General features: G+C 37.8%; 6 protein-coding genes across 14 annotated transcripts; 3 read left to right on the top strand and 3 right to left on the bottom strand.

Annotated features, from left to right (window-relative positions):
• Nucleotides 1–37,377: 37,377 nt before the first annotated feature.
• UCHL5 (ubiquitin C-terminal hydrolase L5) lies at nt 37,378–57,726 on the bottom strand. The gene is given in 12 exon segments (XM_074599163.1): nt 37,378–37,994; nt 40,526–40,624; nt 42,147–42,260; nt 42,724–42,826; nt 43,898–43,961; nt 45,565–45,695; nt 45,775–45,836; nt 45,919–46,044; nt 53,887–53,992; nt 55,680–55,743; nt 57,278–57,398; nt 57,401–57,726. Coding segments are annotated over 12 exon segments (1,344 nt in total). The 5' UTR covers nt 57,710–57,726; the 3' UTR covers nt 37,378–37,949.
• Nucleotides 57,727–57,766: 40 nt separating this feature from the next.
• RO60 (Ro60, Y RNA binding protein) lies at nt 57,767–72,605 on the top strand. 5 transcript variants are annotated; one of them, XM_074599159.1, is made up of 9 exons: nt 57,767–58,018; nt 62,881–63,480; nt 63,993–64,213; nt 64,452–64,598; nt 66,045–66,182; nt 66,515–66,631; nt 67,468–67,581; nt 68,050–68,196; nt 69,483–72,605. In XM_074599159.1, the coding sequence occupies exons 2-9, from the start codon at nt 62,901–62,903 to the stop codon at nt 69,633–69,635; spliced, it is 1,617 nt and encodes a 538-aa protein (XP_074455260.1). In that variant the 5' UTR covers nt 57,767–58,018; nt 62,881–62,900; the 3' UTR covers nt 69,636–72,605. The 5 variants fall into 5 exon arrangements, 4 of the variants coding, with proteins under 4 accessions (XP_074455260.1, XP_074455263.1, XP_074455262.1 ...); XM_074599162.1 differs by having other exon boundaries at nt 57,768–58,018; nt 62,881–62,945; nt 69,483–71,572; XR_012588868.1 differs by having other exon boundaries at nt 57,788–58,018; nt 67,468–67,574; nt 69,483–71,572.
• Nucleotides 72,606–75,485: 2,880 nt separating this feature from the next.
• GLRX2 (glutaredoxin 2) lies at nt 75,486–79,760 on the bottom strand. 5 transcript variants are annotated; one of them, XM_074599164.1, is made up of 4 exons: nt 79,681–79,760; nt 79,039–79,108; nt 77,456–77,632; nt 75,486–77,002 (listed from the first exon to the last, which is right to left on the bottom strand). In XM_074599164.1, the coding sequence occupies exons 1-4, from the start codon at nt 79,728–79,730 to the stop codon at nt 76,883–76,885; spliced, it is 417 nt and encodes a 138-aa protein (XP_074455265.1). In that variant the 5' UTR covers nt 79,731–79,760; the 3' UTR covers nt 75,486–76,882. The 5 variants fall into 5 exon arrangements, with proteins under 5 accessions (XP_074455265.1, XP_074455266.1, XP_074455270.1 ...); XM_074599165.1 differs by having other exon boundaries at nt 79,039–79,102; nt 79,681–79,741; XM_074599169.1 differs by having other exon boundaries at nt 79,039–79,102; nt 79,641–79,704.
• Nucleotides 79,761–83,554: 3,794 nt separating this feature from the next.
• Nucleotides 83,555–191,065, top strand: CDC73 (cell division cycle 73). Its single transcript, XM_074596350.1, has 17 exons — nt 83,555–83,723; nt 88,478–88,583; nt 89,568–89,637; nt 90,630–90,692; nt 90,781–90,833; nt 92,583–92,671; nt 94,952–95,168; nt 107,748–107,846; nt 109,112–109,190; nt 119,881–119,945; nt 171,905–171,962; nt 175,235–175,270; nt 175,650–175,737; nt 183,139–183,300; nt 185,189–185,289; nt 187,321–187,462; nt 188,691–191,065. The coding sequence occupies exons 1-17, from the start codon at nt 83,593–83,595 to the stop codon at nt 188,725–188,727; spliced, it is 1,596 nt and encodes a 531-aa protein (XP_074452451.1). The 5' UTR covers nt 83,555–83,592; the 3' UTR covers nt 188,728–191,065.
• Nucleotides 88,705–89,073, top strand: LOC141747587 (ubiquitin-conjugating enzyme E2 D2-like). The gene is given in 3 exon segments (XM_074598072.1): nt 88,705–88,708; nt 88,758–89,006; nt 89,009–89,073. Coding segments are annotated over 3 exon segments (318 nt in total).
• On the bottom strand, nt 141,995–150,352 carry B3GALT2 (beta-1,3-galactosyltransferase 2). The gene is made up of 2 exons (XM_074596351.1): nt 149,752–150,352; nt 141,995–144,860 (listed from the first exon to the last, which is right to left on the bottom strand). Exon 2 carries the CDS (start codon nt 144,721–144,723, stop codon nt 143,455–143,457), a length of 1,269 nt encoding a protein of 422 aa, XP_074452452.1. The 5' UTR covers nt 144,724–144,860; nt 149,752–150,352; the 3' UTR covers nt 141,995–143,454.
• Nucleotides 191,066–288,358: the final 97,293 nt, after the last annotated feature.

Genomic DNA, 288,358 nt, shown 5'->3' on the forward strand with positions numbered 1-288,358 from the left:
TTGACACAAACGGACACGTATAATTTTTGCACCGATGCAATATCTATTTGTGTAACACGCAATGCTCTGTGGCATTCACCGGACATTCTCGGGGAGGAAGTCCTGACTGCTTGGTGCTGCCTTCGTGCAACCTTCCCCCCCGACTCCTCTGTACAGTGCAGAAAGTACAGGGAACGTCCTCTGCCATCAGCTGTACCTCTAAAAGCGCAGTTCCCTTCTTATTTACTTCCCCACACAGTTCAGGTTCTTTGACACTATTCACAAAAAGATAAGCTGTGTTCTCAGATGCAATTGCACAGCATAAAGGAGAAGTTACCTTATCTCTCTCTCTCCTGTTGCTCTCTCCTTACAAACAGTAAATATGTGCATTTAGTGTGGTATTTTGTCTCTGGTAGCCTGCTATTTCTACCTGAGTAGCTCTGAATGTTTGTGCCGGCTCTCTTGGAATAACTTGTCTTGCAGTAGGGTCAGTACAGCCGCACTATTGACCTCAAAAGAGTTTAACCCTAGCCAATAATTTTGAACCAAATACTTCTTACTTTTTCAATAGAAACAGTGTATCTTCATATTCTTGCTAATGCTTTATCCACCCATTGTGACTCTCGATACAGTCTGTGATTGGGATTACAAAGGCTTGGAAAATGCAGGGGAGGGAATGGGAGAACCCTAGAGCCCCTGGTCTGGGATCTATGTGAAATGCATTGATGGATGCTGGTAGCATGTAGGCGCTCAGTTACAACAAAACACCCACTGCCACTGAGATGCCTATAAACAAAATACCACTTAACTTTGTTGTTCCACATCCAGCTTATTTCAAAGGGGACAAATAAGAGTCTCGTGTATTATACTGGAGTTTCTACAATGACTGTTATTCTCAAAGAGTTTTTAAGAGGAATTGACATTTTTTTCTGTAGATAGGAATGCCAGTAACTTTGAAAGCAGGTTTCATTATCTATCTATAGATACATAGATAAGATATATAGATAGATAGATAGATAGATAGATAGATAGATAGATAGATAGATAGATAGATAGAAAACCTGCAGTCAGTTTTTCAAGTATTGTGCTTGTTTGTATGGAGAGGTTTACCTTTGCCAACATAAGCTAGCAGTGAGCCATTTGCAATCAATAATGTTCAATTCTGAGCTATAACCCATACGCCACCAATCATCTGCTGTCCACCCACTTCTGCTGTGTTTGGTAAACACTTACTGGCCTCTGCAGCTATTCTGGGTAGCTAGAAGATAACCTCATCGATACGTATTTTGTATAAACTTACACCTTCCCGTGACTCTATTGGTTTTCCCCAACCCGAGCTGCACACCTCACAAGTACTGGTGCAACTCATTTCTTGCCAAATGCAAGCATCTCTGACAAAATATAGTCTCTTCCTGACTGCAGGTCACATTGTTGTACAGCGAGAGCCTTGCTAACGCCAGGAGTGATTTATTGTTGGCTAGAGATTTTGATCTGATAACGTTATTTGTGTTGGTAGATTGCTCACGTGTCAGGATTAGTGCAAGACACCGAACAAGAACACAGTGTTCTGCTCCTATTTATGTTTCTTGCAGTAGTTCCCTCAAAGACTAACGTTATTAACTTCCCCTGTCAGACAAATGACACTCAGTTTCAGGTCATTTATACCTGCCTCTTACACCTCAGGAGTTCTTAGATGAGCTTAAAATCTGATGGAAAGGTGAAGTATAAACGTAGCAATGTGTAATACACATATTTACGTCAAAATAGATGTTTTTTGTGGATGGCTTCTGTCACAGTTTAGGACCTCAAGCCATCAGCAAAACGCTAGGAGATGCTATATTGACTTTGGTGGCATTACTCATACGCTGTGCTAGACGTAAGGTCTCAGTGCTCCCTTTCTGGAAGCTTTGGAGTGACACTCGTGGAAGACAGACCTGATCCTTGCCCATCAGACTCTCTGGCAAAGGGACACCTACATCTCGCGGGGCAGGGTGGCAGCTCTGTTACTGCAGAGCCCCAGCTTTCTGCAAACGCCCTCAGCAGGGACGCTGCTGGGACCAGTGGCATTGCAAGCAGCTGGAAGGATGAAGCAAGAAGAGATCTGCAAAGAAAAGCCTGCAAATCAAATGCTTCTCTGTGCTTAAATTTTTGGGTTGAATACTCGCTATCTCCACCTAGGTTTCCTTCTTTGAATTAAGGAACTGCAGTCTTCCCCTCTTTGCAGAGCAATTCCTCTTATGGCCAGGGTTGGGCCAGCATCTACTTCATCTGCCATCGTCTGCGAAGCACCAAGCGACTAAAACACTAAGCCCTATATATTGCCGGCAGTGACGGTAACAACCTGCACGCAGGACAGGAGACAGGGAACAAGCTGAGGCTGGTTATACACACACGTAGAAAACAGACCTATTTAGTCAGAGGCTGACATTTTTATATAGCTGCTTTCTAGCCCGAGCGCGCTCCAAACACAGAATAGTTTCCATTGTTTCCCTTTTCACACACGCTCCGTTTTCCAAACCATTCACCTTTGGCGAAAAGCTTCATGCCTGGCCCCTGCTAGAAGGTCAGCTTGTTTTGAAACATGAACAAAACTCTTCCAGTTGTTAAGGATGTGGGGCAGCAAATGAATTCGCTCTTAGATCTGATTCCCTTTTTTTCACTTCATCATTGTTACAACATTTGTGCGCTCACTTCCTTAAAATTTATAGTTTGTTTTTCGAATGAGACTTTTGCAGACTAGTAAACAGAATTATCCCCTAATGATTTAAATATGTAAGGGGGAAATTAGTTCTCCCACTGCTACATAGAATGTTTTTTTTATTTTTTTTAGCAAGACCTATTTCAGTCCTGTACTTTTTGTGCCATTGTCAGATTTTTTTTACGTGCACATGCTGACATTTGCATAATTTCCATGAGGGAGACTGAAACGTTTCAGGGAAACACAATGCAAAGTCCAGGAAGAGAAAACTGTTCATACGGGCAGAACGGAAACAACAGTGCCAAGGTTAACTGGGGATGTATTTTCCATTGTGCCACGCGGGGCTTGCTCCCCAGGTCTGCCTGCATTCATGCTGACGTGTACTCTCTAAACCATACGTTTTCACCAAACTGCTGTGTTATTGGCCAAGTGTTTCTGCACAGACCTGCAGGTCCCCTACAGTCTGTCAGCAGAACGGGTACAAACAGATGCCATGCCCGTAAGACTTGACTGCCATGACATTTCTGAAAAATCCCTCTGCACGGACCTCTATTTTCTCACCATCCCCCTGCTCTCAGCCAGTTTGCCCAGGATCTGCTCCGGCACTTGTCAGGCCCTTCTGTTTTAACTCATTGAAACTGCAGATGATCCAGAAAAGAGTGCAAGACGTTATATATTACGTTGGAAAGATAAATTAGCTCAGTTATGGTTCAGAACTAGTTCAAGGATGGGGCAGGACTGTGTAGCCGAGAGGGAGCAGAAAGGGCAGAGGAAGGAAGAGGTAGGGCAGGGAAGAAGATAAAACAGCAAAACAAGCTGTTGCACGGGCTAGACTGCCACTGTAAACAACCCTGAACACCTAAAAAATTTCATCCTGGCCATCAAGATATTCCTTGGCCGGAACACGAAGAATAACAGCTGGAAGGTAAGAAGTAGTGAGACTTGGTGGAATAACAACAGCAATCTTAAAAACCTGCAAATGTCTAATGATATGATACATATCATAAGTTAGCACATTAACAAATGGAAAAAAAAAATCTTCTGAGAGACAGCATCAGTTTGAAACCACACTGGAGCTATCTTCTGCTTCCAACTTTCCGCGATGATACTTTGTTCACTCTGATAATTTATTGCACTGCCTCAATAAGGGTTGGATCATTTTGTCATTCACTTCCATTTCCCACGGAGGCCCCATTTGCTATTTCTTACCAAATCTCCTTTTCTAGGAGAAAACCATTTGGATAGTGACTGCAATGGCAACGACATTTCATCAGGAGGCACCACCACAGTTCACACCATTACGGTATTTCCAGTTGTCCCAGTTACACACAAATTTAAAGACAGGACAGATGAAAATAAGAAGGCTGGAAATTTTAAATACAGTATCTTCATATATGCAACCTGCACCTCAGATAGCCTCCACTCATCTAAAGACGAACTTTCTTTACTCACATTATCAAGTTACCCACCATATCCAATAGCTCAGGAATCTAGAGTTGGAGAAAGATCAGAAGCAGGGAGGCTGCCAGGAAGGATGTTTAGGACAACGCTTTCTCTTATATTACCAGCACAGCTGATGGATTGCAGTTTGTTTTACAGTTATCTTACAATTAAAAGTCACATGCAAATGTAGTGCACAACAGAAAATGTTAATCTCTGGACTGAAACAAAGCATTTGTGGTAATAAAAGAATGACAGTATACATAAGAATAAGAATTATATTCGTTTTACGTTTGGGAAAAGCAACTAAGAAAATGTATGCTGACGACACAAGAAGACAAGGTCAGAGTTCAGATCTGAATTTTTAACCCCTAGTGCTTACCAGATTATTGCCTGCTGTCCTTTCTCCACGCTTCTGGTACAGAACACCAGAATCAGTCAATGTTCCATTTTTACCACTCCTTCAGTACAGCTGGTCACCATAACATAGCTGAGAAAGGTGACCAAGAACTCAAATACTCCAACTCCGTTCCATAAGAAACCTCAGGATTTTGGACAACTCAGTGTTGCCATACCTTTCTCTTTCCTCATTAGTGAATCTTTTTTTTTTTTTTTTTTTTTTTTTTTTTTTACCTTTCTGGCCCATTTTCGTGATTTCAGTTATAACCTCTGTATGGCAGGTGGGAGCCTGAATAAATCTCAGACGCAACAAAGTATTCAATCTCACCGCATTACAGTAGAAAAGAGTCCTTATGACCTTCACAGGGAAAGAATCACTTCACATCTATTACACCGCTGTACAGTCTTCATTTATTTTTCATTGTTATTAGAGCTTTCTTGCACATCTTGTAGACGAAAACCTCGTTTATTTGATGCTTTAGAATGAATGATGCTTTTTTCCACTATCACATTTCGCATGACTTCCCCATGTGTAACTCCATCCCTTCATCTTTTGGTACAGGCCAAAGACTTTTTTAATCTTCTCAGGAATCAGGATTTATTAAAAATAAAAAGCAATAGTGAAGAGAGAGACCGAGAACAAAAAAAACCTGCACAAAACCACAGCTGGTCTAAAACTATGACACTCACAGGAGAATAGTGACTCCCCTTGCACCATGGACTAAAATTAATGGGTATTGCGCATTTCAGCCACCCAGGTCAGGCAGCTGGCAAGTCCTCAGAATAACAGAGTTTAACTTCTCCACAAAAATCTAACCCTAAGCAAAATGCTGAAATGTTTGTCTTCTTGCTTACAACAATGTTACTTCTTTTAAAAGAACACCCCTCACCCTATAAACAAGAAACTCAAGCGTTTATAATAATGTAATTAAAACAGAACATGAATAGTTTAAAATTGGGTTAAAGAAGTCTGGCTTGTAGCGCTTAATGGAAGATGGAAAAATAACGCAGTCAACAGAGAAACATTATACTTCACAAGAGAAATGTTCTAATCTATTCTTAACTCACTTTTATCAATAATCCCCATAGCTGGCTTCTGGCCACCCCAGATGAATAATTTAGAGCCAGGAAAAAAAGCAATTTGGACAGACGTTATCCACATCTGTAATTCATCTGCCTTGCTATATTAAGTCATTCACCTGTTAAAAACTAATTTACTAGTATATAGACAAATATGTTTAAAGGTTACAGAGCTAAAAATAACACTGCCTCCAGCATTTTCTATACTGTGAAATACATAAATTATCCTCGTCAGTATGCTGCTATAAAAAGACATTGGCTTGTATTTCTAGAAGCAGACATTTCAAAGTTCAGTCAGGGGTTACATTTGCAAATACAGTTTAAATAGCTTTGCAACATATATAAAGGCGGGCATTTTCTTTTTAAAGTTAGTTTATGACTGCCATTATCCAGGAAAAAAAAAAAAAAAGCTATCAAGCTATCAGGCTCACCATATGTGAATAGTAGCACATGCCTAAAACTAACAAAATTATGAGGGGTTTTTTTTCTTTTTCATTTTTTCTCTTTAATTTTTTTTTTTTTGTAAATGCTCTATGGCCGTTTGAACTTAAACCTACGAATTTGCTTTCTGCAAAGCCGCTGCCCAAACATGCTCCTTCTTCCTCGAGAAGGGTGACGGGGCAGCTGCAGCTCCTCCTTCCCTCCCACCGCTGCTGACCCCCCAGCCGGAGCCTCGACCCACACTCCCCGTAGCCCCTTCTTCCCAGCCAGGCTCCCCACCGCTCGCTACACGTGGGAGCCATTGGGATAGGCATCCAGTGTCCGTCCCCACTGAGTTTCCACTCCAAGCTCTCTTGGGCAAGAGGGAACGTGGCTTTATTCCATCTTGAGCATCACGAATAAAACCTTTTGCAAAGCTGCACACATGCATCACAGCCTCGGCGCTGCTCTTGCTACAGCCCTGGTGGGGTCTGATAGAATGTTTATTGTTTGCTGTTATATACAAGATGGAAAAAATGCTCCTTGACTCTTGGGAGCCCGAGATGACTTTCACTGGCTTGAAAGAGACCAAAAAAAAAAAAAAGGTTTCCATCTCTAATTTGTATCTGGAAATCACCGAGATGTAGAGTTAACTCTACAGCTTACATCTCCAGTGGCCAGGACATTACCCTTTAGTGCCACTCAGCAAGGCCTTACCAGAAATGAGTGAAGTCGTCTACATACAGCCACCGTGTTGCAGTTTCCTTCTGCTAATGAAAATGCAGCAGAAAGGCCAACATGGCAGAATGCCAGTTACATTAAATAGAAAACGCGCAGCCAGTAAACTTTTGTCCATAAAAGAAGTTATCCAGGGGTCAAAACAACAATGGAAAATTGTAGTCCTAGTGTCAACACTATGCCAAGTATTGTCAGTAACAGAGAGGGTTTCTGCTCCAACCAAGCAGATGGAAATTATTCTATTGCATGGAGACAAAGCAGGGCTCCCACCCAGAAGCCAAATGCACAACTACCTCTCTCTGCCCGAGCCGAGCCGTTCAACCACCCCCCATGCAAAGCAGCCTTCAGGAAGAAGGTTTGATACTGCAGCTATTTTTACTATTGCTCCCTATTTCTCTTGTCCAGAGATGCAAACACAAGAACGACTCGTTTCATGGAAAACAAGAGACTTCCTTTGATAAACAGGATGTTGGTTTTCTTTGGAGTCACACTCACACCTGTTCTCTTTATGGCTGTGTAAACATCCTCAACTCCCCACAGATCCTTTTACATACTGTACACATAACGCATCTTCCTCTTGCTATAGTCATTGCCGGGCTTCAGTGGGAGCAGTTGGTGTGTCACTCAGAGTGCTCATGTTGTTAACAGGGTACATTAATCACTCGTTATCTCATTTACGGCACTGCAGCAGAAAAGCACAAAGACAAATACATGAATCCATTCACAAACATTACAAAGAAATACATAAGTTTTCCTTTTAGCAGAACAAATATTGAGAAGTGACCTGTCAGATCACAAGATCAGCTGGCATCCTGGTCTACGGTATCACTTATATTTACTTTGTCTTGTCTTATCTAACTTGATTAACTTGCATTCAGGATATAAGCATGCATTCATGTTTATCTTTCCGAATATAACACCACAACTGGAGTAAACCTCTGCTGGAGTGAAATTCCACTCAAGTCAATGGTATCCAGCCATGTTCCCCACGTGGTCTGGGTTATCTTTTGTTTTGACTACTTAGATCACACCCTTAAGCGGTGCCATAGCTGCACTGAGGTCCAGCACTGCCCACGCTGACCTTCGGGTACGGGGTCCAGGCGCTGTAGCCTCCGCCTCCAGCAGGATGCTTTGGGATACCGTCCTCCTCATGTTTCTGAGCAAACCAGCAAGGAGCAGTGCCCACCTCTCCATTTCCACCTTTCCGCGCTCTTGTGGGTCCATGTCCTTCATCTGGTTTTCTTTTTCATAGCTCCTTTCCTCCCTGTCTCCTCAGATTCACACGGGCTTTAGTTACTCATGTGCCCCTTTTCCCTTCCTTTGCACCCAAGGACCATTCAGTTCTGCAGGACGAGCCTTGACTGCTTTTCTCCAGAGAAGTCTAACTGCAGCACGCTAGCAGAAGCAGACAGACATCAGATACTGAGTTCTGATTTAAAGACAAGGTTTATACATAGCAGTGAAGGCACTGCACCCTGAGGCAGGAGGTTCCTCCAGCAGCAGAGAGTTTACACTAACTAAGACTCGGCTGCAACACTGTCAGAGAAAACATTCACTTTTAAATCAAAACATTTAAGAGTTTACCAGATCGAAGAAGCCTAAGCTGGTTTAGGGTTCCAGGTAGGAAAGTAAAACTTCATTTTCCCATGCTTATAGCTTTTAAACCCAAAGCAGCAGCAGTTCATAAGCTGCAGTCGACTTTTGGTTTTGGGATCATTTAACTCTGAAGCTTGAACGGTCAAGAAGTAGCATATTTATGGACCTGAAACTTTTAGGCTTGGCACATATCCAATTATGAGCTAAAGAAAATTAAAGAAGATTATTTCTTTAGTTAAAGCAGCATCTTTTTAGAAGCAGTTTGTCTGACTTCCTGGGAGCTAGTTTCAGAGAAGTAAGTGCTAGCCCTCGCATTGCTGTTCCTGGAAAACAAATAGTCCTTCGTTACCAGCAACCTGGAAATGAAGTAATGAAACAACACAGAAGTGTTCGATGTCTCTTCTAGAGTTATTACGCTTGTGATTCAGCTCTTAAATCTGGCGCAGCAATTTTCTTGTAAGATCAAAGGAGATCCAATCTATGTAATAAACGACAGACTTTCTTAAAACATTTATCATCTTAATAAACAAAAGACAGGGAGAGAGACAGGAAATCAATACATTCATTTTAGAAATAACATCAAGAACAATGATCTGAGGAAGAATAATAAGGGGAAACAGAGAAGATAAAGCACACTAGAGTAATTTTAGACAGAAAGAAGACAATAACATTCTTCTAAACTAGCAGGGGAGCTACAGTGAGGGTGACCTGGGTAGCTAGAGGTTATAAATAGTATAGAACAAGAGAGCAAGAAATATCAGAACTTTTCAAACCGAGGGAGAGAAAAGAAATGAAACTTTACAGTACAATAAAGTTTTGTGTGCAGTAACTAACGCTCGTATGAGTAGGACACTGCTTTTTGCATCATCGGTGTTCATGAGTGTCCCTCTCACTGCATGTCAGTTAGAAAGGCCAGGGCTTAAGAAAAACTTCACCTAATAACAGGGCACAATATTGGCGCAAATCCACAGGGTAAGATCAGAGAACCTCTAACTGAGCACTTCTACTGAGACTGAAGAGATAAAAGTGCTGAAGAGCTTATTTAAGACAGTTTTCAAAATGATTGTACAATACAGGGAGATCTCAAATACAACAATATTTGAGAGAGGGGGAAAAAGAAAAAAAAGTATTAACTTGAGCCCCAAGCAAAAGAAGAAATACCTGTAGCAGTTAACTTTCCACAACGCTGGTTGCCCTGAAATGACTGATGATGAGCTCCATGAGCAGCTTGTCTTTGAGAAGAACCAGTCCAGAGTCTAATATGCTGTTGACCATTTAGGAACAGAGTTCATTTCACAGGGATTACCTTTTATCTTGAAAATATTTTACCAGATTATAAAAGCGTTCCTCTGGCTGCACAGATTTCTTCCCCCACCCCATTCTCATTCACTTCAATCAAGCACCAAATTAACGATATTTGCAGGCATTAAATACTACCCCGCAAGGCACAAGGAAAAGTTATAAACAAGGCAATGCAAGAAAGAGGAGACGCAGGAAGGGCAATGGTAACCAAAATAAGGACCACACCGTAATACTTCTTGTGACTGAAGAAGTCTTAGTTATTCCACTAGATCAAACTCAGGCAACCCCACTTCCCAATACATTTAATGACTTGCCCAAGTCAGCACCTGGATATTTCACTGAAATCCCCTTTTAAAGCTTATGGAAATCCATTTGTAGTAATGACTGTAGCCATCCAGTTTTCAGCCCTTTCATGGATATTCCATTACTGGAGTTTCCATTCCATTTCCAAAATGAGTCATTCTTGCTTCAGAGTCATTTCTGAAGAAGACAATACAATATGCAGAGATAACGCAATATTTTGCTCCCTCCAGAAATTTTCTCAATAATTTTCTTATTCCATTTCAGAGGACATTATAAACATGTATAACGACATTTCTGCTGTTCTTGGGTCATATCACCATCTGCTTTTAATCAGCATGGTTCCAGTTCTGTTACCAGTTCCAATGAGTTCTTTCTCACTGAAATTAGTGAAATGATACGGATATACATTCGATTAAGATTTGGCCCAATTACATAAATAAGTTAATGCCTGTAGCAAGAAGTTCTTTTTAAACAGTTAGAGAAACAATAGTTCATTAAATTCTTTAGAAAAGTTTAAGGATAGTATAAATAGGAAGAGCACTGAAAAATAACCACATATGTGAATACAGTAAATCAAAGGGGTAGGCAGAATTCTTTTGGACTAACTAGCAACTCTTAAAAATGTTTGTGAATCGCTAGGCAGTTTCGTCCCCAAAATCCCTCTTTTCCCACAGAGCAGTGGAGTGGCGGACATACGGCTTTTAGACCAGCATGGTCTAAATCTGAGAGTTTGGTAAATATCAGTTGGAAATATTTTAATAAAGCAGGGTATATATTGTGGTAATTCCCCTTATACTAGGCATGAGGGGAGAGAAGAGGTAAAGGCAGCAGATGCCCGTTTGCGCTCCAGCCTTCTGTCCCCACCGCGTGCGAGGCCCCCAAGAAGCGCTTGGAGTCGGAGAATTTGATTTACCTGCCACTACGGCAGCTCCTCCAGTAGGTCTCCAGAGGCCATGAAGGTTTCTTTTGGATCTCGACTAAGTGCTGCAAAATTAACATCCTCACCTGGGCTCTGATGAATAGAATAAGCAGAAAGGAGTCTCTAACAATGGCCTCTTTTGAGGGGGAGGGGGTTTTGCCCAACTTCATACTCTTAAATAAAAAATTCTATGTTTGGATTCACTGCCTAGCTTTCTTTTAAGGTTAGTGAAGAGAAATAGACATTTCAAAGTTGTTTACCCTGCTTTAAATGGAAAGATGTTTAAAATAGAGCAAGTGAATGACAGTCCAGAGGAAGCTGTTTCTCTGCACCATTAGCGCAGCGCGAGGCAAGCGGCTCAGCAGCAGCACCTACGCTTCTAAAAGCGGGTGAGATAAATCCCACCTCCTTGTTTTTCACTGGAGGCAGTTGTCCGAAGGCAAAGGGCAACGGCCCAACTTTAAGTTTTGTCACTACCACAACTGGCATTCATTTATTTGCCAAAAAGAACAGCGGCCTCCCAGCTCTCCAGGAGGTATTCAGGAAAACTCATAAATCTGCCCCCACTGTGACCACCCAAACGGCACAGACCTGCAGGATGCTCAACACAGGTCACTGCCAGATCACCGTTTGCAAGTCCTGATTAAAGAGTGTTCACGGCTATTTTTAAATCCTAGAAAACAGGCCTAACAAGGCAAGACAATTAAACTATACTATATTTGGAAACATACTTGCTGACAATGGAATTGGTTTCCCTTGCCTTTGCTCTTTTCTGACCCCAGTGATTCAATATTTTATCCTGATCCTCAAACTGAAAGACCAGGACCAAGTGCATTTAATGCACATGTGATTTCTATGACTGATCTATTTAAACATACCGACAAATTCTTGTCTTAGTTCTCCTTTGCTTCTCCTCCTCCTCCCTCCACTCTCCTCCAGGCAAGAAATAAAAATACCTCAACCAAGTGAAAGGTCTGTTTGATCTCATCGTATAAAGTCCAGTTAGAAACCACATTTTGTCTGAGGCAAGATTTTGTAATAAGATCCTTTCTGCTGTGCTACAGGATTAACTTGCACACTGATTTAACGTAAATAATATGAGATCTGAAAACCATAGAGGTTTTTTTTCCTACTTTCTTTATTATCAGCTGGTGTATTATGTGACCGAAAGAAACAAAAAAACCTGCATTTTGTACAAATCCATGACTTTTCAGTGAAAAACAAACATTCCCTGTTTTGTCCCCCCAATATATATATGGGGTTTTGTTATTAAACTTTAAGAGAATCCAGAGCTTCCATTTCTAAAGTCATAACTTCAAAAGTGCTAAAGCTATTGTAGGTCAGCGGTGCTCATAGTCTCAGCAGCCCCATCTTAAAACATCCACCGACCAATAGTCCCCAATAAGCAAGTTAATCAATAAATAACCTACAATGTAGCAGAGAACTTTAGCAAAGAGATCATCACTAATCCTTCAGCCTTATTCCGGAAATAGTATTGAGAAATTGTCGGTCATTTCACATCTACTAGTTTTAAACTCGACAATTCAAGATTTCCTTATGTCCCACCACTGTATGTATTTTATATTTGAATAACATTCACATGAATTTAATAAATAAATAAATAAATCCTTATTTTCCCTCTATGGATCACAGAAGATTGTTCTGCACATATACTGCACAGGAAAAAAAATGTTAACTTTTGCCAGGTTTTCTGCACAAATCTAAGATTTAGTGTAAAGTGTAGGAACACAAGTTACCAGTTGGATATGAATGAAGAGGCCAAAATCAGCCCTTTGAGGGAAAGGCTTCCTTGTTTACTATAAAAAGCCAAACAAGAAACAAAAGTTAGGTACATTTAAATTAGAAATTAGATGCGTGTTTTCAATAATGGGTGCAAACGCCCATTGGAAGAAATATTGAGAAGAAACAATGATCACTTTCTGCACGTATTTCTTCAAGTTAAGACCAAAAGAATGTCTGGCCTGGGAACAGGCTGCATTTGGAGGTAGGAGAAAAGTACCTGACTGGTACAACAGTGAGATCCTGAAAGAATGTCTCAGAAGGAAAGCGTTAGGACAAAAAGAAACTCCTAAAAAATTCTAAGATGGGATTTGACTGGTTTAAGCTGGTTACTGTTAGAGCTGCGAGGTATGCCTGTCCAATTGAGACTATTGGGAAGAATTTGTGTAGCAAGATTGAAAATGCAGAAGTTTGCAAAGCCGTGGAGATCAGTCCTCCAAACACGCCAAAAGAATAGAGTCCTAGACTCATAGACCAGGGGTACAGTCATGAGACTGGCTTCCTCTACCTAATAATTCTTATTGAAGCCAAACTTGCATTGGAGAAACTGGGACACTAGCTAGGGAAAATATAGAGGGAGCTGATCGACAGGGATCAGGCTGGTTGTTACTCAAGGCATGCTAATATTTACATTCATCTCCTACTGAGGTCAACCTGAATTTTCACAGTGGTTCCCAAAGAGATTAATTTGTCTCTTAGGGAAGGACAGATACAGAAAACTGACTTACTCATGACTTCATCCTGTCCTTACGTAGCATCTCTGTGTCTGCTTTCAGATCATCTAGTTCCAACCCCCCTGCCATGGGCAGGGACACCTCCCACTAGACCAGGCTGCTCAAAGCCCCATCCAACCTGCCTTGAACAATCCCAGGGATGGGGCGCTCACAGCTTCTCTGAGCAACCTGTTCCAGTGCCTCACCACCCTCACAGGAAAGAATTTCTTCCTAATAGATAATCTAAATCTCCCTTCTTTCAGTTTAAAACTGTTACCCCTCGTCCTATCGCTACAATCCCCCCCCATCTTTCCTGTAGGCCCCCTTTAGGTACTGGAAGGCTGCTATAAGGCGTCCCCGGAGTCTTCTCTTCTCCAGGGTGAACAACCCCAACTCTCTCAGCCTGTCCTCATAGCAGAGTTGCTCCAGCCCTCTGATCATCTTTGTGGCGCTCCTCTGGACCCATTCCAACAGGTCCATGTCCTTCTTGTGCTGAGGACCCCAGACCTGGATACAGTACTCCAGGCTGGGTCTCATGAGAGCAGAGTAGAGGGGCAGAATCACATCCCTCAACCTGCTGGCCATGCTTCTATTGATGCAGCCCAGGATGCGGTTGGCTTTCTGGGCTGTGAGTGCACATTGACGGCTCGTGTTGAGCTTCTTGTCCACCAGCACCCCCAACTCCTTCTCCTCAGGGCTGCTCTCCATCCATTCTCTGACCAACCTGTATACGTGCCTGGGATTGCCATGACCCAGATGCAGGACCTTGCACTTGACTTGGTTGAACTTCATGAGGTTCACACGGGCCCACCTCTCAAGCCTGTCGAGGTCCCTCTGGCTGGCATCCCTTCCCTCCAGCATGCCGACTGCACGACACAGTTTGGTGTTGTTGGCAAACTTGCTGAGGGTGCACTCAAGGTACTTTCGCCCCATCCTGTAAAAATCTGATTCAAAAAGAAATTAAAGAAACCTCCCAAACTCTATGGTAACTTAGCATCTTTCTCTCTAGTCTCCAAATGGAAAGGAATGAGAGATTATTACACATTACCAAAACAGAAAATGGAAGCATAGTGGGGAGAAGAGACTGCTGCTCCCAATTAGGGGCAAAATCAAGGAACCCAAGCTTTTCAAGAGAACCTCATTCTCAAAAGGGTGAAGAACAGTTAAACTGAGAGTTTCATTTTAGCATTTTGTGTTTGGGCAAAACATTTGAGGCAATCTGAATGTGATCTCTGCAGATGCAAGGTTCATAGACGTGACTGTCTGCAGAAATGTATTACAAGGTCAGTTATATTTGCTCTTGCATATAAATGGAAATTATTCCCATATGTATTTACTGGGCTTCTTGACAATGTTATGGAATAGATTTGGTCAGTCAGAAGATCATTCAGTGTAGTTCAGCGTGTCATATGCTTTCCTCAGATCCATTGCAAAATGGATAGAAGTTTCTAGATGAAATATTTGACGACATGATGAATTTCTTCAAAGAACCTTCCTCAATCACTTCCAGCAGTCATCAGCGATCCTGTCCTCACTGCAGTTCTGATCACTTCTCTTTTCTGTCAGATAGGTACGGAAGCTAAAACTGTGTCAAGTGATGGAATGTGGTTTATTATTTCATCTGTTTGATGACGATTTCAGCTGTTTGATAACAAGACCTGGTTAACCATCTAGATGCATCCACTGAAATTCACATCTTTTGATACTTACATAGGACAGCAAAATGCCTACAGCACTGGAAGGATCAAGTGCTGTTTCACGTTACTCAAAGATATTTATTTGAAGAAGATACTTATGTAGGCAAGGAACTGGACACCTGGAAAAGTGCTGTCTTTTCAGGTTTTGTTTTTGTCATTTTACAAAAAAATACACTCTAATTGGAATTTCCACATTCAGTAATTCTCATACAAGAGAAACATTAAAATCTTTGACCAAAATGGTATAGAGACAGCTTATCTTGCAATTTGGCTCAAAGTTTTAAATTACAACAATGAGGGCCAAATTCTTCTATTTGTTGCCACGGACTCCAGCAGGATTAGACCGGTGTAACAGAACAGGATTTGTGCCTTGCAATAAATTATGGCCAAGTGTCACTTCTTTTAAGCAGGCTTCATTTCAAGTAAATAATTTGGAAAAAAAAAAACCAAACCAACAAAAAAAACCCCATCACCAACAAAAAACAAAACCAAACTCCCCCAACCCTCTCCAGAATAATCCTGGCAGTTACACATTAAAGCATTCAGTAAATACATCATCTCAAACACACCAACTGATGACACCAAGAAAACCCAAGAAATTTCCGGACAAACATTTTTCTTCATCTGACCCTTAATGAGGCTTTGTATATAGTTCCCTTCCTGTGCTCAGATCTGATAGCAGCTTAGTTACCAAGGTGTTTCTTGAAGTAGGTTCAGCCATTCATGTCAAAGTATTTTAAGAATCTATCTTTGATTTATTGTTAGAAGAAGCAAGACTGTCGAACCTTAAGGCCTTTCCATATTGTGGGAACACATCAGGCCTTGAAAGCTTTGTCCACAGACCCCACAATAAGTATGACTCATAAAATGCTATTCTTTTCTCAGTATGCAGTAAAAAAATATTTATAGCATCATACAAACTATTAAGAAACTGCTTTTCTTTGAAGTTTAGGCATAGCAAGGGAACAATAATTTGGGTAAATTGTAGTATTTACAGTTTCTTTGAATTGGGGCCACACATATCTTGGCAAAATATGTGGTTACAATGAAGGATCCTAATTCCCCAAAATAATTCTGACATTCACAAGTTTGCTGAGGTCTAATATCTGACTGGTTTTGGCTCAGAAGTGACTTGAGCACCAAAGTAATTTCAAGAACATGAATAGTGGAACAGCTTTCGTGTCTTCGGGCTCTCACTCCCATGTCTCATGCTGGGTCTTTACATATATCCTGGAATAGGTCCTACAGTTCTCAAAAAATGCTCTGAATAGGATTTGTCAAGAGCTTTCAGCACAGACTCATCTGTTCCCACTAAAGTTTGTGGCAAGAGCTCTACAGCAGAGGGTTGTAACGGGTTGTACGCTACATGACTGTTACTGCTGTTATCAGTTGTGCCCTGAGAAGTTCAATCACACAAGAAATAGCTCATCAGTGTTCATTTTGGCCCAGACTAAAGAGATAAAAAAAGTCTTCCCAAAGATGACATCTGAGGCACAATCAGTTTTAACAAAGTGTTCTAGCATGACACTAGGTTTATGACAGCTCGCTCTTCTCAGTACAAAATACCCTTTTTCTGAAGCTGATTACAAGGAAGACCAGGAAGCATCATCTTACTGAAAATGAGAGGAAATTGGTTGTTTTGCATGTAGCAATCAGAGGAGAAAATGTATGTACAGTTCCAAATAACATGGCACCTTGTAACTTGGGCTATAATATGCAGCCAAAAATTCATGGGTGTTTAAAGCCAGGCTCAAACCTTTAAGTTTCAAACCTACTCTGTTCAGGCTAAAGTCTGTTTCTCATGCCTGTAGCCCAGTAACATTTTCAAGTCTACTAATAGTTATTTAAGTCTCAAATAAGGAAAAAATCTCCATATGTTCAAAAAAAACCCCAACCCCGGTGAGTGAACTGGAAGATGGTAAAGATAAATAAAATCCATAAAATGGATGAGACACAGGACAGAACACCAGTGAAGGGGCTTGTACACCTTCTTTAGCACTGTCCTCGTTTCCCAGGCTCTTGTAGACAGCCTAAGAAGAGTGGAGCCCTCAAGAGTAGTCCTGCTATGGAAATAACACTAATTCTCCTCATGGTGCAAAAAAGCAAGGGAAGAGTATTCTCCTGCAGCCGTTCATTCTGCAACACAACTTGGAAAAAAACAAGTAAAAGAACTTAGATGAAAGGTGTTAAAACATACAAGTCATTTCAGTTTTGTCTTCCCTGCCTTCCTGGCACAGTGTGAATCCATACAACATTCATAGACCCTGACACCACGTTACCTTATCCCTTATAAACAGAATATTGTTAGAAGATTTTGTTATTTCCTCTATTTTCATTCAGAGCAACAATATAGGAATCAAATGCAATAAAAAGCTGTTGCTAAAACATACCCTGAAACATGACCTGGGCTGAAGGAACAACTGTCGCACTTTGCACACAATTCAGAAGGGCATTTGGGTTCCTGCTGTCACCAGAAATTGTATTTTAATCACCACAGAACATGATATGCCCAAGATAAGCATGCAAGAGCTGCACAACAGCCAGTATTTTTCCTCAGGTCATGTCAGGCAAAAAGTACCATAGTTTCTTTTCTCTCTATCTGATTTTATGCCAACATGTACTCGGAAAACTGTCGTCTGGCCTTTCTGTCCCTGGGATGTATTGCATCAATCTCCCAGTTCCCACAAGTTCATTTTTAAAGAGCTTCTGTTCATTTATGTCTGCCTCGTGAAAGATCTCTTGTGTTGTTTTTCTCCCCACCCCCTCCAAGATTAATAAACATTCTGCTAAGAAAAAGCTTTAGCATCAATCAGATTTCATAACTGATTAGACGGGAGATACTCTGGCTGCGTTTGCAATGGGCCTCTTTCGGCTGTTTTTGCTTCTAAAATTAGCTTAGCTATTTCCTGAGAGAAGTCTCAGGATAGAAGCAGAGACACCCACAACACGGTACATTTGAGCCGTCTCAGACAGCACACTGAAAAGCTGATCAGACAGTCCAAGAAAACTGAGAAACTGCTCACCTCCCTGCTGTCAGCAGGGGCCATGGAAGCCCCACGTCACAAAACCCAACCTGGAGATCTGTGTTGGAAACACAGCACGCCTGATGCAACGGGGCAAAGCCAGAAACCGATGTCAAAGACAAAACATCGCTCACTAACTTCATCCCCTATATAACCAGGGCTGCTGTTATTATTTATGCCAGGGCTCGTTCTCACTCAGTTTGCTGCTGAGGAGCCAACACACCGCCTCTGCCAGCAGCAAGATCTACGTTTCCCGGAGATGCCCTGGGTGCAATCCTGGGTGCAACGCTGCAGCCACCTGAAAGGCAAAGGAAGCAATTCATAAAAAGGCTTCCTGCCCTCACGCATAAAAAGATGCTCTACCCAATTTTTTTCAGGAGTTGTTGAATTCAGCCAATTTACTCGGTTCTGTGAAATTCAGTAGAGGAAATTTTGGAGCAGGGGACAAAAGTTCCGATATCCACATTGTAGGTAACGTATCTATGTCAGAACCTGTGCAGGCCTCTATTTATACAGGTTTACATCCTTCTGACAGGAGGAAAAAGATTGGACCCTGATAAAAATAGGTAACGGTTACTTTTGCAAGACACATACATCTTCTCCGTTTGCTCAGGTTTGCGTTCTCCCACCAGCCAGCCCACACTATGAAATACGAGACAAACATTTGCTTCAGGTCACGGTGCGGTGAGTCTCATGCAAGAGATTTAACAGGAGACGTTTCCTTTTAAAAGGAGGAACTCGCAAAACCACGGGCCATTACGGACAGCTCTGAAAGGGCAGGCTGAGGATGGATATTTTTGAGTTAGATGCAGTTTCTAACAATGACACACTAGAAGAACCAGAGTAAGACACTGACTGCTTTTGAAGTTCTGCTCTAGCAGTACTTAAAAAAAAAAAAAAAAGTACTCAAGTTGTAACAGAATGGGAGGTATGCCTAAGATAAGTATATAGTTTCTTTATCTAACAGCTATTGTATAAATAGAAAAGATCCTCACTAATTTAATAAAGCCAGCACTTAAAAAAAGAAAAAAGAAAATCAGACACAGCCTAGGTTTCTAGAGAAATAATATTACAAATCCTGAGCATCCCTTTGAAGTAGGATAACTTGGCAACAATGTGAGTAGTACCTTCAGGTTTTTAGACAAGGTTTGGGATGAAAGGAAGAGGCACAAGATCTCTTGTTCTTTTGTTTGTTTCTTCTCGCTGACATGTTTATACCATAATTAGAGGACTGTGTTTTAACTTCCAGGATTTTATTATTTTTTTTTAAGTTCAAAACAAAGAATAGAAAAAGGGATGGGAGCATCTCTGCAGGTCTGTCATTGTCTCTATGCAACTGAGGTTCAATTTATGCAAATTAACATTGACATGCAAACACGCATAAGTCAAAACTGTTTAAAAAAAAATAAATCACTCATACCTACACATACATGTAAGAATATGCAATACTCCATTCATGCTAGAACTGCTTCTGCTCCTCTTCTGTGTGAATTTGTTAACCCAAAACAGCAGAGGAAGAAACAAAAACCAACAACAAACACCAAAACTTTTTGCCTTCAGGAGCCTCATTAGGTTTTATTCCTGCAATTACATAAATATATGGGAACTAGTATCGCTGCAAACTGATTTTGCATCACTGATTGCAGAAGCAATAAGCTATCTAGTGCCATCTGACATTCTTGCACCCTATTAACTTTGTTTTTTGCTTTATACCATATCTTTATCATATCTATTATAGCATAACTGGAGCCTTTCAGCGGCTCCGCTGCACCATCAGCTAGAGCCCAAGGATTCCGTTTGAATGTACCTATCCAAATTAAACTTTAAAAAGTAGGTTTTTCCAGAATCTTCTTTTCAGGAAGGGGCTAAGTAATACTTCCAAATCAAAATGTTGTATATATTCATGACTGATCAAATTTTTCTGCTGAAATAAAATTTAAAAAAAACCCCAGAAGTTCTCATGACAGCTTTTCGGCAGATGCGCTATGGATTAAGTGTATAAGAACCTCCACTTCGGCAACAACATCTGTACTTTAGGCTCTCATGGCTAAACTTTGTCTCCTATTAGTCAACAGCTCTAGGGTACATGTCAGCGTGAAGTCCATGAATGGCATTTCAAACCTTTGCAGCTCTCCATCTCCACAGCCAAACTTTACAAAAAGAATATTATTTTGCACAGAAAACTATAACAAAATACCCTGTGAGCTATGCATACAAATAGGATATTACAGCTGAAACTTCATTAAAACAAGTTATTCTCTTCAAAAAAAGCTATGAAATAATGAAAGCTCCTCATGTTTGTCGGTCATGTGTTTTTTGTGTGCCCAAAACCAAGACGGGTGCTGAGAAACTTAATGCAGTGACTGACAAGCGAGAATGTGTTTCTGCGACAGTGGATATCTTACCTTGCTAGCAGACTACACGCAAGCTTTTTTTAAAAAAAAAAAAAAAAACCCAAAACAAACCAAAGAAACAAACCACACCACAAACAGGTTTCTGTTTTAAATAAACAAACTCAAACATACAGGGAAAATTGTATTAAAAAAAAACCCAAAACCAACAAACCCAGAAAGTCATTAGTTGCAAGTCTTGAGGCAAAATGGGATGCTGCTACATTTTTTTTTCATTCCTGTTAACAATTTAGATAGTGTTCTAACTATAGGCATGACTGGTCTCTTGCCAAGGACTTGAAGAAAGATAAAGATGCAAACAAAATGGATCATAAGAGAATTGACGCAACTGAACATAAGCGCAAACTTCCTTATTTAATGAATTTCCAAAATATAGTATAATGGTGATTTCCATCTAATTGAGTTAATATTAACTTCTAGGAACTTGTGATAATTTAATATACACTCTTAGTCAGTTAAGATAAGAGTTAAGAATTCTCTACACCAGAAAGACTATTGCCAGCGACTCGCTTATTATGATTTGTTTGAATTGTAATAAAAAGTTAATTTTTCTTTGCATGCTTAAAGCCAAATCATGTTAGACACTGTAAATTAGAATCCAATTATAAACACTGTTCAGCCACATCTAGCCTACTTAGACCTCCTCCTAAAGGAGTCAGTGCAGAATAGGCAAATCCAACATGCTACAGCAGTGCTTTATAGCAACTGGGTATGAAAATTTCAAGCCAAGAAGCCAGCAGAGGCGGAGCAGTAATTGAGCAAATGTCATTTGTTGACATGCTGTGCACATTGATTCTCCTCGGTGCTGTTAATAGAGATACAGTTCCAGAAGTAACATATCATGTAAAATACATGTTTCCAGAGAAGATGTGTAGAAGTGGCTGAGGGCAATGACTTTCACAGAAACTCTTGGCATCCAACTCCATTAAAGAATCTGAGGGTTTAATTCTGTATCTTTTAGTCAAATGGTCTCTAAACTCCAGTAAAGTGCCGTTCACTACTACAACACTGATGGAGAACTTAAGTGTCCAAAACAGCCAGGAAGATGGAGACTCCTGCAAGTGGCCTGGAGCAAACAGACAGTGCAATGGTGTTGTAAATCCTCCCCCTCCCTCCTCTGCCAGCACAGAACACTAAGGTCAGGAGAACATGAGGGTGACGTTGTGTGCATAGAGTCCAGCGCACGCCTGATGAACACGTTCCTACAACTCTCCTTTCCAAGGAAGAACAGGATTCACACTTTTCTTTTAGAGACGTGCAGAGGAAAAGAGCAGTGATAGTGCTTACCCGCTCCATAACCTCCTCGTGGTTAAGGCATTCCCCAAGGAAGAAAGCAGAAATCCTCCTTTTCCCACAGCAAGGCCACTGTGTGTAGCGTAACAGTGGGGGCAGATGTACCTCCGTCTAGATAAAGTCAGAAAATAACAATACAATAAAAACTCAGAAACACTGTCCACTCTGGTAAGTAGCAAAGAGCTTTCCACATCAGTCTCTGCTGGCTGCATTTTCCACATTTTTACTCCAATTAACCACAATAAGTCACAGTCATACTGTAGCCAACTTAGGCTATGTAGATACAGCCTGAAAACATGAGGAGCAAACAGTTAAGAGAGGATCCCGTGCTATCAGCTCTGTTCTCTCAGAGTTTAGGACAAAATACTCATTGAGGACAGGGTATTCTGAAGGCACATCTGTAAACCAGAAGTGGCTCCACTGCAGGAGGATATCCAGACTTGGTGCTCCCCCTGCCTGGCTTAGGCAGAAAGGAGAGCCATCTCTGCAGCAAGCTCATCCTCCCGAGTTCCTGATATGCATTATCTTTGGAAAATAATATATCTCGGCTGACTAGTTCCTCCCCCATCAGCCTTTCTGGACGTTGGACATCGTTAAGCCTGCACTGTGGTCTAAAAGATAAAAAGAATCAGCCAGTAAAACTAGATGGCATCTGTCAACACTCACTGTAGCTCCCAAAGGAAGGCATGTCCAAACTTGATTTAGTTTTACACACTATATCCTTGAGAGACAAGAAGAGTTGGACTATTTGGTAAATCCTAAGGTAGTTTTAACAGCAAACCACATAAAAATACAAACCTAATTAGTGTTTACGCTTCATAACTCTGTACGTACTAAAGATGCATATGGTACATCACACACTTAAAAGTAAAACCATGCCTTAATACTTCCAATATTTCCAAAGTCCACTGAGGAAGCTGGACAAAGAGACCAAACCATCACTGAAAAAAGTGACCTTTGTCTCCCACTTCTACATACTAGTCAAAGAAATGGAGTTTTCTAGTTTAAAAGTCTATTACTGTATGCTTTATCCTCAGAGATACAAAATACAAAAGCATACATTAGGACTGGTTTAATTAATTAGTACTTCATGCAAAGCAGACTCGTTTAATACTTTGTAATTTCGAAGTAGCCTTTGCAACTATAAATATTACTCAACTTTCTGTTTTTCTTCAACTACCTTCTATCACGAACTTGTGAAATTGATATATTTTTCTTGACCGTGTTGCAAAAGAAAAAAGGTCAGGAAAGGAATAACAAGAGTAACAAAGAATAAAGATAAGTTTAAGTAAAAATGAAGAACAGGAACAGTACATTTTTAAAGTGAAAAAACAGAAGATTTTTCACTTTAATTGTTCAATACACAGTTTAGCAGAAAGAAATGGTGACCTCAAACGCGAAGCGTTTACCAAGTTTGTAAATACTCATGAGAACAGTAAAGCATAAACCCTCTTATAAATAATGGACTATGAACAATATGGACTAAAGCCCAGTCTAAATTAAACATCTCATTTTTAAGTCATCACTCAGAACTGTTCTGAACTTAGTTTTACTTACAGTGTGAAAGAAAACATTGGAGTTATTTCTTATCTGCTGCAGCTAGACACTAGGATCTCCTATTTGAAAACTGTTTAGAAATACAGCAAGTATTTCAATACTTAAAGACAGCGAACTAATCAAGTAAGTAAATTTTATATGCGGGCATAAGTCTTCCTACATGTCTACATGAATTATTTATGTAAGAAATCTGACTTCAGTAAGACTCTTCATATGCACATAAATATTTGCAGAACTAGGAATCAGTCAAATGCTGGGAAAAAAAATATTCTTACACTAAAAAAAGTTTCAAGTACATTGTGACAACTTCTAAAAAAGTCGTGAAGCTCTTAAACTCCACTGTTGATTATGACATCATCACAAGAAAGCAAAGGATTATTAAAAACTTCCTTACGTTGTGTTTGAGACCTAAGGCCAAAACTAATTGAAACATATAAACCATAACCAATTAACATGGTTCATCTTTAAAAAAGCCATTAGTCCACATCAGTTTTTCTCACCAGTGGAATGGCTTGATGCATCTGATTTTTTTATTAAATATTTGGGGAGGGGGAAGTATATGAATGTATGATTTTAAAATGAAGGATTTTATATGGACAAACCAAGCTTTTATACCAGAACAAAGATCTGGACTTTGGCTTCATCACAGTGAAGATTACTATCTTTAGAGCTCACCTTTTGCCATATAGCAAGGGATTATGTTTACCAAGATATGAGGACTGTAAATTCAGGCTATCTAAAATAGAACCTGAAGCATAACAATGTACCCACTGTGTCTGCTGTGAGCAGATTTTACAGCACTTGAGAACCATAAACCTTATCTCCTGTACATTGTGTTTGCGTATGCAATAAACCATGCAGGAGGTAGAAGTCACTGAATGTAGCTCTGCGGCGAAAGAGAAGCTACCATCAACGGAAAGGATGCCCGAATGGCTCTGCATACCTGGGTACATCTGCGGCTGCCACCTACAATAACGTATGGATACAGACAGAAGAGAAAGTTCGTTAACTCTGTATTGCATAGCAGAAAAGCAGCCATCTATACCTGCTCAATGAAAAATAATCATTTCTGAGACATTAGTGTTAATGAAAATTGGTGTGAGAGTTATAAGAACAATGAACAATTCTTATTTCCTTACAACACGAAGAAACAGGGTTCTCTTCACTTCTCTTGTTCTCCCATCCAACAAAAGCACATTTTCAAGTGTTTCTCCTGCCTTCATTACAAACTTTCTAATCCCTGCCCCAGATGTGCCAGAACAAAAGTCTCAGGACATTTTCTTTGATGGTACTATCTAACTTGCTTATCTCATGCGTATCTAGTTGTAGTCATTTGTTTTGGAAAGAGCTATGGCAGAACGTAGGATGCAATTATCCTGATGCAAATACTGCATGCACATTACTACAATACAGCTCCCTCTACCATGAAAAACAAGTAGCTCTAGCATTATATAAATTCTTGCCCTTCTCATTATTTCTTTTTAAGTCCCTTCCACTTCTGCAGGAGATGCCAAACAGTTGTCTGTGTGATAGAAAAGGCCACTTTTCTTGTTTTTCCAGTCTGAGTAGTCTTTGTTGGTATTGAGCGCCATTTTTCAGCTCTTTGTTTTCAGTTTTCCATAAACTCTCCAAGGCGTTTCAATTCCAGCATCACCTTGTATACAAACATTGCTAACTTCTCCTCAAGACAGGAGAGCGTCCAATTTCTCCAGTGCACTAAGCCCTTTCAATTACACCTGGCTTCCTCCAGGGTGGTCATAATTTTTACCATTTTTGGTATCCTGAGTCTATAGCAAGCTCTAGGCACGCTTAGTCACACTTATTGTCAAGTAATCCAGACAACACTGTTAATAGGTTTTTGGTGGCTTCAAACTGTTAGCAGATGGCACAGCATGCAGCTTTGAGTGAGTCATGAAACACAGAAAGGATAACAATCTACTGGAAGTGTCTCATCTCACTTCAAAGCACTGCTGCATCATTTCCAGGGAAAACAACAAGCTTCTTTCCCCCCCCTCCCCTCCTTTCCCTCACACAAACACTGTTAGGGGCCAGGCCTCCGAAGCCGACCATAGATTACAGTATCCTATGTTGAATAAATCAAAAAATATTTCTGAAACGGTCAACCACATATTCTCTTCTGGCTTTGACTTTTGCATTTCTATTTTACTGTAAAAATTACATGTTTATAAGATATTTTATAAACCACACAAAACATCATGGTAGTTCAAATCCCATTTGGTAACTGACCAAGAAAGAAAAACATGAAATTAGACTTTCCCACATATTGAAGGGGTTTGAGCATGTAAAGGAGGTGCACAAATAAGGGACAGCTATGTATCATACTACTACCATGAAATTATTAGAAATTTGATTTAAATAGTTTGTCATCGGGACAGCTCCTTCATAAAAGTTACCGAGGATCGCTTTTGCATTAAAATGTTACTACATCTTGGGATCACCAGCTAGGAAGAAGGCAGAAGCTAGAAAAAGCAACATTGGCAGTACAGCGTGAGCACCGAACGGTCTCTCTAGAGTCACCGAATCTGACTGAGTTGAAGCATGAGAAGTACAGCACCAAGCGAAGGAAGAGGAGAAAAATCGAATTCTAGAAGCACATTAAGCTCCAGAGAGCTAGAAGGACTGCGATTTCTATGAAAAACAGCCACCGTAGAAGCAGGAATCAAAATATTAAGCTAAGAATCAGAGGACAGTGCTGTCAGCAAGCACCGCTAATATAATTACACAGATAAGCCCCACAAATACCTGAGGAGTCTTTAAGACCTTATTTGATAAGCACAGATTTTTTTATATTTTTTTTTTATAAATCTGATTTAAAAATCATCAAGTCCTAGACACAGCTGTGATTTTGATGGTATTCAGTACGCGGTAGTTTGATACAGTTCAACGCATCAGGCTGTCGTGCTCGGCACAGAGCAGCACACGTCGGAGCAGCGAGGGCAGACGGCTCTGCCCGGGAGGCTGAGCTGGGAGCGGGGCTAACAGGGCGGCAGGCAGGGCAGCGCCCGCACCGACAGCGGCACGGTCCAAGCGTAGCTGGCCAAGGTGAGCAGAGCAGGTCCAGCGATGGGAGCCAGCTCAGGCACAGTCCAGGTCTTCGGACAGAACAGGGCACGAGGAAGGTCCAAGGTCAAGCCAAGAAGTTGAAGCAGCCGGTAAGGGCTCAGGATCAGGTATGCAGACAGCAGCCAGGGTCAGGCACACGTAGCGATCACCAGGGAAGCCCACGGCAATAAGGCATGTCTGAAGTCAAGCCAGAGAGTCAAGACTGTGGGTCAGAGCCAGGGTCTGGATTAATGGGGTACACAGCCAGGCACGGCTGCAACGCAGGGACCTTAAACATAGCAATGGGAGGGGGAAGGAAAGCAGGGATGCACTTGGGATCTGGCAAGTTCTCTTCTCAAGCCAAAACAACCAAAGGATTTATTCTAGATCACGCATTAAGCGCAAGAGGTTCAGGAATCTTCAAAACTTCAAGGCTACCATTAAAACAGAAACACAGGGATGAGGTGGGAGGAAGGGGGGAATGCTTCCTTTAGGCATGGACCATAGATACAGTTTTTTCCCCTCTTCATTTGTCATGTCATTTTCCATGTTTGTTATGCAACGATGGCAAGTCAAAAGCATTCGTTTAAGGATACGTAGTGAAATGATTGCAAAGAGAAAATATATCCCTCTTAAGTTAAAGCATAAAGCAAAGACTAAAATTCTATACTCAAACTTTGTTCCTTTGACTTTTTTCTTCTCAGTTGCGAGATTTGATTTTCAGATAACTTTGGTTATAAAGTTTGCATGTGCATAACACACTTCTTATCCAGAATGCTTCCTATATTCATAAAACTTTCGAGAGAGAAAAGGAAGAATTTGTCACACTACAAGTAAATCGAAATTCAGTTGTGCTCATTATATCTTTCTTATAAATTGCTCTCAATTACTTGCTTCAGTATTTTTCCTTACTTTAATTGATGAGACTTGTGGATGACATTTCTGGTATGTGGAGTGTTATACGTTCATTCTGACCAGGAATTTACAATGAAATTCTCATGGGAACTTTCACGAACGACTGGAATACCTTCAGTTAAGCAACTGCTGAACAGATTCCCTGGGCAGAACCAAATCTCCTGATTATTTTTATTGGGCACCTCTATGCTTTTTGCACTGGGAGGAAGATGATTTGATGTTTAATCAATGATTTATTATGAGTCACAAGAAGTGAATCAGGTTCAGTGGAAAATGAATCATACTACAGCATTATCCACTGCTATCCTCAGGCCAAATTTCTTGCTGCTTATGGAATTCACTGGTGTGTTTGTTGTCGTGTCTGACTCTCACATGTTTCAAACATACTAAGAGGTTTAGATTCTTCATTACCTAACATCAGGAACTTAACAGAAACAATTGCAGCAAATGCCAACAGAATTAACTTCCTCAAACAAACTGCAAGTTATTCACGTAACAGCACACTTCAGATAGGGAACTGTTTGACATAAAACTAAAGAATGAATTTTTAAGAGTCAAAGGCTAGGTTCAACATTCCCTAGGCTCGAGCCCATGTTATAAGATGCTCAACATTGTGGAAAAATGCAAAATAAAGTACTAAGAAGAGGCTGTATATATTCAAAAACTACTCAAAGAAACAGCATAGTGGAACATGAATAAGTCTAACTACACCCAAAAAGACACACTCAGGATTCCTGTACTATATGCTTCCTGTACTGAAAAATGACTATCACAGGGATTAGCATTTGTAGATTTTATTACAAATCAGTCAAATTTATTGCACAGATCTTCTGTTTACTATGAACAAAAAGATTGTCTAAGCCAAATATTTGCCTCAAAAATATTTCAGGAAATTCAGACGCAAGATCTCATATAAATGTATACACACATGTGAAAAGCCTAGATGGTTATTTCAACATGCCACATACTGAATGGAAGGGTCACCCTAGCAGCTCTCAAGAATAGCAAACCCCCTCGCCCCAAAACACCCTACATCCAAAGACTTCACTTGCACCTTTACACTTAAGATAGATTGCCACATAATTACTAATCATCTCCTGATCACCGAAGGAAGTACCTTCCATCCAACTTTCCTCCCTTCTTCCGCGAAAATAAAAGAAAACAAAAAAGAAACAACTAACGATTTCTGTATCTATTCTTTCTTAGGCTTTCCCATTATTATTCCCCATTTGGTTTTACCACCTTATTCCAGACCTTCTTTCCTCTCCTTCACCAGAGCCAAGAAATGTTATACAACTTTTTGACGTTTCTTCTTTTTTTTTTCCAAGGCAAACTCTGAGGCAGAGAGAGTGAGAGACATTTCTCAATATTCTTTGGCCAAGATACCAAGTTATAAAGCTGGAGATTGAGATCTAGCAAGACCACTCCCGTACTTCCAAGTACATGCTGGAAATCTGCCGCACCAGCATTTGGTGTACCAGCTGTTTCCACAAAGGGGAGGCAGGTTCAGTAAGAATAATTCAACTTCCCAGAAATAGAAATTTCTCTGTTTTCATATGAGGCCATCTAAGTTATGTGTGCATGCATGGATGAGTAAGGGATTCTCATTTATTTTCTCTTAGAACTAACAAGCAATTCCATGCTGCAAGATATGACTGTTGAACTTCAAAAAGCCTTAATCACTGAACACAATCCAAATTGTCTTAAAGGGGACCAAAGTCAGTCCTGTAGTAATTGTAAAATGAGTTCTTACAAAGCATGGATTATGAGTGCACAGACAGTTTCAAGATCTTAACAATAAATACTTGACCCTTCATGGTGCGCAGGTAGTGGGAGAGACATTTTCTTCAGAGCGCAATGAAAATTTTCAAGCGTCTCACAACATTCTTAGGTAACCACTACCCGTCATCTGAAGACTAGCACGACAGAGGAATAACACCTGGTCAGTAAGGTCACATCGGCAAAGCCCACCCTTCTGACGTGTGAATACCTAGAGAAGAACCTGGACGAGTGAAGTCCATGCATTCAGTTGTTAGGTTTGTTGCTTTTATAGGCTCACTAAACTGGATGACATGTCAGAGAAGAAGCTGCACAGACCTCCTTTCCCCCAGTGTTTTTTCCATGGCACATGTAATACTGTGCAGAGACACACAGAGGAGTTCTGGATAATGAGCCTCAGGTATCTGGGACTGCATAATCCTACTGTCCTTATCTCTCCATTTCTCAGCATAGTGTGAAAACTTCCCTAAGACAAGCTCTCTCTTTATCATCTGTCAGGCAGCAAGAAGTAGTTTTCTGGCTAGTATATCGACAACGTTAAGTAATAGTCTCTACCAGTTCCTGTCGAGTGGGACAGGAATGTCTGTCTCACTTCCATGTATCAACTTTTAATTCTAATGATTTTTTTTTTTCTCCTTCACGTAATCAAGCAGGTAAGGCAGTGAGACAGATATAGAACACTCAGTGCATCTCTCACTCTCCTTTTACTTTTTACCAGAGTTGGAAATGAGTTTACATCAGAGTGAAAAAAGTCAAAGGGAAAACTGATACATCACCTAATGCTGGTAACTTTTGACAGTATAAATATTCTGTGAACTGAAAAAACAATGGTTTGGAGGAAGACAGGAGTCACTCTAAAGACACCACTTCTTCCCACACCACAGCTCCAAGTTAAAAGACGAGACATAAACATAAATGCTTTCATCATCCCCAGGGCTATTGCAACAACCTACATTTCTCTTTTCCCTCCATCAATAGAGCATTTCCAGGATTAAAGTCACAGTCCGTTTAGCCAGATAACGCCTTTCTGATAAAATAGGATAAAATAAATATCACTAGCAGACATATACGATTCCTGAAAACACATATTGGATGATGCTTCATCACTTTAGACAGCAAATCCCTGCTCTCGTATTAAGTGAGTGGGGATATGGAGCCGGAGGACAGGGTGACATTTAAAAGATGGAACTGGGGAGAAATAAAGTGGATGAAGAAGTTTCACTTTCAAATCTCTTTTTTTTACCCCTTAAAAACAAACTGCATTTTCAACAGTAATCTAGGAATCTGTAGTCATGTTTAGATCACCTCTTAGTGCTACCAGATTTAGACTTCAAAGTAAATATTGAGCACAAAACTTCCTGAAATGCTCTGTAGATTTCTAAGTGATTGGGTAATGACCAAAGCGTTACTGGAAAAATAAAAAGTGGAATAAGAAAGATGTGTACAAGAAAAAGCCCATAATATTCTCTTCCACTCTTGGAAAACAATTTTTCTATTGGGAAACAAAATTCAAAAGCCAGGATAGTGCTTTATTTTTTGAAACCAGCGACATAGTTGGGAGGCTATTGAACTACGCTGAGAGGGAACACTGAACTACAAACTGCTTGGTCTTACGTGGTACGATATCATCCACTAAAGGCAAGGAAATCTCACGTGTTACTCTGAAAATAATTTTTTAGCATTTGCTGTGAAGAAATAGTAATTCACATACACACTTGTGCACACACTTGCAGAAAGTATTTCAAATAAGAGGTGCTACTGGATCTTCAAGTCAGAAATTATTTTCATGAGAAATATCTTGTTATTCCATGTTTTCTTGTTTAAATTGGGATACAGCAATTATCTTGGTGCCAGACTGCCATCAATAACATAAGCAGAAATTAATAAAAATATTTGCTTAAAAGCACACTTTATTATTCATTCACTGAACTGCAAATATCAGATACTGATAAAGTTGCAGATGATTGCTTAGTTATTGTCAGACGTAAGCGTAGCAATTAGCAATGTGTATAGTTAAAAAAAAGTCAAATATTAACATAATCTCCAATTGATGTAACTAAAGCATAAACAAACTGTACAAAATATGGAAAATACTTGCTTATTATGGCAAAACATTTAACTAGACTTGCAAAGTGCCTTCAATATAACAAACCGTATTAGATCTTATTAATAGAGGAAAGTGAGATTATCCAGATCAGACAAAAAAGCTCCATGGCTGAACTTTTTTTTTTTTTTTCCCCCCCTCAACATTTGAGGCTATTACACACAACAGAGAAACCTACCTCACTTTCACTTAAGCTTGTAATTGCAACTCTGTGGGAACGACTCTGCACTATCACCACTTTTGCTAAGTAAGAGATTTCTGGAAGAAAAAAGATTGAGAATCCTAACAGAACTTACTATGAGCTATGTTGCTATTTTTGATCTTAAATGATAAAAATACACTAAATGAAAAAAAAAACCAAAACAAAACAATGCATACAGATGACTGATTTAAATACCCCTATTAGGTGTTCACCAAAAAAAAAGAAAGATAACTGTAACATATAAACATAACTATTTCCTCCATAGCTGTTTCTCTAAGGATGCTGCTTCTCTATTTAAATTTTATTTCACAAGAATGCTCAGGGGCCTCAGAAAAAAAAAAAAAAAGAAAAAAAATCTGTATTTTGTAATCCCACATAGTTCCCACCTCAGAAATACATAAATTTTAAGAGAAAGAAGTGTCACTAGCAAGGCACAAAGTGATCAAACCCATACATCTTTAACAATCTAATTTTTACTAACTTTTTTTTCTTTTTTAACATAACTTCGTTTGCTCCTCCTAGTATCTGTAACATACTTCCACTATTAATAAAACTTTTGTTGCTATAATTATTTAAACTTTTCTGAGCACTCTGTAAGGATTTACAAGAGACACAGCCTCTCGGAGTAGCAAATCACATTAAAAGGCTTTTGAGGGAACACCAGGATTCTTTCACAGAGGTATTTAGTGAACACAGGCTATAAACTTGACACTTCTTCACTGAACTTTCCTATTAACCTCCTTTTGAGGTTGAAAACAAATAAAGAAGTTGATCAAGGTTCCAACAAGTATTTTTTGTTGGGCAGATTTATTTTACTCTAGGGGTAACTGCATTGTCAGTTTGATGCAGCTTAGCCATGCTAACGTGCTAACATTACTGACAGCCTGTAACTGTCAGTTTGATGCAGCTTAGCCATCCTACTTACACCCACTCATTTTGAAGGGACTTCCTCATATACAAGATCCAAAAAACAGTCTGACAGTATGCGCTTCAGCATCAACTCTAATTCTTCCCAAAATCTCTTTGCTTTCAAGCTATTCAGGCTTGCTATTAAGCAAGCATTATTTTCACTGAGTAGCGGGATGAAGAATTTCAGCTTTCTCAAGACAGGATTGAAGTAGTATTTCCAACTCTGAAGATGGCTGAAACATTCTGTTTGATGTTCATCAGAAGCCAGAATATTCCATATAGCTGCCTTACAAATCCAATAAGATTGGGTGCTACCACTGCCATACTAAAACATGCTTTAACTTATGAAGAGGTTGATCAGCCACTTACTTACCAGTAGAAATATACAACGTGACTGAGTTTAAGGTGAAAAGTCAAAGTTTTAGTACCTACCTGGTTAGGTAGGTACTACACAAGGCTTTGGAAATGCCCAGAATGTAGAAGTGTTTCCCTTCAAACCCAGTAGTAACCCAACTTTTAAGGAAGTTGCAAGATAATCAACTGAAAAATACTTCAGCCATCACAGGAATAGTTTGAAGGATGTGTAAAAATTATTTCATTTCTTTACATTCACCAGGTCTAACCACAGAAGCCGCATAATTAACATGAAACTTTGATTTACTTATATGATGTTGGGATAAAGGACAAAGGGCCCAGTCCACGCTGTAAGATCACACCTGAAGTCTGACAAATATGACGTACATTAACACGTGCCACATCTTGGACAGGTAAATATTGTTATTCATCACACCAGCAAGTCCTATATCACTGGCTAAAGAGGCAGGATTTCTATTTTCTGGCGAGTATAACTAGAAAGAAATAGGTGATTTGGTATTTTGAAGTTTTTGTGATAATTCTATTACTTGGTCAGGGAACAAGACAGAATACCTTAAAGTCCACTGTGCTGCAGAGAACTGCTTCTCCTCAGCCAGTCATCTAGAAATAACTACAGATCCGCAGTTTCTCTGGACGCGCTACACAAACCACGGTGAATGCTCTTAAAGCTCAGGTTCAAAGTCAAACTATTATGAATAATGTGAGCTAACATAATTTTTCATGTATATTTTCCTTAGCCTGTAACAAATGCAGGCTAACGCACTTCTACAACTTTCCTTAATAATGACAAATACAATTATGCTTAAAGATTTCATTAGTGGCTGCTGGTAAAACACTGACTTCAATTTATCATCACAATGTCAGTTGTGCAAAACTGTGTCAAGAACATTTCAAACAGCTCCTTCACTTGCTGATAATCACATGTTTTACGTAGTGCTATGACAAGACTGCCAAAGCCAACAGAAGATATTGATAAAAATACTTTTACAAATCTTAGGGATAAAAAAATTACTTAGCTTAGTCCCATATGGTTGAAGGTAAATACACGCTATCTAGTCACCTTTCCCTTAAGTAGTATTCTACTTTTAGTCTCTATTCATGTAGCTTTCATAACCTTACTGCCCAAAGGTCAGTTCTTTGGAATATACACCACTATTGCAACTAAAATAAATTAAAAACTTGTTATTTTATCTGTCGCTTCTTCACTTTTAAGGGTATACCAACACTGCAGATGTAACTAAGTCACTGGGACCAAAAGTCTTGCAAAGATAACGACTTCTAGCACTTTAATCCAGGAAACTCAAGGATAAATCCATTGTTAGCTAATCAACGACCTTCAGTACTACCCTGCAAGGTAGCAAGGTAACACACACGCAGCATAAGTTGTGGGAGGGAAAGAAGGACTTTTTCTACAGGAAAAGTTTTGAGGAAGCATAGAGAGGGTTTATGAACATTGTCTTAGAATGTAGCTTGAAAATAAGAATTTGTCAGTGAAACTGACAAATTTCAAATATCATTAATGATCCATTGATATTTTCCAATTTCAGAAAACACTCCAGAAAAGGCATTCAAAAGAATTTTGTACAAATAAGTGAATACAATATAATACATTTTCCATGTTTATGACTTTTTTTTTTTCTTCCAGTTCTTTCTTTGTGTATGTGTGTCAGGGGAGGGGATCATTCTCCTCTATCTTTTAATGGATAAATAAGGATTTCTCTATCATAACAGTCAACTTAAGAATTTAAGTCAGATTTCCCTTTTATCTAAGAGGGGATTCACTTTCTGGAGCGACCCTGATTTTATTGATTACATTTGATAATTGTACAAAAGTATCCATAGACTTCACATCCTCTGTTTTCTACCTCTACAGCAACACGAGAATAAGTAAGTCTGCTATTCGATCTGACACTTAAGAAGCTGACATGCATATGTACAGATAGCATGACCATCTTCCCTCCAATACCCATTTATTAAAAGCGATGTCATGAACTTTCAAGACAACACAGATAAGCTCATTTGCACTACTAAATGAAACAGCCAATAAAGAATTATTTCTGTAGAAGTTTTGGATGTTGCAATTCAAATGGAAGAAATGCCAGTAACAGGTCATTTTCATGAACAGATGTAAACAAGTATAAACATCCATTCTAAAGATACAAAACCACTGGCCTTGTGTATGTCTGCCAATTTTTACTTTTCAAAAATCTCTGTCTCCTTTCACGGAGCAAAAGACTGTGTCACCAGTACCACAATCATCTGGATCCAATCTTTCCTCCAATACTTTGCTCGGGGGCAACAAACTCTTCTGGTGCAAGTTCATTCTATCTGACTTTTCTGTGACCAAAATAAATTTTATTTTCAGTAATACACTGGGGAAAAGAAATATTTTTCTCTGAAGCAAGCAATGAGTCTAGTGGTATGTCTTACTTCTTTCTTCTCACCCTCTTAGCCAAAAACCAGACTACTGCATTTTAATGTGCAGCTATTCACTCATAAATCAAAACACTGTTGAACATGCAGGCTTGTATTTTAAATTTTATCCATATACCAAATTTGTATTTTAGAATAACTCATGTACAAAATATAAAATATTACCCAGTGAAGAAGAAATCGGGCTACAGCAGGATTCTTAAATTTTTTACGTACTATGTTAAGACTGGCAGCCAGAGAACACCACTATGAGATCACACTGAAGTTTTACATTGGGATTTTATGTTAAACTTGTGGCAAATGGGAGAAACACTGACCTCTTCTGGGCAACAGGAAACAGCAGCTGCGTGGCCGAATTCTTCATAGAAGCTGAACTTACTGTTAATTCCCATTATACCCAAATTTCAGTTGACAGCTAAGCCACACCGTAAGTTTATACCAGCAGAATGCAGCAGCCCTTGAAATAAATCAGAACATAAACCTTTCACCAGTCTACATACAGCAAAATACAGTATCTTAAAACTGTAAAATGGATTAAGGCCCAAATCTCTACTTTGATTTTTTTGGCACCTTTAATTTGGTAATTCATCAATTTCACATACAGCTTTACATTCATGTAACACTGTCCTAGAGGCAATTGTACAAATAATTGCCTTTAAAACCAAAGTACACATTATGAAAAATGGGTTTACAAGCTTGGTGAAAATGATCAAAAATTAGCACACAGGTTTTTATCAGGAAAAAAAAAGATTCTCTAAGATAACAAAGTACACTGTTTTGAGTTGTTCTACTTCTGCATTAAATACCCTTTGAAAAAAAAAAAAAACCCAAACATTTTTCACTTACACATTCGACTAACAAATTTTTTAAAAATTTGATCTTTACATCCATACTCTTTTTATTCCACAAATCCAGACAGTTTGCTTGCAACATAAATTATTCCAATTTCTCAAAAAAATTACTATTAAAATTTGTTGACAATTGCAAAAATAATTTGCTGCTTTAGCACAATTCCTTCTCTTGTACATGTCCAAGAATGCAAATAAAAAGAGAATGGAATGACTTCAGTAGAATTTAAGTTGACATCAATTATGGAATAGCAAACTTTTGTTGTAGAAAGTATCAAAATTCTCCGAGAACGTCAGGGTACAGCAGGAATCATCAGGCTACCACTTAAAGAGACAGACAAATCTTTTCAACAGTTTGAAATAGAGTTCAGAATATAATTTTAAGATCAGAAATGCCTCTTAGAGAGGAGTAGTCTTTCTCTTTCCCTAAAGAACACTGCTGCAATGAATTACTAAAGCAGGGAACTCACACACAGCTTATGTTCTCATCAGCCTGATCAATTTTGTACAAAACAGACACGGATCTCATGTTCTCTGAAACAGATCTTTCCCTTTCAGCCACAGCAATGACTCAAGCGGATCCTTTGAGGAGCAGGAGAGCACAGTACATGTTTTGCTTCTTTGGACAAAATTTTATCCTGTCAATATACATGCAGCATATATGAAGCACCAACAGATAACAGAATTTGTTTCATATTGGGGTTTCAAAAAATTCTCTGAACATAGTATATTCTCGTCATATAAGCTGACAAAACCAAAGGACCTTGGAGTTCAATGAAGTATGCCTGTAAGCAAAGCAAACATCTTTTACTGGGTGTAAATATCTTCCAAGCAATCCAAGTTCTTTTGCTTGTTTTAATTTCTATTTCTTATCTGAGTCTTTCATGAAGAAACTGAAAGTTTTCTAAACAAATTTATATACACTAACAGTGTTTCAGAGACTCACGTATTATGTATTGTTACAATGGCCTGTTACTATCCTTACCCAAAATAATCTGCCTATTCACAGTTCAGATACGAGCAGCACTAAGAAGGTAGGATACCCTGTGAGCTCCAATCCCGACACATTCTCTTTGGTCCATGGAAGACCGTTCAAGCACCTTCCATCACAATGTTGTTATCAACAAGAATCTTCCATACAAGTTTTTTTCTTATATTAAATTACCTCCCAAGGTCAGTTAAAAAGCATTGTTTTAAAGACTTAAATTTAACATACTCTAGAGCAGTACTACCTTATATCCAAGAATATTAACTCCCCCAAACAATAGCATCCCTTCCTTCTAACTCAAATTTAAAACTCATAGACTCAAAGTCACAAGGCTGATGATCTCCAATACATATCTAATCATCTTATCCAATAAGAAAATACCACAGAAGAAAGTTTGCCAAAATAAAAATGGGAATATTTATTATCTTTTCTACTAAAGCAATGCCGATCTTTTGAAATTATACATTGGTCTTTGCAAATGTTTCTACAGCTAAATTCGTACTTTTCAATTTTGTAGAAAAATTAGACACATACTTCGTAAAAACAAAGGTACAGGGCATGTCACTGAACAACTGGATAGCATTATCATTGTTAGTAGGGATGAGCAAAGAAAGCTCATGCTTATACTTAAAACTCTGGCATTTGTATCATTATCATATATTCAAGTGGGACAAAATAGATATATTTTCCTTGCACATTTTTAGGTTCACTTCCCAAGCTTTCAGAAATCAGATAGACTGTTAAATACTGAATTTGACCAAGAGAACCTAAACATTACTTAGCAGTACTACATGCACAAGATGCAGGTGAAGGAAGAAAATCAGACCCGTGCATACAGTACAAGACAAACTGTTACAATTGTCAAACGTGCGCTGGACAAAATTTGAAGTTTATGAAAAGTTTTATTTGTTGTCATGAAAATAGTTTCAGAAGCACATAATTGCATGTATTTTGCAAAGTCATCTTCACTTGGCCTCCTGAACTTTCTTGGCATTCTGTTTTTCTTTCGCCTAAAAAACAAAGGGACATGATGTTAAACTCTGATAAGACAAAGATCTTTTTAGAGTTCTGAATGACTACTCATTACATTTTTGAACAATCAACAAAATATGCCGTAGAAAGAGACATTTAAAATGTAAATTTAGACCCTTCAGAAGTACCCTACTACTATTTCACTCAGTTCATATATAAAGCTTTTTAAGAATCCATACAGGTTTAAATATATAACATGAAAGAAACTATAAGATTAGGTAACTTCCATACAGGAAAAGGAGAGGTAAAAAACAGCACTATTTTTAAAACATAATTTAACCGTCCTTTTTCATACCTTCATATTCATTTTATTTAACATAGAAATAACTCTTCCTAATGAAAACATTTTATGGCACATGAAAACACTGCATTCAGATATACCGATTATCACAAATTAAACTCCGAAGCAATCAAGATCTTTGTTTTTTAGATCTTTCAAAAGAGCAGAGTGGAAAAAACCCCACAAGAGTTCCCACCAAGATATTTGCGAACAGATTCTCATATAATTGATAGATGGTTCAAATTGACAGGGAACTAGCATTTCCCTCCTTATGAATTTCGTGAAAAAAGATTAGGCAAAAAGAGAGGACAATTTAGATGCAATACCAGCCACCTTTCTGTCAAAATATTTGTTCATTCAGACTGCTACTTGGTACCACTTATTATTGAACAGAACAGGATTTAATTCTGTGATTTAGAATTAAGGTATGTTATCACCAGCCACTCAAGTCCACTGGAAATTTACTTGTAAAAGCAACTTGATGTTGTTATAAGTAATTGCTGTTAACATGACACCAGACTAAAACTCCACAATGTACCCAAGAAGGAAAAGATTGAAAACTGAATCCAAAAGATACTGTCATAAACCACTGGCTTGCAAACGTACTTTCCTAAGTACGTCAGCTAATGAATGTACTCATTAAATAATATTTAGCTCTTTTTTCATTATAACAACACGGAGATCCTTTTTCAGTGCGAGTTCAAAACTAGGGATACCATCTATAGCACACGAGTAGATATACAAGCCAGCACTGATCTTATTACAATTCAAGTACTTGACTAGCCATCCAGTTTAATAACCTTGCCAAAGTGACAGACACACTTTAATAAACAAGCCTTAGTACTAACCTTAATAGTAAATCAATGTTAATAGCTAGACACCTAAAAAAAGCGGAAAACAATGAGCCAGTAAATCAATGTAAGACCAGAGAAAGTGAAAAGAACAAATTTCAAGCTACCTAAATTAGCAGAACCTCTGTGCAAAGGTTGCCATCTAGTGTTGACAGCTAGATAAATCAACAAAACTGAATATTAAAGAATCCAAAAGGGATCAATCTTGTACGTACACACCTGTGTATGTATACGTTTAAATAATCTTCAGTTCAAAAAGGGGCATCAAGATAGTATGGGGAACTCTACCACATATTAACTAGAGCTACACATCACAAATTTAATAGGACTTATAATTTCTCCTGTAGAAAAGTCCAAATCATGTCTCTTGAATTGTAGCATCTTATGCCCTGTAACGTGATCATAGAATCATAGAATTATTTAGGTTGGAAAAGACCTTTAAGGTCATCAAGTCCAACACATCTACCCATCTTTTAAACGCCCGCAGGGATGGTGACTCAATCACTTCCCTGGGCAGCCTGTTCCAATGCTTGACAACCCTTTCAGGGTAAAAAATTTTTCCTAATATCCATCCTAAACCTCCCCTGGCACAACTTGAGGCCGTTTTCTCTCATCCTATCACTTGTTACTTGGGAGAAGAGACCAATTCCCACCTCACAACTTTCAGGTAGTTGTAGAGAGTGATGAGGTCTCCCCTCAGCCTCCTTTTCTCCAGGCTAAACAACCCCAGTTCCCTCAGCCGCTCCTCATAAGACTTGTGCTCCAGACCCCTCACCAGCTTGGTTGCCCTTCTCTGGACACGCTCCAGCACCTCAATGTCTTTCTTGTAGTGAGGGGCCCAAAACTGAACACAGTATTTGAGGTGCAGCCTCACCAGTGCCAAATACAGAGCAACGATCACATCCCTAGTCCTGCTGGCCACACTATTTCTGATACAAGCCAGGATGGGCTTGGCCACCTGGGCACATTGCTGGCTCATATTCAGATGGCTGTCGACCAACGCCCCCAGGTCCTTTTCCAACAGGCAGCTTTCCAGATCGTTTAGCTGCTATTGATTTGCCTCGTCCTATAACACCATTAGAAAAATTTGTTTAGGTTATCAAAGAGGAGATACAGTTTGTCTTTGCATAATAGTGCAAAGTTGGTTGGTCCCACAATCTCCGATCTCCATTGGAATTGTGCCTCTTGAAAACTGCAAGGGACTATCAGATAAACTAGCAATATATCTGAATGTAGTCATTTAAATAAATAAACCCATGCCATTTATGCTTCCATGATATTTGACTGCATTTTTAATTTTAAGTAGAAGGTATGAAGAATTATAGTTTCTTGAATTATACTTACATTGTTTCTTAAAAGTCAGCTAGGAAATACTCACTTTTTCTACTAATGGTATTAACTGTTGGTGCTCTGCTAGAGTCTTTAATAATTCCATGATGAAAGGCAGATAGTTATGTTTTCTTCTAATATTTTCAATCTAAAATAAATTAAAAGCATTAACAGAAGTATTAAATGGCTATATGGGGATTTTTTTCCCTTCACCACCATTGCACCCCCTCCCCAGCCCCAAGAGCTGGAGTTCTTTTTTAAATTTCAGCCAGCTAAAAATCAAGTCGAAGTAATAAAATTATGAGCACACAGTAAGAAGGTATATGCCAGATGAATCTACTGCTTAAGGCACAAATTCTTATTACAGTCTCTTGTCACACAAGCCGAAAACCCCTCAATGATTAAGTAGGTTGTATGGTTTAGCCACTGCTGTAACAGACAAGTACTGTTATCTAAACTATTCACATTTTCCTCAACTTAAACTGCAGTTCAACCTACGTACTTTTACAGTCCCTTGGGTAGTTGTGACCCCAGCTTAGGCTGAAGACTTAAACATTTCTGCAATGCAAAAGCATACGCATTTTTGTTATACTAAACACTTTTCAGCTTCTACAATGGTTCAGCCCTCCAGAAAGGTAGGAGATTGTTTGGTTTTTCAACTGAGAGGAATGACCTCCATAGACCCCAAGTAGACATCCTAACATAAAAGTGTGGACTTTTAGGCAGTTTCCACAATATTTCCACATGCAATAGGAACTTTCTATACCCCCCAAAATGGGTTAAGGGATTAAAAAAAAAAAAAAAAAATTTGGTTAACCAGCTTTTTTTCCCGCCTCGAAACATTCCTTTAAAAGTATTAGGGAATTATCAAAAAAGTTGCAAGTGATGATCTCAGAGGAACTTTCCCATATCTCATTTTCTTTAATATCACATGTCATTTCAAAGTATGACGCGCTTTCAGTGTACACACTTAAAGTACTTATTTAGGAAAATGCAGGACATGGCAATTGTGTCTGCACTACTTCCCACAGAGGAAAAGACAGCAGGTTAACAACTACAAAGGAACAATTCAAGTACCCTAGGAGAGTTTCACCACAAAAAGCTATGCAAGTACCTATAGGTCAGATTAGAAGATGTATGTGCCAACACAGAACGAATCTATGCACGAAGTTCACCGAATGTCCTGATTGGCCTTCATTATCAACTGATGCATCAACACTGTTAATTACTGACAATGAGAGCTCGGAGAGCTTATATGAATGCTCTGTAGAAAAAGGTTATGACTAACACGTTAAAAGTCCTACTTAGGAAGAGGCCACTGTTACACAGAGTGGTGTAACAGGCAACTCGAGCAAGAAAAGGCTGATCAGCCTTCTGGGGCATATACAGCAATTTTTTCGTAGAAGTTCTAGAACTCACTGTGCTTAAAAAATATTTTAAAGTGAGAAAGATACGAAGAAGTGGCAAAGCAAAGGGAGCTACAAAGACCATTACGAATTGACTTGTAAGCCTTATGCTAAAAGGAAGCAAACTGGTAATTAACCTGTAAATTGAGGAACGCAACATGGATTTACATAACGTTGCCTTTCTAGTACCCGTCCAATTCCTTCAGCTGGCTTTTTCCTTACAACTTTTCCAATAGTTTCATCAGAAAAGCAAAGGCTACATACCTTATATCTTTTTAATTTTTGGTTCTCTTCTTCAATTAACATCTGGTATTTTGCAACTTCTGATTGTATTGAACTTAACATATTACTACTTTGATCTGTATCCATAGGCTCCTCCTTCCACAAAACAGAAAAAGTTAAATGGATGTTACTGCATTTTAATTTTTTTTTTTTAATAAAAATAAGTCTTGTCTTAAGAGTGTTTCTATCACAGAAAGATTCAGTTTTGCTTACAGTTACAGGAACATTTAAGGAATTTCTGCAGTTAGTTATTAGCAGATTAGCTCAGGTACTAGGAAAAGAATAGTTCCACTACCACAGCAAATTAGTCCAGACAGAGAGCCACAATGACATGGTCATACTGTACCGAGCGCTCAAATTAGCTCACTCAGAACTAACCAGAGCTGCATCAGGGCATCCACACAGCACTGCGCTGTACTGGACAGACATGTAGTAATCATTCCCTGCTTTTTTTAGTGATACTCCATTTGGAGCAAGGAAAGAAGGTGGTGAATAATAAAGCCAAGACACGGAACTATTATCAGAGAACTACTCCAATAACTTAAATACCATGGCATACCTCTGCAAGTTGCTGCTGTAATTCTGCAATCCTCTGCTCATATATCATTTTTCTGTCAGATACAATAGCCATCAAGTTAAACCTTATCTCACCTTCACTGTATCTAAATGAGGAACAAAAACAAAAAAAACCCCACTTTCAAAATTAATCATTGACATGACAACTCAAAACCTCCTCCACAATTTCATTATAAGGGAATGCATTTTGTGGAAAAAAAAAAGCAAATGGATCTATTAAATTAAGTTGTGCTACAGATCCAATCTTGCCATGAAATAAAAATCAAACCTCAGACAAACACTATCCAATATGTAACTCCCAATAAGCTCCTCTCCCAAGATATTACTATTCCTGTCTGTGGTCAGAAAGAATAAATACTGAAACTGACCAAAAAGGAAACAAAACATTATATAGTTGACAACAAAATTTGCACAAGACTGCTGCACACAATCGTTTTTACTTTGTTGTTACTGTTACTTCATAGAAAACATTGGAGATTTCTTCATACAATGTGAAAAGTACATTCAACAGTTAGACTAGCAGGCCTTTCAGAGTTTAAATTCTCCAAATACGATTTGGTAGCAATGTTTTGCTTATCAAAAAAACTCTTCAAATAAAAGACTTTGAAAATTAACTTCTAAAACTGACATAAAATTAACTTTATTTCCAACATGTCTGGGGCTGCAGTCTTGGGGTCTTAGCCAAGAAGTAGGGAAATTTCTATAGTACGTTTTTCTAGCTTAAATTTCTAAACCAAGCCACATACTTAAGGAAAACTTGTTCTCTGTAAATACCAGCTGTGTGGATTGCACCCCCAAACTTAATCCATGGTAATGGCACTGTTATTTTTCCCTTGCACAGACCCACAGCTGTCTAACAGAGTTAATAATCTTGCTCTTCCTTTTTCAGAGTACTAGTAGGATCTCTCTTCACTACACAGATACCTACTTTGATTAACCATACAGGAACACAGCGTATTTGAGATTTATCTATCATCACATTTGGGTCATGTTGGGCAATAGGTTCTGAAGTCACACAGTGATATGCACATAAAAATGATGCATAAGCGTCATTCCTTAGAAATTCAGTTGAAAGCCTTTAATTGAAGGAAATTAAGAATAAGGAATTTTTAAACATATACAAGGTGCTATATTTTAAAAGCATCATGACCATTTACTTTTGTATACGTTTCTCTATGACAGGCCGTACAGCACTTATCCAGTCATCTTGATTGCATGCACCTAGGGAAAAAACACAAAGGAAAAAAGACATTAATCTTCTTTGCAAAATGGATTGCAAATTCAAGACTTGTATAATTCGGGCTTACGCAGCAACTTCAGAGTATGTAACAAGTTTTTTCTTGGCAACTACAGTCTCAAATTACTTGGGTGATTTTTTTTTTAGGAGGTGTAAGACACATTTTTTAATAACAATATTTGGATAACGTATTGGCCAAAGCAATGGAGCAAACCTAAATTTTAAGGGGAAAAGCATCTAGCTTAATTTGTTGATAACAAGAAACAGAGGGGAAAGAAAAGTATGTTGTATAAGATTTTTATGACACAAAAGAAACTAATTGGTATGACAACATAAAAGTAGACAGCAAAAGAAAAAAGTATGGGTAGTTACAGCTCTTCCATTTAGACAAAATAAAGAGTCAATACTATGTAGATGCAACACTGTTAAAAAGTCAGACACAGAAAAAAATATAAAAGGATATATGATAGATAACTTTTATGGTCAAAAGATCATGAGTCTCTTCATTTGTTTTAAGGTCTTGAATTTGTTAAAGAGGCATTATCAACTTTTGAAATCGCTTTTAGTTATTATCTCGTTTATCTTGAGATAAAGTTATGTCACTGGTAGGTCTGCAGACTGTATAGTCTCTTTAGCCTGACTAAAGATGAGATTTAGTAGCAAGCCATTACTAAAAATAAATAGAACTATCAAAAAATTGTGAAAACAATCCGGAAATGGAACATACTGAGATTGAAATCAGACTCAAAAGAAAGCACAGACACGTACAGGCACCATAAATGTTTTCAAGGCACAGGATGGCCCACATACCACAAGTTAAGAACGATTACAAGACACAAAACAGGAACAAGTCTTACAGAGAATAAAACTATGCTATAAGTAGCTATTATTTTTTTAAACCATAAAGAAAAATATTTGCTACCTAAGAAGAAAGAGGATAGTGTGTAAACACCAGCCACATAATGTATAAAAGGTGTATGGAGTCAGCTGTATACATGCTCCCACAGAAGAAAGAAATGATAAAATAAATGAATAGTTTGCAATCAACCTGGGAAAAAAAAACTAGCTTTGAAAACATGACATAGGAATTGTCTTGGGTGATAATATCACAAAAAGGAAGACATAGGGAAAAATACTAGCAAAGGGAATTGCACAATATCAGTAAGGAAAGTCGAAAAGATTACATAGTTTTACCAGGTTTCATTACAGACAGCTCAGAACAACAACACATTTCCTCGGGTAAAGAGAGCAAACACCCATGAGAAGTAGGTTATGTAAACTTCCTTCTTGCAACAAAACTATTAAGGTATTAGAAGCCCACTGGATTGCAAGGCCTGTTTATTTGATTACTGAATGAGAGATAACCAGAAATTTGGAGGAAGGAGGAAGAAAATTGCATTTTCAGACCAACAAAAAAAAAAACCCAACCACCACAGAGAAGTACGAGCCTGAATAGCATGCTAAAAAAACTTTAAAGATAACCTTTATTTTAATAAATAACTTGGTTTGATCCTATAACATCAACCAATTTGTTGCAATAAGCTATTGTTAACATGAAGGATGTTCAGAAAAAACGTAAAATATTACCTAAATCAATTGGTCCTTCCCTTAAGCCATCTAGTTCATATAGCCGTCCATTAACAGGAACATAGCTTACAAAGTGAAATGCATCTTCTTCTTTTGCTGAAGACTTTGCATCAAATTCAAACATCTGCTGTCTGCAAAGAAAATGATTTAAAAAATCTGAGATTAAAAAGAATTTGCTCAAATTTTGCCTAGATTTAAAACATGTGTTACCTGGCAAAACTGTTGTGAACTTGCCGAATCACTTCTGAGTTGCTTAGTGCCAAACCTTTCATCTGAAAGTAACAAAATTAAGTTGTAAGCCAACGTAGATATAACACCGTAACACTTAAAACACAGAAAATAGTAGGCACTTACCGCAGCATCAAAACTTTGTGAAAATTCCTTAAATTCTGACAAAGTCTCTCCTAGATGGATATCTTGATGAGCACAATTTAGTAGTACACTTACTATGGCTTGAGTAGCACAAGCATTATTAATTACCTAGAAAAAAAAAGTGTTGAGAATTTGTTCAGTACTAGTGATAAAAATTTAATTTAAGCTGGACAACATTTTTCATTGCAAACACATACTTTCTATACTGATTCACATTAGAGCTTCACTCTAAAACAGGCAGCAAATCAAGTCTAACAAAAGCCTTTGCCGTAGGAGACTAATAAAATGAACGCTGGATGGTGTCACACAATTCATTGATAAAAACCTGATATTTCACACCTCTGTGTAGAAACTCTGTCATTATACTGTCTCACCAGCTCCCCAAAATGATTAATAAAGGACATAGAAGAAATACAGCGAGCTCAGTGGAAAAACAAATCAAGTACTATTCAAAGGAAGGTGCCCAAATTACTTTATTATATGTACAGTCTTAAAAAAAAAAGTCAACTCTTCCATAGAGAATGTCCTTCAAATATTCAGAATTCCTACCAGGAGCAGAAGCTCAAAAAAAAAGAAAAATTCATTTGGGGCAATAAAGCACATTATGGAACCTAGAATTTTTACAAGCAGGTTGTGTTGGACAAAAAACTTCAAATATCTTAGGGATAAACTAATAAAATTTAGAGGTGTTCCAAGATGTAAAGATTTTTTTAAAAGATGGTTTGTTGAATAATAAGGCATATGAAATTTTAGATTTTTTGCTTGTTTCTTGATTTACAATATACCTATCCTTTTCAAGCTCACAGTTACTAGTTTGTGTGACACTGTTCCTTAGACGTAATCCTTTATTCTAAAATATTCCATTTTTAGAAAATATAAACAAATCTTTTCATATTACAGCCATGTCTTTAGTAATACCCAAACTAAAATACAGTATTTAAAGAACAAGAGAGACTACAAGTATTATTAAATATAATCTGAGATTTAATTAAAAGCACAGTAATCAAATGGCATAAGGCCATAATACAAGAAAGACTTCACATTAGCATTTTTTTTTCTCAGTGAGCTATAGGCTAGAAAATATAACGTATCTTCAGTCCATGAGACTATCTTGCAATTGAAAATGCTACTTAAACCTTAGGACTGGGAGAGAGGATGTTGATTTTGTATTAAAAAAAATGAAAATTAAGTTCAGGGCTGTGAACATGAAACCACTTCCAACAACAATGGGGAATGAAAATAAAAAAAAAAAAAAAAAAGAGAAAAAACCAACCAACCTACTTTGCAATCAAAGCTAGTCTCTAACAAAGGAAAACCTACATGTTCATACTGTAAGCAACATCATATATTAATTGTCCATACTTCAGGTGTTCTCAGTCCAGATTATGTCTTATAGTGCAGATAATAAAGAAATAATAAAGCATTTCTTAAATTAATAAAAATACATTCTAGTTGACTTAAATGGTAATCAAGGGAGTCAACTACATACAGAGAACAGATTACAGCAACTGAAACTCAAATTAAACAAACCGCAGGTACACAACCCTACGGCTAGAGTTCACACAACTACAAAATAAAGGCCGTAGAAGGAATATTCATCAAGGACAGTGAAATAATGAACAGCAACAGAAAACTTAAAAAGCACAGACTATTAGAATGACATAACTCACGAGAATTATTGAATAACATAAAAAAGGAACCAAGAACTAAAGATTCTCTGAGATATGACTAGAGAATGGTATCAGGCACAGTTGTAAAAGTAGTACTAGGATGAAAGGATGAGATACCTGTGGTGAAGAACAGTGCTATTATAATGAAGGGAGAGTCACTACAGCAAACTGTACTTGTTAAATGATAACTAATACAGGACATTATAGGGAGAGACAGCACTAAGTGGTAACCATTTTTACTGAAAAATAAAGATGGAACAATCAGTTGCTCTGACAGACCACTAATTCAATGATGGCTTCAAAAAAAGGAAGGGAAATTAAGAGAGATTTTGTGCCTAGAGGCAAGATCAACACAGAAACTGTGCTGGACCAGCTGGATGCAGAAGCTTTAATCAGCGGCAAAAATAAGTGTAAAAATTAAACTCTGCAGGGAATTTGTGGTCTCATAAAATGAGATGCCTTTCAGCATAAATATGTTTTTGTATTCCAACTACAGTATGAGAGGAATCTGTTAAAGTATATGAGGACCAAGACAGACAATCTTGTCTTACTGCTAGAAAACAATATGCAACAGATGCAGATCTCAGACCAGTGGCCCCTAGCTGTTGAAGTGGAAATACATTATAGAACTACAAACGTTCTTCAGGAAGTGACATGCAGGAGATAGGGAAAAGGCAGCAAGAATAGTCCTGTGGAAGAGGAATAGAAGCGAGTGAAGGTGATATGCATAAAAAGAGTATGTTCCTGGATCTAGATGATGAGAGAATTACCAAGACAGAAGAAGGTGTTACCTAGGTAGTAGTAACTGATGGGCAGGGTAAAGAGCACAGAGCAAGGAGGAGGTGGTGACTGCAGTACCTAACGTAGATGAGTGCAAGGTTTATTTGTCACATGGGCACAGCATCCTATCAATGCACACAGCCAGTCCAGCACTGCTATACACACAAGCTAGTGAATCCTCTGAGAGAGAAATTGGTCAGGTTACCTACCTACCCTAACATACGATGTATCTCTCACTTAAGGTGTTCCAGCATCGGCAGAAAACATTTTCTGCATTTGCACAACATGACAATATACACAGGTTGTCCCGGATTTTTATTTTGACTTGAGAAAACTTACGAGGATTTCTGTATTTGTTCAGAAATCCCAGCATTTGCCTGTATGTTTCTGGCCAGGGGGTCCTGGTGACACATTTGATTGATCAACTACCCATATTTCAAAGATTTTGCTAGCAAAGCTACAAGGTGATTTAATAATATTCGAAAGAAAATAATAATAATATATACACACACACACACGTATATGCACATTAGTGAGATGATCATAAAAAACCTGAGAACATTACCACATCACCAAGTGAAGCGCAGCTTAAAACAAAGGAACCACTTGAATAGGCACTCTGGCACACTCTTCAGTTAAGATGTATAACTTCATAAGCATGCACCTTTCCCTAAGGATCCAACCCGAGTTTCTGGATCAATTTAAGGATGAAGCATTTTAAGTTCTTGACTTGCATCCTCTATCTGATGGATTTTTGTTTTTCAAAAAGCTGCGGACAACTCTGCGCTGCAACTGGTAGTATAACCAGCAAATCACTGGGGTTCACTTACTAAGCATCCCAATGTTACAAAACAGTTGGCTTTACAAAGCTCAACATGAAAAATTCAGCTCTAGGACAAATTTCTGGAACTTATTCTTGTTTAAATACCCTATATAATTTTATTTATTTATTTTTATTCCTTTGAATAAATATATAATCTTCCTATAGTTATATTCAATTTCTGAAATTCTCGGATTTTGATTAGATGTGTTGCAAGTTCATTTTACTTCTTACAAGTTATCTGTTATCCCATGTTTAGCTTTAACATGGATCACTGATCTCTCTTAATGCTACCAAACCTGAAAATGTCAAAAATTTTGACTTTGAAATCAACTGAAGTATTGGAAATGTTAAAAAACACATACTATGTACTTCCATTAGTGGACAAAGATAAAAAAAGACCAAAGTTTTGTTATTAACAGTATCATTTAGAAGATCCTCCTTCTGAAGGTATATGGATTTTATTCCCAATTAATGAAGTTAATGTTTTAATATCACAATTGTAATGTTTTATCATCACAGTGCAGCATAAATACATGACACAAAATAAAGGCATGATACTAATCCTTCAGTAATAAAACCTGAAGATCTTATTAAATGAAAAATTTTTAGTACGTAAGTCTGCAACAATGGCACTCTTTTTTGTGAAGAGACACTTCCAATTCTGCAGAGATCAGCACAGAATATAGCTATTCAAAACAGTGCTGAAGACAGCTGAATACATTCAGTGGTACAATTGTGTAGCCACTGTGTGTAAATGTAACAGCAAGGACTACTTAAGCAACACAGAATCAGGAAATTCAGAGTTAAGGCTGAAATTGTATCCTTAACTCACCTCATTGTGCCTAGGTATCCTAGCTCAAAGGGTATGTAAGATCATCCAGAGTTCTGTGGCCTCAAATAGAGGACCAAATCATACCTAGGCATAACAGGGAGGCCAAATTTAACACGAGTGCACACAAAAGTGATCATTAAAAAAAAAATCCTTTAATTTGCATGCATATTAGACAGACTTTAAAATTTGAAACCCCCCCAACATACTTGTGATTTAACTTCGAACAAGATTAGTTGTCATTTGGAATTTAACTACAACATCGCTATGAAAGTGTATATGAGTAAGAGGAGAGCATGCACAAGCTGCTTACCAAAATTGTGCTTCCTAACGCAGTTTTAAACATGTTTTGCTTAACAATTTGACAGCTGTAGCCTTTTACATCTAACTAAAGTTCCACTGCCCCCCCCAAATGAAACAACGTTTAAGATGGAACATCTATTTAAAATTGAACAGAAATGGAGCCATGCTGCAATAGCATCATCTATTTCCCGTACTAAATTGTTGTTACTTACTAACAGTTACTGAATCCTGCGTGAACAAGACTACTTCTCTGCAGTAAAACAGATTTTTAGACAGTAACATTTAAAAGAAAGAAAGGAAAGAGCGCCAAAGATTTCTTGAGATTTTTAGGGCTCCAGTGTCATGTCAGTTTTGAAGATACAAATCAACAGACCAATAATCTTAAGTGTCATAATAATTTTGCTAACCCAGAAAACAAATCTATATGTTCTGGGGTTCCAGCCTACAAATGAATATACGGTTATTTTACTCATCACTTTTGTAATTAAGAATAAAAAAAAAAAAAAAAAAAGTTGTGACATGAAGAAGATTCTCAAAAGATAACAAAACCCAATCCTCAAAGTCACCATAAAATTGGACTTAACATGCACAGAGAAAAATAGCAGAGGCACATGAGCACAGTTGCATTTTTTGCTATTTTACAATAGAAATATTTAATATTAATGCTTGTCTTCACTTGTGCTCCTGGGTGACTCAGAAGAATTCACAGACTGCGATTTCAAGAAATGCAGTAACTTCAGTACTACTATAAAGAAACTGCTGTTCTCTCTCACTTACCTTTTACAAGCTTTGGCCTGTACAGACTCACTGAACAAATATATCTCATAATGTTGCAGGAGATCAGCCAAGAAAACATGCACAGAGAATCTACAGAAAACTGCTGGCTGATGAGCTGCACTGGCTCAGGGAAGTTCAATGAGCAGCTGAGCCATTGCAAGAGAGGAACAGAATCATGAAGTCAAAAGGAGATCGGCTGGGAGGACCAAGACATCCTGCTCATCAGCCATTTGCTTGAGAAAACATGATCAGTCCTCAAAATGAGCTTGTCAAGTTGGATCTCTAACTAAGGCTAACTTCCTCCAACTGGAAAGTCACCAGAGCTAAACTGGTATTACAAATCCCCCCAAAATATCAAAACCAGTTTATTTCATTTATCTGATGACTTTTAATTTGTATTTCTTTGTGACTATTTCACCAGTTGTTCAGTCAAAACACCTCAGTCCAGGTAAAACTGAACTGACATGAAACACGAGCATTTGTATGTCAAATATATGTACGTTTTGATTTTGCTAAGCCACTGCACTTGGCTAACAAACAATAATAAAATATGAAAAAGATATTCTAACTTTAAACTCTTTGCAAGTTACTTATGAAACCAGGCAAGCTGTGGATGCCCCATCCCTGGAAGCGTTCTAGGCCAGGTTGGATGGGGCTTTGAGCAGGCTGGTCTAGTAGGAGGGGTCCCTGCCCTTGGCAGGGGGGTTGGAACTAGATGATCTTTAAGGTCCCTTCTAACTCTAACCATTCCATGATTCTATGAAACATATTCCACGCCACCAAGTGGCACACTAGGTACTACTATTTTAAAATAGTGAACACTTCTAGAAATTGCTTTCCATGCTGAAATTAATGAATTCTTTGAGTCACTCCAGCGCACTCTCCTTAAAGGCAGCAGGTGAAGGATGGTGAGGATTTGAAAGTTCCCACACCTCCACAAAGAGGTTTCAGGCTTAAGAAAACAGTAAAATATGAATGGGTCAAAGAAAGCTACAAAATAAAGATGACTTTTCATTGTTAGCCTTTATTTTCTGGTTTTGCTAGCAAGTCTAACATTATGCAAATTTTCTGATGTACATTCTGCAATCCCAACTTAAAGCTCAAAGCAGCTCCTCTTAGGTACTTGCTTTTAAACAAAGTGTCATGCTTCGGAAATGGAAGTGGAGGGGTGGGGTGGGGAAGCAAAAGTAGTGGAGCAAGCAGACAAGTGCTTTGCAACTTTTCAGCATCCACAAGAACAGCAATTCTGGGAGAACCTCACCTACTCACAGGAAACAAGAAAGATGAAATTCCTTGAATAAGGGTAAATTCACCTTCATCTTAAAAAAAACCTCTCTAGATTCATATCAGAGCTATTTCCTCCTGCCACACAACTACCCTTTGAGAGTTATATCAAGGATTTTCACTGAGGTTCTTTGCATCAAGGCTGTTCTGTAGCCATAGCCTACTGATCACTAACAGTATGTCTGATTAGCTACAAATCACGGCCTAAATCAGTATCCATCAGTCTCATCAACCTATAAAGCCGTTTGACAAACTACTGCTGATCATTGTATCATAAGAACGGTGGATACTGCTTGGCAGTACTCAAGAGCTGCAGCTGGGGAAGAACACAGTATCAAAAAAGACCAATTCCACAACAGCATGAAACAGTAAGATGATTATAAAAGAAACAAATTAAAGATGATTATAAAAGAAACAAATTAAAGATGATTATCTGCACAACAGAAGCACACGTACAGATTAGCCAGGAGAGCTAGAGATAAACCTCATGTTTCCATTGTCTTCTGGATTTCTATACTTTTAGCTTGAAGTGTGTGGAGACTTCTTTATATCCTGAAATTTACACACAAAACACTTTTCCTTTTTCGAAAAAACAAAAAACCAAAACGAAACACCACTAATCAAAAAAAGAAAACAAAACCCAAAACAACATCCAGTCTATGTGTCAGTCTTCATAGAAAGCCTAATAATTTGCCCTTTGATATGAATGCTTTGTTATTAACACATGTAGGGTTACACTTCTTGTTTGGACTGTTACATTTATCACTGTTTGAGAAGCAGGTGTTTATAAAGAACTAAACACATTTATTACTCCTACTTTTTTAGTCCTCCTACTTTCATTCTGGTTACTTTCTCTTGCTTTTCTTGCTTGCAAACAATACACACAGCAGCCTGTCAAAGCTTACACAGAATTTCAGTACTACTCAGTAATGAATCACATTAGCAAGAACAATTTTTCCTATAATTTCTAATTTAAACTTACCTTACTGGTTTAAATACTTAAAACTTCCATGCCAAAACGGTCTGCAAACTCTTAAAGGAAAGTATTATCCTAAAGCTATGCTGCCCTGGCTGCAGAGCATTTGAGAAACAAAAGAAATAAAAACTGGACCAAAATAAATATTTCTTCCTGGAATTTGTTGAAAGTGGTTTCAAAAAAATAATTTGCTCATTCTGCTGAGAACATTTATCAAGTAATTCTCTATCGCACAGAGAGTTAATTTACTCTTATAAGAGTAGGCTGACAAATAAATAAGAGCTTTACTCTTCCATACCCGATGATATTTTTGTCTGACTTGACGGATAAATTTGATTTGCTTTGTTAATCATCTTTTAATACACAGTCCCTCGTCTCACAGAATTTGTTAAAGTTATTTCACCTTGTATTTTTGTGCACATATCAACAAAAAGCTCATTTATCTTTTGGTATTAAAAGCCATGTTTCATGACATATCCAAAAAAAAAAAAATCTGAACTTGCCGTACCTGTTTAGCAAAAAATATTGTATCCAGTCTGGAATCCTGAACAACAGAACCTGCTGGTTCCTCTCCAGGCTGCCACTTGAAGAGGAAAATCAGCCCATGTACCGGCCTACAAAATAAAATTGATAGGAAAAAAAAAAATATCACCTGTACTAATGAAAAACATCAAAGCCAGAAACCTCTACATAATTTAACTGTATGCTTGTACAGTAATTGTCTTAATTATTTCTTTCTAAACATAGGGAACTTGCACTGAAATTTTCAGATGTGATCTTTTAATTAGGCAGAACATACTTCAGGCTTCTTTCTGTATATGCTAAACGATCCCAATCTGAATTAGCATTTAGTCAGTAATTTTCATAAGTCAGGACCAGTCTTCCTGGTTATTGTAACTATTACAGTTGCACAACACTCTTCTGAATTTGTCAGTGACAAATAGCTATCAAAACATTTGTCAATCATATACAGGAGCTGGAACTAAAGTTTTGGTAATGCTTAGGCATAAATGAAATATACGAAGATAACAGTAGCTCTTGTGAAACTTCATGCTTTGAGTTATCTCCCTGAGAAGTAAGAGAAGCCCAGTTTTCCCTTCTACTGAAATTGTGTTTGCTTTTCAGACTTGCATGTCTTGCATAGTAAACAGCTTTTACTGCATGTTACACTGTATTTAGTATTCCCATAAACCAAAAACTTACTAGTAAAGAAAACGATTCTTACAAAAATCTACAACTACAATTAAGCAAAAACTCATTCATCATATCAACCAGAATTTAAGGTCATTGCCACAAAAGATTTATCTACAAAAGGCAAACATACAGCTGTACTGCATGAGAAACTTTTCCTAAGCTCTGACCAGAAGTCTGAGATGTCTTTTTAAACAGTGGGTCCACTGAGAGAATTCAAAAAATGATACATGTTATTATATTCTTTAACTCTTATTATTTAAGCTAAAATATCATACATATGCGTAGGAAGGAAGCTGGTCATCACTCATGAATAGAAAGATACACATCTGACAGCACAAGCAAGGAAAACTGTTACTTTATGAACAAAACAGGTAATGTTCTGATGAAGCAGATAAACCACTTCTCAAGTAACATTTCGGGCATTCAGGTGTCACTTGTCAAATATCTTCAGTCAGGCAAAAATTCTAAAACCACATCTTCTGAAAGATTAATTATACAAGCATGGGATATCTGCACAGGAATAGAGTATGGTCTGGATTAGATGACAATTTTCTCTTAAAATCTTGTATGTGAACATGGATAACAACGCATCATGGACAACATGGTAGAAGAATTAATATTGCCTAACGAGGGCAGAACTGTTCTGTATGATAACAGTCATTGTCAGTTACACCAAGACTATTCACCTTCACATACATATGGAAGTGGTTCTGCAGGAAAAACGAGTTACAAAAGTACCTAAGTACACGAAAATAATTGAAGGCAACAGATACAATATCATGTTATGTGAGGAAGAAGGGAAATAAAGCAAGGAACAGAAGTTTGTCAAACGATATAATGAAAACCAATAACAAAACCATTAGAGAAATCTATTTTCACATTCTAGCTGCTATTACCTTCTCTTTCCAAAACTAGAAAAGCCAGATTAAGTACCAAGGCAGGTATTCAATTAAATCAAAATCCCAATGAGCTTCTACAGAAATGGAAGAAAAAACAACAACAAAAAACCCAACAAAACAAACAGAACCAACTGAAGTTAGTACACATTCTTTCAGCGACTTCATACAGATGTGAATAAAACCCACGTAGATCAGAGAAGTGCCTTACTTCAATTTTTCAAAGTTCTCTGGTTCCAAACTCCATATTTCTTCAACTTGTGCTCCTCTACAACCTGAAACAAGGAAAGATACAGGTTTCTTCAACTACTCCATTTAAAAGGGACACAGCCAGTAAAGACAGACACATGAAAGAACTGTGGTAACATTTAAAACTTGTATGTCCAGGTTATGAAAAAGTATATTTACAGGCTTTAACGCATCTTCATTAAAAAAAAACAGAACAAACAAACAAGACAGGTCAAGAGAAATTATTTCAGGAATTTCTCCTGTGTATGGTGATATTGTCTTTATAATACAGCTGCATTTAAAAAAGAAGCAGAGGAGGTTAACATATCTTTGGTCACCTCACATCCTTTGCTCAACTGAAAACAATACTCTCTTTACAGACACTGTCAGCTAGTCCAAAGAAAAACTTAAAACAAATTACTCCAGAGAAAGACAATGGTAGTAGACTGAAAATACTGTAAACAATACACTCAAGCAAGATCTTTCCAGAACCCCAAGAGTTCAAATACCCAGTATGTGGAAGATTAATCTATTAGTTAAATAGAAACGTAAAAGGAGAAGCATGCCTGGACTTCACTTGTGAGAGAAAGAAGTGACAGAAATTATACATCAATGTAATCCAGCACAAAATCATTTTGCTTCCTTGGTCAAAATCCTATGTAGACTTATCTACTGTTATAACCATATAACAACAGTATTGCTAAGGAAATTAAATGCAATTCAACACAAAATTTAATATCCCAAAACCCAAAGCAGCCTCTCGCAGGCTGCCTGGCCTACTGGCAAGCAGCACAGCTCAGCGAGGTCACAGCCCTTTCCCATATCGCCCCTCTCCCGGCGGCTCTGTAACCCAGGCTGCTGGCACTCGACCAGCATCTGGTGGCCCTTAGCAAACGCTGCTCTCCTCCCCGAGTCAGCCCGTGCTTCCCCAGCTCTCCGGCAGCACCGTACACGTGCCCTGGGTGCCGGGACGGGCTTCCCGGCACAGCCCTCCCCGCCACGGGGCGCCCACCCGCCTGAGCGCGGGAACGGCCGGGTAGCGGCGGGGCTGCCCGAGGCCGCAGCCGGGACTCGTGGCCCTCACGGCCTCCCTCGGCCGGAAGACTGGCCGCTGCCTGCGGCGGGTCAGTGCGAGAGCCGCAGGCTGCTGGGGAAGGTCGGCACTGGAGAGCGGGAGGCGCTGGGTGCTGTGGGCAGGGCCGGGACAGCCACGCAGAGGTCACCCGAGACGCGGCCGTTCCCACTCGCGGCCGTCCGCCGCCACGCCGAGAGCTTCCACAGGAGCACGTCTCCCGCCGCTCCCCGCACCCCGGCGGCAGCGCTCGCTCCGCCAGACCCCGGCCCGAGCCGAGCCTCCGCCGTACCCCGCGTCCCCTTCCTCGCCCGCCTGGCCGTCTCGCAGCCACGCCGCGGCCGGGCTCAGCCCACCGGGGCCCCGCGCCCTTGGCCAAAGGAGCCGGGCAGCGCCCCGCTGGACGCGGCGAGCGGTCCGGCCTCGCACCCGCGTGGCTGCGGCCTCAGAGCCCCACCGCCCGCCCGCCCGCCGACGCGACCCCGACCCCGCTTCTGTTTCTCCCTCACCGAAGCCCTTGATGAGCTCCGTGAAGACGCCCGGGTCGCTCTCCATGAGGCACCACTCGCCGGCGCTGCTCCCTGCCGACATGATGGCGGCGGCCGGCGCTGCTCCCTCCTTCCCTCCCTCTCTCCCTCAGGCTCGGAGCCGCCGCCGAACGGGCCGCTCAAACTGCGAGGCCGAGGCACGCCGCTCCCTTCCCGGCAGGCCCTGCGGCCCACGCCGCCCCTGTCATCTCTATGGTGAGGCGGGGCGGGAGCAGGAAGCGGTGGCGGGGAGTGGATCGGATCCGGGGCAGCCGCCCGCGGTGGCGCCGCCAGCCAGGCCACCGAGAGGCCGCGCCTCCGCCCTGTGGCCCCGCTCCTCTGGCGGCAGAGCGGACGGGGGAAACCCCCTGCGCCGCGGTAGGACGCGGCTCCGGCCCGGCGCCGCGGCTCCATCCGGGCACTGAGGCGCGGCCGCGGGGGGCGGTGGGCGCGGCCCCATCCGGGTCCCGGGGATGCTGTCAGGGCGCCGGCGGGGCGGGGCCGGGCTGCGGGAGAACGAGGAGCCTCCGGCGGCTGGAGCGGGAGACGCGCCCCTACTTGTGTACCCTCCCTGTGCCCGGAGCCGGCTCCGCTATCGTCTGCCGTCCCCTGGCTGCCCTCCCTTCCCTATCGTCCGGCAGCCGCGCCACTGCTGGGCGTCGGAGGCCGCACTGGCCCGGGCAGGCTCTGCCCCGCGGCCCCTCCCAGGCCGCGGCCTCGCAGGCAAGTGGCGCCTCCCCGGGGGAGCGCTGAGGGCGGGGGAGCGGGCGGGCGCCGGCCAGGCAGGCCTGCGGCCCGGCGGGGGTGTGGGCTTCACCCCTCCGTGTGAGCCCCGGCGGGGAGCGGGCAGCTCCTCCGGCGGGGCGGGGCGTGGGTGTTAAAAGTGCGGGGAGGCCGTCTCGGTCAATGGCGACCTCCCGCTCGGCACCTGGGCGTTGGAAACCCCGTGAGGGGATTAAAGGGCGCGTCGGGTTGGGGTTACTCGTCTGCTTGTATTTATCATCCTCGTGAAAACTGGTAGCTAAACTCAGAGGTTTTTCGGGTATCAACTTTAGATGCTTTTTCCCCAAAATCTTGTTTGACGTCAGCTAAGCTACCTTTTCACTCCGCTCAGTAAATTTTTTAAGCAAGTAGACTTCTAAGCAAATTCTATAGTATTTTTTTTTGAGCAAATACGTGGTTCATGTAGTCTCTTGTGCCCTAGAGTGCCACCATGCCATTTGTCATTTGGGAAATGTTCTCCTGGCATTCCTGTTTACATAGAGGTGCTTATGTTCTGAGGTATGAGGACTTGTGTTGTTGTCAGAGCTCTGTTGTAGTGCAGGTGTATTTTGTTGCAAACATAGCTCAGTGTAATGCTTATAGCTTCTCTACTCAATAAACTAGAAATTGTTCTTTGTAATCTTCATTTTAATGCTAATACAAAATTTTTGAGAGCAGAGTGGGAGAATGCAGTTTCTTATAGAATGAAGCGTATATGGTTTTGAAGTATTTGAAGACAATTTGAAGCATTGTCTTTAAAATGTCAATGTATTTTTTTTCACTATAGATCTGACTTGGTCAAAGTTTAATTCCATATGTTTTCACTACAGAGTTTGATTCATCATTGTTGACATAGAAGTTAAATTTCAGAACTGAAATTATAACCTGTAGTTCTATTAAAGATCTGTGCTTTTGGGTTTATTTTTTGTTGTGTTTTTTTTTTTTTTTCCATATGTGCCTGAAACTTGTACTGTAAGACATTTTATTTCTTAGGAAAACTAGGGGTGAATTGTACAAGTCATAGAAAATAACAGAGGTTAATTTACAAACTCAATCATGTTATGCTACAGCAACATAAAGATATTGACTCAATCAAGATGTAAGTGCTGTATAGGCTGTTTCAGACCAGTCAAAGCCATATTTTACTTATAGATTAATTTATGTGGTGTTTGGAATATAATAAAACTTCCCTTGGTGTTTTTTTCTCTTTCATTAATAATGGTGAGCAACCATGAATTGTAGTTCAGTGGTTTTCGTTATAAAATATCTAGGCTGTGACTTTCAAGACCTTTCATGTTGCTGTTTGCATTCAGGTGGCTCAGAAATTTTAAATGCTTATTATTTTATCAATATCATTGATAAATCCTCCATGAGTGTTTGAAATTCAGGTTTACTGCTGCAGCTCAGCAAACGAAGAGTAGGTTTATGGTAGAGCATACGTTAAGTGCATGTTTGCATTTATTCATCTGTGAGGGTGAAAGTTGTCTGTGTGGTACAGGTGTTAAAGGAGAAAATAAGCTTGAGGTCTGGGCAGAGGAGAGGGACTGGTTAGAGGGAGAGAATAGCTTTGGGAACTTCTGAGGTTGAAATATAAAATAGGAGTTAGAAATGGCAAACTTGATTTAAATGGTTCAACACCGAATAAGTGCTTTTCCAGTAGATCTGACAAAGTTTAAATTTGATACTTCTAGTGTGACTGTTTAGTAGTGAAATTATTGTTTTGCATCAGCTACTGCAGATTTCAAAGGTAATTTTTGAAATATAAATTTACTTTAAAGAACTTACAATTCGTATTAGGATCCAAAAGATTATGTTGGTTTGAAGCTCTTTTTAAATCCCCAAGACAGCAATAAGCCATTTGAGATAAGTCTGTTTTGTATCCTAGATTGCTTAGCAGAAGGCATTAATAACTTTATTAAAGGTTTTGGAAGACTTTACGTAGGTATTTTTGATGGGATAAGTGCTGCAGGTAATTCATTCCATTATGAAATACGATGTTCCATCTGAGAAGATGACTTTGAGGGCTGAGTGAAAGTAAAGCTTTACAAAAGGTGGAAATCATAACACATCTTTTTTTGTAGCTTATAGTATATTCCTAAGAAGGCAAATTAAAAAGCTAAGCTTCAGAAAAACTGGAAGTAGCTTTAGAAAAACTAGAAGTGTACATTTGCAACTATCTTTTAAAATATGAGTTTGTGTCAGAATTCTATGGATTCTAGTACATGCCGCTTTTCAGTGCTATGAGTCCGTACAAAAGCCTAGTCCATACAACAGTAAACATAAAAATTATCCATTATTAACATGCATAAGTTAGATTTGTTATACAGTTTAATAGAGAAGAACAGAAAGAGAATTTTTTTCTCTGATGGTTAGCCTCAAACTTCTTTAATACAATACAATTAACATCACACTACATATTCTCATGTAACAATGAAGTAGTGAACAGTTTGCCTTTCAGGCTGATACCTTTGATGGAAATACTGATCTTTTGTTACAGTATTTTATAAATAAATCTAGATTTCAAACCAGTTAAATTTTATTTGTAATTTTAGAAAGGTTATAATTACTTCATTTAGGTTTTGTTCCCATTCTCAGGGTGGTGATGACAATGGTAGCAAATTTGTATTAGTGACTATAAAACTGAGCGTGTGAGGACAAGTGAGACTCTCCAAGTGAGAATTACAACGAAATGGACATATCATGTGGAAAAATATAGGAAGAAACTCTAAATATTCAAACTAGTGCTGGTATTTCTTAATATAATCGGCAAAGTGAGATCATAAATGTTTTGTTTAACCAAGGCCATGGTTTTTCCAGTTCAGTTTAAGTCTTGGTAATCCATAGGTGGCTGAAAATAATTTTCCCATTAGTCTCATTTTAATGTAGTAATAGTTGTTATAGCAGGGGTATGAAAGATGCAACAAGAAATTATTCTCAAGATTTCATGTATATGGAGATGTACATGCATGATCCTTTGTTTCCCATTCTTATTTTTGCTTCGAGATAATGGTGGTTTTCAGTATCTTTCCAAGTACCATTTTTTTCTGATAAATAAACTAATGGATACTGACTGTGATTTCAGGATTTTTTGTTTAGGTTTTGTATGTTTATTATGAAACATTACTTACTGTTTAATGAAACCAGTTAATTGAAATGTATTGAAATAAAACGTATTTAGACATTAAAACATACTGATATGGTATTCATGCATTGCGAATACCACCCTTGTTATTTTCAGTGTATTTGCATGTTTCAGATGTCAGCGAAAAAGTCGCCTCAACCGTGATGTGTATTTAAATTGGTTTGGCAGGAAACATGGTTAGAATATTTAAGCACTGAGAAAAATAGTTGAGCACTGGTGTTCTGAATAATACCATGAAAGATATTTCTTAGTTAATTTTAAACTGAAACCTGCATTTTAAAATCAGGTATCAGCATATGGCTTCTATGATTTTAGCAGCATATAGAGTGTAATGGGAGCACTGATGATTATTTATTATTTAATTCTGGATGCAGATAGCACATTACTGCAGACAGGCAAGAATGGAGGGTACATTTCTAGTTGCTTGCAGAGAAAGCAAAATTTTTTGTCAAAGAGAAAGTAGGGAAGTTGTTTGTACATCAGTGTGTTACCTAACAGGGGAAAAAATTCTGTCTACATTAGTGACATTTATTTGTGCTAGCTCATCCTGGTAAATGAAGCAACATGGCTTTTATCTTCAGTATCCCAGCAAGCATGTCAAAAGTAGATATCTGCAATACTTAAAAATTGTTAAGTGGATTTCTTTGAAATGTCATTTATGTGTGCTCAGACTTTAGCGTGTGCATATTTTAAGATACATATGCAGTTTGATGCAGTTTTGTGTTTTGTTTGTTTGTTTTTTAAATAGGACCTCTTGATGCTTTTTGGTGTCCTTTTATTGTTTGGTGAGAATGAGAAAACTGAATTTGTTGTTGTCATGTTAATGTTTTGGAGGTAGTGATGAAGATGAATTTTCTTCCCCCTGCTGATTTAATTTCACCTGCATTTATTTCAGTTTAAATGTGGTGGCTTGAATTTTACCATGCTAGATGTTCTTCAAGTAAGAGCAGTGTTGTTGCCTACAAATATTACAGCTGAACTCTCTTGCAACTCAGGAGTGTATAAAGACCTCAAAGATTGTGAATTTTTGTGATGTTTTTTGCTTCTTAACCTCAAATGTAAATTTGTTGTAATGTCTCTGTTTTCTTGGATCTCACTTGAAACAGCAGAGTATTTGAGCCTGTAATAATTTTTTCTTGAGCTAGTCACTTGTTGAAAACCTGTTGTCTAAGCCTCACTGAAACCCACCATATTTAAACTCTCACAAAGTGTTCTGACTAAACAGTTTTTCAGTATTTTAGTTCTTTATTTTAGCATCACGTTTCTTCAATTGGTCAGCATTACCAATTCTTCAGCAAAAATAGAGTAGGGCAAGCTCTGAGTTTTGAGCAATTTAGTATGCCATTCAAAAAGTCTACCCAAGAAAGCGGTGTAATACATTAGTGGCAAAAAGGCATAACACCAGCCATGTTTTCTGTGTGCCGCTTATTTGGGTTAAGTAGTTTCTAAGTTGGTTTTAAGCAAATAATTTTGTCACCATTCTAACTCAAGAGAATTTTTATGTCTCTTTTTTCCCCTAATTGATACATATTATTGCACGCTTAGAGTATAGTCTTACTAAATTTATGAAGGAAAAATTACAAGTGTATAGATAACATACTTACTTTGCTAAGAAGTGATAAAAGACTAGTGCCATCAGGTTTTCACAATAGTTCTTATAACTTTGTTGTTCTTTCAACAGACCTCTTGGAAGTGTAAACAATGGAGGACGAGGAAAACCAAGTGCAACTCCCAGATGAAAAGCAGGTGCCGAACTCTGAAAGTGGTTATGTGTGGCATGTCACCGATATGAATCGACTGCAGCGTTTCTTGTGTTTTGGTTCAGAAGGTGGTACTTATTACATCAAGGAGCAGAAGCTGGGCTTTGAAAATGCAGAAGCTTTAATAAGACTGATTGAAGAAGGTAGAGGTTGTGAAGTTGTTCAAGAAATAAAGACATTTAGTCAAGAAGGCATAGCAGCAAAACAGGAGCCCCTGCTTTTTGCCCTTGCAATTTGCTCACAGTGTTCTGATGCAAAAACAAAACAAGCAGCATTTAAAGCTGTTCCTGAGGTGTGTTGCATACCAACCCATCTCTTTACTTTCATCCAATTCAAAAAAGATCTGAAGGAGGGCATGAAATGTGGCATGTGGGGCCGTGCACTGAGGAAAGCTGTTGCAGATTGGTACAATGGAAAGAATGGCATGGCTGTTGCTTTAGCAGTTACAAAATATAAACAAAGAAGTGGTTGGTCTCATAAAGATCTTCTGAGGTTGTCCCACCTAAAACCTGCCAGTGAAGGTAATAAATTTTTGTTTACCTGAAAATACTGTGTTTTAAACCTGTTATATTTACTGTGGAACTATTTTGGAAACCCAAGTACCATTGTAGACTTATGATTTCTTAGTGATGGTATCATGTAAATTGCACAGTAAAAATGTGAGTGGTCGTATCAGAAACTGACCTGTTTATCTTCAAGGTAAACAGAGTTTGTTGCTTCTTTTTCTTCCTTATGTCAAGAGAAGATAAAATAATACAGTTCCCTCAATTTGTTCCTGTTTGCTTACAAATGGTGAAGTAACACTTTTTTGTTACTTGGGAAGATCTGTTGGTTTCAAATATGTTAGGCTCCTTAATTCTAAGGAGACTAATACACTAATTAAACTACTACTTTAAGTTGTGTGTTGCTGACCTTTTTTATAGCTGCTTGGCAGGTCTGCAAATGAAACCTGCTAATTCATTTGCTTGCTAGAATGATAAACGCCAGTATAAAGATGGTAATCCTGCTTGGAAAATATTTTTCTTTTCAATAGGAATTGCTATAGTCACTAAATATATTACCAAAGGGTGGAAAGATGTCCAAGAGGCTTATAAAGACAAAGCAGTTTCTGCTGAGACTGAAAAACTCTTGAAGTACCTGGAGGCTGTGGAAAAAGTAAAACGCACAAAAGATGAATTGGAAGTTATTCATCTAATAGAGGAATATGGTCTAGTTAGAGAGCATCTACTGACAAACCATCTGAAATCTAAAGAGGTAGGTGAACTTCGTTAGCTTTGTATTCTCTTTAGAGTAACACTTTTCAGAATCTTAACTTTAGATTTCTATAAATAGTCCTGTGCTGTTTTTCAAGTTTTTTTACCCAAGATGCTAATTTAAAAGAATATAACCTGTACGTTTATTTTAAAACACACTTATTTAATGTACAGATGTCAGTTCTCGTGGTTTGGGAATCTCATCTTTTTTTTTTCCCCTTCTCTTTCTTTGAATGTAGGTTTGGAAGGCATTGCTGAAGGAAATGTCTATTTCTGTATTGTTGAGAAATTTAGGAAAACTGACAGCAAATTCAGTGCTTGAACCACGAGGTTCAGAAGTGGCAATAGTATGTGAAAGACTAAGAAATGAGAAACTGCTAAAAAAGGTAAGAACTCTTTCATAATCAGTGACAGCCTTTGTGGTTTTTAATCTCTTCCTAAACTGCATTCCTTCAGGCAACCTCTTTATAAAATAAAAGGGATGTTCTTTGGAGGAAATGTGTAGTTTATTCTTTCAAAAAAACTGCAGTGGAATACTTGCACCTCGATTTTAAAGCTTGTATTTGTCATTTCTCATTTGATTCCGCCCCCACCCTCTGTTTCTGAAACTTTTCTACAAATTAGGTAGATTGACAGCTAGGATCTTTTCTTAAGTTAGGGCTGTGGCAAGCTTTGCCTGTTGGGTTCATCCATTGCTTCTGAGTCTTTTTAATTTAGAATCAGCAATACAAGCTTAAAAAGTGACTGGAAGTCACTTGTGTAGCATCTTAGGAAGTGAATGAAGAAACTAGCCTAGCAGCTGAGAGGAGGAAGAAGATGGAACAAGGAGACTTTCTCCTTTCAGATTGCTTTACTATCCATCAAAGAGGTAAGAAAATAAGAGGGAAAACAAAAATTTCTCCCAAAGGGAGAACAAAATTTCTCAGGAATTTAATGGGAGACAGAGAAGATAAGTGGCTTTTTCTAATAGTTTTGTGAGTTGGGGAGATTAAAATCAGGACACCGAAGTTCTTTAAGACCGTAGTTGAATTGAGAAGAACAACCATAAATCCTTTTTTTTTTTTCCCATCCCACTGCACTTCCTTTTCTCTGCTTTCTGCTTTAATCGTACATAGTTACTTAGGCACTGGAGAAGGGAGAGCAAAGATGGTGGCACAATACCTTGATGGAAGAAAGAAAATGGGCAGGCGTTCAGATTTGCTAAGGTTTGCTGCTGGTAGTGAAAATCTCCTTGAGGAAAAAGATTACAAAATGTTGATGAATCAGTAAAGCAAAGATGTGGTTTAGAATACTTAGTGTGTGGCAGCCGCTGATTGGGTTTATGTAGGGAAAGCAAAAAAAGAATAAAGTGTTTGTACTGTCTTCTTATAGTAGGAGGAAAATTAATGCTGTATTCTGAAAAGAGTTTGTCCAGTTTTACTGTATCAGATACAAAACTTTTAAGTTTGTTATTTCTCTAGCTCAACTTCTTTCCCTTTAGCAGGATGGGGACTTTCTCTTACTGTAAGACTGTAATAAAAGACAGCATTGGACAATCATAGATAGAGCTGTGAAATTTCACCAAAGTTCTGGTGATGACGTAAGATAACATTTGGAATTCATTGGAGATTCTGAAAAAGGAATGAGGTCCATTACTAGTAACTGACAAGTATCAGTTCGTACAACAGCTGCGTAAAGACTGCATAAAATCTTCAAATTTAAAGTAACAATGTACTAACCCAGAGATTTTTGTAGTAGGATCTTATTTTTAATTTTAGTTTACTTTTTTTTTTTTTTTTTTGTTAAGGAGTTTAGGTTTTCAAAAACTTCCTGTTGATTTCTTTTTCCTGTAGGGTAGAATACACCCATTCCATATTTTGGTTGCATTAGAAACCTACAAAGCTGGACATGGAAGCAGAGGGAAGCTGTGGTGGCGTCCTGATGAAGACATTTTAGAAGCTTTAGATGCCTCATTTTACAAAACTTTCAAGGTAATATAGTTCTCCAGTTTGTTAAGCTTTTTTAAGAATTCTCTGTTTTCTGAAAGCATATAAAATGATTGAGAAAAGTTTGTTAGGTGGATAACAATTTTGAAACTTTATAACAAAAATATTAGGAATCGGGATTTTATTAAACAAACAATCAAAACTTCATGATATATTCAGCTTTTGGCAACATTATTGTCATAATGTTACCCCAGAAAGAATTAAAAAAAAAAAAACCACTTCTAGGGTTGAAAGCAGAAGATGGAAGAAGAAATGAATATATTAATTATGTCTACCTATTTTCTTTTTTCTTTTTTTTTTTTCTTTTTGCCTTTTAGACAGTTGAACCAACAGGAAAACGCATCTTAGTTGCAGTTGACGTCAGCGCATCAATGACACAAAAAGTTTTGGGCAGTGTGCTCAATGCTAGCACAGTTGCAGCAGTAATGTGCATGGTGAGGCATTCCACTTCTTTTATAGAATCATAGAATAGTTTGGGTTGGAAGGGACCTTAAAGATCATCTAGTTACAACCCCCTGCCATGGGCAGGGACACCTCCCACACGTTATTTATAACTATTTGCAGCTTGAGCTGCCCTTTTGATACAGAGGTGCTCTAAAGTTGTTTAGAAATTAGAAGGAAACTTTTATATAATATTTTTGGGCACAGAAGAGGTGACTGTGTCTCTCACTGGTAGACCAGATGCTTAAAGCTACTGCCAACCAAATTCAGAAGGATCAATTTGAAGAAGTTCATTTCTAGTATAAATCAAACTGGTCAAGGCTGCTTTTTTATTTATCTTAGCTGAAAATACATTTTAATTTTTTTCAGAAGCATTCATAGAATAATACAGACTGGATGAAGAAATTTTGATATAATTCTTATGTGCAGTTGAGTTATCAATATGGCTCTGGTATCACAATCACTTCACCCGCAACTTGATATTCCAAAACTTCTTGCATATTTATATTACAGAGGAGTCAACCTTTTGTTGGTGTTTAAAAATGTTTAGTGTTTTATGTCAGAGGGGAGAGAAGAAATATGGAAGTATCTTTAGTGACAGTAATAAGAGCAGTAATAAGAGCTCAGTTATTACAGAGCACCTCTGTAATATTTGTGGTAATATTACAGAATATTTGAAGTGTGGAGTGAAGAATTAGTGCATCTGAGGAGCCATGGTGACTTAAATACAAAAGCATATGTCATGTGTGTTTGGTAGGGAATGCACTGATTCAGACATTAAAAATCATGAATAATATAACTAAATTATTTTTGTCTTCCTCTTTCTCAGGTTGTAGCACGTACTGAGAAGGATTCCCATATTGCTGCCTTTTCACATGAAATGGTCCCTTGCCCAGTGACGGCTGATATGACGTTACCTCAAGTATTAGTGAAAATGTATGAAGTATGTAAAAAAAAAAAAAAAAAAAAAAAAAAAAAAATTGTAAAAAATTGTTAGGAAATAGCTGTTGCTAAAGTTAGAGTGTAGAAGTCTCAGCAGTTACAATGTATTTTCTTTGTAATCAATTCTAGTACTGGGTTTAGTCCGTATCTGTATAGTAAAACACTGGATATTTTTCTCCCTTTTATTTAGAGAAGGTCTAGCAAATGTCTTTATTTCAGCTGCCAGATATTAAACATTGCAATTTAGAATGGCAGTGTTAGGTCACAATGAGTTAGTTTGAAAAAAAGTAAAAAAAAAAATCAAGAAAACAAACCCTGAACAAAACTGAAATGAAATGAGTAAGTGAACTGTTGTTTAACAAAGAAGCCTCTCTGTGTGTTAAAATGTGAAGCTCACACAAAAAGTAATTTTTCCAGGTTTACTAATTTCTGTATTAATGGGTTTGTTTTTTTTTTTTTTTCTTTCAAGATTCCAATGGGTACCACTGATTGTTCCCTTCCAATGATATGGGCTCAAAAAACTGAGACAGCTGCTGATGTCTTCATTGTATTTACTGACAATGAGACCTTTGCTGGAAATACTCATCCTGCAACAGCTCTTAGAGAGTACAGAGAGGTAAATGTGCTTCTGACTCTTTATGATTGATGAATACAGGACAAAATAAATACCAGTTTTAAAAATGTTCTAGAGACTGAACTAGTTGTAGCTTTTCTCAGTTAATAGTTATACATTGTTAAAAACTGATATATTCTGCTTTTAGGTAGAATTAGTGCACGTATTGCACTAATTGTGCATATTTAAAACCACTGAATTGCTAAAAGGATTTGTAATTATCCCACCCTTCTTGGTGTACTGCAATAGCAGAGAAAATTTGTTTGATATTCAGGGAATACATGAATTTCTGTATTCTATATAGAATTGATTAAGTTTTTCATGGTTCTTGCAGAATTAAATTTGGGTTACAGAATTAAATTTAACTTTGATGTCTGCGGTAGATACCACAATGTTTAAATGAAGTAATGAAAATAAGCCTGTAGGGAAGGTGTCAATAGGATGAGGTGATAGTATCTTGAGAATAAAGCTCATTATGTTTTAAAGGGGCTACTCCAAGCTGTGCAGTTTCATAATTTTAAAATAGAACTAAGAAAAACACCTTCTCTAAGCCCACTGCAATTAGAAACTCTTATTTAATCAGCAAACAACCTCCTATGCTTTAAAGGAACTAATTTTTAAACTACAAAAAATACTTTCTGGCAAGCACGTATGTATGGACATTAATCTTCATATCATATCCACCCAGTTGAAATTAATATGAAAAATCTTTAACTTGCCCACTGTGTTTTAGTTTTCTTAGTTGAGATTAGATACCATTCCTAAATTCGTTTTTTGAACAAAGAGTTCCTGTGCTCTGGCCTTCATGATACTTGCTTTGCTTTACCTTACAGGTTACTAACCTGCAAATTCAGCTCATTTAGCAGAATTGTCCAAGCTGTAGTTGTTGTGTTTGTTCAACCAACGTTTGGAAATCCTTGCCTTAGGCAAAAACGTACCCTCTGACTCCTATTAATGATTTTATAATTATTATTGAAAGTTTTCTGAGTGAACCGCAGAATAGCAATTTTAATGTTTGCATTTGAAATAATCTATGAATCTTAGTATTGCAGGAAAGTTGTGCTAATATACCTCATTGTAATTATTTGCATTTATTTAAATGCATGTACTGCAGGTTCAGTGTAATGTTATCAGGCAGTCTGCAATTTTGGTTATGGCATATCTAGTTTTTGTCAGTATGCCTATTCAGACAGTGGTTTATGCAAGCAAGATAGCAAGATTTGGCCCTCTGGCATGTTTAAGTTACTGTGTATGTGTGTTCTGATATTTTTTTTTTTTCCTTCCTTTAGAAAATGGGTATTCCTGCTAAACTGATTGTTTGTGGAATGACCTCAAATGGTTTTACGATCGCAGATCCAGATGACAGAGGCATGTTGGATATATGCGGCTTTGATACAGGAGCTTTGGATGTTATTCGAAACTTCATTTTGGATTTGATTTAATTTTCTAGGCATCTGCTCTTCCCAGTGGGTCCATTGCTGGCAACAGACTTCACCCTGGGAATTCCCAGACAAATATACTTTATTAGAATATGGCACATTATATACATATCAGAATGTTACCTTTTTGTGAAGGGAAAACAAGAAAAGCGGATGAGAAATGTCTTTTCTCTTTTTTCCTGTTGCACACAATTTAAAATAATGGTGGGAAGTTTGCTAAAAGTAGCTACAGGGTTACACAACACATAATTTAATTTCATTTATAATAGATCACAAATACCAAGAGATAAAAATTTTCCCCCAGCCCCATTGCTGTGGAATGCTTGTTTGCAAGAATAAATTGATTGATTACTCTTAGGGTGGGGCAGGAAACAAAAGTGCATTTAGTATTTTTAATAATGTCAGTTTAACAGTGACTTCATTGAGAGGGATTTTTCTTTGGGCTTCTTTTAATCTTTGTATTTTAAACAAATTACTAAGGTTCAACAGTTTCCATTGTTACACTTCAAATCTACAAAGGAAGTATTTTCTGGCATGTATGAGACCATGTGACTGTGATGCAGTATAAAAGTTACCCAGTGAAATTTTATACTGATAAAACTGAAAGTGGAAGAGCTCACGCTAATCTTTTTCTATCTAGATTATCATCTGAGTTTTCAGGAGTTTGAGGGGCAGTTTCAGAAGCTCTATGTGAGAATTAGTACGCTTTACAGGAAGTTCTAAGAACTGTTTTTAGTAGAAAAAGACCCTGGCAATGGCTTGGAAGCCACATTCAGTCCTAGTTATAACTCTGGGAAGGCTCGACACACTTTCAGTGAGGAAGATCAAGTGCATGTGTCTTGGCCTGCCCTTGAAAGCTGAGTGGTAACAACCAGAAACAAAAAGCTACATTTTCTTCAAAGGAATGCATTCAATGATACAGAAACAATCTTCCGAACAGGAGAGTATTTCATTTTTTTAAAATCTTTTTGTAGATTAACGTTAATTCTGATTTCGTAAATTAATTCAAGCTAACATTTTTCAAAACTACCTCCAGTTTATAGTGACCAATTCTTAAAAACTTTTATGACATGTACAGTTGCCTCCTTCATGTTCTCAAAATTTTGTTTAGGAAGCGATTGAAACTGGATTTTTTTTTTTTTTTTTAGTCTGATAGTAAGAGTGTGAGTAAAGGAGGAGGAGGCTAGTGAGTATCTCATCACTTTGGAACAGGAATTGATAGCAATTCATGTGTATATGTATTTAATTCTCTGTGTGTGTTTTTATATATATGTGTATAGGGGGCAAGTTAAAAGATCTCTTCAGTAGATCACAATCTTAGAAAATGAGAAAGGTGTTTTTTGGGTTTTTTTTTTTTAGTGATGCTTTCAAAACTTCCCCAAGACATATGTATGTCTGCCTCTTTTATGCTGATTCTGGCTGTTTTAAACAGTGAATTTGATGTTACTTTGAAAATAATTATGATTTATAAAAATAACCCAGTTGTGATAAATGACATGTAAAACCATATTTTTCTGCCTAAACACCAAGCTTTTAAATGTAAAATTCAGGTTCATATTATACTTTTGATACTTGTAACACTTTTCATTATGCCTCGTACATATTGATTATAAATTCCAACCTCACATTCTGTAGGATGGATATCACTTTTGGTGCTAAAATGTGAGGTTACGTGTTACTGAAGGTTTTCTGCTATATACTTATACTCTACCTTAATGAATAAACAAAACAGTGAGGGAAGCCTTTTCTGACATTAAGCCATGGCTTAAAGAACGGATGGTAGGAATGTTACCTTTCAGTGGATGTGAATGTAGTTACTTCTGAATTATCACTGCTTTTACAAAACAGCTCTGATAGAATGCTCGAAGAATACAGGACTGCTACCAGCTTGTCAGGTGACATCTAGAGAAAAAAAGCTGAGACATAGTACTTTGAGTTTGAAAAAGAAAATTAGCCATTTCTTATGAAAAATTTCTTACCGCTTGTAGTCTTCTTTCTAAACAAACACCATTAATAGGAGTAAACTCATTTGCTCAATACATGTTAATAATTATTTGAAGTAAATGCACTGATGTTTTGGGGTTGGTTTTGGTAGTAATGTGTTTTAAATTACACAATAGTCAAACATCTGATTAGGTGTTCCCTTCTGAGCTAGAGATGTTGAAAATAACTGATAGATAAGTATCTTTTGCAAGTACTTTTTCTTATTTGGAGTAGTATTTGTGAAGTAATAGGAAATATTTTGAACTGAATATAAAATGAAAACTTAAACAGGTATTTCAAGTAACTTTGTGCAGTTAATTGCATAAATTTACTGCAAGTAAAAGATTAGACTAGTTACTAACAGATTGAATAAACAGTTATAGTAGTGTTGCATCTTTGAAAGCAGTCCAGCTTAAAATAAAATTCCTTGAACTAGAGCGTAAGTGAAGATGAACTTTTCAGTAGAACTTAGAGAAAATGTAGCTCCCTGTATCTATTGACACTGGATAGCAATGCACCATCTTAAAGATCCATGCTGGAGTACATAATATGCTCCTAAATATTTACCATATCTCTGTACTAAAAAAAAATCTTGTTAGAAATAGAATATTCTAAATGGTTTGGTTATCCGATGTAAAACTAGCAGCAAGATCATATTGTCATCTGCTCCTCCATTAAGATTTTCACGGAGAGGGGAAACTGAAGTAAATGCTGACAGATGAAACTTTATAGTGTGTTGACCTTTGCGTCTACCGTTTGCTGTCTAGTTTTGTTATTATCTTGCAGTAAGGGGCGTAGAAGAATGATGCTGCATATCCCTTTTCCATGGACTTGATCTTTTTTATCTGCCCATATACTGAATTTCAGGGGACAGTGCGACGCATATGCCATAATATAAATTTGTCCCGATGTTAGTCTTTACTTACTAAACTGATAATTTCCAAAATGATATCTGGACATATAAAGAGGCAATAATTACTGTAATGTTTTAAAAAAAAAAAAAAGGTGAGCTAAGACAAAAGTTGCTAAGCTTAAGCATTAGTTCAGTATACAAAAAATAACCTACTCTTTCACCAAAGAGGAGACACTGAATCTTTCAAGTTAATAGTGTTGTTTGCATTGGAGGAACACTTTGACTAACAAAAAAATAACAATAATGGGGCTATAATTGTGCACTGCAGTTTACCATTAAAAATGAAACTGGGGCAAGTTTAAAGATAGTTAATTTTATTCAAAACATGATTTAAAAAAAAGTCTAAATGCAGAGTGCAACTGTAGACTGGGTGAATGCAGGTTTCCTGATATCTAACAGAATCAATAGGCTTTCGGTTTGACTGCCATTTCACTGTGACCCCCTTAACAATTCTTCAGTATTAGACTATTATTACAGGCAAAATACGGGGTCTTTACCTACAATCCTCTGTTTAAAAAAGAGAAGTTTAAAAGTAGGTGTAGATCTGAAGTCAGCAAGGCCAGTCTAAGTGCCCATTATGTGAGGGCCACCAATAACTGGCCCTAAAATATCTTGCTGCTTAAAACCACTGTTAAACATAAATCATTAGGGGATTGTCTTGTTCTTTTTCATTGTTTGTTGTTTAATTGGGGCCCATGAATGGGTATGGCTTTAAAAGGCTATTCAATGAAGTATATATTCTCGGCTTAAGAAATAACACCAGCAGTTTTGGAAATGTATTCTGTCTGTGAAAACACTAGGAAAATATTTTTCTCCATTGCAAAAAGTTGTGCTGCTTAATAACTCATAGCCACTGTACCAGAAGCATTAGTATTGGTTCCATTTATTTCCTTTCTTGGATTACCTTTTTGCTTTGCCCTTCCTTTTCTCTGTTAATGTTGTCTTTTTTTCTCCTTTCCCATCTCTTTGTCACCTCAGGCCTATACTTGACTCTCTTCTCATGTACAAGCTCTCGTCCGTTCCTTTTTTTTGCCTCTGTTCTTCTGCCTTCTTGCTGTCACTGAGCATGCTAGCTTAGTGAAATAACTTATACCAGAACCGATGTCATCGTATTTATCTTAATTTTAAAAAACTGGATAAATTTTTTTCATTCCTTTGACTACATAAATCTCTTATAAAACATTTAATTTGTTATATCTATTGGATTTTTGGTAAAACTTTGTGTAAAGATCAGTGACAAAAGTATACTTTGTTTATTTACAAAAATCTGACATCTACCTGTGAATGGCTTTATTTTTATGAAGTAACTGCTTAAAATTGGCTTTTCAAATTTAAAGCTTTTTTCTAGAATTAGTTCAGTGGATTTGAGCTTTCCATTCTGTTAAATATTACCAAGCTGCTGTTATATGCAGAATTAGGGAAACAATATTCTGGATAAATGGGCAGCTTCTTTGCAGTATTGATTAGAGAAAAATCTTCAAAGAATAGGATGCAGAAGTAAACCTAAGCAAAGAATCATTTGTCTTGTGTGCGCTTTTAATCTTTTTTTTTTTTAAGCATTTCATCAGTTTATAGGTTTATTTTGCTATTTGCGTTGGTTCACAGTGGACAAATATGCTATAAGTAAGCTGTTTTAATGACTTTATTGCTGGAATGGTAGGGGGTTTGTCTTACCATGATACAGTATAGTGTAAAACATTGATAAGTAAGAGTTATGGGGGGAAAGGTAAAACACTAGGGACAGTGTATTACATATGTGCTGCTCTGAGAGCTAAAATTTAAGATTAGCTAAAATTTAAGATTAGCTAATTTCAGCAGAAGGTGTGGTGTCTTTAAATATGTGTGCTTACATTTGGATTTATAATTTTGATACTGTAAAGTGTGGTTTCCTTAGGTATTTCTGCATTCTGAATTTAAGTTTAAATATATATATATATTTGCATATTATATGTGTGGTATGTTGAAAACTTTTACAAATGCTTCATTAACAAATAATGAATATAAATAGCTGTTTACCTGATGTTACCAGCTTCTTAGAGTTAAGCACAACTAGTTACAAATAAAATGTCTTTTCTATTAAATTCTCCTATAAAAGTGCAGTTCTACTCTTCAAAAAGTAATTCTGTAAAAAGAAGCAACAGATGGGGACATTAACAGCTCTGTCTGCTTAAATAACTTGCTATTTGTTTCCAGCTTCTCACGCTTCTTAGGAGCACGGTATTTAGGCTGGATGAGCAGGTATGTCTTAAGTGTAAGAACAGAATCTTTCAGTGGATCATTTTTAACGTTCAGATCCCAGGGCAAGCATTATTTTAAATTAAAAAGCTTTGTCCTGGAGACAATGCTAAGCAAAAAATGCGGAAACTTTTAATGACTATTTTTGAGTCCCTCTTTTTTTTTTTTTCTTGTTTTTTTTTCTAGAGTAGAACCACACTTCAACAGCCATATCATGTTTATATAACTTAAATGTAACATGGCTTTGTGCCATCCAATAATGAAGGCACTGTCTTGCTGCTACTTTCTATGAAACGATACAAAATTTGATGAGAAACTATTTGGATGGGGAGCCTTAATATGGTTGAAAAGAAACATAATTAACCCTTTGAGTGCCTTAAGACGTATCTTCTTTAATAAACGGGCACTCACTTGGATCTGCAGGCATACAGCATGTTTTCTCAACAGCTGGAATAGAATATTACCTGAAGTGACAATGCCCTGGGATTTCTGAAACTTAGAACTCAAAGGGTTATTTTAGACTACTGTTTTTGGAACCTTTTTTTTAAACAGAGAACAAAATGAAAAGGTCTTTGAAAAATTTCTTTGCATACTATTATTGTTATTTTTACATGATGGATTTACCAGCTTTTAGGTGCACAACTATTGTTAATCTTCTGAGAAAACATAACTGGCTGAAGAATTCTACACAGAGGAAAAAAAAGAGTACTTCATAACCACTGTATGTGCAAAATAAATTGTTTTATTAAGTATAAATTTAGGGAGAGATGCACATTTCTGTGTGTTTACCTTGATGAATGTGTCCTTGTAAACAAAACTTTAATAAGGCAGTGATGAAATTAGCGAAATACAGTAAACCGCAATAATAAAAAATATGAGGTCAGTGTGTTTAATTAGCCCATTACACGTTAAAGATGCACAGCGCAGGCAACTGTATACTAAAGAGTTTCTACAAATGATGTGGTTTAAACTTATTTCAAACCCGCATCACAAAAACGAAGCTGTCAAATTTACATGATACTCTTACAGTCCTAGTTGAAGATAAATGTGATGCTTTTTTCCCTTGAGGGGAAAAAAGTAGTTTAGGTGCATGCAGTGCTGAAAGCAGTGGAATAAACAGGAGCCTTATTCATAAGAAAAGAGTAAAAATTCATTGACTAAGGTTTTTATTCTAAACTGTGCACCTTTAGTAGTGTAATGGTCCCTCTTACTGAAGGATGGGATATGAACTTTCTTGAAATAACCAAGTCTTGGCATTGCCTGGTCTGACTTTAGATGTACGTTGTACTGAAACGATTGAATTTTAGACATTTCTTTTAGGCATTTAACTGCAAGTTAAAATTGCTAGTAAACTGCATTCTGACTGTAGAATTTAAGTACTAAATAAACTCTATGCATATTAGACCCATTTTACTTGGTCTTAAGTTTTGTAATAGTGTTGGATTGATCATACCATAGTTTGTAGCTGCACAGTTTGATGACAGCGAGCTGTCTGGTTCCCGGAGGACATTCATGAATGACACTGTATAGACTGATACTTCACAGTGCAGAGCAAAGATGAAAGCAATCACCTACCCCTCTAAAGCTGCAAGAATTTTTATTCCCTTTTCTGTAGCAGCCAGACACACAATTTGGTAGCCAGGTGATCAGACACGCATACAGCAATATCACTACAACATTCTTTTGCTTCATACTTTCTTCATCATTACAATTTGGCATTCAGAGAAAAATTCAATTTAAAGGAACCATTAAACTGACCATTTATTGTAATTGTCAGAACAAAGCTAGAAAGCAAAATAACTTGCAGCGAAAAACCTCCAGCATTATTCTTGTACAGTCTGTACTTCTCCAAAGCATAGTATCAGGATGTAATAGCAATAAAATAAGATCACTATACCACACTTGGAGCCCAAGAGTTACATAATGTTTTTTATCACCATTTTGGTTGTGATAAAGCTGAGGCAAGGACACCAAGTAATTTGCCAAGTCCATAAAATCTGTGTCAGAGAATGATCCATGATTCATGGGTTGAAGTTGTTGAGTCCAGCTGATGCAGGGTATCTTTGTGATCTTCTAACTTGTCTGAAATTCTGATTATACAAAGGAAGACTAAGGCTGTTCAGGATTTTCTTTTCACTTGACATTGATGAACTAATGGAAGCAGTTTGCCTTCCTCATGAAGCCTCTGAGTGTCTGTAGCACCTCCAACAAAAGTCCCATTGACAAACACTCTTGGGACCTATGCAGAAAATGAAAATTGCATTAGTTATTTCTTGGAAAAAAGATAAAAATCTAAGCAAGCCCACATAGACTCTAGTATACACACAATAGTTATGTTCTTAAATATGCATATTTAACATTACTGTACAACTCGTACATTTCCGTGTTTACAGAGGTGGGAAACTTTGTTCATGTGCTCCTCGAAAGTGGATAAAGTCACTGTACAGGAGATAGCAATAAATTAAAGTAATTGAGTCAAGTGAGAGCATAAAAAAATTAAGAAACTACAAGATAATTTTTAAACACAGATGGTACAGAACCTTTCTGCAGTACCTTGTCTTTAATTTAGGAGCTTGTATCCCAAGCTTACTTGTCTCAAGGAATTTAAGAACTTGATACGGTCATAACCCATCAGGAATGTGTATTGTGTAAGTCCTTATTTTGCTTGTTATGTCTAAGAAAATATACTTACTGTTCTGCCACCAGTCATCTGTTCAAGAATGTCTTGGAACTGACTTCCATTTGTATTCATATCCAGTTCTACAGCTGTGTAATTTACATTCATATCCTCAAAAAGTTTTTTTGCCATTTTGCAGTAGGAGCATGTTGTTTTAGAGAAAATCACCACACAGTTATTTGAAATTACCTCCTGTATGTTCAAAAGAACATTCAAGTCAGCATGCTTTAAGTCAGTGTATTTTAACAGTATCAAACAGTCAAGAAAATAAATACAGAAGTTAAAAAACTGCTATTATGGTAACAAATACAGGAAAATTACTCTCTGTAAAAGGCTTTCTGAGGTATTTTTAACAGGGACAACTGAGGAATTCCCTGCCATGCTGCAGTGCTGGCTGGCTACTTCTGAAAAATCTGTACTTTATGCTGTATTCTATTATCTTTTTTTTTTTTTTAAGGTAAAGTGAAAAGCTAGTTTAGCTTATAAATTTTCCCTAACTTCTAATCTACAGCTACAAGAATCTTAAGGTGAGCAATGAAGTACTTTTCTTTAAAAACAAGAGGCAGAACAGTGACTTCTATCAAGGCATCTGTATGGTGGGTACAAAGTATATCCACCCCACATTTGTTCTGAAGACCTCTGGTGGCCTAGCACAGCACCTTCTTTAGGGACGCATCCTGTACTTTCACATCAGAATTCCTGCCTGTCTACCAGTCAGGCTCTGGACCTCAAGAACTGCAGTTGCGCTTGGCCAGATCCCAAAGTGCATCTGTACACAAGGGCCCTAGGCAGTGAGGCGCAACTTCAGCAGATTGCCGAACTATATGGAAGATAAAGTGACTTCTCCTGCTCCACTTAAGCTTTTCAGTAAAATGTTCTGAGTAGAATACCTGGAATCAATTAAAACTTAGCAGTGTGTAGCTTTCAGGAATGCTATGATCTTCTTGTGGGAGCAGAGAAATAGAGGAGAACTGGCATTAACGATCTCTACCAGAAACACTGCTGGCACCTCTGAAGCTGTGTATGACCTGCACTTCACTCCAAAACAGTAGAGTGATTGTAGAGCATGTGGTATGACTGGCATGCAATGGTGCCAACCCTGAACCCTCTTTTGCTCTGCAGTCACAGACCTCCTACAGCCTGCCAAACAAGGTGCATCTCCTCGAATTATTTAGTACAGCTTTCCTCGTCCATGAGGCAAACAGGATGTGCCAAAAAAAGGGTTCTGGGGAGGAGAAAGAAATACCCCTATTCCCTTACTGTAATTCAAGTGATTTCAGGCTGTCATTTAGTATCAATAAATTTACTTTAAAAAACAACTTACTCTTTAAATATGTACTTTACTAGGTATCAGTCATTTTACAAGGTTTAATCCCCAGTATTGATAGTAGTACTGAATTTGAGCAGAGGTCTGAAAAAATGTAAAACAGATGTAGCCTAGGAAGATGATGTTCCAGGGCTGTGGTTAAACTTAATAGACATACGAATCAGGTTCAACAGGCAGAATTCTACAGAATTTCCTTTATAAGTCACAAGAGCTTTTAAGTAACTATGACTTTTAGAAATGTTGAAAATCATCAAGAATTGCATAATGTTACCTGTATTTGATTCACAGCAGCGTCGTTAGACAATCTTACAGAAGTAGGCACACTATTCCCCATTCTAAAACTAAAAAGAAATTAAAGTCAGATATTTGAGCTTTCAAATGACATATTTTATAGTTCACAAATTAAAGGTTAGCTTTGTACTGTTTTAATATTTAATATGATTTCTCCATTACATGTAAGTTTACTTCGGCTGCAATACCCACAAGTCATGGTAGTTCTTACATGCCTGCAGGAAGATGAAAATAGAGATGGATGTTGCAGACTATAAGAATAACCAGAACGGCTGCCTTTACACGAGAAATACAGTTGGGTTTGCCCCCCGCAACGATAACACAGATACAAGTGTCAAATCTGACACCGGGCTGTACTTAACGCCACAACCCGACTCTAATCGAAGGGACTCCACTCGTTTTCATCAAAGCAGCGGGTCTCGCAGCCGTGCCGCTCTGAGGCCTGCGCCTCCCGCTGCCAGCCGGGCCCCCCTCCGTCCCAGCCCCTGCGCCAGCCGCGCCGCTCCCTGGAGGCCGCTCCTCCGAGAACGGGCGTTCAGAGGACACAAAGACAGAAAGCGGGCTCCGTCCCGGCGGGCTCACCGCGGACCCCGGCGCCGGACCAACCGGCTGACAGACCCACCCGCGCCCCAGCCCCGCCGCCGCCCGGCCCAGCGCCCTCTGCAGGGCCATGGCCGCCAAAGAGGAAGGGGAGGGGCTTCCCCGCAGTCCTCACGGCGGTCCGCCCCGCGCGCAGGCCCCCGCCCCGCCTCCCGGCGGCACCAGAGGCTGCCCGCCGCGCTGCCGGTGCCCTGGGGCGCCGCGCGCCGGAAAGCGCCGCCCCGTCCCTCCGGTGAGGGCCCTGCCAACGGTGGTACCGGAGGTGAAGGCGACCTAAGGCGGGCTGCCGGGAGAGAAGGAGGGGGGAAAAGAGCGGTGGGGGCGGCTCCCAGGGGCGGGGACAGGCGCTGGGGGCGGGGGTACCTGGCAGCGGCAGCGGCGGCGGGGCAGCGTTAGCGGTTAGAGTACCGGTGGTGACGGGCTGGTTTTCTGAGGAAAAAGAGCCCTGGAATTGCGACGCAGGGGTAGTAAAGATGCTCCGAAGCGCTCTGTCGGCGGGATGGGGGTTAGGAAGGGGCGCAGAGGTCGCGTGGCCGGCCCGGAGCGACCTCGGGGCGGGGCTCCCGCCCTCTGCGGCTGACTCCCAGGGGCTGGGGTTTTGGGGGTGCCTTTGCTTTGTCAAATAAAAACCTAATTTTAAATCTCCTCTCTCAGCATTTCTATGGCCTGGTTTTCTTTACGTCTCTTTCCCGCGTTGCAGTTATTCAAATAGTTGGAAACCTACCTGTGAAACAGGAGCATTCACAGGCAACAAATAATGTGTTGAAGGATGATGAACTCGGCCTGGTATCTGGGAAGTGATGCTTGCAGTGTGTTTGACTAATCCTCTAATAAGTGGAATGTTTTTAGTGACTCCTGGAAAATTCATTTTCTCTTCCTAAGGAGTTAAAAAATTTGGAGATTTTATTTTATGTGGGGGTGTCTTTTTTTTTCTTTACTCAGACTGTCTCGTAAGAGCTGCTCGGCAATACCCCCTTGCTTCACCCCCACCTAACTTGCTACAGAGCCTGGATCACTGGTGAAATACGCACGTCCTTGGCAGAGCACACCTATGGAATATCCTCTGAGCCTCCCTGCTGGGATCTAGGCAAGGATTCCAGTACTGCAGAAACTTCTCTGCCCCTCTCTGTTGAGAGGGCAAGTTTTGCAGAGTTGTGCTCTAGATCACTTGTAGTCATCAGTAGTCAGTACTCGTCAGTAATCCGTCCTATGTTTTAAAATAGTGCAAAGAAATGAACTAATGTGCACAGCTTTGGTTTTTCACACTTTATATATAAGAATTGATGTTGTGTATTCAGACATGGTGTATCTCGCTCCTCCTGTATTTTAACACTTGAACAATCTTTCTTGATGTTCTTAACCTTAATGAATTTACCTATAAGGTCTCAAACCTCATTTTGCAACTTAATTTCGATTTCATATGAAACATCGGCATAACCTGTTAGACTACAGCTCTGACAAACTAGTCATAAAATATGATTTGAAACATTGTACCTACGTGATAGACTTTCATTTTACTAAATGGTAACAGGCTTTCTCATTTCAGGTAATGGTTTTCTAGCCTAATCTCTGTGATAAAAATGATAAACTATCAGGTATCTAATGCCATGTGAAAATAGTTTCTCTGACATCTCTTATCAAATCCTGATTTAATGATAAAAATAATGGTTAATAATCTCACTGTGATCCCCAAAGCAAACTGTGGGAACTATTTTGTAAACTCCCGTTTAAAACTTCTAATGAAGTCATCTTTAAGTGGAAAAGTAAACCAGAACTATATTTTCTTGAAACATGAAAATAAATTTATTTGCAGACATGTGTTGCAGCTGATTATGTACTGCATCATTCACTGCTTACTGAGCAACAGACAACAGCATAACTAAAATGAATGGCTTTTTTGTGTCATTGGAACATAATGACTTTTTTTCTTGCTGAAGAAAGTATTTGCAGTCTGGCAGATGTATGGGATGTGTTTCTTGAGAGGTAACGCTGGTTTTTGTGATGCAGTGGGGTTTTCGGATGAGAAACGGGACTTGGCCCACTGGAAGCATTTCTAGTTTATTCCCATTTTTCATGAGCTGTAGCTCTGACAATCATTCCAGACCAGTCTGAGAAATTATATTCTGTTTATTCATTATGGTTTCGTCTCCTGACTACATAAATGTTACTCTGTACCAGTAAAAATTAAATATGGGAAGTAACTGGTATAATTCATCATGTTATTAGGGGGTGTAGCATATTTGTGTATTAGACTATTTCGATACCGTATGTGAAATGTTACAAATGTACTTGAGATAGCATGCTGTGTAGTTCTGACACTAACAGTGATATCACTAACATCTTGGAACAAGAAATTATATAAACTGTTGACTTTTAGTTTGTTTTGTCAGTCTTGGTACATACTGCTTAAAGGAAGAAAAATGATGCGATTTTGCCTTTTGCAGCTTTAAAATAGGATAATGTTTTGTGACAATGTTGAAAAGTGCTACGAGAATTCTGAGCATTGAGGATTAGGATAAACCATCACAAAAGTGTCCTTCAGGCCTGGAATCCCAGAATTGGTGTTCCCCAGGGGATGCCGGTCTGTTGGGTTCTGCTGTGAAGTGCTGCACTTCCAGGTTTTGTATGCTTGAGCAGAAGGAATTCACCTGGAACACTGAGAGAGCACAAACATGCCCGACAGCGCAGACGGGCCTCTGACTGCTTGCAGTCCTTCGGCTGCTCTGCTGAGCAAATGGCCTTAACAGGATCTCTGCGAAATCCTGAACCCTGCAGGGTAAAAAAAGAGTATTTTGCTCAGTGGTGCTGCCATTTTTTTTTTCTTCTTCAGATGCAAAAGCAATAAATAAATGAATAAATGAAATAAATGAAGCAGAGATGCTGCTTCATGATTAGGAAACTTCATTAAACATTGGTGGGTGTCTTGATGCACTTTCATGGCAAATAATGTCTCAGAACACAGATTTGGATTATGGACTTAGTTTAGAACTACTGGACTTAGTTCTAAAGGAAATTTGAAGGAAATTACTTAAGGCAATTTAAGTCAGCTGAGAATCTGAACCTTGGAATATTAGTGACATCATTCTGAACCAGGGTGCAATTCTGAGGCGGACTAAGTACAATGTCATTTTTTTCAGATATACAATACCGTGAATTGCAATATGGTATTTGTTTTAGTGAAGCGTCACTTGGTAGAGCTGCAAGCCTGGAGGAGTGCTGTTTTGCTGTGGTCTTTTGACGGCTTGTTCTTGTCAGAATTAAATTGTGTTCCTGCGATTGATAAAGCAGAGATTTTTCTGTCTTATCTTTCCCCCGCCCTTATATCCAGGTTCCAGCAGACTCATTCTAACCTGCGGTGTGAGATGAGCGCGCAGATTTGAGAGTTTTTACTCTGTTTTCTTGAGGTGTTTCTCTGCCTGTGCTGCCGGCGGGGCCGGGGCGCAATTAACAACCTGCGGCCTGAACTCGTAATTGTTTGTCACCTCAAAGCGGTGTGCTGATCTGCGTGCCTTGGCGGCACCGCGGCCGTTCCGGGCCGCCGCCCGGCGGGGGTGGCTGTGCCCGGCGGAGGCTCCGGGAGCGACTCTGCCGGCGGCACCGCTCTCCCCCGCCGCCACGGCCGGGCCGCCGTCAGGCCGTCGGGCGCTTCCAGGCCGGGCCGGGGGCGGGGCCTCTCCGAGGGCGAGGCCGCGCCGCTCCATGGCAACGGGTTCGGCGTCGCCCTCTGGAGGACGAGGCGGTGTCGGCGCCGCCGCTCCGCTCCATGGCAACGGGTGCGGCGTCGCCCCCTGGAGGAGGAGGCGGTGTCGGCGCCGCCGCTGCTGTTCAGGCGTTTGCGATGGCAGCCCAGGACCTGTCGGCGGGGTCCTTGAGCGGCTGGCGGAGGGGCTGGGCCGGGGGGGAGTGGAGCGGCGGCGGCGGCTCCGGAGCGAAGATGGCGGACGTGCTGAGCGTGCTGCGGCAATACAACACGCAGAAGAAGGAGATCGTGGTGAAGGGCGACGAGGTGATCTTTGGCGAGTTCTCCTGGCCCAAGAACGTCAAGACCAACTATGTCATCTGGGGGTGAGCGGCGGGGCCGCGGCGGGCGGGCGCCCGGGGAAGGGAAGGGACGGGGCGAGGGGCGGAGGGAGAAGTTGCCCCGAAGTTGCGTGGGAGCGCCTGGGGAGCGGGGAGGGGGGGCATCCCGCCGCCCTTCGTCTCCCGCTGCGTTGCGAGGAGCGGGGTGGGCGGCCTGGCTGCCGCCTGCCGGCAGGGCCCCCCGGTAGCGCACCAGGGCCGCGCGTGTCCTCCCCGCTCGGGCGCGGCGAGGTGCCGCCGGCCGCCGTATCCCGCTGGAGGGGAAGACGGGGGGGCCGTCCGGACGGGGGCTGCTCGGCGGCGTGCGGCCGGCAGCCTTGGCGGCAGGGTGCGCCGTCCCCCGCCCCCCCCCCCCCCCCCCCCGCCCGTTGCTGCCGGTACCCTCGGTCGGGCTGGGAGGTCTTGCCCGTCCCTTCGTGAGGGCTCACGGCCTGGGCCGGAAGAGCAGCGGGCTGGGGCCGGGGCCGGGGCCAGGGCCAGGCTTTTCCTCGGCTCTCGGCCTCCCCATGCGAGCCTGGAGGGTCGCAGCGGGGCCGGGTCTCGTAGGCTCATGCGACGAGATGGTAGGAGGCGGCTTCTCGAAGTTTTCCTGGGTTTTGTGCGGAAAACAGGCGTTACGTTTTTACTGTTCTTAGTTTATCTGGGTCACCTCTCTTTTCCTGGAGCTTTGTGCCGGTGTGGGAAAGTCAGGGAGGTCCCAAACCGACGCTCCCTCGGCGGTCACCTGCGAGCTCCCGGGAGCCGCGCAGGCTCCTCTGCAGCCCGCTCCCAGCCGGGGCCTCTGGGCTGGACCTAGTGCAGAGGTTGTTCTTGTCGTAATAAACAAATATGGTGTTTCTGTTGCTTAAATGGTTAGTTTGAGGAATTTGAAGCTAAATGCTTATTTTGAGGAAAACCTCTAGAAAATGAGGTTTTGTACCTGTTGAATTTTCTAGTGTAATATGTATTGCTTTCAGTGCAAGGGAGTTCTTAAGTCTTCTTTCCTCCAAATTTAGCAGCTGCTTGCTTTCAGTTTCAATGAATGTCTTTTAAACCCAAGACAAAAAAAGCTTATTGTTAAATATCAGGTAGCGAATGTTTTGGGTACTGATCAAAGAGAGTACGTTATCCTGTAAAGCTTGATGGAAAAACAGAAGAACCTGCAGATTTCTAAAAAAACCCAAAAACCTTATAGTTCAGCCTGTGACCAGGGATTATTATTTTTTTTTTAGTTTTCGTAATTATGATATGAATATTAGTATTGTTCCAATATCCTGACTTCTAGTTTGAGAAAGGGAATAAACCTATTATTTATGTTAACTTGTAGACAGTTTGGGTTTTTTTTTAAACTAATTTTACTTTGCACTCTATTTAAAACTAGAAATGCGCTATTTCATTACCTATTTCAGGCTTTCAGAAACTCATTTGGGATTTATTTGCACTTCCTGGCTGAGGGAGGGATAGTGGTAGCTAGGCTGAAGAGGAAGAACAACATTTGCATAAGCAGCTAAGCTTTAAAATTCTTGAAAAGTCTTAGTTCTATTTTTGCTGAGCAACTGTGTAGACAATTGTGGTGGTTTCCTTGGTACAAGTTGCTTTTCCCAAACAGTAGCAAGTAATGGTTAACGAGGCAGACAAGTTTCAGTGCTCTTTTGTAGGGAACAGAGAAACTGATTCGCCAGCCTAACTCTATTGCTGGTTAGGAGAGCTTGTATTGGGCCCAGAAATTGTTAACAAAATACAGCAACCAGAGAGAAAAACTTTATTAGGTACATAAGGCAGCTTTATCTTCGTGGTCAAGAAGGAGCTGTGGATGAGCTGAGGATGTTCTGCTCAGAACAGGAGCAGTAACCTCAAAATAGCGCTCTGTATCCTTGCCTCTTACGGTAGATGTCTGCTAGAATTTTGGGGTTTTTTGTTTGAAGTTAGTTAATAAATCTTGGTTCAGACCAGTGGCTTCTGAACTTCTGGTAGAATCAGACTGCTATCAATTCACAGTGTTTCTTGTGAACCACTGTGGAACTGTATATGACTAATCTTTAAATTGAAGACACTGTAAGAATGAGACCAGTTCTGCAAGCCATCCTCAATAGCTTTGACACCGCAGTTTAGGAGCTGCTAATTTATGTAATTGCCAGACTTATGAGGAACACTTTCAAAAACTTTTCAAAGCCTTTTATCCCCAGGTCACTTGACAGGATCCAAACTATGCTTGCAGTGAGCGGGTGGTAGCGGCTTAGTCTTTCATGAAGCAAATCTGGATTTCTGTTTTAGGTGTCCACAGTGCAGTTGCTGTAATTGCATCTCTACTGCCAGTCTGGAGAGAGTAATGCAAGTCCAAACAGCACTGGTGGCATTCTGTCCTGCTAGAATTAGAAGTAGTCCCCATAGACATTTAACACTGTGGCTCCTTGAGCAGCTCAGCTGGCAGGAGTCAGCAGTGCCACCCTGCGCAGCCTTCCCGCTGTGCTAGCACAAGTGTCAGCCAAACAGTGAGTTGGTGCGAGGAACTGAGCCAGGTTAGAAGTAACATGGAGGGAGAGGGGGGAAAAAAAAAAGAGACAGAAACTCATTTTAATCCAGGTTGGTTTCCAGATAGTAATTACATAAATTACCCCTGCTGGCACATGAAGGCAGCTAGATGGTCAAAGAGTAGGTGTTTTGATCCAATGGCTGATCTGTGGCTGATGAAGAGTGATTATAGAATCTCTTTCAAAACTAAAGGAAGGAATCAATCTAACAGAGAAACCTTGTTTACCCAGCAGAGGGGTTTGTATGCACAGCTGAGAAGTTTTTAAAACAGTGAGCAGCTGGTCATGGGTATTGTCATTTCATGATACTCTGCATGCCTAGTCTTATGGTTTTAAAGATTACCGCTTTCTTTTGTGAACGAGACACAGGCCTTTAGTACCTCTTTACAAATTCATGCTTTGAAATATGAAGGAGGAAATAAAGCAGTTAAAAGTGAATGAAGTCCTGGTGCCCACAGGTTGAGGGTGAATGGATGAGCAGTAGGTACATTTCTGCTTTTAAAAACAAGCACGTGAAACTTTCTGTCTTGCATTATGTCAACATTTTCTCTATTTCTTTTAAGCTGGAGTTTTATTTTTTAAGAGATGCAACTCTTAATAACCATTAAAGCAAAAATATAAGTACTGGACTCTTTGAGGTCTGAATCTTAAGATTTTAATTTTTTTCTTAAGTAATTGATGCCATTACTGAATATGAGAAATAAGAGAATTAATTTCTTTTGCTACATTGGAGGTTTGTAAATTGAAACAAGCAAGCTACCTTCAGATCAGCTTGTCTTTAGTTCTCTGTTTATTAAGCAGGTTCTTTCTGTCTGGAAAATCCAAAAGGAACACAAACTGATGCTGAAATGTCAGTTTAGACTTAGATTTTCTCCTTGCATACAACTGCTTGTTTGTCTGGTGCTTTCCCTTTAATGTACAGTGTCTTGTCCTCCTAATAAAACATCCTCTTAGAACCATAATGAGCATGAGGATTTCTTGTGTGTATGATTTAAGTGATGAAGTACCAGCTGTGCCTTGCTGAGCTTTGGCAATGCCTGTGGCTTTGTAATAGTGTATTTTCAAATTAATAGATAACTGTTCGGTACTTGTTTTCTGAATTATGCCGTTTATTGCTAAATATTGCTAAAAACTTGAATAGATGACCAGCTGGACTCTTTAGGTAATGTTCACTGGATATGACACACTTCAAAGAAATAATGAGTTATTCTAAAGTGGGGTCATTTTAAAACGGACATTTTAGATTAAAGTCACAACTGTATCACGTGACACAGACTTCACTTCAGAGCCAAGTCTATGTGCAGGCAGCTTTTGTTTCTACCAGTGCTTTGAATATGTTTAGATGCCACCTTATCAAAGATAGCAGTGAAACAGTAAAATACTTAAACAGTTCCTTGCTGAGGAGTCTGGACCTGTTGGCCAACTTTTGGCTTCTTAGCGGTTGAAAGATACTATGTCTCTTCCCTTTCCTCTTCAGCAACAAAATCTACACATAGACCCCCACCTGGTGCAGACTAAGTTTTTGGAAGGAAGAAACAGTGATAGAATGATCCTTTATTTTGCCGTTCTCCTGGTATTTTGAATTACTTTTCTCTGCATGTCATTCATGTATTGGTTTTCTCAGGCATCGTTACGAAAGTAATGTTTTCAGCTTTACTGCTAGTAATGAGTTCTGAACAGGTTATTGGACACTTTCAATCTAGATAATTTGAGAAGGGTAATTGCAAGAAAAGCATTTGTGTATTCTGAGTTCTTCGCTGTGCTTTCGCTAATGGTGAAAATTCTGTCCTGTTACACCTGAAGAGCATGCCATTTTTTTTATTATTTTTTTTTCATTTGCAATTCAGATATGTTCCTCTCGCTATCTCAAATAAGGTAGACAGTTCCTTTAATAATCAGAATAAATATGTTTGAGAAGTGGGAGAATGTGTTTTTAGGATTTCCCAAGTCTTGTGTCTTGTATGTTTTACAACCCATCCAGCTCTTATTTTGGATTATTTTAGACAGCTTTTAAATTTGTTCAGTAAAGAGGCTACAAGAACATATATCCCTCACTCATATTTGTTAACATGATTGATAGTTTACTAGTTTGGCAATAGCCTGATAATAATATTACTGTTTGCTTTTTGAACTGTTGTCTGGGAAGAAAAGAGAACTTTGCTAAAGAAGTGTGTGCATAAGACAGAAATGAAGAGGGTAAATGTTAATCTTTATTTCACAATTTTACAGGACAGGGAAAGAGGGCCAACCCAGGGAATACTACACTTTGGATTCTATCTTGTTCCTGCTCAATAATGTTCATCTTTCACATCCTGTTTATGTCCGCCGTGCTGCAGTAAGTAGACCGTATAAAAATCTATTTTGTCTTGTTTGTGATAAGTAATATGTGCATAGTTATTTTCAGGGAACGATAGTAGCATTTAAGTGTATGAATTTGGCTAGGCAAAGGGAAAAAGATGCGCAACAAAGGATGTGTATGTGATTTTAAAAAACAACACCTCTACGTAAGGATCAAATGACAGTCCTTATCAAGGTGGAATATTTTTCTTGACAGTTCACTTCCCAAGATTATCCCCTTCAAACCACCAGGTTGCATTTACAACAGGAGTCTGTCACCCAAATATTAGCAGTAATGCCAGCATTTCTTTTGAAATTCTGCAATCACAGTTGTCTCCAGCACTATTTCAAAAATACTTTTGTCCATCTGTTCTCTGTTGCGATCCCAATCTAGATGGTCTTTTAGTGCCTGAGATCGCAAGGTTCGACAAAATAGAGAAAAGTACAGCAGAATAGCTTTGGAGTGGACTCACAAGTATGCAATCTAATTAAATTATTGGATAAGCTCTACAAATAAAGATAGGGGAACTCTGAAAGAAAATCCTTTTGATTTCCATTTGACTGCTTTGTGTGAGCTCATGCTTCATCTTCCCCTGCGCCACATGGTTACCTGATATGGCGGTGTTGCATGTTCTGCATGCTTGGAACAACAAAGTCGAAATACTCTATTTCTGCATACCAACATTGACTCCTGGCACAGAAATGTGTGTTAAAAGCTAGTTCTTAATTTTATTTGCAAGTTTGAAGTGAAGGAGGAAAAAGGCTTTCCTCTCTCTGTTTTATAGCAGACAACATGTTTCATTTTGTGTAGTTGAACATCCTCTAGGAATTATCTTTAAGCTTGATAGTTAGCTTTATTGGGAAGCGGGACACGTGTTCCTATCTTTGTGTGAATTAGTAGTTTTCAATAAAAGTGAAAAATCTTCAGCAAGAGACTTTCTGAGGGAATAACAATTTAACGTCAAGTCTACTGTCTTTTCAGACTGAAAACATTCCTGTGGTAAGAAGACCTGATAGGAAAGACTTGCTTGCATACCTAAATGGGGAGACATGTGAGTGATACTTTCTTTTAACTTAGACATATTTGTGGCACAAATGAGGGGTGGGAGGGGAAAGATGATTAATGGTGGTCAGTTTGCAGCTTGACTGAATATGTTCAGACTTCTCAAATGAAGTTAGGATTTCTTTTATTTTTTTAATTTTGTTCTGAACTTACTATTTTTATGGTGTTTAGGTAGTAGCTGCATTCCTACATACATGTTTAGAAGTGAGATACTTTTTTATTCTTATTAACATCCTTTGGTTAATAGTTATGTGTTAGAATGCTTAGCGTTTCTACTTTTTCCTTCTCTAGACTGTGGGAAACTTTTGGTAGTGCATTGGTCTTAATGCAATAAGTGTGTCAGATAAAGTCTTCAGCATAGTAAAATATATCAAATCACTGCTTTGTCAGTCTGCCAGATTTGCCTAGTATTCCATCATTGAAAAATTTTTGTTAACAATAGTCAGAGAAAAGAGGTTTCTCTGATGAGAGAGATAAATATGGCTTACTTTTGCAAGTTGCTCTGTTTTGTAGGTGGTCTTAGAATTTAAGTGTACTGGAATATGTGATTATTTCTGTAATGAGCAGTAAACCATTTTTTAATAATTTTAAAGGGGCCAGCAGGTTGTCTTTATTCTAAAAACTAGACTAACTAGTAGAACTTGATTCCAAGTTATAAAGTAATTATCTTTGTGACTCTGTTTCCTTATATGTGGTATATACAGATCATAGAATAACTAATTTATGTTGGAAGGGACCACAGGAGATCATCTGGTTCAATCCCCTTTTCAAAGAAGGGCCAAATGACCCTGAGTAACCTGATCTAACTTCATATTCAGTCAGGTTCTGAATATCTCCAATTCTAGTGTTTGGTGGCCTGTGCTACCTATTATCTAGTTAGAATTTCTGTTGTTGCAATTTATCTGTTGTCCTTCTTTCTTTTATACTTAAATATGTCTGCAAATCTTTTGTACTTAAATGAAATGTTGTGTTTGATTACAGCAACCTCATCAAGTATAGACAGAAGTGCTCCACTTGAAATTGGTCTTCAACGGTCCACTCAAGGTATAGTTTCACTAAGAAATAACTTAGAGGTTTATTTTACCAAAGTCTACTACAATCTTGCGTTTCTAATGTCCTCTTTTTCTTGTAGTTAAAAGAGCAGCAGATGAAATATTAGCAGAAGCAAAGAAACCAAGAATAGAGGTAATGACAGTAACTGTCATCAATAGAAATCGGGGGGGGGGAAGGTGTGGTAAATTATAGTGTTTATCTGTTTTTGTAGCAATTCATTTGGGCTGCCTGTCCTCTGGGTGTACGCAGTACTTCTGTTAGTGTGAACATGAACTGGAAGGAGTTAGAATTTAAGCCTCTGATTTAAACTTGGAATTTTAATTGCTAGATGTATGTTGTAGTGTGAAAGGGGAAAGCTTGAGGACCTATCTGTAAGTATCTGTTGCATTATAGCCTGTCTGCTAAGAACTATGGTATTGGAATAAAAGTGCTGTTTAATGACTGATTATGGTTATTTGCCATCCATGAGTTGGCATTATAACTTAAATGCTGGTCTTACCTCTATCAATGGATATGTACTTGTTTTACCTGCTATTTTAGTCTCTTTATAGCAATATATGAAACTGTCCCTGTGACTACTATTTTCTGAAGCTGTGTCTTAGGTAATTAATTTAACAGTGTATTTTCACAATTGCCTCTTGAATAGAAGCAATGTGTCTAGTTATTACGCGCATTGTATTACTTAGCTCTGCCTGGTTTTAAAAACTAACTTACTATTTTTCTTGATTTTTTTTTTTTAATATGTACATCCAGTTGTCTCCTCTGTGAGTTGTTATAAATCTGGCTCTGTATATTTTCAGAGTACTGAGACTTTAGATTTCTTCCTAGAAGAGAAGTTACCAAATACATAAATTCCCTTATACAAGAATTGGATTTGAGCATTGCTTGTGCTTAGCTATAACTGTATAAGAATCATAAAATCTTTATGCACTCTTAATGGCACGCGAGATAACCTATTGGTGATCTGTAGATTTTTGTCTACGTTACCCTATGTGGTTGTGATGCCAGTATGTTTTCTCATAATTTGGAGAATCAAGAATTCTGCATATGAGCCTAATGAGCTTATCTTTCTTTGTTTCTTTCCTACTCTGGCAGCTCAGAGTCTGTAAAGTCTGTTTTAAGTTATTTGGATGTCATCTTGGTGTAGAGAATCCAGGTTCTTCTGATACATGGGCACGACTGGTTTTGTGGTGCTTCATCCTTTTGTCAATAGGACAGCCTTGATGGTGATTTAAGTTTTGTGGGGAAATAAGACCTATTGAACACAAATGGTACCAGCATTAAGAAGCTGAAAAGATGGCATAAGATTACGTCTCTCTCCTGCTTTCTCAAATTACACATCTGTCTCAAACCTGGCTTGAGTAACTAGAGGCTTCCTTACTCTTGACTTGTTTTTTATATTTACTATGAATGTCATTTATAAAAGTTCTGCATCAAAATTCAGCAGTTCTGAGCAGTTCTTTTCTTTAAAAATGTCACTGATTAAATATCTGGTCAAATTTGAGTCAATTGATAAATTTACCTTAAATATTTATGCGTGTCCATTTATTGTCCTACCTGAATGTGTGCATTGTTTGCCAGCTTTAAGTTCTCTGACTGATTTTTCTATTGTTCTCAATTGTCTGAGAAAGGCTCTTTATGAGGGAATGATGGTTTCCTTTTCATTATTCTAATTACACTTTGTGGTTCTTGAGAGGAAATTTCCAATAGCTGTACAGTTAATGCTAGTGCGTAGATGAAAAATAACTGGAAATAAAATTGACCTTGCAAATGAAAAAAAAATTAGATTCTGAGTAGCTTTAATTCTAGTTGTGTTTGTTTTTTTAAAAAAGAATACACAAAAAATTAAACATTACATTTGAACATTACTGTTACTGCCAGGATGAAGAGTGTGTGCGCCTTGACAAGGAGCGGTTGGCAGCTCGGTTGGAAGGACATAAAGAGGGTATCGTGCAAACGGAACAGATCAGGTAGGAATAATTTTTCTTATGGATAATGCTTAATTGAAGGACTGATAATAATTCTTGTGCTATTCAAGGCAGCCAGTTTTACTTCTGTCCAGCAGCTCTCAGTGGAAGTCTCCCTCCCTTAGGTGCTATCATTAGTTATGCCCGAGGAGGCAGAATTTTATGCCTGGCCAGGTTCCTGTTCTTGAGTGGAAGTTCAGGTGTCATGGCATGTCATTTGGTTTGTCTTCTGAAGTGGGTGAACAGTTGTCTCTTCCTCCCAACAAGTCTGCTATTTCTGCTCCCTTCTGCTGTGGTGTTTAAGCAGTTGGATACAATGAGCAGAACTGCAAGGGGAAGCTGATTCTCTATTTCAAAGAAAAATGTGCTGTATTGAGGAATGTCTTGCATGCAAAAGGAGGAAAACATTGTGAGAAGTGATCAAAGGGTAACACAACCTCTGTTTGACTCCCTAGAGGGGTGAGCTTCTTGCCTCTGAAGAGGCAGTAGGCTACCAGAGGATAATGCACTGTCATTGCCATAAGTAGTAATCAGTATTCAGGTGCTTAAAAACTTGCCCATCACTTTTGCTCTTCCATTGTATCAATCCAGACTTTTGCAAAGAGTGACAGTTGGTTTTGAATCTTGCACCGTATCTTCCCAAAGCCAAGCAGAGAGGAAATTAAATTCTTGCGACATCTTGTTGATGCTAAGGAACTTGGGCTTAGTAGGATATCAGACTCTAGTAGTTTTCAGATACCTGAGTTCAGAAGCCTTAAAGTAGCTGCTTCATTTCTTTAGTGTGTCAGCTCCCGTTGTGTAAAATAGGCGTCATGCTTCCTACAGTTAGGGTGTATGAATATGAATTAATGTACTGCTTTGTCTGCATTGAGTTTTGCAGATAAGTAGTTTCATTTGATAGACCAACAGCATTCTTGAGAAATTTATCTCTTGAGTATAAACAATACTGTGAATGCTTATCTGTCCTTTACTGGGATTAAATTTAACAGTTAGCCTTACAACCAGTAATATAGCACAGTTGAGGCATTTATAGAATCCATATTTACACCTAATCACATGAAAAATACATATTTTGAGTGTCTTTTTCCTTTGTCTCTCATATAGGTGTGCTTACAGGGAAATTATAAAGGAAGAAAAAGAAAAGCTGATTGTCATACCTGACTTAAAAATCAGAAAGTCTAAGGATCAGAAAGTTCACACATTGTTTTTGTATAACCTAGTTTGGATCCTAATTTGGATATCCTAATTTGGATACTAGCTTGAGTATATCACAGCTTTGTTTTGGAGTTGTGACACAATGCTGCAGTGAGGATTACTGGGTATTATTCGTAATTACTTTGTATTCTGTATTTACAGATTTATTTTTTTTTTTAAATGCTGAATGTAAAAGACTGCCCTGTTAAAGAAACTGCAAATAACATTTTTGGGCAGTGAGTTTGAACTTGGTACTTGTCACTGTTGTTACTTTATTGATCAGCAACACAAAAAAGTTCCCTTTCCAATAGCCTAGTTGTAAAAGGAGAATACTTCACAACCAGTACTTGTTGTATTAATTTTTCAATATAATCTCAAAAGAAAAATTCACGTAATGTTGAGTTGGGTATGTGCAGTTAGGATTGTGCAATTCAGTCCTTTGTTTTTACTTCAGCTCCCCTGCAAAACAATAGGGCTCACCGTTTGGCAACCAAATTCTGTGTTTACGATTAAAAGCAAACAGATAAAGATGTTGCACTCTTGGACTGAACCGAGCTACCTCAAACACAGATTAATGTGGACAAAGTTACTACCATCTGTTGTTTGTTTGGCCTACAGGCTCTGAAAAGATAACACATCTTCCAAGCGGCCAAGTCCACGTAACAGCACCTCAGCCAAAATTTAGATTAATGCATTGAAAGCCTCAGAGCAGCCAGGGATTGACTGACTGGACACAAAATTGTAATCCACTAAAAATAACGGGGAGCTGAAATTCAGATGACATTGTAAATGCAAGCATTAGTCCTGATGCTTTATATCTGCAGTCTTTGCTTCTGCTTGTTATAGTTGGGATTTTTGGATGGTTTTTGTGCTAATACCAGGATGGAATCTTTTGTCAGAAGCTTGATTCTCATGCCCAAAGCAGCAATGCCGAGCTTGTGTAATATTCAAGTATACGTAAGATGACTATTTTATGATTTATAGCATAGCCATAAACTTTAAACAGGATGAAGTTACTAACTCACAGATTCTTTCAGAAGAATTGTTTGTGCAGTTATTCAGTCTCATCTGTTATTTTTGCTCATTTAGGTCCTTGTCTGAAGCCATGTCAGTGGAAAAAATTGCTGCTATCAAAGCAAAAATCATGGCAAAGAAAAGATCCACTATCAAAACTGATCTGGATGATGACATAACTGCTCTTAAACAGAGAAGTTTTGTTGATGCTGAAGTGGATGTAACCAGAGATATTGTCAGCAGGGAGAGAGTATGGAGGACAAGAACTACAATCTTACAAAGCACAGGCAAGGTAATGCTCTGGCGACCAAGCTATTTTTATGATCCAAATGACAAACTGCATTTTCTATTTTCTGTATCTCTAGCTTGTTAACTATGGATGACTGGGGGGATTATGCTCAGTGTTCTAGGTAAAGGTAGGCTTGGAGAGCTGTTAGCACAGGGACAGAAGAGTTTGTTCTTACCTCATTAGCATAAGCGTAAAATGTATCTCAAAATACTTGCTTCAGCCATTTAAAAGATACCAAGTAATCGCTTAATTCCTCTTAAACAAAGCTGGCTTGAGCCCTACGATTGGGAGGGCTGTATGAAAGTACCTGTGGGTTTGCAATGGACAAAAGTGGACAGTAACTGATAGAAGTAGCAACATGTCTACGTTGAAAATCCAAAGGCTTCTGAGCTGTGGAAAACAAAGAAGTAAGGAGAGAAAATGCTAAAATGAACAAAACCAGAAAGTGTTACCATGAGGAGGCTTTTCTGTATATTTTTGTCCCTTCACGCTCCCTTAATCCATGTCTTTAGCTGCACTTGGTTATGTGCCATCCAGAACATGGTTGCAAGCACAGCTGACAGCTTGCTCTCTTTGGACAGTTAGGCTTTCTTTATTGCAGTGACTCCTGGCACTAAATTTCTCAAAGAAGCAGTAAGTCAACTTATAAAAGATTGCAAATGTCTGTTTTCCTTAGGTTATTGTCAAATCGCATCCTTTGCCTTCACTTCCTTTTCAAGTACTGTCACAGGAAAATAATATTTAGAAGTAAATGAGGTCCCAGTTTTCATTTGTCTTGTTTTTAACAGTATTTCACATAGCACTGATTTTTCGCAACCTGGTCTCATGGCATTAGTGGTAGAATAATTGCGTTCATGAGTTATGGGGTAATTCCTAGTTATGTGGCACGTACCTGCATGCTGCGTACAGAGTGAGTGTTTGAGTTGTGAGCTTCTTTGAGCCTGTGAGATTTGTAGCAATCTCACTGCTGAACAGTTGATAAATTGCCTTTTAACAGTTGGTAAAAAGCCTTTAATGTTTTAGTCATCAGAAATGTTTGTACTGAAGCAGTCTGGGTAGCTTTTACTCCTTTAGCTAATCATTCGTGGCATTCACATCTTTACACGTCTTCCAAGGGAAACTTGGAAAGATACTGGAGAAAGAGTAGCATGTTTTGTTGTAGTATGTAATAATAGTGAGATGAGGTAGTGATTTTAAGCAAAAAACTAACACAGGGACAAAGACAAGAACCAAGAGATAAAGTTTGTTCTTGGACTCCAGCATGCAGTTACTTTGAGTAGCCTGATGAATATAAGAGGCATAATAGCTAGTCTTTATTTCTTTCGTGCAGGATTGCAGGAGCATTCTTGATAACATGGACAGAAATCATCGAATGTTAATGTTTATATTTTTGTACAAGTAACAGTAAGAGTAAGTAATGGGGAAACATCACTTGTTACCCAGAGCTGTGATTTATCCCAGAACAGCTCAGGGGTGTTCGTTTCTTTGTAGGTTGGTTGGGAGGGTTTTTTGGTTGATTTTCTTTATTTTTTTTATTTTTTTTTTTAAAGAACCTTTGTGAAGACCTTCTCAAAAGTTGTTAGGAAACTCAGATATGTTCTCTCAGGCAGATCATTCCTTATCTACTTGCCTGTTCATTTGAAGAACGTTGATCAGGGAAACATGATACCCCTCTGCAAACGCTGTTTTGATTTTTCTGTATGGTACTTGAATTGCTAATGTGCCTGATAATTCTTTTTATTATAAATTTTCACTATCTGCTTGGTATAGATTTATCTGCAGTCTCTTGAATCCTCCTGGAATGTTTAAAAGCAAAATTGACTTCAACAGTAGTTTACATACCATATAGTGTCTGAGTTTTTAATATCTGAATTCCTCTAGAACTTCTGGGTGAATGATAGAGTGAGCACCCCATAATGTCAATTTTATTCTTTCTTTCCAAAAATTACTTCAGTCTGAGGCAGCTCCTTAAGCTCTGTCTCCACAGAGGAAAACTCCTATGTATGAACGTTCCCAGTGTTCTCTGTGGTAAACAAAGATGCAGAGGTAGTTTAAGATGCAAAAGAAAAACACAAGGAAGATCAGACAACAACAAAAAGAAAATAATCTGTCATCCTTATCAGCTTTCTGGCAGGTTTCCTCTGTTTTTGATGTGTTTGAAAAAAGTACTGATTCCTTCAGCAAGAAGCTGCTTGAAATTCTATGCAGATGGTAATAATCTTAAGTATGTTTATGGAGTATTTACTGATTCTCCTTTTGGACACATTTTCTGATTCTGAAGTTTGCTTTTTACTTCAAATACCCTTTTTTGCTTTATAGAACTTTTCCAGAAATACTTTTTTTAAGTCTCCAGTCACGTAGCGTTCTTTTTTTACATCTTTCATGATACTTGTGTTCTGCCCTTTTAGATGCTGCTTTTAATTGTCTTTTGATAGCATCTTCGTTGTTACGTAGCTCCCCTTGCTGAAATTATAGTGGTGGATTTTTTCCTGGCTGTAGGTTGGGTTTTTTTGTTTCTTTGTTTACAAGAATGTTGAATTTGAAGGCATTGATACTCCTTCACCAGCAACCTCTCTAAAGTAGGTATTATGGACTAAACCAAGAGGAGCTTTTCCTTTTGTGACTACTTTGGCCAGTTGCTCCAAGAAGCAATTACTTGTGATAGCTAAAGATTTAATCGCTGCATCACTTCTCTTGACACTTCTCCAACCTGCAAAGTAACTGCAGTCTTTCATAATTACTGTTTTCTTCTTTGGAAGTCTCTGTACTGTCCCATTTATATTGGCAATGTATCCCCTAATGATTTGGGACAGGTTATCATTCATTTACTATCATTCTTTGGTTGTATTTCATAGATTATTTGACTAAGCTTTCCATAATGCATCACACGGGTCACTTATCTGTATGAACCCTTCTGTTACCCTGTTTTGATCAGATGTTGCATTGATCCCTGGCTGTCTTGTTACAGATTTTTGTGAGGTTCATGTTGTTTGTAAAATCAGACATTGCAGTTCTGTCCTCTTTTGTTTTTAAGATTTCTAGAATTTGCATTTGTCTGCCTATTTTTATGTTTTGCTTAGAAATTTGTTCAGGTATTTTTCCATAGTTTTCTGCCTGATTATTATGCCATTCTACCCTTTTTGGAAATAGTGTTTGATTTAATTGCTAGTGGGTGAGTCATCCTGCACTGTCTGTTTTAAACATCTGTTGGCCTTCCCCAAGTCTGTAGTGTAGTCTTCTAGATTTTATGAATAATGTGACATTTTTATGTAATCACTTTTCAGAGCCAAATTGCATCTGTTTAGTCTAAGGGGTTTTTTTCTGTCTCATAGTATCTTAATTTTAGAACCATTTGAGAAGATATATTGTTTAAAGCAATTTAATTTCAGGTTTGGCTAAAGGCATGCAGCATAACATTGCTGTTGCGGTGAGTCAACTGACAGTCTAACCAACTGAAAATTTAGGCAGATTTCAAAAGTGATAAAAGCACTTGATGGTAGAGCTGCTTCTGAATTCCTCTACCATTTCTTTAAGCAGCCACAGTTGTTGGGGGCTTTAAGAAATTAATCTTTTCTGTTTGTTCTCACACTTCATGCAGTCCAATTCTCATTCTTAATCTTCACAAACACACACAAAAATCAGGGTAAGGGAGTTGCTATCTTCAGACCTGATACAGCTGGATATGCTGGGAAGGAGAAGCAGTACAGGTGTAGGGAGAGAAGTTTAAAGAAGAAAAAGTGGAAATTATTTAATCTGTAGATTGATATTTGGACAAGGGGTCTTGCTGCTGTGTCTCACTATTTTATTTGGTGGCCTTTTTTGTATAAAGCAGGCATAATAATTTCAGGTGCTTGCATGTTACTTCATGTTAGAAGGCTGTGAATGAGTTCTTGATAATATAGTCGCACTGTTGACTATAGAACCTATTTTTGGAGAACAGGTTAAGTTTGTCAGGTTTTTATATATGTTAAATCACTTGGAACTGAAATATTGTCTGGTGAAAATATGTCAGAATTAACACTGATGTTTTCAAAACTGCAAATCTTAGGGGAAAATATAACAAAATATTACTTTTGTATCTTATTTATTTGAGAGAACCATTGTATATAGAACTGGATATATCTTCTCTGATAGCTGAAATTTTGAACCCATACATAGAATATTTACCATCATAAGTGTTTGGAGTGTTAAGTTTTGAATTACTGCTTTGCAGAGGTTTCAGTTCTGTTGTGTATGTGTTTTTAGATAAATGTTTGGCTGTTTTGTAAAACAAACTATTGAACACCTAGAAAAAGCTGTGTTTAAACTGAAATGGATTCCTTGTTTTCATGTTCTTCCTCTATCTTTTCATTCCTGAATAATACTTTGATTTTTATAATCTCCTGTAGCAGGCTTCAGCAATCTTTTCTGAAAGAAAACCCTCCTCATTCCATCTCTACTGTAAATGTGCTTGTGGCACTCGAATTCTTCCTGTAGGAACAAATTAAAGTAGCCTAAGCTGGAGCTTTAGCATTCACAGGTGTATTTGGAGGGCATGTTTTTGTTGGCGACTGCTGATGTACTCTATTATTATTTTTTTTTAATTTTTTTTAATCTCCCAGATTACTCAGAAATATTTCTTGGATAAGCAGCATGGTAACTGGGCGGGCTGGGTTGAACATGCTCTACTTAGTAGAGAAATTTTAAAACTGGAATCTTGGAAATGCACTAATACTGCCCTTGTGAATTTGTAACTTTTTGAAATATATTCTTGTAGGAATAGTGAGCTCTGACCTCCTTTTCTTTGTAGTGATATACTAGAGATTATTGCTAAAACTTTAAATTTTGGGTAGCATTCTTCAGTCATACATTCGCAACTGCAAGAAAATATTAGACTTACCTTTTCACAAGTGAACTCCAACCCTACATACAGGAGAGAAATAACATAATCCATCCTGTTGAACATATGGGAAGTCTAAAAGGTTATACCGCATAACCTTTCTAAATCGCTTCGGCTAAGAAGCTGGAACAATGACTATATACGTGCTTTGTGTATGTGGGTCGTACACAGACACGCATTTATATATCTGTGTGCAGCAACTGCATGGGACTCGTCCAGCTGCTGGGTTTGTGGATTTCTCGGCCTCTTTTAACAGATCTGTAAATCCCTACTTTGCTGTCTTCCTTGAGCCTTGTGTAAGTCTTCTGAAGGCGTTGTAAGGCACTAGGAGTCTAGAGTGACCTGTACAACGTCTTAACGTTGTGTGCCTGGGTACGCTCCAAGGAAAAGCACTGAAGTGGAACAACAGAAGTTGGACATGAGAAATCTGAATTTGAGGTAAACATTTTTCTAATGGAATTAGTTGTGTATAAAATAAAAGAATGATAGATGTAGGCTCCTTTATACAGGTATCTGTTAATAGTGGAAAAACTTTAGAGTGTTAAAACTTGCTATGGGATCAGTTATGTGAAACTCGATCCCTCTAGTTTCATTACCTTTGAATCATGAAATTGTATCTTTTTGTCAATGTAAGATTGTTTCTTTAAGTGCTTATTACTTGGTAGGTCTAGGTTGGATTGTGGAGGCAAAGGTCTCGTTTATTACTTGCTGTTGCTTCGCTTCTGCAGACTGACCGATTTGATTCTCTCACGATCTGAGTAGTTAATCTTTTCCCTGTTTAATATTTACCAAAAAACTAAGAGAATATTGTGGATTATGGCGCTTTTATATAAAATTTTTCCCCTTTCCTTTGCCTGAATCAAAGAGGATGTTTTTCTGCCTAAATCCTGATATTTTTATATTCTCAGTTCTTATGTGAAAGACTTAGACGAGGCCATCTAGCACATGCTTTTCTTAAGCTTTGTTTTGAAAGCACAGGAATCTTACCTTGTATAACAAGCAATTTATTTAAATAAACGGTTTTTTATGTTGTTTGATTTTTATTTTTTTATTAAAACCTTCATAATTTTTCAGTTTCGATATCTTTAGTTATTGCAGTCCTGTTGTAATGTACTAGTTGCCTATACTTTTCTTTGGAAAAAAAGGTGGATGATGTGCAGTATATACTGTATCCATAAAAAAGGACATTAATACAGAAGGGAATGGATTCAGCCGTAACTTCATTTTATAGAGCATGACTGTGAGTTGTATGTGTTAAATTCCATAATCTTGATTTTATTTCCCCGCCCTGGGCTTCTTGGGTATGTTTGTGTGCATAGTGATGAGAAGTCCAGAACTGAGTAAGATGATGGGAGTTTATAGCTGACCTAGCTAGAGGGATTAGTGCTTTCCTGGTATGTGGTGTTTACCTTGGATGTAACCCACAATTGCAAATTTATCTACTATAGTGTCTTAACTCTGAACTACTTCAGAATGTTATCCCTTTGTGGTTTTCTGTATTCCTGTACATAAGTATCAAATAGCAGGACTTCTCATTTTCCCCAAATGAATCTCATCTTTGTGGTGGTCAGTATTTTTAGTTTTGTATTATCACCCGGAAAATATTACCACTGCAGTTAGTACTTGCATACTTTATTTTTTAAATTGATGTCTTTTATTTGTAGGATTGATCCTTTTAGCAGTAACTAACATTTGAAGTAAATGCTGTGAGAAATCACTTTTTCAGTTACTTTCAATTCTCATATTTTTGTTCTAATACCTCTTGAGCATTCCTACTAGTGACATCACCTATGAGCGGATTAATACTACAATTATAATAATAATTATGATCACAATTCCAGTACCTTCTTTTATATGATCTTGTAACTGGAAAATATTTAAATTAAAATAATTTTATAGTGAGACTAATAGTATTTTAGTCACTTTTGACAGCTAAAAGTTCTGAGAGTATAAGTTTGGATATTTTAAAAGAAACTTTTATGCTTAAAAGCAACTTTACGTTTGGACTCTAGGTGGCAGAATTGTTCTATGTTACTCAAATTCACAATAGTGGTGAAATTTAATAGCAAAATTGAAAAGGTGAAGGTTTACCAGGTTAATAGCAACTGGTATCCTCATTAATGCTTTCAAATGGAACAAGCGTGTGGTTTTAGAATGGCAGTGCACAAGTGTAATGACATGGTGTAGCCTAAGTTCCCAAACTCCGCTTTATCCTGTATTAGCTTACATAGTAAAACTGGGAAGACTGTTACATTGCTGCAAGGCACCAGTGCAGACGTTTTGAATACAGCACTTAAAGGAAAGATGGGCCAGATTGTAAAAGTTGTATTTATATCGGGCAATAATTAATCTTGTTTTCTAAATAGGTACCTCAAATTTGTGGGAAGAATCTGTGGAATAAAGCATTATGTTTTCTGAAAGAAAATTTAGGTCGGCTATACAGTGACTTCACCATTCTTAAGCACTTCTTATATAACTGTTTAAAAAAATGTATTTCCATGTGCTGCTTTTACAGGAGAAATAAACTCAGATTATCTATGAGGGGTGTTTTTGAGTAGATTTTATGCTGTGCTGTATCTTCAGGATATTATAGTGTTGCTGCTCTTTCATACTTCTGAATTAGCCTTTGTGCTATTTAAAATCAAATGTTCGAGTTGTCTTTCATATAATACTCTTGCTATAGAAAATTAGTGAAGATAATACAGAACAAGTGAGAAGTAGAACTTTTTACTGAAAAGATGTTTTCAATCCAGTGCAGTAGACTAGTAATACTCAAACTTTTTGACTGGAACATAAAGAAATGTTATTTGATTCCCAGAGTAATATTTTGTCGAAGGGAGTGTCTGATTTTTATGCTTTTCCCAGCAGTTAGTAACTCAGTTTCGTTATTAGTTTTTTTATAGGTTCCCTAATCTGACAGTTTAAAAAAAAAAATAAAGTCATGTGCTGTGTTTCAATGGTTAGCTATATAAATTCCAGTACTTCATTGTGAATTCCTTAAACCACTACTTTCCTGAAAGCGCAAGTAAGATGACCTATTTATTTAGGTGGTTCTTCTTAAAATTGTCTTTGTGGTAGTATGCTTATTGTATGACTAACTATAGTATGGTATGTACAGGTCAAAAGTGTATGGAGGGTAGTTTGAGAGGTACTGTGAGCTCTGTGCAAACATGCCTGTCAGTGCAGTTGAGCATCTCTTGCATTTTACGTGTTATTCAAATGAAAGCAAATAAGGAAAATGGGAGAGGTAATGTGTATGTAATTCAAAAAGGAGGATTTACTTCATCACAGCTATATAATTCAAGATTATGTTTCTAGTTGTGGCCTTTATCTGAAGGGTTCTTGTTTAAGGGGAGGAAAGATGCTGGTTCAAAAATGATGGAAACCTTTATGGTCTGAACAAGCACAGGGCAGAAAATACCAATAGTTCACATAGCTGTTCTACCAATATATTTGCATGCTTGCAGTTGCTTGCGACTGTCCCTGAATATCAATCTTGCATATGTCCGTCCTTTGATTCTGAGGGCAACCTAGCACACAATATAAAATGTAGTGCTTTAGGACTATCTTTAAAATAGAGGAGCAAGGAGGAGAGATCAGCTTCAATGTCAGTGAATAGTTTACAAGGTGAAGATACAGCTTCTTAGGCATGGGTGAGTGATGCCTTAAATGAAGGACTCCAGATTTAAATATGTGCTTTAAATGTAAATGTGCAAAATATTTTTTAAAGACACAGTTCATCAGTTTGTGTTCTATGTGAACAATTTTGTAATTTCTGCTGTACTTTTACAAGACCACCTGAATACTGTTTACATTTTTCATGTCATGCACTACATAAGAATTGCTGAAAATGAGTGATGGGAATATTGCATTTCCAGTACTGCCTCATGCCTTTCAGTCTGGTGGCTGCAAAGGACTTAGCAGTATGTCTGAGCATATCAAGTAAATGCCTAAAGAAGTGTGGTAAGGGCTTGATTCTTCATTCTTCAGCCCTACTGTAAGTTTGGTCAATGTTTATAGTGTTCTCCAGCTCTTGATCATCCTGGGTTGCATGTCCAACAAGAAATCCGTATTGTCAGCTCAAATAACAGTTTATTTGAGTTTATACGGTTGTTCCTAGGCTCTTCTCTCTCTATAGTGAAGCCCCAGAATATAAAATCTGATTAAAAATTGGTTACAACTTAGCTATAGGGAAATTTTGAAGCCCTGTAAGCGGTGCTGTGTAACAACATATATGATTCTAGTTTTGTATGTTAGATTTAATCTTTTGGTTTTGTTCAGATGATTGAGATAAAGTATACTTTTCTTTAATTTTTTTTGTTTTCTGTGAAGTTGAAATCAATATTTCTCCTTGATTGTTATATTAGAAAAAAAGATTTTTATTTTAATTTTTTGCTAGCATGATAAAGCTCCGATTGTGACTAGAAGTCTTTATTGATAAGCAGTAGTGCAGAATGGAGTTTGCAACTTTTTAGAATAAATTGTGATATATTTAAATGAACGTATTTTTACTACAAAAGGAGTCTTGTTTGTGATGGAACCTCATTAAGTCGTCCCCAGCAGAGCAGGCTGATCTTACTTGCTCTGGTATTTCTCCTCAAACAGCCTGATGTTAAATTAACAGCAGTGGTAGTATCTCGACTTGATCTGTTAGTCACTACGTTGGCGAGGGATAGAGCATCTGTGCCAATAAGTTTTGAGAATTTACATGCTGTTGCAGGCTTTTCTACAGAACCTGTGTGGTTCTCATTCTGTAAGATGGTTATGTTTATCTGACCACAGCTGCTGTTATGGATTGTCTTCTGGCTACCATTGTTTTCCCTTCTATTTTACATCTAGTGCGTGTGTCTTCTTTTTAGAGGCATGAGTGAGGGAAAAATCTATTACGATAGGGTTTTACTTAACACAGTATCCAAAGCCTGATTTGGTAGTTGCTGAAACACTTTGCCTCTTCCTTTTTTTTTTTTTTTTTTTTTTTTTCTTCTTTCCCTGGTGTGACGAATTATTATTAGGTGTAGACATGGTTGGAGTCAACAAAGAGAGCTTTCATGGGAGTAGCAGCGCTCTAGGCAGCTAAGGACAAGAATCGATGGAATTGTCCTTTTACATACTAAGGATTTTCTTCAGCATTGTTTTTAAAGCATGTTCAGAATTTTTTAAGACTTAGTGCAGAGAAACAGGTATTTTGTTTTCTTTTTTTTTTCCTGCTCTGTCACCCAGATTAGAAGTTTTTGGTAATAAAAATGTTGCACTTGGTACCAAGTTTAACTAAATCTAGGTCAGAAGCTAGGGGATATTCATATTCTGATCTCTGAAGGGATGAACAATGAAAACTTAGCAGTCTTGCAACTCTGCAGGGCTTTGCAAATCGGTTGGTACTTGCAGTGGACTTTCTGCTCGATCATTTTTCTGTCAGCGTAATGTAATCCCATATCCCCGACCAAGCCAATGTACAGCAAGATGATGATATTATTTCGAGTGCTTGTTAAAACACTGCTGTGTTTTCCCCTTCCAAACAGGTATTAGTCGTGGCCTTGGGGGACCTGCATTTTCATACTGCGGAAAAAAGACATCAGCATGAACACTTTGTATTTCCATGCTTATTAGTGACTTCTTTTCAGCAGATGGGAGAAAATCTTGTGTGTTTTGGTGTTTTGTGGTTTTTTGGTTTTGTTTTTTTTACCTTAAAGAATTTAAAATTTGGTCCAGGACATGCAATTTCAGGCTATTAATATCTGAGATGCTAAAATGCCTTTGAAAAATTCATAATTTGAAATTTAGGCTCACTTTGAGAGTGTGTTAACTGCAGGTTTTATGAATGAAATATGGATGTGAAAGCTGGTTGTAGCTTCCTTGTGACTGAAAGATGACTTGGCTTCTACATGGACAATCACTCTTACAAAATTCCTCCTCTTGTTATTTAATTAGTTCCTCCTCTTGAATTTCAGAAGACAGAGTAGCTTGTCATTTCCAAGAGACAGTATGTGATAAAGCATAGCAATGACAAGAATTGTGATTGATATGCTGCCCAGTCCACAGTTTGGGAGAAATCTCTGAGTTTTCAGTAAAAGTGTGCAGTTTAGCCTCTTTTCTGAAGAACGGAGCTAATTTTGAGTATCCTTGTATAATTCATATGTGCATGGCTCACAACTCTTTAAAGGCTTTTTTTCCCAGGATTTTTCTGACTGAAAAGAAATTCAAATACAGTTTTGTGTGAGTTCTTTCAGTCTTTGTGAAAAGAACTGGATTTCCTCGAGGAATGGCTGTGCCTTTATAAGTGGTTTCTGGTGCTCTTCCAGTTCCTGCCCCTCTGGCTTGGAGCAGACTGACAACATGCTGACTGAGGTCAAGTGAAATAAGCTTAGAGAAGTTTTGCATTACAGCTCCCTCTAAATGATTTCTACAAAATTCACCCCAGAAGTTTTTGTTCTGTAATTCATGCATTTGTTTTATAATGGCAGTGGTGTTAATTAACACCACTTCAGTGTTAGCATACAATACTCTGGAAGAATCTAAGTATTTTGTGAATACTTTATACTATTCTGAAAAGCCATTTTGCTTAACTGATAAAAGGTTTCTTTTACTGATGAACCATTACTGAAAATTGTCAGCAATGACACACATGGTGTACACATATCTCTCTAGCTCAAAATGCCTATTGAGTGGTAATGTAACGAGCATATGCCTTTCAAAAGTTTAACTAGTGTTTACATTTTTGTTTAGAATAAAGCAGTCCTACTAATATTACCACGAGGAAAGTGTTTTAAAAATGTTAGTCGATTTTTTTTTTTTATTATTATTATTTTTTTTCCGGTTGTGCCTCAATGACTTGGTTATGTGCCAAAACACTGCATGAAGTTATTGGAATTATCCTGGATCACACTTGAATTGAGGATTTGTGAATGCCATCTCTGTACTTGCTTCCTCTAATTTAAAATGAAAGGCTCGGCTGCTTAAATTACTTGGTGCCAAATGGAGTGAAGTCATAATTCAAGATAGATATTAAAAGAACTGCACGAAAATGTGGCGGGGTTGTGCTCGTGAACTGTTAACAGCCAGCTGAAGGATGTTCGGCTCTGGTCAAGAGCCTTGTTGGAAAGCGCAGGAGGTGGCTGCCTGTCTGCCTCCCCTAGGCTCCTCCATGGGGGATCAGGGAAAGCCTCCTGCGGATTCATAAGGACTCTTCCTGAAGAGTGGCTGGGCATGCTGGGGTGGAGGAAAGCTTCTTGTGGCACAGGGTTGGGCAGACAGGAGGCCAAAAGTGAGCAGACAGGCTCTCATTAGTGGATGTGTACCTGAGCCTCAGGGACGAGACTTGTCCAGGAAGTCTTGAGTGTAAGTTTTTCCTTCTTGCTACAGCACGAAGAGTTGCAAAGGGACTGCAAGGGCATGGTAGGTGAGAGGGGAGAAGGAGATTACAAGGACGTTATGAATAGTTTGGTTTACCTTGTGGTATAATGAAGCTAGTTAGATTTAGCAAGTTTAGGCCTCAAAGAATAGGCGGTAGCAGCAATGCCTTAGAACTCTGTTTATATTTGGATCCTGTCACAGAAAAATAATCAGAAAACATCTATTCAAAAAAATTGGTGCACAGGTTTTGTTTTTCTGTGAAGTACAAATTAACCAAATGGCGTCTTGTACCTGTGGTGTTGTTATGTGAAAAACAGTCAGCAAGGTTCACGGGTATCTGATATGTTTTTCAGAACTTTGCCAAGAACATTTTTGCAATTCTTCAATCAGTAAAAGCCAGAGAAGAAGGCCGTGCACCTGAGCAAAGACCTGCACCAAATACGGCACCAACGGTAAGAGCAGTGCTTTGGGGAATATGAAGGCAGAAGCGAGAGTAGCGTGTCTTGTCATTATTAAGTACGAAATTTGTTTTGCCTTAGTTCCAATGAATGCACAACTTTCAAGCATAACTTTACAGATACTCTTTGACTTAAATTACTTTTATTGGTATTTAAAGAGTTGAATATATTGGTTTAATTTGTTCAATATGTTCTTGTTACTTAGAGATTAAACTGCTAGTGCCAGCTTCTGCATCTATCAAACACTAGGGACATCCTGCATCTATTTGCAACAAATGTACTAGATGAGACTACTGCCATTTCAAACAAAATGTTTTGCTGTTTTTCTGACAGATAGGGTAGCAAATGTTTAAGAATCTGGAACGTGACTCATGAGTGGGAACAGCTTGAACCAGCTTTCTTTTGCCTGTAATAAATCAGGAGGGACAGACTTCGAGCTTTATTGTTCAAGTCTGTCTAGGTATTAGACAGGAATTGTTTTGTATTGTGGTGTTTGCTATTGAGTTCTATTAAACCTAATATGTTCTTGAACTTGGTGGCAGTCTGATATAAAAGCTATTTGGTCATACTTGGATTTAGTTTTGCTGCTACTGCATTTAACAAATAACTAAATTTATGTAGCAAGATGAATTTCAACATTTAAATATTGGCTTTGTGTTGAGTCTTGTAAATTGTGCATGGGACTATTCAAAAGTCCCATTCAGAGTAGTTGTGAATACATAACTAAGCCATCCATGAAAAAGCCTGGATTGGTGTGTAGTGTGCCTCTAGATTGGTGCTTTTTTAAAACTTTTTTTTCCTAGAATGCCTTTTTTCCCCTCCAAATTTGTTTTTATTCTGTAGGTTTAGCAGAATTTCTGCTTAATCAGGCTGGCAAGGAACGTTTTGTATGTGTGGCTGAAGGCTTAATCATGGGTGTCAGTTGACAGGTTTTTTCCCCCGCTAATTCTTGAGATATTGCAAAAGCTCAGTGATTTCATAAAACTTACAGATTTTAGCTAACGTAGTTTGTTACTGCTACTTTAGTTTTGCCTCAGGTTGTTGTCATTGCTTTCAGTATGTACATCTGAACTCCCTTTCGGTAGGATTGTAAGTGAATGTTGAAGGGAAACATGTAGAAATTTCAATGCATTTGAAAAGTTCTGATAAGAGTGAACTAACTTTATACTCTTGAACGGTTCCATGTAATACTTTATGAAGTTCAAAAACCATCAAATATCTTTTAGTATGCTTTACAGATCTTATTTAATCTGTTTTAGGATCCCACTTTACGAAATAAGCAACCTATTCCAGCTGCCTATAACAGATACGATCAGGAAAGATTCAAAGGCAAAGAGGGTAAGTTGACCAATGCTTCTTTTAAAAGGGAAATCGATGAGTTATAGAGTTCGGGTTAGAGGATTTTCTGTGCCATTACTTTTCAAAACTATGAAAAGACCAAAAAAGGCTGTAACTATGCCTAAAGATAGCTTTTCCAGGTAACAAAGTTGAAAAATATGATTTATTAAAAATTATTTCCACCTCTTAGGAAGCAAAATGAAAGCTTAAAACCAGAACTTTTTTTTGGGGAAAAATATAATTATTTGTTTGGGGAAGGTCATCTGTAATTAATAAAAAAGTAGAACTGCAAATATGAGTCAGATGCATAAAATGAAATAGATTGCCTCCTCAAGCAATCACAATTACTTTACAGGTTGCTTCCAGTAATTACAAGTAAATATTATTAGCTTGTTATGTCTCTTTAAATTACAAAGCAAACTGGGAACAGCAGTGCAAAATATTAGCTCCCTTCTGAAAAGAAGGTGGAAATAATCTACAATATTTAAGAATTCTCATTTATTTTAAAAAAGAGCGGAAGGTTGAACTTGAGTGATGATTTGTTTTTCTAACTCATAATTTTTTTGTTCAGGGAAACTGAATAACATTCATATGCTGTGTATGTGAATTCTCAAATTACGTGGGAGTGCTGTACTGTAGCTGGTTGTGTTTAATCTTATATTGAAATGACATGATTGCTTTTGCTATATAAATAATAAAAAGCAAGAGTATATTACAGTATACTTAGATAGTTTTGATTGTAACTGGAGAAAGAAAAGCATGAAATATAACACCAAGGAGAATTCCATGCCGTAAGAAATTTGTGAAGGTTATGTTTTCCTTGTACCTCATACTGGAATTTCAGAATCTGACTATAGCCATCTCTGAAGTTATTTGAGAAAAAAGAAGTTTTGTAAATATGTGCTTACATATGAATACATCCTTTAGGTTTATGGATTTTTGTTTTGTGTGTGTGAAACTTACTATAATAAATTTGGTCAGATATTCTGTTTTATCCTCTTGAAGTCTATTCCCTGTTGGTTTCAATATACTTTTATTTCTGTGCAGTGGTTTTTATTTACTACTATTCATTGACAGTTGCGTGGTGGGGAGGAGAAAAAAGCCAAGTAGGATATTTGCTAGCTTTTTCAGCATTGGAAAAGTACAAGTATCATGAAGAATTCATTGTTATAATAAGAGTCAAGGGAATTTCTTCAGTTTGCTTCTGATAATATTTTAAATCTTCAACTTGTGTATTTGCCAAGTAGTTTTTATTTACTTTTAGTACCATTTCCTATTAAGAGTTAGAAACAGTAAATATCTATACTGGACAGCCTGAAATAAAAAGTGGAGAAAGAAATTAATGGACAGGTGTAACAGTTCAAATGTACCAATGCATGTAATTCATTATGGACTCTTTTACAACAAGAAACTTAAGTAAAGGTATGGTCTGTGTTCTTCTAGAGGGCAAATTACATCATTCTAGTGATAAGCAACCCACATAGACAACATCTGTACTGAACAGGTGAATGTATTTGATGGTTTTACCACATGTGTGCGGTTCAAGAGGGAACAGAAAATAACAGATTTTGCACGGCAGGAAAAAAGAAACTGAAGAGTTTGTCAAGCAGCTCACCAGTGCAGGTTTAATGTAGAAACTTCTGAGCAGAAATCAAAGATAAGATTAAATGATTGCCAGGGGAAAAAAAAAGGTATTTCTGCCTGTAATTAATACTGGTGAAAAATCCATTTGTGTGTTATGCAATTCTGAGAATGTGGTCTTGGGGTTTCGGTCGGTGCTGAAATGGACTGGGCTGGGCTGCGGCACTTGTTTCAGTTGAAAAGTTCTTTTGGGATGTGGTGGTTATGAAACGCCTGAAATGGTCGTATTCTGCGTGGGTAGTTGTCGTTATCAGTCTGCTTCTTTCTAGGATATGTTCATGTGCCGTGACTTTCCGGTGTCTTTTATTTGGTTTAGTCACATGGGGAGTTAATTTTGTGTTTCAGTTTTCTAGCTGTATTTAAAGAAATACATAGTTTAAGAAAGCAGTGGTGTAATAGCAAGTTAGAAAAATGTAGGCTAGTATTGGAAATATAAATTAGGTGTTTGAAAGAATGTATTTCAAATACAGGACTGACTTATGAAGGGTACTGATACAGCATTTATGGAAGTTACATAGAATTAGTAGTTAATGTCTGGAATTCTTAGGAGAGGACCTAGAGAGATTAGAGATCTTCCTCAGCTCCAAATTAACTTCAGAAAATAACAGATCTTATTTACTTCTGGGGTATTCTATTATAAATCTATAACTTTAAAATTATAGTTTAACTGAAACTCACATTGCAGGTAGTTTTCAAAAGCCATAATTATGCATTAACGTTTTCCTATGCCATTCAGCACTAGTAATGTGATTTGCTTAAAACTGAACTATAGAATCATAGAATGTGTTGGGTTGGAAGGGACCTCTAAAGGTCATCTAGTCCAACCCCCAACTATACACATACCTTGCAACTGTATCACAAGTGAACTCATTCCTTAAATGATTTTTAATTTAGTTGCCCTCAAAATTAAGTTGTGGCCCCCAAGTATTCAGTGCAGAAGTGAGATTGCAAGCAGAAATAGTCGTCAATGAAAGTAAAATAAGGCATTTCTTGTTCCTTAAGGCTTTTTTTTTTTTTTTTTTTAAGATTAATCTAGTAAGAACTTGGAATTACATGTGTTTATGGAAAGCTTGCAGTGTTGGGGATTTTGGGAAAGAAGGCTGAAGGAACAGAAGGATGATTATTTGAGTTCTAGGTATAGTAATTTGCAGTCTTTATACCATTGTATCCATGTTTATTAGTAGTCATGGGTAACACCTGGGGTAAAGTTGAACCCTGTAAATTTGTGTCACACTGAAGGGTTTCCACGTGATTGTGCGTGTGGTCGGCTAGAGATTATGGAAGGGAGGATTGTATGATGCATGGAACAGTGTGTGTAGTAGCGATTCTGTAAAGGTTGAACCAAAGCCAAGAGGGGCAACATCTGTAAGCTTTTGTATTTGCGTCTCACCTGTTTGCTCTTTCCTCAGAGGTATTGAAACTATAGGGAGGATTCACAGTAGTCCTCTCCTACTTTGCAGGTTGTTGTCTATCTGCAGTTTCATATAATACTGCAGTATTCATGAAGATTTAAAGTTTAGGCAGCAAAGAGGTGAACTGTTTCTTCTTTGATTATTTGTGTGGCTTAGTACGGAATTTTTCCATTAACAGTCTTGTTCTTAGCGTAAACAATGCAAAGCTTGTAGAGCTAAGATGGTAAATTTAGGAATTTTAACACAAAATGCATTAAGCTGCTGACTTGCAGCCAAATGTCTCTGCTTCTTGTGATGGATCATTATTTTTGATGTGGTGTATCAGGATGCCTCTCCGTCTTACTCAAAATCTTCATGCCAGATGGGACAGGCTTTGCTGCTAGAATGGTTTAGTTTGCTTTAATAGTAAACGTGAGGGGGTGGCGGGGTGGTAATTGTAAGGTACTACTGAAGAGCAAATAATCAGGTACACCTGCAGTCAGTGGAACTGTTTACGCAACCCTGAGCCTGTAGTTGGTAGTTTTCTCTCAAATGGCTGTCTTGTTACTGCAGCTTTGGTTAGGCAGGGGAGAGGAATCTTCCCTTTGACATTCCTAAAGTTCTGTGATATATGCCATAGGAAATGTGTTAGAATGTCTCTTGCAATAGGACTGGTATGCCCTAGATATTTCCACAGGGGAAGAACATGCTATATGGCAGTGCACCCATCATGCTGAACTGCTCAAACAGCTTTGAGGTGAGGAGGTGAACGCCCTGCAATTACTTTCTTCAACTGCTCTTTCCTTCCTGTTGGTTTTGTTTCTTTCATGCTGGCTGTCCTCTCTCTAGAGCTCTATTCTGTGCTAAACTTTCTCTACTTTTGCCTTTGTAGTTTAATTCGTTTCCTTCATATTACTCCCTTTAGCTTATTTTTACACTTTATTAATGTGCACTTTTACTAGTAGTATTTTATTTGTGCCACAGGCCATCTTGTTCAAAATACAGTCTGTCATATCTTCTTGAGCAACATAATTTTTAAATCCTTTTCAGGATTTAAAAATCTTCTGCCCAAATGTCATTGGACACTGAGGAGAGAACATGAGATACCTTCTTGTGTGCCGCAAATGTTTGATATTTAAATACATATTTATTGATGTATGTGGTTCGCAACTCAGCCAGTGGTATACCGAAACTTTGAGCTGATGCAATTGTTCTATAGGACATTCAAGGTACTAAACTGTTCTGGACGATAGGCTTTGGGTTTTTTCCCCCCTGTTTTTTGGGTGGCTTTACCAGAGTTCCTCCTTCTCACATGCATGTTTCTTCGGTAATTCCAGGCTGTGAAATAGTTCTGGGATGATAATCTTGAATCACAGGGTGATAGGGGTTGGAAGGGACCTCTGGAGATCATCCAGTCCAACTCCCTGCCAGAGCAGGTTCACTCAGAGCAGGTTGCACAGGAACGCATCCAGGCGGGTTGTGAATGTCTCTGGAGACGGAGACTCCACCACCTCTCTGGGCAGCCTGTGCCAGGGCTCTGCCACCCTCAAAGTAAAGAAGCCCCTCCTCATGTTTACGTGGAACTTCCTATGCTTAAGTCTGTGCCCATTACCTCTTGTCCTGTTGCCGGGCACCACTGAAAAGAGCCTGGCCCCATCCTCCTGACACCCACCCTTTAAGTTTTTATAAGCATTGATAAGATTCCCGCTCAGTCATCTTTTTTCCAGACTGAAAAGACCCAAAGCCCTCAGCCTTTCTTCATAAGAGAGGTGCTCCAGTCCCCAATCATCTTGGTAGCCCTTTGCGGTACCCTCTCCAGCAGTTCCCTGTCCTTCTTGAACCGGGGAGCCTAGAAGATGTACATTTTCTTGACCCGTTGAGTGCCTCTCTCAGGATAGATGGCAAAGTTTCTCTGTGCTGTTCCAAGTGTTAGGTCTTCAAGGGGTGTTCGAGGAGTGTTGTTCGTGTTTGTCTGCTATTGTTGTCAAGGTTTCAACATAGCAGAAGCCAATTGTTATATAAACACCAATAAACACCCCACCCCAACTTTTAGTCCTATTTAATGTAAATTGGAGAGGGTTTTGCTATACAACCATGTGACTTCAGTCCATAATGATGAAAAGAATACTTACCACATCCAAGTGTTTCCTTCAGGAAAGCTTGCTGTTGACTTCCTACTATTGTCACTTTGTTTGAACTGTTCTTGTGTTGGATTTTCAAACATAGCTGCATTTTTTCTTAAGTATGCCTAGCTTTCAATCAGTCATAAGTGTTAAGCCTAGGCAACAGAGGTCAATGAAGTTTTTAAACTTGAGGTGATTCTGGACCACAAAAACTTTTTTTCCTCTCTCCTATGCATTGTTAAGAAAGTTTCTTTTAAAGTATTTCTCATTATAACTATTTTATTTTAAACTGTATGATTGCTGTTTGCTCAAAGAGAACAGGAGAACTGGTAACAGGAGATCCAGAGTTCTGAAACTTGACTGCCTTGTTAGACTTTTATTTATTGCATTCATTTTTAGGGTTATAGGATTCTGCTTTTTTTCCTAGCAGAAAATATGTGCAAGAGATCCACATTTGGACAAAGATTGCGGTCTATCACAATTTTCTGGCTTTGTGTGACCAAGTAGCTTGGTAACTTTCAGTACATTCACTTCAGTGCTGGAAAATACGCACAGATTCATACTGTATTTTTTTTTTATTAGTAGTGGGAGAAACTTTTAAGAACTTGGGTGTTAATTACTTGTAAGATTATTACTGAACTGTTATGTACTGAACTGTGCAGAGAATTTCATAAACTAATTAGTATAGCTTGGAAATTTAGGCATGAAACTTTAACTTGTTAGAGTGTAGTACTTACTGAAAAGGAGGTTTCAGTAAACTCTTATGTAGAATGAAATTTGGTATTGGTGATTTAATTACCATGGGTGTGAAGTGGGGTAGTGAATCATTTCCAGGCAGTCTGCAGAGCTGTTGCTATCTGGGGTTTGAAGAGTATACAGCTGAAAAAAGAAGTGGTTATTCAATCTTATTCATCCGCAGTTCAAAGTCTTTAACTTGAGCTCCTTCAGTGTTTCAGACATGCTCCTTTTGTTCTGTTTGCCTAGACTTCCTTCCAGAAATTCAGGTTAATTTGAATCTTTTTAAAGCTATTATTCTTTTGGTATTGTATCAGCTCTCAAGTTTGCACCCAGATGGGATGGCTAGAGCTGCAGCAGGTGCAGAATCAAAATGCAGAGTGAGCTAGATGGACGTAGAGCAGTGGGATTTAAGCAAATGGAAGGCACTTTGAACATTAATATTCGCATGCAAGGAAATGGAACATATGCCCAAATGGTGATGGAGAATATAATCAGTCCAATAAACTGATGCATTAGGGTGCATATTTTCATTTCCAGGTCTAATTCTTTTAAATGAGAGAAGGCACTCAGATTGATCCATATGATGCTGGAACGGTACTAGAAAAAGTGTATGGTTTTTTTGATAGTCTTTGGGTTTGCGGTGAAATTGTGATCATAATACATGCAATGACTGGAGGAGAAAAGGTAGTCTTAATGTTAACTGACGATGGTTTATGTTTTTGAAGCATTAGAACTGATTATTCAGTACTAGTTTTTGTGTTTAGTCTCTCAAGATGTAGTTTTTAAGGCATTTGTTAATGTCGGTGTTTTTAACAATGCCTGTTGTATTTGGCAAACAGTAAAGGTTGCAATACAGTTAGTTGCAATAAGTTAATGCTGGGCTTTGCTTGCATTCTTTACTCCCTTCTGTTAGACCTGTGTTTAAAGTATTTAATATGGACTGCTTTTTGCCTAAAGGAAATGTGTATGATACTTTGTAATTTTACTGAAAAATCCCAGTGTATTGAAGATTCTCAAGTAAGCTTTTCTTTTTTTGACAGTTGTTCTGCATCTAATTCTAAGCCCAAAGTCTTGTCATCGCTATACTTTTATTTAAAAGGCTCTCTTCTTCTTAAGTACCCTTTTCGTAGTAGATGGCTTATAATTTTAACTGCTTCCTCTATTACCATCAGTGAAGCTGTGATTTTTGAAGCTGGAGTTGCAAGCTAATTCTTGGCCAGGCATTAATATTTCATCTCTGTGCTGGTGCATGACTCAGCTGGTTTGGGAGGGAGAGGAGAAACATACTGCTTTTGTGCTCTTAGTCAGAGGGTATGGTACAGCGTTTATTCTGACGTGTGCTGGGGGCACGTCCCCTGGTGCTCCGGGTTGCTCTGTGTTCTGCTCCTCTCTGCTGTGGCCTGTGGTTCCTCTTGTATCCCAGGTCTGCTTTTGAGCAGCTGCATCGGGGTCAGACGCTGCCCTCGGAGAATGCTCTGGAAGAAGTGCCACTCTGCTTTCTAGCCTGGTCTTTCAATGTCTTTTACAACCAGATGCATTAAGCTGGCTAACACCCGCAGCAGTTTTTGGAGTGGGAATGCAGCTATAACTGTGGAGTCCCTGACTTGGAAGCACTTGTTTTCTGCTTTGCACGGGCTGTGTACAGTGAGTGGAGCTGAAGGTATTGCTGTATGTTGGCAAGGGTACAAGCTGTTGAGACCTTATAAAAAGGCACAAAAGTGCAAGTGGCAGGGCTCTCGCCTATAGCAGTATTTATTTCTGTCAGAAAAGCCAGTGGCCGACTGGTAGAACATCACATGGTGAATGTGAGAGGCTCAGGTCAAAAAAGCTATATTCTGAGAAAAGGGCGTCCGTGCTGTTACAGTTAGGAGGGTCACTGTGGTTATGTGGAAGCTGGCAGTGCTTAACTCTCACAGGTGCTTGAGAGTTTGAGGCAGGAAATCTGAGAGCTGGGGGGCAGTTTGGGAGGTGGTTTCTTCTATTCACCCCACCCTACCTGCAGGTAGCAGAGCCTGGGATCTACAGTAGACCTTGTCGTGGCTGCAGTAGCTGTTTGCAGGAATGTAAGTGGGTACCTATGTTCTACTTGGACCATTTAGCATCTCTTAAATTTACATTAATAAGGAAAAGTACTATGCCGTTATTTATACATTATCTGAACTGTTTTATTTACTACCTGAGTAGCTTTTTAGTCATTAGAAGGCCTGTGTAGCTGCTGGAAACCTTCAGCAGGTGAGTGCCTGCTCTAATGCCTGAGACAACAGGTAGCTCTTAAGGATCCTAGTTGTTTGCGTCGCTGCTGGGAGGAAGGGTCAGCACTAGGCTGGGAGCAGGAAGCTGGTGAGAGCCAGGGCCTCTGGTTAGTGGTTCTTGTGGCTCATTAAATGATCCAGGACACGTTTTATGAGAGGCTTGGGGAGATTTTTGCAAAAGATGAAACCACTGGCAGTTGAGCAGAGGCTTGTTCCCTGCCAGGTGCCCCTTTCCCCTTTCATTTATTTTCAAACTGTGCTGCTGACTCTATGGGCCTTTATTCCCTTTGCAACACTGATGGAGACTTGGGTTAGTGTTTTTTTAATTAATTGAGAAGGAATGCAAAGTTTTATTAGGAAAAAAAGTAGAAAAAGAGTCCAGTGGAAAGAAATAACTGAAACAGGAAACAAGCATGTAGAACTGATTATAGAACCTGGATTTATGCTGAGAGGAAAGAAGCTGTGGCAGTCCAGGCATAATGGGACATGCTGCTTTTCTGGTCTTGTTAAGGGCCATCTGTATTTGGAGTTTGGGAAGAACATCTGGTTGAACTAGTTGGAAATTCTCCTTGTCACAGGCAAGAGAAACCCATAATAGGTCAGTCTGGAAAGGGGAAAAGGTTCCTCTGTTGGTGACCCTCTGAAATTCACAGCAACTGTCAGCCTAGATCATACACGTGATTTATGTCACTGCAGGTCAGCAAAAGGATCTCTTCAACTTAGGGGAGCTCTACCAAGTATTTTGCAAAGCTTCAGGCACCACCTGGAATATTAATATGCTCTTTGCCTGGAAACAGTGACCTGTATGTATAGTCACAGAGAAAACTGTTATCCGTGGAAGCGTTGGTTGGATGCAACTTCACTCTTTAGCTCAAGTTCAGCTGTATGAGGCCTGAACTAAGATTCAATGCATAATTACATCTTGGGGTTGGGTGAAAAGGCTTAAGGCAACATCAGTTTATAAAGGGAAGCTAGGCTGTAGTTCAGAAATGTTAAATCCAGCAGAAGGGGAGGGATGGCCTTGAGAAGCCAAGAGGAAGAAGGGCTGGAGCTGAGGTGTGAAACAAAACATGGTTGGTAACACTAGGCCTCTCCGCTTGGCAGCTGGTGATAGGTGTGGTAGCATAATCGAGGGGGGAAAGGTAAAACCAAAAACAGTGTTCAGGAAGTAGATACCTGTCTCAGTGGTGAGAGGAGTACGATCATTTTTTAACTCCCAGGTATATTTTTCTAGGCACTGAAGAGTTATTAAATCTGGGAAACTTTTCTGCCTCATTTCGTACAAGTGTCTGATAATCTTCCTCATCTAAGGAAGAAAGGATGAGCAACCATAGATGCTTCCCAAGAACATCTGCATTGTTTTCAAGGTTGTCTGGGTTTCAATTTAAGCTAATTTACTCATGATAAGAGCAAGAAGCTGTAACTGTCTTGAAAATCTAATATTTTTCTTGGACCTTTCGTAGGTTCAGGTATGAGCATTACTTTGTTTCTGCATTATTTTTGGTCTGTTATTTTTTTGTAGTGATGCACTGTATGAAGGTGGTGTAATAAATGGCAAAAATCTTCCAGTTTCAAATAGTTGTTTCTGCACCAGTATAAGTTACCTTTTACCCAAGTCTAGCTGAAATAGCCCAAAAGTTGCTTAAGTGTAGCCAAATACTTACCACGGTTTGATTGGTGATTATCATGCCATTATAAGTACGAATTAATTGAATGGTTGGTTGATGGGGTCAGTTGACAGTAGATGCATGAGGCTAGGGAATTTACAAAAAGAAGAAGGTTTTCTTGCAAGTCCTGATGGCAATATTCAGGAGCTGTGTCTGATCGTAGGGTGCTGAGAATAGGAGGACAGAAAAGGGAGTATTGAAAACCAAACAGGTTAGTGGCAGCAGGCTTAGTCACTGAGCAGGCTTTTGGCACTTACTCAGCATAAATTCAATCTGATTAAAACTACTGAAAAAAACCCAAACCCAAAACAACCCTTTTTATCACCTTTAGTCTGTTAGTGTGAATTTATGCAGATTCCGTCCTCTATATCATATGACAATGATATTGTCGCTCTTCTGCGCTCCAGAAGTGAATTTATCACGTTAAGTGGCCACGTTTTTATAGTCAGCATGCAAACTCGTTTCTTATTATTTTTTTTCTGTTAATACAACTAAAAGTCGAATATGTTGCATTATAATGCATTCTGGGAATACTGCTTCATTTTCTAGCGGAGAGAATTTCTGAGATGTGTTGTAACATATTCTCACAAAGATTTAAATTTCTGTCCTTTCTCTGGAGTGGTTTGAATGATTCCATGAAGCAGGAAAAGCTTACTCTTGTTACAGAAAGCAGAAATACCAAATGGACCTCTGTCTAAAGAAAATATGGATTTCCTGATTACTAACCAGGTTTTGTATTGTGAACAGGATCTAAATCACTACCAGTAGCAAGATGCGTTCTTTGCAAAAATAACTTCAAAGATATTGCCAGTGTTGTCCATTTAGACATGACGTCCCTATGTTCATAATGACTTACAAGAGACTATTTTCCTTTGCAGAAACGGAAGGCTTTAAAATTGATACGATGGGCACCTATCATGGAATGACTCTGAAGTCTGTAACAGTAAGTCTTTTCTTAAATATGTTTTAAAGGAATGATAGTGTACCTATATGTATGTATATCTCTGTCAGCCTGTCCGAGGTTCTGGAATATCATTTTGGTTGAATAACAGAATTGATGAAAGTTCTCTCTGAAAAGATAAAACATGTTTTGGTTTGGTCTGTGCATTTTAGAGATCTCTGCTCAAGGGATCTGTCTGCAGTAAAAAGGTGTGCTGGGAAGGCTTTGCTGGCGCATTCTTTTTGTGGAGGTGCAGCCATTTTGTACTCGACTATATTAAGATACCCCTGTTTTTGCTGGCCTTATGTATGTCTATGAAGGACATCTTTCATAATCATAACTGGTAAAACTCCACTCACAAAACTGAAGTAATAAAACTGGGTTTTGGAATATCGCTCTGTTTCCTATGCTGCATTTGGTAACAATACATTTACTTAGTGGTAGAAAAATTTGACTTCTGCATTACTGTGGAAGCTTTCTAACTAGTGAGACGAACTTCTTTTGTATGACTTCACAATGCCATCAGTGGAATTGCTGCGTACATGGATGAGAAAGAGACCCTCAAACAGACTTCCTTTTTTTTTTTGGCCAATATTTGTCTGCTTTTGTGGAAGTGGGTTGAATGCTCTCAAACAAATGCTGTTTTGATCTACTGGTAAGTAGGACAGATGCTACAAAACTAATGTAGAGTCGTCATAAAGGTGTTTGCCATCTGCATACCTATATAAATCTGGTGAATAGCACTAAACACTCTCCTAAATCCATACACTACTTCTAGTTTGCGCTCCTAATTTGAACATAAAATAGTATCTTGAATGTAAATTTCTTAAAAATTAGGGCTTTTTCTTGTTTGATGAAAGTTCTTGCCCAAGTCTTTTGTTTCCAACCTCCTCTGCACTTAAAAATACTTTAAAAGAAAAAAAAAAAAAGGGAATATTTTAAGGAAGGAATCTACTTAGCTCTAAACAGCATTATTTCTAGGTTAATTTGGAAATTCACAGAATCACACAGAATCACAGAATCTTAGTGGTTGGAAGGGACCTCTGAGATCATTGATTGGGTGAAGGAAGAAAAAATAACCAGTTATGTCCAAATATTTGTTCTTGAACTTTGCCTAAATTTGGGGCTGCTTTATGAGGGATCAAGCAGTGTTGTTATACCAAACCCAGGTTTCTATGGTATAATGTGCCTGTTTCAAGTGGCAGTGACTTGAAATGACTTAGTAAATAGGTTCTCTTTAAATTGCTTTGTGGGGAGGAAAAAGAAAAAAAAAAAGGCAACATTATAGTAAAATAGAAATGCTGAAATGTTTTGAGCTTGTCAGTATAAAAATGGCAAAAGTGAAGGGTAGCACAGTAACCCTAACATTTTTTCTGTTTTGAAGTTAAAAAATAATTAAGGCTTTTTATTCTAGGAATCCTAGCTCATGTATTCAGCATACTACCTAGAGTTTTGAGGTAGGGTTATCCTTGCTAGTTTGTTCCATTAAGAAGGAAAACATAACTGATATTAAATTACTAGTAAATCTTTTTGCAACATAAACTTTAATTTTTTGAAATAACTGTTTAAGAGGTATTGCATGACTACGCATAAAGCATCATCTGGTGTCATGAAAAATCTTAAAACTCCATCTGTCATTTAGCGTTTTTCTAAGAAAACTTGTAAGGGATTTTTGGAGCCTTATTTTCCAGACTATTAAAAAGGTGCCCTAAATATTCAGCTCATTCATAAATTGCGATGACATGCTGACTTTGCTTCAGATGGGGGAGAAATAAATCTGTTAAGTTTGTGGCACAGAAATTTTATCTGTTTTTGTCTAAACTTTGTCACAGTGATGGACCACATAATTTTAACACATAATCTTCAGATCACTGTTTTGTATAGAATACTTAATCTCCTACCAGTTAGCAAATTTCATATTATGCTTTTATTCAGGGTTTCTTGATGGTTCGTTCCTATTTTTTTATGATAGACAAAACGAGGGAGGCAATGGGAAAGTAACTTCTTCCCCTAGAGGTTTAACGGAAAAGTACATGATATTCATTTGCCAAATCATTGGAATATGGAGGATAGCATTGGAATTGCATTCTTCCTGCATGGTGTCTTTTGCTATCCTCATAGTATTGGTATAATCCCTATTGTGAATTCATCAAACATTTCAAGGGAGTTTAAGTGTTAGGTAGCTCTTTGTTAGAGTCTGTCTTTAAACTTCAGACCTCTGATTTCCAGATGAATGGTGAAATTCGAAAGGTTCATTTTTATGTCATTGTTCTCCTTGACTTATAAGAAACAGAGGAGCTACCTATGATGGTTTTTTTCGTTAAAGTATTTAGTGAGAGCAGTCATATTCTCATAAAACTTCTTGTTTTTCTTGGCTGAACAAATCTTATCATGAAATAATCTTTCAGTTCCCACATGAGTTTTCTTTCTCTAATTATTCCAGTTAGAATTAATCTTTTTTCCGAGCATGGAGAAGTAAAATTTCATGAAGTCTTCTAAGTGAGATCTCACCAATAGTTTGGAGAAGGGCATTAAGAATTTCTTACTGCTTCTGAAATTATAAATATTGCCTTGAGATGGATGAATTATGCATTTTATTTTATCTTCATTCTTTATCACTTTTTTGTATCTTCTTATTTTTGCTCTAGTTTCCACTTTGGTTATGAGTTGCAAGTTGGAAGAGATTTATTTATTTTTTTCATCCTAGTGTGGTGGCTCATTTGAGGGTTCAACATTATTGGTAATACCATCTGCCCTGACTTTTGTTCTCTCTCTTACAGGGATTCCTTTGGCTTCCTTGTCACACATTGTCCTTTATTTTCTTTGTCTGAATGAAACACTTTGTTTTGATAGTTAGCTTTCTCTTTTAAAAGGTTGATGGAGCCATTAGCTTCCAAAAGTTTTGATCTTGTTAGCAATTGGAAAAAACTTTTGTAGACATGTGCTTATTACCTGGAGTGCAAACCATGACCCACTCACGTAAAATTCATAAGAAGCTTTTTGTTTCATGTTACACTCTCTACATGTCTTCCACTTGCACTCTGCCTTACTGTAATTCTTTCTAATGATTTTTATGAAATGTGCAAAACTTCTGTTTTGTGTTTGTTCTTGCTGCTTGTTCTTTTTAACAGCAAAACAAAAACTTCTGCATCTTGACTGCTTTCTTTTCATCAGTGATGTTGGAAAGTTTCTTAGTATTCAAAATTTGTGCCAGAACAGATGGTGAATGGTGGGCTTTTTCTGAAGTAATGTCAGCTAAAATAACTTGTGCTGCTGGCAGTTCTTCCCTGTAACAGGGTTTTTGCTTAATTGGCACACTTACTTTCTCTTAGGAAGAACTGTCTTATTTAATGAATTTTTATTGTGAAGGCATGATTTCATTATTCTGGACCTGGAATTGTTTATAACAGGACAGCTCCCTCAGAAAGCCTTTTTTAAATACCTGTGGCACCTTCTGTTTGCCTAATGATGTTTCGGAAACGAAAAAGATATTGGTGGTAGCTCTTGCTAGCTAGTTACCCAGCAGTTGCAAATTGTGCAATGTGACTTCTAGAAACCTGCAGGTCTACCTGCAGTCTTCACTTCAAAGCACAATCCTCTGCGTAGCAGGGATACTTCTGTTTTTTAAGTAGGAAGTTTACCATTTGAGAGAGATAAAATAAAAGCTATGGAAGATAAGTACGCTAGTATTTTTGTACCATGCAGGGTGTGAGGGAATGCTGAGAGAGAATCTTAAGCTGATATTCTCAACACGTTCTTTCTTACTTGTGTAAATTTGACATGTTCAGGGCATTAGCCTTCTGCTTTTCTGAAGAGAAATGTTAACTAAGCCAGTGTCATCTAGTGGAAGCCTGGAAAGTGGGTCTGACCTTTTATATATAATGCAATTGAATTTTGGACTGCTGGTTTCTGTAACTAGAATATTTGAAGTATTAAAGTGTTACTATAGCTTGAGATGTCGAGATCAGAACAAACTAGCTATCGGCACCTATGACAGGATACGGGAGAAGCTGCTTGTTCTGTGAGTGTCTGAGAGAGCTGGCTTTTATGGATTGGTGCTAACGTGTATCCTCTTCCAAACTGAGGGCATGCTTTGGATTGACTTTTGCACATTTGCACATGCAAATAATATGTGTTTCTCTATGACAATAATAGTCATGGTGATGCTGGTTTTATTAATCTTTGTGGTTTTTTTCTTAAGTTTTCATTACTTGAATATGAAAGAAAGGAATAGAGTGATAACCTGTGGAGTTCTATGGAATGATTTCCTGAGTTCTGACTGGTCATGAGCTGTGATTCAGTGTGGTTATAAACTTGTGTGCAAGCAAATATGATCTGCATATAGGCCCTTGTAGAAATTACTTTGTTACCTTTCCTAATTGCTAGAAAGCTTTCCTGTTTTTACCTGCTGGTTTCTTTTAGTATTCACGGCTGCTGAAGCTTAGAAGCTTCCTTTGCCTTTTTCTTTTTGCTGCTAGTAATGGAATCTGTCGTTGATCATCTGCACTCATAAGCAGCCAGAAATACTGTTGGCGTTTCTCTCTCTTACTGTTCAGTAGGCAGGTGGATACAACAGCTCTTTTAGCTATTGAGATGTTATCCTTACCAGATAGTTTGGGGCTACACTTGAAGAATCGGTATGGTTAGTGAGGGTTTCAGTTGGGGCACTTCACTTGTAGCAAACTTAAATGCAAATTTCTGCAGTGTATTCAAACATGTAAGTTCTATCTCTAGGAGGAAATTCGATGAAAGTTTTCAGTTCTTCTGAGTTCAGCGATAATTCTTTTCCTACAAATTAACATCCATCTTTCCAGTGTAAAAGTGCCAGGCTTTACAACAGTCTCTCAGTTGTAAAATTACCCTGGCTATAAACATGAGACTATCAGTAATTAAAGAAAATACATTACACTTCAGTTGAAACAAATACATTCCGTACTCCTGACAGAAAAATACTAATAAAAAGTGTAAGCCACTGTACAAGCAGGCTTAATTTCAGAAGAATTGGAGGACTGGTTCAGCACCTCTAAAGTCACCAGCATTTTTCGTCAGTTTGTGGTCAGTATCAGATTCTGAGCATTAACTAATCAAAGAATTTTGCTGTTATCGGCCTCAAAATCTTTGGGTATGGTATAGTTTCAGTGATTTTATTTTAACTGAGAGTTGTTTAACCTCTGATGTGTTTTCAAAGGATTAGCGTGTAGTAGAATGAAGGGGAATCCAAGTTTCTGGCAACTTAAAGATTGGGCTACTGGAGAGGAAGCATGTTGGGGCAGAAGCAATCAACATGTTATATGCACATATTTAATATAAAAGACTTCAGATAACTGATATGCTTCTGTGTAAGTAGGTAAATTCACAAGATCTCTTTTTAATTTATGGTGAGGAATTAGGATTGTGATTTGGTACCCAAACTCGAAATGAAGCCTATGGTGGAATTGGACATTGTCTCTCAATATACAGATAAACACGATTTACCTTTAAAAAAACAAATAAAAACTTAATACATCTTAAATATTAGATAGGAGAGATATAACTACTTATCCACACGTCACTGGTTTTCTGTGTCATGTCCTAATCTCATTAAAATATTTGAGAGCAGTGGTATTGAGGGAGGAATCAACAAAACAACAGACTCTTTGAAAGAGTTTGAAACGGGCTTTGAAGCGGAGCATAATTTTCCTGCAGTCTGTGCATAAGCCAGTCATTATTCTCAGCGCGAGTGTGACACCAGCCTGCCCATGCCCCCGCTCCTCTCCGCAGGCCAAGCAGCATTGTGTAAACTCTCTGTGTGCATGCTGTTCAGTTTTTAACCATCAAGAAGAGATGAGGAAAACTAATAATTGTCTGTTAAAAGTGTGTCCCATAGATGATGCTGGGGGTGGAGACTTTTGTTTTTATTGGATTTGTAAGGTTTTTTTTCATATTAATCATATTTATCTACAACTGTAGTTCAGACATAACCGTGAGGTTCTTGGTCCATGAGGGTTAAGGGCTAGGACGTGACCACTAATTCAAAAAATCCTTCAGCTGGAGAACCGGATATTTCCGCAGAATAGTCTGCCAGCAACCTTACACTGCTCTGGGGTAACAGAATAGGCAGCCTTGTGTGTCTATATTACTCTCATTAGAGTGGATGAAATGCAACCAGGTTTCCTAAGAACTATTACTGTATTTCATATTTAAGGTCCACACAACAACTTCAGTGGTTGGCATTTCATTGCTTCAGTCGTGTTTCAAACATTAAATAAGTTACTGTCCCTTAAAGAGTTTTAGTGTAAGTAGTCAAGCTGATAGAGACCAAGGAAAATCACGTACGAATGCCGCTTTCAAGAAAACGTGTTAGGTTGAACAATGCTGCACTCGTTTTCTCAGCGACTGCAAATCATGTACATCAGTGCCAAGATATCTTGCCATTGTATCGCGTTATACAGTAGAACTGCCTGTTCTGTTCTTCATAATAGGTTTTATTTTAATTTGAGACTAAGAACTGCAAATTCAAGAGAAGAAGTGGATGTTGTCACACATCTGTAAGTTAGGCATTGCTGTGTTGCCTGGTATGCTACGGAACAAAAGAGGGAGCAAGACCCAGAGCCATCTAGCTTCATTGCTGAATGAAAGTGTCTGAAGTCACTGTTCTGTGTAAAACTGGATTGTGTCAGTATGCTAAGTGTGCTTGTGGCATGCCTGTCAGGTCCTTGAGTGGTTCAAAGGGAGGAGTGCCAAGTAGGAGAACCTGAAGTATTTCTCAGTATACATTGAAGTGGAGGTTTAGACGTCCAGGGAGCTTTACTTACAAAAAGCTTGAGAGCCTTGAAAATCCTTGGTATGAATTTTAAGATGACTTGCTAGACCTGTCTTGACCTAAAGCTGAATGATGTGAGTTGAGTTGCTAGCCCTGTGAGTGTCCCTTGAGAAACTCAAGGGTGTCCCTTGAGATCTTTTATGAATGGTTCAGGAATTACTCTCATTTGGAAATGTGACCCGAAATAAAAATGTCTGGGAAACTTCATTTGTGTTCTTTGGATTGGATGTCCGCTTTCTGCTTGAATGCTATATAGGTGCTTAAATTAATTTGTGTTTCTCAGGTCTTAAGATTTATGTGTAGTATCTATTAATGAAAGTTTTATAGGGCATTGCTCAGTGATGCCAGCTGAACTTGAGCTACAGATTTTTATACTTTGTCCTAATTGTTCTGAACAGTCAAACATCATGTGCTTCACACAGCTTGTATGTTAAACAATGTTGTCAATATATTTCCCTCTACAAACTATATCCAGACATCTACTGAATATGTAATAGCTGCGTCTTCAACTGACAGGTTGTTGTTAAATTTCTTCTAATGGGGAAAGAACAATATAGCTATTGTGTAGTGTCGTAACTTATTCATAACTATTGAAGGCAGTATAAAGGTCTTATGGATCCAGTAGGAAAGACCATGTGCCAGATGGGGACCAGGAAGTAGTTCACTTTAACATCCCTTCTTCTCCCTGAAAGTTTATCTGCATTTGCCAGAATAATCACATGGGTAGCTATCCCACTGTCTTTGAGTAAGAGTTTTAACGCAGTTTTGAAGGTTTCTAACACAGTTTGCAATTCATGATACAGTAACTAAATCAAAGTTACAATTCAAGTGTTTCATGATCATCTGAGTCATCTGTGTAACTAATCTGAGGGGACCCAGTCACGATCTCCCCCTCTGCTCAGTTGTTGAGGTTACACCATTTTCGTTAGGCCATGTGACACTTTACTACTTGATTTGCTCTTAATGGAGTAAGATACAATTCATTATTTGTGGAAACAAGTTTTCTGCTTTGAGTACTTGCTTATATGCAACTTATCGTCATAGTCATACCTTTTTCTGAGCTTGGAAAGTTGGATAGCTTGATTGTTACCCTAGCAACATCCATAGGAACATGCCTCAAAGTCCAGTCTGATGTACATCTCACTCATGCTGCTTAATACTGCTTAGTTGAGCCAGAGCAAATTCTCCTGAGTTTTTCTGTTTTTGTAAATTCTGTACTTTGTCCTTATTGTCAAGGCCCTCTTTGAGTGTTCTTAAGGACTGTTGTTTCAATTTGTGGACTTTGTTGTGGAGTTGCTGTTTTAAAGGTTCACCTCCGTTCCTTCCTCTTGCAGTTGTGGGTTTGTTTTGTCTTGTGTTGTTTTTTTTTTTGTCGTTTGTTTTTTTGCTTATATTGAACTCACTTTCAGTATGTGGCTGTTTGAATCCAACCACAGGGTATCTCAGTGTTGCAGACTTTCTTCACAGGTGTGATGAGAAAGTCCAGTTAGAATAGCAAAATAGGTCTTTAAGGCAATTCCTTCTTGCATCACTTAGGAAGGTAATTGATTAAGGCTGACTATATTTTGGTCTCTAACTTTATGTGATTTTATTTCCATTTTTTCGTCCATCTCAATCCAGGTGTTCATCTGCCTGTGTTTTAGGCAGCCACATGCTGTTACTCTTGCATCTGCATCCTCATGTTCAGAACGTTTAAATGCGTTTTGTTTTATCTTTGCTAGGACAATCTGTAGGCAAAGTCCTGGTTTATTCAGGCTGGCTACTGGTGGTCCTGAATACAGTCTGTTTCAGTGTAGGCTTTCTCATTAGGTAAATGACTGTAAAGACTATATAATGAACTCCGCATTAGTTACGGCTCACTCAAGTAGCATTTAGGCAGTACTGATCGTACCTTCCGGAATATACCTGTGATTGCGATCTGCGGAGCTGCCATCTGGAGCTGTATTTATGTTTTCACTGAGCAATATGCTATTGTGGAAGCTACTTGCATCGCTGCTGCTGGAAGGGTGGTTCTTTGGTCTTTATTAATCTAAAACTCTCTTAAAGACGCTGTTCAGCTAAGCTAAGTGAGTTAAGGGGAGACCTGCGTATGTATGAAAGTGCACGTAGGTAAGCGTTGACAAATATATTGTCTGTTTTAATTTTCATTCACCACTTTCTGTTTTGTCTGTCTTTATTCCCAAAAGGATTTTCTTGAGGGTTTTGGTTTAAGTGTTTGCTAAGTCACAGGAACCTCATATATATAGGACTTCAGACTTAACACTGAAGATATCAATTGGGTAAAAAAACACATCTGTTTTCTAATCTTGGTGAGTTGATAATTGCATAGGATGACCGTGAATGTCTTTGAGATAAAAAATTCTGATTTTTTTTAGGTGTAAAAGCAATTCTCAGATTCTTGTTTCCTACTATATGAACATATTGATCTTCAGTACTTACTATTTCAAATAATGAAGTCCAATGTACTTAAAATGTCAAATTTATCTAAAGCAGTTGGTAAATTGAAAGAAGTTGATAAATAACCTTGAGCACAACTGAATTTTTACAAATACATGTTTTGATTAGGTAGGTTATAAAACTTCTGGTTAGATTTTATACGACATGAATATAAACAAAGCACATTTTTGTTTTACCTCACATAGCCATTGCGTTTGGCAAACTAAGTTTTAGGATGTTGAACTATTCAGTTGGTTTTCTGTTTTAGGAGACTTAGGACTTATTGGAATTCAGATACCTCGCTTTTTTGGCTCTTTGAGGTTAAAAGCAGGCGACATTTTCGCTCTGTAAAGGGTTTTGTGCATAAGCAGCAGATATGCTTTTAAAATTCAGTTAAACTGTGAAGCAAAATTTTGTGTGACTAAGCAAAGTGATGTGGTGATAAGATTGCTTGTAGTTAACTGTCAGTCTAGTTGCTGTAAATTCATAGTACTTTTAATTTAGAATATTTTTTTTAATTGTAGGTTTCTTCATAGGGAATAAAGGTAGTGTATTTTTTTTCTAGAATCACTTAAGTCTCTCTTCCACCTAAGTGGGTATCTCCTCATACACTCCCTTGACCTGGAAGGATGTGCAGTTGAGGAGTTGGAGATGTTTGCTTTTGGGTTGCTTGGCGCTGCCACTTTGAGGAGACAGAGGAAAAGCACCACCTGCCTTTCCCTCCTTGGGAGCAGTAATTTGAGGGTTTCATTGCCCTGGCCAGCAATTCTCATAAAAATTGACAAAGGCAGTAAGTTTTGTATAGGTTTTATTGAAACTGTAAAGTAGGTTCAAAACCTACTGTGGAAGAAGGGAGGGAATGTTACTGAAGCATGCTGCTAACAAATCTGTTTCCTGAGGTGTCGGGGGGAGCCCCTCTCCTTTTACTTTGGAATAAGGAGACTTGAGGGTATGTCGTACAGCCGTATTCATCAGTCCTACTTGCTAGTTGTCTTTGGAGCAGTTGATGTAAATCAGACAGACAGATTGCAGTATTACTGAAATGAAAATGGAATTCAGTTGTCACTAAAAAGATAACCTGCCTGATTAATTGTGTTTTATTGTGTTTACTAAGTAAAACAAAAGACTTCTGGATGGAGAGAGCTTTGAGGGCTTAAGCCTCATATTTGTAGCTAATATATATACAATATATTATAATACACACAATATATATAGCTACCTCATATTGGTCTATAAAATCTGTTCTGTTTTAGGGTGACACCGTATGCTGTAACAAACCAATAATTTTATAGTAGGTTTCACATGTGTAGTTAGGTTTGGACAATAATGCCATGAAAAAGCTTCCAAAAATATCTGGACATGAACAGCAGGTGAAATGCAGATTAAAGTAGTAAAATGCATGTTAGAGTACTACATGGATGATAATGCTATCTTAGATAAAAATCTAAAGGGACTGCGTGGTGTAATGTAATGTTACATCTGGTTTCAAAGGGTAGTGTTATAGTTGGCTCGTTTTATATATGAAATTTGAAGGTGTAAATCAACTTGCTTCTTCATACCTGAAATATGTGGAAAATTGTATTTACTTGCTTGTTACGGTTGCCATTCAGACTGAAAGAATATCTTAATCAGGCAGTTTGCTCACCTTTGTTTGGATGTACTAAATATTTAATATGGACAGCTTTCATATTCATGTTATTGTACTGTACAAGAAAATCACATATTCAATACGTCTTATATTCCTTCCGCTGGCAGTTCTCAGCAGGACTTTTAATGTCCTTTTATTTTCTTGTCTGGAAAGCTGCCTGTAGTTGGCTTGTATTATCAGTGTGTATTGTAATTCTTTCAAATATGAATGTAGGTATTAGATCTTTCTAAACAATGAGTACCATAACAATAATCCATATGCAGGTAACATTTTTATAGATGGAAATTTACAATACATGGAAAATATTTTCAAGTATTATTTTATAACATCTTTATATGGAGCTGAGAGGAAAAGAATATAAAAGATAATAAGTACTCAGCATCCTCCAGGTTAAGATCAAGAATGCATTAAATTTAAACAGTAGTTACTAAGATACTAATATTTGTGAAAGTTCTCAGTTATGAATAAGAATCATACCTTTAAGGAAATAATGTAACTTTTTCTGATGCCTCTCATAAGTGGAATGAAAATGACTGATAAACCTGACATTTAATATTTGGCAAACTTCTAGGAGTTTCTGCCTTATGTTCAGTAAAGTGATGTTTCTTTAGTGAAGCCATATTTAAACTATATTAAAATGCATAGAGATATATTGATACTTCATAAATGTGGCATAACTAAAGAATGTTCACAGCTTTGAAAAATATGTTATGAATATTTTTTACTTTTTTTTTTTAAACAAAAGACTCACTTTTGCTCAAGTAGGCTTAGACAATTTTCTCTCCTACCACATTCCCCAGAAGGTCCCTAAAGTAATTCTATCCATAAGAAGATTAAAAGCTGATGGGGTGGGCAGATGTTTTCCTTTCTCAAGGGTGAAGGAAGTAGAATAAGATTCTCTAGCAAGTCTGAAGATGATGGCGGGGGGGGCGGGGGGGGATGTTTTGCTTCTAGTTACATTACAGAAAGGCATTTATGCCTTTAAGTTTGGGGTTTCGTGTTTTTTGGTGGGGAGGGAGGGCTCTCAGTTATTTTTAAACTTCTTGTGCTTTGTGACATTATCTTGGTGGAGGACAAAGGTGTAGTCTGGTTTTATTTAGTAATAGTTTGATCACTGTAACACTGAACTGTAGTGAATTTGTTATACTTCAGTGTAAATTCAAGTATTATGTGAATTGTATTTCACTTTTGAATTCTTTGTTTTTCACTGTAAAATATTTAAAACTTAGAACCTTTCTACATGAAATGGTATATGCTTATCTAAATCTATGTTCAGTTAGTTTTCAGTTTTTTTGATTAATCTTTTAATATTTTTCTCTTCTGTTGATAAAGGCCTGGCTGAAGTCATGCTTATTCCTTATTAGAAAGTTGCTGTAGGAGACATTCATGGTGGTGGACCCCGCGTGCTTTCTAGCAGTGTTCACATGTGTTATCTCTTTGATATAAACTGATTCTTAACCACTGTACCCTGTCATCCAGCTGTCGTAGCCTCCAGCCTGCTGCTGACCTGGGAGCTATTTAATAGTTTAAGTTCATAAGTTACCTGCCACTTTCAGCATCAGATCTTCCTGATTCCCATCATGTTTAGGGATTTTGTGACAAACAGACTTCTGGAAGCGCCTTTACATTCATGCAAATGTTAATCAAAGCTCAATAGCTGTTTGTAGCTTTCGAGGGGGTAAAAAAACCCTTCCTTTGCGACCTTTTTTCTTCTTGGTAGCCTTTGAGTCTTAGTTAGTGCCCTTCAGGAACTCGAGGGTCTTCTGGAATTTCCTCCCAGCATTCTCTGGCAGCTGCTGAGCTCCTTAATACAGGGTTTATTTTAAAGGATAAATCTTAAGTTATTTTTCATTTGTAATTAAACACCTCAGGTCTTTCCAGACTGAAGCCGTTGCTACCTGAGCGTGGCTAGGGGTCATTAGCAATTTAAGAGTCTTTGGTTATTGTCTCCATTTTCCTGTTGAAGCAAGTGCTTCGTAGTTCTGCCATTCAGAAATAACCTTTTCTCCTTAATACAAGGGATGATGCAATCTAATATGGCAATATACAAGTATTCCTTAAGGCTATATCTAGATCAAGGCACTCAAGCAAATTAAGGCAAATTACCAAAGTGTACAACATCAACATTCATAAGTTACAATGCATAAAATTGCCACTGGCGGGTGATGTCTTTAGGAATAAAATGACTTTAGTCAGATGTGGTTTATTTTCCGTGGCCTACAGTGAGTGAAGGCCAATTTACTCCTGCATTAGAAAATTCATGTGGGAATTTAACGCATTTAAATTAATATGCTTTGACTTTTCACCTTTACTTGAATCTTTGTAAACCTTTAGATCATTGGTTAGCCCATTAAGTTTGGGAGCAGCTTCCCTGCACTGTCATATGCATTTCCCGCTTCTCATTGCTGAGGTCCCATTTGTTAGTGCTGTGGGCATCTTCAGTACTAGCTCACATAGGATTACAGATTTGATCTGAATCAGAGCCATGAATAAAATTAAACTTTCGCTCTTCAGTCCAGGTAGTAATGGGTAAATTATGTAGAACTACAACTATATTTATTAACTAGCCTGTAAAGACTGCGCGTTTTCTAGCATGCACAGTTCAAGATCTTCTGGATTTCATGTAAAGTCAGTATCTCTTAAAATTTTCATAATGCTGTTGTTCTGTGCATATTAAAAAAACAAAAAAAAAAAAAAAAAAACCAAAAAAAACCCCCAAAAACCCAAAACATTGCACAGGTCTTTTTAACTTCTGGTTTTAGTTTGGTTGGCAAACCCAAGGGTAGTTGATTTTGATTTCAATTTTACGTAGCATGTTTGGGGTCTTTAAGGTGAGAAGGAAATAGGAAATTAAATTGCTGTGAATGTTCAATGGCGTGATTGTTTATTTTAGGGCATAATCACTCCTTTCACACTTCAATTTTCATTACACAAGGAAAAACACTCGTTTCCAGTACTTAAATTGATCAATTGAAGCCTACCACTTAAAATTCGTCCCCTCCTTTACTTATATAAGCTGCTTAGGGCAGAATATTTTCTCTTACAATGTCTTTGGGGCTTGTTCTGCCTACGTATTTCCCCAGAAGTGTGGCTTTCTTGGTTTTGCATCTGTTATTCCTCTGTTTAATGGAAAGTGATGTACTATGTAACACTTACTGAAGTGTCTCAATTTTAAAAGTTTAGAATAATGGACAATAATTGCAAAGTATTTCTGCTGGTTTTTTTTATATTTTTCATTTCAGGTGGTTAGCAGCAGCACAGTAAATTTATTGATAATTTCTACTCCGATACTGCATAGGGAGTATAGTCACAGATTAAAACATCCCTATAGTTGAGTCTGTATGGGTGAATTTCTCTGTTCTGTCCTTACATTTTTCAGTTAACGGGGAAATTCAGGCAACATTTCTGTGAATTGTTGGATGAATTTTATCAGCTGTTTCGGGAGGGAGTATTGGTAATAACAGATCCTAATTGACATTTATTTATACTTATTGGATTTTTTAAAATCTGTATTGGTACATTGGCAAACTATTGAAACAAGTCAGTTTGATTTGGTCTAGTAGCATCTTATGCCACTGTTAAGGAAAGAGTTGGTCTGCAATATATGACCAATTTTCTGATGACATCTAAAGGACTCAAGCTTATTAGTCAGCTTTGAAAATGTTGTATAGAAAACTCAGAAACCGTAGTTTGGTATTTATCAGAACTAGACAGGTTTCTGTCATCTCTTCTGAATGTTTTTTTTAAAAAGTGATCTTTAGAGAGTTGATGTTCACTTATTTAAAACAGGACCGGTTAGAGATTTCTCTGAGGGAGAATGTTTCATCATGAGCATGTTCTTGAAGTGTTTGGGTTGGGAGGGAGATTATTATGGGGTTTGTTTAGAAAAATGCTTAGTTTTTTCATATTGCATCTTGCAGAGATTTTCTTCTAGTGGGTTGCCATGTATCTTTTTGATAACTTGAGAAAAAGTTTAGCTGTGAAGAGGTAGTTGTCAGAGGTAAGTAGGACAGCAAGATAAGAAACCTTTGTTGACCATTATAAAATTAATTCTATTTTTGTTGACTTCCCAAAAGCCAGGGGCAAACTATGAACATGGATTCTTGTGTCTGTATTGGCGCCTGAAACCAGCGAAATGCCAAATTTTTTAATTGGCCGTGGTGGGAGGCAGTTTTTATTTCTGTGGCAACACATCTCATTGTGATCATTTTTCACTTCAAGTAACTAGCAAATCCAGTGTAAAATATGTTCAGCAAATATGTAAAGCTATTTTTGCCCAAGACACTTTAAGTGTCACAGAAAATAATGGAAATTATCCAGCACATTGCATTATACCTCTGTATATGATAAACAGTGTGAAGGCCAGCTATGACTGTGACAGTGAGTATTTTATTTTGAGCACTTTAACCTGGTACAAAAGCACTTTGCTATATCCTAGCTAGAATATGATAGCATGTACTGCTTTCTGCAGTTCCATTGTACGTGGATGGTGAGAAAAAAGAAAAGGCATTTAATGCTCATGATGATCGGTTTTGTCATAAACATTCTAGGATTCATCTGTTCTATGAGTAAATCAAGATATGAATCCAAGTAATTACATTAGTACTTCTGGTGCTCACAAGTCTAAGAGAATATTGTGATAAGAAATGGGGGGGGACGACCCCAATTGCGTGTAAAATCTTTTACAATGAAAAATTTTTAATACAGGATTCATAGATGCTTTTCCTCTTACAGAACTGGAAGAGGTAAAATATTAATATTTGACTGGTTGTCATAAGGACTCTTACATGCAATAAAGGTAGTGTTTCTCAAAAAGGCTCGATTTCTGGAATGTGTGTAGAAGATGTTAGTTAGAGAAAGTATGTGTTCATGTGTATAAAGTTTTTTGATGAATAGGAGGAGGGTTAGGGAAGAAATGTAATTGTGTATTTTATTCTAGTTTTTCTATTCCACCCTGCTAGCATGAAATTTGGACAATAAATCATTTGAACTGTTTAAATTCTACTAGTAGAAAATGAGGAAATGGTGGAAGGGAATAAAATTAATGAATGGTTGAGGGACCCAGACAGTGCATTTTTTTTTTAATGAATATGACAGCATTGTGTTTTACTCACGCTTAAAGTCCCCGAATTATTGGCAGAAGTCCTTTTCTAACTTTGATTAAAGTTGGATATCTTGTTTGCAGCACTCATTTCTCAACTGAATTTTGATTAGAAAGAAAATCATACCTTTGCTGGATGTAACAAGCAAACTTGCCTACTTTTAAAAAGGGGATAGTTCACGGCTGGATAGTGTGAAATAGTTACTGTGGGTTTTAAATCTGAATAAATTATAATGTTTGTAAAGTAAAAGAATTGTGATTATCGTTCTTCCCCTAATGATATTTTTTTTTTTTTTACCATTTTGAGAATTCAGGAAGATTAGCTTTAAGTAATGTGGTTTATTTCCAAAATAGCTAAACTGTCTCAAATTTGGTGAAATGATAGAATCTGCTGCATCAACTTTTAAAAATCATTTCAGGTTTGAAAAACAGAATTTTCTCATGACATTAATAAAGACGTTCTTGAAAATACTTTCTGTTGAAGATGCATTTATATAGGAACAATGTGGTTTCTGTGGGTTTGTTGGTTTTCTGGTTTTTTTTCCCCTTTGTTATGCCTCAGTGCGCTTGCACTATAAGCTTTGTAATTTGCTTTTTGAGGAACAGATGTTAGTTGTCCCCTCAGGTATGTATATGATATTTACTTTTATTTTAGAGTCTTAAGTAACGTTAAGAGTACCACTGCATTGTAATCTTTTTTCTTTAAATTATTGGGATGTAAAAATGTTAGCCTTTTCTACCTTAAAAAAACAATCAATGAAATGCAATACTTTAAATTATTCAAAGATGATACAATGGGAAATTGTTTATTCTTTTGATTCAGAAGTTTGGATAATTGAGTTGAATTTTTATGTCTACAAAAATCAATGCCTAGGTGGACTTTGGAGGAAAGCCTATAAAAAGACTGGCATTTGCTTTAAGTGGCAGTACTAAATTTTTGACTGAGTCACAGATGGTGTTTTCCAGTGTTTCATTATTGTGTCATCATCTTGCATCAACCTATATGTTATGGCACAACAGGGTTAAGTTATGACGTAGATTATTTTTTTTCACGTGTACTAAATTCACACTTCTTTTGTAAGTGATGGCAGTGACACAGAAATCCTGAATGAAACCTAGAATCTTTCTTATTCTCAAAATATTTCTTAGAGCTCAACTTTAAAAAGTGTTAACACGGAAAGAACGGTGAATACTGAACTTCTTGAGGACTTCTTTATGTTGAAAAGATAAATGTCTTACATCCTTGCAAGCATGGCTGTTTCCCCTAGTCTGATTTTTGTTATCTTGGGAAATTTTAAACCTTTAAGGATTTCACACTGTTCTCAGTTTCTTCATCTTTTTCAGTTGAATTAATTGCAAGACAATATCAAAGCTGGTATCCTTAAAATGTTAGCGTGAGAAACGTGTTTCACACACTTCGCTTTCTAATGAGGTAAAGAAAAAGACACTTCTCCATTATGCCCACACTGAGCATCTGGGAGATCAGATTGAGTGCTTCACCAAATATTCATATTAAGCAGTTGAAATGTCAATTAATATTAGATAAAGTTAAATGGGCTAAAACGAAATGGATGTGCTTGTTCTGATGCACTTGTCCTCAGAGGCATACTTGTATATTCTTCAGAACACTTTGGCCTCCAGTGACGTAAAGCAGCTTACAGTGTTTTCTGATTTTAAAAAGTGTATGTTGGTTACAAACCGGTAAAGGTTGTACAAAACCACCAGTTTCCTCCTCCTCCTCTCTCAGGCAAATGATACCCAGAAGATACCAGCAGCAATTCAGTTCACTCTTTAGAAAACATATTCTTCTCTCAAACCTTCCCAGGCGAATGAAAGCCCTTTGAGAAGAATCCCATCAAAGATTTTTTTTCAGTTTTGACTGTACACCAACTGTGCACAGCTTAAGCATTCAAATGGAAAACTTTGGGAGTACATAAAGCTCTAAGTCATCAGAACTCCCTGTGCTGGAGGGACACATATTTTTTTTTTTTTTTTGAGAGTGGTAATTCAAGGTTACAGTCTTGGTCAGAACGTTTTGACCACAAGTGTAGTCTTGCGAAAAGCAAAGGGAATGGTTCATACCCTGTGGTTTGAGTTATACAGCCATTAGCTCATGAACCAAAATGCATCATTACTATCATCCAGTTAGCGTTATCATGAAAACTGTCAGATTTAAATGCTTAAGAGAGCTCTTGTAACTGTTGCCATGGTAATATCGGAGTGGGAACGTGGTAGTTTTCATCCGTATCCCATGTTCAGCTAAATTCCTTTGCAGTCATTTAACTGTGAAAGGAAGGTACCATATTGTACCAGGCTAGATATTTTTTTTGAGTTAACCAGGGACAAATGAAGACTGGAATTAACGCTTTCTTCAAAAATGAAATATAAATACTAGATAATAGTGATCTAATTTTCTTTGCTTTTAGTTTGACTGTGTGCTGACAGTCCTATATGTAAGACACTCTCTGGAGTTACTGACCTGCTATTCATGACATTGTGTCATGTCTTGCAATTCCTTTGGTTCAGGCCATAATAAAAAGCATGCACTGCAACCACAAACTAAAAAATTTGTTAAAAGAATGGTTTACCTAATAGGTTTTTATTTTCTTCAGAAGGGGAGAAGTGAAAACACTTGTCACTAGACATGCAGATCCTGCTTTCTGATTTGGCCTCACTTTTAATACTTTCCCTTACCACTGCGCCTCCCCTATAGTTTTTAACCTGTGGGGTGTTGATCCGTTGCTGTGTTTTTAGTTTCACTCTTCTGTTTTCTGACATATTCAAGAGCTTTTTTTAACTGACCTACTGTAAGAAGTTGCTCTCCACAGCCCTCCCCCAGCCTCCCACCCCAGAAAGCCTTTAACTTCACTCTTGCCGTGGGTACAAAGCAAAGACAACATTCTCTCCTTTCTGACCTACGTTTTCACAGTGCGGCACGTCAATGCTGGCGGTGTGGCTTCCCTGCATCACCCCGTGCTTCCCCCCCAGAGCGGCTAAGTCGTAGGAAGCGGAGGTGGGACTGCATGGGCTGTGATCTGTAGTAACACAGCAAGTGCCCTGTCTGTTGGGTATGATCTGCAATCTGAAATCGTTGCGGTCAGCAAGGGTGAAGCTGCGTGCCACCTGAATCGCATGCTGTTCTGAAAGAACAATTTGAAATGAAAAGGATCGTAATGCTCTTAAAATTTGATAGGTGCAGTTATCATAGTAGAGTAATTAAGTAATTGTCCAATATTTATTTGTGGTATTTGACGGCATAAAATAGGGATTAAGAAATGGGTTTTAAAATTGGAAAAATATATAAACAACTACCGATGCTTTTGCAAATCAGTTACAAGCCTGTTCTTGCTAATAGCGCAAATGTTAAGAAATAGTAGCTTCTATATTAGCATCTTCCCTTTCATCTCCTCCTATAGGAAGTCTTCACACATTTCAATGACTGTTCGTTCAAGAGATAAGATTTTATTGCACTGTGGGATTATGTAGTTATTTTAGATTGAAGTATGATTGGGATTGTGTTAATGTAACAAGAAAACTAGTAGAATGGGGAGGCAGTCTAAAGTAGTGGCTTTTAGGTGCTTCCTTCCCCTCCAGTGCCTGATTAAGCATGTATTTTGAGACAGTGCATATCTTAACATGTTAATATATTCTGAAAATATTTTGTAAATATGGAATGACACATTTTATATTACTGCATTGCAAAGAAAAGCAAACTTTAAATTGCTATTCCAGTAAGTCTAACCTGAAAGCCGGTCTGTTTCATCTCTCTTAGATCACTGCCATCATATAATTTTAAATTTATAGGACATACTAATAATTTATAACATTTAAGTGAAGATCTTAATGGACACTGAATTTTCCCTCAGATCAGCCATTGAGTCTTGGAAGTACCTTTGTCTGTATTTTTTTTTTTTTTTTCAGACTGTAGCAGATCGTGAACTTTACCCATGAGAAATCTGCCAATGGCTGGGGATAGGATCAGTTGTATTACACCAAAACCTGTAGTTGTGCATTTTCCATGCTCAAATCTATTGATGTGTGATCTGCAAATAACCCACATCTCTGATTAATTGGAGATGTGAAAGGAACAGTTCTGTTGTTGGTGAATAACAATTTTTTGTGGGACTTAATTTTTGTCATCTAGTATCAATGTGTAAATTTCTATTTAGTTGAAAGTTTAGTTGAAAAAATATAGAATTCCAGTCTCTGTTTTTGTTACCAGGCTTCACTTTTCTAAGATTTTTTTTTTTTGTCATAATGATGGTACTGATGATGTTGCATACTTTTTTCCTATAATAAATTTTGAGTTGTCATGACTTTGTTTTCAACCTGAAGCAGACACAGAGAAGTAAAAACACTTAAAGCAAATATTATGCAAACTTATATACCTCTATGAGTGAAGTAGTTAATCCTGTCTTTTTTTTTTTTTACTGCACTGCAGACATGTTAGACTTTTACATACAAGCTTGTATCCTGTTGCTAATGAAAATGCATTTTTTTTTGTCTTGCTTTATGGGGAAAGGAAGTGAGAGAACCTGTTAAAGATTTTAATGATATAAATAGTTATTGCACTATTTTGAACATGAACTGTTTTTATATTCTAGTAGAGTAAATAGCTTGAACACAAGCTAGAAAACAGTAAAAACATTCAGAGAATGGAATGTAGATCTTTCATTCCATAACTGCATATTTCATTATACAAACTGTCCCTGTTGCTTCTGAAAGTTTTGTAACAAACTGTGCAAAAAGACAGTACTTGGATACAAATGATTTAAGTAACCTTTGGCTGTCTTGATAATGATTCAAATATATTTATACAGTAGTTTGAACTTATACCCAAACTTTATTATGATTTTTTTAAAAATTATGTTGGACCCTTAAAAGGGCATTAAAAATGTTTTTTTTTTGTTTAGTATCTTATACTCCTCACTAGTATTTTAACTAGAAAAAAGTTTGATATATTGAGCTCGTAGGCATTGTACTGTAATTCTGCCAAGCTCAGGCAGATTGGCATCATGCATGAGTTCCGAAGTGGAGTACCCAAGAGGTTGTTTGGCTGCCAAACTTTATGATTCAAGTGCCAAACTATTTAAGGTTTAGTTATTAACCTCTTGGACTATAGCCAGAAGCCAGTAACAGCATTTTGGACTAGCTGGAGTTGGTAAAATCCAAGTAGAGTACATCACAGTCTAGCTTGAAAGTGCTGAAGGCAGGGAACAGTGTCCTGTTCCACAGGATGGACTGTGTTCTTGGCCAGCATTACTTGAGGAGAGGCTATTTATGGGATCGTACATCTTCCAGAACCAAATACCCTTGAGAGTAGCTGGCTTTCAACACTTACTCTGGTTGTCTAAAACTTGCACTGTTGTGTAAAGCTTGCATATAGTTAACTTAAGCCAGGTGGCTTTCAGCTGGGGTATTAACTGGGGCCTGGAAGGAAGCAGGCAGATGGAGTGTGAAGAAAACGACAAATGCGTGTTGAAAGAACACTCCCAAAGACTTTTTCTAATGCAGCTTGCATCTCTGTTATATGAACGCCAATAGCCATCACCAAAACTAGGTAGATGCACTTTCAATCTAGTTGGAGCAATCTGTTCTGTAGAGAGGTGTTATTTTTACACACACTTATTTTCCCCAGAAACGGACATTTCTACAATTTGAGGTATTTTGAAAAATGCACAAAAGTGTTATTATCATACTTCAAATACAGCAGATGACAAAAATAGTGGAGGATCAAAAAAAATAAATAAATGGTGACAAGCAAATTCTCATCTTCAATAAAAGCTCCTAGAATTTCTTCAGAGGGCTAGTCCAGTGTGATACAGTCTGTTCATGCGTGTAAGATCCTGGATACAGCCAGTCTTAGGGCTGCTGAGAGTCCTCAATAATATGATTTGTCTTTTCATGATGAAGAAAAAAAACCTGCTGTGATCTCTGTATTGTGCATGGTATGAAAACTAGGCTTTAAGAAGTTGGGAACACTAAAAAAGTTATGCTAAGGGTAATGTTAAAGCTAGAAATTTATTTCTTCCTGAGCAGCTTTCCCATAAAAAGTGAAGTCTGAAGACCATAAATATAATCAATTTTATTAAATAATAAAAGTACATCAAATATTTGTATTTTATCCAATTAAAAAGTCCCAGTCAAACAGAAAACTAATCACAGTTCCATCATTTGGTGCTAAATGAGAGGTGGGTATTGCTTACCCTGGCACTGTGACAAACAGTAATAACCTGAATCTGATACAACTCTGCTGCAACTTTGTTGGAAAATAAACTTTAAAAGTTCTGTTTGTTTAAAAAAGTGGAAACCTGTAAATAGGGTTAACCTACTTCTCACAACTTATTTTCAGTGGTACGTGTTGTGGCTTTAATTTCTAAAAATGCGTAGATTTTGTTCTTGCCCATATTGCTATCTGGAACTCTCAATTTACCATGACCTAGTTTTCCCCACCTATAAAGTAAGGTGTGTGGCTTAGTTTTCTCCAGCAGACCTATTTTTCACTTGACTGATCCTTTTTCTTTTTGGCAGGCAGGAAAGAGCAAAATCAAGAAAGATTTGGTTGGTTTTCTCCCTCTTTCCACAAAATGGGACATTTTTGAGACTACAGTGAAAGACTTGAAGTTCCATTTTGCATTTCTGATCAGCCTTTAAGTTATCTTGAAGTTACATGAGGAAATTACACAAATTAATTGAATCTGCTATTAAAGATGCCAAGATGAATGTTACTTGGCACCAGATTTTAGGAGCTCGCCCTATGACTTCTAGAGAGTGAAGTAACTTAGTCGGCATTTTGAGGAGAATCTGTTGAATCCACAGTTGAATCTAGAACATCACTTGCATTTCCAAAAGTGATGTACAAAGCAGCAATCTTCTGAACTTTGATTTCGTTTATCCCTCCTTCCTAACCAAAATAAGCAACCTTCCCAAAACTGGACCTACTTTAAGAGAGTACTTAGTGTTTTCGAGTGAACTGGTAGCGTCTTACTAAAAGTGACATTGGTAAATGTGTTGGACCTTAATGAAGCGTGTAACTTTAATGTGGTATTTGAAGGTAAAACTGATCTGCCCTTTGTGCATTTCCTTAGTTTCTCATTTTTCATTTTATAGCAATTCTAGATAACAAGAAATCATTACATTGGAGAGAACTAGAGCTATGAATGCATCTTTAAAACAAAATTTTAGTGTGGAAAATATGCTCAATTATATTTTATTGGCACATAAATCAGCAATTGTACCACCAAAGTGTGCATGCTTATTATTGCACATTAACACAAAAATCCTTATATACCACCTTCTTTTTTCCTCAAATTTGCTGGGAAAACCTTTTGGTTATAGTTTCACAATATTCGTGTTATCGAGAGCTATACTTTTTTAACTTAAAAAAATAATTTTCAGACTCCACTATGTGATGGGGATCAACTAAAGGCTGTCCCATTAAGCTCATCCATTTTCACTGTACATGCGTTCAGCGGTATTTACAAATTGCACATGGAGTACGTCTGGCAGAGGGAGCGTTGTCCTTCTAGTGCAGTTTACGATGGCGATACCTGCCTGCTTTTTCTTTCGCTGCATTGGCACAGGCATTGTGCTTATTTTGTTGTAAGTGGTTCCAGTATTTGATCAGTTCACTAGGTTGGAACTGATGGGAGGTAATTAGGTGGCTATATTTACAGCTGGAGTAAGAAACTCGCCAGTGATTGAAGACAAACTCATTGGGTGGAGGCATAGGGTCAATTCGTAGCTTGGCAAGACAGATCCCCACATACACATCCTCTAAATGTAAACGTCTGATGCTTAGGGAGACTTTAAATATTTTTTCTGCTAAATCTCCAGAAAAAACATAACCAGTTCCAGAGCAGAATACAGGGTAACGTTCACTTGGATACAAATCAGGTGGCATGTACCACTTGCTATCCTTGTTCCTATTAGGTGCATAACCTCTCATTAAATAACCTGTAAAATACTTGTGCCTTGGAGGAAGTTCTGGTTTCAGAAGCTTGTGTATTAAGTACTCAGTATTGACAAACATATCACTGTCAGTTTTCATAACGTATGGAACATGTGGACAGTAAGATGCAACCCAGTTCATTCCCATCAGAGTTTTAATGGTTAAATTATAGTAGGTGTCTAAGTATTCTTGTTGAATGATGTCATGGTACTGCCTGCTTTCCTCTAGTATGGTACGCTGAAGGTATCCATTTATCTTGATGCTTAACCCCAGCAAAAAAATACGAACAATTTGGATGCCAGGTGTTAGGCTTTCATTACCCCAGGTTTGTCGAATAGCTTGTCTAGCTTCCACCTGGCCCGGCTCTGCAGCTATGAGCAATATTAGAAAAGGGGTCTTCTCCTGGCATTTCTCAGGCTCGTTGATGATGTATTTGAAATGATACGAAGCTGGATGCCCAGTACCTTTCTCATTGTAAATACTTCCATTGGCACTGAGTGTATTTTCCAAACCAGTTACTCCTTGCGGTGACAGATCCGTGTTGTTGGAGTTGGTGACTGTTAGAGGCCTGAGCGTCTGAGGTACGGTGTCTTTCCATGTGTTCCTTAGAGAGCTGTGGTTTGTCTCACTTTTTGTGGATCTAAATCCTCGTATAGTGTAAGCCATGGGATTTTCTTTGAATCCAGCCCTGCCTGGCAGCCAGTCGTGATGATTGAAGAACAGAAACATAGCAAAAAGAAATACGAGAGAGACCAGGCCAATGAGATGGGTGCGAAACAGAGACCTTTTGGTATTCCAGGTCATCTTTGCAAAGCAGCAGTGTCGTCTTCTCCACTGAAGCATGTTGTAAGAATCCAATGATGGGGGTATGAGACAATGGCCAAGCAAAATGCTTTTTCGATCTTTTTTGAATCCGCTGCTATTCTTTGGTATTCATTTTCTTTTGTTCATGTCGAGTAATTGTCTCCAAATGGCTCACTCTGAAAAGATTTAGAAAAAGAAAATCAGAAATCTTTAATTTTACATGCTTATAATATAAAAGGTTACAATGAGAAAGTAGATGTAAACATAAAATTGACTTCAGGTTTTGGTTTTTTTTTTTTTTTTTGAAAAATCCAGCCCATGTTAATATGAACAAAGTTTGATAATTTTTTTTTTCATGCTAAAAAACAACCTTGTTTTATGATTAAAGTTGACTTGGTTTGTTAGCTTTTAAGAATGCTTTTTTCATGGTAAAAGTTTTGTTAAACATCCTGGGTACCAAAGATAAAAAGAAAAAATAATAAATTAATCATGTTAGCAGGAAAAATTGTGAAGTAGACATAAATAGCTTCATGTATCCCGACTGTGAAATCCTTGTACAGTGTTTGAGAAGGACTGAATGAAAAGGCCTTGATACCAGATGGAAGGTTTATTGGCATTAATTAAAATTGATTTGACGTGCAGAGGCTAGTACGGCTCACAGTTTAAAAACCTTTTTTGTAAAATGGTCATGTATTGGTGGTGGGACAGACGGCGCAAGGTTGATTATGGCAGAGTTGTGTTAGTCACAGTACACTGCTTGGCGTGTTTCCACCGGCCCCGACTGTGTTCAGAAAGTCAATGAGAAGATGCACCTGTCAAAATTAATTTTCAGGGTCCAGTAACCTCACTGCACAGCCCTCGGATGGGAACGCATTTTCGGTCACCTTTCAGGCACCTTTAACCTTCTACTCCACATTGAAGGAAAATATTGAATGGGACGCTTGGCTGTTGTGCCAGGCTCATATGCAGTTGATGTAGAATTAAGCTGTTGATTTTTTTAGTAGGCAGAGATCTTAGGTGAACATTCATATCTACTGGAAGGAAAATTGTACAGCACTAAGTTACTGGCAAACTATCTGAGGAACACGATTTTTGGTTTTTTCTCTATAAATTTATATGTAACTACTATAATTCTGGTATCGTACAGAAATTCCAAGTATTGTTACCAGCAGCTGTAACTGTAGGAAAAGGTGCCAAAGTAGTCTGTGCTTCATTTTCTCTTAAATTTTTTTCATATTCAAGAGCAGAGTCAATATGGCAGCTTCATGATGCTGCATATTAAAAGCTGATCATATCATCTCGTAAATGAACCTTTCACTGCACAGTAGCAATTCGTTTGTGATTTTCAATTTGCTCTAATTTATTTCCGAGCCCTAGGGTTTTGTCTAGGAGAAAGGATGACACTTGAACAAGAGTCCATAGAAAATGCTATTTCTAATATAAATGTATAATTTATTAATTCCTTGACTATCTTCTAAAACCAATATTTGGATTAATTTCTGCATTTAGAAACTAAGTGACGTGTTATATGGGAAATTACAGGATTTTACATTGTAAGGAAGTAATTTAAGATGAGATGGCAGTTGAATAATATATCATTAAATCGTATGTGTGGGACAACATTCAATTTGCCTGGTTCCTGTAAAGGAAAATTTGTATTTCAAAAGGGTAGGGAGAGACGCATAACTGAGCTTTATTTTAATTACTGTATGTCAGTTTATATATAAACAAAATAACGGGTGTGCGGAAGACGCCTCATGCACAATATTTGGAAGCAAGGGGGAAGCGGTATTGCGCCGAGTTGGAGTTGTGTCTCTTGCTGGCCGCCGCTAGGAGGAGCAAGTGAGCGGGGATTTTAACTGTGCCTTGCAACAATCTACGCGTATCTAAAGAGGCGACACGGCTCCTCAGTTCTCTTTCTGAAATAGCAAAATATTTACCTTGTGACCTGTTAAGCTCTTTTCTGTCGTTCTGCTGTTACACAGCCTTCATAAATTTTGTTCTCAAGCTCCCTGAAAGTATTTCTGATTTTTATTTTATTTTTTTTAAACTGCTTGGGAATGATGCCACTTACTGAAGACTGAGCTATCTTTATAAAAATTATTTTTCCAGTCTACAGCTGTTAAACACGTGTGTCTAAAGTATGTAGCCTGAGAATTAACCTGAAATTCCACACTACTCTTTTTATGCAGCTTTAATTCAGACATTATCCTTAAGTAAAAGAAAATAAGCCCCCAATGTAGAAGACTTATGCTTATCTGACTGCTTGCACCTGCTATTGCCTGCTTAGAAACTAAAAGCCTGCCTTCAGAACTAATAATTTTTAGTTTCTCTGCGGTGTGCAGTGAGTTTTAAATGAACAGTCAGCTATTTGGGAAGAATATCTCTGCATAAGCAAACATAAATGTCACCCTAGATCTCAGGGAAATTAATTGTTTGATACCAGTTTGGAGGGCAACAGTGGGAATATTTGATTAATTATCATTCCATTGCATGTGTACGCAGTTCAGGAAGAAAGTCAAAACCAGTATTTCACGAATGTGGAGTAGTAGGAATAGTAGAATTCAGATTAATTTTGTCACAGCGAATTGTTCCACTTCTAAAACTGCAGTTATTAGATGCAAATACTTCAGCAAATCTGCACTGCACTATTAATCTGGGTTTATTTTTTAACTGAGGTAGTGTTTTGCTGTGCACCTATTTTCATATGGTAATAGGTGAAAGTGAGAATCTTATGTAAATATCTGTGTAAACTGAAAACTGTTTCAGGTGCTGTTTTTCCATGATACAGTGAGAAAGTGTCCCAGAAAAAGCAGTTGTAATGGCTGAAACCTTTTTTTTTTTTTTTCTTTAAGGCTGCTTACATTGTGCACATTAAAATAAGTTTTACAGTGAAGGATGGAACTGGAGTCATAAGTGACTTAGAGTAATTTCCAACGTATTTCCTTGGTTTTTCTTTAAGGTGGGAGTTTCCTAGAAAATCTTCGATCTCTGTTTGCCCTTTAAAAAGGCATTGTATGGATAGGGGAAGGACCCACATCTGTTTCACAGCTTCATAAAACTGTTGACTTCAAAAAACAAGTCTCTTTTTCTTTGTAATTCAGGTGTAAAGCATTTCAAAATATACAGCGGGTATTAAGCATTTGAAATACGGTGATAGCAATTGCTCCTTTAAAAAAATACTATATGCTAGAATGCATTGTTTAAAAGTAATGTAAGCAGCTATCAATATGTATTAAAACAACATCAAATAGTGTCATAAGAATACTGTTTTTCTCTCACTTTTTAATTAGGGTTAGAGTGCTATGCTTTTGTCCAAATACTTAAAATTTCATTTCACAGAAGCTTGCGAACAGGTACCAACCATTGGCAGCAGATAAAAACCCCTAAGTATAGCAAGAGGTCTCTCTATACAATCACCTTGTCCTCTGAAAGTGTGTTGTTGCATGTAGCTCTGTATTTTGAAGATATGATTTATAGTATTTCTGCTTCATTTTTTGGCACTTGACTGTGCAGTCACTGATGCATTATCAAATGCCAAATATATAAACTGTGAATGCCTCTTGAATTTTTATTTGTGGTCTGTGCTCTGCTGGTGTTTTGGTTCCTTGTACTTTCAGTTCTGCTCTATAATTATAGCTTTACAAATTGAAGCATTCGACTTCCTATTCATACGTCCTGGATTTTCATATTTTGATTAGCTGTGTGGGCAAACTCTTTAATTAGAGGGAAGAGTTCAGAAGGCAGCCCGAGTCTGTATTCTGATAAACAGCAGCAGCGGTTGCATATTAGGCCTCACCTAAAGTGCCTGAGCTCCCTTACAAACTGCATTAATCTTTTGCACAAAACACTGCTTGGGATGAGGTTTGATGTGCAGGTTTTTAAATGTCAGATATGAAAGTCACAGCGCTAGCTAGGCATGCTTCTCCAAGAGTATTGCCCAAGGGTAGAATTTTTTGTTTTAAAAGTTCTGGAAGGAGACTTTACCTTCTAAATGTCTTAAAAGTGGTCTGAAACCAGTGACTGTTGTATGCTGCGTCCTTAGGTTTGTTAACTCTTTGCAGTTGCAGTTGCTTTGTTGCGTGTTAGCGTTGCCTTGGGCAAAGAAAGCACATTTATATTGACATTTAATGATTTATTATAGCTTACTGGTAGATTCTGCAGATAAGCACTTTCTTTCTGTGGTGTATTAAATTGCTATAGATTTAGGTCTTAAATTTGTACTGTAAATATTCATCTTGTTTGTTTGCCACTAGTGATGAAGTACTTACATTTCAACAATAAATAGAAATGAATGGCAATTAGATGGAATGTCGTTTTACAATCAAAGTTAAACAGTCAGTGTTTTCATATTAAACAAAAATTGTAATGATGGCATGAGATAAGTTACATGCTCACCATTTTGAGTGTATATTGTTTGAAGGTTTCCTTTTGGGATGTCAGGGGAGCCTGATGTTACTTGTAAAATGTGGTGCCTGATTGCCCTGCTGATAGTTTAAATCATGTCCAATCTTTTGCACGCTGCCAGTATATGCTTGGCTGGTATTCGCCTGATGACATTTTGCTTATGTTGTGGGGGGAAAATGCAAGTGTAAAAAGGTCTGAAGGTACTTTTAAGATAGCGTAATTTGACCGTGTGGTCTGTTTTGATGGTTCAGTGCTCTCAGTGTGTCACATCATGTCCATTTTACCGGTGCTTTAAGATTACTTCAGATAAGGATTAATTCTGACCTAGTTTGAGAGGATTTCTAGCTGGTTTTTCTATATTAGAGGGGCTTGAGTTTTTAATTTCTCAGTTAAAAGCAATCATTACAGTAGCAACATTATCCCTTTAATCCCTCCTCTCCAGCTACACCAGCCTTGTGCAGACTGAAAGCAAATGCATTTAGTAAGTGTAAGGCAGTGACATTGTGCTGTGGGAGAGGAAAACCTGCTGGTGGAATTCTTGCTGCCTGTTCAGAGACATGTTATCTCAGGGCTCTGCAAATTAGGAACGATCGTTATCTGTAATGGCTGAAAAGGTAACAGACAAATCAAATGAATATCACACACAAGGATTTGACATACCTTCCTTGGTCAGGCCATTTATGGTGCGAGGATTATATCCACAGAAAATAGTTTTGGCACGCCATCACTTCAGCAAAAAAGATGCTATCGAACATGCGCACATCCCCCAACAGTCTGCTTCCTGCGATTGCTTTTCACGGTATCCAATCTGTCCATCTGTCTGCTCGTTGCTGTGTTACCTTCCTTGCTCATAAGTGTTGTCCTTGTCTCGGGGCTTTTTGTTCATCCTTCAAACAAAAGGACAGTAGTTCTCGTTTCTGTTCAGATCGGGGGCGGTCTGGCGTTCACGGACGATGTACTGGAGCTTTTACATCTGGTGTTTCCCTGGTCGGACAATGCAGTGCTGTGTTCTCTTCTCCCCAGTATCCATATTTCTAATGGTAATGTTAGCAGGGAGTGCTAGCGCGTAGTGGTTCGCTTGCCTTCAGTAATAGGATTTCCCTCTATTCCTTCATTGTTGCTAGGCAGTAATAGAAATGGGTTTGAGCTGCTTTAACCGAGGATTCTGGTCTATAAAATCCATTCCGTAGTTCTTCAGCTGCTGCACAGGCAGGCAGCAGTTTAAATGTGGACTTTGACAGATGCTGTCTTCTGACAGAGCAGAATTTAACGTCACTGCTTGGCTGAATCCCACGTGATTGTTTGCATTCATTTTGACTAAATGCAAAGGCAGCCAGAAAGCTTTACAGGCTCTTGCTCCTATTTGATAAATGATACATAATCAGTTCAAGCACAATGATAGGTGAATAGTATAAAAATTGTATGATTATTAAATGAGTGATTGAGGGGTTTTACAAACTGTTTTCACTTTTCCTTGACACTGTAACTTACGATTCTCCAGGGGATTTTTAATGCTAGACATTCTATTCCTGTATTCCAAAAGCTGTTCTGCAGTGCAAAGGAATTATAGGCATTTAAATACCGAAGCTTGATTTAACCCATTTGGCTCTCTTTGACTGTAAATCTTTTTTGCCTTCGTGCCTAAGAAAAAATAAAAATGTACTTTGCTCATACTTCCTTTACACATGCTTACTCTATACAAGCTGCCTATTGTAATTTTAGGTTAGTCAATTAAACTAGACGACACTAATGTATAAGCACATGCTGTTAAGCTGCCTTTCTGCTGTTAATGGCTTTCTTCCTTGGTAAAGGTCGAAGTCTGATATTGCAGAATTGGGGGCACTTGATTTCAATTATTGATGGATCTGAAATGTCTTTTGTCTGTTACAGACATACCTGTGTTATAGAATTTGCCTTTCTGGTCCTAATGAAACTTGTGTTCCTTTCATTTCTGTGCTTTTAATGACTGACCCTTCTATGCCGAAGCATCTTATTATATTTAATATATGTTATAAATAAAACATCACAATAGCTCAGAAAATAGGAAGCTAGCAGCATATTTACCCAAGAATTTATTAGCCACTCTGTGTGTCCAATCTATTTTGAAAAGTTAATGACTAGTTCTTTAGACTGTTGGTGGTTGTGAGGGTTTTTTTTTGTGGTGTGGTTTTTTGTTTTTTTTTAAATAGCCGAAGGATAAAGAAAATAAATTGCTCTATCATATGGTATCTCCAAGTAGTAGGATTGGGGGTAGGTACATCCTTTACTGGCAAATAAGGCTTCCCGGGGCAGTCAATGTGGTTTACTATTCTAGGTACGTATTCTGATAATTTAGTAGAAACATAATCAGATTTATATCCTCCTAATGAAATCATCTGTGTACACTAACTTTCTCTGCTAATTTAGTCTTGTTTTTAATGTGTGCATTTCCTATCCTGATGACAATTTCCATAAATCCTGTGATCCTATCTGTGGACATTTTAGGAGCATGGGCATATTCCCTAAATATTAATTATAAATATAACATGCATATCAATAGAGACTTGTATCTCCTACACTCTAAAAAATGTTGTATTTAAATAAAGGGGCGGGGGGGTGTCAGCGGGATGGTGGAGTGAGAGAGGAGACACCTGTATCCAGCACCATTTACTGTTCTGGGACAATTTATGAATAATTGAGAATCAGCCCTTTGAAAGGTTGCATACGTACTCAGGCTACTGAATTTTCTGCTTAAACACGTAAAGCTTTCTTATCCTTACCCTATATAATATACGGAACTTTATATAATCTGTTGCTGTATGTACAGAAATATGTGACAGAGTTTGACTAGGAATATTGTCAATTTGCTACATTCTGAGCTATGAGTAGGATATCAAGTGATATATGTAGTTAATTTACCCATGTTAATTTACAAAGAAGCAAGTAATGGGGTTTTTTAATATCAGCATGTAAATTTGCCTCCGATTTTTGAATTTTCAGATAAGACACATAGCATTGTACTTGGGAAACAAGTCCAAATCTCAACAGAATGGTTATTAAAATCCATAGTGTTTCCACTTAATTTGTTCACTACTGCTTCACTATACCTGAAGTGTATCGCCTAAGGTTTGTAAGTTTTTTGTAGTGTGTTTACATATTGGGGTGGGCAGAGCTGGTTTTGTTTTTCCATAAATGCTCATTATTAATTATTAAAGATACCAAAATCCCAAGGGCCATTTTTTCTAAATGGAATCTGTTTTAAAGTAAATTTAGAAGGGAACAGACATCAGCTTTGGCTTTTAATTATGTGACAACATCACTTGTATGCAGCTGGTAAAGTTCAGGCAGAATCGTTGCCTGTTGATATGTGTAGAACATGTCGTCTTGCTATGTGAATAAATTGAATACTGAATTCTTAAATCTTAATGAACAATTTCTTCACTTATTCTTTGCTTTTAAAGGATGAACAGATCTTTGCTCATCTTACAAAAAGTACGGAAAAGCTTGTATTTTTCTGCTACTTTCTATCTGGCTGTGATTGATGCATGTTTTGAGGGTCGAAGTTTCAGGTAGATATTCCTTTTCTTTTATAGCATTTTTTTCTTTACTATTTTTATATGATACTCTATGTTTCCGGGTGTTTCAGGAGGGCAGAGCTTGCTTTGTACTGGAAATATGACCTGGACGTTTGAGTAATCTTGCTGGGCTGGAGGTTGGAATGAGCTTTATTTCGGCTAAATCTCACCGTGAAGGGTCAGTGGACTGCTTGTTCTTGATCCAAGGAGTAGTATGTTCTGTAATGTTACTATGGTTACATCTTAAATTAGAAGCTGCAACGTTAGTGTTTGAAATGCTGCCATCTATTAAGACTAAGAAGGAGTTACTCTGATGTGAAGATGTGCAGCGTGTGTGTAAGGAACACTACAGAGTTACTGTGTGGCCAGGGAAAGCCTGACGGTTTAGTGAGTTCTGCAAAGCTAGAAGCAGATGCAAGGATTAAGACATCTACTTAAAATAACCTGTGCACATGGCAACTGTGAACTATGCAAAATGTACTTATGTGTAACAAAAGTGTGTAAGTTTGGAATATTTTCTTCAAAAAACTTAAACTTCCTGCATGTTGTTTTTAGAGGTTATCAGTAGAATCTTGTCTAACTGGTTTTAAAATAAATCAGACCCTAAGGATGGGCCATTAAATAAAGTTCTCTCTTGACAACATTAACAGAAGTCTCTCAAATCAATTCAGAGTGGTTGCGATAGTCAGGTGTGTATTGCTTGGTAATTTTCTGCCTGGTGGCCACGAGTCCCGTGAAAGTTAAACTAAACACGTACATCATAGCTGACCTGTCAACTGAATGTTCTTATGTGGACCGTGCTTTCTGGATACTTCATGAATACTTTGCAAAGATTATTCCGTTTTATCATAGTAAAATGTGGTATTATTTCAGCTGTAATGTGTTGAGAACCTCTCAAGTTGACAGTTCAAAATGATTAGTGGCAACATTTTCAAGGTTGGTTATTTGCTTTTGAACTTTATTCTGGAAATATGTTAATACAAAATGTCATAAATGCTTAGTTGCAATTTTCATTGTTACGAATTATTATGTACATGGCCAGTGGCCATTCTGCTCTTCTGCTATTAGTCATTTAGAGTGAAGAGGACAGGGCTGTAGAATATTTGTAATTTGCTTGGCTACTTTGTGATCTCTACATGTTTCTTAACTATCACAAGTGTGTTTTTAACTCTATGAAAAACAGCAATCTAGAAATGACCACAAGTGTCAGTATTGCCTGCCTTATTTTCCTTAGCAGATTTTCACCATTGCTTAGCTAGTTGAGAAACCCAGTTTACACCTGCTACATTTTTTTTTATAAATGATCAGGACTTTGCACCCTATTCTAATCATACCCAAGCCATGAACTTAGTGATTTCATTCATCTTTGAGTGTCTTAAACAGAAATACAGCGATATAGATCATTCTGAAACGGTGACAGAACACTAGAAAAGGTTTCCAGTTATTGTGAAATGTGTATATTTTTGTTTGCTAATGATAGTTGATAATTGGGTATCATTCAGTAAGGAATATAAGCACATCCCCTAACTTTGCAAAGTTGTGAGAGGGAGAAAAGACTGAATGATCTCTTCAAGTCAGGAGGGTGCTTCTTATTTTGTCTGCCTTGGGAAATATTTCAAGGGGGTGTTTCATAATTCTGACGCTTGTATTTTTTTTATTAAGTAAACTGACGTTCTAGGTATCCAACTGGGATTCAGTCCATTCTCCTACCACAGCCTCCTATGAGGAAGACAGGTTTGAAGTGCTTCAAAAGTCACTTGAAAAGACAAAATAAAAATGGTTTTAGTCTACTTTATTTCTGTTCTGGTTTTGCCTTCTGCAAATTTTGCATATTGGATGCAGTTGGATGTCCAGACACGTTTCTTCCCTCAGTAATGTGTTGTTTGCTTTATCACATCTTCTTTCTTTTCTGTATTCTGATTTTTCATGTCTTCCCCAAGGCTTTGCATCCAATTATTGCTGATCTCAAGTGCTAAATGCAGATTATTTTTTTCCAGGGGATGGACAACATAATTTCATTTGTATTGTGCAGTATTTTTGGTTGCGTGGTTCTCCCCTGATGAAGTGACGATCCACTGCCAGCAGTAATATTTTCTGCCTGTCACAAGTATTCCTTTTGCATTCTGTGAAGAGTGGGGACTTTATGAAGCTTTGATTCAGCACAGCAGGGGAGGGAAGGCCAAGCGGCAGAAGCACCAAACGTTCACAGGCAGTTTAAAGAACAACTGTGGAAAATAGACTCTTGTTTTTCCCCTTACCTTATGACTTGTTTCATTCCACCTGCCTGCATTATATGATCAAAGTTACCCCTAACACCCACCCTCACAGCCCTAGCATGAAAATTTTAAATGAAAACTTAAATGCTTATGGAAAGTGAGACTTTGGGGAAGAACTGCTACTAGGTATCAAATCTCTTTAAGTAGGAAAGTGGCATCCTATGGGAGTTAATGGGCCACCAGCTCTTCTGCCTAAGCGGAAAAATGTGTTGTTCCAGCTGTTATCACCTTCCAACCCCTTCTCTCTGTCCAATTCCTTCCCGCAGCAGGCACAGAAAGACCCTTTTCCCTTAGGCTATCTTCAGGCATCCAGCACTTCTCCCAATGGTTAGAGGAGTCTTGGCCCATCAGGTTCATCACCAGGATGCAGACCACCTGCCTTGCAAGTCTTCCTTGGACTGATGGATGGGCTATGTAAATTTTTATTTTTAAAAGATTTTTTTGGGAGGAGGCTGACTGAGAGATTAGCAGCTCCAACTGTTCATCTGTTGGCTAATTTTTTTCCCCTGTATATATGATTTGTATGTGAATCTGGAGGCATTTTGTCATCCTCAAAAATTCCTAGTTTTGAAGTTGAAATTGGTGATGCAGATGTTCAGTTAATGTTAAATAATGTGAAATTGAAGAGCTGGACTTTCAGAACTGTCAGAATTTCATGTGTCTTGGGGTTGAGACCTGTATTTACTCTTTCCATCTGTCACATTTCCTCAGTAGCTTTAGAACATTAATTCCTCCAGCTCCATCCTGTAGGTATCCTCATTTACAGCTAATTCAGTGGGACACAGAGGGTTTACAACAGAAATAACAAAGGTTTAGTTAGTGTCTTAAATGCCTGAAGCCTTTTCTTCAAGCACAGGTGCTTAAACAAAAAAAAAAAAAAAAAAAAAAAAAACAAAAACAAAACAAAAAAATCTGTGGAAAAATCCTTTCTCCAGTGATCTAAGAGGTCCTATCTCTAATAGATCTAAGCAATATTTTTTGATATCCAACAGAAAACTTGGATTAGAAAATGGAGAATAAGTCCCCTTTTAAGAGCAGTTCCCTACCGCCCTTTCTTTGACCTGTTGGGGAAACTAAAATTACTCAAAACACCCTGCACACTACCTAGTTTGGTAAAACTACTTCAGCTTGGCCAACCAGTATCATGTATCTGTTTTTTTCCTAATGTTGTTCCATGTTAATGATTCCCTTAACTTGAAGTAGTTTCCAGTCAGTGTGTATTAATGAAAAGCTGATTTATTATTTTTTTTTAATATGTGCTGAGTTTTATCATGTAGTGTGCTTAATATCATCAAACCAATTGTTTCAAAGTTAATTCTTTTTTGTGGCAAAAATCCTTTGGAAGTAAATACTCATTTGTATATGCTTCTCATGAACAAAGAAATCAAGTTACTATACAAAATGACTTTGCATCCCCCTAGTTGCCAGTCTGTCGTGCAGACTTTCTCTTTCCACTTTAGAAATTCACATTAAACTTAAATGATAGCATCCCTTTAGTGACTTCTAAGGAAAAGGAAACTATACTGTGGAAATCATGCTTTTTGTCTGAATAACAATGTTCATAATGCCTTCTGTAATCTGTAAGTTTCTAGCTTAATTTCATGGTCCTGAGGATATTTTTCACGTAAATTGCTAATGTAGAGTCAGAGTCACCAGGACTCCTAGTCCTCAAATACATGATTTAGAGGACATCCTTAAAGCTCAGTTTGTATTATGTTAATTGATAGAGAATATTGGTTCAGAACTAGAGAATTTTTATTGTTCTTTGCTATCGTAAACTATATTTCAAATTTAAGTTCCAGATGTTTTATTTTCTGTAACTTGGTGGCTTCTAACAAGAAGAAATCAGAGATAGCTCTCTTGCATCTCATCCATCTTGGCATAATAATAAAAATCATTAGCGCATACTGTAGGGAAGTGTGTGTCTAACAGAAAAAAATACTGGATATATTTAATATAATAATGCTGAATTCATAACATTCAGCTGAAAATTAAATATTATATCTCTATTACAGATACAGAAAAATATATATCCTTGTAACTCTTAATCAGCATCTGCAAAGCTTTCTATCGCTGATCCGTTTTACTAAAGTAGAGTAAACTTATAGGGAGCATCTGTCATCTAAAAAAACACCCCACAACAAAACCTCTTAAGAACACACAAAAAAACCAAACCCTGTCATCTTCTTAATAACCCCACAAATCTCATGACCTTGGATGAAGGGTTGCATGTTGCAGATTCTTTTAAGTCTCTTTTCAAGGATTTGCATAACTAAGCATTCAGACTTCTACAAATGCTTTTTCTGTAATTTTTGGTTAATGCATGCCTGTGCTTTACCCATGTGCAAAGTATTATGGTTTACATTGCAGAAAAAAAGAAATAGCTTTTTGGAGACCAAACCTGATATTTTTTTTTCCCTCTCTTTTTTTCTTTCCCCGCCTCGCACTTTTGGATCTCCATCTTACTGTATTCCTTGGAGTTACTTATTTTGCCAAATATAAAAAGCCCTGTAATTCAATTAATGTCAATAAGAAGCATAATAGTGCAAAAAAGATGACAGTCATTCGCTGTTTCCTATTGCATATCTAGGTAAGCCAGCAAAGCAATAAAACAGAATAAAAATTCCTTCTTAATTTAATGAGGCCTGGATACAATACGAAAAGGGAATCCCCTTTTTCTTGAGAATCTAGGTCACCTCATAGGGAGATATGGAGAAGTTCTTTGCTGTGAAAAAATATTTTCTTTGCCATTTTCTTTTTTTTTTTTTTTTTTCTTTTTACAGTTGACCCTACACAGTGCTGTCTGGAACTATGCATCAGTATCTGTACTCTTATACTGTGTTTCCCTAATGACAAGAGGAGGGGTTTTTTGTTATGTGTAATTAACTTTCACTTATTTGAGGTGTGCTGAGGGAAGGGAAGGGAATGGGCAAGGAGGTATGTCAGTAATGTGGGAAACACTGGATGCAGCTGGGAAAGTTAGAGCAGGTCTCTTGAATCCCTGTACTTCTCTCACTAGCAGGTTGGTTGGGACCAACGCCAGATTAAAATTGGATCTGTGTATTCACATGATAATGCACACAATCTAATAAGCCTTGTGGAATGTTGACCATTAGGGAATAGATGCATCAGCCTACTCTGAATGGTCTGGTGGAGTCGGTTCAGGTCCCGTGTGGCCGGAGCTAATAAGCTCTGATGACTCTGCGTAGAATTGCTTGCTTGTTCTTGAAACAATGCTGCAGCATACATGAGATGCTTGCGAGATTTATAAATAGCAGCTCCATGCTGTGTGGCGATGCTCCTTGTGAAGCCCTGCTGGCCTGGGAAGTAAACTAGCTGTGTTTCTATGAAGCGTCCCTCAGCTCATGAAATCGCCAAAAGTAAGGCACCTCTGTCTTGTGGAATGGAAACCGTGCTACCTAGAATATCTGATCCCAGTTGATTGAGATCTGGTGGCTAAGTTGGTGGTTTTTTACAACAATTTTCATACTGGTAGTGCCTTGTCGTTGTTTTTATCTAATTTTCAGATGTTTTTCTTCAAACTGGGCACTAGCTACTGACAAAAATGTCTGTTTGAGAAGATAAGGGTTTTTACTCTTGCTTCAAAGTAGGCATATATTCATTTACCCAAGAATATGTCAATGTAGGAGCTGAAAAATAAGAAAGAAATATATAGTCTGGCATAAGCTCTTGAATAGTTGTTTTTTTTCATACATTTTCAAAATGCCTTTTTAGAAGAACAGGAATAAATAGAAACATGTGAGGTTTTGTACTTATTACCAGCCTTTTGAGCTACACGTAAAATTACTATGCTGCCCTTTCTCAAAAGGTGACGCTGCTATTTTGTTTTGCTGTTTTTCTCATAAAAGTAGAGCACTGCCAGATTAATAAGACAAGGAAGTTACTGGATGAGTCTCTGAAATTGAATCTGTTTGTGACTGGTGAAGCCCTCCTAAGCATGTACAGAAAGTTCCAGGGTGTCATAACAGAGGAATTTTGTTACGCTTTGTTGTGTTGGTTTTGTTTTGTTTTTTCTTTTCTCATCACGATCATTCTTGGCATTGGAAGCCTAACTGTCTTCCAAAACATTGCCTGCTCTTAGTGGCTTACTCAGTTTTATTTCCTGCCACCTAAGTGCCTAGTTTTCCAGTGAGGGGATCTTACTTTGCAACAGATTGCTGTAGGAAAAAAAATAATCTTATTTATATTTTATCACTGACAGTAGACTTTTCAAAGGCAAAACAACTATTTGAAGTAACAGGACAGATGTGAGGGCTGAAGGAGAGCTGAAGAGGTCTTGCTGCTTAAGGCAGATTTCCTTCAGATAAACTGTGAAAGCCGCGGGATCATTATGGATATGGATGACTGATATTTGCTAACATGTGAGTAGCAGAAATAGTAGTTGCCGTGAACCTCACCCGTGTCTGTGCTGACTGGCATAGTCTGTCATCTTAGACGTTTATGCACGGTGGGAAGTTCTTAAAGATGAATTTGTGTATGTATGTGTGTGTACATACCCATGGAGGGGGAGTGGGGAGAGAGAGAGAGGGGCAACCATTTGAAAACTTTCAAAACCTATTTGAAAATATGCTTTTGAGTCTGCTTATTAGTCAGGGGGTTATTTTTTCTGCAGCGATGGATGAAGACTGTATAAAAGTCATAGCATAATAGGAAGATCCTAAAACTTCTAGAGTTTTTGTACGGCCCTTATCCTGTCTTCATCTTTGAATAGAATGGCCCCGGGCTGGAGGAACGAGACCTTGTCAGTTGACCTTCATTTAAGAGGACTGCATTTCTGCACTACCAAAAATACAGCTGTGCCCCAGCCATTTTATAAACCAGATCTCATAATGCATAGATAGAAGCTTGGAGATAGTCTATCTTCTATATGGATTGTGTATAAAATGAAAAAAATAAAAGTTGAATGCTGTCATCTTAGTGCTTTGAGAAGGGCTTAATTTAATCTCCTCTACTAAAGAGAGAAGAATAATGGGGAATTTAGATATAATGCCAAAGGAAGCTGAAAGTAGAGGCAGAAGGCCAAATGGAAAAATTCCTCTCGTGTGATACAGCCAGAATCCTTCCTGTATTTTAACTTCATGCATGATTTATTGCCATTAAAGTTAGTTTTTTATATCAGCATATAACATCATGGCTTTTATATTCTACAGTAAGGTGGTGTGTCTCATAAGTTTACTCAGGACACAAATACCAATAGCACTTTGCACAATCTATTTGGTATATAAGATTGTGGCAATAATACACAAATGTTATTGCATGCATGCTAGTGGAAAAAAATTTGAGAGCAGTTCTTTCAACCTAAATATTTGTCAAGAAGGACACAAGTAGCAACACGTTGTTGCTATGATGAAAATATGGTATCTATTCTTCTATTGTTTGTCCTCAACACGTGAATCTATAATGGGTGACTAAAATGCTTTTGTGTCCCAGGTGACTTTGTTATCTGATGGTTAATACTGTGATTCTGTTGCTTGATCTGCATATGTGATTTCTTCTTGAAGTAAAACAGCCCTATCAAAAGGCTGTATAACTTATGTCAAAGAGCCAGACTTTTAGAACACACTTAAATGAAGACAACTGAAAGTTGAACAGTACATTGTCTGTTCTCTCCTTGGATACGAAACAGAAGGCTTTAATTTGTTGTAGTGTTTGGGGGTTTATTAGGTTTTTTTAATCTTGGAATCAGTCGTATAAATATAAAGGCTTAATCTAAGAAATACAGAATTTTAGGTTCAAGCAGCTTCCTGGCTGTTTCTGCGGAGTGTACAGTAGTGTGATTTTAGCGCTACATAGTAGCGATCCCTGCAAAATACTTTAACTTTTTAAACTTTTTAATCTATTTGCATCTGTGCCTAGGGAGGGAACTAGGTTACCTAGTTGCACTGAGTGGAATTTCTTGGAAAGGAGGGGGGAGGCAGTAAAAAATGTTATGGTCTAATTTGAGTGCTCCTTCATAATTGTAGATAAAATCATATTTTAATTAAAACAGAATTCTGGAACGAGAGTTCTATAATGAAAAATACGTAGTGCATGGATCTCACTGGGAAAGCTGGGGGGAAAGAGAATTGGAGAATAGGATCATGAATGGCATATAACAGTACCAAAAACATGAGATTTTTATTCAGGATGTTTAATTATGGTGGTGTGTGTGAAACTTTTACACAGCGCAGTCCAAGGAAGAGATCTAGGTAGCCTAGAAGACGGTTTGACGGAGCTCCTGTGACTGCTGTAAGTGGGATGCTATTATTGTAAATTCTGGAAGTGCTCAGACTTCAGAATATCGTACTGAGAAATATATGCTAATGATTTTTACTAGTGGTGAAGCAGCCGTTTGAGGATACTGAAGAGAGCAAGTTTTTTTTCCATGATGCTTTTGCTGTGTTAAATATATAAAGCATGGGAAGCTAGAGGCTATGTAATTCCTGAAGTTTAATATTAACAACTGAGGTACTATTAATATACTGATTATGAACTTTGTAGGTTTTGTTCTTGAATTTTGTATGACTATTCTTTTAAATCCTAAATTGCTTCTATGCCCTGAGTAAAAATGTGGGAAAATGTTTCCATGGATCTGTTTATTTTGTTGAAATCTGAACGTAAATATTTTGATCCATAGATGTGTTTTCTTTGAAGCAAAACCTACTGAAATCTTGTGTTTTACTTGATAAAAGTGTATGAAATAGCTAGGCAGAAAGAAACATTGCAATCCAATGTCAGGTCCCGTCATAACAGTTTTCCAAATAGTGCTTTTTCATATGGCACCATATAGCAAGCCTGTACATTGAAAATATAAGGCATTCTGTTTCTGTTCAAAATAGATGTTTTCTCTCATATTTAGTATTTTTAATGAATTGAAAGCTTAATCACAAGATGACCAATAACTTTGTGTTTGGGGGCAGATTGTTATGTGTCAGATTTCCCAGCTTCTTGTGATTAAAAACTGTGTGTGGATCAGTTCCTCTGAACACATTATCAGCCTGTTGACAAAGGCTGTTATGTTGTCACATGCGAGGAAAGGAGATGGGGAACAGAATCCGGGCTGGCAGTAGGTCCCATCCTGCCAGTAGGTCCCATCCCATACCCCCAGCTAGAGATGCTTTTATTGCAGAAACCTCTGTCTGAAATTTTTGCTGCTGTTCCCATGTATTTTAACCTTGAATAACGCTGTGTTTACACATAGTGCTTGGCAAACATTTCACAGGGGCTTTTCTGATTGTACAAACTGTAAACGTAAGGCTGTCGTTAGTCATTTGAGAATGGGGGAAACAACCAAATTTGCATTCTTGCCATGGAGAAGTGATACCTTTTGCTGCCATCATGATCCAAGGGTGCTAAGCCACAGTGTTCAAAAGCAAACAAAAAAGTCTGTTTGCCCATCGTTCTCTCACCACCATCTACCAAAAAAACTACTTGCATCCGGTTTTGATTCACTTCCTGTCTTCATGGTACACAACATATTTTCTTCCTTTCAGTCTGTTTAAATGAGTTAAAGCAATAAGATCTGTAGAGTAAGAGCAGGACAAAAGCACGTGGGTGTCAAACAAGACCCTCTTGGGGTGCCTTAGCATACAACTAGCAAAGTAAAGAAATACAAAAAGAGTTAAGAAGAAAAATTGAGATAGCGTAAATTTCATTACCAGTATTACCTGACTGACTGTATGGACCGGTACTTTAGTACTACTAGCAGCCTGTGCCAGTTATAATATGCTTCAAGATCATCATCTTTTGTGGTTTAAAAAAACTACCTACTTTTTTGCAGCTGAACTCGCATAGTAGATTAGCTGTTCATAAAGGAGGAAGCCTTGAGCGTCAAGACAGTCTACATTTAGAACATTTTTCTAGACTTTTCCCTGGCCTGTGAAAGTTCAAAATAGCCCTTTCCACGTTGAAGTGGTTATAGTCTGTTGTATTCTTATAATAATCACTGTCATCGCTCAAGCCCTCTTATCTCTTGGCTTGTTTATTACAATTTATTATAGCTGCAGCTAAAGCTTTTGATCCTGAAAAAGCTCACGCTGGTTTTGAACTCGGCAGTTACTTTTCTAGGCAACACAAACAACTAAGAGTTCGTCACTCCACTGTTCAGCTTTGTGCCTTGGGTCCTCAAGGAATACAGTTTCAGGATTTTCTCCTGATATTTTAAGTATTCCGAGGTGATTACTTGGAAAATTGCTTTCATCTCTCTGGCCATGACCACTCATGCTAACTATGGTTTCTTGTAACATAATGCAATATGTAACCATAGTGCTGGGTTTGCTAGAGCTGGCAAGGTACAGAGGAATAGTATTAAAACTTTTTCTTCAGTGAATAGAAAGGAGATGATAACATCAGAACAACTGCGAAAAAGTGGTGCTGGGTAATTTGTTAAACAAGCAAACACAAAACCACCTAAAGTCTTTAGTTTCCTATGTATTAGAATTCTAATATTACAGCATCTTCTGTTCTAGCAACAGGATTCAGTATAACCAAGGAGAGTCTGGGATGAGCTTCATCGGTTTCTGTTGCATTGAGACAGAATAGCATCACTTAATCAGTCACTTGGGTCTTGGTTCAGTTTGAGGGTTTGGGGGCGGGGGGGGGAATCACGCAGAAGTTAAGGATCCATCTGTGTTCATTTAGGCAGCTGCAGAGCTTTTTCAAAATAATCTGCTCACACAAAGCACTTTGAGTCTTTCCAGAAGTTGCGAAGGAACCTTTCTGAGGTCTTTATAAGCCTTTTCCTTTGCAAATTTGTTGCTCACAGAATGCAGGTATAAGTGGGATCTTCCCATAGCTCTGTACTAAGCAACGTTTTCTTTAATATACATATGACGGTTCCCTTGAATACCGTTTTCAAAGCAGGATCTGAATAGAAAAATGACAGTGCTTTTCTACATATATTCAGAGTTTGCATGTCAGCAGTGCTTTTATGCAAATGAGTTGCTTGAGCCCCATATTCTGTGATATTTCTGGTGAAAAACCACTTTGTACGAGTGAGTAACGGTTACAGATGATATTGGAGCTAGAGATTCATGAATGCTGTGAAGCTGAAAGTTGGAGACTAAAACATTGGCAAATTATAGTAAATTCACAATGATTTAAATTCCGGTTCTATTGAATTGATGTGCCACGCTCTGATTTTGGTATACAGAAAAACCAGTGTGTGTAAACCTTTGCACCTGACTTTTGAGAAAGACAAAACAATTCTTTTGTTCTCGAATTGTGTTTGTCAAAACTCTTACTGATTGCCAAGTAATATGTGTGAGGCCAGCTCAGATAATTAACCCAAAGGGAAAGAATTCTAAGGAAAAATAATGTTTTAGTGATACTACTTTTGTCTTTTCACAGACTTCAAGGGAATGAGTCATTTAAATAAACATAGTATGTATATTATAGGCAGGCCTTTATTTTAAAAAAAATAAACAAACAAAACCTGTGGAGTTCTCTTCTCAGGATTAAGAGTTGCTGGTTTTCGATGAAAACAGCTTATCCCCAGGAAAATGGAAGTGCCTACATGTTTAATCTGGCTTTGTCCCTAACATTCCTCTTCAGCTCAGAATTGCTTTTGCAATAGCAACAGTTTGAAATTACATGACTGATGTAAATTCAAGATGAAGATCTTAATTTTACTGGTATTTTGAGCAAGGATAAAGATGGGAGGAGCTCTATCACACTTCATTGACGACTGTTCAGGAACGTTTGGAAAGCTTGGCTTTGAGGGTAATGCTTAAGTTTTAAGGCATCTCAGTAATTGCTGCTTTCATTAACTCTTTCCAAAAGTATATGCAATCTTTTATTATTATTATTTTAGCATATTTATATGGTTTTGTCCCTAGTTGATCACTAGCCACAACAGTATTCATTTAGATTCAGGTGTGATGTGTTGCTTAGAACCATTTTCTTTGCAGAACCAGGACATTGCCTAAGCTATCTATAAGCAGACCAGTTCATTCAGTCATATTTTTCCATGTTTAAACTGAACTTCTTTTAACCTGGTTGTAATAAAAAAGAAATCGCAATGAGTGTTTTTCATTTCTTTCAATGACACTGATCTCCAGGCCTAACCTGCTGCTACTTTATTATGTTTTACATTGTCGGTGTTTCAGAATTTGTCTGTTTTAGTTCATAATGGATTAATAAAGGACCAGATCTGTAAACAAGAATTTAATTTCAATGCTGGGGAACAACAGGTATTAGTATTTCTAAATTTCAGTTAGTCCCTTGATGATATCAGCGTAATTTTATTTCTGCCACTCTCCTTTGCTTTTCCTTTCACCCTCTCTCTCATCATTGTAATGCTGTACTCATTCAGAAGAGACTGTCTACATCTGATTTCCTTACACTTGTGAAATTTGTTGTATGTGCTAACTTTAACACTATTTTGAAAACTATAATGAAATTTGCCTTATCTTTCTAAGAAGATGGGCATCAACTTTTCTTTTTTGCAGCTGCATTTGAGGATTGGCAATGTTCCATTGATTTATTTTTTTTTTTCCAGACTGTGCTTTATAAGACATGATCTTCCGTATAAGCAGTTCTGTATTTTGAAATAAATATGATTTATATAATTATTAGTAACCCCTTTGTCACATCAGGTTTTTTGAGTGGTTGAAGTGGGAAATAGCGAAGCTACGGTGGTGTTTTCCTTAGGCAGTTGGTATCAGAAGTTTTTGATAAATAATGGTAAACTTTTCCCCTTTTTAAATTCATTCTATAAAAATATCTTCTATTCTGCTTAAACTCCCACTCTCTTTTCTAACTGTAAGCAAGTTGAAACAATGTAAACAGTAGAAATGACCTTTTTATGAATATTGTAAGCAATGGAAGTTAAAATGACTGCGATATTAGCAGTATCCTGTTATCAAATGGTATTTTTTTTTTTTTTACAGCATAGTTTAAAATTAGGAAGGCAGTTAAAAGCTTGCTGTCTTGGGGGACTGCATATGGAGATTTCTGTGCATAAAGTATGCAAATAAGCTATACCAGTGTCATGTGAAGTAAAATGATGATGTGAAACACTAGTTAAACTTAACATGTTTTTAAAATTTTCTTGATATGAAGAGAAATCAGAGAATTATTAGGAAGACTGCAGAGGCAGAGCTTAGAATCATAGGATGTGTTGGATTGGATGGGACCTCTTGGTTATTTGGAAGATCATTTTTTTTTTTTTCTTTCCACCCCAAGGCTTTTAAGGGCTTTAAATTTTTAGAACAAAGCCCTATGTTTTTGGAGTCTAAGCTATTTATATGAAATAGAAAGGTGTTGCTGTCAAGATTAAAGTAGGGCATCTGGACCAGATGTTAGATACCTTTTTTTGAAGTCATCCCCTTGTTTTGTCTGTTTAACATACCTGGGTGTATACAAGATTTAATTTCTAGAAAAATAATGTTATTTTTAACTATGCAGTTGTTTTAGATTTTGCCATAGTTCTTTAGGCTGGCTTTACTAGAATTTTCAAAGATTCAATACCTTAAATCACTCAGGCAATGGTAGTATAGTTGCTGGTAATTAAAATGAGTTCTTAGTGTATTTTGCCCTAAATTGACTAGATCAATTGAAGTCTGTTCTTAAAGATAATTTTACAAGCTTATCATCCACATATATTTATTTTCTTTCTCATTTAAGATCCAAGTGTTGCAGTTTTACGATGTTCATCTTTATGAACAGTCCTTGGTTGAATTGTCTTCCGTCATGGATGGTGAAGCTGAAAGCTGCTTTATGTTTTATATGCAAGCAGTTGCTAATACTTCTTGCAGAATCAAGTGTTACTTTTTACTTGTACTACTACTGTGCCAGGAGCATGCAAGTTACCTAATAACGTTTAGATTTTTGGGTAAACGTCTTGTACTAATTTAAATGTTATAAAGGAACGAGATAGAAATTAAATTTGCTAAATTAAAAAAGCCACAAGATGGCATCAAATTGTCAATTCTGTCTGTTGCTCCTAAAATTTTTTTTTTTAAAGGTCAAAATATTACAGACTATGGATCGATCTCTACATGGAAACCAGTTGGGACAGTGAATGTGCAATGAAGTACTTTGAGTTTTTTTCCTTCCATCACTTGTACCTTGTGAAGCCACAATAAGAAACTTTTAGTAGCTTCTTTTTGTGCTTCAAGAGAGTAAGCTGTCTTGGGTATGTGTGAAATGTGCCTCCACGAAAAAATTCTACCAATATAACATGTTTTATTGCTTAAAACATGAGCGTTCATTTCCTAAAACGTAGCATGAATTATGTTCAGGCAATTTGTGATTCCAGGTGAGAAATGAGTGAAAGTAACTGAACTGTGGATGTTAATGCTCATTTAGACTTAAGAAAAGTAAGAGGTATCTAAAATATAGATTTAATATTTATTATAAAATATAGAAAAATACTAGTTAAGTCCTGGTATCACATGAATATTGGTAATTGTTGATTTTTGCAAATTAACACAAATAATGACTTTTTGTAATTAAAAAGATCAACAAACACTGCAGAAGATTTTAAAAGCTGTTAAACAAAAAAGCCACCCACTGGTGGGTAACTAAATACACCTGTAGATTGATCATAGATAATTTTTGATGTCTGTGTAATGCAATATCTCAGATTTACTATTGCAAGAAGTAGAACTTTTTAAAGTTGTTGAACTTTTAATGTTAAAATGGGTTGAGGATGCAATGTATTGGAGGACAGACACGTGTAGTAAGAATCTGTCCACAACAGTTTGCGTCTTTGTAATATATTGGAACTTGCCTGTATGATGTAAAAGCAGGGACGGGAAAATGAATGCACATGTGAAAAGAAAGGTGTGAAGTAAGCTGTGCGCAGAACATAAAAATTTAAGGGACTTTAGGCAATAGACCTAAAGCTTCTTGTTATTGTAAACATAGTTTACTCTCACAAAAGTTATCAGAGCACATAGCAGTGTCTGAATTTTTAAGACAAACATCGAAATTGTCTGAAGGAATGAGGGAAGAAAAGAACACACTAAAAGCTTAATTAGGCGTACAATAATAGTAGAAGTCAATCATCCTTCAGGGTGTGGGGTTTTTTCCTTGTTTGATTCTAAGTGAGAAAATGGTTTATTTTTTTTTCCACATGTACTAACCTGTTTTCTATTCATGCACTGGTTTATGAACACAATATTTTTGGGTAGGACAATGCTGAATAGCAGAAGACATACACTAAAATAACAACAGTGATTGAGCAGACATTTTGTAAACATCTAATATGATAGGAAATATTGTTATTGAAATGGAATGAATTCCACTGAAAAATATATACCATTGTGTAAATGGTGTGGTGAAATTCAGGAAAGTATGAAACTTTCGGTATCTGTTGTCCTGATTTCATTCTATGTCAGGTTATTGCTTCTGAATGGTTAAATACTCATATATTTAATGTAAATCATAAGTAAACTGTGTATAACCTTCTACGGTAAATTAGCACAGCTAAACCAAGTAATACATTCTTGATTAAAATACATTGTTAAGTGGTCGTCTTAAAGAAGACTTGTATTTTTCAAATTACATGGTTTTGTTACTAAATTAGTTTCAACTTATGAATATTCATAATATACTCCTTAACAGTCTCAAATGGCTTATGCATAAGAATGAGGTATGTCATCTTCGAGCAAAACTGTTAAGTGTTCAGAAACTTTGAGGAAATGAATGTTCTTTAAATAGCTAAACAGTGATTTCTGCTGCTTCTGATGCTTAGGGTACAGCTGCACAAACAAAAGCTCCCCTAACTGGAGTTTGAATTTGCAGTGTGCTAGTTACTTAAGAGTAAATTTTACATTAAAACCTTCACATTAGAAGATTTGAAGTGTCTTACTGAGCGCACACTGAGAAATAAGCTACTGTTTTTACAAGGAGTTTGGAGCATGTAAACGAGAAGTTGCCTCCAAGTAGGTAACGCGCCATAGATTACCAGCAGCACTTACCTCGTGTGGTTGAATGAACCAACAGCAATGGCATTTACTCCATCAACTTAATTTTTTTCTCCTCTGGGAGAAATCCTATCATGTAGGTCTCTGTGGCTATACCCGCCTTGTAAACAGAGCTCGTGTCATAAATTAGTGCATTGTCATAGGAAAAACTTATACCTCTGTCTAGATGCTTTTGAAAAGCATGGCTTTTGTATCTAAACTCATATCTTTTGTTTTCAGGACAGAATAAAGTGTTAGTAAAATAATCCTGCTAATGAAAGCTTATTGAAAGCAGGTTTTCTTCTCCACTTAGTGTATATTGTCAACCATGACTGCTCTGTACTTTTGATTTTTCCTCATATAAACAGTATACTTTCCTCCTTACAAACCATTTAAGAAATGTGGGCTTGAAATAGTGTTTCTTTTGCTACATTGTCTACAGTTTTTACATAATAAGAGGTGGTGATTAGGTCACTGATAATCATAGAGAGATGTAAATCAGTTACAAAGAATGGATGTTACGCCTTCAGTAGGAGACAATTGAGCTACTGTGCTAAAATGCCAGAATATCAGGAGTTGTGAGCTGCGGTTCATCCAGGAAATTATCAGTCTAAGGCAGTGATTTACAGGACTGAAAGCTGTGACCTCCATCATTTATTGATTTGCAGAAATTGTTCTTACAAATAGAAAGGTCGTAGGCCTGGAAGGGGTAGCTGTCTTCTGTGTCTACTCGTTTAAATGAATTTATTTCCTACCATTAATCAGACATTTTCATGTGGGTTATTTAATTTTTTTTTAATGTGATTTGTTGTTGTTTTGGGGGTTTGGTTTGGGGTTTTTTTTTTCAGTTGCAATATTCTTAAAGCTCTGCCTTTTTCTTTTAGGCTTCTGCACTAAGTTTCACTTCAGTCACTTTAGAGAAGGCAATTTAGAGGAAAGCATGGGAACACTCCCAAATAGATCATTTGTTAGGCGTGATTCTATGTATATTCTGGTGCTTTATGGAAAATTTGGTGACAAGAGAAATCATGAGCACAAGTCGTATGGAAACCAAAGCAAGACTTCGGTTGTAACTTTGGAAATTCTTGGAAAGATTTGTAACCAAAACTCCAGAATCTCTGAAGCAGCTTCTGGTTTCCTCCCCTGTTGCAGCTGCCGTAGCACCTGCAGGGTCTGTTTGAGATGTTGGAGGCACTGAATTATGTGGAAGGAGAGGCAGAAAAGTTGCATTACTGATTCTGCAGGGGAGGAAAGAGGAATGGATGTGTGGTGCTGCGGACAGTAATAGTTAAGCATCCAAGCAAACTGAATTGGATTTAGAAACCTGAAACTTAGCATCGCAGGAAGTGACGTTTCTTTAGCTTGATAGTTGGTTGGTTTTTTTCATTTCATGAAATGCTGTGAATTTAAGGAAATGTTATGGGAGAATTCTTGTTATTTCTTCAAAATGTGTAATTAGTGCACCACAGGAACAGTCTTAAAAAAAAATTATTTATTTCCACTTTCTTGGTTAAAAGAAAGGTGGTGATTTTTCAAATAACTGCTGTTTCTCAGTCACAAGGCACCTTTCCAAGGCAGTCAGCCTTTCCTGCTGCTCTTCCTTTACAGTGTGGTATTTTGATTTTTATCATTTTCTGAGTAATTATTGTGAAAGGACACTGGCAAAAATACCTTTTCTTGAATACTAAAAAAGTAAGTCTTAAAATAACAGTTACTGACTCAAGTGCCCTACATAAATGTTGGTATTTTAATAAGCAGAAGAGAGTACAGGAAAAATTCTAGTTTAATCCATTTCTTGCAATGGGGGGTTAAGTCCTTATACTGAAGATTAACGGGCGGTTGCTGACTGTAGAAGTTACAAAAGCTGTGCGCTGTACCAAATGTCAGCTCCAGCCTGTTGTAACTAATCACGGGTGGCATTGACTAAAGCTTGGGGAAGAGATATTTTGAGTAAATTTGTGTTTTCTAAGGGCTTGTCAAGCGATCTTCTCTTCCATTTGTACTTCACAGTTCTTGAGATAAAAACAGTTTTAACTTTCATGGTGCAGACTTAAAAGCAGTTTCTTTGGGTGTTATTTAAATCATGGAACTTGAGGCTACTTGCATGTAGTAGCCTGCTTTTTTATCTTGAATTACAGAACATATTGTTATTTATGCATGGACACACAAATGTAATAATGTCATATTGGAGTCCTTTCAAACAGGTTTTTACCAGGGTGGGATCTCTGACCTTTCTGAGTGTCTCACAGTTGTAGGATATGCTTCACGTAGCGTTTAAGTAATTTTCAGATAAAATTCACGGTTTCATGTTAGCAGATTTTCTGTCAGCCTTGCAAATTGAAGTAGCTGGAATATATAGCATTTTTTTACAGCCGTAGTAATAGTGTTAGTAGTATATGTTTTGTTCAATGAGGTTTCACAGAAGTAACTGAGAACAGAATTTGTTGTTGCAGGAATTCAGTGTTGCTTTGGAACCAGACATGTGTGACCTCATTGTTCTCTGAGGTGGTGTGTTGACTCTGCAGAGTTAACAAGAATAAATAGTAGTGCAAGTCTTTTGTTTGTTACATTAAGGTAATTGGATAAGGCATGAGCAGAACTAATTATCATAAGAATGCTATTTCTGGGCACTAAAACTCTTCAAGGCAGGAATGCATTGCAATTTTCTTGATCCTGTTTTTCCATCCAGAGCATAAGTAGGTGTTGTTTTGAAATTTCTATAGCCAACTGCTTGCATTTAAGTTACTAACCCTTGGTGAAAGTGATCGTAGGTAAAATGAAACAAGACTATAAATAGAAGATGTTTCTTTGAATATAGAAAAAAGTTTCTGATTGGTATTTGATGGTTAAAATGTAAACCTGTTAAAAGCTTGTGAGGTTGTCTGTCGTTCCCAAGTCTAAAACAGAATCTGTAAAGAGTTTTGAATACATTCACTATTTTCTTTCTCCTCTTTAACGTAAATGTTTTGTCCTCATTTTCATGATACCCTCTGTAGCTCTGTGTTCATTTAAAAAAAAAACATGCATGATAGGAAGGCCAGCTGTTAATGATACCTCTTCTGTCTTTTCAAAGGAAGGTGCTTCTGCTCGAAAAACACAAACTCCGGCAGCACAGCCTGTACCACGACCAGGTAAAGTAACCTGCTTTCATTTGTGCTTCTGTCCCAGATAAGTATGAGTTTCAAAGAAGTACTATTGCAAGCTCTAGTTAGCTGAAGAATGAAGTGGGGATCATTTATTTGTGGCCTTTAATTGCATACATATTGGAAATAGCACATACCTTTCTGCTTAATGTTATACCATGCATAGATGGAATTGAAATGGTCCAGAGTCTGGGGCTTGGGTTTATTCTCTTTGGTGTCTTGCCCAGTTATCCCACTGAAAGGATGCACTAGTGAAATTAAAAAATTACAAACTTCTTGGTTGTCAGCTTGGTAGTTCACAAATGCCAGCTCAAATATATATCAGGAGACCTGGTTAATACTTCAAGGAGAAACAACCTAAATAGAAAATCTCAAAAAGTCTCAGAGAGATAAAAATTATTACTTCTGTTGTCAGTGCATCAGAAAAAAGTCTTTCTCTGAATGTGTTATCATTACTTCTTCACACTTCTTAACATGTGAAGTATTTGTAATGGGGCCAGAGTCCTCAACTGGCTTTTTCATTCCGACTTTAACTATCAAGTCATTTTTGTATATCAGATTGAATCTCAAATTGAGATTCAAAGATAGAATGATATAGGTACTTTGTTTTGTTTTAATGAGAAACCTTTAGAGTTTTTAAAAGTGTGTAAGGGCACAGAGAGTACATGAGAGGATCAGTGTTTCTAAACAGCTAAGTGCATATGTGCACCTGGATTACCTATTATGAGAATTTCTGGTTTGATGGAAGAAAGTCTTGAGCGAAAGGTGCTATTTAATAACAATGCGATGGTTGCTGTTTTTATGAAGGTATTGGAAAGGGGACATTTTGGGTTTTTTGGAAACAAAGCTACCTTTAAAAATTAATACACTTTTTCTAACAGTACTGCTGCAATATTGTATAGTCTTGTTGAGACTACTAAACGCTTCCTTGAGATTTATTAATAGGATTTAATGCTAAGATTTAATATTGTAAACATGATACTTCCCCAAAAAAATCTAGTCTAATATTGAATATTCTCAGCATACCTGAGTGCTGTTGTGCACAGATTCTTCTGTTTTGTTATTTTGGTGCTAGAAAGGTCATGCTGCCTGTCATATTTATCTCACTAGCCCTGTTAAGCATAATAATGCAAATAGAGTTGACAGACAGCAGTATGAAAAGGGTAGAAGTGGCAAGAGCAGAAATCTGACTGAATTGTCACAGGTCCCTACTGATAGCTGTAACTTCATGGGCATTAAGTGGCAGAAGTGGGGAGTGGTGGTTCGTTGGTTTTTTTTTTTTGGTTTTGTTTGTTTTTTGGTTTTTTTTACCCGATACAGGTTATACTGTTATGGCCCTTCTCTAAGGCCAATATAATCCGTTATCTTGTCTCTATATTATTGTAAGTTGAAGAGAGAATAAAGAAGAGAGGTCTAGTCTGAAGAATGTATGTGCTGTTCCTTTAAAAAACAAAAAAAAAACACCAAAAAAAAAACCCCCCCCAAAAAAAAAACCCACCCAAACCAACATGACCCATATTTGGGGGTTTGGCACTTTTAAATTAAATAGTTATTCTGTTCTTAGCAGTCAAATTATTTAAAACATGCAGTTTCCAGGAGGATGATGCTGCGCACATAGAAGCGTTAGTTGAATTTAGACAAAACCGTTGTACAATACTGATTTGAAAAAATTACCTATGAGATGTGCTTTTAATTTAAGATTTTTATTTTTTTTGTGTGCACCTTTCTGCAGTACCTAATTTTCCACTAACATGTCTTGGTAGGGCTATCAAAATTCTTACACGTTCCCTTTCCCGTTCCCCCCCATTTTCTTTTGTTTGTTTTTGGTTTTTTATGGCTTTTTTTTTTTTTTGGTCAGCTGATGCTTCACATATATTTCAGGAACTGTTTTACATTAAGGAGAAACATAGATTTAAAAAAAAAATCGTTGGGTAGGTAAAGTTCATGGAGTTCAATATAGTGTCACCAATTATATCTGTGCACTTGACAGTGTCAGGAAAAGATAATTAAGGATATGGTCTCAATATTTCAACAATGGCAACTATGTGTTGTGAATATTTATACTGTTCTAGCCAGTTTCTGAAACAGTTGGTCATAAATAAACATGAATAAGTTGGTGCTATGAAATTGGAAGTCAATTAATTAAATTTGTCATGCATAGTAGCAGTTGAGACGAGTTAGTCTGCATCAGTGTTTCTACTAGTTACTATTTTCTGATGTTGTGAATTAGGATAAACACATGTGATGGTAATGATCAAGCACAAGAGTTCTTTCCTAAAATTAGGATTCATGAATCCTGAACTACAAAATATTTATTTGGAGGAAGCCAGGTTATTCAGTAATAGCACCAAAGTGAAGAAACATACATGCTCTTCCAACTTTGGACTGAAGTGTCTCCCGTATTGAGGAGGTCACAACTTGGAAGACTGAAGTGGAAACATTGTACTGGGGGAGGGGGACACGCTCTTTGGTTTCGATTTGGCTAGTATTGTTTGGTGGGGGATTTTTTGGTGGGTTGTTTGAGGGTTTTGTTTTTTTGGTGGGTTTTTTTGTTGTTGTTTTGTTTTGGGGTTATTTTTTGTTGGTGTGTTTTTTGTTTGTTTGGAGGGGTGGTTGGTGTTTGTTTGGGGTTTGGTTGTTTTTTATTTTTTTTTTTTTTTTTTTTTTGCTTGAGTGCTACTGTATCTCTCAAGTTTCACTGTTTCTGGCATCCAGATTGCTCGTGTAATTCAAATTGCAATCTGAAAACTAGCGTGAGTAAGCCTCAAATTCAGATTTTGATTGTTCATAGCTACATTCTACAGATATCATCTACAGTAATAACTACTAATGAAAAGGTGAGGGTCTGTAAAGATTAGTTTTCTGTGAAACTGTCTTCCTGTTTGTTCAGCACTATTGAACTTAAGATCTACAAGCAGCTTTTTTCAAGACTGCTGGCAATTTTTGTCAATGCCGTAGTGCCTCGACCTTTTGAGGAGGATGGACAGGGATGACTAGTTTCAGTAAAATGAGGAGAGATTGACTCAACTGTCTTAACATCTGTTTCAGATGCTCAAAAGCTCTTTGTCTTCTGCATAGCGAGACCCAAATTATAAATCCATTCTTCAACTTTGTGTATTGCATCTGTGAAAATGATCTAATGATTATAGTGTGACTCTTCTCTGTTCAATCCTGCAACTAAAAACATCGAAATGTTGCCTTACAATGATATTTGTATTTATGTATTAGTCATTCTATCATATTTTCTGTTTTCTTCTCAGTTTCTCAAGCAAGACCACCTCCAAACCAGAAAAAAGGTGAGTCAATTTTAGTTACAGCATCCTTTTCATTTTTGTGTGAATTTTGCCCACTCTATCTTTTGCTGGAATTACAAGCAACAATATAAACAAGCAGTGGAATGCAGACAGCAATCTGTTTTGCTAAATATGGGTCCTACCCATATTTAGAGACTCCTGACAGAGATGGGCTTTTTTTGGTGAATGAAGACCTTCAGTTTAGAAAAGATTTACTACAATTTTCCTTGAGTATTTTTCCATTATTATGATCTGTTAAGCAGGAGTTTTGTTTTTATGTACAGTTCTTTTAACGTACAAAGGGGAGGAAAAAAAACCCCAACAACCGAAACCACAACAACAAAAAAACCCACAGGCAAATGTAACTTTATTATCTCAACAGGATCTCGAACTCCCATAATCATTATTCCAGCAGCCACGACCTCTCTAATAACGATGCTTAATGCAAAGGACCTTCTGCAAGATCTGAAGTAAGTAGCTGATTAGAACATACTGTATAAAAAACTGTTTTCAAATATAAAGGCATACTAGTACCAAATTAGTAATTAGGCAAGAGGGAGTATCTGCTGTCTCATGACAAGCTAGTTTTGCAGACCTGAGTATAAAAGAAATGAATGCCGCTTGAATAGTAGGAAAAAAGCAAAAACTTATTCTCAGAATTTTTGCACAGTTGTGACCTGTGGGCCCAATGGGCAGATTGAGAAGAAAGTTTTACAGTACCATTTCTAATCTCTGTAGCGATTTTTCTTTTATGTAATGTATACGCAGACATGTGCAACTGATCAACACACCCTTACAATGGAGGAAGGCTTAGAGAAGATAAGCAAGGGCAATGTGCTCATGGAGCTCCAAAAAAAATTTTGGGAAATGACCACAGTTATTGTAAAGGAGAAGGGGACCAGAGGGTAGCCTCTGCTTTAGATAAACAGCTTTATCAACTGAGCAGGTCAGTGGGTTGTGTAAATAAAGAATTATTTTTTTTAAAGTTCAACAAAAATAAGAATAAAGCAATGTCATTAAGTATTGATGCAAATTCATTCAGCAAAATAGCAATAAGTTGGTAAAAATTTTTTTATTGTGTCACACATCTGATTCTAAGATTTAATTTGGTATGGATGAATGCAATCAACACTGCAAATTACTTTCTTCATAGTAAGGTAAAATTCACTATTATGGTAAAAAAAAAAAAACAAACTACAAAAAAAAAACAACAAAAAAAACCCCCAACAAACAAAAAACCCACTTACCCACTCCCCTCCCAAAAAAACCCAAAATATCTTTCTGCTTGTCCAGTAGATCATGATATTTAGAGTTGCCTATCTTAATTTTTCTGAAACGGGCAGTCATTTTCACGGAGAAATACACTGTTATAGACTGTATTCAATGGTATGCTCAAAAACCAGAGAGCTCTTCTTTCTTCCACCTTCAGCACTTTGCTTGTCCTTTATGAAACTATGTGCTGCTTTTCTTCAAAATTAGGCAGTCCTTATTGTGGTGCTTACAGCTTTCACTGGAGCTGTCCTAGAATGTTTTTTGAACTGTGCTGTGAGATACCAGGTGCCTTCTGATCTCCAGCTGTTTCTAGTTCCTAGATAACTGCCACGTAAGTGGTTCGAAGATCCAGTAAGTGTACTGGACTCTTGGTGCCTCTTCTGAAGTATTTAATCAGCGAGAAGGCTGGCTTTTAACATTATAGTTTAATGTGCAAGCAGTTACTGGACTGATACAATTGTGTTGACACAGGATGTTGCTTGTTTATGTGAGTTTTCATGTTTAAGAGAAAACTTCCCAAGTACAAGCCCTGGATTTTACATTGATGTAATTTGTGTCTTCTGGTCCAGGAATAACTGTAATGGAATAAAGCACCTGTATGTAATGTCTTAAGTATATCTGTGCTAGGAGGCTTGCACTATTTTCAGCTCCACTGGGGTAGAGCTACAGTTAACTTCTCAAGACGTGCCCCAGGGATTGTTAGAGCCTCCAGATCGAGGAAAAAAAAGAAATTAAGTTTAAGGGGTCAAAGGAGGACACTGATATAGTTAAAAAGTATGAAAGGTAAAGTGAAGAAGCCAAAGTATGTTAATGAATCAGAAGTGCAATAGCAGAATTCAGAAGAGCAAAATATTAATGACAGTTCTAGCACTCTTCTAGAAAATATGCCACCTGGCCTGTACTTTTTGCGTTCAAATTTATTGAAGTAGTTTGTTTAGGAATGGCTGCAGGGTTTGTTTTTGCTGTTCAGGTATGCAAAGTGTAAAACTAGCCTTGATGTAAAGTGTGATTGATAGATACGTGGTAGTTTTCCAAGGAAAGAAGACTTATCTAATTTCTGCCTCGTAAGTCACCGCCTTCTTTAACTCATTCCCCACTCTCAGCTAAATTTGCCAGGAGGAGTAGAGATTTGGAAGACACATGTCATCACCACAATTTTTGGAATAAAGAAATACTGTCCAGACAGATTAAGACACACCCAAATTAATACTCCCTCCCTTACCCCTACTGGGGATGATGCAGGTAGATTTAAATTTCTTGTATTTCTATAGGTAATCAGCCTGCTCGTGTTAGCTGTCAGAGGAGATCAATGATAGAGCACAAGGAGAGGGGACTTTAGGAGCTGGAAGAGTAAGAGCCATTGCAGGGGAGACTGCTCAGAAACGTAGGAGAACTCTGGGAGAACGAGGCCCCCAGGACTGTTAGGGTATGGAAGCTGTGATTCAGGTGTGACACCGGCTGTTTACAGGGCAGCTTTTTCTTCCATGCCTGATACCTGAGGCAGCACACATCGTTGAAGTGTGTGATAATAAAGAAAAAGTATTTGGGTTTCATAAATAGAACAAACTTTTGTGATTCCCTCCATTTAACTGTTTCTTAAAACAAAATAAGGAACAAAGTTAGCTGTAATTGTAATTAGTGATCAAACCACTTAAAATCAAAACTGTCGTAGCTGGAATTCCTGTCTTTCAGGATAATTTTTGTGTAGGATGCTGTATTATTTTTTTTTTTATAAGTAACTGGACTGCAACACATTATCGCATTGGATATGAGAAAAAGTAATTGTGGTATCATTGGCAGATGTTTTAGGTTGTTTGTTGTAAAATAAATGGGACAGTCTGCATCCAGTACTAATTGTCAAGGACTGAAGGAAACTTAATTCATTACACCAATATTTTTAGTAACCCTTTTCATAGCTCTGTAGTATGTTGATTTTTCTCCCTTGCCAAATTTGGCTGACATTTATGTGATGCTTAGCATGTTTAATTCATCGCTAATGTTATGCTCTTTTTTGAGATAGAGAATATGGAAAGCGGGAAAACTGTCAGGAGTAGAATGAAATATATATAAAGATGAACTGGAAGCATGTTACTGGCTTAAGATTTTTTTTTTTAAAGATATCTGGTTTGTCTGTTGGATGTATTTATTGCAACTTGGATATTGTAGGGGGACATTTCTGTATATAATTGTAATAGATACACTTCACATGCTGTATAATATGCAAGTATTCTTGATAACCTTTTTTTGAAAGGTTATTTTTTTAAACAGTCAAGTACAAGATAAAAAGGAAGAGTTTCTAAAAAATTAAAAACATGTAATTTCATTTAAAATTAGAACTGCAATACTTTATATTGGGAAGCTTCTTTAAAAGTATTTCATATAATACACTTTATTCTTACTCACTGTCTGAATGCAACGCTGGATATCATAATTATAGTGTAAAATCTGGCTTTGCAAAGTAAGTATTTGAGAATATCTGAAGCTAGGCTTTTCAGAGGCAATGCTTCTGATTTACGTGGAACAAAAGCGAGGCAAGAATTTTATCAGGCAGATGTAAATGATTAGATGATGATTATGTATTTTTATTATGATGATGCTTTTACTCATGATGTGTTTCACCATATGTGGCCAGGCAACTCACTGAGATTTATCCAGCTTTGATATTGAGCAAACTGTCTGGAAGATTTAGAGATGATGTATTACAAAAAACCCCTTTGTTCTCTTGTAAAAATAGGTGCATGAAGCTTTTGATACTGTAATCTAAAAAAAATATTGAGGGGGTTGTAAAAATAAATCTCCAGTTCTAAACACAATCAAATGTATATTAGGATGATCTCAGTTACTGTCCAGGATTGGAGTTGCCTTATTGTTGTTCATGCGTTTTTCAGTATACCTGAATTTGGCCAGAAAGTGCTGCCCTGACCTCAGTGAAAGTGTTTTAAAGTTAATGCCAGCAGGTGATGTGAGTTTAGAGCCTAGGCGTGATCAGCTCGGGCAGCTCAGTGGATAGTATCTTACCAATTGCCTCCCATAATTTGATCTTGTTCAATCGCGTGCCTGTGACCTTAGAAAAAGGACCTGCCGTCTTTGTAAAGTGAGAGAGTGAATAATGATTTTGGCAATTAACAGCAAGAGAATTGAGGGCTATTAATTTCCTAGTAGGGGTATAAAAATGTATTCTATGTAGATATGGGTTTGGTTTGGGTGTTTTGTTTTGGTTTTTTTCTAAGGAATAGTAATCTGGAGAAGCAACAAAAAAATGTAAGCTCCTGCACAGTCAGAATTCAGAACACATTTCTAGGGTGTTGGATGATGAAAAAGGTGTCAAGTACAAATGTGTAGTTAACCCACCAGCTATAATATTGTGGCAAATAATTCCCAAGAGAAGATTTTTTTTTTCCTTTAATACTCAGATTTCTTAAGCTTGTTTATATGTGCAGATAGTGATGGAATAAGCCATGATCATATTTATAATCATACAGTAATTCCTGTTGATTCTCAATTCTTGAGCACAGGGCTTTTATTATACTTACTGAATTGATGGTGCCTGGAAATGCAAGCATATATTTCCTAAACTTTCTGTAAGCTGTCACTTATTCCTGTACTCTGTGTGTGTACATATATGTAACCGTTTCCTTCAGTGCTTCCTTATGACAGTCATCTTCTGTACTGTTCACTGTGAATCTGCTCATTGATGTTTTTTCTTCAGAAAATTCAGATAACAAGATACTTTATGTTCTGTCCTGGAGAAATGTCTTCAAAAACATCCGGATTTTTACAGTGAATAAACCTGAAGCTGTTGTCTAGAAGATGCATAACTGAGGCACAACTGAGTGGTGCCTTAATGGCTCTAACACAGTTTCTAGCTGAAATGGAGAGAAACTGTCAATAAACTAGTGTTGAAGCAAATTCTTAAACACAGAAACATTTGAAGCTAAAAGTTGAGTTGAGATTGTCTGTTTCAGCCAAATTTGAGGGTTCTCAGATATAGTGGGAAACTGTTAGACTGTAGAATACCAATATTGCTTGTCTAATTTGGCAGGGTGGCTAGGTTTCCTGTTTCCATTTAAAACTGGTCTCCATCACATTTATGAATTAAATTAAAAATGTGACCTTTTAGATTGCTGTTCTTATGAATATTTGATTATCACTGCAATTTGGTTTTTATTTACATGTTCTGTAAGAGTTTGTTTTCATTCAGTGCGTGGGACATGTAATAACAAAATTCATCTCAAGCTCTCCACCATTTTAGGTGAATCTGCCTTTTTATATTGACCTTCCCACTTGGGGAGAAGGTGTTTGAGGAGGTTTGTTGGGTTTTTTTGTAATTTTAAAAATTATTTTAAAAAAACCCCACAACACAAACAACATCTTATTTCCATCTTTCCAGCCCAGATTTCTTTGTTCTGATGCATGAGGAGAGACTCATGAATGGCTTTCTTAAAAGCTCAAGGCAGCCAAGCAAATCCTCATTTTAAGTTATAAAATACAGTTTCCTATCAGTCAGTATTGGCAAAGCAAAGCCTGCAACACGCCGGCAGGATAGGCCATTAGGTATGATCGTGATTAAAGTTTCACCTCGCTTTTGAGTTTAAATTAACAACTTGATTAGAAATGTTTAATTCTGATGGCACGTTTCGTAGCTTTTTCCAAAGTAGAACTGTGTTGAACGCTTCTGTGTGTAGCACGCAGTTGTATGTGTCAGTCGGTTGTGGTGGGTAAACTATATGTAGAATTAACTGTTTTCTGATTACTTCAATTACTGGTGAAATTACTGTCTTTATGTTTTGGGTTTTTTTTTTTCTTTTTATAATATTCTAGGTGGCTGAAGTGTGTTTTTTCCCAGTGTATCCTGTATAGCTTTTTTGTCCGTATTTTCTTTAGAATGGTGGTGTTTTACATGTACTAGATAGATAAGCCTGATCTAATACGTAGCTTAATTTTCCCGTGCGGTTGTATGCATTTGGACACACACTTCAGAAATTGGTTTGTGACTTTCCATTTTTGAAACACTGTTAAGTCATGAAGAGTATAAGGGTGCTTCATCTGTTTACGTTAAGAAAATAAGAGTTTTGCTTGAAGGTTTACTGGCAATTTCTACGTGCTACCTTAAAGAGTGTTTGGTTTGGGTTTTTTCCCCAAGATGCCATTTTCTTGTTGGATATAAGATAGTAGCAAAAACTGGTGTTTTCAAGTTGCTTGAGTAACTAACTTTTCCTCATAAATCGCTTTTCATTTCTTTTTTCTATCTTCCCAGCAATAAGAAGTGCAGTCTGCCTGTTTTAAGCACATTCAAATTGGGTTTTAGTATTCAAATAGAAATAGGTTGAAGAGAACAAATAGAAATGGTGCAAACAACTTACCCAAAAAATGTAGCAAACTTTTTAAAAGCACCATCTGTACTATAATGAAGAGAAATGGTACCAATTATGTAGAGTACTGTGTTTTTAAAATGTAGCACCAATATTCTCATAATTTTTGCACCTAAGTGAAACATAGTGTTTCTTTTTATCAGACGTTTTGGAAATGGCATGTCAGCAGCAAACAGTGTTAGTAGTGCAGCTGGGTGGGTCTGAGCAGAATATTAGGAGAATGTGGGTCTGAGCTCTGCTCTTTTCCTGGCCTGGTGTAGGTGATGCTAGTCACATCGGCTTACCTTTCTGTGACGTAGTTTTACTTCTATAAAATGCATGAATTTGTTATCTTTCCTTTTGACAAAATGCACGGAGATTCATCAGTTAAAAGGCTTACACTACTCTCGCATTTATGATGCCGATTTTGAGAACTGTTCTGTGTATTTTACTTTATTATGGCCACAAAGAAGTGACTCTTGAAATGAAATTTCATTTTTTTTGAAGGTGGGGGGCGGAAGAATAAAAGATCTGTAATTTATTTGGGGCGGGGGGGGGAGGTTGTATCTTAAGCATTTACTTTTGTCATATGGAGATTACATAAAACGTGAGGATCACGTTATCCTTACTTTCAGAGCACTTAATCTATCAGAGAAGCTATTTAGAAAAAAAAAATAAATCCGGAATTGTAGTATCATACATCATAGTAGCCAGATGGATCATTGATAATGTAAAATCACCACCATCCAAAAAAATAAAACCTCACTCAAAAACCTTTTTGACCAAAAATCCCAGCTTTTTTGAGAAAACATAATTCTGATGGCTCCAAGAGCAACAGCTCTAAAATTTGTTCCAAGAAGCAATTGTTCCTTGGTGCCCCAGCTTCCCCGTGTTACCCTCCATCGCTAAAAAGAATGAGTTGCAGCCATTCAGCAAGTTGTGATCTGGCTTCTCATCTGCAAATGTATTAGGTAAGGTAGGCGAGGAATGCGATGAATGTATAAGAACGGGCCTGGCTGTAGCTTTGAGGGACAGGGGACATCTTACTACAACTGGTTTTAAGGGCTTATGAAATATTATTCTTATGCTTTTTGTTATTCTGAATGAGAAGTGATGGAGGCTCGGCATAGTGAAGATGAGATGATGGCTTCAGTGACTGTTACCGATAGTGCAAAGTTCTGATAAAGTTGTTACTTTTCCTGCTGATTACATCAAAGAAATCTACTGAATGTTTCTGTGTTCCCCAAGGTTTGTACCATCAGATGAAAAGAAGAAACAAGGCTGTCAACGAGAGAACGAAACTCTAATACAGAGAAGGAAGGACCAGATGCAGCCTGGGGGAACTACAGTCAGCGTTACTGTACCTTATCGAGTAGTAGACCAACCTCTGAAACTTATGCCACAAGACTGGTAAAACAATTTGCCCTTTAAGAAATTTCTTAACCAGGAGAATGCAGAATGTGGAGGGGACCAATAAAATGCTACTAAATTCACTGAAAAGTAAATTTATACAAGATATAAGAATGGATTTGATCGTTAACTGCATAGGAGTCTTCAGGTGGAAGTAATGTGAAACTAAAATTCTTTAAAAGATCTTAAGAATCGCAACACTCTACACTTTAACAGTATGAGCAGCGGAACTGTTTGTATTAGGTTTGCCTGAAACTTTCCAGTAATTCAAATGGGAATATTCATATGAGTTTTCTGGTCTGGTCTGTAATGTGCAAGTCACTGGAACATGGTCTGAGAGAAAAATCCTCCTTTTTCATCTGCTTTCTGAATGAGAGTCTGTTGGGAAGATATGTTTGCAGGCCTTTTCAGCATCTGACATTCTGACTTTTTTAATAGTTTAAGAAAGAAAGATGACGCATCAGACAGTAACGACTGACCTGTGGTTTCAGTATTGAATCAGATTCATTGAATTGGATTCAATGATGGAGGCTTACTTCTGAAGGGAGAGCCCCAGTTGCAGAAAGGGAATCGTAGATAGCTTTTACTTTTAAGAAAAAGCTGGAAACATTATTTTGTCTGTAGCCCATACTTTGATGCTATGAAAACATACTTCTCTGAACAGGACAATTCTGGAGAAACATCTTTTTGTTATTAGACGTAATGAATTAGGCAACATTATTACTTCTTCCTCACAAGTGTGAAGATTTTAGATACACACAACAATGCTTTTGGTGGGTTTTGTAACTTCCAAAATAGATCTTAATGGAGAGGAATAATTTGAAAAGGTTCTGTTCCTAAATTAATTGTTCTCTATATTGAGAAGTTGGACTAATCAGAAATCTGTGGTTTTGAAATTCTAGATATCAAATAGCACTTAAAATGTTTAATGATTGAACTTTTAAGAAGCATCTAAAATGGTTCCTAAAGTGCTTCTGACCAAAGAGATGAAGTGGTTTGGGGTTTTTAGCTTGTTTTTATCCAAGGGAGAATTAGATATTAATATCTGGAAATTAACATGTTGCCACGGGTTGGTTTGGTTTTTTTGATGTTAGCCATAACAAAACCTGCAACATCGTTTTAAATGGCAATGCTTTAGTCTGTCTCTTAAAAAACAAACAAAAATCCCCAAAACTAAAACTCCACCTTGATTATTCTTTTCCATTTGGGATTTGGTAGACTTTATGATGAATTAAATTTGGAAATTAGATTAGGGAGGTAATTACTTGTTGAAGTAGGTAAGAACCATCACTGGATGATGTAAATGCTCAAGAAAAAGATAGAATTTAAGTGGGAGGACATTTTTGCTCAAAGGCTTTTTTTTTTTTTAAAAAAAATGTATTAATGTAAAAGCTTCTTCTTAATCACAAATTTATTTTCTTGGACTGTAGGTAATGGTTACATACCCTTACAATAAATGATGCACTTTGCAACCGGAGGCAGAAATTTAGCAACTGTTTCTTCTAATAAATTTTTAGAATAGAAGTTAACAGTATACAGAATAAGGGCTTTTAAATTGATACATCTCAGTTTACAGTGTTATTCATAGAAGATTATCTCTAAAATGTTGGAGCACTTTATAAAAGCAAAGTAATAATTACCAGAAATAAAGTTGTTTGACTTATTATGAATGTAACATGAGAAGCTGGGCTGCATTCTGCAAAGGGACAGAGCTAAAAGTCCAGGAAAATTCACAGAGAAAATGCAGTTGTGCTGGAGGTATGATAAAATACATTGTAGTGCTGTTACTAAAATAAGAAACTATGCTAAGATATATTGCCTGTTTAAGAAAACATGTAATTTAAATGTTCAAGACCATCAACATGTCCATCTCTTTCTGTGTTTGTAGGGATCGTGTGGTGGCAGTGTTTGTACAGGGTCCTGCTTGGCAGTTCAAAGGCTGGCCTTGGCTCTTGCCCGATGGATCACCTGTTGATATCTTTGCAAAAAGTAAGGGGTTTTTTTTTGTCTTGTTTTTAAATGTTTTGGCATTTTTTATTCGGTTTGGGTTTTTTTGTGGGGTGTTTATGCTTCTGGCAGAGTACTACCAAGTACTGCCAAAGTGCTGTTGACTTGGGTGGTTGAGAAGGCAGGAGCTTAGGTCTTCACACAGATGGAAAATGTTAGTGTGCCCTCTGCAGTTCTTCTGTTCTCACCTGTGGAAGCTCATGGAAATCTTCTCAGAGCTGTTGTCTTTACAAGAGGTTCAGAAATAGCCAGTCTACAAATTTACTTTCCAAGCTTCTAAAAAAAGGTGAAAAGACAATGTATATTATAACACTTCATAGATAACAGGTTTACAGGCTGTCTTCAGATTTCATTACTACTTTGAACAGAGGATTAATTGCCTAGTATTTCACTAAGAAAGCTTTACAAATATGATCTGCTGTCTGACAAAAACTGGAAAGTTTAAGATAAAAATGCTCCTAATTTGTGAGCTGGATGTTATGACTGTATAGACCTGAACAGTTTCTTTCAGTTATTGCAGTTGTGCCCAGTATGCTTTTATACACACAGCACTTTTCTTGCACTGCCAGCTTCTGTTCTCTGTTGCTTTGTTGTGACACTGCCTTAGAAAATAAATGTTTTTATAGTATCCAGTGGTATCTGACCTACAGATTAAAAAAAAAAAAAGGGGGGGGGGCAGCAATAAATAAAGAGTCCCTCCCCATCTTTCCTGTAGGCCCCCTTTAGGTACTGGAAGGCTGCTGTAAGGTCTGCCTGGAGCCTTCTCTTCTCCAGGCTGATGAACCCCAACTCTCTCAGCCTGTCCTCATAGCAGAGGTGCTCCAGCCCTCTGAGCATCTTTGTGGCCCTCCTCTGGACCCGTTCCAACAGGTCCATGTCCTTCTTATGTTGGGGGCCCCAGAGCTGGACGCAGTACTCCAGGTGGGAGTCTCACGAGAGCAGAGCAGAGGAGTAGAATCGCCTCCCTTGACCTGCTGGCCATTCTTCTTTTGATGCAGCCCAGGATGCAGTTGGCTTTCTGGGCTGTGAGCGCACATTGCTGGCTCATGTTGAGTTTCTCATCAACTAGCACCCCTAAGTCCTTCTCCTTAGGGCTATTCTCCATCCATTTTCTGCCCAGCCTGTATTTGTGCTTGGGATTGATTGTCCCGACCCAGGTGCAGGACACTGAACTTGGCCTTCTTGAACTTCATGAGGTTCGCATGGGCTCGCCTCTCAAGCCTGTCCAAGTCCCTCTGGATTACAAATGCTTCTGCTTTACTTCTCCAATAATATCCAAAGTAGAAAATGCATCAGATTGGTTACGAGGCAGCAACTGTACAAGACTTAAATACTTTGCACTGGATTATGTCAAAACTATGGTTTGTCTAAGGAAATCAAGAAGAATCGCAAGAAGATTTTGATACTCACTTAATGCTTAGGCTTTACATAATTCACGTGTGACAATACTTCCCAAGAGCAAAATAACTGTTAATATTTTACCATATTTAACTGAGTAGTAGATCAGGGAAAATAGGCAGTTACTAAATTTCTCAGAATGCTTCATGTAGCATTTGGGGCACCGGCATTCTGCAGTCAGTCTTCTACACAGACTTTCAGTAAATAGCCAGACTTCCTTCTCAATGGTCTCAGAAATGCCTTTTTTTTTTTTTTTTTTTAATTCTTGGACAATTCAGAGATTTTCAGAAAGAACATCTTTGTTTCCCAAGGAACATGTGCTTGAATTGACCTTGAGTTTCTGCTATTCTTCTGGAATCTGTGCATCTAAAAATAGGGGCTGCCCTTTCACTTAAACCTGTAATAGCATGGGAGCCTGATAATGGCCACCAACCACTATATTTAGCTCAGTGCCCTTTGCTAAGTAGTTGACTTTCTTGAGAGATGGACTCATTAATTTTGTTCTCAGGCTCTATTTTGCAAAAAGAGGGATGGAATGGGAATTCTTTTTGACTAATAATTAAGTACTGTAAAGTCGTCATGTTTGTACACTACATGTTTTCCTGTTTCCTGTAGTTAAAGCTTTTCATCTCAAATATGATGAAGTACGTCTGGATCCAAATGTACAGAAATGGGATGTAACAGTGTTAGAACTAAGCTACCACAAAAGACACTTGGACAGGCCAGTATTTCTGCGCTTCTGGGAAACTTTGGACAGGTATGTTTCCTGTTGAAAATCCTTTATCCTCACACTTTTATGATGTTTAATGGGAATGAAAAGCTATGGCAACAAAGGAATTGTATACAGCTTAGACATCTCAACAATGTTTTAGCTTGAAAATACTGCTTGTTTAGATTTTCCCTGGTGATACAGTTAAATACATACCGCTATATTTTATTATAGACTGTAAATAATAATCTCCAAAGTGTAATAGGCACGAATTTGAAGGAAAGGTAGTTACCATTAGTCATGGATTAGCACCATGATTCGTCACCTCCCTTTAGGCAGAAGGAGAGGAATGGAGAACAAGGGAGGCGGTGTAGAGTTTTCCTTTTGTTCCCCCAGCCCTCCCCTTGGACTGCAGTTCTGAGCTTACAGGCTCAACACCTCACTAGATGACAGTCTAGAAAAGGTGAGGAACTACCTTAAGATAAAGAGCCACAAAGCGTTATCTTACCCTGATGCCCTTGAGTCCACAGCACTGGGTAGAAGAGGAAGGAAGTCAAAAAGATATGGCACATAATGAGTTTTGGACTAGTGATTCTTCTGTACCTTAGGGACCTTCCAAGTACTTAGCCTTGCTTTTCGTGAGGAATGAGGGAAGGAGGAGCACCAGCAGCTCTGTGAAGAGCAGCATTGCTTCTGACTCTGCTCCTCTGTGGTTCAGAACCCTCTCTGGATAGGAAGTTCATTGCAATACCTTTTTTTGTGTTGTAGAGAAGAGACTTTCTTATCATCAAGCAGTTGAAGAAATGTTGAGGGAAGGGAGAAGCCCATACATTTCATGAATGTTTAATCTCTTCATGTTGATTGCACAGCAAACTGCTTGAATGATTGAGTGAACTTCAAAAAGAAAAATCCTATGGCAATTGTCAAAATAATTCCAACCATCAAACTTTCTGTGGCTTCTTATTTAAAAGTCTCAGCTGAACTATATGTCTGAGTTCCCAGAATGAACTAGAGTCTTCCAATGTTAGAAACCATGTGATGCCTTGGAAAACATGAATTTTCTTCAAAGCAATGGTTTTAGCTGACTGTCTTTTAGCAGGATAAATATTGTGCATTATACAGAGCTATATGTCATATAAGACATTGCATCTCTTTGGCAACTTCCTAATTTTCTAAGCATTTTGTTTTAACAAAATCTGTGCATATTATTCCTGAAAGTAGAATTTCTATAAATACTGAAAGAGTAGTAATGTTGTCTTCTGTTAATTTTTTTCAGGTACATGGTAAAGCACAAATCTCACTTGAGATTCTGAATTCTTCAGCTGCCATTTATTCCCTGAAGTATGGATTGAGGAAAATGAAAGGGGCTCCAGTTTGGAGACCAGAGCTCGCACTATACGATATGTCAAGAACTTTACAAATGAAGAAGGGTCACAGTTTAAACTTTTTATAAAATCTTGTTTGGATGCTTCATGCTATGGCAGGTTGATACCTGTTGTTATTCAGAAGCAAAGGGGTTTTGCTTAAAACTATTTTTTTAATGTTGTTAGCCTTCTAGTCTGCAATCCAAATTGTATATTTTGATAGCAGCAGTTTCTTCTCTGTTTTGTTATATTAGCCACATTTTTAAATAATGTGTTTTGTTCCTTATTAGAAAATAGATTGATCTTCACTGCAGGTTACAAATGTGTGTGTGTGTGCGCATGTGCGCACGTGTGTGTATATATATATGTGTGTGTGTGTCTATATATATAATGTATAAAAAAAAAAATCATGGACACACTTACGCACACATAGATGTTACCAGGCTTTCTAAACCACTTAGCTTCTGAGCTTAGTTTTGGTTTTCTTTGCTTATTGTTTCACTTACTGAAAATATTTTGTTGTGAATTATATTACATTTTAGTCAATAGGACTTGCATACTGAGCAAAGTGAAAATTGTTTTGGATAAATCAAAATGTCAACCTGTATATGTATATTCTGTCAGTCTTTGTTGAAAAAGGGAAGATGAAAAAAATCTAGAAACACTTTTTTGGATTTGTAATGTCCCAGTTTACTAAATCTTTAAACTTTATTATGGGCATACCTTCAAGTCATGCTAACTTTAAATTCTCCACACAAGTCTCTTTATTTAAACTGAAAGTGTGCATGTGTACATTCCCATCTATCAAAATACCTTAACATATGAGTCTAAATGTTACCTAGATTAAACAATGAATAGAGGAGGGAGAGAGTTTGGAATTTTTTTCCTGAAACAGCCACCACAAGGAAAGAATAATTTTAACTTCTGTGCATTTATACCTCTAACTCCACATGTAATATTATTTTCTTGTGACAAAAGTAGCCCAGACTATGCCTGCAGGAGTGGTGATTTTCTGAGACGAGTGGCTAATATGGTCTCCTAACAGTCCTGCACTGGAATGGAAAATGAACCTACTCCAATTACCAAAGAACAGATTTGCTTGATCTACAATATTACTGAGGTCAGAAGACCCTGGTATTTGTATGAATTTATGGTATCTCTGTGTCTATTTAATAATATTAAGTTGATGTTGCATACCAGTGGATGTAGAGAATGATCAAATACTGTAACACCCGCATGAATTTTTTTCTGGGATAGCAAATACATGTTTATATTCCTGTTCTTGAAATTCCAAACCGTGTTTTTTTAATACACTTTACATTTAAGGTTTGACAAAAGTAAAATGTTCTACCTGTTCTTCTTTAGTTTTGCTTTTTATTTGATGTTACCTTCATTTTTAATAAAACCAGAAGGCACATCTCCTTAAGAGGTTTTTAAACTATGTGTTAAATTTGTGAGGACTTTGAGGTCTGACTTTTAATTATATATTTCCATCCCTGCTATATAGAGACTGTTATTTTTAAATGGTCTTAATGGAAACATAAAAATAATAACCAAACCATCAAACAAAAATCCTTAGTGACTTCAAGGTTAGAAGAAGTTGACAGTGGATTTTTTTAATAGATTCTGCAAAGTGACTGAGAAGCGTAGGCAATACAGAACAACTAGAAGGTGTCTTATTTGTATGGGCAGTTGGTCAGTACCGAATTTCCCAATACTTGAGCTTATTATAAATGTATCCATGCCATACATGAGTGAGCTAAAACATTCGATATTTGTTTTAAGCTGTACTGTAATTAGAAAAGCTGTAGTGGCTATAACCACAGCCATCGCTATCACGAGGAAGTGGTTCAATTTAGGGTTCATTCCATTACTGCTTTCTATAGTTTGGATATCATGTTTGGATTTTTAACTCTCAAACATTTCCATTTAGAAATGTAATTTTTTTTCAGATTTAATCAGCACTTCATGGCTTCTACAATGGGCAACAAACTTAAAAACCAAATTCCGAAGAAATGTGTGCTTTATGAGCACTGTGATATACAGACTATATCGTAGTCTTAAAATAGGCAAGATCCAATTATCTTTTCTCTGTCCTGTATTTCACTTGTGTGTTAAACGCATGTGTAATCCTACATCCAGTATTGTATACAGGAGATCGCTTGATTTTGATGTAAATTTATGTATATATTGGGAATAACTCCTCTGAAACTAGTGAAGTTACATGGCTGTGAAACTGGCAGAAGAGCAAAATCCATTAAATCTTTGTATGAACTGTGCCATTTTTTATGGATTGAGCATAGACCTTTAACATCTTAGAATTTTGTACTTGCAGGCAATTTACGACACAAGTTGTAAAATATGTATTTGTGAAGGAGTTGGCACCTGATCGTGCATATTTTTGTCAGTCATAAAAGTAGTGATGTTTATAAAATGAGCCATTTTGCAATCAGATTCCTGCTGACATTATTGGAAGTTTAATTAGGTTGTCAGAATAGCATTCCTGCTGCCTTCATAAATAACTGAACATAGATGATGAAACTACTTGGACTTAAAAATTTAGCCTTACAGCAGCATTTTGCAACACAGCTGGAACTTTAGACACTTATGTTATGCTTAATTTATCTACAAGTTAATGTGGAGTAATAAAGAAAACCGATGCTAAGAACTGGGGAAGCTGGAGGACCAGACATCTGTTTTAGTGAGCTGCATTCTTATTGTTGAGCAAGTTTGACACACTACTTAGAAGTGTATTAAGTGTGTAAATTGTACTCAATTAAAATTTATAACTAAAACTGAGCTACTTCACTGACTAGTTTATTGAACAGTAGAATGATACTAGCATGGGAATCAGATATCAAATTGGCTGTTGCTATTAAACATCTTACGTGTCATGACTCTATGCTGTTTCATAAGTACAAGATGAACGAGATGGAACAAGATAAAACAAGATGAAAACCGGTTTGAAGTCTGCTATTGGGTTCCTATACTGTCAGCAGGTGATTATTTCTTTAGTAGCAAGGTTATAGGGGCCAGTAGATATATCTAAAGCAATGATTTCATATTAAAAACTAAAATACCTATGATTTGTACTATTTGAGCTTTCTGAATGCTACCCTGAACAAAGCAGACAAAGGGGGAATTTTTTGTAAGGTAAAGTAGGGCGACCGCAGGGACTTGCGTAGCTGAAGAAATTGTGGATCAGCGTCTTCAATTGAGTAGGCTCAGCTATTTAGTTATTACCTGAAAATTTTTGTAGCAAGATAGTTCCACAAATAGGTACTAAAGTCAGTGCTGGAGTTAGACAATTTATAGAACTCTTCTGCAATGCTGAAACCTTCTAATTTCTGAACACAGAAGAAAACGTAGATAGCACGTTGTGTGTTAAGTTGCCCTTGATCATAAGTTGAACTATTATGTGATATTTGACAGATAAGCCTTTATCAAAACAGCAAATTTGTTTTTGACTTTCATTTGATATACAGTTAGTGTATAAAATACTACCATTCTCTGCAGGGACCTCCAAATGTAAGTTTTACTAGTACAGCTTTCATTCTTTTGCTGGTGAAATATGCACTTAGTTGCTAATTCTTGTGAACACTGTGCAGGGGAGGGAGGGAGGAAGCTGGTCAAAATTAATGGCTTTGGGATTTTAAAATTCAATGTCATGAATGCATTTTAATTCAAAAGCCATAACTAATGCCAAGTACTTTACTAGAGCAATGTGTTCATGAAAAATTAAAATCCCTGCCTGAAGAAACTGTTGGCCAAGTAGGTTTCAGTTCAGCTAATCTGTGGAAAAATGTGCCACAAACTGGAATCTTTGAATGTCATATTCCAAGCTGCTCATTTGTTACTTAAGTTTGTTGTTTTTTTGTTTTTTTTTTTTTTTTTTTTTTTTTTTAAGGGAGATGGCAGTTTTACCTTTGTTTTCTGCACAGTTATATACTTCAATAGCAATTGTGTAGTTTACCTTCTTTGGTTTGGTTTTACCCTAAGAATGTTACCATGATACAACAATTCTGAGGCAGTGATTGAAAACAGATGCCTTCAGGTATGAAGTTCTTTTAGTGGAGCTCATGCACTTGATAAAGATGGTTTCGTAATGGATCTGTGGTCCAGTGGGTAACATCGAGTCCATTGTTCAGCTGTCGTTGACTTGTCTCTGGATCATTCTTCTCAGTGGTGATGCTATCATAGAGGGCACGTTTGAGAATAATGATGCTTAATCGAGCAAAATTCATTGGTAGGTAGTATGCAGTGACAGGCCGTGCATCCAGACTGATTTACTGTGTTGTTTTTTCTTTAAAAATAAATTTTATGATTTTTTTTTTAAAATAAGAATGCAAATGCAAAGAACAATCTCCAATGTTTGAAACTTTATTGCAGAGACTAGTTCACATGTAAAACTGAAAGATAATGAGGTGGTACATAAAAATCTGTAAGAAAAGTATCGTGGTTTATGGTTTTTATTTGCATCTGTGAATTCTTTTGCTCTAGCATGTTTTATTTCAAATTCAGAAAAACTTTACTTGCTTCACAAGGTTCCTGCATGTATCACTGAAAACCGTCAGAGGTTAATCTTTACCTGCACTTACTTGAAGGTTTGGTTAAATGAGTTTGTAGGTTATACATTCTGTGTCAGTGGGCCCAAATTTTAACGGTGGTTTTGAAGGTTCAAGTTAGAATGAAATCTTGTAAGAATCTGCTGAGGACAGCTGCTATTGAAGGAAAGGAGAACACAAACTTCTCATGAGGTTAAGCCTTTAAACTCTAATGTAACTGTTCAAAGCTTGTGTTTAGTGACTTTTGATAAATCTTACATTTTTGGATATGTCTTGCCACTTGACCAGTTATTTAAGATCTGGTCTATATTATTGAGTTAACAGTTTAGTATCAACTCAAATCCAACTTCTGAAAATTCTTAGCAAAAATATCTTGAGGACCTTAAAAGGTGGACTGTCTTTCTAAATGTAATAGTCAATTTAGCCATGAAAGAAGAAACAAAAAAAGCACGTTTCTCTTGCTTCCATCAATCAAGACCAACCCTGAATCCATACTGAATGGATTTTTATTAGTGAAGTGAGATGTAAAAAATACTTTAAAGAAACAGCTTTTAATTTTTCATTTGTTCCTGCCCTCTTGAAATCCTGTCCAGGAGCCCCTCGTCGTCTTCCCTGACTCGTTCGTTCTGCATGTGTCTCCCGAACTGGGACTGTTACCAAACCTCCAAGTTTTCTGAGGATCTCAGCTCAGTGCACAATCACAAATTACTCCTCTGCCCCATCTTCGTTAGTGCACAAACAGGGCAGTAGAAGCACAAGCTTCTCCCTATTATGTATCCAAGAGTTGGTTACAAACTGCCAACTTTAAAAAAACGTATATTTAAAAAAAAAAACACCAAAGGCAAGTATGACCTACTGAATACTTCATTGTGCTTCTTCCTCGTTTAGTTTTGACCTGTAGTAATTAAGCTTTGAGGTGTTAAACATAAAAATATTGAAGGCATACTAGTTATTCTTTAATTGTTATTATGCCTATAGTTATTCTCTAAGGATCTTTAACTGTAGATTTCTCCCTGTTACTGCAGGTAGGTATTAAGAGCAGAATGGTGAATGATTATCCGGAGCTCCACTGCGCTGAGTCAATCTTAACCTGAGACTGAATGATATCTAACCACTTAATTGCTTCACAGTCTTTGTTTGGCAGCTGGCAAATGATTTGAGGAGCACCACAGTAGTTTTCTTTGTTATTGATTTTGTGAGAGACAAATCTAATGTAACAAAAGTATGAGAAGTGAAGAAAATAAAAAGTTGATACCTGTTTTTCAGATGCTAGTCAACACTTGTCAAAGCTATTTACAATCTCGTAAGAGGTGACCACAACAACTAATACTAATCCCAAGAGCAGAAAGCCTGGAATTGGTTGTTTTCTATGGTCCTTAAAAAGTTCGCATGGTGACAGAAAAGGATAGTGTAACTGAATGGTGCCTCGCCAGCTGCCTCTTTGTATGTAGCGGGACGTCACGGCTGACCCCTGCCTCAATTCGAGCGTTCCTACTCATGATCGCAGCAGCAAGGAAGGAGGTGGTCTGTTACACGTTCAAATCCTCCATTGTGGAGCCAGTTTTGGTTGTCTTCCAGGTGTTCGTTCTGGTATTCTTGAGAACGGCCGTCATTCTTTTCTTGATGCTGACGTGCTAATGAAGTGTATCTGCAGGTTTTAACCTAAATGAAGAGAATAAAGTTGGTTAGCAGTGCTCTACTTGGTCTTATGACAAATATCGCTGCTGAAGATCCTGCAAATAACACAGGTGCGGGAGTGGAAGATTAAATTAATTACTTCAGAATGTCGTGTATTGCCACTTTGTATGGTAGGTGTTTTCGGCCATTCATTGACCTAACTTTGTTTAAATTCACTTGTTGCATTTTGTGTGAAACTTAGGTTGCAGGTTCCGCTGGAGAGAGATGATCTTTTTATTCTGTAATAAAACTTGTATGAAAGAGCCTCTGTTTTATGCATGGTGGAAGCAATTAGTCTGGTTGCTGAAAAGTTGCTAAAAAGGGAATAATGGGATTAAAGATTAAAAAAACCCCAAGCATAGAAAATCTTCCTAAAGTGAGATTACTAAACTGAAATATGCTTACAACAATTCATTGTGAAGTCTGTGTAGAACAAATTTATTTCTGTGCTCAGTGGATTAATGCCCTAAATTATCTTCCCAGTAATCTCGTTTAAGCTTTATAAAGTTGAATGATCCACAAATTCACTCAATGATTAAAAATCTCTCCTGAATTTTGACTGACTTCCACTTTTAATCTCCTGGATTTTTCTGGCTTTTTTCAGTAGCTGTTGGTCTGTTCATCTAGCTTTTCTTTCCCCCAAACATCAAGGCAGCTGGATGATCTTGTAAGTACAAAATTACAGCTAATTTTATGCTTATATGCATGTACATTCACATTATTATTCCACTGAGAAGAAATGTGCATCCCTCATGATGCACATTGTAATTTTTTACATCATTACTTTTGTAATGTATCAAAATTAAAGTGCAGTGCTCTCCATATGTTGAATTTATTTTTTCAGAACAAATTTGGCATTTGACCGTACAACATGAGACAATAATCAATATGGTAACTAAGCTACATAAGAAATTATGGGCAAGGAGAACTCTGCATTTAATAATTTGCCTCTTGGGAGGCTTATTTTTACACTGTTACAGACTGCAGAAGGCTGTGTTCTCTAGCCATTCCCAAAAGCAAGAAATAGCCTTTGAGAACTTTAGCAGAACAGAATCTGCCAAAAATCTGTGAAATGCCTTGAGTATGTCGGGGATTTATCCATTTAATACAAGACGGTCCTGATATGTCAGGCAGGTATCTTCAAACTATTCTCATCTTTCACACAGTCTGCAAGTCAAAATGGTAATAAATTCGCCATTGCTCGCCCAACAATTCTTTGCGCATCGTATCATGCGACAAGTTTTTTAATCTGTTTCTCTTCTTATGTTCTGGAATCGTGATTTATACTGTTATTTCTGGGATTAATGCCTTCAGATGTGTTACCAGTCACATCAGGGGAGGGGGTGGGTGTAAATATCTTCTAATTTTTATCTCCTTAAGTATGCAGTATCTCTTGCAACAGGAAATAATGTCCGTTGCAGGTGATAGTGTAGCTGAGAAGAAATACATAATAGAAAAATGCAAAAATAACTGGATTGTGGTCAGTGTTTAGAAGTGGGATTTTGTGGGCACAACAGTACAAATGCAAAGTCGTCATCGTTCCCACACTATCTCAACCTCTAGCGGAATTTTCTTAGCTCCTGCCCATTGTTCATAGCATTTACTTCCACTTGTTTTCAGTCTCCCATCTTTCTGCCGTATTGCAGTACCTGCCCACTTTTTATTTCTGTAAAAATAATTCATGTGATCAGTACTATGCTGCTGGCCTTGTAAACAGTCATTGACCGTATCAGATCCATGTCAACTGTTGTTTGGTTGGGTGTTTTTTATAGTAATGAAACATGAGATAAAGTTTATATCTGAAATACAGACATAAGTGTCTGGTTTTTCTTAATGTTCAATACCACACTTGGCAATGCAGTGCAGGCATTGTCTGCAGACTAAAAGACTCCTTAAAAAACCAGCAATAACGTTGAAGCTTTTATCAACAAGACAGGGAAATGGGGTTTCTGCTGTGTCATAAAATGATGATAAGGTGAGGAGGTTCAGGACTGTCAAAGGAGTCATATTTCCACAGTGGCTACAGGCAATCACGATTTATCTTAGCTTAACTTTTTGTTTATTTTGCTGTGGTTTTAGGCTCCAGTGGTTAGAGGAAGTGATATGTAGTTTCTCTACTATCTGAAGCGTCAGAAAAAGTCTATATGGGAACTTTCAGGTTAAGATTTACGTGCTAAAAAATGACGCCACTTTTTCATCATGCTATTGCCTTTATTAGAATGTGCAAGTGAAACAGTGTTAATGAAGTAGTTGTCTGACTCAGCTAACTTTTACGTCTTTCTCCCTGGGTAAGCTAGCTGACCTGGCAAAACCCTAATTTAGGTCCTGAGGTAAATTGACATAGCTTTTACATTAGCTGAGTATGTAGCTAATAACTGCTAAAGACAGCAGTTTTTCTACTATTGGAAATTGATCACAATGTAAAAAATTTTATTAAGTTTTTTAAAGTTAGGAAAAAAGCAGCGAGTCCCCACCTGTGTCTGAGAAAGCAGCTGCTTGCATAGGACCAGATTCCTTTTGCATCAGCAATGCCATAATGTGATTGATATAAATGATACTGTAAAGTAGTAATTTTGAGATGGATTACTTGGAATCTTCAAATTTTCTAGAAATTCATTGCTCTTACCCACCAACACCAGTGTTTGATAACTTCTTTGCCTTCCTGTGAGGGTAGCAAGTCCAAACATCATATTATATGTGCCTGGGAAGGCACGAATTCTGCTTGCTGTCTGCTAGAGTCTATGAATGATTGCTGTTGAGTTACGCTTCTAAATGGCGTGCCTTGTGTACTTCAGAAAGAAATTCTGTGCTATTAACTTCTACCTTCCTGTTGCACCCCTTTTAACTCCAATTATTTGAAGTAATATGTGCATCTTTCAACAGAATGATAAAGTTGATTCACCAAAGTTACAGGATCAAGTGCAATCCCTAATATCATTATTTGTGTCATGCAGAGCTAATATGATTTTCCTATAATTTTCCACAGACGTCTTTTTAACTATTATGCTTGCAAAAGAGCACAAAGAATGAAAATTAATGATTCTAGATCAAGTATTTCCAGTATTAAAGTAAATTTATCTAACTAAATTATATGTGGAAAGTGTGCATAGCGTGCAACAACAGTGAGTGCAAGCAAACCAAGTGGGGAACATTCAGGTTTTCTGTGGGAACATGTTCCTCATCCAAACTGCAGCACCAATGTAGGTGCACCCTGTGAAGCTCACTCTAGATTGTTCATAAAAAGGTCAAGAATGACCAACATCGATTTTCTGAAAAAAAAATTTAAAAATAAAATCCATGAAACTTAGGCTCTTGGTACTGCTAATTCAGTTGCTGTTGGAAGGATCTTAGAATCATAGAATTGTCTAGCTTGGAAGGGACCTTTAAGATCATTGAGTCCAAACCATCAATCTAACACTGACAAAACCATCACTAAACGATGTCCCTAAGTACCACGTCTACCCGTCTTTTAAAGAAGGATGGCGATTCCACCACTTCCCTGGGCAGCCTGTTCCAAAGCTTGATAACCTTTTTGGTGAAGAATTTTTTTTCTAATATTCAATCTAAACCTCCCCTGGCATAAATAGAGGCTGTTTCCTCTTGTCCTCTTATCTTCTAAGCCTTCAGGATAAGTGAAAGGCTTGTAGTTTTAACCTAAAACTTGTACTCATCTAGGAGCTGTGGTGAGGTTTGCTTTGTGGCTAATTTAAGCCTGCTAACTAGTCCTTTTGGGGACTTCTCTGTTATATAAAACATTATTTTTTAAAAAGAGGTAGTATTTAGATGTTTCAATGTAAACAGGTTACTTTGCTTTCTCTTTTCAGGGGTAGAGATATATTTTGTCAGCATTAGTTTTTTTTTCTAAGAAGAATGCACTTTGGCGTTTTTTGTCGTCTTTTGTTCATGCAGTATGTTTCTCCTGTTTTGACTGGACCCTCTGTCTGACTTCAGTGTTGTTCATTTCATCACTGGAAGAAAAACAAACATGGTTTTTTTGAAGGCTCAGGGAAGATCTACTGTGTTTTCCTGTACCTAAATGTAGCTGTAGAGGAGACAGTGGTTCTTTCTTCACAAGGATGCATACTGACAGGACAAGAGGCAACAGGGACAAGCTGCTTCCGGGGAAACTCTGGACAAAAGAAAAGAAAAAAGAAAAAAATAGTCTTCTTTAGAGCAATTCAGCACAGGAGTTGGTTGCTCATGAAGTGGTGGAAATTTATTTCCTCACTGGAATTACTCAAGACGTGGCTTAATTAGGCTCTGGATAAACTAGTCTGTGGCCAGGAAGACCTGGGGGTCTCCTAAGACTTGGACTTTTCCATGAGCCCGCAAATCCTTACTATCTCATGGTGTTTCAAGACCACTGATTATTCTGCGTATCTCGTAGAGATGTGCAATGTGTCATTCAATGCTGGCACCCAGTTAATCGCGTACCTGTCCTTAATAGAAGCACCTAAAGTTAGTCACGCGCTGATGTTCCTTACTGAGTCGAGGGCTCCAATGACGCTAGACTTACTGGTGCTTTATGAACAATAACCACTGCTCCAAAGCGAGACTGGCTCCCTCTGAGGGAGGGACGACAGCAGCAGCGGACTGACTGCCTCCTGTCAGGGCCGGTGTCGCGGTTTGGCCTCAGACGGCAACAAAGAACCAGTGCCGCTCGCTCAGGCCTTCCCAATATGGGAAGAATCGGAAGAAACAAGGCAAAACTCTTGGGTTGAGACAAAGGCAGTTTAACAGAACAGCCAAGGGAACAAGAAAACAACAGCACTAACACGGACAGAGGAATATACAAATACAGTTACGGAACTGCCGCTCACCGACCGGACCCGGGTTGCCCCCGACTTTCCCCAGCAGCTGAGGGTGGACATGGCTCACATGGCATGGGATACCCGTCCTGGGGAGAATTAACCCTGTCCCCACCGGAACCAGGACAGCCAGCAAGGCACCCATGCTGGCGTGGGGGCCTGCTGGGCTGCAGCAAATGGTCCCTCAGGACCCCCCGCCTCAGGTGCCTCAGGACCCCCCGCCTCAGGCCCTGCCCAGGAGCCACAGCCCAGCCCCAGCTGTCCCTGCTCCCAGGCCTCTGACCCTGCTTCCCCCCCAGCAGTTTTAACAAAACTGAAGTGATTTTTCCCCTCTTTCTCCTATCGCCATGTTGGTGAGGTGCCCGGCCGAGGCAGCAGGAGGCTCTGGGACGCAGAGGAAAGGGGTAAGTTTTGGCTTTCGCGCCTGTTGCTGCATTTCATTTGTCTCTTCAGTTTAATCAGTCAGTTTATAATTAGCAGAACATGGTGTTATTTAAATGTTGTTCTAAGTAATCTTCTAATAATGGCCGGGATGATTTTCCTATGTAAATATTAACAATCAAGGTTATTTGCTGATTGTTTCCCCTGCCGATTAGTAGCATTGCTTAATTCACACCTACCTCAGCTTAAGCAGAAAAACACAAGAGTTGCTTCGTATTTTTTTCAGATCCCGATTGAGAAGGCTACTTATGGTAGCATACTTTAAATGTAAGCTTATACCCATAATAGTTATTGTTTGTGGAAAAATGTATTCCTGCCTTTCTTCAAGAGTTAGCTGTGATATTTTTCCCTCCGTTATTGAGACAACTGCAGGTTTTTTTTAATTGATATCCAAGCATTTTAAGAATAGTCACAGTGTTTCTAGTGTTGTCTAAATTAATGTTTCTATAAACCTTCCCTCAAACCAGTGTGGTACACTTTTATACGTGGAAATCAAAACCATACCGTGAAAAACCTTTTTTTAAATATGCATTTTATAGGAACTTCATGTATTTTCAGAGTTGCCAAGATGATTTAGGTAGGCAACTTCCAATATAATTAGCCCTCATTTATTTTCATAACCCTTACATCTGAAACATTTCATAAGGAACTTGCTAATAAACTAAAGTGATAATTTCTCACAGAAATGGTAGAACTGAGCCAGGTATTACTGCAAATTGGTGTGCTACGGGCAGTAGTTGTGGGAGATGTAGGTGTCCTTCACAGACCTTAATGTATTTATATTCACTGGGAAAATAACTCTAACAATAGACTGTTTGGGCACATAAGTGAAGTAAATTCAACTTTTTAACTTGAAGTCCAGATTAATGGTGAATGCTTTTTAATGAATAATGTTCTCAGGGGCAAAAAAGCTGCACATGGTGGCAGAATGAAGGTAGTCATGAATCAGGGTTGAATCTAGAGAACTGAGGTGAAAAGAAAGACTGGAGGGTTCAATGGTTAGATGAAACGAAGAGGGAAAGAGATTTTGTCTTCCAATCCCCCCTCCCCCAATATATCAACTCAATATGAAATAACTTTTTTTGCTTAAAAATAGACTGACAAACTGGAGAGACCTGTTGAAGTGGTCAATGAAGTGGTATAATGAAGAGACCTTCGTTATATATGCATGTGTTTTGGACCTGTGTGTTCAGTACAGTATTGACCACGCTGGTGAGATGTCCAGGAAGCCAGGCTGCCAGAGTCTATGGCTCTTCACCAAGCTCCTGGCGGTTGTAGCAGGTCACTGTAGTGGGAACGGGGTAACCCTGTTTATGTAGGTGCCTGGCCAATTTGACTGAAAAGGGACAGCAAAGAAGGAGCAGGCCCTTTGGAATCCTTGGCTTCAAATACTCCCCAGTACCTTTTTCACTCCCACTCAGTCTCAGCTTTTTTTGTGTGTGTCATCCTGCTCCCCATGTTTGCAAAGTCCTCCCTAACTCCGGTTGTAAGCCTTGACATGTTACTGTACACTTTTGATATTAATTGAAATAGTGATCTGTCTGAAGTGCCTTGTTCCTTACTAGCTACTGTTCAGAGCGTGAGGTGCTTCTTGTCACAGTGGTGGGGCACATCCAGAGCTGGCATCTTTTCACCCACCATTCCTTATCCAAATCTGTTTCCATAGCTGCATCTGTTCTGGGATGGGAATTGTGTTCAGACAAACCTCATTGCAGTGATCAACAGTGTGCAGGGCATTTCAGAGTCTGGGGATTTTCATGTGAATTCCAAACAAATTGGCCTGAAATATTTTCCCTCTGTTAAAAAGTAGGTGAGCTCTGAGACTCATGGACAAAGAATTAGATCCGTCTGCCTCTCAGTTTACCTTCTTGATCTTCTAACCACTGGTGAATGAGTTGACTCAGTCTATGCTTTTTCATAAGTGGGAGATTCTATATTCTGAGGACATTTTTTTCAGGTTTCATGTTATTCTGAGACTTCTCTGTCTCAGGGTATCAGGATAATCAGATTATTTTTTTATTTTTTATATCTGAAGCCTGGTAGCCAGTAGTCTCTGCTTGTTACCTTCTGCGTTTAATTTAGGGTACATGTCTTCTTCCCCTCCACTTGAAGATACTGACTAATGCAAAGGCAAAAATCCGTTATCCATATAGTTTTATGCATCTTATGAACACTCTAAGATCTTGTTTTCTGCTCCCAAATCTCACAGAGGTCTTGAAGTTTCACTGATCTGGTCTCACTGTGGTTTCTTTTGCAGAATCAATCTTTTTCTTGGTATTATTGCTTCTCATCGGTAAAGGTACTTTTTGCTAGCAGTAAAAAGAACTCTGAGATGCATGTATCTCACAAAGTGAACCAGGTTTTCAGCGTTTCTCATTACTGGAACTGAGCACTGAATGGTTTGGATTAATTGAGTTTCGCGATCTCAAATTTCTCCCTTGTATGACAAGTGAAATTTAATAGAGCTCTTTTACCTATCAGCCTACCAACTTCAGGAAGCATCTGTTTTTTCCACCCTATTGTTTTACAGTTCCTGATAAGGTTAACAGTAAAGATACCTTTAGCAAGGCTGTCTTGTGAGGGAACTCAATATGATCATACTGTTGGGACTTCTTTTTAACCACTGGTAACTTACTTGCTTACCTTACTATTGCACCCTTCTATAATGATATCTTACCCCATAACTATCACCTCTAACAAGGTATTGGAGGCGATTTAATCCCTTCTGATGAAACATCTTGATACAAAACATGGTGTGTTTTTGTACTTTGGTGACCCGCTGCTTTTTCTGATTACTCAATAAATTAATTTGTCTTCTCTTCAATACTCAGTTCTTCATAGAGGGGAGGTCAGGACAACTGTTCTGTGTTGCCAGCTGATAAATCCAGGACTGTGGCTGTGTCACAAGCCTCTTTCTGCACAGCAGATTCTGCTGACCTGCAACAAGGCTGCCAAATGGAACCTCCTCTTGTCATCGTGGCACAAGGTCATGAACCTCCTGAGAAGCATCCCCGTTCCTAACATAAAAGGAACTATTCAGGATAAATTCAAGGCTTTCATGAGGCTTTCTGTTATTGTTGAGACACCAAGGACTGATTCACTGCTTAGTCGAGCAGTCTTTCAGCACTTGTTTGCATGAAGTATGCCAAGATGCCCTGTCCGATAAATATGAGGGTGTAGGATTCTTGCTTGCAATGATCCCTAGATATATAAATGGATATGTAAACTATTACTCAAAGTCAAAAGAAAAACTCTAGATGGTTGCTTATTGGAGACTGAGATTCTTCAAGATGCCTATGGAATAATGAGTTTTAGAGATGGGTTAGGTGTAGGAATTACAGGATGAAACTCTGATTTGTTCTCTGGGAAGCTGGGTGATCATCATAGTCTCTTCTAGCCTTAAAATGAAGTGATTTTTAGAGTGGTTTGGTCTACTGTACAGAAAAAGCTTGGAGAGATTTGCTTTACTGTACTAGAAAATACAATCTGCTGTAACTGTCACAGGAACGTCATTTGCTATCAAAGTAGCTCAAAAAAAGAAAAAGCAGAACATATGAAACATTTACATAATCAGACAGGTTTATTTGGACAATGCTAGAAGAAACTTTAGTAGAACAGGTTCATACATGTTAAAAATAACAATTGCTGAAAACGTCTTGCCCCTGAAAGGTGTTGAACCAATTCCAGAGTTCCCTCATTTGATTAAGACAATCTGTTCCCTTTATAGGGAAATGCAGTGGATCAAAATGAAGAAGCGAATTCCTGTGTAGGAAGGTGGCATAAGATATGTACCCATTGCAAATGAAGACGGCTGTTACCTGGCTTTCCCAAGCAAATTATAAACTAGAGAGTGGCTTATCTTGGGACACTAGTTTTGATTCTGGGCATTAACTTTTGGGTTAGAGCTGGTACCTTAATATGATTTGTTTCGTTCTTAAAGTAGAAGTGTTAGAGGTGAAAAACAGCTGTGCTATCTTTCCAAACAGTGTTTACAGATGTCATTGATATATTTGCATTAATTAAGTCTGATGTCTTTGTATATAATATTTAAAAATTTCCTCCCTGAGCTTTGCAGAAGTATTTTGTTACATATTTCTAATTGTTCAAAAGTAGCAGTCAAGAAAGTTTTAGTGCTCTGGAGTTCTGTAGTTATCATAATCCAGATAAACAACCAAGCTGTAATAATCAAATTGTAGCACAGATTAGAGGACATAATCATACTTAGAAAACAGCCAATTATCTCTGACCAGAGTGAAGACTTTGTAAAGTGATGTGGTCCAAAAATGATGAATAATATTTAACCTCTCACTGATGTTGAATATTATTAGCTATTGATTTTGAACATCTTTACAGGTGTATATGTTACCTTGTAATTGCTCCATTACTTTTACCTCCAAGTTATTAAAAGACATGCCCACACAATCTGCTGTATTTTATTGATGGCAGGAGCATCATGTGTGAAAGACTGTATAAATAAGAATCGAGCAGAAAAGTGTAATGTTTGGGTTTTTTCTCTGTAAAAATTGCTTCCTTTCTCAAATATTCTGTTAGAATAGAGACTTTAGAAAAGGAGTGCAAGTCAAATTCTGCAAAACGTTTGACAAATACAGCTGCTAAAAGCTCTCAGCTCCAACAGTACTTTTGTTAGACTGTGGAGTCTGCTCCTGGTTACTCAGTGCATCTCTATGCTGCACATGATCAGTGAGCGAGGCAAAGGAGGCAGGACAGACATAGAAATATGTGATGGAGATATGTAACATCTGGAAGGGCCATTTCAAAGCTAAAGAATGACACAGGAGTTGTTTAATAATATCTAATTGCAAGAATAAAATACTTCTCCGCTGACTTTTCTGGGGGAGATGTTTTTGTTGTTGTTTTGTAACCAGGAAGATGTTTTCTAGCCGAGTCTCCCACTCCCCCGAGTGGTTTCTATCTTATTACACAGATCAGGGAGGTTTGCATCTGAATAGAGATGAAAGAGTACCATTGGCAGCTAAGGCCAAAGATGGGTTGCAGCTGATTCATGAGGTAAATGAGCCTTTGTGCTGGAAAGTAGTTCATGCTTTTACAGTAATAGGACCTAGCAGTCATCGGTTGAGATAGCAGCAGTTGGTGCTATTGTACTTCATTTAGGAGATCGAAAGCAGTTTTTCCTTCAGAAGTAAAAGGCAGTTTCAGCACCAAATCTTTAGCATGGGCATATGGCAATATTGTTAGTTCTTTATGCAATGCGGACTGCTTCAGAGTCATCTCTTCCTAAAATAAAACCAGCACTTTATGATAGCAACATATGCTTTAAATATAATTTCTGCCAGAGACTAGTGATGTGACTCAGTTTTCTCAAGAAGTGACAGACTCTGTATGATATCCTAACATAAGAGCCCAAAAACAACTTTATAAATATTTTGCTATCCTGATAGCTGGAAACAGCTCAACTGAAACCTCAGGCTGATCTCAAATTGAAGAAGGGGAGTGGAGGGGGGTGTGTGCCTTGCTGTACCTGCACAGGTTTTTCCTGTTTGGATAACTTCAACCTCCTGATCCCTCGGGCTTTTGATCCAGGACTGTAGTGCTTTTCCTCTGGCACTGTATTCTCGGGGAAGGCTAAAGAAGGGGCATACAGACAGCAGAAAACACCTTTTAAGATGACAGCAGTTTCTATTGTGTGCATTCCTCTGGGGAATTAAAGGCTGACAAAGCTTTGCTGTCCCTGCAGTCTGAGTACATTTTAAAAAAACAACTATAGCAACAACAGCCCCCCCCAAAACCCCCAAACCACAAAAGACACCAAACCTGCAATTTTCAGGTCCAGTCTGTGTCCCAGTTACACCTCAGCTTCAGAAGCCTTTGCAGAACTTGCAAACACCCAGAAGTTCTATTTTGTGAGATATTTCTATACTCTAAGCATATTTTCCCTCATTTCTAGCTTCAACAGCCTTTAAATATCGACTCTTCACCTTCCACGTTGTCTTTCCTCAACACAGACATTGTGTGCTTTGCATTAATACATAATCTTTTTACATAAAATAATTCATGTTGAGGTGCTGGTTGGCTTCTGAAAGATTCAGCTCACAGGCAGGATCATAAAAAAGTTCTGTTTAGAAGAAAGCATGAACAGTTTTATGGGGCATTTTTGGTTTGGTTTGGTTATTTCTCCCTGCACCCCCAAAAGAATTAAATTATTTTCAAACTTATTATCTTCTGCCTCACATAGGTATGGAGGCAAATAAAAATCACTTTTTGAACAGTTCTTGTATCTCTGTTTTTCAATGTCTGAAAAAATATGTAGGAGTGACTTGTGACTAACAGATGACTTGTAAGGGCATTAATTTTTGGTGTAAAATTAGAGAGCACAAGCAAAATATCAGGAATTAAGGAAAGGGGGCAGAGAAGAAAACTAGTGAGGAAAAAGGGAGAAGCAGGGGAAAGTACAAAAATGATTTCACGAGAGGCTTGGAACTTAGTCAGTATCAAGCAATGGTACTTTTCATATCTTTTGACCAATCTAATACAAGAGAATCATTTGATGAAAAAGGGATTTTCTTCATCTTTGAATGCAGAACTAGTGATTTGAACTAGTTCCACTTGAACTTCTTTCACTAGCCAAAACTACTAGCCATTCTTCTTGGGCTAAGGAGGAGTTCAGCCTAAATTCACTATGTTGCTAGATTGCAGCTTGTGGCCTAAGGCAGGCTTCACCAATCTACCTACTTATGCTAAGTAAAACTTCTGTTTCCAATGTTCATTTAAAGGTCTGTAATAAGACAAACTGATTAACTTCATGTAATGTATTGATTATGACTATTGATTATGACTATATGTATAGATCATAAGTTGGTGTTTCCAAACAAGGATAGAAGACATTATGTGTATGTTGGTTTGCAGATGTGGGGTTTCTGGAAATAGCATCATGAATCTTTAAAGCAATACAAATTTGCAGACTAGCTTGCAAGCATCATAGAGATTGTTATAACCAAACAACAAGATACGGTTGTGTACTGCCTGCCCAAAAGTGGTGGCCTGGCAATGCAGTAATGGGAGGGAGGCAGCTCAACACACTCTACTGATCCACATATAAGCCAAAATTGATCTAAAAAATCCAATTCATGCTATGTTTAGGGAATGTGCTTTTAAGCTCTTTGCAGTGACAGGCACAGCCGTAGCTGGCAAATATCAGGAAAGGGAGCGTAGGGTCCAGCACTGTCTAAACTTATCTTTCCCCTTGCTTAGCAGAGATTCTGCGGTGGAGAAAGTTCAGCTGGCACCATTAAGGACTGCAGGGTTAGGAACAGCTCTGTCAGACAAAGGTGTTTTCATTGCTTTATCTGTGTAAACTGAGGTCATCTTATATTCAGCCTATGGTGTTTTTTGTTACACTTTTATTGGGTACAACCCTACTTAACGCCACTAATTTCCATGGAAGCTAAGCAATTCTTTCTTTATTATCAAAGTGGAAAATAGTTTATTTGAACAGTTTATTTCATAAGCTGAAGTTCTCAAGTGGCCTCCGGAGAGAGGGGGAAAAAAAAAAAAAAGAGGCTATTTTCTCTTTTTTTTTTTTTCACTTTCTATTCAGCAATCATAAAACAAAGTTTTGCCTTCCCTTCACTTCCCTCATGACATGTGTATGGGAGCTGTGGCTTTTTCCATCCCTTTTCATATGGATTAAAAACTGAGCACGCCGCTTTTCAGTCACATATAAATATGTTTTGTCTTGTGATTACGAACTTGAAGCACTAGAATGTGTCAAACTTTTGATCTGCATAGAAATTGGCCTATGCAAACAATAGGAAAAATGAAGGACATGTAGTTTGAAAATAATTTTCACCTCAAGATTTAAGTAGAGGAAAATGCATGGTTTTTTAATAGCTTTATTTATAGTCCTTTAAGGCATAATAAAACTCCCAGAACAGAAAAATGTTCTCTATAATCTAAGGAAACCTAAAGAAAAAGAGCAGTACATAAAAAAACCTGAGAGGAAAGAAGGCAAAACTGTCATCTTAATAAAATCAGGCACAGGCACTAGATTTATTGCAGTTGGAGAGATTTTTCTATTTATTTGTAGGGGTTGCGTATAAAACCTTTACTATTACAGTGTATATGCCAGCTGCTTCTCTGCTGGACCTTCTTAATAAGTTGCCATTTCCATTTTCCAGCACTAAGGACTAAAAAACCAACAACGCACAAGATTTTAAATATGTGATAAGTTTAGCAAGGAAGTTTCTTTATTTGCCTTCTCCTTCAAGGTTTTTAAATGTAATTCTGAAACACTTTTCAATATAAGCAGAAATTATTTTTAAAGTTCAAATCCTTGAAGCTATGAGAATAGCAGGAAAATTAATTAATATAAAAAAATTAATAAGTGGTAATCTATAATGGTTGAGCCAACCTTGGTATTGATATTGAAAGTGTTCACAATTTTTGGAAAGAATGCCTTTCTGTTGGAAAACACTGCATCCTTGAAATTGTAATGTTCCCTAGGAATGCTTTAGTTTGGTCTGAGCTTCCAACAGAAATCAGGCAAGAATTTGGGTAAATTTTGAGAAATTAGCTTTCTGGAGGCTTAGGTAGAAGGCCTTTAATTTGAAAGAAATGTGGTGTAGGATTTGGGTCTTTTTAATCTGGAGAAAAGATGACGGGGGGGAGGATCTTCTCAATGCTTATAAATACTGAAAGGGTGGGTGTCAGGAGGATGGGGCCAGGCTCTTTTCAGTGGTGCCCAGCGACAGAACAAGGGATAACGGGCACAAAATGGAACACAGGAAATTCCATCTGAACATAAGGAAGAACTTTGCTTTGAGGGTGGCAGAGCACTGGAAAGGCTGCCCAGAGAGGTGGTGAAATCTCCTTCCCTGGCGATATTCAAAACCCACCTGTGCAACCTGCTCTGGGTGGCCCTGCTCTGGCAGGGGCTTGGACTGGATGATCTCCAGAGGTCACTTCCAACCCCTGTCATTCTGTGATTCTGTGATTTTTATTGCCCCTTCTTCCCATGTTTGACTTTGACCTTCTGTTTAAGACTGGTATTCCCACACCCACTCCAACAAAATGGAAAATTCTTAGGATGGAACTTTATGGTTTCTATGTCTACCTTCATCTCTTAAAATGAAATTGCTCTTTATCAATTCCCAAAGTATAAAATTATATAAACTTCAGCTCAACTTCCTAGTTACATTAATGGAAACCAATTACATGATATTTCTTCCAAAGTTCTCTTTCTTGCAGTACAGACTCTTCACTGTGATCTAGAAAGTCACTATTGAAACTTTCCCATGAGGATTTTCTAAAAGGAAAACACTATAAAAATGCTTCGCATAAGACTTTTTTTAGGAAAAAAAACCACAATGATTTTACTGCTCTAATAAAGAATTGCAAAGAAATCTCTGAGTTAAACATTAAACATGGAAATGACAAAACAGCTTTGAGGGCACTGTAAGGAGCATGAGAAACTTCAAATCTTCAAAGGAATTTCAGCAGGAAATGCAGTGGTGTGACACATGCTGCTCAATGGTCAAGATTACAGCCTGAGTCCTAGAGAAAAAAAAAATTCATGGGATCCCCGCCTACTTTTTTTCTTGTGCCTGTTCATCGTGCTACAGACTTGTGGTTCCTAGAAAGTTAATTCTAATGATTTTGACATGAGCCTCTTTGTACTCTAATAACTCTTAAATTCCCAGAGCACATTCATGAGTATTTTTAACCATTAAAACTGTGAAGATGGTCTTGCAGATATGACCCAAGCATAATTTATAAGATCAAAAATTACACAGGCAGAAAATCAAAGCAAGCTTACTCAGTTACAGTTTTCAGATTATCTTATTCTTTGTTAGTCTCACTCCTATTTGAACTATTTGGAGGTGACTGTCATGGTATAGTCTGGGCTGGCCACTAAACGAAAGACAAATGTTCTCTTTAACCTCTCTCCCTTACCAGTAGAGAAGGAAGAGAGCATAAGGGAGAGAGACTTATGGGTTGAAAAGAAACTAAACTAATGAAATATTATTAATAACAATAAAATATAATAATATCAATTAGAAATTAATGAAATATATACAGTATATACAAACTCAGTATTGAGCTCCCAGGATGATGATCACGTCACCAGCAGACACTGGGAAAGTCCCAAACTGGACTCGGTGATGTATGGGAACTGGATTCTGTATCTGGATTCAGGAACGCATGGATCGGGATCAAAGGCAGATAACATACTAAGTCCTCCTCGGACGCTGGCCATTAAAGAAAGAGGCTGACTCCCTTGATCCCTCAGTTTTTATACTAAGCATGATGCTGATGGGATAGAATACCCCGTTGGTCAGTTTTGGGTCACCTGTCCTGTCCACTCCTCCCCACAGGTGCAACCCCCCCACACTCTTCCGCTTCCGACTCTCCAACGGGGCACATAACAAAGTTGGCTGACCTTGGTTGTTACAGAGCTAAGTATGAGCAAGAGCCTTTCTGCATACCATTCCTTGGCATTAACTACAAACATCAGACCTTATCACTCTGGAAGCAGACACTGTCTGAAAAATACACTGTTAATTTCAGAGGGTATAGTTCAGTTAGAGACTTAACCAAAAAGTAAAATTACTGAAAAGAAAATTGGTTCTGTTTTACCTCAAACCAGGATGGGTGACAAGCATTTTGATTGTTTAAAGTTAAAGAGCTTGAATATTTACACGTTTGCTTCCAATGTAGATTTGGAGTTTAATCTTCCATTTGTGAAAGTATAAAACATTTTTGTCCTTGAATGATGAGAGACTGCACCAGATATTATTTAGCTGGCCTTCTGGAAATGCAATTTGTACCCTAATGGACTCATAAGAAGAAAGGAAAGGTGGATATTAATGGAAAATGGTGCAACCAAACCAGACATACAGATGCTCTTTGGAGTCAGTCTGGTACAAGGAGCAGAAATGACAACTGAAATCATACCTAAACACCTAATATTAAACTGTAAATCAGTAGGAAATTGAAGATAGCAAGTTTACTGAGTAAAGCAAAGTTTTGTTATCATTGAATGAAACCATACCAGGTAACAATGTCTTGTTATAAATCTGTACAGCTACCCAGGAAAACAGAGTTGTGTAAATCTTTTTACTACAATGGATGTATTTGTATGATCTATGGTATAGTCTTGTAGCCCAGTAAATGATTATAACTGGTCACAGTGTTGTGTTAAACTAAGGGTGTGGACTTCAACATCCATCAGGCTTTGTCTGGGCTTGTGTTGGACAACCTGGCTGGAGATTTATTCTTTTTTAGCTTGTTTGGCTGTGACAGCAATTATCTAATTGCTGCTAGATTATTATCTGGTGACCAGGGGACTATTACCTACCTCATTTTAGCTTTTGCTTAGCTTTGTACAGTTGTGTGGCATAACACTTAACGTTATTAATATTTTTAAAATTAATGCAAAGCAATTATGACTAGTTATTCTGTGGAGAGTGAGCTATCTATGATCCTAGATCAGAGCAGAGGAGCACAGGCACGGACAGAAGCCTTGAAAACACAAGTGCATGAGGATACCAGAGGCCCCATGGATAAAAACCAAATGGCCCATGGTCAGATAATGGTCAGCAAAGGTATGCAGCCTTGCAAGCTGCCTAAAACCAGTTTTAGAGGGAGCAAATGGGAGCAGAAATTATTTAACATATGTGAAAGACAACATACATAGTAAATTCAGTTGTAATGCAGACCAACGAAAATAAAGCAAAGTGTAGAACATGGTAGCCAACATACAAGAACCAGCTTCTGACAAACTGGTAGCGGTAGGGAAATTTGAAAAGGAACAGAAAAGACAATCTTGAGGTAACTTAAAATAAATAATTAGTGACCTAGGCATACTTTATACAACATTAAATGACTTTAGTTATATATTTTTTTCTTTTTTAAATACTATATCACTAAATTAATAACAACGAGCTAGCCTTTAAGATATTGAAAGAATATTAAAGTTGGACGCTCTTATAAAACTAAGGCTTGCACTGAGCACTATGGAGGAGTTGGGTTGAGATAAATTTAGTTTTGGAATGTACAGTGTTAAATATTGACTTGAAAAATCGTGCCCCTTTGAGCTCAGGTAAAGGTGCTCCCTATGAGGTTAGAGAATTGGTCACTAATGTATATTCTTGCATCAAGTGAGTGGATTGGATTATGCAGAAACTGACAAAGCCGGAGCCTTTGGACTTTCAGTATCTTTCCTGGGCTCTGTCTAGATGTCCTCTGTTCTGTGACAATTGATCATGTTATCCAATCTTTTCTTTCTCTCCCACTTTTCCAGTTTATGACTACTTTACGTGTCAGTATCCACATTTGCCCTTCTTACTTTCTCCCTCATTGCCTTTAGTATCAATGTTCTCTCTTTATTCATGTCTCTTTGTTTAGCTTATGCCTAGTTTACTAACCTATTCTTTCTTCCAAAGAAATAAGGATAAATCACTGATCACTCTGCTTTGTGTTTATATTCTTTTCTCCACATTTTATCTGTTTTGCCTGTTCAGGCTGCGTGGTCTTTGCTGTAATGTAATAATCTTTTACAGCATTTACAATAGCGAGTCCTCACTCTGGCTGGCCCTTAAACATTAGATTTATGGTTACACTTGAAATAATTAGAGAGCAATTTCTTAAGGGTACAGGTAAATACTAAGTGCTTAAGTGTCAGTTTTGACTTTGAAGAAATTATTTGAATAAATTAATATTTTTTCAAATTTGAATTGACACAGTGAATTGATCCCTAATATTCTGTGCCTTAATAATGAATGCTGTGATTTTGAAAAAGTGATCTTAGATGCCTAACTTGGAAGCAGGAGCCCATGTCATCAGAAGTCAGATGTACTGTATCCTCTGGAAAGCAGCTTTTGAGGGTCTTAATGTGCCCAAAATTGAATGCTATCAAAATTAAATTTCTCTGCAATGTATTGGCCTACAAAATTGCATCCCCTTCAACTCCTATTAACTTAAATCACACCCTGTTGTCATGGTTATATTTATTTGCCCATTTTCCACAATTCCTTTTTAGGAATTCATAGTTGCTTCATTGTTCCACTGATTTATCTCTACTTTTTCTGTTGGTATTGAGTTATTGTTTCTCTAGTTGCAGAGCTGTATCTATTGCAAAGAAGTTGAAGTAATTTGCTATGTGGGTCTTGTTTATCTAGATACTTACTGCACGGATGGCAGGAATTATTGGAGACCAAGCTAGAATCATAGAATGTGTTGGGTTCGAAGGGACCTTTAAAGTGCATCTAGTCCAACCCCCCTGCAGTAAGCAGGGACATCTTAAACTAGATCAGGTTGCTCAGAGCCTCATCAAGCCTGGCCTTGAATGTCTCCAGGGATGGGGCCTCCACCACCTCTCTGGGCAACCTGTTCCAGTGTCTCACCACCCTCATTGTAAAGAACTTCTTCCTAATGTCTCATCTAAACCTACCCTGCTCTAGTTTAAAACCATTGTCCCTCATCCTATTGCTACATGCCCTTGCAAACAGCCCCTCCCCTGCTTTCTTGTAGGCCTCCTTCAGGTACTGGAAGGCTGCTGTAAGGTCTCCCCAGAGTCTTCTCTTCTCCAGGCTGAACAACCCCTACTCTCTCAGCCTGCCTTCATAGGAGAGGTGCTCCAGCCCTTTGATCTTCCTCGTGGCCCTCCTCTGGACTCGCTTCAACAGATCCATGTCCTTCTTGTGCTGATGGTTTCAGAGCTGGGCACAGTACTCCAGGTGGGGTCTCACAAGAGCAGAGCAGACGGAGAGAATCACCTCTCTTGATTTTCTGGACACGCTTCTTTTGATGCAGCCCAGGATGCAATTGGCCTTCTGGGCTGCAAGTGCACACTGTTGGCTCATGTCCAGCTTTTCATCCACCAGTACCCACAAGTCCTTTTCCACAGGGCTGCTTGCTATGACATCATCCCCCAGCCTGTATTGATAATGAGGATTGTCCTGACCCAAGTGCAGGACCTTGCACTTGACCTTGTTGAATTTCATAAGGTTTGCTCAGGCCCACCTCTCTAGCTCATCCAGGTCCCTCTGGATGACATCCCATCCCTCTGGCACATCAACCGCACCACTCAGCTTGGTGTCATCTGAAAACTTGCTGAGGGTGCACTTGATCCCACTGTCTAAATCATTGATGAAGATGTTGAACAGCACCGGTGCCAGTACAGATCCCTGAGGGACACCACTTGTCACCCCGACCACCACCCTCTGGATGCGACCATCCAGCCAGTTCCTTATCCACTGAACAGTCCATCCATCAAATCCGTATTTCTCCAGCTTAGTGAGAAGGATGTTGTGGGGGACCATGTCAAAGGCCTTGCAGAAGTCCAGGCAGATGATATCCATAGCTCTTCCCTTGTCCACTGATGCAGTCACTCCATTGTAGAATGCCACTCTGTTGGTCAGACAGGACTTGCCCTTAGTAAAGCCATGCTGGCTGTCACCTCCCTGTCCTCCATGTGCCCTAGCATAGCTTCTAGGAGGATCTGTCCCATGATCTTCCCAGGCACAGAGGTGAGGCTGACAGGGTGGTAGTTCCCAGGGTCCTCCTTTCTACCCTTTTTAAAAACGGGTGCGATGTTTCCCTTTTTCCAGTCACCAGGGACTTCACCTGACTGCCACGACTTTTCAAATATCATGGAGAGTGGCTTGGCAACGACATCAGCCCGTTCCCACAGGACTCTGGGGTGCATCTCATCAGATCCCATGGGCTTGTGTTTGTTCAGGTTCCTCAGGTAGTCACAAACCTTGTCTTCACTTATAGTGGGAGGGATTTTGTCCCGCTGGTCCCCATCTTGCAGTCCTTCAACCCGGGAGGCGTGAGGAGAGAGGCTGGCAGTGAAGATCGAAGCAAATAAGGTGTTGAGAACCTTAGCCTTCTCCTCACCTGTTGTTACCAGTTTGCCATTCTTGGTCATCAGGGAGGGTACGCTTTCTTTGACCTTCCTTTTCTGGTTGACATACCTGTAGAAGCCCTTCTTGTTATTCTTAGCCAAGTTCAATCCCTTGCCAAGTTCAGCTCCAGCCGCGCCTTGGCCTTCCTGACCTTCTCCCTACATACCCAGACAGCATCCCTATACTCTTCCCAGGACACCTGATGCTGCTTGAACTGCCTGTGCAGTTCCTTCTTGCCTCTTAGTTTGAGCAGCAGGTCCCAACTCAGCCATGCTGGTTCTCCTCCCTTTCTTACTTGATTTCTTACACCTGGGGATTGAGAGCTCTTGTGCTCTATGGAAAGCATCCTTGAAGATCTGCCAGCTCTGTTCTGCCCCCTTGTCTCTGAGGGGGTCCTATTGACTAACTCCTTGAAGAGCTGGAGGTTTGCTTTCCTAAAATTCAGGGTCCTGATTAGGCTCCTCGTCTGGCACGTATCCCTCAGGACTGTGAACTGCGCCAGTACGTGATCACTGCAGCCCAGGCTGCCTCCAATCTTGACAACCCCAGTGAGCTCACTGGCAGTGGTGACTATGAGGTCCAGTATGGCATCCCCTCGACTAGGGCTGTTTATTTCCTGTCTTAGGAGGACATTATCATCAAGGCACTCCAGGAACCCCCTGGATTTTCTACAGCTCGCCGTGTTCCTTTTCCAGCAGATGTCGGGGTGGTTGAAATCCCCCAACAGGATGAGAGCCTTCAAGTGTGATGCCTCCTGTAGCTGGAGGAAGAAGGCTTCATCAGTAGGTTCCCCTTGATCAGGTGGCCTGTAGTAGACACCAACCACAAGGTTCCCCTTATTACCTTGGTCTCTAATTCCTACCCACAAGCTTTTGACTTCCTCTTGGCTGTTCTTTAGGGACACCTCTTCACACTCTATCCCTTCCTTAACATAGACGGCAACACCTCCGCCCCTCCTTCCTCGCCTGTCCCTTCTGAGCAGCCTGTAGCCATCAATAGCCACGTTCTAGTTGTAGGATTCATCCCACCAGGTTTCAGTAATGGCCACTATGTCGTAGCTTTCCAGCAGCACAGTAGCTTCCAGCTCTTCCTGTTTGCTGCCTGTGCTGCGTGCTAGTCCCTTCTTGATTCTAGGCTGCCTTGGACCACAACATACCATTTCAAAGAGAGGAGACAGTGATGCTTCCTGCTCAGAATAAGGTCAAGCATAGCAGCATAGTGCTGAAGGACTCTTAACAGAAATGCTCATTTTATGGCAAAGCTCTGGTGCTTCTGCTAGAGCTCTGTTGTGTATCTCTGCTTACTGTGAGAGTAATTGCTAATGAATCCTTTCTCTGGCAGGTGTTTCTGCAGTGTAAATGGATCACAGTTGTGTTTTGGTGTTGCAGGAAATTGGAAAGCTGAGAAACAGGTCTGACAACTGGTGTGTGATCTGAGGAGATTAGAGCAATAGGTGATATAGGCAACAGGGTTTTAATCTGACAATTCCTTCTGGAATTGGCTTAGCCCTGCATTAGCCACGTGCAAATATCCCAAAACATCAAAGCATAGTTATATATATCAATGTTAAGGAGTCTTTGAAAATTCTGATGAGAAAAATATGCTTTATTCACTCTTTTCTGTGTAATTTATTCCATTGGGAGAATCTTGTCATGATCCCAAAAAGCAGAATCCTGTGTGCCTTTCTGCTCTCTCAGTGAGAGATAAAGTGATTAATGGTAGCGAAGAAATGAATCCCAAGTGCATGAGATAAACTAATGGGAGCTCAGCTGTTACACCACTAGTAAATGGGAGGGGAAACTTTTCATCTTCCTGATGCTGAAGAGGCCTGCTTCATCATCCCCTTTTCTCTGCTTGTTTTCATTGTACAATTCTCATTACAAGAAGTAGGAGCTGACATCTGCTGGAGAGAGTTCTTATGGATGACTGTTTTCCTGGTAACAGAAGCAAAAAAACTGATGGAGGAAAAGAGAGGGAGACTGTATTAAGATGTTGTTTTTCTCGGGCTTGAAGGGGGCAAAACCAATAATACAAATGAAAAGATTTCTTCATCCTTTGGGTGGAGGATAAATATATGTAAAAGTTTTGATAGCTTCATCCCTATGCAAGGGAAACTCAGGTCTGCTTAGACTTCATGAATTATCTATTTTTTCTCTGAGTATCCATCTTCAGGGATGAAGAGAGATCAGAAGGACGATGACTGGGATATGCAATTGGAAGGATAGGCAAGTTTAGAGGAAGGGAAAACTAAAGGCATGGAGAGGTGTGAGAAGGAGTGACAGCACAGAAAAGAGTGGAGGGAAGGTGTGTGCTATGGTGGGGAATGGTCAGATTTCACAGATGACTAAGGGGGAATTACATAAGAAATATCCACATTTCACAGATGATTGCAAGGGGGACCTTTTGGGAAGGGGAATCTTGCAAAGCCAACAGTACCTAGGTAGCCATACCAGTAATACCATATAAGATTGAGGTGACCATGGTAATGGGATCAGAAACACCAACTTTGGGTACAGACAGTGCCGTGGTATAACTGTATTTCACAGGTGATTAATGGGGAGTTAGGGGAGAGACAGTGAATCTCACAGATAATTGGAAAGCAGTATTGGGAAGCTTTTGGGGAGTGAAATCTTGCAATACAAACAGAACAGAGGTAACCCTGTCAGTATATGGTAGAAAGCTTAGATGACCTAGATAATGGGATCAGAAATACCAAAAGTGGGCATGACTGTAGGAAAACTGGGACCAATGGGAAAAAGTATGTAGGAGTGGGTTGTTCATCTAGGGGGAGATAAGCACAGATCAAGGTGAATGGGGAAAGAACAAGCATGGAAAAATAGAGATGAGGGGGGATAAAAAAGGGCCGGCCAAGTGCAACCAGGCTGCTGGTCGGTACCCTTTCCTGGCTGAGCACTGCACTTGGTCATGACAGCTTATCCTCTCTTCTTACTAAGCGCTATTCCTGAATATTTTCTGTATGAGTGTGCTCTCTTCTGTGTGTCTATGTAGACACACTACTGAACTTGTTTGTGTGTGTCTGTGCCTGTGGCATACATGTTCAGCCCTACAACTGGCCAGACCCGCAAATGGGAACTGCACCAGCCACCTGTGTCTGACTGGGATAGGAGTAGTCCTGGGTTGGAGCCCACCAAGCCAGGCAGGGGAACTCCCCTGCATCCCCAAGCCCTCCAGATTCACTTTCACTTCGTAGTGGGAAAATGTAATACATTGTGTAGAAAGGGTAAGATTAAATGTGAATAAACATCCCCTCGTAAATTTTCTGTCTCCTTGCACAGTGTGCTGCATGCATCAGTAGTGATTGCCATGGCATGTTACAGAAATAACCTTCTTCCCTCTCCTCCAGGAACTTAAATTCTTGCAGCTGGGTGCACAGGTGTGACAAACTAGCCTCAGCTCAGCTCCTCAGGGCAGACGGCCACAGGCAGACTCATTTCTCGCTATTGCTTTCTGTACCACTAGTCAGAAGGGGCTTGAAAGAGCTCCTGTTAGAGCCAGATTGCCTCAGGACCTCTTCTCTCGACAGTGCGGCACAGGCACCAGTCTGTGCTATCCCTAGATATGCTCTAACAGAAACATCTTGGTGTGCTGGAGGTGGTAGGAGCACATGAAAGAATTAGCAGTTGCCAGAAGTGAGCTGGGGAGCCCGACATGTTATGGTGAGTACTGCATAAGCAGAGAGAGGAGGTCTCCTTAACAGAAGAGAGAAACTGGGGTTGGAAAAAGGCAGGAGTTTGGGAGAGGATGTCATGCAAGAGCAGCAGAAATTCGGAAGGCAGGTGAATTAGTGCAGTGAGAGCTTGGCAATGCCAAATATTTTATCTCATAATTCTATGTGCCCTAAATGTCAACGATCTCCCTTCATCCTCTGCATGGTTAGGATCTTCTTCCAATCTTTTTTCTTTATAAAGATCTGAAGCTTGTTCAAAACACACATGCAAAACACAGTAACCCCCACATCCAAGACTACCGCATTAATTGCATTTCCTTTCCTTATTTCCTTTGTTTAATTTGCCTAAAGATGTTACACGATGTGTTTGTTACTCAAATATCATAAAGAACTGTGGATTTGTTAAAAGTGCCGCATATTTGACTTGGAGAGATGAAAGAATATCTTAGGCTTCTTTTGCAGTGAGGCAATTCAATAGATAGAAGATTTATTCTTTATTTCGTCAAAGACTTATTTTCAGACTTAAAGCAAAACATTTGGATACATTACAGGCTAAAGCCTTTTGTCTGTGAACTAGAAGGTGATGGGAAAGAAGAAAAATGCTTGCTAATTGTATTTGGGATATTGGGTGAGTATGAACCATAAAGGTACTATGCACTAAGATGTGCATTTTTTTTGTAGTAGTAGTTCACTACTAAAGTAATATATTTCTGTGAGTCATTAGCAACAATACTTGATGGTGTTATAATGTCTTTATATTAATTTATGTTACTAGTATCTCTCTCGGAGGAGTGGCTTGTTACCTCTGTTAGGATTACTCCATCCGTCCTAAAATGTATGGAAGAACAATTTTAGCTCATTCAGTGATACAGTGTAACTTATTAAATGCACAAAAGATCTGGTGATATGCAGACTTCCTGATCATGATGTCAGTAACATAAGAAGAGGTCCTTTTTGACACTATAAATAAAAATGACAGTCCACTTAGATTCTTTGCATGGTTTGTCAGTTACAATTCTCATCCATGTTTCTAAGTATTCTCAAACATGTCTGAATTACAACATGCTTTGAATAATTTACAAAGTGTGATTTAAAATCTAACAAAATCTAATAGAGATTTGCACTCCAGTCTTACTGCATCTTGTGTTTTAAATATCAGCTATGCAGAAAAAACTCCTGACTGTCCATGGACCTGTATTTTTTCTTATTGATTTGTACACATAGTTGATATAAAACTATTTCAAAACCTATCAGCAGAGTGTTTCCACCCATGTTGTACTAACTTCATAAACATTAGTGCAGCTGCAACATAGTTGAGAAGTAGGACATTTCCCTCCGTGTCCTGGAATTTTGACCACTTTATTACCATTCGTAACAATAAGATGCTTTGCTTCTGGTGTTAAAGGCATATAAAGACTCTCATTGTTATCTAAGCCAACACATGAGGCAATATAAGCCATAGACTTTCCCTTCAACTGGTCTGGGGGATAAACTGGAACGTATTTTTCAGAAAGAATCGCAGACTAGATTTATAAAGTCTGAATAATGGAGATGCCAGTGCATACCTTGGTAAGGTGTTTCAGCAGCTGTTTTATTCTCAGGGGTAAAGAAAGTATGACTTGCTTGTCATTAATTTTGCTGATGCTAAATATTGTGGTGTCTGAACATGCTGATTGTTGCAATGGTGCTGAATATTGTCTACTACATTAAATAAGCCTTTTCATTAGAAAAACTCAGTGTTTTTCTTCTTTAAATCTGTAAAAGCTTTACCAGCTTTTACAGAGCTTTCCTATTTTTTTTATTCATTCTTAATAAGTTAAGAAACGAGAGTAAATTTGGTATATTTCAGCTAAATCAGTGTTTTCATTTGACTTTGCAAAACCTTTCCAAAGTTGTCTTTAGACTCTCAGATACTTATTCTTTGAGTAAAGAAGGTCCTTATATTGGTCTTAAAAGGTGCTGTGCTTGCTTATTGTTTATTTTCTTTTCTTGCTTCAAAATCATATTTTGAGGAAAAGTATAAAGGCAGAACAGAACTTTTAAAATGTCTATATAATAACCTCCCTTCTACTTAAGAGCAGTTTTAGCTACATTTTAATACAGTTTGTTTTGTAAGACTAATGTTCAGAATAACATATATGACAAGTCTCTTGCAACTGTCCACAAAAAGCACTAAATTCAGAAAATCTAAAGGTATGTATACCTTCAAAATAAAAGTGAACTTATTAAAGTAGGCATTATTATGGCACCCAAGCAATCTTATTTTTCCCCTCACTAATCATTTCATAATAGAGGGTTCTTTTTCTTACTGTTTCTAAACTGGCTTTTATGACGTTAACTTCAGTTAAATAATTGGGTTTCCTTTCCCTACCACTCATGGGAGTGAAGTCAAGCTGTCTTTGGAGAAGGCAAAAGTTGGGTTACAAATAGGAGGCCAGAGAGAAACAGGCAAAAAGGGATTAAAGCAATAAGTTTTCAGGTTACTTTTAGTAAAAAAACAGTAAAAGCTTGTAGCCGTTTTTAAACAAGTTTTCTTCAATTTTGCTGCTGCTGATAATTCTCAAACCAGGACACAAGTGGTCATGAGAAAATATCAATTAAACCAAACATACTGTATGCAAGAGAGTCGGTGAGTTCTAATTGTATACAGGCTTTCCTGAAAAATGCATTATTCTAATACTAAGATTCGAAATAGGTAGTGAGTTTGAGTAGCCTATTTCTGCATTTTAAAGATAAAGGCATTAATTATTTTACAGGTTATTTTTTTACTTCTCCTTGAGAATAGGAGACCACTGATTTTTTTTTTTTTTTTTTTTTATGCTACATAAAGAGACTGAAACATTGCCCAGAGTTCAAAACACAACTCAGTCAGTGTAAACTTCCAGATGATGGCTTGCCTGTTCCAGAAAGGAAAATGGAGAATGAGAGATTTGATCATCCACATCTTAATTGAATGGGATTCAGTGCTAGCTGTGTTGGGTGATGATGTTCCAGTTCTGCATACCTACCTGAAAAGGTTATCAGGTGACACTCATGTCCAGGATAACTTACTTTAAATGTTCTTCTTTCCTCAGTTGTAGTTTGTCTTTTGAAAACTTGAAGCTGTACAACAGAACTAAATGGGAACAAACCAGTGTCAAGGCAGAGGAGGAGTCTCATAGAACTGGATAGCAGACAGGGTTGGAGAAGCAAGGCAGCTGAGTTAATGAGGCCAGCATGCCAAACTGGCAAGTCCGTGTACACGAGTGTTCTTAGAAATTAATTGCCTGGATAGAACGAAATGATAGTATCCAAGCAATAACATTGTAGCAGCTAGCTATTTTGGCACATGGTTAATTAGATCAACTGTTAATTTATTAGCGTGTCAATGAATAGACTAGTTGTGATTGTGTGTGGTCATTGTTGTGTATCAAAAGTTCTTCAAATGAGTGAAAAAAAAAAAAGAAAAAAAGTATTAGGGGACTCACAGTCAGACGAGGGGTTGGAGCCTCCTTGGTAATATGTGGAGCTTATTTTTAGTCAGTGAGATTTTTTTAATTAATGAACTTTTGTGTAGCTCTTTGTGCTTTTGAATAAGTACTCTGCTTTAACTTCTAAAGACAGAGCATACCAAGGTTTACTGTAATTGTAATACTGAAATGTAAAGTTAGAAAGCTAATTGAACTAAAATTAGAAGCATTTATAATGGCAAAAATGGTGTCTCTAAGATGTGTGATGGTAGGTTGCCTGATGACTTCAGGGGGAAACTGGCAACTGTGTGCTCTAAAATATAAATATATTAGTATTTAGTGGGATTTGCTTTCAATCCTAAATGTAAAAAAAATATTTAAACTATGTAACAATCATATCTTTCTTTATTTAGACACAATTTTCAACAGGCCTCTGTAAGCCTCTCACTCTGTAACACTAACTGTAAGCTTGCCCTCAACCTCCTTGGGGATTTGCTGCCTTGTACCTAGGCATAGACGCTAACATTTATTGCTACATATTTTTTATTTCAAAAATAGTATAGCTGTAGAGAAGCAAGCAATACAACAATAGTATCTTGCAAAGGAAACGGATCTTTCATAATATTCTGTCTCAATTTGATTCAAAGAAGTTGATGATCAGGTCTTTTATATGTGCCAGAGCAGCACCAGGCAATTGAGAAGTATCCTCCAGCTAAAAATAAAATCATTAACATGTGAATAATAATTCCAGTGAAATATGATTTTAAAAAACTCAACATTACACAGCTGATTGTAGCTTTTAAATGCACCTATGTGCTTATGATTTACAAATAACATCTTATACATGTCCTAAATTAAGTTTTAAAGCTGATACTGTACTTGATATTGGAAATTGCAGTTCAAAACTGCAGCATGGTAAGCATAAATTGCATTTCTTGTTCAAGAATATTCTGTGGCACCACTATGCTAAAACATTGTTTAGTTAAATATTTTGAATTTAATTTAGGTTCTAAACATACTCATTTTAGACTAATTGTCCCTTCATGTCTGCATGTGATTGATTTGTGTGTGGCACGAAAGTCTTACACCATATTTACTAAGTTCTCAAAAAAGGAGGAATGCTCCAAGAGCTACTGTAATCATCTTTTTTCAGAATTCATTTAAGCCTGAAGATGAAATATAATTACATGTGGATATACCCTCTTTTGTTTTCAGCATTTCTGTCCTATATGGGCTAGTCATCCTCTGTCACTTAGAGGAAGGTTAATGCTGGTGGTAGAAGCAAAGTATAATACCAAGTGAATGAGAGTCACTTCGTCATTCTACTTTTCATTTGGGAAACATGTTTCTGCATTCCAAGGTGTCTGCATAGCTCATTTACTTATCTCAATTTAATAAGTTTTACAAGTAAAGTGTGTGTGCTCTTCCATCATCTCAGAAAAAAAGCTCTGGGTGGAATGGCTGATAGGTAGCTAAATTTCAAGAAGTAAATCATTCTGAGCAACTAATATTTTTAATAGATACTTTTTTGATCATAAAAAAGATGTATTTTACATGCCCATATTTTTTTAACTTTTCATTCTCATTTTCTTCTAAAAAATGGGTTAATTTGTCCATGGCTACACTGAAGAACAAAAAAAGTAACAGAAAAGAACTGATGTATATGTTGCATGTATAGGTCACATATAAATATTCAAAGTACTGCAGAAATTTCTAGCAAATATTGATCGATCCATGTTCACAAGTTTCACAGAGGTATTTTCCAGTAATCATGTCCCTAGTAGGAAAATCTGGACTGCTGAATTGTGTGAGTACACTGTTACTATCTCCTCTTGCTATAAAGGGAGTTCTTTAGTTGTTTGTCTTGACCGAGTTTCCCACTGGGTGTAGGCCCTTCTGATTGCAGTCAATATGATCTTAATATAGTCAAGATATTCCCCCACATTTTTTAAGCATTTGTTTTAGTTCAGACAGGCATTCCTATGTGGACACTATGGTTGCATTTTTCAAGCTGCTTTTCAAACAGCGGATGCAAAGATAAATAAAGGAATTCTTAAAGAAAAATGTGGGAATACTTTTCATTCTACATGTTTTTACAAAAATGGTTTTCATCTATTTGGTTTTTTTTCCTCACAAGCTTATATGATAGAGCATCATACCTCCACACTAAATATCTACTCTGTGTATGTGTTCATTTGTAGCTTTTGTCACTTTTTCTCCTCCATTTTTCTACAAGAAAATAGAGACTAATACAGAAATGAAGAGGTAGAAGATAGTTTGGGGAAGCTTCTGGAAAAAAAGTATTTCTGTTTTCAAGAAAGATCACCTTCTAACAGACTCTACTTGTCAGTGATGTAAATTAAGTATGTTTTCTTAAAAGTAAATGGAAGGTTTTGATCCATTGTGATGAAAATAAGAGCTTTTTGATCCCTGTTGGGAGCCGGGTTTCTTCAATTTAGGTAGTGTGTTGGGCTGACGCTGCTAAACTGTTCCTAGGACTTGAGCTTGGCATCGATTTGGAACGTTATTCATGGCATGTTGCCAAGCAGAATTTAGACAAATTGCTTTTGACTTCTGTCTCCTTCCAGAAGTGCTTTGTAGCCATAACCAATACAAACTGGAGTTACTAGTACTTACAGAGAAATCGGCAACTGTTGCTGTACTGGTCAAGCATGGGCATCTGATCTTAAATACCAGCTGATTCTTTGTCAGAGATCTCATTGCTGCGGTTTTTCAAGTGGAGTCACTGAAAAGAAGGGTAGGGTATTGTAAGAAAAATAATCCTACAGATGAAGCCCAGGCAATGAGCTATGTATGAATTTAGCAGCATCTGCATGTTCTCCTGCATGTTTTCCTGCTTTATTCATGCTATCTTTGCTTACCAGCTGCCATTTGACTTTTCATCTAAGGACTTCTCATCTTTTGCATCTCATTGTAATGATCAGTAGTTTTCTGACTTAAAAACCAACCTGATTATTGTTTTCTTACAGGAAAATTAACTGTTTATCAATGAGAGAGTTAATTTAGCATCTTCTTCCAGGCTTTTAAGAGAATAATGCTATATCCCTATACAGAAGAAAAATTTTTTAGGCAACATAAGGCATTAAAGATTTTTTTCCGCTAACCTGGAAAGTAATGCTGTATATAGATATATGTATTAGCCATTAATTCTCATTCTTAGGTAATCCCCAGGGAAGGCCTTGCAAGTAAAAATAGAAATGTGAGGGTTTGATTTGCTCTCTGACAGGTTCCAGAAGGTGCTACAGATGAGTGTCTCCATCAGGATGTCAGCTGTTTGTATCTTAGAACTCCCCCTTTCTCTCCTCTGGAGTGGATTATTGCTTACGCTGTCGGTGGGCTACACCAGATAGCCATTTAGAAATCACAGTGACTGCAGACTGAAGCAGCTGCCTGTTCTCTCCAGAAACTACCACTTAGGCCTACATTTCCAGGAATCGTGCTGGTTTCTTATTGATTTGTAGGTGAAGTTCATGTCACTAGCTGGTTCTCATTCCTCATGACAGTTGTGAGCACGTGGTGCTGGAAGGAAGAGTGGGTCAGAGTGTGGTTCTGTACTCTGGAACATGCTGTCTGTGCAGCCCATGATCTGTCTGCTGGGGAATGCTTTCTGAATGAGCAAAGAAGTTGTTTTATATTATTTTGTTTCCAGTTTGGTATACACCGAAGAGTAAAAATTCTTGAGTGTTTGTCCTAAATTGTATGTATTTTTATTAATATTTTCCACAACATCAGTGCATTCACCAACACATGTACAATAACTAGTTGCAGTCTATGAACATCAGTGATCCAGAACTACGGAAAGCTTAGGTGATAATGCCAAAGTTACTTGTTGCCTTCTTACCTTAGGTTGTGACAGCTCCAGATCTCAGAAATGGCAGGTGTATCAAGCATGAAAAGTATATAAACAGGGAAGTCCAGGGTGTGATAAAATGGTATCAGTTAGACAGTGTTTTTGAGGCCATTACAACAAAACAGGAATCATAACAACTCTCTGATGTCAGAAATGCCTGTGCTCCCCAAAGATACAATTTTTTCAAATTATGAGGTTCTGACTAGGTGAAATCAGTCAATATCTGATTGCACGTTAGAGGAGTCAGTTATGAGCCCACTTTATCCATGCCAATTTCTCTGTTTCAGCTGACCATAGTGTTTTTAATTTCCTGACCCAAACTGGCACTTGGCATTGCTGAGTGTTGCTAACTCTCAAACCAGTCCTTCACATTTCTGATTTAATTGCTGACTTTTAATACCATAATTTTCCTGACAATATCTGAGTGACTAATTTACAGAGACAAATAGGTTTCTTTTTTGAAGTAATTCAGGTCTTTCAGCATATTGGGAACTTCAGGATGCAACACAAGGATAGCAAAGCATTTTGCCAGCAGTGGCATTTGATAGAAAATTGGAGGATGTGTTTAATAAAAATCACTTTTTTCTGATGTGACTTCAGTATTTAGCTAATACAGTTAAAAAGGCCAATACAATGTTAGAAATTATTTGGAAGCAATGGAGAAGAAAACAGAAAATTGTTGTCATGCTATTGTATGAATCTGTGAATGTCTGCTCAATCCACCAGCTTAAAGTGTTGAGAATATGCAGAACGGAATCATAAAGTGTAGAGAGAAGGACAACAAAGCAGTGGAACGTGTGGCATAGCTTCTCTGCTAGAAGAGATTAAACATTTGCAGTATTTCTAGCTTGAGGGGAAAAAAAAAATATTACCAGAGGGCAAGTAATACAATGTTATGAGTTACCTGAAGAGAGTGAATAGAGAACAATTATTTAATATTTCTCACCATACAAGATCTAAGGAAGATGAAATAAATTTATCTAGCAGACTGATGAAAACTGGCAAAATACAGCGGTGAAACATGTTCCTTAAGCAGCTGCTTCGGCTATGGTCACAGTCAGGATTCAGGGCTTTGGTATGGCTGTGCTAATATTATGCTCCCACTGTGAGGCAGAGAAGTGATATGATATTCAATTTATACAAGCCCTTAGGAACTGAAGGCCCAAGATCATGATGGCAATTTGAGACAGTGCAGTACTTTTAATCAACATCTTTCTAAATCCTAGGTTAGAGCCTCAGTTGTGGTTTTTTTTCTTTGTGTTTTGAAGAAACAAAGAACCACCAAAATCATTTATTTAAAAATAAATCTTTGATTAAAAAAAAAAAAAAGATTAGGTGGTCAAGTTCAGCCATGTGGTTTTAAGTCAACAGTTCAGGGGTGTTGAAACACCATGCTTTTTGCAGGAGGCAGAAATTAACCCCTATTTGTACTATTCTTGTCCTGGCACAAACATCTGTGAGTGTCCTTCTTGTATTATTCTGGTCTCATCTCTGCTAGCAGCTTGTTTGCCTAGGTTGTTGGACTGCTCTGGCTCTTATTGTCCTAGTATTATGAAAACTAGAGGCTTAATAATTGACTGCCTTTAATTGCAGAAGTACATGAATGGTATAGAAACTACTGCTGAAATCTGTAATAATTCATGTTCCAGGTGATATCATGACACACATGACTGCACGTAATCAGGCTACAGCTCTTAAAAGGGATTTTAAACATATGAGGGGAAAGATATGTCAGAGAAATTTTAGAATAAATGAAAACTGTATTTCTCGCCAGCTATTTAAAATGAAGAATGTCTTTATACTTGTATTTATATGTCCTATTTGTGTCCTACGGGGAACGAATTCAGTTTGTATTCTCTCTCTTAGGGTTACCAGGCACCTTTGCTGGGAGTACTTTTTTGTGGGTATACCTACACAGAGTATTGCAAACTTACCTGCTACATTTTGGAGCAGCTTTGTATTTGTTTTATTTTCACATGACAATGTCTATTATGTTAAAAACAGTATGAGAAAAACTACAGATTTTAGTTTACTGCTACAAACTCAGTCTCACCTGAATTCATCTTGAGGGACCTTTGTGTTTGTGCAGAATCTCTGCCCACGCATTCTAGAGTAAGAATCTCTAAGGGAAAAGAAGAGCCTGTCTTCCCCTAGTGAAAATGTGTGTAAACCCTTATAGCTTCAAAAGTCAGGAAATCGTCGAGAGAGGCTGATTTTGCTGACAGAGCCTAAGGCAAGTAATATTTTAAGCAGGATCAACATAATGCATTACCATTTGATGTTTGATTGTCCATAGGGATCTCACTTCTTTGTACAAGAATGTGAGAGAGAACAATTACACAATAATACTAACAACATTCAGAAAGCCTGAAAGATCTTTTTTCCAAGCTTTTTTTTCTTTTTTCTTTTCTTTTTTTTTTTTTTTTTTAAAGTAGAAATGTGGAAGAGGACAGCGATCTCCCGGATGTTTAAGGAGAAATTAGTTCTCATCTTAACATAAATATTCAGTGCCAAATATAAATCAAAAATCTGAATTAGGAAGCGGAGCTATTACTGCAATAATACAGCAGGAAAAGTATGGAAAAAAAGCATGGAAAAGTGGGAATAATATACATTTATGATAATAATCTTTATACTGGGTAATATCATGCTGATAATACTGATAATTGACTGACATATAGATGTATGTACTGATAATTATTGCTATACTGATATATATACACACGCACTGATAATTGTTGATATATGCTGATAATTATTATCAAAATATAAGTTAAATATGTTTAAACTTTGGCCTGACTGGATCATTGACAGCAAAGACTGAATTACCTGAAAGTATAAGCCTTTTATTGTTTCAGCTAGGAAATGTAATTCTGTTAAATACGAAAAAAATATGTAAAATATGCAATTTTATAAATATAGAGGAAGTAGATGTGACTGGAAGTGGATACGGATCTGTTATATTCTATTGATGGTGCTTCCCAACCTGTGAGCAACATATTGCTTATAAGATTGTATGACATTTTTTGCATCCACACAAATGACAATTCAAAACTGAGCATGTTATTGCTTGTTCAGAAAAATCTAAGCATGATGATGTTATTCAAACACATTATCCTCAGTCTGTTGACCAAGACATGTTAGAAACAATTGTAGTAGATCTTGTTACAGACAAGGTCTAATTTACAAATAAATTCCCTGACCCAGCAAAGGACTGAAGCGTATGCTTTAAGCGTGTGAATAGATTCATCCTGAAATTCAAGTTTAGTAAAGACATTAGATACATTATTTAGAGTTATGATCATAGTGACTTTGTCCCTTGCTTTATTTCTTATATTTGTATTGTTGTTTTATTTGCAGGGTAGAAATAGTCTCTTGTTGATCAAAATTTGACTTTAAATATTCCTTCCTTACCTTTTCTAGTTTGTCTGCCTCAGATCACTGAGTTGAGAAACAGATGAGTAGAGAAGATGGAAACAAAGTAGTATCAAATATTTCAAGGTTACTTTGACATCCTAAAACCTTCCAAGGTGTTTAGTATGTTGAAATTTTCACTAGAATTTTGTTTGAACAACTATGGCAGTTTTATTCAAGAGATTATTGTTATGAGAAGAAACAAAAAGAAAGGAGGAGGGAAAGGGAGAGAAAAGAAAATCTCTGGGATGTAACAACACTCTCTACATAATACTGTATTTCACTTGTTATCTCTGACCCTTGTAGAGAAATCTTCCTCTGAAGTTTCTAGTCATGCTGCCTTCATTTTCACATTAAAGCAGTCCTATAACAGTCACCATAATAATAACAGCATCCATGAAGAGCATTACTATGCTGAGAAGAAATTAATTACTGCATCCTTTGAGATAGGCAATAAAAATGTTGTTGCATTTTATTTTTTCCCCGGGAATTCAGTCCTTGAACACCATACTGATGAAAAGCTTGTCTCTGGTAATCACATAATCACAGATTTTTTTTTTTGGCTGAAGAGGATGGCCTAAAGTCCATGTGGTACGGACTTTACCTTACGTTTTCAGAAGTGTAGCCTCATTTGAAGAAGAGTTTCTAAAACAGATTGCCAGAGAGTTATAGAGGGAGGTAAGAAAAAGCAATATAATATTTGAAAAAAGGAAGCTGTTCTTAGACAGCTTGCATAAATGGCTTGCATAAAGCTTTTGTAATCTTCTGTTTAGTGTGGAATTTGCTAGGATAACCTTTTTATAAACATAATTGTACATGGATGTAAGGTTGGTCTCAGTTGCATAACAGGTACAAATGGCAGAAGGATTTTGTATTTTTTTCTGAAAACTTGAAATATCTGATATGATGTGACAAAAATGAATGTGTTGATGAGGAGGAAAAATCGCTATGTTTCAGAATTAATTTTAGTTGCTGGAAATAACTGACCTTTGAAGCATAAAAGCTAGTTAATTAAAAATAGCAAAAAGATGTACTAATTTCCCCTCATCCTACTGTGGAAATTAGCACAGAATCCATTGCAGTATCAGTAAACTCAATGGTATTGGTAGCATATAGACTCTTTTATTCAAGTCAATTTTTGTATGAAATTTATATTCACGTTGCTCCAGTGAAGAGAGTAGATAGATGCTGAAAACCAACGTGTGGTGATGTATATGTTTCATATGTGTGTAAAAAATTGAGTGATATACTTCTTTACACTGAATAGGTAATTTTACCCATGTCTTTATTGCCATGCCACTGTTTGACCCTATACTTCTAAATAACATTATTAATCATATCATAATAAAACCTTCATACATGCAAGTCCACCAGAAGTTTGGGGAAAGTTATCTTGGCAGATTATATTTTGCCCATCTGTGTTTCTGTGTGTAGGTTGTAAATATTGTCATTGTCATAAGGCTTTGTAAAAAAAAAAAAAAAAAACCACGTTAAACTGCTCTTTCATTTTCTTACATTTAAGATTGCTTTATGGTCCATTAAAACAGATTGTTTCTTGCTACTGAAGACTGCTACTGTATTCTTCATTTACTCAGCTGAACTGTAGCTTGTTTATAGATGCTATGTTTTGTGAAACTGTCTTGTTACATATATTAACGCAGGCTAGGATTTTTAAGGGACGTGGAGGTGGCTAAGTTCTATTAGTGTTATCTTTAAAATTGATTATCTGAGGGTTTCAGTCTTTACAGAGCTACACAGTGAGATTTCAAACGTCAGGACTGCCATACAAGAGCTACTCCTGATTTTGTTTGTGTGGGTGGCTGGTTTTTTGTTTGTTTGAGTTTTTTTTCCCTTTTTTTTCATGCTTGATGAGTGAGGCTTTCTTGAATGAGTAACAAACTAAAGGAAAAAATGAGCGTATGAACCTGGCTTATGGTCACTACTTGTTTGGTAGAAGCACTTTGGTTAGTCTGCACTCCATATCGTGCCATTTTTCCTTTTGGGGAATTCCATTATGGATCGTATTAGTTCACTTAAGAGTGGCCTGTACAGACGTTGCAATCAGGTCTTGAAAAAATTCTCAGATAATGATGCAATCTTCTGCACAGGTGACTCAAATTCAGGACTTTCCAGCAGTCTGTTTATAGTAATGTCCTGCAGTTTAAATCAGCCTGAGCTCGGCAAAGGCAAGGAAGTGTTAGTGAAAAATTGTTCATTGTTAAGAATTTTTTGTAAAACAGACATGCAGATGGTTCTTTTAAAGTGGACGTATGCTTAATGCTGAAATTGGACATGACTGAATTTACTTCTACTGTGCCTTAGATATATATTACTGATCTTAGGAGTTAGAAAATATTGTATACATTTAAAGTCATCAGAAGTTACTAGATGTTGGAGGAAAACTACTTTCGTTATGAAATGATCAGTGAAACTTGTCAGAAAGCAAATGATGAAAATGGTATTTTGCTGAAATGCTTTGTATCATCTCACTGCTGGCTGCATCCTTGCGAGTACCATAACATATTACTTTTTTATATGTTTATTATCCATGACACTAATTTCTTGTGTGCCTTTCTAACTGGTATGTTTTGTGATGATTCATGCTGGGTTACATCAGTTTTACTGTGTTACTTCATTCAATGAAGTATGAACTGACACAACCCATTGTAAGAGAAGCTGGAAATTTTTGTGTAAAACAATTCTCTATTTAAGCCTAGCGATTTGAAGAAAAAAAGTTTTTCTTTTTCCTCCAGGAACTTTTGAGTTTTCTGAGTCTGAAGGGTAAATCTGGAGATCGCTTTATTAATTAAGTACTTATAAAGTATAGGAGGCAAAAACCAGATTTGATATCTGTTTATGTAATAAAATGTATTTCCAATTGACAGCATGTCTGAATGTAAATGAGGCAAATATGTATCAGGATGTAGCGACAGCTATAGCAAGTTCTGTGCAGAAATGTTAGAAGAAGAGATGAAATGGAACTTTCTCTTCAGTCATAGCTTGCCTTCCCGCTAATTTTTGCTCTTTGTGCCTAAGTTTGATTGCAAATTGCATGCGAGCAGTTGCTTCACAAAGCACTCATTGCAACTTTACCTTGATTTACAATTGCAGTAGACTTTTGGATACAGAACCTTCTCAGGTGCCTAAGGTGGAAAGGAACATGAAAGAAGTTGTATACAGTGACATTCTGTATTCAAAAATGAATGCAGAAAAACCTGTGTCTCACTAGTAGTAACGATGACATAGCACAATGTCCCGCTGGCCTTTGCTGGCTGTTGCTTGTTACACAGCTTTCGTTACACAGAAAAAGGCAGGGGTGAATGAGGATTAATCTTAGGATTTAATGACAGGGTAAAGACGACAATTTCTACTAAAAATATTCTAAACTCTGGTCTGTTTTGCTAGGAAATTTCAGGCTATCCCCTGTGAGGAAATGTGAGCTGTGAAAGAAATTTAGATTGGAGGCCCATATCGGATTTTCTTCCAGAAACTGGATATATTTAAGCTTTGAAAATATTGGAGTACAAGTAAATCCAAAAATTCTGATGAGTTTATAACACTCTCCTTAGTTTATGCAATTCTACAGCTTTATTTTTTTCTTTCTAGGGATACATAATATGAATAAAAATATCCCTTATCCTTTGTTAAAAACATTTTTTGATAGAGAAGAAAGGAAAGAGGCTTCTCTTTCATTATTGACAGCCAAGCCGAAAGTGAGTTACTGCTGCTTTAGAAACACCAAGAGGTATGAAAGGCTCTTATGAATATTCTCTTGTCTTGGAGAGATAGTAAACCTCTATCCATATTTCTTCCCCTCCCTTCTCATATTCAGGATGACAGCCTCATCATAATGTGGATGGGAAATTTGTCATAATCAGAGAAACTTATCTCATGGCTCAAACCTTTCATGAATATTTATTTACTTTCCAGTGGAAATTTCTGTTTCTTGTCAAAAAGAGAGTTAACAATCTTAAATATCCTTTTCTGATATCTTGATATCTTTGTTTCCTTCTTATTGTAAACTGTATTTTGTTAGCATACTAATGTTATCCCTAGCTGACCTCTTAAGACCTGCATCTTGAAACTTTATTATGCTACCTGGGGTTTAATTTGTCAGTCTGAGGTTGACCTTCATGCAAAGCTAAGAAAAAAAATTAGCCTCTAGCCAATGCTAGCTTATTTTAGTAAAATTAATTTTTATGGTCAGTCTTTTTCCAGAGTTGTCTTTGTTCCTGTGAAAGATTCCATTAGGAACACACTTCCGTATTGGTCATGTTGATTTAGCGCTTCACTTCAGTTTTGCATTTTTTAAAAAAATATTTTATTTCACTTACATCTTAATTTCTATGTTGAACTAGTAAATTTGGGTTTTCATCTTGTCACCGTTCCTTTTTTTCTCTGACAATCAAACTTTACCATAACTTGTGAGAAGTCCGAAATCATGTGGAATGTGTGTTCGTAACCAAAAAGGATGAGCAGACTAACATTATTGACTGTCACTTAATTGTTGCTCAGCAGAAACTATAGCAAGAGCAAAACTTACATAATTTCTATTGCCAGTCCCCTAGTTTAGGTATTTGCAGCCTTGATCCATGCCCAGCTAAATTGGGAATCTACCTGTTACTTTACAAGGTACATTACAAGGAATTTTATATGTAACTTATTAATTATTTATCCATTCTTCATTATACGATCAGTAGATTCTTACAATATTCCTTCATTTATTTATTTTTTTTGAACTTCATTCTTTTCAGTAGAAATTGGAAGGCTAGATCTGCTGCCTTAACTCAACATTTCTGCCACAGGCGTGCTCATTGGATTGCAGTTCCCTTGACATTCCTAGTACTGGGTTGAGATCCTGACTTATGGAGCGAAGTGAAAAAATTCAGTACAGTCCAAGATTTTATCTGTTTCTAGGAATAGTTTCAGAAAAATTGGAATACACGTTTAATGGGACACTGCAACATTCTAAAAATAATTCTTCTAAGTCAGAACAAAACCCGAAAATCCTGCAATTTGCTTGGAAACACAAATACCCAAGGGAAGAAACTAAAAGTGTAAAAATGTTGCATCTTCAATAGCATCAAACACTATGGTAAAACCTGACTCCAAATAAAGCTTTTGTTTGTTTGTTTTGTTAAAGTGTAAGACTTTTATGGGGGCAAATAACCTAAAAGATAAAATGGTTTCCTTTAACACAGTCTTATTTGAACAATGTTAGCAGATTTTAAATATTTCCATAAGGTTAAATTTTTATAAACCGAGATATTCCTTTTCAACATCCTGTTTGATTATTGCCTAGGAACAATAACATAGAAAGGAGTGTGTATAGATTCATTGCTTTATTTCAGGAATCACTAGATACATAAAAGTGATAACTCTGTTTTCCTAATATTTTCTTTGTATTTTTTGCACTCTGTTGGACATTCTGTCAGTATTCAAACTTTCATACATAGCTTTTTGTCCATCTGTTTCATTCTCACTGTTCATATAGTGCCTGCACGTCTAATACGTGATGAATAATTCTCAGCCTATTAGTTTTCAGAGTGCAATCATTTAATATAGGAACAATTCTCATTGTCACATTTTGTTCACACTTAGTTTTAATAACAAAATATATTGAAGTTGTATTGAAAAAATGTCGTTATCACCAATTGAATTTACGCTTGTCATTTTAAAACTGTATTGCTAAGCCCTACTTGTATCTTTGATGCCTTCTTTCCTTACCAAGTTAATTTATATAAAAGTTATATGTAGCTATCATAAAGCTGATTCACACGCTAAATGTAGCCTTATTCAACATAAAAGTGTTACAGACTGCCCATGAAAGAACATTTTGAAAAGCAAATTTCATCGTGATCATTAGAGGTCAATGGAGCTTTGTGAAGTGAGTCTACTAACATTTTACTTAAAACTTGCCAGAGATGGAACAGAACTCAAGAAAGACTTGTAAATTAATATTTATTACTGTCAAACTTTCATATTTTATTCATGTTTTATCCTACAAATGTAGGAATGTGATTGGTATTCTGCAAGGAAATTTGAATCAGCCAACAACATAGCAAAAGCTGTCATAAAGTTCGCCAAATGTGACTTTTGATGTTAGTACAATTTCCATATAACCTTTTCAAAATTATCAGTACTGTTATGTTAGTAATTTCTATAAAATCTATTTCTGTGGCAACTGAAAGGAAAAAAGAAAAAACAACCAAGCCTGAAAATGAACTTTTTTTGTAAGGTATTTTACTTCCTCAAAATATCAGGAAAGAAGCAGAGCTGACATTCTTCCCTGTGTAGTAATTTCTACTCTCTCTCAAGTTGGCTGATCGCTTGGAAAAGAATCCGAGTGAGCTGACTTTGTGTAGGAAAATTCTTGCTAATGTAAATTACTGTTTAGAAATACCTTATTTTTCAGAAAGAGCACATATGTAACATTATAAAGATGAGTAAATTTGAGTAATGACAAGTTTAAAAAAAAAAAGATGTGTGATCTTTTCATAAGTTTTGCATATTACAATATGTATTTATAATGTGTCATTACACATTATACAGAATTTTATTCATATAAACGCATAATACTAGGCGAATTGCTATTATAGGGCTTTTGGCTGAATCAAACACAGAATAAAAATAATGTGAAAAACAAAAATTATAATTATGCTAAGTTAAAATAAATCTCTTCTGCTTTAAGGTGCTAATTTGCACTTTACAAATGAACTGCAGGTTACCTATCTGCTCGTGCACATGCACTCATCTTTTATAATAGTTAACATGGATCCTGATCGCTCTAAGGTTTGTGTAGTGCTTCAAATAAGGTATCTCAAAATCCCGAGGTCCTAATTTTTGTGATTTATAAAAATAATTTTAATATAAAGTGCTTACAGTGGGATGAGACAGGTGATGAAATTACTAGCCCCTCACCGTTTACTGTCTTTTATGTAAGGAACCTCACGTTTTGACAACTGAGTAAACACTGGAGTTATATGCAGGCTGTTGATTCCCAACGTGAAACGCGAGACTGTGCTCAGAGGAAAATTAAAGTGCAATGAATTTGTATCAGCAATTCAGAAAGCAAGATTCCCTTTAATCCTTGAAGAATTTCTCTTAAACTAGGGACTTGTGCTTCATAGCAATTAGTATGAACAGTATTTGTGAGATCTACTAATTTTTATTGGTATGTTTGATGGTAAGTCCCTCTTTCATGCTACGAGTTCTAAATAATACACATTCTTAAGGAAAAAGGGCTGCTGCTTTCTCTGAATCTTTTAAAAATCCCCAAAGATTTTGGTCTTTCAAAAATCAGTTTTCCTAAGAATTGTGGTAGAACTAAGTTTATTTAAAAAATGAAAATTAATCGGTTTCTGAAATAAGAAGGAGGAGATAATCACTTAATGCATTAGGAGATCCAATGGATCTGTAGGAAAGCCTTTGAAAAGACACAGGGCTTCTTGTCAGAGTAGGGACAATGTCATAACTTTTCCTACTCTTATGGTTTCTCAACAAGTTGTTTATCTGGAAAGATCAGATCTCGTAATTTGTGTTAATTTCTTTTAAAGTCTTTCAGAAATCCAGGCTGACTGTATAATCTTGATATGTCTTTTATACCTATCTTTTATACCTATACCTACCTACCTATATACCTATACCTATTTTATATCTAACTCCAATGTATTTGTGAGACAAAATTTTGCCAATAACTTACTTCTTTTGGTATATCACCTTTGTCCCTGTATCCATGGGCAAAATATTATACATCTTATTTCCTACCCCTTTTCCCAATAAGTCTGGCAGTCCTTTCTGGCTGATCCATTCTCTGTAACCATCTGAGACTCTTCTTAAAATTTGGCATTGTATTTGATGTGACTCAGGCAGTTTTAATGAAAAGGTTGTTGTCAAATGTTCAAACATTTCATCTTCAGGTTCCTTTAGACATCTTGGGTGAATATCATATGGTTCAGACAACTTACTAAACCTCTCTTCTGTTGGAGAGCTTGTCATAGAAGACAAGAAATATTGGATTAAAATGTGTTTTTTATTGTCATGGATCCAGATACTGCATTACTGAAGAGAATGGCAATTTTGCCATTAAATCTGGGAGGACAATCTAGGAATATTTAAAGAGAAAAATCTTACTGAATAAATTTAAAGAAAAGAATTTTGAAGTAAAATATCAGTGTCCAGCTCTGTGACAAGAAGGAATAGACTCAAATTACATATAGGGAAATGTAGTACAACAGGAAACGTTTAGGGTATCTAAGGGATAGATTGTTCTATCCTTGAAGGTTTTTAAGAGCAGAGAAGGCACGTGTCTGCTGTGAGTATATCACAGGTAAAACCGGTCTTTCTTGAAGAAATTGGGGCAGACTTCTTGAAGAAGTCTGCGGAAGCAGACTATGTCATTGTTACTGAAAGTGCTGTGAATGGATGGTAAAACCTCAAAAGGTGATCTGTAGAACTGTAAAAAGTTGTGATATATGCATGCAAAGAAGTGCAACGGATAGATAGCTAATGGCATCACATACTGTGACCACATACAATTGACCATTGTCAATGCCCGATTGATGTGTCACGAAAATAATAACAAAATGTATGATTTTATAAAAGCAATAAAATTGCAGGGATTAATATGCAAAGTACCGATTTGTTTTCCCCTCAGTTTCTCGGCCTCCAGACAACATGAGATATATAGTATGGCTGTAGATCTTTTTTTTTTTTTTTTTCCCCAAAAAAAGGTAATGTGATCCATCAAACCAGTTGAAAAACTCTGATATAGATTATTTTTTGAAGTGATCACTGTATTCTATGGTTCTGTCACATAGAACATGGCAATAGAGCTGTTCACTTGTTTTTTGATTACAAATTTTTATGTATTTCAGATAACAGAATACAAAATTTCTCCAAGGATTATTTTGCACTGTGAGGAAGCTGATTGTCTCAAAATATATTTTTTTTTAATGTTTCAACTTTTTCTTATTGTTAATAGTTTTGGGATTCTGACTTGAACCACATTCATGTTTATATTTAAGGTCTGCTTTTGAGGTAGGTAGAATTACCTGGGAGAGAATTAGTCTGTCTTTGTACTATCCTTCCTTCCTGACAGGTGGATGGGTCACCCACACAAACTGGTGAATCTAGATGCATAATTTCTCATTTGTTGCACTTAAGGTCTGCATCCACCAGTTCAAAACCAGTAATAGCCAGATTCTAGCAGCAGTATTTTAAGTACATTACTGGGTAACTAACATTTTTAATGTATTTATGAAGAAAAGCTTACATTATATGTTATTGTCAATAATTGTCTCAGGGCTGGAATGCAGTAGTTTCTGTGGAAACCTTCTTAGATGAAGTTTATAAATCAAATCTTTTTAAACAGTAAGAAAGAAATGTTCCTTTTTTTTTTTTCTTTTTAAACACCGAAAAAAAAGCCCAAATCAGCTTGCTTAGATGCTAGTTTCCTTTTTAATGTGTTGAACTTTCTCACAAGACTTAGAAGGAGATGTATTTTTGATGCTGAGATGAAATGGTCAGTCACTCTCTAGGAAGCTTCAACAAGAACACTGTTTTTTTCCGGCTTCATTAAAATGCTCATGTTCCTCTTTTGCAACCAGATCAGTCCAGACAATTACTCAGTCCTTAATTTAGGCTGCCTCCCAACTTATAAGGGCATCTTCCCATGATTGTTATAATAGGGATAATTGGAGCCTCTTTGCTTATCTATCATTACAAGAGAGAGTTTTCTTGGAGGAGTGCAGAATTAGAGTAGTGCATGGTACAGTTATTGCTATTAGAGGCAACCTAGTAAGAAGCTGTGACAGACAAACAGGAAAAGGATGATGTATTAAAACAACATTCTTTAAGTACTATAATTATTTCAAAGTGAGCAAAGGAGTGTAATGATGATGGGACATTTATGTCTAGAAGGTAGTGAAATTTCATCCTGTGTAATCAGCCATTCACCCTCCCTGTAAAGAGCAATTGCCAGATACTAGTAGGACTTTAGAGTTTAACAGTAATGTCAAATTTACTATATTTCTGTAGAAATACTATTTCAGTTGTACTGCGTGACATATTCTCCAGCTAATTGCTGTCATGTGTTCCCCATAAATTACTCCACAGTAGGAAACAAAAATCCTATAGACAACTGGCCATGAACTTTTGAATATATATATTATGTTTGAGAGATTAAATTGTTGATACAGTAAGATCAAATCTTTTTGCAGAAATACACTATTTCGGTAAAGGTTTTACTGGAGACATTTCTTAAATTCAGGGAGGAAAGAATGATAATGCAAAGGCAGACTGACTCACTGTGGAAGGGATCTGAAGTAAGAAGAGCACCTTCCTGGGGTATAGATCCTGGTTCTGCCTAATATTGAATAGAGACTTCTACCTGAATCTCGCCACGCTGCATTTTCCTCAGGGCAGTATAGTTCAGGTGACATTTGAAGAAGTGGCTGATAGTCCATGATTGAGGATAAGGTTAGACTTCTTTTCTCTCCTGCTTCTGTGAACCTAATCTGTTATGTGATGTCTGGTGCTCATCTGACTCTTTGGAGAGCCTGCTAGTCTTCCTAAGCTAGAAGAAAAAGACATTTAAAAAAAAAAAAAAAAAAAAAGAAAACTATTTAGCTGAATGGACTCTCTGAGAAGCCAGGCAAGTACCAGAGATGTTGGAGAGGAAAAAGAGGCAGGAGGATTGGGAAGATGGATTTCTCCTTTGGCAGCAGCAAATCATTGGTGAGATAACATAAGAAAATCTGCTGATTTGCTCTTTTGTGCAGTATCTCCTATTAGCATGGCCCTATTTTATATACATAAACAATTATTTGGCTAGAGAGCTTGTCTAACTCTAAAAAAGATGTGGTTACGACATTAACCAGACATGTAGAAGAACTTAGTTGATAGACTTTGGTTTTATGACATTTTTTTAATTATCTCAGTTCTGTTCCAATAAAAGAAACACTTGTGTGTATTTCAGCTGTATTCTTCCTTAATCCTCCCAGTGATGGGCCAGTCTACTGCAGGAAAATATAATTTTCTGAGCTAGTTGAATGATTTTGGCCTATAAATAGGTTCTGAATCTCTATGAAATACCATAAGACTGGTACATAAAATGGCATCAATTTCTCTCATTCCTTCTCTCAAAATTCACAACTCTCTACCTGAAGTATTACGTTATTCTGTCTTAATGCAAAACTACGTTTTTTCTGACACCTTTCTACTTTTCAGTATATCCTTTCCACATACATTTTTGCATATGCACCTTGTCTTGTTTGTTCCAAAATAAATTGAGATTCATTTATGGTAACATCTAGAATGGCACTTGTTTATGTGAGACTGCTGACTGACATTTGCTTTTTCTGATTCTTCTTAAATGTAGTATAAGAAATGGGATTTTTCCTTTCATTTATACCCTCCTTTTCAATCCTGTCACAGGGGAATTTTGGTGGGGTGGCCACACAATCAGAACCACATGACTGAAGGACCAGGACAACAGAGGGCTTTAAATTAAGTTACTTGAGGAGGAATAAGCTGTTGAAATAAAATGACTCTCCTGTCAGTCTAACTGTATCTGCTGGAGACTTCTGTCAGTCTACCTATGTAGATGGTGCTAGTGTGAACGAATCATACCCCCAGCCCAGTACTGTAGATAGTCTATCAAGAGGTTTAAGCGTAGATGACAGCTGGCCTAGAGGCCAGCTGACAGCAACAGATGCTGAGTGAGATCAAGTCTAACTCTTCATTGTGGAGGGATGGGCTTTTTCACTTCTTGCCTCCCATGGGGATTTGTACTTGCTCCGCTATCTGAGGTGAATTAGATACTGCAAAGATTATATTTTACTAATTTGTTTTTGGTTTAATATTTATGAGCCCCTTTCTGCTCTGAAATGCATGACCACTTCTTTCACTGCAACAAATTCAGATAAAGAAAATGTTTTGGGGCAAGAGTGATCCAAAGTGTTTTAGCTCAGAACTCACAGTCTCAGACACAGTTCTTTTACTTTGCACTGTCTGTTTCATTTTCTGATTTGGTTGTGGAGGTCACAGTGGTGAGCGTGACCTGAGAAACATAAGGCAGTTGGAGGATTTGATTCCTGGAGATTTGTTGGAACAAGGACTGAATGATTTGAGCTGTTTCCTTTTAGATAGTAATCACTACATTTGAAAAAAAAAAGAAAACCCTCAAAAAATATATGCCATTTTTGCATACTGTATGTGTAAGGTTATCTTAAAACATTATGGAAAACATATAAGAGAAGTGGTGAATCAGTGTTTGGATTGGTAGGAAATCAATAGTCAACTCGTGAACAGAAACCAATTTCTCAGCAGCCACAGAACCAGCATACTTAAAAGCACATTATGGCTGTTGTAAATTAGTTAACACAGGTTATAAGGAGCTAATCCCCTTGAAACCTAATCTTACTATATATAATGATGTTTTTATATAATGATGTTTAATGTGGACTGCCTTCTTCTCAGGTAATTAAAATAAATAATAAACCAGTAGTTAATTGTCCATAGTGGCCACTAATGCAGGGATTTCCACTTTAATTATTAATAGCGTGCCCTTTGCTCATCATCCTGAAATTTTTTTCCTTCTTGATTTTCCTTCATCCCACTTGCCACCTTAATTTTTCTGTATTTTTGATAGAGAACACAAGTTTTCACTAGTCTCTTACTTCATTTGACATTATCTTCATACTATAGTGCTATTACTTGTCCACCTCTTCCAGTGGAACAATTGCTATTGCTGCCTTGTCTTTATATTCATTGATAGTTGTCACAACTTTTCTGGCAGGTAATTACCACAGATATGTCACTGGATATCTCTTCTCCTTTTCCAGTCTTGTGTTTTTTAAAGAGTTCTGCAAAATAAAATCTGTATTTGTAGGCTTTACTGGGTCCTATATAGACCTCCAAGGCTGTGATTAACAGCCTGTGTGCTGGAAATTTCCACTGGGCTTTTCTTAACCTTCTCTACAAAGCCAGAGGGTTGAGACAAAGGAATAAAAATTCTAACACAACAAAATGAAAAGGTTCTTTTTACTAATTTAATCCAGAAGTGTTAAGTGCTGTGTTTACTAGTGCAGACCACTGCACATTACTGTGGAAGTGATTGCACTTGACAGGCCAGAGAAAGACAAAAAAACTTCCCCCTTTTTATGTTTTCATAAATAACAAAACTGATCATTGATTCTGTATTTTCTGTTTCTGACTTTCCTGTAGCTTCTTACGTCTGTGTAGTAAGCCATGTGTATGCTGATTGTAGAAGACAAATCTTGTATAACCTTTGTGGTGGTACCAGTTGGGTCTTGGAGGATATTCTGTTTGTTTTCACTTGTTTCTTGAGGTTTTCTTTGTTACAGGTTGCTGGTGCTTCACATCCTTGGGCAGTATTAGAGATTAGAGAAGTAAGAAAACACTTATGCTTTTTTGATGCCATGGTGTGAAGAAAGTGAAGAGGCTCAAAGCTTCTCTGACACAGGTTACCAAATGACCTTTCTAGTGGCTTGGAATATCAAGCCTATGAAGGGGTACTTAATGCGAACCATTTCTCATGGATGAGTCATTTAATGAGCATATTGTTCTTTAGGAATGTCAGCTTAAGCAGAATTTATATCTGCATGCATGTTTCGACCTTCTGAGCTGTGCTAGTACAATTGTTTGTGCAGCTATATTTGAAAACAGATATGGGAAAGATTTGGGTTTAATAGAAAACAAACCAGAGAAAAAGGTTATCCCAGATCTATTACCTGTCTATTTTCATTGCACAACCACAGAAACTGTCAAGTCAGAAGTAAGAAAGAATATACTTTGTGGCATGGGGGATTGAAATAATTTTCACAGGTGCTGCAGCTAAAACAAAAGCTGGTAAAAATGCACTTTGCAGTCATTAAGAAAGGGTGATGCTCTGATGATCGTATATGCCCTTTGGATTACCTCTGGTGGAGTGGTGTCCCACTGTCCACAACTAGTATGTGTGAGTAGCTTTGAATAGTCATTGTGAAAAAGCCATAGATAAAAGTTTATTATTTCTTACTTATACATGTTCAATAATTTCTACATGTGTTTTTGGTGCTACAGATCATTCATACTACAGCACCTTTTGCCAGCACCCTTTGTTTACACAAGGGTAAAAAACCCCAAATATTTATCTGTTACTTGTGTTACTAAGTAAAAGAAGGGAGAGCAAGAAAAAGAAAGCTTTACCTACAAGAATTCGGACTATTAAAGACAAGGGCTTGTGTCATCTTTTTATTTAATAAAGCCCTCACTTTTTTACAAATGACTATTGTAATTAGACTTTGCTTCTCTGATCTGAAACCTGATCTTCTGAAAGGAGACATAGCTGTGTTATCAATTGACAGGTTCAAACATGAAAAATAAGATAATGAACGTTGCAAAAAGTAAATGAAGCATACATAATACACCCAAGATTATATATAATTTTGTTAAATTAATATACCATGTTTTAAAGGTAGCAGAAATACTGTGAAATGTCTTGATGAAATGGAAAAAGAAAATGTTTCATATTAATGCCATTCTAATGGAAAACCACTTAGAGCAAATAACTGTAATTTGCATTCTGATCCCTGTTCTGTGAAGGGGCTTATCAAAAAGAAATACTCCATTACTTCTCTATAAAAGTTCTAATTTTGAATTAAGAAATACTTCTCAGGTGGATTGTTAGAACAAATTCTGTCCTTTAAAAGCCTGTCTCCCTTATCAGAGTGCAACTTGCAAAAATGCATTTTAAACAATTTCTTGCTGTACGTGACAGGCTAATTTTTGTGTTCAGGTGTAATTATTTAAACTTGTAAGATTCCTGTCCATTTTTTTCCTTTTTGCACACACAGACACGAAATTACTTTAGGAACAATCTTGTTCGGTCCAGAGAAGACTTTTGAAAGAAAAATTTTTTAAAAAATATGAAATCTAGCCACAAAAGTATGTTCTTGAAAAAATAGTGCAGAAACATATTAGTGGAGACAATACAACAGTTGATAAGAATATAATAATTATCTATTTTTCATTTACGAGCACATTAGAAATTTATGCAGTTCCGTTCTTATATAGACTTTAGGTCACAGATTTCCCATTCATTTTGGTCCTGTGAAAGAACTCAGTGCTGATTGTCTGTCTGTCTGTCTGTTTTTTTTTTTTTTTTTTTTTTTTAAGTGACTAGTGATTTTGGACAAGAGAATTTCTGAATGGTTAGAAGGTGATGATTTAGATAGGTCTGATTTGGAGAAGGGAGATAATTAGCCAACGATGTTGGCCTTAGGAAAACTGCAGATGAACACCCCAAATGAACGGAGTAACTGTGCATCTGAAACTTAATGAAGCAGGGATAATTCATTACGGATTGGCTATGACATGGAACATTTTAAGATTTATGTACCATACTGCATGAACAACCACAAGTAGTTTTTATTGCAGCTGCTGTTATTTTTAAAAAGCTGAAAACCTGCTGTGCTCATCTAAGGGCAAGGGCTTGCTGTTACCATCTCTTGTTTTGACAGGCATCATGGCTCAAACAAGTTTTTACATTTGGAACTAATGAAATAGTGGATAATCACTAAAAATGAAAGTGAGAAAATCAACCTGTTTAATTTCACTAATTATTGGTAGACAGCAGTGAAATGCAGCAATCGATATTTGCTTTGATCTTGCAGCATATAACGATGTTGTTGATTTGTTTGCTTTAATGTCTAGCCTATTTGTAATGCAACAAATCTTACCTGCTCTTTCTAAACTAAAATATGGTTCAGCCAATGCATAAAACATTTTAAATGCTTGGCTTCTGTTGGTAGCACTGTAATGAGGTTGGAAATGTACTTATCTGTAGGCATTGTATAAAGCCTAAGTATAGTTGTCAGGGTACCAGCAATTGCTTTGGAAAACAGATTTCTGAAACGTTTAGGGCTCTGCTGAATGCTGAATCATTTCTACTTTCTCTGTGAATTATTGCCAGAGACTTCACTAGAGCAGCCAAGTGGCCTGCTTTATAATAGGAGGGACCTGTGGCTCTGCATAGTATGAACTTTTCTGTACCAAATTAATGACTTGGGTACAGCATGCTCATCTGGGAGAAATTGTATAATATGGACTAAGCAAATGCAGGGAACGAAACATGTTCTAAATTAATTACCATGAATCAGTTTCAGACGGAGAAGAAGAGAGGGAGGAGAAGAAGCAGCAGTAGCAGCGGATAGATGATTTAGAAACTCTTCAATACAACAGTTTGAAACGGTTTCTCAGAGAAGCCAAATTTAGATGCACCTCATGTAGTGTTCTCATGCGAGGGTCACAAAATTTACCAGAGTCTTTGTCAGCAGCCAGGAAGAAGAGAGTCATATGGTTTGAAAGACAATTCACACTACAATGACAACTTCTTGCAGAAATGACTGCTGTTGTTTAAAATACATTCAGGAATGGATGTCACAAGGGCTAAAATGTGTGTGCCTCCTTGAAACAACCTGTTATCTTTAAATATGTGAGTATTTGTGTGGAAGGATAATTTGGAACCTTTGTGAGTGATTTAATAAATGCTGACTTTTGGTAAATACTACTTTTACTTTTTCTATGATTCATTAAAGACATTGCAGTTACCTGTAAGGGTTTTGTTATAAAAGCCACCACCAGTTTTTATCTCCGTCTTCAGCAGTGAAGATGCAATTAATCAAATGCTTGACCTTGCATAACATTGACTATCACAATAAATAAAGTACCAATTAAATTAAATGTTACTTAGAAGATTTGAAATAAATTAATGGAATATTAATTGACAATTGTGACATCATTTTTCTTGGGGGACCAACTTTTTCTCCCGAGAATGGGTATACTTAGTAAATCAACAAATCCAGGAACTCAAGTAAATACAGTAAAGCATTTATTAAAAGAATTAGCTGAATTGCCTCTTTACAAATAAAATAAATTTTTTATTGTGATACTTATTACTCACCTATGGGAGACTTTAGCGGGGGGTCATTTATTCCTGTGTTCTTCCGAGGATAAGTATTAAAATTCTATTTTTTGTATTCACTTTTACTCTTGATATAGTTGAATGTCTGTGGCTTGGAAAAATCGTATTGGGCTGAGCTCTATTCACTTTTAAGTTCTAGCCCACTAGTGACATTTCAGTGGTACAGGATGTTTCTCTCGGCTGCTGCGTACAATCCAGGCTGTCGTGAATTGCATTCTTCTCTTCCCTTGGCCCAGGAAGTATCTCAAAATTACAGCCTCTGCTTTCAGGTGTCTTAGATTGTTCTTCCCACTCAGATTCCAGGCCTTTATAATCATCTGAATTCATTAATAAATCACATCAGGCACGCTGGCCAAATATGAGGACAGCATTTTCAACAGTGTAGAGCTGGATTGAATGATCCACTTAAAAGAGAAGGACTGGTTTTGATTTCCTCTTTCTGTCTAGTTTTGGAAGTGCTTCTCTATTATTTTTGCTGTCAAAACCAATATTTCAAATTCCTCTTTAGTTTGGCCTAAAACTCATTCAGCAGAAAGGACTAAGGTGACTGGATCCTGAGTAGTGTGTTTTGAATTGCTCTTGACTGGAGATGCCAGGTTTTAGTAAAACTCTACCATACAACACGTGTCAATACTGTTGCTTTCAAGACAGACTCTTGCTAAAAGTTATGCAGTGAAGCAGTATGAATTATTGACAGACTAAACTCTTGTCTGTCACATGCTACCTGCTCCAGGTGCCTATATCTGTGGATGTAGTAGACTGGATCAATTCCTCTTTTTGCTCCCTCTGTCTGTCTTCACCTCCAAATGCAATTGATCACTGCCCAGCCACCATCTTCACAGTGTGTCCCTCCAGTACCTTGTGCTCTGTTTGTCACCTTTAGCTGACACTATTGATTGCTATTTTTCTCAGTCTTTCTTTTAATAGTTTGAACAGTATACAAACCCACGGAAAGCTTAAAAAAGTCAAAAGGAAAGAACCCCTTTCTTTCATTCTCCACCCTCAAAAAGCACTTAAATGTGTGTGTGTGTTCTTGCCTCAGACAAACGTTATTTCTCCTTGACTTACCTCCTTTCCTGGGCAAAACCCAACAGAATCTCAAATATTAACACTGGCAGCTTGCAGCCTTGTGTTTCTTCTGAGTCTACGGGGCGTACCTTAGGGACTTTGTGTTCCTTTCCAAGCGAGGCTTAGTGTGGTGCTTATTCCCTAGAGCCTGAATCACTATTTAGTGAACAACCTCACTGCAGCTGTAAAGAGGAAAAAAGTCTTGTACTGAGGGAGACTGGGGATTTTTTGAGCTTGTAACTTTCTTGAATCTCACCCACTGTTCTAAAAGTAACAAAGATGATTAGGAAATCTGGAAGGAAAGGCGATGTCTTGGATTTTGTCATATCCACCCATCAATGCTCTATTCTCTTTCATGCTATCTAGAGGCTGACATCAAAATGGCAACTAATTAAAAGTAAAAATGTTAGCATCTTTTGAACTTGAGTGATTCTTCAGAGATGAGAAAGGTAGCTGTCCTCAATATTTTCATAGCTGCTTACTTTTAACTCTTAAGTCTGCTTGAAGTATGTTTGTGTTGTAAGTTAATATTGTTGGCAGATTTACTATGAAATGAAGGATATCCACTAATTAGCTCACTTGCAGTGTTAGCTAAGGTGCTTTTTTTCCCCCCTCCCTTTCCAGAATCTATATTTTTTCCTTCTTCCCTAGAAATTATGGTTAAATTAATGTCACTGTAGCAATAATAAAAAAGTTAAAAAAACCAAAACCCAACCTGGATTCTGATTCTCAGTTGGTGTAGATTCCGGTGGCTTCACTGAGATCAACAGACGTTTGCTTTTGGGTTTTTCTTTATAAGTTCGTCATTAATATCCTTGTAGTTTTTGGATATAAGATACCTAATTGCTGCTATTCTTGCTCATAAGAGGAAAAACATGTCAAATCTGAAATTAAGACAGAAAGTACCCCTCAGTATAGGTTGACACAGGAGTTGGGATACTGCTATTTGCTTCTATAGAACCATTTTTCATTTCGTGGAATTTGTTTGGAATAGATCATCTGTTTCCTATAATATACGTTCCTGTCATTTCCTGGCATATGAAGGGCGATTGCTTTTTCTTAATATTCCTCCCCCCCACCCCCTACCCCACCCCCTCATCACTGTGTATATGGCTCTGTTGCTGCCAGCCTAATCACACATGCATGTTTATTCAGTACTTTTTTTTTCAGGTGACTTCTACCCAATAGGAACTTCAGTCCTTATAGAAGTTAGAGGTGAAGCAGTCCTGTGCAGTCACTCTTGCTAGCACAGTATACATCTTCACAGTATTTATCCAGGGTATTTTTGATTAAAAGGGAGAGTTAAGTGTATTGGAGAACGCTCAAAAGCTGAAAAGAATTCCTGTTGAAATGCGTTTCGTGATATCCATCATAACTGTATTCTCCTTTGGTCCTTATGACTGCTAATTACTCTTCTTTCCTGAAGCTTTAAAATATTTGTAAACAATCTTCTTCCGTTCTCACTTCCCTGTTCTTGTAAGTATGTTGCCATGCTATATGTGTGTGTATATTGCTTCTTTTAATTATCCTTTATAATAAAGTCTAAGTTGCATATCTATAAGTTTTGCTGTTCTCTGACTTCTCTGATTTACCAATTTCTTTGCACTAATGAGATACACAGAATATAATTAAGTTCAGAGTGCATTCATTCACACTAGAAAAAAGTAGAGAAAAACAGTACTTTTATGTTTCTTATTCTGTGCTCTACCTTTACAGTATGAAATCGCCTCATATTTTTTGAGCTTTATTTTTTCTGTCTATATTGCTACTTTGCACATATGTCTTTACCAATGAATCTAATCTTGTTGACCCAGACATATTTTGAATCTAGCTTTTGTTATTTCAGCGTTCATCTTTCATCATTCTTGAACCTTAAACCTCCTGGGTGCATCATGGCCAATCCAAGCACTCAAGCATCATGAAATAAATGGAACCCAAACTATTATCCTTTAATCTGTTCTTATACTGGGTTGTCATCTGAGCTACAGATTCAGGTTTTCCTCCCACAGCCATAACAGTAAGAAACTTTGCATTACTTTTAGATGAAAGCTGGCTTGGCCTAGAATCAAATTCTACAGCTAGTGGTTTAGTTATTGAACCACTGTGATGGACACACCGATGAATTTAATGTAACAGTGATACGTTTCTAGGCTAGTCAAAAGTCTTTAGAACATATTCTTGTAGTGGTTAACTGGAAATGGATTGAAATCCTAGCATTGGAAAGTACAGTGTTATTTACCCTGCTTACAGGTTCAATAAAGAAAAGAATGCCTTGCGTAAACTCTAGCAATTATCCTGTATATTTTATTTAAAAAAAATAATCCTATTTAGTGTATGTTGACTCTGAGCAGCAAGTAGTCAAGCCTGGATAGTTAAAATTATAGAGTGAAATGTGTAAATCACAATTCAGTTGCTATGGCTTAGAAGCAACTGTCTGTACTGAAAGAAAGAAGAGCAAATGAAAATGCTTTTATGAGAAAACAGTGTTTAAGAAATATATTGATCCAAGTACTCTACTAGACATCCTTTGTTTTAAGGTTTCTGGTAAACACAACTACTGTTTAATGAAAAGGAAGACAAAAAAGCTTTTTGTGTGTCCAATTAAGAAGCAGTTTACTGTTCTATGGAAAAAAAGAAATAAAATCTGTCTTCCATATAGCTGTTGGCTTTTAAATACAGACATGGAATTACTGTGATTTAGAAATAGGAACTTGGAGGAGAAATCGCTCTTAAAGGAGAAGGCAAATTGTTTCATTCCTTTGCGTATTTTGGTATTATTCGGGTTCAGAACCCTATTGAGGGTTCTTTTTTTTTTTTCTTCTTTTTCTTTTTTCTTTTCATTTATTCCTATTTCCTCCTTAGTTCCTTAATACCTCCTCTTCACATGTGCTTTGTTCATTTTCTTCCAAGCTGTATCTCTGTAGTCATGATGGGTGCACTCCACGATAGTAGAGGGATGGAACAGAATTTAGACATTTTCTCTGAAGGAGGGATTACAGTACGATATCTAAAGAAAAATGGTTGTGCTCTGGGTGGAGATACTGTCTGTGTCTGGGAAATTTCCTTTGGTGCAAGGTCCAGGGAAAGCATATAGCTCCCATGTCCACAAGAGAGATGTGTGCCAGCTGCAGATATCCCACTGGATGATCTTAAGGTCCTTTGCAAATCTATCTATATCATCATTGAGCTTTGGACTTTTACCCTAGTTTTCTTAGGAAGGAAAGTTAGGAGCAAGAGCTCAAGCATACGGTTAGATAGGAGAGAACATGCGAAGAGGAAAACCATGGGAATTCAGGATTCAAAGATCCTACTGCTGAAGAAACTTTGATTCTTTTTGTTGTGTTTGAGCCTTAATTTTAGTCAGTTGGCTGGAACATAGTGAACTAACAGTTCAATTTTCAGCACCTACCTGGGCATGCAGAACACTTGATAAGAAATTAATGGATGTAAGAATATGGGGATGTAGTGATGTCTCTACATGCAAAGAGCAGAACGGCAAGACCAGAGGAACAGATTTTCCAGCAACAGAAGAGAAGGTAAATGGTGAATATTTGGTGTGTGCAGAAGTGCAAATCATTTTAATCTGCATTCTGATATACTTTAACTGATGAAGAAGAAAGAATATTTACTTTAGGATTTGCCTCTAATCTCAGTTCTTTGGTCATCAGAAATCTCGTTTTAAAAAGAGGGTGCTTTTTATGAATTAGGAGCTCTTTCATGGCTTTAGGTCCTGTAAGAATGCACAAACCAAAAGGCTAATAACATTTTGTTTTTCACTATGGGGTGAAATTTGGAATGAAAGATGATTCTGTTGTCTTCAATAGAGCAATGAATCATTTCAAATTTATTTATTCTTTATGTTGAATAGTGCAATAATTCAGCAGTTGTGGATTTGTGTAAATGTATACGGATTTATGAGCATGTATAAATATTAAGACGACGTATCCCCCTGTTACTTCTCAGTTGTCTGGAATGAAACTGAAATTTGCACCCTCTTCATGCCAGCTGGCATTGTGGTTTCTCCTGTTTGTCCTTTATTAGGATATTTTCCCATTTGTTTTTGATGTATTGAGGCTCAGATAAAGTAGGCAAACAAAGTATTTTAAAGAGATACTTACCATAGTGCTCCTACAATACTTTTGTTTTCTAGTTGTCACTGCTACATAATGGATACGTGGATGTTTTCAAAGCAGTATCTTGAGTGATTTTTAGATATGCCAATCTGAGAGTGCAGAGGAAATTTACCAAATGTGAATTATATTATGCTTTCTTTCTTCAGTTGAGTTTAACTTCATGTTCTCTTAGAATATTTTACAACTTATTTAGGCTAATTTTGATCGATCCAAGGGGTTTTTTATCAGAATATTTGGTTGACCATTAATCATTATTCCAGTTTAAAATATTTTCATCCAATATGAAAATAACTGTAAGTCAGACTTTAGGCCCCAGCTACATTTTTTTTACCTTTATTAAAACTGGAATTTATCTTTGCATTTGCTTTATGTAAACGTTTGTGAGAAAATAAAAAAAATGTTTCTTAATAAGGATAGAGATGGAAGATTTTCCCGTTCTGTGAATGTTTCTGAGATTTAAAAACTTTTTTCCTGATCTGTACAAGGGTGAGCCTGACTCCATTCCAAATTTTCCGTAAAAAGTCCCCCTTGAGACAGGAATGCTTGGAACCAGGAGGTCAATTATTCTGTGAGGTAGGTAGCATTGATCCTGCCAGAGCCATTTCATAGCTGGCTGAACATTGTGCCACAGAGGATTTCTCTCTCTAGTCAGCTCCACTCATCTGCTGTAAAGAAACTGGAGTTCAAGTCCTGAGGTTAAACAGGACTGAATATGGTCCTGTTGCTAGGCCTTCTCCATCTGTTAAGATTCCCTTTAAAACTGATCTTCTTCCTGTTTTGCATTTAGTATTTCTCCTTGTTTGACCAGACATTCCATTCTGCATCCAAGGAACAATTTTCAGTAAATATGGCATCAAAACTTCTTCTATTAAATGAATTCTTCTACTAAAAATTATTTTATTGGAAAATAGCTGACCCATCAGTGCTGTCCTTAGAGGTTAATTTTGGCATATGGTAAATGTCATTTAGTGTTAAGCATATAGTGTAAACTCCTCCCTGCCTAATTATCTCAAAAATTTGATTTTTTTTTTTTTCCCTTTTCAAGCGTCTGTGATTTGGTAGTTGTTCTTCCGCACTGCTGGCTGTATGAAATATTCAGGTAGAGTCCGTATCAACTGAAGTGCAGATCATCTCACCCTGGGGCTTAATCTGTGGTCTTGCAATCTAACTGGTGGGGAGGTGTGACAGCAGATAATTACAGTTACTCAGGTGCAAACCACAGAACAAGTTATAGCTCAGTCATGACTATTTTCTTGGTCCTTTTTATGGTGGAAGCAGGAAAAAAAAAAGCAAGCTAATTCATATTAACTGGCTCGTATCCTATGCTTGTCTCCTGGCTGTCTACATCAGAGCTTCTCCTACTTTTTCCCTCAGTCCAATCTTTTACTTTGTGCTTGTTAATTCTTGTGACAAATATTCTCTCTCTTCCCTTCAAAGTCAAAAAACAAAGTGTACAGCTGAGCTATTCCTATTCCCTGATACTGCTACATAAGACCTGTGACATTCCAACTCTGAGTTCATTTACTGTTAAGAAATGCTTAGAAAAAACCAAACAAACCACCCCGAGCTTTCTCTGTTACTAAGGATAATCAGTAGGGTGAAGTATTATATGGACAAGATCATTGAAGACACTGTAGGTGTATGACAATGAAAGATGTAGCTAAATTGCAGACTACAGAAGTTTAGACTGAACTTGGTGTAATGCAAAAAGTTAATAAGGTACAGAAGTATAGTGAATGTGCACAGCATGTACATATTTAAACTTGGCTGCTTCTAACTTTTCGAAACTGAGTGGCAGTATTAAAATAATCGTATTGACTGACAGCTAGAATATGTTGCTATTTTTATATTTTCCCTAGAAACAGCACAAACCTGCAGTTTAATAAGCATTCCCTGATTAAACACTCACTGAACGCCTGTCTGCTGTAATGTGGGGCTAGACTGAGCAGCAAGCAGACATTCCTGATAATGGCTTCTTATGTTTGAAATGATTTAATTTGATTCAAGCATGGGATTCAGCAAGGCTGAACCTGCCAGTGTAAAAGTATTTCTACGGACATGTTTTAAAATAGTAAGTGGGCTTGGTTGACCTCCTTGTCAGAGTCTCCAAGAAGAAATCCACTCAGGAATATGCTCTTACAATGCAAAGACAAAGTCACAAGGCTGTCCTGCAGTGTGCTGGTATGTTATGCTCACATCCACTTATTACAACTCTGTACATACTCATTTATTTTATTGGTGTCAGCCCTCTCTCTATAAGTGGAGTAGTTCAAAGACACTGAAAAAAACCCTCTTTTGTGCAGTGTTATTTAAACAGTTCTTCCTGCAATAGAGACTTAACCATTGTTCAGTGATGTTAAAATTAGTGTAATTCTTGGTGCCAGGGCTGTGCAAAAGGGAGCTGTGCTACTGTTTTAGTGTCGTATGAGAGCTTAATGCGTTCTCACATAGCTGTTCTATGCCCCTGGCAAATTCATACCTGGTCGTAGAGAGGTAAAGGAAGATACGGAATTCCTGCATTGTTGCAAAAATACTCACAGAAACACATACTTTTAGAATTATTTAAGCAAAACAAAAAAATAAACATCCCAAAGGTAAATTTTAAAGGTAATGTTTTTTTAAGCAAATCTGTTATAAAATTTAGTCCAGATTTTGGATACCTTATTCAGACTTCTGAGTATTTATTCATTTCAGTAATCCCATTGTCTGAAATTTGTTCTCCATCATGAAATGATATTGTGGAGGTTATCTAAATTGCAGCTGATAGAAAATATTCACCTTCCTAGATGCTTGAAAGTCTGGTCACTTGAGTAACAAGGGGTAGAGGGAAGGAAGTCTGCATTGTTTGTCTGGGGAATAAAATGTTTTGCTGAGTCTGAGTTTTGGGGGAAAAAAGGTGGTAACCTAAATTAGTTGGAGTAAGGTAAAATCCTGAAAGTTTGTACTTTTCATGTAAGTTAGCTATCTGAACTGCAAAGGATGTTTGACTGCTGCTGAATTTTTGTTGTCTGCCTCCCTTTATGTTTTACTACAGACTGACAAACTCAGTTAAGTTTGCAAAGCTTTTTTCCTTGTTTAGACAATTTTAGTATTACCATCCACTCATACGACCAGAAGTTAGGCTGAATACATTACACAATTGCTTGAGTAACCGACAAATTGCTAAGGGAGACAAAATCCTTGCTGATGATACTTTTCATGAGGTATTTGTGTACTGTATCTGACTAGATAAATTTTTTCTGGAAACTTTTTCACTATTTAATTTTGAGTAGTCTTGCAACTGAGATGAGACTACTAAGTGAAATCTCTATGTGAAGACGCATGGGAACACTATCCTTTCTCAATGGTTCGTGGCAAAAATGCTGTCTTTTTTTTTCTATTCTGAAAAGCTGGGTGAGGTTCTGCTACTGCCAGGCAGGAGGAGAACATTTCCTCCTCTAGTGTCAACTCTGAAAGTATTTGTTCCAAATGAGGCTGTGGCAAAGATAGCTGGAGACTGATGGTAAAATTGACTTCTATTAATTTTTAACATTTTCCTTTTTTCTGTGGTAGCATCTTCAAAATAATTTTGCCCTCAAGATGGTACTGTATATGCTGTTGATTTTACCTTAGCTACAAGATACCTATGAGAAAAACCCATCTTCTTTCTCTACTATCTTATTGCATATAAATATTTTTACTCCCAAATATAGCAGATTACTTAACTCTATACTTCCAACTCCAGTTTGTTGACAAATATATGCCCATAATCCTGGAGCTCCAAGAATTCTCTTGGGATTCTTTGAATTGCACACAGTTAATTACACCTTTGGTCTATATTAGTTTTAAAAAAGCAATGTTCCAGGAGCAATTACAACATTAACTTTTAACAGGATAATAAATTTGCAGTGGCACAGTCGATAACTGCAGTTTCACATAGTATGCAATGTATTATGTGAATTAAGAGTGTTTTTCAGTTAATAAAAGTTGTGTAAAGCAAACTTTTATCCATTAATCTTAAATGACCAGCTAAATCTCAGAGTAAAACCTACTAGATGCTACAAAAGAAGTATTAAATAAAAAGGTTGTTTTAAACTTCAATTTTGTTAAATCTTTACTTAAAGGAATACTTAATCGCTCATGAAATAATGCTTTTCTAAAAAGATAACAAGCTCCTTTCATCCCACCGCAATAGAAATATTTCAGTCACTTTTTATTTATGTCTAGATAAGGCAAAGTCACTAAATGATTAAGTTGAAATATGTGATCTGACGATATTACAATACCATTTGTATTTTCATAAAACCACTATGTCAAAGAACAAAAGAACTATTTTACGAGACTAAAAAACTCCATCTTTTTTGGAACCCTATATTTAAAACGGCTAAAACCAGCTGTCTTAAAGACAGCTGAAGCCTCCTGTTTCTGACCCCCAGAGTTTGCTAAACTGGACATTTCTTTAATATTTTCCAGAGCATTGTCCTGCAGTTAGAAAGCTGGAGAACTACTTTTGGTAATTTTAACCAAGTTAACCCAGGTTCTAGCATTTGTTATTCATTACAAATATCCATTGTATATACACACGTTAGTGTGGAGCTGTATTTTTCCCTACAATGTATCTGTGGACCTTTCACCACAGAACTGGACCAGAAAGGGCAGTTGCAAAGCTGCTGTCATTTGTCTATGAAGCCAGATACTGCAACCCATGTACACATCCTGCAGTTACTGCAAATCTGAGAGCGCTCCACGTCTGTTAGAATATTCTTTACATGTGGCAAATGGAATTTGCAAACTTTGTAGGTTTTCTTTTTTCCCCCCTGCAGCCAAGGGAAAGAGAAGTGATTATTTCATAATCCCTCATGGAGTGTAGAATGATCAAATTTATGTGCAATTAAACATGAATGTTCTAGTTAATTCTGTAATAGCAAGCTAGCTTTGGAGATTGGATGTTTTAGACTACATTTAGTTCAGAAGACTGTCAGACGGGAAGGTAGCATGACAATGGAGGCAATCACTGTTAAGTGTGCTGACTGATCAAAGTCAGGTATAAGTCAAATTGAATTCCATAAAGCCTCACTTTGTAAAATGTTTTGAGGTTTCATGAAATTACATTTTAAAAATTCAGGCTTACAAGCAGGATATCTGTTATTCAATTCCTCTTTGGGTATAGTATTTTTCCAATAACAATTTATTTGACAGAGGTATTTATATAAGGCTTGACTTTGCAACTGTAGTAAAATACCAGCTTTCCTGTTCTCTCTTTTTAAAGAATTTTATGTTGGGTGCACACTGCATGATTGTTTCTTAATTGCTAATGGACTTGAGGGCCTGACTGGTTGCAGTTGCATTAAAATAAATCCATACTCACCTTATTGAAGGCAGGTTGTTGCTAGACAGCACTTCCCTGCGTCTCAGGACAAAGGTATGACTAGTTTGCTCTGAAGCACTTCTACTTTTAATCCCCAGGGAAAGTAATTACTGGATGACCCTGTGTGAGGAGATGGTGAAGACGTAATTTTCCACAATATCCTACCGAATTTCTTCAATTTATGGGCAAGTTCTAAGGATACACTCATAAAGAATCCTGCGCGTAGTTACCAGGGGAAAGGGGGAACAGAAGAAGTTGACTGTTGTGAGGACAGCAGTTGAAAGGCAGCGTTAGAGCTGGCCTCATCCTTACGCTGTGTGTGCTGCATTACCATGTTGTGGTATGCGTTACCATAACCATGCATACCATCAACTGCGTATGTGAAGAGGTTGGAACTGGAATCGTCACTGACTCAGAAACCTAGTAAGGTTTCACAAATCATTGTCAATACTTTGTATGATCTGTTCATTTGTTTCTGTAAGTTGAATAATGTTAGCTTTTGTTATACAAGCATTCTGAACAACTTTACACATGTTTTTTATTACTAATCTTACTCTTCTTTGTGCACAGCAGAAGAAACAATATTAAGCTAGGAGTGCCTTAGTTATCTTTGCAGTGCATATTAATATGCACGTATTGTGCTTGTTGTGGAGACACACAGAAGATAGTGGCTAAGCCCAGGGTTCATGTGGTTCTGGCATTTTTAAATAGTGCCCCAAATTATACTGTTGGGAAATGTACTCTTCATAAAATCTTTTAATGCAGATTCCTTGTGACTGAGCCTCGACTAGAGGATTTTCTACAGAAGAGGTTAGTTTGTACCAGGTTAGTTGCACGATTTGCAAACAGTGATATATTGTATATTGTTAAACGATGGAAAGAAGATGAAAAGATAGTTTAAAGTTGCTGGTTTTTTGTTGGGTTTTTTTGGTTTTGTTTGTTTGATTTTTTTTTTTTTAGACTAGGGTAATCATGATTTCCATTTATTTGATAGGTATAGAGAGAAATTCTCTACTGCAGAGCTGCAAAATTTACCTGTATTGTATCACAGTTATTTTTATTTAACTTGTAAGACTGGACACATTCCCTTACTCTTATTCTGCCTCAGATAGGTCAGCTGTGGCATTTTTCTTTTGAAAAGAGGGTATTGCTTACTTGGTAGTTATAGTTTTCAACAGCAAAAATATTTGTTAATATAGTTAACACCAACCTGATATAGCATTAAACTTGTTGGCCTTTTCTTCTTGACATTTAACCATCAAACAAGTCATTAACTATTATTGATTATTTAGTAATGGCTTAGAAATTCTGACCTAATTTACAATGTGTCAACAGTTTCCCATTAGATTTTCCCTAAGTCAACAATAAAACAAACAAATCACCAGTTTTAAAAATTTCACTTATTAAATTTGTATATACAACGGTTTCACTGAAACTGAAAGGTCTTTCTGTCTTTCTCCTATTGATAATCAACTTCCTGATTATAACAACAGTTAAGGATGAATGCATTTATCAGCCATGCTAAAATGTGCTTTGATTGTCATTAACCCTCTACAGCAGGGTGATTGTATTTGTGTAACAGGGGATGTGACCTGCTGGCTCTTTCTAGCGTGGTGAAAAGATAGGCAGAAAATATCAGCTCTGAGGGGATCAATGAAAATTCTGAAGAATTTGCAAAACCCTTTTATCAGACATTTTGCTGAATTGTATTGGTATTTTCTGGAACAAACATGCTTTATAAAAAATTCTTTAATATTGCACTGGATATCGTCTGCCTACAAAACTGGAATATCTGCAAATATAAGAAATATTTTGATGATAACACAGCTATTCTGCCTTATAAGTTCTGTTTATGTTGTTATGATGGGGTGGAGCAAGCTTATTCCACAGGATATAAAAATAAACAAGAAGGAAATCTACATACAAAAGAAATGGTCACTGGAAGCAACAGCACCTTTATTTCTTCAATACATTTAGCAGACTTCAAAAGCTAATGTGATTTTTTTATTGTTTTTAACCTAAACTAGAGCTTCTAACTCTTTTGGAAGAAGCTCTCTTTCATTTTGGGACTTTTTCCCGCTTACTGGGCCATTAATACTTTATCTAAACCTTGTACTGCACGTGAAGATAAAGACTGTACCAAATCAGGTCCAGGTGATAAGCTAGCTACTGTCTTTGACACCAGTGAACTCCTAAATCACCCTGTATAAAAGGCATGTAACGCTTCCTAGAATTAGTATCCTGTTTACCTGGGAAATTTGTGTAGGACAGCTGCTTTGCCTGTTTCTCAAGAGGTGATAGGTGTCCTGGTGCCTAGATATAAACCAGGAATGTCAGCAGATTTGCAGGAGGAATCATTAGCAGGGGAGCTGAAATTAAGAAGAATGCTTGGAGGGTGGGAATTGGGGAAACAGAAGAGGGAGCTGCCTGGGGAGGAGAACGAGAAATCAGAGGAACATGAATGGGCATCAGGTATTAGATGGAGCTTTTTGTCAGGACTAATTCGATAAGGAGAAAAAAGGCAGAAGGGGAGGTGAATGTATGTAAAAGATGCACAGCCTGATTCACAACTTGAGGGCTGAAACAAATGATTAAGTCACATTTCTTGTTTTATTTAAGCAATCTATTCATCACTGCCTTGTTTTTGCGTGCTTAAGAAAATACTAGTATATCATCAGCCACAGTAAGTGAGGCATCATAAGTATACCTTTGAATATCCTAAATACAAAATGATTGAAGCAAACTCTGAGACTTAAAACAATCTTTGGAATGTGTTTAAAGCAGGTGAAGCTGCCAAAGAACAAAACAAAAAATAAAAGTGCAAATTGTTGTGATGTATATTGCTCTGAGGCTATAACAAGTGTTTTGATATTTATTCAGTAGCATTTTGCTGTATGATTTCCTGCTTTTCTGTGAGTCTTATCTTCAAAATTCCATTTATTCAAGGGTTCTGTTTATTGTTATCAGGCTGTTCTGTGAGAGTTTATCCTATTGCTCCCTAAAGATCAAATTTAAGCATGAAAAGAACTGCTCGCTCTTTCTGGAGTGTTAAGGTTTTATACAAAATTCTTGTCATTTGTTTGCTTTCCTATGCTTAAGAACACCACAATCTGCCTGACAGATGTGCTGAGAATAAAGTTGATATAGAAGTAAGAAAATATTTGCTAGGACCATGTGAGTTTGATAAAGTGAAACTTATTTATCCACTTTTTCTCACTACTGCAGGTTCTTACTGAGCACCCATAAGCCACTAGGCTCAGAGGTCTGAATTTGCCTTTCCCGCACTTCAGTGAAGCAGGGTCTTCTAGTTCAGTATGCATTTCTCTCACATAACAAGACAGGTACAATTTACTGTACTGTCTCAAAAGGCATCAAATTAATTAGTAAAATACACAAAGTGTGTATTTGGCAAAATAATTTTGGAGTTTGTTTCAACCATCAGCCAGTTACATGAATGTACCATACAGGAACTGCACTGTACACTTTTACACGGTCTTTCATTTTTCAAAAACAATCTGAACCGTACCAGAGAAGCAAGATATAGACTAAATATGCATGGTGCATGTAATTAATAACAGCAAGTGCATGGCTCCGCTAACCACATCTCCATTGGTATCCCATGAAGTAGCTCTGGGTTGCACCCTGCAAGCTGTTTATCGCACTCACCATGCCTCCAGCATGACACTCAGCTCATAAACTTTCAGGTCATTGCCTGCCCTTGGCTTGTCTACACCACACAGGGTACAACAGAGAGAGAAATGTCTAATTTTACTATCATCTATGGATGCCTCCTAAGGAATGGACATCTGGGCCTCTGGAAGAGCAGGCTGCTCTTTGTGTGTGTCTTTCCATCATATTCTAAATGTATTCAGAGAGTAAAAGGTCAAATACTTCTATATACCTTCTATTTTTTTTATCACTGCCTTATTTGATCCCTTTTAGGTGTATTCACAAGGTACGATGGAGCGGCATGTGTATCTTCAGCACAGCTATAGGCCCATTTGTACTTCTACACAATATAAAAATGCCACTTAGTTACAAGCTCAGATTTAGCAAATAGAACCACATTAGTATTGCAATTCAGTGTATTGCGTCTCTCGATAAGGCTTAGTAGCAACGCCGTGCTGATGTGTGTCTACTTCTCCGGCGTCTGTCTCATTTGGCTCTGGCTTAGGGCTGTCTGCACCATGCAGTGTTGCACAGTGGTTTTATATCAGTACAGCACAACAATTGTATTACTAGCTGATGAAGCCATTCATTAGTAAAAATGCAAGCTTTCTTATTTCTGTTTAGGGAACAAACTTCAGTTCACAAAATATTATACAGCTTCATTTTATAAAGTTTTCAATACACTGTTGTATGAGATGTGTAGCGTAAGAACTTCTACTCCCAAAGCCAGATAATCTTCTGCACAATTTCTAAAATGTATTCCAAAATGACCAATAATTTCACAGGCCTTCATGAAAAAAAATTAACATTAAGACTGAATGATAGATAGGTCAATATGCATCTCATCAGCATATTTGCTGAATTTCACTTCAGCATGCTTTAGAGAGTAATTTACTAGTAATTTCAACTAAATTTTAGCTAGAAAATCATTTGGCCCTATTTGTTATAAAAATTAAAAAAGCAAAGAGCATCTCTGTAGTATTACATTGCAAATAATGCTATTGCTTTACAGGGCCTCCTACTTTTCTTCTCAGTGCCCTTTCTGCTGTTTCGTACTAGTTACCTTTCAGTTCCAGTAATAAAAGATGATGAATTAATTAGTGCAAATGTATGATAATTATTGTCAGATGAAATAAACATAAAACACAAATGGTTTACAACTAATCAATAATTATGTACTAGGCTCAATCTTCAATATTCAGGGCATGTCTAAATAGCGTCATTATAAGGAAAATCAAATTATTGCACAGCTGTGTTGATTATGGAGCACCATTATAACTTTCATCCTCTTCATTTGGTTCCTGCTTAAGTCATGCTTTTGTTCCCACTTCTTAATACTGCAAAACGTCTCTCCCTTATGTGCATTGATTTATAGTTAATATTGAGGCATAAAATTTCCTATTATTGTGGCTTTCTCAAGGTCTTTCACAGGTATCATACAGACAGGCTCCAAATTCTTTCATTGCAATAATATGGAAGCATGGAAGCAATATGAAAGATTAAAGACAAACTTAAATGATATATGTGCCTGTGTTTGGATTTAATCTGCGCCTGAAGATATTTTGACCTAAATTACCAAATATATTGCAGTTTCATAAGAAGCAGCTGCAGCCAGCTCATTCTGAGCTACTCAGATTTAACTTCATGGAATATGGAACAGGTAAAATTATTTATGACCCATTCAGTCTCCTGTTCTTGCTTTGGATTGGGAAGAAGTCTATACATTTGTACTTGTATGTCATATAGTTATTCTCTTGCTTTGCCTAAAGAATGAGAGTAAAAAAAAAAAAGGTGATTAATATTTGACAAATCTCTAAAACTGAAATACTGTAGGAGTGAAATATTTGTGATATGTTCTTTTTAGCATATGTTTAAATTTGTGTATGAAGTTTAAGATATTCTCTGATGAAAACACTACCAAAACGTGTTATCATTTGAAATCCAAGTCTCGTTCTGGACCTGAAGCTCACTTGCAAAAGGTCTCTTACTTTATAATGAGGAGTCTACATCATAGCACTGCAGTAAAAATCTATTAAGACCAGTATGAATTTCAGTGTTCAGATATCTTTATTGTTTGACATGCAAGCACAAGAAATAAAATTATTCTTCTAGGTATTGCTTTTGAATTAGCATGGATTAAAATACTGAAATTGTTATTTGTAAGTATGTAGAATAATTATAGTACAGAATGCCAAAAGACCTTTCCTAAGACATGAGAGCTAATCACTGAAAAAGAGAGTTAATGCTTTCTGTGAGGATAAACAGGTAACATTAATCATTTGAGCTGAAAAGAACCAGTGAAAACAACAGTTTGGCTCCCATTCTGCCCAGGACATTTGCCTCGGACATGGTAATCCTAACCTCCCTTCAAAATTGTGGCTTAAGTGGTGGTTCTTTTCCTAAGGGGTGACTTTTCATAGAGCTTAATGACTGAGGCCATTTTGCACTTCGTATCTGCTTGTAGGCTGCACTGTCTCTGACTTGAATTGAAATTCATCACTACTGATCTAGGTGGTAAAAATACTAGGAAACAATGTGTTACTAAGGAGTTTTCCAGACGTACAAGCTTTGGAATTGCTATTGACAAGTATTGCTAAAACCTTTCATACATAAAGGTGATTCTTCTACCATTTTCAAGTGTGAGAGAAAGAAAAATGAAAAGCCCAAATCCAGATTTTTTGTTCTTCCTTAGGTTAAATGTTTGCAAAGAACTTCCCTGCTCAGCTTATTTTGTAACACAAATATTACCTCTTCCCCTTGGCCTTTCCCTGTTCCTTTGCAATGAATAAAACTGTTGATGTTTTTGATCTGACTCCTCTACAATTAAAACATCTCAGAACTGTGATGGTGGAAAGGTCTCTGCTGTAAAATTTGAACACTGAATTTTCTTCCAGTGTAAATTTTAGTTTTATTCTGTTATTTAAAATGTATCTGGTGGGGGCAAATATGGAGACTGGGGACGAATAAATCTATGGAGGAAAATCTATGGAGGACTCCCAACGACCAAGGCTGCCAATATTCTCTGTGCTATGTCCACTGACCTTCAGCGGATGTTTTGCCTGGAATTCATTTGTCCTTTTGTGGCATTTTCATTTAGATTTTGGTCGAGGCTTTCTGCCTTTATCACTTTTCCTTATTTAATGTTCTACTCTTGTGATTGTCAGGAGTATAAGTCTGGAGTGAGACTCAAGCTGACAAGTGTGGGTGCTCGGAGAGACGCCTTCATAGGCGCATGACAAATTAGTGCGTTGCTTTTTACTTGAACGCATTCCAATACACATTTGTTGCTGGTCAAGTGGCACTTCACTAGCAGAGTCCTGAGCAGAAGGCAAGGGGCTTCACCAGCATCTCCATCTCATTCTGTGCATCTCAGGGTTTCCTTCATGACTCCTGACACTTTCATCCTATGTCCTTTATTTTGTGCTCATTCTCTCCTGAGGTTTCAAACAGGTCGGTAATTTGCCCACCGGTTCAAGCCTTAGAAAAATTATGACGAAGATGTGCCTAACTTGATTCAGTTAGTCTTTGCAATTTTTAAAAATAGAAAGACAGCTCCTATAGAAACTACAAAGAAAGTATGTTTTATTTATGTCTAACTTGTTCATTTAAGTAAGGTAACTTAATTTAGGAATTGATTGAAGAAAATGAAGAAACTATGCTACCTGAGTAACTAATTGTGATAATAATTAATTTTAGCATAGAATTGCATACATTAATATGCTGTAGTGTATTCCATTACACACAAGATTGAGATAAATGATTTGGTAATATCTTTCTGAAAATAAGCTTCCATATGGATTTAAGCAACAACAGTTAAAAATCTGAGATGACTGTCAGAAGGAACTGTGTGGTCTTGAATAGACCAGATACCAACCAAATGCCTGCAAGTGTCTCTATGTGGGCCTAAGTGTCTCTATGTCTGCCATAAGATTGTAATCCTAAAAGTGATGTTATGAGTGTCTTCTCTGATGTCACGTACCAAATCACCTGGAGAATTTCCTTTAAGTATTCTTGCGGAATTTGAGCCTTAAACTTAAGATGACAGAGATGTTGTGTGTTCCTGCATCTTACTTGGCAGATGTTGCTGATTTTGCCATATAACATTAGAGGCATGTTATATTGGTCATTGATAAAAAACAAACAAAACTATGGTTGAGGATAAAAGCAAATGATAGCTTTGGACAAAAGGATCAGGACAGGTTAAAGATAAGCATTCATAAATCTTTTATTAGGCTCAATTCCTGTACTTTAATTGAAACAATAATTGTATTTGTAAACAATTTACTTGAAATTAGGGAAATATACATTATTCTGAATTATTAATTTTAAATAAACTTATTGCCAAGTAAAACCAAATATACTTACAGAGAAGTACCAAATTCCACATTAAATTCAGATCACTCAATTATCTTAATAGTAATAATAGTTTTACGTAAGAGTGCTGGGTACAACGCAAACCTATATAAGTTTCAAGGCAGACAAATGTCTAACCAGGGATTCTCTGATTGTAGAAATTGTGTGTGAAGCATCCGTGGTGTTAGAGCTGAGGCTACATATATTAGTCTATATTCCAGACAGCTGTATGTAATCTTCTAGATGTCTTTTTGTGTTTAATATTTGTTTTGTATTTACCCTGGAATTTACAGATATTCTTAAAGGAATTTACTGTTCAGGTGAAATAAGCTACAGATAGTCAAGAATTCAAGAACAAGCAGTGTTTTTTCAAAAAATGCTGAATAGCTGAAATTGGAACACTTTGCCTAGTTTCTATAGTCCCAACTGAATTGCATTTGCATCTATTGGAAACCAGTCTGCTTTTTAACGCATTCACCTGGCACGCTGCTAGGTTTCCTGGAGCTGCAGTACTGAAGCAGCTCTAAAATTTGGGCTGCAAGGGCCAGGTATTGTGCATCTGTGCAGCCTTATCATGCAGAAATGCCAGAAGGATGAAAGTTCTGGGAACTCTGACTGTATTTCTAGCTCCCCCGCATAAACCATGGAAGTGTTTGGAAGAATCCCAATGGGAACTTTGGCTCTCAGATAACATCAGCTCTTGAAACTACAGCAGTCATCTCTGGGTAGTCTGACAAATGCCCCGTCATCAAGGGATGCATGTTTTGTTTCATTTAGGAAATAGAGAATTGACACGGATATGCATTTTGTGCAGATGTATATTTTAAAGTTCCTTCCCTTTCATTCCAGGGCACTGCAAATCTTCTAGTAAAGTCTGTGTTTAAACACAAAAAGGGAAATTTCAGGTTTTGATCAACTCCAGTTCCCCTGGAATGTTCAGTGTTCCTAACACTATGCTCTTTGTATAGGCATGGATCTGGCCATGCAAATGCAAGTAGTGGAGTGAATTAAAAGGACAAAGTAACAGCCTAGACTTCTTGAACCTATGAAATCAAGTCTGCAGGACTTACTTTATTTGGCTTTCAGCTTCCAGCCTTTCCTATACAGTAGGAATCATTTTGGGATCATCAAATTCCTTCCCTTGAAACACAAAACTACCAAACAGTAGCAAATCTTATACTGTTGCAGGCCCCTTATTATATTGTCCTTTTCAGAAATGTAAATCCATCTTTAAAGCAGGCAAGGTTTGCCTTCTGATACTCCAAATGGAAGACGGTTCCAGGATATTTCTCCTCTTGCGGTTAAAAACCTGCTGCTAATTCCTACTCTAAATGTAATGGCAGTGTAGTCATTTTTTCATTGCCCAGCATTGCCTCTTAGTTATTGTATATTCTCTCTAAAGTTACCTACACCTTGATACATGTGTAGACTTCATCATGCCTTAGCCTCCTTCTAGCTAAATAACTGAAGTTTCATGGGACCGGTGCCAAGCAGACTGCACATTGAGAACAGCGAAGCAAGTTGTACCACAAAGTGCAGGAGAAAATTGATTTATTTTTTTTCTTCCACAAATCTTTGCCTGAAATTGCTCTTAAATAATTTCAGGCATTATTAAGAACCATATTAGATAGAAACATTTTATCTTTGAATGTGATTTTTTTTTTTCTTGATTGACAACTATGCTTTAAAAGTGCTGTTTAAGTATCCCCAGCACATACTTTCCCAACATCTTACCTTTCCATAAGGCTGTATTTCTTACCCTTTTATGTTTACAGTGCTGTTTTGACAGTTAATCCATTTTCCTTTTTATGTCTGATACTTCTTGAGAAAAAAAGTCTCTCTGAAAACGCTCATTTTTTTTGCCCTGTATTTCTCACACTACCTCTCACCTCTTCGGTCTCTCCCTCTTCTGAGAGGAGCCCTGGAGGAGCTGTTTTTGTGGTGTGTTCCAAGTGGTATTTCTGATGGAGGAATCTGTTCTGAACAGAACGCTTCCTTTCAGCAGTTCTGGTATGAATTCATGCTTGTAAAAACAGGTATTTCCTGCTGGCTCGCAGGCTGAAATTTCCATATATTCTTCAGAGCAAACCTAACGGATGACATTAATGCTTTGTCTGAATGATAAGTTAGTCTGCTGGATAGGTAAAGCCTTGCAGGCCACATCTTCAGCTAGGATACAATGGTATAGCTCTATTTGAAGTCAATGGAGCTGTGACATTTCACATCAGTTGGAAATCTCTCCTGTGAGTTTTAAGGGCTTTTGTGTGAATCTTCCTGCCTTGTTAGTATGTCTCATGTAGTGTGAAGCAGACCCATTGCAGATGGTAATTTTATGCGCTGAATAAGATATTACCTAGTGTGAGTTGGGGTGTTTTGTTAAAGGAGGGGAAAAAGATACATACTGCCTAAAGTGCTTCTGTTCACCTTAGAAACTCATCTAGTATACAAGTTTGTTCCAACAAGGCTAGGGATGTCATGAGACGTGGTTTATAATTAATAATGATTTTTCTAGGCACAGACTGAGATGGCAGTTAAATTTTTCTCTCTAATCCTTTGCTTTAACATTGACTTTTTTTTTTAATTTGGCTTTTTTTTTCTTTTAATTCATTTAGTTTTGAATTCAGTGTCCATGTTAATTTGCATCTAAAAGCAACAGGTGTGGATGTCCTTGTGAATGTTAGAACTTGAGCTCATCAAATTTCCTGTGGTGCCTGAGAGACTCTCCTTTGTTTTGTTAAGTTCATCCTTTGTACTGCCTTTTAAACAGTGTATTTTCATAGTTCTCTCCACATGGTTATACAGAAGGCTGGGGAGATGTAAGAAAGTCCTGCAAGTTTCTTCATAATGCCTCCGGCTCAGGAAATTTGAGAGGTGTATAACTGTGTTATGTTTGTATATAGTCAGAGTTTGCCAGCAGCCTTACTGCCCTGTGCTAGACCCATGGAGAAGAAAATAAGCCTGAAGGAAAGACAATGCAAACTTAAATAAACTTTTTCTAGACTTCTCATTTGTTTCCAGTAATGATAAAAAGACATTGCTGAACATATTTTAGTTAAGTTGCTCTTGCTTCACTATGAAAGGCAGAGAACTATTTATTCATGCAATGAAAAAAGATTGTTCAGAGAACAGCTTACCTTTCCTAGAAACATTAAGAGTACAACTTACATTTCTGTAGGCCAGCATTTCTATAAGGAACATAAATTTTATTTCCTCTTCATATAATAAATAAGCTCTTGAACATTGCAGAAATGTTTATTAGTTGTGTTGGCTTTAGAAATATTTCTGCTTTGGATCTGTAAACCACCAGCGGAGAGAGAGAGAGAGAGAGATAAATGACTCTGTGCTGTTAGAGTGGTTTTTACACTATTGAAAGAAATATATGTCTCTTTTCCTAAATAGAAAATATCTTGAAACAGAACTTCTCAAACATAACTACCTGGCCACCACTGTCTGGAACAAATAAATCTATGACCTATAGGTGCTCCTTTATTAATTTTGTATTGATAGGCATATATTTACACACACACACAAATCTACGTTAGCTATTCACGTTGCTTAGAACATGCAGAATAGGTGGCAATTAACCAAACTAACATACTTTGAAACTATACAGTAGTTTGGATTCATTTTCCTGAAAACCTTTCTTGAATGTGTAATACTCTTTTGCATATAAATAATGTTATACTCACGATTCTCTGTTTTGGCTCTCAAGAGTGTGTGTGAGAAATGTAAGTTATTTCTTAACACAACACCGTCGGTTGCTTTTTAAGGTATGCCTGAAGCCATCCAATTTTGATGGAAGATTTTAACATTCTTTTGGTGTTTTTTTTTAAAGGCTGCAAGAACAACATATCAGAATGCTAGCATTATCAGAGCAGTAAAGAGACTTTCAGTGAGATGGTTCTAATTGTCTCCAAACCCTCCACCCACAATGACTTTTTTAGATATCAACAGTGAAATCTGCACTTGATGAAAGTGAGCAGCTTGACTGTAGAATACTAAAGAATAGCATCGGCTAAACTAATCTTGTGCATTGTAGTTTGTAAGTATTGCCCAACTCGAACATGTCTTTAACAGAAACAGCATTAAAGAGGAAAGTGAATTAAATGAAAGTAGTTTTGGGGTAATAGTAATGAGTAACCAGGAACCAGGGTTATGCTACTTTGGCCAGTTCAAATATTCTTGAAAGTAGGAGAAGAAAGTAGAAGATGACTGGTAACTATATGTTCAAAAAAGCTGTGATTAGAACAGATTGAGTGAGAAGAAAAAAATGCATGAATAAGAAATGCATCATCAGCACGCAGGGGTAATGTGGCTATGAGATGAAGTCATTGATACGTAGGGAGATTTAATTAGCGCAAAAACATATGATTCAAATGTCAGACCAGAATCAAGAAGAATTTCTGAGGTCCTTTCTGTATGGAAGGAATATATTATGAGACAATGAAAGCAGAGTAGGTGCTTTAGTCTGCTGTCTGAGCAGATTTTTTTTGCCTGTGGTATTGGCTGTGCAAAATTAGCAAATGTGTATTCTTATATCTACTGTGACCTTATAATACAAGGATTTATTTTAAAATAGTATTTCTGATGCTAGAACAATATAGAAAATCAGAATCTTCCATGTAGGTTGAATTGCTCATCAGAAAACATACACACCAAAAGAAGCTTGAAAATAGAGAGTATGTATGAGCAGAGCCTTGTAGAGGCCAATATCTTTATTTAGGAAAACAGTTGCTCAGGATGAAACATTAATACAAGGCTAGTTGTCAGTTTCTAAGTAACATTAGTAAGTAGTATTTTGAGGAAAACCCTCTTGCATCAGTTCACATTGTTTCATGTGCTCTTTACATTAATGTGAATAACCAACCACTATACCATGTTGCTTTCTCACATTCAAGTTACGCCTCTCAGTTTCATCCCATTTAGGGCGCCTTCCCCGCACTCTATCCTTTATTCTCACATCTTTTCCTAGGGTAGTTGGATGATTTTTTTCTCTTTTTTCTCTGCTGCATAAGCTGGCACTATCTCAAATGCTCACAATGTTGTTCTCGGCCAGTTTCCTCTCTCTGCAAAATGTTGTTTGTTGCTATGTTTAAGAGCTTTGTTTCTCTGGCTGAAATGATTTGCTTAGAAGGCTCAGAGCAATGCTGCAGTACAATTTTGCAGGAGAGGTTCTGCTTTCTCTTGGTGACAGAAAAAGAGAGAGAGATCTGGCTGCTTTAAGCTGCCATCTTGTGCTGTGCTGAATGGGTAGGTAAGTTAAGAGTGAATTGGCAGCCACAATGGAGCTTTTCTTGCAGCAAAAGAGGCTTGCTCACAAAGGGCTACGTATAATTGGGCTTATGTGTACAGGGAGAGATTAAAAAACGAGAAGAGTTGTTCTTCCAGACTGAATCTGCCAAAAGCTTCTTATTCAGAAGAACTGCATGTCCTAACCCCAAGAAATGTTCTGAGATCAGGTTCCTTTCAGTGCCTGCAAAGCTAAAGCTTTTGGAATTATTCAGTTCTTTCTGTCAAAATCTGACCCCCAGGTTTTGAGCTTGTCTGCCTTGCTCAGTACCTCCACACTTAAATCTGATCACATTAAGTACGTTTCTGCAGCAGCAGATTTTTTTCAGTGCTATCGGATATTTTTGATTTAATTGACACTTGAGGTGACAAAGTTGATTTCTGTCATTGATTAAGTGGATGGTTGTTGTGAGATCTTTTTGTTTGGTTGGTATTTGATATTGGCAATCATAAATTTGAACATCTTTAGTACAGACCTTCATATTTTTTGTGAAATATTGCTTTGACAGTAAACTTTCTACTAGCATCTGTTCTGTTTGTCTGTCTATCCACTCAGCTCTTCAATGCCAAAGCATGAGAATAGTGCTGCCTATGTACACACGTGAAAGACAGATGAATAGAACAAAGCTTTTATAGAGCACCTGTTATTTTGTTTCAAACCTCACTACTATTTTCAGCTATTGTGATTCACAAAGGTTTTAATTGTTATTTATAGTAGAATAATAATAATACAAAATTTCTCTTTGATTCATTCTCATTGATTCATTTTGTGGATGCAAGCAGACCCTTTCCTAAGATGGAGAATTCTTTCTACTTTTAAAGAATAGTAAAGGAAGAAGTGTCAGAAAATCAGCTTGGGAGAGCAATAAGTTTATAGGAAGACAAACAGGTTAAGGAAATTAGCCACCTGTAATGCTTGAGTCTTGAACAGTTTTGTTACATTTGCACAGAGAGACGTACAGAGTCAGAACTCATGCCTGAATCTTTATAATCCAGTTTCTCAGTGAGCTTAAAATCAGATGATGGAACACTTGCTAACAGTGCATTAATGCTGGTCCTGTGAGGCCATATAGACATATAGGAGAGATCAATCACAATTTAAAAGTTGTCCATTTACACATCTCAGTGCATCCATTTAAACTTCCACTCTGGTAATTGACTAAATTTTTTTGCATTTTTGTGCCTTTTGCGAAGACAATGGGAACGGGAGGTAGTGACAGCAGGAAGACGGAGCTGTTTGCATGGTTTTCTAGTGTATACATACTTCAGTTGACTCTAACTGGACTGGCCAGTGCCCAGCACTTCTGAAAATCAGGACTTCTGTATTTCTTCCTGAAGGCATCTGAGGAGGTTTTTTTCCTATGTTGCATATCTGAATAAAAGTACATGTGTCTCTTAGAGGCTGCCCATGCTCTGGTGTATTTTTAATACATTTGTACTGCATAAAAAAAAAAAAAAGGGAAAAGAGATGCTGGAGGGTGCGTACAGAAAGTAGTACCTGTGCTTATCAGCCTTTCTCAGATTTTTAAACTGAACAAAAGATATTAAAATGGGCTTTATCCATGAATTACGTACAGTTTATTGTCACTGGAGAGGAGAATGAGTAAAATATTTCATGTGCTTCAGTGATACATTGAAAGGTTCTTAAATATAGGTATAGGCATATATAAAGGGAATTGGCAATCACCAAGATGATTATGGGACTGGAGCACCTCCCTTATGACGAAAGGCTGAAAGAGCTGGGACTCTTTAGCCTGGAGAAGAGAAGGTTGAGGGGGGACCTGATTAATGTTTACAAGGATCTAAAGGGTGGGTTTAAGGAGGACGGAGCCAGGCTCTTTTCAATGGTTCCCAGCAACAGGACAAGGGGCAATGGGCACAAGCTAGAACATAGGAAGTTCCGTTCAAATACACGGCAAAACTTCTTTACAGTGAGGGTGACAGAGCACTGGAACAGGCTGCCCAGGGAGGTTGTGGAGTCCCCTTCTCTGGAGATTTTCAAGACCCGCCTGGATGCAGCCCTGAGGGATGTGCTCTGGGCAATCCTGCTCTAGCAGGGGAGTTGGACTAGATGATCTCTAGAGGTCCCTTCCAACTCTGAAGGTTCCGTGATTCCGTGAAAAGCAAGACAAATTACATCTCTGTGTGATTAATGCTTGGTCTCTAGATCAGAGAATCTTATTTGGTATATGGGTTTGGCAATAAGTCTGGAGGGAGTTCTTTACCTATGGTAAATCTAACTAAATTGAGACTAACAGTTAAAATTCTGCTCTCAGTTATGTCTATCTAACAGTACTAGATTGAAATAATGGAAAATGTTATGGGAAGCAGAATGTGACTTTCTTTACAAAAATCTAGCAATAACTTTCTTGTAGCTAGAAAATAGTTGGTGTTACTATGCGTCACGGTTACTATATTTAGCATAGGATTTGTGGGCATCAAATTTTCCTTTCCCTGTTTCTTAAAAACAAATACTGTCATTCAGCTTATGGCTTCCAGATTTAAACCACAATTTCCTGAAGGAAAAAAGTCTGCTGGGTTTAGTAAAATGTTTCTGAAATTTATATTCTTTTAAAACCAGTATTATATGCATGCGTTATTTTTATACTGTCCCTTTTCCTGTGGTTTCTTTGGAAGTATTCTTTAAATTCAAAGGCTGTGTTCAAATTTGGTATCTTGTATCAGACAATTTGAACACAAACTAGGAATCATCAGCCTCCAGCTTATCTGTGATACGTCTACTGAAAATGATCCAAGTATCAAGACGCTGGGCAAAGCAACAGTCATTTTTAAGAAAGGAATCTCTTTCTTCCTCAAATGGTCAAGGCATTAAGAAGGTATGATATTAAGAAACTGTGTTGCTTGTTCAGTCAGTAAACTCTAATGCATAGGTTTGGGTTTGTTGGTGCTGGGGAGTTTTTTGTGTTTTGTTTTGGGTTTAGGTTTTGGGTTTTTTATCAGATGTTTACATTTAAATTTAATGATCTCCAAATACTTGAGGACCATTTTTGCCTAACTAGAAGGGATGTATGTTACATGTTTGCAAAAATATCTACCCAGCTTCTGACAGGAATATTTGCACAGTTGGTTTTTTTATTGCCCCTCTATTACAGCTTCCTCATGTAGCATAAATTTGGCTATATCCATTAGCAAAGGTTAGGTATTTTTCACAGTTATATATAATTATGAAGACAGACTTTTTGGTGTTGAGTTTTTGTAAGTTTTACTAAGAACACCCCTAAAATGTGTATGTGTAAAATCTTGCTTTCTTATTTGCTCGCATTCTATGTAACGAGATAAAAATGTTTACATAGGTATATGACTTTAAGGACAGCAATTTAATACTGTCACGAAGAGTCACCCTTCATTAGTTGCATCTTTACTACTGGCTTGGTTGTGTTCTATTCAGTTAGAAATTAACGTTTAATTAACAGTGTTGCTAATGTTATGAAGGTGGTTTTGTGGATTATTTATGACATGTCTGTGAGCTAAATGTATTTTGAGAGTATGAGAGGGAGATATTGGAGATATCAACAACCTCATAAATTGACCTTATCTGCAAGAGATGCTTAATAGATAACAAGGATTTTATTTGCAAGCCGGTTCTTATTCAACACTGAAAATTTGAGATACTCATCCTTTGATCACTATCTATGGTAGTGTTATCTGAAATAACCCAGTTCAAAGGGAAGTTATCACATGAGCCTCTACATTTATTTGTGGTTTTGTTGTGCTTTACGTTCCCCAGTTGAAGAAATGTTTACATGTTGGGGAAACTAAAGCGTAATGAGGGTAGGAGTTGCCTAAGGCCATACAATAGAGTACTGATAAGTGGGAACGGGGACTAGATATCTGAATAGTCTCTTGAATTTTTATCCATTGTCACATGCTGGACTGAAAATATAGCCTAAACCAAAGTTCACTGATGTTGGAAGAAATGGTCTCATTGACACTGACAGGTATTAATTTTGTTTCATGGTATGCGGCCTTGGATGCACAAAACCCGATAGATGTAAAATGTTCACAGGAAAAGCAGAGTGTATTCTCCAAACATTGCTCTATTTTCATAACTCAACCTCTTCCTCTTTGGATTTCCTATAATATTAATTTTTTAAAAGACAGTTAAGCTCTCTGACACATTTGTGGGAGTGTGGGTGTGTGTGTAGAATCAGGCACTTTCTGTAAGCCTGGTCTCCACTTCTATTACCGCTGCTTAAAAACAGGCATTTAAACAAAAGTGGATTATTTTTTTTCTCAAAAAAGATTCTGTGCTACTAAATACTTGCTTATTTGTTTTCCTGTTTCTGATTAATAAAGGCCGATATCAGACAGAAAGGCAACAACAATCATGTTTATAACACCGCATGATACATTGATCCAATCTTGAAGGTTACCCTTTCAGTTCAGCAGGTTCATTGACTTCTAGATAGTATCCATTTGTATTTCCAGGCATCTTAGAGACATTATTGCAGCCTGAACTTTTAGACTGAAGGTGTACAAGATTATATGACAACTTTAGCATTGATTTAGCACTCATTTTAGATAAACCATTTGGAATACCTCGTATTTTATTCTTTTATAGGCTCTGCACCTGGGGAAAGCAATGCATAAAGTGTCTAAGAGGAGGAAAAAGCTTAAATAATCTTATTTAATTTTTAATAACTAGAAGTGAAGGACTTCCAGGAGTCCTGGAATTAGGAGTCTTGAATTCAGCTTCTTTCTCTGACACAGATTGGCTTTATAAAGACTGTTTAGCTTTCCTGCGTTCCTGCTTGCAATTGGTAAAACAAAGGTAATGGATACAAATCAGATCAAGCAAGCAGTTGACTTCAAGCCTGTGAATGCAAATGTTTAAATAAAAGGACTAACTTTACTGATCTCAGAGAGTTATAAAGCTACGGCATGTTTTTAGGAAGAGTTCTGGGATCTTCAAGTTAAAGAATCAGACAGTTGATCTCCTGAGAAGCATTATTTTTAGCTGTGGAAATTACTCTCTCATATAATTGTGAAATGCCTTTTACCTATTTAAAAGCAATGGTTTCTTATGATAAATAAGTTGCACGGAGGTATTTTTTTCTAATGCATTAATGACTGCTTGATATATTCAGCAGCTCAGTGATGTACCTCTGATATTTTAAGAAATTAGAAAAATGTCATTTGCATGTTTAGATAGTTGAGCTCTATAAATTAAAGCATACAAAACAGCTCAAATGGGTTAACAAACTCTTTACTTAATAGTGTACAAAAGGGATTTAGAAATCTCTCCTTACGTTCGCCCCTTATTACATTAGAAGGCAGAAAACACTGTTGTACGTAGTGCAGTAATCATGTATATTATTGAACAACTATTGATTGGTACAGTGTTTGAGATTAAAAAAAATCCTTGACAAAGCTAAGTAAAAGGGCAGATACTGTTACTCAGATGGAAAAAACTATCTATCATCTCATTAAAAAAAGCATTTTCAAGGACATAAAAACTTCAGTCCTGAATGGAGGTGTTTTATTAGGCTGTTAAACTTTTCAAGTTTTCTGCAGATTTTTCAGTTTTAGAATTAGCTCTTTTCAGTCTCTGATTTCTGCACAATTCTTAAGCTAATTTTTAGCTTTTTTTTTTGTTTTTTGTTGTGTGTGTGATTCCATTCTCTTCCAAGGAAACAAAGAATTAGGTACAGACAGAATAAAAGTAATGAGGTTCTGATTCCTCTTTGAGAGTCAGTCTTATACCTTGAGCTGCCCTACAGGGCCTGACAAGATTGTTCAAAAAACAGTGGTTTCCATGAAAAAACCTTTTACAAATGTCTTTGTTCTTATTCATTAACATGTGCCCTGGAAATTTAATTACAAGACCTTTCTTTTTTCCAAAACATTTTCCAATTCTTCTCAAGATAACTTCTCTTTTTTTAGTTTAGTTTTAGCAGGACCATTTTCAATTGGCTTGAATTCCTATCCACCTACCGGGAAAAGTAAACGGGGAAATAATCCTGCTCCCAGGAGTGTCAGGACCTCTCATTTGTTACTTCATATGGATGTGCAATGTAAGTCAGTCTAGTGCTAGGTGATGGTAGGTATCTCTGTTTGGTTCAGCAAATTCAATTGGTCCTGTAAAATTGGAAAAAGGTGTGTGGATACCCCCAGGTTCATTGTAATGTCAAATTAAAATTGATTAGATCTGGAGTCATCATCAGGAAATGGTAATGGATACAAGTTTTGAGTTCTTTACAGTCTGTTAACACACAAGAATATCATTGTAGTAAGTGAAGCCGTGAGCATGAGTTGCATAAGGAGAAAGGGATCTCATTCAATTTAAATAATCCTGTAAATGGCTACAAAGCAACATACAGACACAAAACAAAGGGCAGAAGGTCTCATTCTTCATGCTGCTCAAATAACTTTATATTGTGCAACATCATGGGTAACAAGTTCAGCCAGGAAGTTCTTTATGATGGAACAGATATTAGAGGTATAATGTGGAAGAATATACACTCCAAGGTGTTTAACAAAGTGAAAAAAAAATCACATAATCTTTTTACAGTATGGCTTTTTTTTTTTGGTGAGACACTGGCAGATATGCTCAATGGTATACCAACTAACAGCACTGCCCTAACATAAAATAGTTATGTTACACTCCTAAAAATTATGTCAATAAATGAATGAGCTCTGTAAATTCCTTCTTGTGCATTAATATAATCTTACTACACCTGTAATAGAGAAAATAACCATAAATGCAATGAAGCTTCACACTATTGAGTTCTTGGGTCAAGACAGAGCCCTTGCTGTATTTTTCCTTTCTAGTGATAGGCACTATCTTCAGGCTCAATTGCCTGGAGCGAGTTCCTATCTCACTCTTTCTTCAGGGTATTCATGCTGCTCAGAATACAAGCTGCTTTCCACTGTTTGTATTCTGGTTTACTCAGTCTTTTCTGAAAGAGTACAAGGTGGGACAGCTGCCATTCACATTTTAATGCCACTGGATGCTGGGAGGAGTATGTTGTTTTATGAGTAAGGAAGATGTTATAAAGCACTGATAGAGGAGCCATAAATTAATCAATATTTCAGTATTATGTAATACACCAAAAATTTCTCAACTTTAAGGTGAGATAGAATTAACTTTGAAATGCTAGACCTGAGATGTATAAGTTAAAGGTGATTTTTCAGTATGGAACAATAAAGGACCAGAATTACTCCAGGGGAAGGTGGATGTATATCATCATAGAAGCTGGGATTCATGATGATTATCTAAATCCTGATTACTTGGAGATTGGAATTCCATGTTTTTAAAAAATTGTTTGTTTTCTGTAGAGTAATTGAGTGATGGACCATGAATACAACCAGACTTAGGTACGAAAATACCTTGGCCTTGAATTAGAAAAAAACATGTTAAGATATATTTTAAACTCTGAAATTATATTTTATATATACTATTTAAAAGGTCTTGCCATTTCAAATACTTTATCCTTGTCTTCCTACAATAGTTCCAGTACTCATAGACATAAATTTATAGCCTGTAGTAGTCTTACCGAGTCATGCATGCAATTATGAACAGATGTGTTGTTTGAATTGGAGCATAAAATACCAAGGGATAAAGCCGTTTGTGTGATGAATACACTTAAGGCTTGATTTTGCTGTCATGAACTTTTAAATTTCCTTTTGTGACTGTTTTAAAATTCAGTGAAGAATAAGAAATAATAATAGCAATAAATTAGATGTATAGAAAGAATGTGTATCACGTCTCAGAAACATTGCTATAATGGAAGTACCTTATCCGCACTAGGGATATGCTTTATCTGCCATTTTCTTCCTAGCTCTCTCAGCTAGGAGATAATTTTTTTATTGGAGCCAACTCCAAGTTCAGGGATAAGTCGCTGTCCATATCTACATATATAAACAGGGGTGACATCCTTCCAGTGCAATCTGTGTGAGATAAGATATGTTTGTGATTCATAGAGGTGAAAATTGGCATATGGACTTTGTGAAGTTATATTGTGGAGTCAATGCCTTACACGGACATAGTACTATAGATAAAATGCAAGTAAACACACATATGCAGAAGTCCAATTCTACTTAGCGAAGTACTTTGGACATGAATTCAAATTCTTATTTTCTTCAGTGAGACATCATGCTTTGCAAATTAAGTAAACTAAGGCACATGGTAATTAGCTGAGATGCAGAGTTCTTTCTCCACCACTAGAAAAGGAAAACCATTAAACACAGGCAGTTTTGCCTCTTCAGTGGAAAGGGTAAGGTAAAAGGCAGAACAGGATCGATCCTGTTTACTCACCACTGCAAATCTGTTATACATTAATGACTTAAAGGCAATGGTCCCTGTAAAGCTAGGAGCCCTATGAGAATTATTAGCAACGAAGACTAGCACTTTACCACTACCATGATAACAATGTAATTATTTTTGGCTAGCAAGTGGTAAGTTTTATGTGATTCTGCCGCCTTTGTGTTCTAATTCTTTTTATTTGCTATTCAGTTACAGGCAGGGACTAGCAAGGAACGCACTGTAGTTTACAAGCTCAATAATTTCATTTTATAGTGGTACCTTCTAATCTGAAGGTAGCAAGTTGCTCCCTTGTACTGTTTAAGTTTGCAAGAATCATGTAGAAAGAGACAGAAAAAATATGAGTTGGGAATTAACTCATTAACTGCAACTAATAGGCATTTATGCAATGGTCCTTTTAAATATGAGTCATGCCCCATTTAAAATCTAACTGAAATTACAGCACATTTCATTAGGAAAGATAATTACCAAATCGTTCCTCCCTAAAAAATTGAGTATGTATTACAACACATTTAAAATCTACCTTGACGTTTAGAAGATAAATACGGCTTGTGTGCTGTATAAAAAAAAAAAAAAAAAAAAACAAAACACTAGAAGGTATATTATCTTTTTCCAGTTTTCACTATTGTAATTGAAGGTAGATGTCAAAGAAGGGAAAATTAAATATATAAATATATATAAACCTATTTTCCAACGTCATGATAGAATCTCCTAAAAATCTCAAGTTTAAAAAAAACATAAGGGGAAGTCAGCAGAGTTACCTAAATGATATCACTTCACTGTCTTCAGAAGGTCCGTGTTGGTTTACAGTAACTAATAACTAGCTAATTGCTTGTTTTGTTTCACTTGCATTGTTAAATTAGGCTGAAAAAATTTTTAGAGACTAGAAATAGAAAAGAGTAGCATACTGTAAATAGAATTCAGACTAACAACTGAAATTAGAGACGTTCCTACTTAAGTTTAAAAGTCATAGGAATGTAAACTCTTCTTTGTGGAAAATGGAAAATAATTTAATATTTGTTCAAACTTCTGCTGCCATTTCCATCTTACCAAGTAAATAAACAATCTTTAACCATTAAAATCTAAATACTTGACATACCAACTTTCACTGGGCCAGTATTGCCTCTGCTGTTCCAGGTGCAGAGTCTTTCATCGTATAACACCACATCTCCACAGATTATATCCAGTTATGAAATCCTGGCATATACTCTAGCCTTTTCAAATAGTTTCAGTAATGTACAAAGAGGGCAAATTTGCTCCTAAGCTAAATCCAGAGAAACCAAGGGAATTGTGCCAGCAGAGAGCTTGGCCTGTGGCAATTTGGAAGTTTGCAGTCACAGGCTGCAGAGGTCTAAAAACATTAGCAGTAGTTATAAGACTGAGAACCAATCAGCCAAGGTTTATAGGAACAAGCTTGATTAACAAAGTTGCTTTTCCCTCCCAACAATTAGGAAATAGATTGTCCTTGGTACTTACAACCTTTTCAAATTATTTTGTGTGTATGTGTGTGATAACAGTGACAAAGGAGGGAGGAGAAAGTCAATACTGAAAGTTACAAAAAATATGCCTTGAAGTTGGTTACTTTGAGATAACTAAGGATGAAAGTGATTTGCTGGTGGAAGGACAGAAACAGATTTTTTGTTTCCCCTGGCATTTAAGAACTCAGCTGGCAGAAGGGATTTGTAAGAGAGTAGAGGAAACGTAATCAAATCACCCTATAAACATTTACAAAAGTCCAAAGGAAAGGACTTGCAGTTTGGAAAGGTAAGTACTTTGGTGATACTCAGTGATATAACCTGGGAAAAAGAGAATTTAAAACCTATTTTCCTGCTTATCACTGACTTCCTACAGTGAATATAGAAATATTTTTTCCACTTTAAACAGGGTTGTCTTGTTGTAAACAAGTTGTGGCACGAAAATGAAATAAGGTGGAAAATGTGGTGAATTAGGTATGTGACTTGACTTTGTAGTTTTCTGCAGCTTCAATAAAACTTCTGAAATCAGTCGAGACTGAAGAATTTGTGTTAAAATCTTTTGTGAGCTGGATGAATTATTTAATTAAAGGCACGACTTTGTCAGCCAGGCTGTGAAGGAGATGCAAGACTGTATATGTGAAATACCTCCAGCAACAGCTTTCTCTCTTATTTAGCTGGAAATATGCACATAAGGGAAGGTGTTAATGTTTGGAGAAATCACTACGGTGAATGCTTGAACTATACCCTAAAGTTACACTGACATATTAATCATGAAAAGTCATTTGCAATTTGATACTTGTTGATCATAATAACTGAAACTGGCAAACTAGATGTTTCTGTGAAATGATTCTACATTATATGAAATCTCAGTTGCAAAAGTGTTTCTGCATCTTCCTCTGTCTCTGATCCTATCTGCATGTGAGAAAAGTAGGGTATGATATGGAAAGAAAGGGAATGCAGTTCTAGAGTTGGTTTAAATAAAATCTAATCCAGTCTAAAGGCTAAAAATTGCAAAGTAATGAAGATCCTTGTTACACTCATTTGTATGCAAGTAAATACTGTTAGGGTAAGTGAAAAATCTTCTGAAAATATTTTCTCATGCTGTTTCCAAGAAAATTAGCAAAAAATTAAAACAAGGAAAACTAGGAAAACTAAATGTATATTAAAGTAATCTGTAAAATATTTTTTTTTATGATTGACTGAAATGTTTTATTTACACAATTTCGTTGAAAAGTTAACATGTTTCTACTGAGAATCCTTGCTCAAATGCCCTGTGGCTAAAAGAAAATGAAAGAGAATGTATCTTGCCTCCAGCTTTTGCTTGAGTGTCTGGGAGCATGATATATTTACTAGAAACCTGACATTAAGCCTAATTTATCAGTCAGGACAGAAGGTGTGATGGCGATACCATGTAGTAAAAAGATGGGCCCCCTTGCTTGGTCAGAGTAGCTCTTCCTCCACTTAGCACCTCACCATCTCTGTGCTTCATCATTATAGACTTACCTGGCCACCACCAGAGCACGTCTGAACCTGCCACTGGCCCTGGGCCTGCTTTACTCACCTTGCTCAAGAGCTGTGGGACTACGTCCCCATGCCCACTTTGGTGGAGGCACAGCCCTGCCTGCCTTGCTGTCACTCTCAACTCCTGGGTCTCCTTCCTCTGCAGGGCAGCACCTGCCTGTCCTGCACCCCAACACACAGGCTGCTAAGAGAAACAAAAATCCATGGAATTCGTACTAGCTAGGGACAAAATTACCTTCGGAATATAGCTAGCCCTTTTAGGTATATTTTAATAAAATACAGCCTTCAAATACAACAAATGTTTCATGGATGTCTATTTTGAGCATCATAACTGAATTAGTGGAGACTTAGAGAATGAGGCAACATGGGGAACCTTGTGGTTGGTGTCTACTACAGGCCACCTGATCAAGGGGAACCTACTGATGAAGCCTTCTTCCTCCAGCTACAGGAGGCATCACACTTGAAGGCTCTCATCCTGCTGGGGGATTTCAACCATCCCAACATCTGCTGGAAAAGTAACACAGCGAGCTGTAGACAATCCAGGGGGTTCCTGGAGTGCCTTGATGATAATGTCCTCCTAAGACAGGAAATAAACAGCCCTAGTCGAGGGGATGCCATACTGGACCTCATAGTCACCAGTGCCGGTGAGCTGACTGGGGTTGTCAAGATTGGAGGCAGCCTGGGCTGCAGTGATCACGTACTGGCGCAGTTCACAGTCCTGAGGGATACGTGCCAGACGAGGAGCCTAATCAGGACCCTGAATTTTAGGAAAGCAAACCTCCAGCTCTTCAAGGAGTTAGTCAATAGGACCCCCTCAGAGACAAGGGGGCAGAACAGAGCTGGCAGATCTTCAAGGATGCTTTCCATAGAGCACAAGAGCTCTCAATCCCCAGGTGTAAGAAATCAAGTAAGAAAGGGAGGAGAACCAGCATGGCTGAGTTGGGACCTGCTGCTCAAACTAAGAGGCAAGAAGGAACTGCACAGGCAGTTCAAGCAGCATCAGGTGTCCTGGGAAGAGTATAGGGATGCTGTCCGGGTATGTAGGGAGAAGGTCAGGAAGGCCAAGGCGCGGCTGGAGCTGAACTTGGCAAGGGATTGAACTTGGCTAAGAATAACAAGAAGGGCTTCTACAGGTATGTCAACCAGAAAAGGAAGGTCAAAGAAAGCGTACCCTCCCTGATGACCAAGAATGGCAAACTGGTAACAACAGGTGAGGAGAAGGCTAAGGTTCTCAACACCTTATTTGCTTCGATCTTCACTGCCAGCCTCTCTCCTCACGCCTCCCGGGTTGAAGGACTGCAAGATGGGGACCAGCGGGACAAAATCCCTCCCACTATAAGTGAAGACAAGGTTTGTGACTACCTGAGGAACCTGAACAAACACAAGCCCATGGGATCTGATGAGATGCACCCCAGAGTCCTGCGGGAACTGGCTGATGTCGTTGCCAAGCCACTCTCCATGATATTTGAAAAGTTGTGGCAGTCAGGTGAAGTCCCTGGTGACGGGAAAAAGGGAAACATCGCACCCGTTTTTAAAAAGGGTAGAAAGGAGGACCCTGGGAACTACCGCCCTGTCAGCCTCACCTCTGTGCCTGGGAAGATCATGGGACAGATCCTCCTAGAAGCTATGCAAAGGCACATGGAGGACAGGGAGGTGATTCGAGACAGCCAGCATGGCTTTACTAAAGGTAAGTCCTGTCTGACCAACCCTTTGGTGGCTTTCTACAATGGAGTGACTGCATCAGTGGACAATGGAAGAGCTATGGATATCATCTGCCTGGACTTCTGCAAGGCCTTTGACACGGTCCCCCACAACATCCTTCTCGCTAAGCTGGAGAAATACGGATTTGATGGGTGGACTGTTCGGTGGATAAGGAACTGGCTGGATGGTCGCATCCAGAGGGTGGTGGTCAATGGCTCAATGTCCAGATGGAGAGGGGTGACAAGTGGTGTCCCTCAGGGATCCATACTGGCACCGGTGCTGTTCAACACCTTCATCAATGATTTAGACAGTGGGATCAAGTGCACCCTCAGCAAGTTTGCTGATGACACCAAGCTGAGTGGTGCGGTTGACAGGCCAGAGGGATGGGATGTCATCCAGAGGGGCCTGGATGAGCTAGAGAGGTGGGCCCATGCAAACCTCATGAAGTTCAATCAGGCCAAGTGCAAGGTCCTGCACTTGGGTCAGGACAATCCTCATTATCAATATAGGCTGGTGGATGATGTCATAGCAAGCAGCCCTGTGGAAAAGGACTTGTGGATACTGGTGGATGAAAAGCTGGACATGAGCCAACAATGTGCGCTTGCAGCCCAGAAGGCCAATCTCACCCTGGGCTGCATCAAAAGAAGCGTGTCCAGCAGATTGAGAAAAGTGATTCTCTCCCTCTGCTCTGCTCTCGTGAGACCCCACCTGGAGTACTGTGCCCAGCTCTGAAACCATCAGCACAAGAAGGACATGGATCTGTTGAAGCGGGTCCAGAGGAGGGCCACAAAGATGATCTGAGGGCTGGAGCACCTCTCCTATGAGGACAGGCTGAGAGAGTAGGGGTTGTTCAGCCTGGATAAAAGAAGGCTCCAGAGAGACCTTATAACGGCCTTCCAGTACCTGAAGGGGGCCTACAGGAAAGCAGGGGAGGGGCTGTTTGCAAGGGCACGTAGCAATAGGATGAGGGGCAATGGTTTTAAACTAGAGCAGGGTAGGGTTAGATGAGACATTAGGAAGAAGTTCTTTACAATGAGGGTGGTGAGACACTGGAACAGGTTGCCCGGAGAGGTGGTGGAGGCCCCATCCCTGGAGACGTTCAAGGCCAGGCTTGATGAGCCTCTGAGTAATCTGATCTAGTTAAAGATGTCCCTGCTTACTGCAGGGGGGTTGGACTAGATGACCTTTAAAGGTCCCTTCCAACCCAATACGTTCTATGATTCTGTGATTCTAGTGCTAAACCAGAGTAAACACTCAAAACCAAAGCATGAGACACATTCTACCCACTTCTGGTATCTCTTGAAAGTTTTGGAGTAAAAGGGGAGAAAAAGGGCAAAGTTATTTTAATTTCATTTGCAGGAGTCCTTGCAACTGTCTTGACACAATGGTTAGTTTAGAAGCCCAGGTACTAGTATAGGAGTTCAGGGACTTCAATTTTCATTCTGTTACTGTCCTCCTCTGTGATCTGTGGCTCATTTTATACATCTAGTCCTTGCCCACATGGCCTTGACCATGCTCCTGTTTTAATATACATGAGTATACGTGTATGTCTTTGGGAGGTTACCCTAACTTGCAGTTTGGAAATATTCTGACTCTTCCGTAAGGAACAGCAAAGAATTCTTTTTGCCAGTCTTGGTGTTTTCTAGGAATGAGAAAGAACTTGTTCACTTTACAGAAGGTTTTGTCTTTAAGTGTTTTTTAAATTTGTGGGAGAAATACCAGCACTAGTTAGGTAATTCACTTTAGACAAATCTCCTAATTTTAAACAGGCTTTAAATATTAAATTATTATTGGTATATTTAGTAGCTCTTCATGACCAGCATCTAAAGTAATTGTGATGTTAGTGAGAAAATGAATTTGCAGTTCTTTAATGTATTCAGCAGCAAAATTAATACAACGGCAGTTGTCAGATAATTTGAACATTGAATTTATAGGAGTAATTTTAATTTACATCAAGCACTGTAGGCAATTTTTACACATCAATTTGCATTTCACTGATTATATTCAGCTGAGGCAAAATGGTGGCTCTTAAAAAGTTGCTTGTATTTCAAGATGTTTAATGCAACATTGCAGGGACTGGGGAAGAAAGATATTCTTTCTGATGCATTTTAAAAACTAAAGTTTACAAGAAAAAGAACAGTTTAACAGCACTTCATTTGTTTCATCTGGAAATATAATTCCCATAGTCTATGAACTATCATGATGTTTATTTTGCATTTTTAAACTGCCGCTCACTTTGTTAATTGCAAATTGGAATGAAAAGATTTATCTAAAATACAACAAATATGGTCTGTGGTGTTCGACTTCACACTTAAAATGCAACATTTTTGTACTGAATACATTAATATTTGAAAATTATGGACAGACGGAAGCAAATAAAAATTATCAATAGCTCGTTAGAAAAAAACCTTCAGATAAACTATTTCCAAAAAGTTTTGTTATTAAAAATCATGACATCATAGAGGACCGTATGTCTAGCTGGTGTAAAGTGGGGTACTTTCACTTAAGTTAGTGTTACTGGTGAGGATCCCAGTACCTCACTATTACCAAGATCCTAAAAAGTGTCTCAACATTGCAAGCGTGGGTGTCTATGCAAATACAGGAAGTATACACAATGGAAAAATGGTGAAGATTTTATTGAAATTTTCAAGTTTATGACTGGAAAAATTCCAAGTTATGTATTTCAGTTAGCTCTCAGAATACAAACAATTGGGCTTTTTGTTAAAAATAGGGTTGTAGTCTGTATGATTAAGCATTTGACACTGTCCCACACGACATCCTGGTCTCTAAATTGGAAGAGCATGGATTTGATGGATGGACCACTTGGTGAATAAGGAACTGGCTAGATGGCCTCACTCAAAGGGTTGCAGTCAATGGCTCAGTGTCCACATGGAAACCGGTGATGAGTGGCATTCCTCAGGGGTCAGTACTGGGGCCAGTGCTGTTTAACATCTTTGTCGGTGTCATGGACAGTGGGATTGAGTGCACCCTCAGCAAGTTTGCTGATGACACCAAGCTGTGTGGCATGGTCGACACACTGGAGGGAAGAGATGCCATCCAGAGGGACGTTGACAGGCTGGAGAGGTGGGCCTGTGCAAACCTTATGAAGTTCAACCAGGCCAAGTGCAAGGTCCTGCACTTGGGTCATGGCACAAATACAGGTTGGGTGAAGAATGGCTTGAGAGCAGCCCTGAGGAGAAGGACTTGGGGGTGCTGGTGGACAAGAAGCTCAACATGAGCAGGCAATGCTCACTTGCAGCCCAGAATGCCAACCTCATCCTGGGCTGCATCAAAAGAAGCGTGTCCAGCAGGTCGAAGGAGGTGATTCTGCCCCTTTACTCTGGTGAGACCCCACCTGGAGTACTGCGTGGAGCTCTGGAGTCCTCTTCACAAGAAGGACATGGATCTGTTGGAATGGGTCCAGCGGAGGGCCACGAAGATGGTCAGAGGGCTGGAGCACCTCTGCTATGAGGACAGGCTGAGAGAGGGTTGGGTGGTTCAGCCTGGAGAAGAGAAGGCTCCGGGGGAGACCTGATAGCAGCCTTCCAATACCTAAATGGGGCCCACCGGAAGGATGGGGAGGGACTCCTTATCTCGGAGTGTAGTGATAGGACATGGGGTAACGGCTTCAAACTGAAGGAGGGTAGATTTAGATTGGATATCAGGAAGAAATTCTTTACTGTGAGGGTGGTGAAGCACTGGAACAGGTTGCCTAGGGAAGCTGTCAATGCCTCATCCCTGGAAGCGTTCAAGGCCAGGCTGGATGAGGCTCTGAGCAGCCTGGTCTAGTGGGAGGTGTCCCTGCCCACAGCAGGGGGGTTGAAACTAGATGGTCTTTAAGGTCCCTTCCAACCCAAACCATTCTGTGATGATTGCAGATATTAATGTGCATCTTACAAATGAGTCCTATGAGTGCTATGTTATAGCATCCTATAGCTATAGGATGACTCGATAGTCTACACTTGCTTTTTACTTGGAAGTCCAGACCACCATAATACTTTATGGGATTGCATATGACAGATTTAGCTCAGCCTTTAGCCCCTTCTAATCAAACCGGGGCTCCTGTCAGACTGTCCTGTAGAGATAAACCAGTATGAATGCAGAACTGATTGTCACATTCTAGGACATACATCCTTCCATGACAGCCTTGAGATTTTGCTGCAATGGTGGTAGGGGGAGCACCACATGAAGAAAATCTCATAGGTAATGAGCAGAGTTTTTCTCAAGATCAAAGTGCATCACTCATTCCATAGGTCCATATATTTCTCTTTGTACAGCCTGTAGCTAGGCAAGGCACTTTCTGTATGATTAATGCTTCTTCCCCAGCATGCCAACAACTGAACATGAATTTAGGTACAGCACTTTTCAAGTTTCATTTTAGTGGCCATAACTGTGTTCCATTTTACCTGAATTATGTTTAGCCTAGCACCCCTAATTAAAATGCACTGATGAAGGGGTTCCTTATTCATATTATCTGCTCTCAGCTAGACACAGTAAAAGTCCTGGATACTCATTCATTTAAAAACATTATATTTCTATTCAGGAACCATAGTGAAAATAAATGCCCAAGGACACACAACAGGTTCAAGACAGACTAAATAACAGAATTACTCTCTGGTACCCTGTGAAACAGCTTTTATTGTCTCCGAAGTTGTATGTGCTCAGTTTGTCTCTGTGAAGCAACGAGAGCTTACATGTTCTCATTTGCCACTACTGCACTGAACTGATCCACAGTGGAAAAGCTGTAGTAAAATCAGAATGAGTTCTGCTTACATCTTCGGTTCTCCAAAGAAGATGACGTCATTATAGAAACACTCCCTTTTATTTTTTAGGCTCTGTTCACAGATACTTCTAATTTCTCTGTATGTTTTGTAAAAGAGCTGTTTGTTATGTTTTTTTGTTACAGGCTCTCCATGTAAGCAGAATATAAAAACTGACTCCTCTATACCTAG

The sequence above is a fragment of the Larus michahellis genome, chromosome 8 (genome assembly GCF_964199755.1).
Source record: "Larus michahellis chromosome 8, bLarMic1.1, whole genome shotgun sequence".
Classification (NCBI taxonomy): Eukaryota; Metazoa; Chordata; class Aves; order Charadriiformes; family Laridae; genus Larus; species Larus michahellis.

What these genes read in the sequence shown, in the direction of transcription:
- RO60 (XM_074599159.1), top strand. Translation starts at nt 62,901, where the DNA reads ATGGAGGACGAGGAAAACCAAGTGCAACTCCCAGATGAAAAGCAGGTG. An exon ending in CCTAAAACCTGCCAGTGAAG is followed by an intron (nt 63,481 to 63,992) that starts GTAATAAATTTT and finishes TCTTTTCAATAG; the next exon opens with GAATTGCTATAGTCACTAAA. An exon ending in ACCATCTGAAATCTAAAGAG is followed by an intron (nt 64,214 to 64,451) that starts GTAGGTGAACTT and finishes CTTTGAATGTAG; the next exon opens with GTTTGGAAGGCATTGCTGAA.
- GLRX2 (XM_074599164.1), bottom strand. Translation starts at nt 79,730, where the DNA reads ATGGCCCTGCAGAGGGCGCTGGGCCGGGCGGCGGCGGGGCTGGGGCGC. An exon ending in GCGGCGGGGCTGGGGCGCGG is followed by an intron (nt 79,109 to 79,680) that starts GTGGGTCTGTCA and finishes ATTTCTTTTTAG; the next exon opens with TTTTAGAATGGGGAATAGTG. An exon ending in AGATGACTGGTGGCAGAACA is followed by an intron (nt 77,003 to 77,455) that starts GTAAGTATATTT and finishes TTTTCTGCATAG; the next exon opens with GTCCCAAGAGTGTTTGTCAA.
- CDC73 (XM_074596350.1), top strand. Translation starts at nt 83,593, where the DNA reads ATGGCGGACGTGCTGAGCGTGCTGCGGCAATACAACACGCAGAAGAAG. An exon ending in ACAGCCTGTACCACGACCAG is followed by an intron (nt 171,963 to 175,234) that starts GTAAAGTAACCT and finishes TTTTCTTCTCAG; the next exon opens with TTTCTCAAGCAAGACCACCT. An exon ending in GACCTTCTGCAAGATCTGAA is followed by an intron (nt 175,738 to 183,138) that starts GTAAGTAGCTGA and finishes GTGTTCCCCAAG; the next exon opens with GTTTGTACCATCAGATGAAA.
- B3GALT2 (XM_074596351.1), bottom strand. Translation starts at nt 144,723, where the DNA reads ATGCTTCAGTGGAGAAGACGACACTGCTGCTTTGCAAAGATGACCTGG.